Source organism: Protopterus annectens, chromosome 13.part0 (assembly GCF_019279795.1).
Source record: "Protopterus annectens isolate FY-2018-M chromosome 13.part0, PAN1.0, whole genome shotgun sequence".
Classification (NCBI taxonomy): Eukaryota; Metazoa; Chordata; order Ceratodontiformes; family Protopteridae; genus Protopterus; species Protopterus annectens.
Genome location: NC_056747.1, coordinates 241,798,519 through 242,086,876, shown reverse-complemented (window position 1 = coordinate 242,086,876; position 288,358 = coordinate 241,798,519). Strand labels below are relative to the sequence as shown.

Sequence of the window (288,358 nt, the reverse complement as noted above, 5' to 3'; positions counted from 1 at the left end):
GATAAAAAAAATCTCGACTTGTTTCTTAAGGTAACTTCTAAACTCTTTTAATTTCATCATATATACTGGGATTCTATAAATAATCAGCAATTTCCTTATATCCATTAATATATTAATACGTAGTACATTATGATCAGATAAAAGATAAGGAATAGTTTTAAAATAATTCACTTTATTAAGTAAATCTGTAGAGACATAAATCCTATTGGTACTAGTTTGCTTCCCATGTGCATAAGAATAAGAAATGAAGAACAATGACTTATTTTCTGCTTTTACAATTAAATCAACAAAATGATTATTACTAATCCATCTGTTTAGTGCTTTAGCTGATACTAGAATTTTAGCTTTCTTCTGTTCATTTTTATCTTCTATACTAGATATCCCCTGCTAGACTTAAACTATCCTCCAGTGACTTTTTGTAGTAAGTTTAAGTGATCTTTAGCCGCTCTTGCACCTATTCCAGGGATCTAGTAAACATTAGCTAATGTATAGAGATTGCCATTATATTTAATCAGTACACATTTTTTTACTTTTTGTAAATATTGTTTGCATGCTTATAGTATACTACAGCGCTACTTGACTATAGAGTAGTACACTTATTCTTGTATGTAATTCCTCTGTATTACTATATTAACCTTTTATATTTGTAACCTGTGTTATTGCTGTATATATTGTTTATATTCTGTATTTTTTTTCTGGGGCTTTTCCCTGCAGGACTCCACTGAAAACAGACACCAGCTGTCCAGTTGGATCATCCTGGTAAACAAATGTTAAATAAAAAATAAATAAAATGTATACATTCCTTTGGAGTCATTAATGGATTCCGTGACCTTAGGTGCAGCAGTGGATTTTCTCCAAAGTATAGCAGTTCCTCTACTCTGTTTGCCAAAAGAAGCAGATGATAACATTTTGTAACCTAAGTTATTTAAATATTGTATTTCTTTATCTACCAAGTGAGGCTCTTGCAAGAATATAATGTCTCCTGTATTGAATTTTAGATATCTCATTAATGATGTCATTTTGTTGCCATTATCTTATCCATTTACATTAACAGATAATAAATTAAAACTATCCATACTATGTATTTCAGATTTCTTTTATCAAGAGATAAGACACATTCATCCACCACATTAATGTAGTTGTATATATGACTCTAATGTATTACTCCAACACTATCTTAACTTTCCATATTGTTGGAATTCTTCCTTTCTACAAACTAAACTAAAAGTACTCATAAATAACAAAAAACAGAACCAAGTCTACAACTGTAATTATACATATTACTAATAAAACACAACCTACCATGTATATCAAAGTTTGTAGTTTCAAACTTCACACAACAGGGATTGGTGTACAGAAAACTAAATCCAACAAACTCAAAAATTGCACCATTGCTCAAAGAATGAATGCAGCTAACCACTGGAGCACATTGATAACGCAATCATTTATTGACTAGAAGAAAAACTTCTTATTTTTTCATGTTTAAGCCTGTATTATTCAAAGTAATGAAATATTGATCAATAAGTTGTGCAGTGAGATCAATTTTTTAAATGAACAAATCAAAAATGATCTTTTATTTGACATGTATATGGAAGAGTATGACCATATATTTGCTAGAGTTGACAACCATTGGGAAAAGGTAAAAATTAGGAAAAACAAAAAACTTTTGAGGGATAAAAAGCAGTATGAATCTTGTCAGGTATAACCCTTAGTAACTAAATACACAAAGTATGAACAGGTTGATTACTCGGACAGTAATACTTTACTCCAAGAGAGTGCCATTTTGGATGCCAATCAAAATGAACTCCCCAGATAATATAATTATAAACAGGTAGATCATTTGACTTCTGCAAGCCTTTAGAAATCCCTCCCTCCCTGATGCTTAGAAAAGATAGCCAGATGATTACACCAGCAGGAAGTATATGCTGGAGAGATGGCAAGATTGTGTTGCAGTCCAAACTGATTTATGGCCTTCAGTGTACAGGTATTAGCAAAAGGAGATGGTAAAGAGGAAGAGGAAGGGGATGCTAAGGGGCAGGAACAGGCATGTATCCCCATGAATGTACCTATTGCATTTAGTGATAATGGTATAGTAATGAAACGCAGTGGCTTAAAGATTTTCAACTACAGTGGTTTGACTATTACTGATGACCATTTCACTAAACGTTGTACACTCAAGTGTACAATTTGATCTATCATACCTCACATGGCACTTTTGTAAGGTAGAAATATTCCATCTTTACAGCAGTTACATCGAACTATTAGTTAATACATAACTAATGGTTTACATGTCAAGTGACTTCCAAAAACTTGTCCAATGCACATTTGCTTCCTTGCCCTACTCTTACTTACTCATGTATGTTAACCCTAACCCTACCCTCTGCCCTTAACCCCAACTCCACACATTACCTTACTAACCCTTTCCCTATCAGTGACACACTATGTAAACAGAATGTGTCTGCAGGTTAGTGGTAGGTTTTTGTTTACTTTTTTTTTCTGTTCTGGTTTACCAATCTCAAAAACTAGATTGTTTTTCTTTTGCGATCAGTGTAGCACGTGTAGTCCTGATGTACTGGCATTGATATAACATGTATCGATATTTCTGCATATTGATGATTAAGACCTTATTTGGTATGACAACAGCATGGTACCTCACTCTGGTATATTCACAGTATGAAGTGTTAACTACCATTTCATATTCACTACAGGTCATTCTACTTGACAGGATATACCTGAAGTCTATCTTCACTGGTTCACACTAAATGCTTACTACTTGTCTAAAATTTCCATTTTGGTGATGCAGCCTTCCTTCTACATTCAGCAGATCAGCCATTGAATGCAGATTACCAATTCAGTGTGCCAGCAAGTGGTTTTGACCCTTGTTTTATGGTTATTTTTTTTGTTCCATCACACAGCCAGCTTTCAGCTTGTCATGATGCCTCTGTCTACCTCAGGTCTGCTTACCCCTCTAAACTTCCCTGGACTTGCTCCACGAGGATTAGGGTCAATGAAGACTGATAGAACATGGGGGTTCTAATGACCTCGACTCATTCCCCCCCCATTTATTTGTAGAAAACAATATATATTAATTAATTAATTATGCATTTAATTGTATTGCTATTTTCATAAATAAAATTAATAATACATTTATTATACATTTATTAATAACATTTTTGAATATTTTGAAATTTATTAAATACTAGATTTTATGCATATAAAACCTATATATATAGATTTAGTTTATTATTTTTTATATATACATGTTTTTAACACATTTTATAGATTTTATAACTAAAAATATTGTCCCATTATTTGTGTAAAACAACATACATTAAATTATTAATCATGCATCTGTTGTTTATCTTTCCAGTAAAACCCATGTTAAAAACACTATTGTTAAAAAATTGCTTGAAAATTTTGCAACCATTTGTACATAAAACCTCATATATATTTATATAGAATTTACTTTATAGACTTTAAAGGTAATAATATTTATTTATATGCCATAATGTTATAACTTGTCCACTATGAACTGTCTACTTAATAATTTAATAATTTATTAATTTATTAATATAGGGAATATTATTCTATTTAAGCTCATAAGCTATGTACCATTTTAAATATATTTAAAATATTTAAAATATGATTAAGGAAGTAGGATGTTTTTAAAATTTAAATAATAAATGTTTTATATTTATATATTTTATATATTGTTTATTAAAATTTATTTAAACATTAATAAAATTTAGAGTTCAATATTTTTATTAGGGTAGGTTGTTGGATAACATTTAAACCCCATAATGTCGAACACTGAAATATATTTATATAAACAAGTATAGGAACATTGTAATGTTAAGTGCACCTTATTAGGTAAAATCACATGATTAAACAAATGTATTTAAATCCTAACTGACGAATTAGTCAGCGTTTTGTCTGAAGAAGTTCAGATACATATCTGAATGAAAAACGCGTGTCTGCGTTTAACATCATCGTGTTAGCTTGCTCCTGTGCCTTTTGGATTGAGAAAGCCAACTTCTTTGGGCTTCATTCTGCCTCACTTTATTGTTATTTCAGCCAGACTGGGTTCGTGGAGAATTTTGCAGCTTTTTGTGCCTAACTTTAAGCGGACTTGGTTCGTCAGTCTGCCTACAGTTAGAGCTTTGGGCGGACAGTTCGCTGGACTGCACTCAGTGACTGTTAACTGCATTCTGCCACGGGAAACTTTCCCCACCACTTGGATTATACTTTTGCACTAATTTTTCTTTCCAGCTATTGTGTGCTTACGCTAACAGGATTGGATCAGCAACCATACCGCTACCAGAGCCGGCATCCTGAATAGGAATTTATTGAAGTGCACACACGATCAAACGGACTTACTTTCACCACTTTTCTAATTGAAACCCAGGTCTGGTTTTTTACTTACACTTTTACTTGAACTTTACTTTGCCTGTGAGTAATTAATAGACAATATTTTAACACGGACAGTACGTGGACTGCATACTATTGGGGTTTCTTTATATTACTGGTTATTTTACCTACTGGAATAAATTTACTTTGTGTGTTGGCACAAAGGACTTCCACCTTTAACAGTGTTACAGTCAATTTTTGTGTTTCTTTACCAGTTTTACAAGTGTGCAATCAAAATGTATACATTCCTTTGGAGTCATTAATGGATTCCGTGACCTTAGGTACTGCAGTGGATTTTCTCCAAAGTATAGCAGTTCCTCTACTCTGTTTGCCAAAAGAAGCAGATGATAACATTTTGTAACCTAAGTTATTTAAATATTGTATTTCTTTATCTACCAAGTGAGGCTCTTGCAAGAATATAATGTCTCCTGTATTGAATTTTAGATATCTCATTAATGATGTCATTTTGTTGCCATTATCTTATCCATTTACATTAACAGATAATAAATTAAAACTATCCATACTATGTATTTCAGATTTCTTTTATCAAGAGATAAGACACATTCATCCACCACATTAATGTAGTTGTATATATGACTCTAATGTATTACTCCAACACTATCTTAACTTTCCATATTGTTTGAATTCTTCCTATCTACAAACTAAACTAAAAATACTCATAAATAAAAAACAGAACCAAGTCTACAACTGTAATTATACGTATTACTAATAAAACACAACCTACCATGTATATCAAAGTTTGTAGTTTCAAACTTCACACAACAAGGATTGGTGTACAGAAAACTAAATCCAACAAACTCAAAAATTGCACCATTGCTCAAAGAATGAATGCAGCTAACCACTGGTGCACATTGATAATGCAATCATTTATTGACTAGAAGAAAAACTTCTTATTTTTTCATGTTTAAGCCTGTATTATTCAAAGTAATGAAATATTGATCAATAAGTTGTGCAGTGAGATCAATTTTTTAAATGAACAAATCAAAAATGATCTTTTATTTGACATGTATATGGAAGAGTATGACCATATATTTGCTAGAGTTGACAACCATTGGGAAAAGGTAAAAATTAGGAAAAACAAAAAACTTTTGAGGGATAAAAAGCAGTATGAATCTTGTCAGGTATAACCCTTAGTAACTAAATACACAGAGTATGAACAGGTTGATTACTCAGACAGTAATACTTTACTCCAAGAGAGTGCCATTTTGGATGCCAATCAAAATGAACTCCCCAGATAATATAATTATAAACAGGTAGATCATTTGACTTCTGCAAGCCTTTAGAAATCCCTCCCTCCCTGATGCTTAGAAAAGATAGCCAGATGATTACACCAGCAGGAAGTATATGCTGGAAAGATGGCAAGATTGTGTTGCAGTCCAAACTGATTTATGGCCTTCAGTGTACAGGTATTAGCAAAAGGAGATGGTAAAGAGGAAGAGGAAGGGGATGCTAAGGGGCAGGAACAGGCATGTAGCCCCATGAATGTACCTATTGCATTTAGTGATAATGGTATAGTAATGAAACGCAGTGGCTTAAAGATTTTCAACTACAGTATTTTGACTATTACTGATGACCATTTCACTAAACGTTGTACACTCAAGTGTACAATTTGATCTATCATACCTCACATGGCACTTTTGTAAGGTAGAAATATTCCATCTTTACAGCAGTTACATCGAACTATTAGTTAATACATAACTAATGGTTTACATGTCAAGTGATTTCCAAAAACTTGTCCAATGCACATTTGCTTCCTTGCCCTACTCTTACTTACTCATGCATGTTAACCCTAACCCTACCCTCTGCCCTTAAACCCAACTCCACACATTACCTTACAAACCCTTTCCCTATCAGTGACACACTATGTAAACAGAATGTGTCTGCAGGTTAGTGGTAGGTTTTTGTTTACTTTTTTTTTCTGTTCTGGTTCACCAATCTCAAAAACCAGATTGTTTTTCTTTTGCGATCAGTGTAGCATGTGTGGTCCTGATGTACTGGCATTGATATACCATGTATCGATATTTCTGCATATTGATGATGAAGACCTTATTTGGTATGACAACAGCATGGTACCTCACTCTGGTATATTCACAGTATGAAGTGTTAACTACCATTTCATATTCACTACAGGTCATTCTACTTGACAGGATATACCTGAAGTCTATCTTCACTGGCTCACACTAAATGCTTACTACTTGTCTAAAATTTCCATTTTGGTGATGCAGCCTTCCTTCTACATTCAGCAGATCAGCCATTGAATGCAGATTACCAATTTAGTGTGCCAGCAAGTGGTTTTGACCCTTGTTTTATGGTTATTTTTTTTGTTCCCTCACACAGCCAGCTTTCAGCTTGTCATGATGCCCCTGTCTACCTCAGGTCTGCTTACCCCTCTAAACTTCCCTGGACTTGCTCCACGAGGATTAGGGTCAATGAAGACTGACAGAACATGGGGGTTCTAATGACCTCGACTCATTCTCCCCCCATGCTCATCTGTTACTTAGAATACTCTCCTCTATGGATGATGCCTCCCCAAAGGGAACAGCTTGATGAACACTCCCCCCACCCCAGAGATAGGTGTGCCTTCCTGCCAGCACCTGAGATGGTGGTCATTGTATAGGAGAGAGTGCCAGCAATGTATGGAAAGCAACATGACCACTCCTATGTATATGTGTAGGACACATGATACACAGTGCAATAAAGGTAGGAAAAAAAAGTGCTCTGTCCCCATATATTTCTGTATTTCACATACACAGATGGAGAAGCACAGTGAGGCCAAAACATATCTAGTGCCTAAGAGCAATGTAGTTTTGTCTGTACCGTTAATGTCAAGCATACACAGCTATTGGTGATGTAGTTCTAAGCTTGTACGACAAGGAACAGGTAATAAACCCTTATTTTTCATTCAACTATACTGGGAATTTGGGGAAGAAAGCTTGTTAGAATAAATATCAATAAACAACAGAAGAGGAGTGGAAAAAGAAAAATTCCCTCTGACTAGAAGACTGGGCTAACAGCTTTCAAGATCAGTTTGGAAAATGTAAAAGTCACTATTGAGAAGTGGAATATCTCAGGGTTCTGTGAGAAACATATTTGGGAGGACATTAAAATAAAGACTTACTATATAGCTAGTGATTATAAACAGTGTGTGTTAACCAACAAAATGACTGAAAACCTAGAAAAAGAACAACTATAGGAGATTAAAACAAATGGTACATAGTCCTACAAAGTTTAGTGACATCACAGTAAAGTACTGAGAGAGGGTTCAAACCTAAGCTGAGACATACTTATGGGCAGGGTCAGTGTAAACATGGTTGACTGGATACTCTACATCATCCAAATATTTGCACTCTAGAACTTTCTCCCAAGATGCTCATGTAAAAGGGCTTTCGGCTCAATAAGACTTACACAGTTAAAAAAAAAAAGAAAATACACAAAACAGAAAACATGTATGTATGTGTGTGTGCGTGTGTGTGTGTGTGTGTGTGTGTGTGTGTGTGTGTGTGTGTATATATATATATATATATATATATATATATATATATATATATATATATATATATATATATATAATAATATATACATACATACACACACACACACACACATGTATATATATATATATATATATATATATATATATATATATATATATATATATATATATACAGATACACACACACACACACACACACACACACACACACACACATATATATATATATATATATATATATATATATATATATATATAAAACAAAACATAAGCAAGCCAAGAAGCAAAACACTAAAAAACACAACTTCGTGGAGGCAATACTTGCGACCCAAAGAACAGCAGGGAAAACCATGACAACTGTTTTTTTAGCACTTTTATTCCACTTTAATCAACATGAACTTCATTGGAAAAACTTTACAATTAGAATCACAGTGTTTAATTACTTCAGATACTAACAAACCATCCAATAGCATTCACAGAATGAATTACTAATTAATGATTGATGCCATCAGCAGTCTGTTCACATCGAATTAGAAAAACTGTTATTACTATGTGTACAAATATTTTAATAAACACTGAAGATTTAATACTTAGTATACAAAACATTAATCAAATTATATCATCTTATAAAAATCTTATAATTTAATAAACTTTTAATATTGATGTGTTTATTTAATCCAGGTTTTATGTCAGCTCTTAACAAAATTTGCCATCTTAGCTCAGGAGTTTCTTATAACGCATTACACCCATTGGTAAACTGAAACTCATCTATCTATATGTTCCAAAACCGAAAAATGGAACGTTCTAAACCCTTCACATACCAAACGGTGTTTTCTTAAAGCATTCAACATGTTTTTATACTCAGTTGCTTTCATATGTTCCCTAATTCTAATTTTAAGGGATCTCACACTTTTATCTATATAAAAATGGTGGTAAGTACTACACACACTCACATATACAATATTTTTGTAGTGGCCTTTAATTTCAATAACCTTAGCTAAATGAGGAAATTACACTATGTTGGTGCGACTAATGAATCTGCACTATTTACATGTCCCATAGGTAAAGGTACTATCTCTTATTAAATGTAATTTAACATTGTTATTGGGATGAAAATCGAACAGTGTTTTAAGGTAGTTTGTTTTTTTGACAACAAATTGTGGTTTATTACCTAAAACACTGGTTAAATCAGGATTGCCTATAATAGTCTTTCAGTTCACTATCACTATATTTTTAATTGCTAGACTGTCATTAGAAAAAGCTATAGGTAAAGCAAAAACCATATCACCAATATTGTCAATATTTTCCTTAACTTTGTTGAATTCAATTCCATTTTTCAAAATAGGGGGAACTTATCACTTCGATATCTTTTAACTTCATCAACAATGAATTTCAGGTCTTTCAAAAGATAACCTCTGTCTACAAACAAATTAGTGATGAACTGAACTTCCTTGTCAAAGCGGTCATCATCACTAATAATATGGCTGGATCAAATTAATTGACCTCTAAACACATTTAATTTCATATATTTAGGATAACCAATGGTGATGTCCATCAATCATTAATTAGTAATTTGTTACTTGAATGCAATTGGATGGTTTGTTAGAATCTGAAGTATTTAAACACTGTGATTCTAATTGTAAAGTTTTTCTGATAAAGTTCTTTTTGATTGAAGTGGAATGAAAGTGCTAAAAAGTGGTTGTCGTGGTTTTCTTGCTGTTCTTTGGGTCCCGAGCGCTGCCTACAAGAAGTTGTGTTTTTATATATGTATATTACAATATATATATATATACATATATATATATATATATATATATATATATATATGTATATTACAAACTGCACCTATACCTTTAGTAACATGATACCAAAATCTTTGAAGGTGTTTGTGTAATTTGGGTTCAGAAATTTTTGCTCAATTCTAAACCTTTGCTGTGACTTCTCATGTTTATGTATGTTGTGATTTCCCAAAAGAACTTTAATATCAGTTCTGTAGCAGAAAAAAAAAATTACAATATGTTAATACTGTATAATCTTTATTGTTCCTATATCGCCATTTACAAACAGCTGAAGTAAAAGTATGCCGCAGTATAATATGTTGCCATGATGTACTGAATGTTTTGCCAAGTTCACGCCAAGGTTTTCTAATTATATCATGTATTAGTACAAAATCAGTTTAATCATTTATTTATTTATTATTTATATTTTATTTTATTTCACAGTGTATGTGCATGGGACTTTCAGGTTCCCATTTTATCCCTATAAAATAATTATGGGATGAAAATGGAAAATACAAAAGAGAGCACATTGCAGCAGACTATACAACCAATAAACACACACTTCAAACTTAAAAACAAAAAATGAACAGTACCCAGTCCCTTAACCGCTTTTATTAAAAGTTGAGCACTTTTGTCAGTGAAGTGTCTGACTTCTTCAGAACAAATACAATTCTCACAACCTTGCCTTAAATACATTAAAAAGCATCACATGGTTCTGTTAATTATCTCCTTGGTAACCCTTAAAATACTTTACTAGCCACTACAAATAAAAACATAAAAGAATAAAACACATGACTATCTATAGACGCAAATAAACACTACCACTTTGTGCTCACCTACGTAAAATATCACTTTTTTAATTTTTATAATTTTTAACCTATAGCCAAAAAATAAATGAAATAATAATAAATTACATCTCACTTGACTGTGTTTACTCTATACTGCACCGACAGACTAAATCTAAATGCTTCACCATACTATCATAAAACTATTTCAGCTTTTAGTTTTAATATACAACTAATAGAAATAGTGTCATTAAGCCCCAGGGGTACACACACACACACACACACACACACACACACACACACACACACATATGTATATATATATATATATATATATATATATATATATATTGTATATGTCTTGCTAAGGCATTCTTATCATCTCCTTTCACAATATCATACTGATGTTGGTAAACTCTTTTCCATAGGTTCATAGGTTGGTACTAGGCTATCATACCTAGGGCTTATACAAGCCTAGCCATAACAATTCCCTGGATATTTCTTCCCACAATATTTACTTCCCTGGACCCCTGTCTAGCAGGGCGACTGACATGATACCTGGGGTGAATTTCCTATCTCCCATCCAATCATCAAGGTTCCTTTTGAAGAGGGCCAAGGAGGTGCTCTGCTTGACATGTATGGGCAGTCTTCCAGAGTATGGGGAGCCTCTAGGTCAGGAACCTATCCCTCCAGCATCTTGTGTTTATTGTGATGACAAGGTTTAGATCCCTGGAGCGTGTGTCTCTGAGGGATTGGGATTTCTTTAAGTGGAGCATGTCCAACAGCTCAGGGGTTGACATGGCCTTGTATGTTAAGCAGAGATCGCCTCTGAGTAGACGATATGCCACAGAGAATAGTTGAAGTATTTTTAGATGGTCAGCATATGGCATCTGCTTTAGGCCTGTGATTCTTTTAGTGAGGTATTTCTGCGACCTTTCCAGCTGTTGCAGATGTCTTGTGAGGTACATACCAAATGGGGCATTATACTCTATAATGGGTCTAATGAGGGATGAGTACATTGAGACAATGACTTCCTTTTTTCTGGATGAAAAGCCCTTAGTGATGAGGTGTGCCACATAGAAGGATTTCCTGACTGTTGTGGCGATGTGGTTATCGAACGTGAGACCACTGTCCACCTGTGTCCCTAAGTCTCTCATCACACTTTCAGTATTTAGTGTACTGCCACCTATGTGGTAATTCATGGGTGCATGTTTTTTCCCAAAGGAGATAACTATACATTTCTTGGCATTAAGCTTGAGCCCATGGCTTTGGCACCAAGCATCTGTTTCTGTAAGGCCCTTTTGTAGAATATCCACATCATTTGGGGATTCAATAATGGCTCCCAGTTTGCAGTCATCTTTGAACTTTGTTAGCCAGAGTCCCTTAGTGTTGGCCTGTACTTCAGAGAAGTAGATGCCAAACAAGAGCGGTCCCAGGACTGAACCCTGAGGTACTCCACTTGTCACTTGTCTGGAGCTAGATTTGGAGTCGGCTACTTTTACAGTCTTGGTTCTGTCAGTAAGCCAGTTGGCAACCCATCGAGTGACATAGGGATTTATGCCCAGCTTAGTAAGTTTATCTATGATTTCAGAGTGGGGGTTGGTGTCGAAGGCCTTGCCGAGGTCCAGATAGGCTGTGTGGACTGCCTTACACTTGTCCACAGCTCTGGAGACTGATTCAAAGAAGTCAGTCAGGTTCAGGAGACAAGATCGGCCCTTCACGGACCCAAACTGGGTGGGGTCCGGTGTTTGAAGGTTGCCAATGTCTTTGTTTATAAGTTCCATGATAATGCGTTCCATGCCCTTGCAGATCAGGCTCGTCAGACTGATGGGAATCTAGTTCCCGGGATCCAAGAAACTTTGTGAAGTGGGATAACTGTAGCTGTGCACCTGATGTAAGACTATGATTAAACATGACACTTAGGTAACATTAGGTACTTCCTAAAGGTACTAAGTTGCTAAAGGTTCCTACTTAGGTAGTTCCTAAACTTATTTCTCGTTTTGCCAATATAAAAACACTCACATACTTGACATTTCGCAAGATATACTAATCCCATACTCTGACAATTAAATTTAAACCCTAATTTTATGATACCTCAACTTTGTATAATCACTTCTGTTCCCTCTAAAATAAACCTGCACTGGCTGCATTGGCCACACTTGCTCATACGACCAGTTAGATGTCCCTCAAGCAGGCTCTCAATAATAGATTTAAAGCACAAGTCCTTGTAAATAATGACAAGATTTTGTCCAGCTTAGCTTAAATAATCAGAATCTACCCTAAAAATATTCCAATTATGATCCGCAATATTTATGATACCTTGAAAATGCACATTGTATGGTAGAACAAGAGCTCTTTGATATTTGTTCTTATCATTACTGTCAAGTAAATATTGATCACTCGCACGTCCATACCATGACCTAATGAAGGGTAAAAATGCCCCTCCTGTCTCTTCCCTTATGACTTCATCAAAGACTTTGTCCAAAAAAAGGGGGGGATATCCCCTATTTTGTAGTATTGCTTTCAGTATTAGGCTTTTATCGTGGAACGTGTCATGGCTACTCACCATACGATCTAATCTCACAAGTTACCCTTTAAAGATTTCTTCTGATAAATAGGGTGGCAGCTATCTAAACAGAGCAGGGAATTAAAGTAAGTGGGCTTCCTGTATACGTTCGAGCCAAATCTTCTTTCAGTCCTATTCTTACTGATAGTTACATCTAAATAATCGACTCCTTCTTCCCCACCTTCCATCGTAAATTTCAAAAACCTAGTACTGGTATTCAAAAAATGGAAGAACCGGTCGAGTTTCTCTTTGTTGTCAGTCCAAAATATTATTATGTCATCCAATAAATGACCATATAATGACCACCAACTAGCAAATTCAGAGTTGAAGACCACTTGATACTCCCACTGAGCCAGAACCATATTGGCAAAGGCTGGGGCACACACAGCCCCCATTGTCACACCTTCCCTCTGCCTAAACAATCGGTTCTCAAACACTATGAAGTTGTTTTGTAAAACAACTGCCCTCAAACTTGTAATAGTGACATACACACATAAAAGGAATACTAACTGGACATAAACATATATACAATGACTCCTGGGAGTTTTTAATGGGAGTGTTCAACCAAATGTATTCAGACAATCTACTTTTTGTCACGATAGACGTGTGTGACCTATTTTCAGTTATTCCACGTTCAGAGGGACTGGAAATGTTCTATGATTTTTATGCAATAACTTGGGGTTCGACCACAACATGATTCTCATTATTACAGTTTTCACTGAGGTTGTTTTAGAAAACATTTAATGATATGGGAATCTTTACTTTGACAAACCTCGCACATACTGTATTCCGAGCCACGTCCAGAAGGGTAACTGTAAGTAACGATATAGGGACACTAATTGTAGGGAAGCTACTGCAGACCTACCGTCTCTCACTAGAAACCACTACAGGTAATGAGGAAAGGATATTACCTGTTGGGAGCTCATGTCAACTCCCATCCCATCATATTCCAGTAGGAGTCTCTGTAGAAACATAAAAGGAAGCCAAGTCTGTGAGAAACTCACAACCATTCCAATACCAAATTCTGAGTACAAGAGTCATTAGAAGTGATGATAGAGACATATGGCCAGTGGAGAAATGCACAGCTGCTGCACTCCCAATTTATTCCAGCAGGGGGTACTGTAGGTGCACTGAGTGTAGGTGATCTCATAGGTATTGCATTCACAGCCTCTACCAGCAAAGGTCAATCTAGTTAACAGTACAGCAACACAGTTACTACATTCCCATTATTTGAGTAGTGACATTGTAAGATCACACTGTCAAACTGAATCTTGCACAGAGCAGTTACATCTCTTCAGGGACCATAGTTAGCTATTTTTGGGCCTAGTGCTGTCTCCCAAATAGTACCTTTCAACAAAGAAAAGCAAAAGCTCTTTTCTTGTTTAAAACTGCAACAATCTGCTTCAGTTTTCACAGCAAGTGCAATACTGGCATTTATTTATAAATTTTGATATGAACTGAAGAGCAATCAAGATTGGCTAATTGCATCCCCTAACACTTTGCACAGGGTGGTTATCCCCTTTGTCCCACCCTAGCTGTGCTACTGGTTCCAACATCTGTCATAGTTCTTACCGTAACATATCGAGAAGATCCCTAAATCTTTTTTCATTCTGCGGGGCCAATGAACAGACCTTCCCAACAAAATGGTGAAGTCTTGTGTCAACATGCAGATGTTTGTTCTAGAAAAGTCCATCTTTGTAGCTGCATTTACTTTTCTGCAAAATTATGTATATTGGTGTCAACATGCTATCCTTTTCTTCTGTATTGTGTACGCGGCTGACGTGTGAAGGCTTTTTATGTAGAATATTGTAGCATGATACTAATGTGTAACCCTTTTTTGTAGAATGCTACAGCCTTGCACCTGTGTGCTAGCATTCTCAAAATTATGCAGCCTGGGACCAGCATGCAGGCCTTTTCTTACAGAGCCATAAGCAATGCAGGAAAGAGAAGAAAAGGAGAGCAGTAGTATAGAGATGGCAGGGAGCAAAGTCACATGATCTGTAGTCATTGCTCTTTATCAGAACTTAGACAGTGATGTCATCATTAGAAGCTAAGCTCAGAGTAAGAGGAGGAAGGGACAGCCTATGTGGTACAACAGGTGAGTAAGCCAGATTGACAGCTCTAGCTGTGAGGAGGTCTATCTCATCTTGTCTAGAGGTACAAGGGGGCAGGAGTGCCAAAGGTGAGCAGGGAGTGGATATACAGGGGTTTGGAATTCAGTCAGATGAGGTCACAGGTCAGAGAGGAAAAGCCTTCTGGTCATAAAGGTGCCTTCTGTTCACATTACAGACCATGCAGAGATACAGAAAACAAAGAGTCACATGGGAGCAAATAGCATGGCATGAGGGATTGTTGATGAAGAAAAAAGGAGACCTAAGGAGGTATAAAGAAATGGAGACGATGGTGACATTTTCAAATCTTCTTCCTGTGTCAATACCTGCACAGAGAGGAAGGAAAAGATGAAAAAGTTCATCTGCTTGCTTAAGAGTAGACGGAGGAGCACAGGTATGGGTGAAGACAAGAGGAGTAATGGTGTAAATGTCAACTCTGTGCTGAGGAGAGATTCCACCTTGGCCCACTGAACTCCAGATTAGAAGGATATATCTACCAAAACTGGCCCTTTAAACTGAGATGGAATGGGGAGAGTGGAACATTGAGCTATTAACTGGGAGCTGCAGATACCTATAGGAGTAGGGGAGGTAGACATAATAGAAATGACATAGACCTGTGCTGCCAAAAATGGAGGCTGTAACATAGCTATTCCATGATGCATAGTGCACGAGATGGACAGACCACAGAGAATTTGGGAGTAACAGTATTGTGCATTCAGTAAGTGCTCTACAGTGAACTCACACACGACAGCAAAGTAGAAATCACAAGGATTGAAACTAAGGAGGGGTAACCATCACAGGTAATGTAGCAGTCCTTGAGGTAGATGAAAACAGAGGAAAAAGTTGGTGGATAGGTAATATTTACTGGAGACCAGATGCCTCATGATGACATAAAAGCAAAAGGAAAGACAGAGGGAGGGCAAGGAAGAAAAAGGAAAGTGCCAGAAACAGACTGGGCTATCCCAGCTAATAGGTGGAAATGGAAAACAAAATGATATGCATTCTTGATCATTGAGGAGAAAACAGGATCCGAGGTGCTCTACTGGGGAAGTATTAGATGGTGAGAAAAGGGGAAGTAAAAACACAAATAACAAACAAGCTACTGTGTGGGGAAACATGGCATGCAGGATAAATAAGCTGCATGCAAAAAAACAGTTATGAGCAGGGTGTCAGAGAACAAACTAAAAAGAAATTAAAGAAAATGGTGACAAGAAATTATGATGGTGAAGGAATTGTAATGATCAAATACCACAAAAACAGTAATGGGAAAAAGGGTTAAAGAAGAGGAGAAAAAGAACCAGTGTGACTTAGGAGAACAGTTAAGAAGATTATAAGGTAAAAAAGAAAGAGCATGCATAGAAGCCAGGGGGATGAATCTAAAAAAAGCAGTACAGTAAAGGTTTGAAAAGTTTATCATGGGAGATAAGGATGATTAAAGCACTATTAGAAAAGGACGTGGCTGCAGAGGCAAATAACAGGGGCTGAATATTTTGAGGTACACAGCAGATAGACAATGTACATGATGACCTAGTCAAACTGACTAAAGGATGGGTTGACATGACAGAAAACATGCAGCTAGCTCAAGTCTTGAATAGAGATGTCTGCACATGGAGAGATACAAAGAGTGGATGAAGAGGAGAAATAAACAGATTAAATCATTGAAGTCTGGAGGGTAGAACATGAGATACTTATGTTACAGGATAAGAAGACGCAGTGATTGAAATGGTTGCCTGCAAAGTCACCTGGAATATGGTCACAATTGTGAAAATGCATGGCATAGGACAGTTAGAACAGGAACGACTGTTACTTTGATGACACTAAAACCAGGATACTTGTGGCTGATGAAAGCATGTATCTTGAGGGGGGGTCTATGCACAATAGCCGTAATGGCGGATGGATGATAGCTAAGATTCATTGCATATAAATAAAAAGTTCTCAACATGGTATGTAACAAGGCAGAGGCAAAGCATTGGTTTAGGAGATGATGTTATAACAGACAGCCAAGGAAAAAGTCATGGTATCTAAATTTGTCATTAACCCTATGTATTTAATTTTTTAACAATGCATAGATTCCTTTCTTATGAGTTGTGAATATTTTATATATTTTTTCACAATGATTAAGTCATAAATACAGTAGGTAAACACTAAATATTAAAATCAGAAATGTGGTGATAACAATATAACTGAAACACCAAGGACAGAGCAAAAATGTAGCATCCAAGAGTAACAGGATGCTTATACAGTCTCGGGGAAAGTGACACTACAAAGTTAGAAAAAGTACAAAGCACAGTACTTTCTACAAAATATGTAAGATGATACCAAAATACAGGCACCTCTTCTGATGCTCTTTCCTACAGAACTGTATAGCACAGTAACTACTCAGGTTCAGTGTACATACTGAAGCAGCATACCAATTGATCAGTCATATGCCTTTCAAGTAAAGTGATGCAACCAGGTATAATTGTCCAGAACCATCTTACAGCAAAGGAAAATCTGAAACCTTTGTGCTGAACTTGAGTCTAGAATTTTGTAGCCCAGTGCCTGGATGCAGGTGTTTTTTGTTAGTACACCCTGGTACAAATCAGTATCCCTTTCTTGTAGAAGGGTACAGCCTGAGACTGGCCCATAAGTTTGTCCTATTATATGATGCAGGCCATTAGGTTTCTATAAGAGAATGGTAGGCCTTGTTGACCCATACAAAGGGTGGAGCAGAGTGGGCCTATTATAGGATGGTATTGCCTGCTAAACACCTTCATAATGTTAGAATTATGTATCTTTGTAGCAGTGCAGAGACCTTCCTTTAGTATGGTGAAGTGTCTTTCAAGTATACAGACCTTTTCTGCAGAAATGTGCAGCCTGTTACCAAAATAAATATGGGCATTTCTACAGAATGGTAACATTTGTTACAAGCATGTAGGCCTTTCCAATGACATAAAACAGCACAATATGAATATTTGGGCTTTCTCCCACTGTTAGTTCTTTTCTAAACATTATAGCCTTTTACCAAACTAAAGTACAGGCATTCACAATTGAATGATGCAGTCTGATACAAATATACATATCTTTTCTGCAGAACAGCACAACCTGATATTAATATGCAGGTCCTTTCTTGCATTACACATACCTGTTACTGACATGTAGTAATTGTTGTCAGAATTATGCAACTTGTTACCAAGGTAAGGCTACAGATTTCCAACAGAATGGCATACCCTGTACCAGTACACAAGCCTTCCTTAGTGAATGATATGGACTATTACCTATCTGCATGCCTTGTCTTCAGAAGTGAATTTTTGGTATAGTTCTTGTCTTGAATTGTAATATAATTAGTCATTATTCCCACCAAGGATTCTATTTCTTCCCTGCACTCTTGTACCCCATATAACCCCAAAAGAGGATCCTTACTTACCAGACAGGATTTGCCACTCAACAGCAAAACAAATCAAAGGCTACAAGGGCAAGGAGTAAGTAAGTGAGACGCTTGCCTTATGGCATTATTCAACAAGATGCCAGCTTTATTTGACACAGGTCTCGGCCTTCACCAGGAGCATACAGACAATGTTTATAAGTGGACATGTTTACTCATACCAAAGAGGCATGCCCTTAAATAGGCTGTCCCTTCTACAAGACAGTAAATATGTGTCAGACTTTTCCCACACTGCCATTGGATGAAACAATGTGGGCATCAGACACTAAGTGTATCTTCTTCCAGCTGGTCTTCCAGTATATAAGAACATAGGAGCATAGGATCAATATTGGGCAGGTGATCAGGAGGACCATAAGATGCTTAGACATACATTAATGCATTAATACATTAATTAGCCACATAAAAAAGTCTGTAGCTCCTTTTCAAGCAGTTAAAATGCTTACCTAAAAAAAAACTGTGCAGGGCTGTACATGACAATATTGGTATAAAGGTGTGTCTCTACTCTTTTTAAACCCAGATCATGGAAAATGTGGGCAAACACCCAGTCCCACTGCCCACCTGTCGTCTCTTCAGCATGATGTAGTTTGGTAACAATGTGAAGGGGCAGGATTCACGAAGGCTTGCACGGAGTGTAAGAGACGTGCAACACTCCATGCAAGCCTCGCGATCCAGGAACAGCCCTAAACTCCGTGTAGAGACCAGCTAAGCGTCTTACACGGACTGGGCGTGGACAAGCTAAATAACTCACTTGCATCAGAAAGGTATGCAAATGAGGTATATTAGCGATCCACGAAGCAGAAGCCAGTCCGTGTAGGAGACGTTTTAGCTGCAGAAATGTACTCAGTTGACAACTGAGTACAGTTCTGCAAAATCCACAACGGAGCGATGTCAGCTCCCAAAAAAGGTTGCATATGAATCAGGTAGCATGCCAATGGCCAAATATGTGGCCATTGGCATGATAACCCGATGCAAAAATATTAAAAATATAATTTTTTTTTTTCGGCAATCGCCGATGTTTAAACCCAGTGCAGCCCCGCAAACGGGCTGCGCTGTATAAAAGCATAAAAAAGAAGGGTATAAACCCACAAATGTGGGATTCATGTAATACATGGAATGACAATGCAGGGACCAGCAGACCAAAACCAACATGGCTACCGTGTAGTGGTTGCTAAGGGGGGAAGCTGAGTCTAAGACATGTAACTAAGCATTAGTAGGCAATCTTATGTAAATGAGGGTTAGGATACTGAATACCACAGTCACATAACAAATGAGCACGGCCTGAGTAGTGTAAGAGATACAAAAGGGGGAGGAATAGAGTAGGAGATAGGTGACATCGCTGGGGGGAATGGTAGAAAGATGACAGATGACATGACAGATGACAGGCACAGATCATGGAAAGAGGTGTGCCACTAGATAAGTCAAGGAAAGCCAAGAAATGGAAGGTGTACACTGTTACCTACACTAAAGTTTCTTGCTGGCCGTGCATGCGCACGTGTGCGCGCAATGAAGCGCGAGTAAGGCAGTGTGCGCGCGTGTAAGGCTGTGTGAGCATGTGGGAGCGTGTTGGGAGATGTTTAACACTGTTTGCGCGGGTGTGCATGCATGTAAGGCAGTCTGAGTATGTTGGAGGCTGTTGGCAGATGTGTAACGGTGTTTGCGCGGGTGTACGCGCGTTTAAACCTGAATAAGTAGATTCTTAACCGTGGAAGCACGTGTGCGCGCGTTTAAGCCACTGTGAGCGTGTTTCAGGTAGTATGCAAGTTGCTCCCCCCTGAGGAAACAGAAAGGAAAAAGGAAGCAACAGAATTAATAGGAAGCTAGCAGGGATAACTGCTGAAGCTAGCAGGTGAAAATAATTAGAAGCAGGCAATTACACAGGCAAATCAGTAGGCCAGCCCAGCACTTAAAACACTGCAAACAGTACTGCAGGATGTTGTCATTAAGAGACACTGCAAAACAGGAGTAAGCTAATAGAAGTGAAAACTGAAAAAGCTGAACTCAGAGCAGAAATGCTAGGGGCTGCCATAGCTGTCTTAATGAGACATAGGCGACTTGCTGAGGGTGGTGACAATGCAGATGGTGCCAGACAACCCACAGTGAGGAGACGGAGAAGAGTGTACAGGCCCAGGGTCACCTACCACGGGTTACATGAGCTGGAGATAGTAGAGCGCTATAGAGTGGACAGAGAGCTCCTGCAGCAGATTGTTGAGCTGTGCAGGCCACGCCTCACACACAGAACCAACAGAGGGGAACCCATCCCAGTGGAAACCAAGGTATGTGTTGGCCTAAGAATACTAGCAACAGGTACCTTCCAGAGACCAACTGGCGATATGATGGGGATATCACAGGCATCAGCCTCCAGGGTACTACACCAGTTCCTGGATGCCATGTCAGCACATGTCGGTGATCATGTATATTTCCCCAATGCCCGTGAGGTATTGGCCAGCAATATGCGTCTCTTCCAGCAAATAGCGGAATACCCTGAGGTACTGGGTGCTATAGGCTGCACTTTTACGCATCAAAGCACCAGCAGGAGAGCGGGGTAGGGCCTACATAAACCGCAAGGGCTTCCCCTCCATCAACTGCCAGGTCGTGTGTGACGCCCAGGGCATAATAATGAATGTGTGTGCTGGCTGTCCTGGGAGCTACCACGATTCCCACATCAGCTGTACCAGACATTTGCCAATGGGGACATCCCGCACGGACACCTAGTGGGGGATGCAGGATATGCACTGGAGCCGTGGCTGATGACACCCATCAGAAACGCACACACACCTGAACAGGAACGCCATAATGAGGCACACGCACAAACACGTAATGTAATAGAGCGTGTGTTTGGGCTGCTCAAGTCACGGTTCCGGTGTCTGGACACATCTGGTGGAGCCTTGCAGTACACACCAACTACATGTACCCAAATTGTCATGGTATGTGCTATGCTACATAATATGATCTTGCGAAAACAGCTGCAGTAGGACCAGCATAGGGCTGGGCCAAACAGCCCCCCACCATCGCCAAGGCCACCACAGGCACAGCGTGACTCGGAGGAGGAACAACCTGAGCCTGCCCCAGTAGGCAGAAGGAGGCGTGCCCAGTATGCCCTGGCCTTGGCAAAGAGGCAACGCATAGCACATACAGTGGGTGAGTAGGAACCTTGGGGATGGGACGCCTCTCTGACTCACTCATATAGTAACAGGGATGCCTAACGTGACACAACCTGCTCACAAACATGTACAGGGAAGTGTAATATGTGCATCCGACAGAGGCAGCCCTGCAGCACCACCTGAGGCATGAATGCTATGTGTTAAGTAATGTAACACCAAGTACCATATGCACACCTGAGGACCCCGACTAACATCCTACCCTCAACAAGCAGCATGCCACAACATGATAACGAGATGATGAAGTGCAACAATTGCTGAAGTAATGCAGTTAGGCAAAGGGGACCCAATGTGTGCCAGTCTGGGATGACATGCTGAGCATGACATGATGCACCACTTGCTAGGACTGGCGTGCACCTATCAGTGCAGGCCATATGGATACTGGCAAAGGCTGTTGTCACGCACAGTGTGCCCTGAATAGGTAAGGCTCAAAACACAAACCTATCGCCATAGGTACCAGAAGGGATAAGAATAAGATAAGGGATAAGTTCAAACAGCAAGATGCATGCAGTCTAAGCCCACCCAGTATGGAGAATGTTGATAACTGTGCTGTAACATAAATCTGAGGCAAGGCTCACAACAGCACCCTAACACTACCAGGTTACACCTCATACTGTGCTGTACATCCTCAAAACTTGGAACAAGCCACAAAAGGAGGGTGACTAGCAAGAATTGTCAAGGATAACCACACCCCATGTTGGTACCACCACAAAAGCAGCATGGACTAGCCATGCTCAAGTAACAGTGGCTAAAACTGCCCCCCAGTGTATAGCCTGCTACAGACTACTGGCCCAACACCAGGAACTGCATCCCGGCCATGCTGGAATACATGAATATATCAAGTCCTCCAAACCACATTATATTGGGCGACTGCAAATACCCAGACACATAGACTGGGAGCATTATACCAGCTGCAACAGTGTAGGACAAAAGTTCATTGAATCCACAAACCAAAAGGCCCAGGAACAACGTACCATCCCCACAAGAGGGGCAAGCATACTGGATGTGATAATCAGCAACATGGGTACGGGATGTCAAGATGAGAAGTGTATTGCTCACTTGTAAAACCAGACCATATAGTAATCACACTGGATATACAAATCCTGACCACAGTCCCTGGCCGGAAAACCACAGTGGAAAACATGTGCTAAGCAATATATGCACACCTCCAAACTGATGTGGAATCCATTAAAGGTCCCGTGCAGGTGCAAAATATGGGCCACACCTCAGAACCTGTAAGACAGCCATTCCATGAACACTGCCAGGAATGCTTGGATTATGCAGTCCCAAATTAAAACAAGACACAGTGCCTAAATCTGGCATGGTGGACACCAGCCATAACCAAAACATGCAAGAGAATGAGGAAGCTACTACATGATAGAGCAAACATGAACAATGAAGTAATTACTGATCAGTAGTATGGCAAAATAATCTGTCCACACATGCAATCCACTAAGGCCAGCCACAACAAGTGGAATCTGTGAATCCTGAGGCAATGTTACACCTGCCCCAAGTACACAGACAACCCCAACTCCACCCAAGAAATACAAATATATGTGAGAGATGCAACCATCCATCCAAACCGGAGGCAGAGCTCCCCAACTCAGTACACCCAAAACAAGTCAGTAGGAGAAGGTAACCACACACACCACAAACACATACCCACATAGACCTATCACAACTGCAAACCAAACACATAAACACAGAAATACATTCCCGGAGGCAGAAATCACAAACACAGCACACCAACAGAGGCCACTAAAGCAGACACCCAATGAAACAGCCTCCAAACATAGCACATGCAACACAAAGCACACAAAGCTGGTGTGCCAAACAGTCACAGGCCAGAAGGAGAAACAACATGCCCGATACAGTTGTAATAGGTGACTCCATAGTCAGACATACTGCTGTCCCGCACACCAGACTGAACAAGGGAAAGGGTACAGTAAGCTGCCTGTAGGCTGCCACAATATGCCACATAACAGAAATATGTAGGTCACTCCAAAGCAAATAGAAATACGATGCAGTCATAGTCCATGCTGGTGTGAATGACCTGAGATGTACTGCCCTAGACTACATGTAAAAAGACACAGATGAGCTATCTGATTATGTAGTCCAGGCCGGTATGACACTCACCATTCGCAGCAACCTACCCTTACCAAGAATAATGCCACAGTACAAACACGGAATGATCAGTCATAGCAAGTAGCACACTTACTGGTGTCATTCCAAGGGGATCCAATGTCTGTCTGCTTGGGATGTCATGCTTGACAAGCCATGCAGTTGCCCTTGGGATGGCCTGCACCTGTTACCCCTGGGCATCTGAATATTGGATAAGGCCTTTGCCACCTCCATACAGCCTTCTGTAGGCAAGGCTGAAAAGACTGACCCACCACCCGAGAAAACATAAGTGGGAAGAAACATAAGGGAAATGCTGACCAATTCCAGATGTGTACACCCCAATATGCATGCTCCCGAGGCCATCCCCAGAATAGAGAACATCGATGTCTGTGCAGTGACAGAAACCTGCTGCAAGGCTCCTGACAGCACACCAGCACTACCAGGTTATACCACACCATGTGTCATGGCCCCAAAACCTGGAACACTACATAAAAGGAGGTGAGTATCCATAGGCAGCACAGACACCCATACGTCCAGGTAACTGACAATGCACAAGGCAGTGGAGTACACCCATGTGCAACTAACTGTAGGCAAGACTGCTGTGCAGTCTGTAGCATGCTACAGACCGCACTCTCACACACAATAACCCCCCCCCCAACCGTCCTGAAGACACTGGACAGTATGAATGTCCCACCAAATACCAAACAAGGTACCACGGAATACCACATAGGTGGTAAACCATTATATATGGAAGGAGTAACCAGGGACCTAGGGACACAAGTGAACAGTAACCTGTTGGGTGACATCCACATTGCCAATGTGGCTAGGAAGACTGTCTACATGTGACACCGTATCAGGAAAGGAGTCACATCTACGGCAACAGAGGTCACTGTGCCCCTATACTTTACCCCAATCACACCCATAATCCAGTACAATGCCTCATATGGGATCTACCTTACCTGACACCTGCAGCAGTTAGAAAGACCTCAAAGGTACCTCACCAAGAGGATAAAGTGTCACACATATATGTCATATGCTGCCTGGCTGTAGACACCCCAGCTGACTCCAGTCACAGACTGCCCACACAGAGGCATTGCATGCCTGTTGTAAGAGGCCATGCCCAACACAGGAGTAATGGACATGCTCCACCCCAGACAACACATATCCATTGGAGCTGCGAGAGTGAGAGATGTCAACCTCAACAAATAATGAAATAGGATGTGCCGGTGGGACAGATACATAATCCAGAGGCTCCCCACACCCTGGACCAGAATCCCACTCCATGTTAGGCAGAGCCCCTCACTGACACTGTTCAACAGGAATCTTGCCAAGTGGATGGATGATTGTAGAGTTACAGTGGGGGTCTTCACTGTGACATGTCCAGACAGAGGCACAGCAAAGCAAATCATAAATGGCCATAATATCCACATAGCAAGGGGTCTCAAAAGCCACACACACTCTGGCTAGGCTAACAAATGCCCAGGGTGGATAGCCTAGTATGAACCTATGAACCTATGTAGATACAAATTGTACAGGACACTAAGGATAATCCCAAGGCTTACATAACTGATGGTAGGAGCCATGTTGGGAATTCACAGATATGCCCTGAATCACACAAATACCACAAACACACACACATATTGCCAACATACATCCTGACAGGTGCAGTGCAAACCCCCCCACCCCCACGAATGCAGAATATCTATCCCAGCAGACTGCTGGCCCCCTGACATTGCAGATGCTGAGGTAACAGACAACATCTCCAAAGCAAAACACACAGCAGCAATGGTATGAGATGGTGTCCTGGGCTTAGTGCAACATGGAGTCTAAGATGAATGGAATGCCAAACCACACTACTGCTCAATGTCAGCCGTACAACAGAATATGTACCCAAAGAGCAGTGTACAACAACAGTGGTCCTTCTCAACAAAGGTGTTGCCTGAATGGATACTGAACAGTACTACCCTAGAATCCTGAGAAGCCCTGATTGCACAGCTATGGAAAGGAGCAGCATGTACCACAGACATAAGGATGTTGGGGACCCACTGACACCGGACCCACCCAGTGTGGCCTTCTCAAGTGCAGATCCTGCCCCTAACCATGTTTGACTCAATTGAAACAGTCATTAAGGTCATTGATGAGGGCAATGTGCTCCACACAGTGTATCTGGACCTTGCAAAGGCTTCTATACAATACCCTACATGTTCAGTATAGATAGGCTCACCAGCGTAAATATAAACCCACATGTCAGTAGAGGGGTTGCAAACCAGACCAAGGACAGAACAGACATGGTCAGACATGCTTCAGCCATGTCAGACTACAAACCAGATATAACTGGCATCCCACAAGGCTTTGTCCTGGTATCTCCCTCGTCTGGTATATATGTCCCATAGGTACAGGCAAACATGGAAGGACTGTGTCCTAACATGTTTGCAGAGGACTACAAACTGCTCACCACATATGATCCACCAGCTGACACATGCATCCCACAAAAGGGCCACATAGAAACAGACAACTGGTGCCATAGCTATGTCAGCAAGCTAAGTGCAGAAACGTGTATAGTCAACCCCCGTGGATATACAGTAAGTGCCCACCAATCACCACATAGGTGTTAACCCATTATGTAGTTAACATGTAATGAGAGACCTGGGGACACAGGGTGATAGATATCCTGCATTGGACAAACATGTGCTGTAGTGTTTACAGAAACATACCATATACCCACCTAATCATGAAGGCTGTCAGATCTACATAAGGGGAGGTCATTGTGGCTCTGCAGTCATCCTGCATCAGTGGTACAATCGACTACAATAGCCCCTGTGGGATGTACCTCAGCAGACACCTCCATCAACTGTAAAGTCCCCAACAGTACCTCATCAGGAGTATCAAACAGCCTACACAGATGCCATGTGTTGCCTGTGTTGCTGGCATCAATAAACATGCTGCACATAGTACAATCTGAATGGCAGTGAGCTATGCACATGACAGACCTGAACCCCAGCACTGACTTACATAGGACAAGCTGTACTGTGTGATCCATAACACAGAAGCCACTCCCACCCATGAGTGAACCCTCAGCACAGGCTACCCATAGAGTCACTTATCAATCTTCCTCAATAGGAATCCTGATGGGTGGACGGGAGATGGTAGGTTTACCCTGGGTATCACTGTCATGTCACAGGTAGACAGAGGCACAGTATACTAACCATGACATATGTCATGGCAAACCCCTCTTACAATGTGTGTTGAAGGACAAACACACTCTCCAACTTGCATTAGACATGGACTAGGGCACATCGCTAGTGTTTGCAATTGTACACCTATGTTGTGGAATACACTAACAACGTTGGACAAGCCTGGTGTAAGTAGTTCATATCTGAACAGAATGCAACATGGTCAGATGTACACAACTGGCCCCAACCAGGCTGTTGTGCCCACTATGGAAATGTAAAGCAGTGATAGCAGTAAAGCCCAGGTTACTGTCCACCACAGTCAAAGTACTACCAGTACACTATACAGTACCACAGTGTAGGTCAGTGTGAAAGGATGTTGACAACTGTATGCAAAGTATCCCATGCAAACACTGCAGGCACAGTATAATCCTGTTGTGTTCACACACAAAGCAGTTGTACAGTAACTACACAACATGACACACAACACACAACCATAAACGGGTGATAGTTGTTGAAGTTCACACACATCCACAAATGTGGTGGGCTGCAGAGTCCAACATATGTAATGCTCACACTGGGCATGCTCACACACTTTGACAACATGCCATGGGAAGGCTGAACTGGGCATGCTCACACACTTAGTCCAAATCTTGGTTTAGCAGTTGGACACACATATCTGGTATTGTTATGTGTTATGCCAGGAACCAACCACATTACAGCAGTCTGCCCACTGCACACAGTTAAATGACTACAGAGACATACGTGATATAGTGGCTCCCTCCCATATGCAAACATTTTCCACATATGCATAAGTTGTTCATACCAACAGGGAATGCTATGGCAATAAAGATATGCAAACAGTCTATCGGCAACAAATAATGTGCATTTGACAATTAAACATAATGGTGTAGAGGTCAACACTAGGCTGTTTGCCCTAGGGAATGACAGCTTAGCCATAGTGTGCTTGGTGTCTGCCTCCCCACAGGATGCACATTCCCCTTTCCAAACACAGATGATGTCAGCACCCTATAAGTACAGCAGGAGAAATGAAACTTCCCAGTAATCCGAATAACGCACTCTGCTAATGCGTCCATCTCAAGTGTCATTACATAGTTAGGTAGGGGTTTCAAATCCTGCAAGTGCTCAGTGTGTGTGTGAGTGGGGTTGGTGTGTGTGTAAGTCTGTGTGAGGGAAATGTCCCTTTTGGCAAATAGAAAAAGACACTACAGGATGCACATTCCCTTTCTAAACACCGATGCTGTCAGCACCCTATAAGTACAGCAGGAGAAAAGAAACCACCCAGTAATGCGAATAGCGCTCTCTGCTAATGCGTCTGTCTCAAGTGTCATAACATAGTTAGGTAGGGGTTTGAATCCTGTGAATGGCAAGTGTGTGTGTTTGTCTGAGGGGGCTTAGTGTGTGAGGGAAATGCCCTTTTTGGCAACTAGGTGAACAGACTACAGGATGCCCATCCCCTTTTCTAAACACCGATGATGTCAGCACCCTATAAGTACAGCAGGAGAAAGAAAACCTCCCAGTAATGCGAATAGCGCGCTCTGCTAATGCATCTGTTTCAAGTGTTATAACATAGTTAGGTAGGGGTTTGAATCCTGTAAATGGCAAGTGTGTGTGTTTGTCTGAGGGGGCTTAGTGTGTGAGGGAAATGCCCCTTTTGGCAACTAGGTGAACAGACTACAGGATGCCCATCCCCTTTTCTAAACACCGATGATGTCAGCACCCTATAAGTACAGCAGGAGAAAAGAAACCTCCCAGTAATGCGAATAGCGCGCTCTGCTAATGCGTGTGTCATAACATAATTAGGTAGGGGTTCGAATCCTGTGAATGACAAGTGTGTGTGTTTGTCTGAGGGGGCTTAGTGTGTGAGGGAAATGCCCCTTTTGGCAACTAGGTGAACAGACTACAGGATGCCCATCCCCTTTTCTAAACACCGATGATGTCAGCACCCTATAAGTACAGCAGGAGAAAGGAAACCTCCCAGTAATGCGAATAGCACGCTCTGCTAATGCGTCTGTCTCAAGTGTCATAACATAGTTAGGTAGGGGTTTGAATCCTGTGAATGGCAAGTGTGTGTGTTTGTCTGAGGGGGGTTAGTGTGTGAGGGAAATGCCCCTTTTGGCAACTAGGTGAACAAACTACAGGATGCCCATCCCCTTTTCTAAACACCGATGATGTCAGCACCCTATAAGTACAGCAGGAGAAAGGAAACCTCCCAGTAATGCGAATAGCACGCTCTGCTAATGCGTTTGTCTCAAGTGTCATAACATAGTTAGGTAGGGGTTTGAATCCTGTGAATGGCAAGTGTGTGTGTTTGTCTGAGGGGGCTTAGTGTGTGAGGGAAATGCCCCTTTTGGCAACTAGGTGAACAGACTAGAGGATGCCCATCCCCTTTTCTAAACACCGATGATGTCAGCACCCTATAAGTACAGCAGGAGAAAGGAAACCTCCCAGTAATGCGAATAGCGCGCTCTGCTAATGCGTCTGTCTCAAGTATCATAACATAGTTAGGTAGGGGTTTGAATCCTGTGAATGGCAAGTGTGTGCCCCTGTCTGAGGGGGGTAGTGTGTGTGAGGGAAATGTCCCTTTTGGCAAATAGGACAACACACTACAGGATGCACATTCCCTTTCCAAACACCGATGACATCAGCACCCAATAAGTACAGCAGGAGGAAAGAAACCTCCCAGTAATGCGTATAGCGCGCTCTGCTAATGCGTCCATCTCAAGTGTCATAACATAGTTAGGTAGGGGTTTGAATCCTGCAGATACCACGTGTGTGTGTTTGGAGGTGGGGGGGTGATTGTGTGTGTGCAGGTATGTATGCGGGAAATGTTCCTTTTGCCAGATGGGAGAACACACTACAGGATGCACATACCCCTTTCTTGACACAGATGATGTCAGCACCGTATAGGTACAGCAGGAGAAGGGAAGGCTCCCAGTAATGCGAATAGCGCGCTCTGCTAATGTGTTTCCCCTGTGTATCGTAATGTCATTACGTAGGGATTTGACACCTGTACATACATGTGTGTGTGTGCATGTCCGTATGAAAGACATGTTAGTTTTGGCAATCAGGTGATCACACCACCTGATGCACATTACCCTTTCAAAGTACTGATGTTGTCAGCACCCTCTAAGTATATCCGGGGACGAGGAACTATGTAGTGAACCGAACAGTGCGCTTTGCTAATGCGTCCCTCCCATGTGTCATGACATAGGTAGGTAGGGGAATGAATCCTGCATATGGCACGTTTGCATGTGGGGGTAGTAGGGTGTGTGTAAATGCAAGTGTGAGGGTACAGATACTTTTGACAAATAATACTGTACACCAGATGCTGCATACCCACCAGTAAACACAGGAGATGTCACCACACTATCAGCACAGCCAGACAGGGCTAGTTGGCTAGTAATGCCAATAGTGTGCTCTGCTACTGTGTCTATTACCATCGTCAGAGTACAGATAGGTATGTTTGGGTAACCCACAACTATCGTGTGTGGTTGTGTCACACAGTATGACCTTGTGCGGGTGTGTATACATTCCAATGCATGCCATTGCCTAACCCAGCAATGGCATTGCACACATGATGTATGTGTGTGACACATACACAGAAATACCTGTGAGCCGCAGTAGTTACCATGTCTGACACATGCTTTGTGTGGATAAATGGTATTAGCAATGTATACCATTATGACAGTGTGTCCTGCTGTGCAGGGTCCGCACGTGGTATGTCCCTAAACAGTGTGGGTGTCCATGGTGAAAGACCTACAGCAGGGGATACACATCTGGTCTGGCCCATATAGTGTACATGTAGTCAATGTACAAGTGCTGTATGTTCCCACCTGTTGTGGTAGTGGTAACATGTCATTCCACTGCATTTCGGTGACCACATGCTGTGAACCCGTCAACTAGAGTGTTGTAGCTACAGCAATGCTCACACACAATGCTCGGCTGGATGCAGTATGGCCTTATAAACACAGTTCATGGGACTGTCATATTGCCGCTGTTGTTATGGAGGATAGGTGGTCGTCCTGTGTATGTGAGGGTTGTGTGTGCCATGCTATGGACCAGATGGCATTCCGACACACTGTTAGCTGCACCTGAGTAGGCCCTGATGGTTTGTGCTGTGCCAACAACCTGGAGGTGTGTGTATCTGTGTTGACCCGGGATACCACCCCTATCCATGTGTGGTACATGTGTAGGGATGACAGGAATGGTAAGGGCATAGCCTGTCAGTGATGGGTAACACCTGTGATCCATGACTCATGCATCTGGTACTGCACAGACACTGCGGTTCACCGTGCTGAGGGCAGTGTCCAGTGCATGCATCCTCCGGTGTACACTGCTGTAGTTGTGTAGCAGCACTGTCAGTGTCCTAACCTGTGTGATACCCATGGAGGTCGCTATGTAAACCATGTCCTGCAGCATAAGGCAGTATGTGTGTACCAAGGAGCCTTGCCAGTATACATCGGGCCATGTGTGTCACGTGCACGATGACCCGTGAACAGCAATGTGGCTTCCCTAGCATGTAAGCACACGTTGACAGCCAGTGGATACCCTATGAATGACAGTGGAGACTGAGTATAATGTAGACATACAACAGCCTTCCCACATATAGTGGTAGAATACCTGGGGAGAGTATGTTGGCAACTAATATCAGGCTCATACTGGCCTGTGCCACATGCTGCGAGATCCATTCTATGTTCCCTATCACGTAGTCCAGGGAGGTATGTCCCAGGCAGCCGCACTGGCATGGTCAATGAGTGAGTCATATCTGTCCATGCCTCTGTCTGACCTGTATGCATGTATGCTGTGGTGGACCATAGTGCCTCTGAGTCATATCACTGTGCCCTTCACCAGATACAGCCTGTTGAGCGGGACCCCAGTGCAGCACACATGACAGGTACCTGACACGTCTGTAGCAGGTGTGTTGTGTAGCCCTACAGGCTGTGGGTGTGCGGTACAGGGGATGTGCGTTTCATGTGTGGCATGTGCTGTGTTCCGATGGAACATATGCCTGTGTGCCAGCTGCGGAGGTGTGTGATGCACAGGCAGGCTGCTAGTCTGAGTCCCTACGTATGCCCCAGTGTGTTCAGCATGCTGTCAGTGTGTGGCAATGTCTGCCTGGTATTGTTGTCACTGTAATATCATGTATTGATATATTTATTGGTCCTACATATGTTGACTGGGATAGCCCAACTGGATGCATGTCCATTCCCAGGGTAGGCCCGTGGAGACAAGCTACGAGGGTAGCAGATACAGCATTAGAAAATACTAGCATGACATAGTACAAACAGATTATGAACGGAGATTACATAAGTAAGCAGGTCCAACATGTTCCACAGGTTAATGTCAGACCTGAGCACAAGCCAGGTTTACATTGTATTTACACAGTACAGTGGTTCACACAGGTTACACATCCGAGTTAGCCAGGCCTGATACACTGACATAGCCAGTCACATGACAAATGTTGTTTGGGTCTACTGTTAAATGAACTAAGGTGGACATTAGAGTAATATCAGCTGGAAGTGGGTTCCAGGATCTATGTACAGGATTTGCAAAGACCACCAGCTGTGTTAATAGACTCGCTAGTCCGAAGCAGTACAATGTTAGAGGCTCGAAGCGATCTAGGATTGTCATAGGGGGTGAGTGTAATTTACGTGCAGGAGTATTGTCCGGATTATACAGGATGTTATAGGGCATAATCATTTGGTTATACTGTATTAGGCTGGGTATTGCAAGCCAAACAAGCTGATTTAGATTGATGCAATGATGTGTCCTACCAGGCGGGCCAGTGGCAAGCCTGGCAATGTGGTTGTAGCAAATCCAGTGCTTGTTAAGGACAGTCTTGTTCATATGTGAGAGTAGAGGGGATGCATACAGAAGGGCTGCAACACGGTGTGAGCGAGCTATGGCACCTCTAGCTGGAGGGGCTAGGAAGGCTTTAATTCTGTAAAGTGACCCTAGCTTTCTATTGATGGCTTGGCTAATCTGGCTAACATGTATGTCACATGTGAGGTTATTGTCTATGATGACACCTAATAGTTGTTGAGATGGGTCAGGGTAGAGTATTGTGCCATCGGTTGTTGTTATGGTAACGGTGAACGTGGTAGACATACGTGTTTGTGGAATAACAGCAGTCCAGTGTGACTGGGATGTAGGATCAGACGACGTTCAGAAAGCCAGTTTGCTATTGTATTACAGGTGGTCTGGGTAGCTGAACATAACTGTACTGGTGATGTGGCTGAGCAGATCAGAGTAGGGTATACAGCGTATTGGATACAGCTGGCGTTTGGGATGACAGTATAACGGTCGTTAATGACGATGGAGGACAGCAAGGGCCTTAGGATAGAGCCTTGTGGTACTCTGAGGGTGTCTGGTAGACGGTTAGAGGGTTTGGTCTGCCAGAGGCCGGCCTGCTGTTGACCATGCAGGTAGGATATGCTCTGTGTTAGTCCACACCTACTTAACATTCACCAGACACACGCATATTGGCAACATTCCTGCAGACATGTTCGGTGCACATATCCCCCCTCCCTCACCTTTCGGATATTTATCACAGCTGGGTGTAACCTCCCTATCATCGCACATGTCCAGGTGAGGGCCGCCCTCAGCGGAGGAGAACACACAGCATCACTGTGACCTCGTGGTCCCCCTGGATGTGTGCTACCAGCACTCTGGGAGACATACCACCACATGTAACAGTGATAGTTTATCTTGGCCATGCTACAGGATATGTACCTGGACAGTGGCATACAGCAGCAGTGGTCCCACAACACTAAGGGGACACCTCGACTGACCCTGGGAATTACCACATCATATGCATAATGGGCCTGGTCTGCTACGCTATGGGGTACTGCAGTATGGGATACATGTGCAGTGACATCAGGTACCTGCAGACACTTGTTCCCAGCCAGTGTGCCTTTGGGATGGGCTGGTCCTGGCTTGGGGCCTGGCTGACATTTCACAGCAGTCACTACAGCCATTGCTAGGCCAACACACAGACACATGCTACCAGGGTCCTGGCCTATGCCTGCTTGACATGTGATGTGTGGTCATCCCATTTCGTTGGAACTACGTACACACAACATATCACATGGACATACCTATGGATACAGACGTATGACACATTTGGAGGGTTCACAGTATGCACACTGTTAACCTGCTTCTTTGCATTACCTCTGTATGTCGCAGCTGGTTGTGTTCCACAGCTTCTGCTTGCCGCTGATATCCCTGTCAGTGCTGACAGCTTCAGGGTAGGGAGAGTCACAGTGTTTTTTTTTTTATTATTGTGCTCTCTCTCTCTCTCTCTCTCTCTTCCACTTCTCGGCCTCTCTCTGTCTGCTTACAGACACTGCAATTAATTTATTGCATGTGGGGAGTGTTAGCACTGGATGCTTTTGTAGGTATTTGCATAGGTCCATGTGATGGCCTCTGCACCAATTGAGGGCCAGCATTTGCTAATTGCATACAGCTGGTTGTGTGCTGATTGCAGTTCTCACTGTGATTTCAGGTCAGTGCTATAAAAGGGTATGTGTGATAGGCGTTGCCCTTTCAGATTGTGTGGGCGGGGACCATGCTGGTATGCTGTGGACAGTGTTCTGTGATTGTACAGGTTAGTATCTCTCTCATGCTGCAGGCTGTGTTGTATATTAACAGTTCTCCATTCCTCTTTCATGTTCCCTGTAGCAAGTGTGTATGCACTTTGACTCCTGCAAGTATATATATATATATATATATATATATATATATATATATATATATGTATATATATATATATATATATATATATATATATATATATGTACATATGCATACATATACCTATGTACTTTAACTGACCTTATCATCTACAGGCTGCCAACTAGCATGGCTGTTTATTTTCACACACTGCTATTATGGATATCCATTGTTTGTGACATTTAGTTTAAATGGCATGCTTTGTGTACTACACATCCTATATTCCCTTTACATTCATCCCTACTTTTACATGTTATATTTATTTTAGCACAATGTGTTTGTGTAAGAGTCATGGCTTAGTGGCAGGGTGTGCAGACTAGTATTTCCAAGGTCCTGGGTTCGGGACTGACAGTGGGAGTTTATTTTTCTTTTGAACTGAGTACAGGACCTGTCAATCACAGTGACTAAGGCACATTTAAGCAGTTGTAACCGGCTAGCTGGTTTTTGGAGCTCACGATGCGCCTGGCGGTTAGCTCAGCACACCGGTTACAACCGCTTAACAGTGCTTACTCTGGCGCACACCCGCGCTATTTTCTTTGAAAGAAAAGAAAATGGGGAGACAGGAAAGTGGTGAAAAAGGGGTCACAAAGAGGGTAAGACAGTAGGGAATCAAGCTTGGGATGTGCAGGAGGAATGTAGGTAAGGCCCATAGCTGCCCATTTCTTCATCAGCAACAGCTGTGCATATGTATGTAATTTGGTGTGACATTTGAAACCTTCCACCCCTGGGAGAGGTGTCAGGACAACAATAATACTTGTTGTACAGCCAATTGTAATTGATAGGGTCCATGTCCAGTGGACATGTGTGCGGAATGGGCAGCTATGTATGGGCGAATTTTTTGTGGGTACAGAGTGCCCTTTTTTTTTTTTTTTTCAGGTAAGAGTGGTATGTTAGGTGAAGGAAGTTGGTTCAGATGGGGAGGTAGGCTGGGTAGGTAAACAGACAAGACAAACAAGACGCATACAGGGACGGTGTATGACACGTGTGGGGGGGTTACACAAATGACGGGGACGAAGGTTTGGATATCCAGAGCCCATGAGCACACAGATGGCAACAGTGGAACTGATATCCCCACCCATAGGCAGTTGCCACTGTCCCTTCACTGCCCAGGACGGGGCTGTGCTGGGGGCTGTGTAGGCGGGGCAACGGGCAAGCCCGTTAGTTGCACCACCCGTGCCTCGAGCTGGCGTAGGGGCTCAAGGACAGAGTCCCGAATCTCCCTACGCACCACAGTCCGGACACTACGGAGGGTGAGTGGTGGATCTCCTCCGCCACACTTGCAGAGGGAGCCCCATCCTGCAGCGCTTCCACCCGCAGGTGGCACAGGGCCACCGGAGGAGGGTCCGGACTCGGCACTAGTGCCAGGTGCACTCGCCAGCTGAGGTGGGAGAGGTGGGTCCGCCGAACCCGCCTTCCTGTCGTTCTATGTTTTGCATTATGTCATGACAGTTTGGATTAGTGACATATAATACCATTCACAGTTAGTTGTAACAGCATGCATTAGTATTCCCATTAACCAAACACCCAGATATTCACACCATTGAACAGCGTGCAAAACACATGCATAATTTGAACAGTAATACACAGTCCAACAACATGCAGGGTTGATTGATGGCAACAGGCCATCAGGTGTGGATGTATGAACAGGGCAGATGCATCAACAGACATGCAAATATATATGACCCACCAGGACAGACGTCCAGGGGTGGTAATTGTGATTGCACATACCATTTTCACGTGGAATGGGTTGTAGGTGGTTGGAGGGTGGGGTAAATAAAGTAATATTAACACCTTCGAATACAAATACATATGCTGTACATTTCTAATAGCTACAGTTATATACACACTACTGTTCTAACTACAGTGTCCTATATGTTAACTACTTCATCTTGCAGATGGGACTGTTACTGCAACATCAATCTACATTTTATTGCTGTTCATACACATTCATATCAAGCTTGGTTCAGATACATCGTCCTGTTACGTTTGCTTTATCTACTTGTAGACAAGTGTGGATGTTTGGTATATCAGACAATCATCCTATCTGCGTATTTCAGACTGGGAGCAACATATCCAGATTTTGGGTACACATTCCACATGCAGCAACACTTTGAACAGATTTTGCTGTTTGGTTCTGAGTCTCACATGCATTTAATTCTGTCCTGACTGCAGTATGGTTTTTTCAGGGGTTATTACTACTGTATTGCTGTATTCCTGACACTTTCTCACACTCTCTCACTTGCTTTCATGTTACTATTCAGACTGGTACTTCTAGGCTTTATTGACATGTTTTAACAGTGGTTATTACAGTTCTTTCCAGCAGTCTCACTTCTGTCATGTTTCAGTATTTCCACAGGGATATATTTCCCACATGTGATTTCATCCTCTTCTGCAGCTATACTTTACATGCTGCTGCAGGTTGTGTACTATTTTCTTACAGGCAGGGCATTTTTATTTCAAAATATATGTTGGACAGTTTCATGTTTACTTTACACTTTCAGGCTGGGAACTGTTGTAATCAAGCAATACTTGCATACACTTTCACACTGTTACTTGCAGATTTTATTCCTTCCTGGCTACACTGCACTCTTTTGCTGACTGTCATACATTTATAAATCTTTACAGTTACTGGTAGTGGATTACTGACCTGCCTGGTGGCGCAACCACACCAGCCTATCGGCATAGGCTCTGCGGTTCGCAGAACGGACGCCTGCAGCTGTAATATAAATGAAGTAATATTGGAATACACATCTCCATAATTTCAGGTAGTTTAACTTTCTACATTCATAATTAATTGTTACTTACTCAGTGGTGGGGCGTTGGGTGATTGCCGGGCCTCCTGGATCCAAAGGTTCAGTTGGTCCTGCTTGCGTCTCTTCAGGTCCGCATGGTGGTGACGGACCTGCTCACCTGTCCTTGGAATTCCTGTGGCACTGGTGAGTTCATGAGCCAACTGGTCCCACGCCTCAGCCCTGTACGCTCCCCAGAGGACCTGGCCCTGCATGAGTTGGGCCTCATGGTTGTGGACTAGGAGCCAGGCCATGTACCTGGACTCCTGAACACCCCACCTCTGCGCTCAGCGACTACCCTCTCCTACACCTGACATTCTGCCTGCAGGTCTGTTCTACAATCGTTTATGCTGTGTATTCCGCCTATGGGGCTTATATAGTCCGTTTTCCGCACATATCTGTCATTGGCCATTTTGGAATTGTATCAACTTCACTAAACCTGCATTGTCATGCTGTAGTTTGTATTCATTCCTATATATGAGCTATTATTGCATTTCTAGGTACTGCTGTCATGGCTTAGTGGTTCTGTACCTTGACTATGGTGTATAGTATCCTGGGTTCGAACCTGGCCACTGCTTTTATTTTTCATGACTGTCTAGACATGTTGAGGGGTGTGTCTGTGTAAAGGCATTTTGGATACGGCTTGCTCACCGTTGCCCGTCGGTTAGCTTGTTTGCACGGTGCGCAGCTCCGCAAATGGGCACGCTGTTTAAGCCTCATTTGGCTATCGGCACGCATATTCCGCTCAGCTCAGTTAGGGGCACATATATTTAGCATGGTAAACCACTGCTCAGCTACGGGCACTCAGTTTGCACCAGTTGGACCAATGCTTATCTACGGGCACATACACTCACTCTGTTGAATTGTAGCTCAGCTATAGGCACATCTGGCAGTTTCTATTCATTTCTTAGCTCACATTTATTTAATATAAATGGGCTATTTCATTGCATTTTACATATATTCTGGTTTTATGTGTACATATGTGTCAGGGACTTTTTTCCTGCTTATTTTGCCAAAAAAAAAAAATTGGTGTTGTGGGGGCTCGAACCATGAATGCCTGCTCTGTAGCCGGTCTCTACCGCTACGCTATTGCTTCCTGGCTTAGTTTGCATATTTAGTTCTTATATGCTTTCCCATTGACTGCTAACTGTAGCTGCGCTACGGCACGCCTGCCAAACGAGAGCATTCACGGTTAAACATTGTTACAGTTTAAAAAAAATATGACATGTTCATTTATATTTCTTTTATGTTTAATAGTCTGTAGGGGCATGTGTTGTGTTGTGTTTATTCACATTTCCGTGGACTCTGTTGTGGGTGTCTACTTTGGACACCTTTACACTTATGGGGCGTGTCCGCTTGCAGGGCTCAGCCTACGGACACGCCCCCAAATGTCTTACATGGACCGTGTTAGACTTAGGTGTGAGTCAGCATGCTCTCATGAATATGCAGAGCATGCTGACATCACTCCGTTTAACTGCAGCCTCCGTGTATGAGTTATAACTCTTACACGGAGGCTTCGTGAATCCTGCCCAAGGTCTTTTCTACAGAAATAAATATTTAAATGGCAATCATTTGAGAAAAATAGTCTAATGTTCCTGTTTGTATAAATACCTCCTCAAGTCACTGGGAAGACAGATAATTGGCTTAGTGACAGCAACCCATTCAAGTAAGCAAATGTGCAACTAATTATTAAAAAAAAAAGAAATGGCCCAGCCTATAATCAATGTGCTTCTCTTGTCCTTGTCATACAGAATGATACAACCCTGTACCAAAAGCATACAAATCTGTCTTGCCAACAGCATATGTACCTGTCTGATACAGTGGCACAGTTTGGTTGTAAAATGCAGGCCTTTGCTGTAGTAGTGCCTGCTACTAACATACAGTTGTTTCCTACAGAATGATACTCTGCTTTCATGGTATAAACATTTTAAATAGAACACTGCAGCTAGTACTTATGTGTAGGCCTTTCTTATAGAGCAATGCAAGCTTACAGCCAATTGGCAGGTCTTTTCCGCAGAATGATTGGCCTTTTTACCAGTGTACAGATCTTTCCTACAGAATAGCACATATTTTCATAAAGATGATAATGTTTTAGAATGGTACTGTCTGGTGTAAGTATTCAAGCATGAAGTCTCATGTCAATGTGCAGCCATTTTCTATGGAATATTTCCTGCTTTACACTGGCAGCAAGGTAGAGGGGAGATATAAGCTATGCTTATAGTACTGAAAGACTATGTTGGCATCTTTTAGACTGAAAGTATGCAGGAGCAGGACAAAAGTGATAATGAAAACACTGAATATCATATTTTCGTAACATCTTCCATTCTTCAAAGCCACCCAGCTCAATGGATCCTCAGGTCGTGGACCTCCTGTCTCACAACTGTTCATGGAGACACCTTAACTAGGACAGAGAGAAGGCTGCCCCGGGTGTAAGCTGTTAGGGCTTATGGTCAGAGGGTAACAACAGGGCATGAATGCAGTGCTGGCTTTTATTTATGAAGTTAGGAGAGAATACTGTGGCTTTATAATACATTCATAAGTTCATACGTTGTTGCTAGGCAAATGACCATTAGGGCCCTTACAAGCCTAGCCGCACACCCCAATGCCATTTGGATCCCCAAGTATCCTGGTCATCTATACAGAGGGGGGCATGTTGGTCGGGAGGTAATAAAGGGATTTGTAGGGGGGTGTAAATTAGGATAATATTTTCTTACTGACAGTCTCTGTCAATATGGGACATGGGAACCAGGTTGGGAGTAAATTTAACATTTCCCATCCCATTGTCAAGGTTTTTTTTTTTTGAGTAATGTCAGGGATAAACTCTATTTTACATAGATCGGGAGCCTATTCTATAACACTGTGATCCTTTGAGACACATATCTATGTCTCCCATGTGCTCTGCTTATGACAAAGGTGAAGTTCAGAATCCTAGAGCTAGTGTTTCTGGTGCTGTTTTTATACGCATGTGCAACAGATCCACCAGAAATGAGTCTGAGGAAGCCCTGTAAGCAAGGAAAAGATCCCTCTCAGTAGCCTGTAAGAGACTGAATACAGGGGCAGAGGCTTTAGGCAATTAGGGTAGGGCAGGGTATTCATGTCCGAAATTCTCCTGGTGAGAAACTTTTATGGGTGGTCCAACCACAGCAAGTGTCGGGTTAGGTACATGCCAAAGGGGGCATTGTACTCAATGACAGGTCTGATAAGGGAAGAGTAGAGTGGTACTATAACTTCCTTTGACATGGATGCCATACCTTTAACTTTAAAGTGGACAACATAGAATGCTTTTCTTACTATCTTAGTTATATGTTGGCCAAAGGCCAGATTGCTGTCTACATATGTTCCCAGATCCCTAACCACTGGGTCAACTTTTAGACTTGTTTCATCAATAGAGTAACTAACTTGAGCTGACAGTTTCCTAAAGGCATTATAATGCATATAGTCCATGGCAATGAGTTTTAGGCTATGGATTTGACACCAGTCATTTGAATAATGGCATTGTATAATGCCTCTTTGCTGCCCTTCCGCAGCCTGTCTGGCATCACGGCAGTTCTGATGTACTACGATGCCTACGCAGCACATCAGAGTTGTGGCCAAAAGCAACGGAGAAAGCAAGATCTCTGTTGCTTTTTACACACACTGTGTAAGCTATGTTAAAGGAGCTTAATAGAGAGTTCGCTTAATTAAAAAAGCGACCGCTGCTTTTTTTTTTTTTGTGTCGCGGCGTTTTACTTTAACTTAACATAACAGCAGACATTTTAAAATGGAAAAGTCGAGCGGCGACGGACCTTTTCCATTAGTATAAGTCGATGACAACAACGCGCTGCCAATCAGCCGCACGCGTGGTGAATATTAATGGGGGGTCATGGTATAATCTGTGTTAAACCCCCTTGCAAGATGTTGGTGTCTTGGGGGGAATCTATGATAGCTCCCAATTTTCAGTCATCTGTGAAATTAGTGAGCCAGAGGCCTTGAACTTTAGCCTTGACTTCCAAGAAGTAGACGTTAAACAGGAGCAGGCCCAGCACAGAGCTTGTTGTACTGAGCTGGTGACCAGTCTCTTTGTGGAGGTGGTTTCACTGATCCTGACTTCTTGGGTTCTGTCTCTGAGCCAGGTTACAATCCAGTGAGTTATGTAAGGATTAATGCTTAGGTCTGACAGCTTGTCAACAATGCCTGAGTGGAGTATTGTATCAAATGCCTTAGCCAGGTCAAGATATACAGTATGCACTGTTTTAATCTCATCCATTGCCTTGGTGACCCTCTCAAAGAAGTCCACCAGGCTAAGTAAGCACAACCTTCCCTTAACAAAGTCAAATTGGAATGTGTCCAGTGTCTCTAGGTTGCCATTGCCTTGTTTGTCATTTCCTTGATAATTCTTTCCATGGCTTTCCTTATATGGCATGTTAGATCAGCAGGTATGTAGTTCCCTGGGACAGTTGATGGTCCACCTTTGGGAAGGGGAATGACTGTTGCAGTCCTCCATTCACTTGAATGTATCTGTTTCAAGGCTGTAGTTGAATAGTGCCTCAAGTGGTTCTGGTAGGTCATGTTTTAAATTGTTCAGGATACAATTTGTGATGTTGTCGGGACCCATAAAGGCAGTATTCTTTCCTTAATGAGTGCTACCAGTACCTGCTCCCTGCTAATAGTTGGGAAAGTATGTTAGAGAGGATTTCACCCAGAGGTGTTGGGGGGGATGGGGTGAAGTGTGAGCTTAATTTATCAGCTAGTATATTTGCTATGTCACCCTAATTGGTAAAGGCAGTACCATTCACCACCATTTCAGCATATTGCTATATGCTACCTTTAAGGCACTGGACACATCTGAGAAAGGCCTTGTGATTGTCCTTAGCCTATGAGGCTATCCTGACATTGTAGTTGGCCTTGTTGGACTTAATTAGATGTCTTAGCTTGTTGTTTTGTTGTATAAGAAACACTTATTTTTAAGGAAGTTGGTCTTCTTGATTTTGGCCATGAGTTGTTTTTCTTTTATTATATACCCTGTTTAGGTGAGGATTCCATGAGTGGGATTTGTGTTTAGTGTTTGTTTATGGTTTACGTCTGTTAGGTAGCCTCTATGCAGCCATTCACATATTTGTATAGGGACTTTGTGAATAACTCTGTGTAAGTAGCTGTGGTCTCGGGGTTAGGGGGAGCCTTGAATTTTGACACACTGTCACTTAGTAAGACTGATTAACTGGTTTATCAAATTTTATTTTATTTTTACTTCAAAAGAGGTAGCTTTGTGATCTGACCTCACTAGTGAGGACATGACATGGGTGGGGTGCAATGATCCCCCATGTTGACAAATACCAGCTCCAGTAGGTTTGCTTCTCTAGTTGGGGCAAGCACTATTGGTTCTAGAGCGTTTCTCTTAATAAAGTCCAGGAAGCATTGTGCCTGTGAGTTTGAGGCAGGTAAGTTTCCCAGCCTATAGTGGGGCAGTTAAAGTCATGAATAGGGTGTTTATTTGGATGGTGAGTGCCTCTAGTAGGTTTAGGTAAGAGTAGTGAGACTCTAGTGACATAGATGGTGACCTGTACCTATCTATAGTATGGTGAGGATCTATGGTATGGTGAGGGACTTTATCTATGGTGACTTGCACGTGGATAAGCTCCATGGTATCTTCCTATTTAACCAACCTGGAGGTATGTTAGTTGCTAAGATAGATTACAAAAAAACAAGTAATCTCCGTGGTATCCCTGAAGTCTCAAAACAACCCACTAAAGTGTAGTGGGTCCAAAAACAAAACAGTGTAAGAAACTTCTCTGTGTGGAAGATTTTCAGTCCATATATTTCTAGTTAATTACTGTATATTAATCAGATCAGACAATAGTAGTAGAAGTAGCGAATGTGAACTCATCTTAAGTCAAAACAAAACAAAACAAAAAGTAATAATAGAAAATATATAATTGTACAGCATTACTAAGTATTCAAAAGTAATCCAAGCAAGGCAGGCAGTCTGTTTCCAGTCGAAAATCCTTTATTAAGTATGCAGACAAGTGATCCAAGTAAAACAAAAATAGAGTAATAATTTCCTCACAAGCTTTCTAAATCTATATATACTTTTTATCAGGCATGGGAGTGGTTTATTGTGCTGTAAAACAAAGTGTTATTGGTTCACATGTTAAATTCACATCCCTTCCCCCATCAGTATGACATTCGAGCTGGTCCTGCCCTACTTAGTAGCTGTCATAATAATATATAACCCTTATGTACTTTAAATAGAATTCTATAATGCTGTAGTACCTCTTATTTAACCAAATTATTAAGTAGATTATTAAGTCTGTGATTTATCCAAGACAATATACTACATGGCTGGAAACATATCAACCTTAGTTCATTTGGCAATCAAAAAATCTATATAAATATATACATTTTGCATGTAAAAATCTATTTCTATTTTCATAACCTGTTGTTAACAAAGATCGCTTTTGTCCTTCTAGACTTCTTCAGATCTGTGTAGAAAAACCCTAAAAACCTATATAATTGTATAACTAGTTAGTATTGTTATTACACATCATTTTGAATAAAGTGGAAAAAAGAACCAGAAAAAATAAAACTAAGAAAAAATGTATGTATGATGATGGAAACAAAATATACACTTAAATTTCAACTGATTTAAAATGGTATTTAAAACCCATTTGTAGAATAAAATAAAATAAAATACAATTAGTCATGTAAACAATGTGGCAATTTTCTAAGTTCTAGTGCACTTTTAATTGAACAGTAGTAGTTTAGTCCAGGCTTCCTAAAAGAGTTCAGCTTTAATTGCCACATGAGTTCATGTTTCTCCAGAATATTCGGGATGTCTCCTTCAAGATCACCCATGTCTATGTGATCCAGGATCTGGAACTTAAAACCTGTGTGTCTTTTATGAAGAGAAAGGTGTTTGGCTAGTGCATTATTTTTACATCCTGAGCGGATTTCTGACAGATGACATGAAATCATACGCTTGAGTTTATTTACAGTCTTGCCCACATAGAATGCATCACATTCATTGCACTGTGCCCTGTAAATTACTTGTTTAGTGTTACAGTCACCCCCTGCACTGGTTTTAATGATCTTTTTTGAATAAGGGCAATAAAAACTATCACCTTGCTGTATAAATATACAAAATGTACAATTAGTTTCACATCTTTTAGTGTTTTTCTCACATGGTCTAGGTTTAAATTCAAGAAAACTTCTAATGTTCCTGGCTTTCCTATAAACAAATGATGGGGCTTCACCTAAGATGTTAATCAGAAAAGGGTTTCCTGTGACACTGCCCCAGTTTTCTTCAATAATATTTTTGATACTGTGATAATCCAAAGTGTATGTCAGGATGCAGCTATTTTTGCATTTGTTATTCTCTGTGATATTACTTAACATTTTTCTACTGAGGAGGTTGAGTGAAGGTGCTTCAGTCCTTTTCAGTTCTATAATGGGTTCCAGGATGTTTTTTAACATCTGACTTTCATAGCCTCTCACTAGAAAATAAATCTCTAAGTTGTTCATGTTTCTCAAAAATGGTTCCATCTCTGTGGTAATTCGAGCTAATCTATAGCCTTGGGACTTCACTACATTATACTTGTTTTTTGTAGGATGTAGACTTTTACTGTGGAGTAATAAGTTAACACTCGTTGGTTTTCTGAATAGATCAGTGGTGATTCTGTTATTGTTGCTGTCCTTGGAAATCTGCATATCTATGAAAGTGGTTGAAGTATAGCTATGGGAAGAGGTAAACTTCAGGAAGGGGGTTGTTTGATTGAGGTAAGTGATAAAATCTCCAAGCTGCAAGGTGCCACCTTCCCACACAATAAAGACATCATCAATAAAATGTAAATAGCATGTGATATGCTGCATGTAATCTGTGTTGTTTAACACAAAGTCCTCTTCCCATTTGCCCAGGGCTATGCTAGCTATGCTGGGAGCCATGGTAGCCCCCATTGCTATACTAGTTTTTTGTTTGTAGTGTTTGCCATTGAAAGTAAAGAAACTGAAGTCCAGTACAAGATTAATGAGCTTGCTTAACTTTTGCAGTTGTGCATGTGTACCCTGATTATGTTTCTTAAAAGACTCCATAGCTGCTGTTATACAGTAATTGTGAGGGAGCACTGTATACAAGGATTCCATATCAATAGTTACCAAAATACTGTCAGCTTCCATTGTAATGTTTTTTATTTTCTTCAAAAAATCCATTGAATCTCTTATGTATGACTTGTTCTTTTCTGCTAGAGGTTTCAGCAAGTAATCAAGGTAAATGGCTGTGGCTTCAGTAAGGGAACCTCCACTTGCTACCACCGGTCTATAAGGTGGGTCTTCTCTGTTCTTGTGTGGCTTTGGTATTCCAAAAATGTAAGGTAAACGTGGGCATGGGCTCCATAAATAATTATAAAGATTTTCAGTGATACGTTTTTCTTCCCATAATGTGGTGAGATTAGTGTTCCATAAATCATATGCTCTTTTTATGTCATCCATGGTAAATAACTCATAAAATCTGTTATCCTCCAGCATGTTCCCTGTCTTTTGGTTGTAGCATGCTTTCCATTTTATGGTTATAGATCATATAATTCCCCTAATGAGAGAGGGTAATATACAAAATAATACAGAAAAGAAAGAAATTAACTGGATTATGAGAATGAGGGCAGACAAAGGCAAAGGTCTTAATGAGAGAGCCTCAATCAAACCCGTATTAAGAGCTAGACGCTTAATCGTAAAGTAGCCATACTATATATGAAGGTCATCTCATGAGGATTATTCACATACTAATTGGTGCACATTGATGTCGAAATAACTAGAAACGTGGCTATTTAGAAATAGCGTTAGATAGGAAAATGCACATACATATATTTTTAGGTTCCTAATATGAATATTTTTCTAGTACACAGTAATGGATCAGCCATATACCACTGTATACTTACATGTTTTTACATTACATAAAGTTTCCAACACTTAATATGGAAGCTTAGTAAATATAATTTATAAATTATGGGCATTAATTTTGATATGAATGTTATATTAACATATAGTAATGTACCAACCATGCATTGTTGCCCTGTCGTATGATTTTATGGTATAGGGCTTTATAAATAACTCTGGCATGTATGTATAACTATTCGCCCTTACATTGTATCTATTTTAAGGCAGCACCACAAATTAGATAGGAATATATACATGTTCCGTTTTTATGAATCCTAACTTGAAGGTGTATACTATTGTAAAGTTGTACAATGTTATATATATTTTTCATATATCACATTCTCTGCTTAGATGTTGTATTAAATAGAGTATTATAATTGAAATGTCTTTATATAAAATATAAAAGTTTTTAATGAATAGGATGCTGCACAAGGAAGCAGATTGTAGGTCACATGTATATTATATGTAGATATGTATTTCTCATATAAAAAACAATTTATTGACACTGTGCACATATATAATAGTCAGTATAATATATAGACATCAATGAACTGATCATTTCAAGCTTCATTTATAACCCGACTATGTATACATCCAAGTCGTAGGGCAGTCAGTTTGTATTTCAGAAGTAAGGGTATCTGTAGGAGCAATTCCTACAGTTTTTAAGTGTTTTATGCCATATTGTGTGAAAGAAAGGAAGTTCTAGCACTGTTTTTAACTTGAGAGCGTACCTTTAAAATGTTTAATTGACTAATAGGTTTCAACACGTGATGATTATATAAAGGGATGACTTCCAAAAAATTTTTTGAATACTAACGGTCTGATGAAGTTTTATGTGAAAGCGCTTACCTGATGCATGCGAATTAAAATCAGAACTTGTTTTATACAGAGTATTTCCTACTTTGTATATCTTTTATACTGGATTTGTTATCGAGCTGTGGTTGCCTCTTAGCTGTTTTATTTGGACTTTCTTGCATTATAGTACTCGTGAGCCAAGAGGTATCTACTCTGCTGGGAGCGTTTATATATTTCGACACCTAACAAACTAATTTTATCCCATTCATATTGAGTGTACTTCTGGATACTATTACCAAACTTTTCCATACCATCCCCTTTGAAAATACAGGAGAAAAGGTCCGCAATGTATATAGTTAGAAATATAAGTCCCTTCTTTTATACTTCAGGTTTCAAATGACTTAAAAAGTCCCAAGAGTCTTTAATTATGTGTGGGACCTTATCGTATAATTATCGTATACTGGTTTAAGCCACCTGTCTATAACTGTACCATAAGGAAAGGTCTTGGACTTACTGCCAGAAATGATTGGTCGAATGGGAGGTTCAAATACATTTTTGTGAATTTTAGGAATGCTCACTATGGTAGCCAAAACTGGATATTCTACATGTAAAAATGTATAAAGATCATGATCTATTCTACTGTCCAACAAAAATACTTCCAAAAATAAGTCTATATGTCGGTAGACAATATTAACTTCATTAATGGATCATACTTCATACTTGACAGTAGTTGAGCAAAATGTCATATATTTTATTAATATAATCAATAGTATCATACAAAACCTCACCTCCACCTTTATCGGGTTTCATTATGTGTATATTACTATCATTGCATAATTCCCTTAATATTTTGTTTTCCCCCTGCCTAAGTTGTTCTTCACCCATGATTTCTTACAAACCTCCTGAAATTTGTATAACTCATTAGTAACTACCTTCTCATAAGCTAATAAAGTGGGGTGCAACAGGGGTGTGTATTTATTTTTTTTCTTAAATTCACTACTCTGTGAAATTTCCTTGCCATCCTGAAAATGAAGTGTCAAATTTAATTTCCTTAAGTATAACTTAAATTCAATCAAATTGTTAACAATATTAAATTTCGCATGTGAGACATATTTCATTCTCTTAGAAAACTTGAGCTGTGTGTAATTAAAAATATATTAAAATCTCCTAAACTGGGTTTAACTTCATTATGTTGGACTATCTCCTGTTCCAAGACCGAGTCTTTTTTTTCCAGTTATTCCTTCCCCTGTTTGGGGATTGACAGCCCCAGTCACTGTTCACCTGATCTGTGTGCCATTCCTTGTGTTCTCCCGTCCATCTCTGATTCCTCCCTCCTAAAAAAAAATCTATTATTCTAATTTTGCCTATTGTCGTTGATAACATTGTCGTTGTGTCCACCTGATACATGACCTTCCCCATTTCTCCTATTGTAACTCAAATTCTTCACGTTCCCCTTCTTCCATATGTACACCAAATGTTTTTCATATTGTTCCAAGTCACACTTTAGTTTGTGACATTTCCTATCAATTTTTTTTACTTTTAGTTTCTACAATGTCAAACTGCTTGTTGTATAGTTTCTCCCACTGATTAAACAGTAAATCATTCATAATAAATTCATTCAACTTTTTTAAATCTTTTAACAAGTACATAATTTGTTATCATTACACATAATTATAAATTCCATAAAATGAATACCAAAACTATCAAATAACAGATTACATTCTTTAGTGTTCTCTTCATTCACACCAATTCCCATTGTTTTTTTTTTAAAAATCAAAGGCCCATAGGCACTATTTTTACTCAATACATCTACTAAGGTACAAATTATCTAAGTTTTGTTGGCTGGTTGGGATTTCCTGCTGGTATCTAAGTCTGTTTGCAATGTACCATTAGATTTAAAAGTAAAATTCATATTAATGAATGAATCTAGCCCTCTACACCCTTTGCCATTATTTTTCGCAATATGATGGCCTATAACAGTTGTGTTTTCAAAAATAGGCTGGTTAATAACAGTACCTTTAGTGTGCTGGCTCGCAGCAACAGAATAAGTCTTTTTGGGGACTGTGCACTTTGGTTTAGCCCCAAGATGTGTGTACTCATTCTCAGAATTGTTGCCCTTCAGTGACAGAACTTCCTCCACGCTGTTGTTAATACATTCATGCACAGCAGCAATCCCATAAGAGGGTCCGGTACAATTATCTGCTAGCATTCCACCGTTCACTTGGCCATTTGGTATAGAAGCTGAGGCCTTGCTCTCCACAGTGAGCCGTGATGACATCATCTGACTCTGTGTTACATCCAACTGCCACCCTGGCTGGCTAAGCAGGTCAATGAGCCTCGTAAGCTCCCCTTTCAAAATTTCAACTTCAGGCTGAAGTTTATGTATTTTGTCGCATCTCACAGGTGAAAATATTAATGGCAACTCATCAAGAGAATCCATGTACAAACAACAACTGAAATAACTAAAAAACAGCAAAAACCAACTCAGAAAACAACAATAAAGCATAACGCTGTAAAATGTACCACTTCTCAAGTCCTCATTAAGAGTCACGGGCTAGTTATAATGCTCTTTTATTACAAAAAATAAAATCTGGTTTAGTGCTTTCATCTACTCAATGTAGACTTCATCAGACCACCATTATTTATTTATTTATTTATTTATTTCCAGTTCGATTACCGGGGAAGTCCACTAGGCTCAGAAAGCCCATTTTCAGTGGAGGCCTGGGGAGAAAAGCTCCATGACAAAGTATTCACATTAAGATTGAAAAACAGTAACAATTAAGAACAAGTTACAAATAAATGAATTCAAAGCAAAGCATAAACAATTTAGAACATTTTGGAAAATCTTTCCTTGTACAGAGTCATTTAACATACAGACATGCATATAGAGTAAGAAGCTATTTACAATATTTACATAGTTAATATCTTTGGGAAATAGCTTTGAAAGAATATAGTACTGTGTTAGAATCATACTGGTACCTGGGGGTCAGCGGCATGAATATGTGCGTGATATTGTGGATCCTGGTTCCAAACAGGCAACTAACCATTATGTTCTCTTTAAGTACAAAACAGTTCCAACAGCTACCAGGTACTTCAGTAAAGAATATATGCTGAATCCAATTGTAAAAACAGACTAAGGTCTAGGTTCCAGGCTTTTTTATTGTCCTTTTATTGTTGCAGCTTTGCTTCTTCTTTCACCATTTGTGTATTTGTATTAATAAACACATTAACATATACTTGCTGAGTCATTATTAAACACTTAATCACATATAAACAAATAATATTATATATACTTATATATAATATATGTATATATATAATATGTATATATATAAAATAAAGATTACAAACACATTAAAACACATTATTCAAACTTAAAACCTATTATAAAACTACATGGATTATATTAATTAAAATCTACATAGTAGTGGTTTTACTTTAGTAAATCGGTGGTCTCATTTTGGTCATTTTCTTAATGTATATCATTCAACTCCCACTGTCACTATCCACTCAGTTTTAAGTTTCTAATGAGTCAGTTTCGGTTCACTGAATTTCTACCCTCAAAAACATCTACCTTTATTCTCAAAGTATCTGTATGCCGTCTCTTTTAGTTTTTTTTTCTTATGTTTAGTGGCAAGAAATGAATAGGCTTTCCTTTGAACATGGCATATGCGTTCTTCAATTATCTCTAAGAAGTATTCTATCTGTGTTTTCACAAATCGACAGGTAGTACAATAAAATTCACAGCCACCTGACAGGTACATAGAGAGTTACATTTATCATTAGTTCTAAACGAGATGCTGTACTAGTATCTACAAACCATTACCTGTATTTAGCACAGGAAATGTTGCCATTGTCCAGGGTTTCGCCTGTCTTGGGCAGTTAAAGTTGTCATTTATTTCTTATGTTCTGCATAATTTGTATTTTAATTACTAGCTTTTGTTAAAATAGCCGTTAAGATTGTCTTAATGTTTATTGATAATATTTGTTTAGTATAAACCAGTTCCAATTCATCATTGTTTAATAAAGATTGCGATGTTTTTTACTTCCTTGATCTGTTTCACCTATTATCTGCTCGATTTGTATGGTCTAGCTCTTTGTTTTGTCTCATATTTCTTCTTGTTTGCAAACTTTCCTAACTAGCTCTGTTTATATACCCTCTTCATATTAAACTACTTGCAAATTTTATCTGGCTGTTTGCCTCTTCCGTCCAATTTAGCATTTGTTTCCCTTTCTTTTATTTGCTTTATTCAATATTCATTTCTAAAAATAAATCAGTGCTCTTATGCATGATTTCTTATTAACATATATGAAAATAAACTGGGGTGCAGTCAGGGCCCTTACCAGTTCTTTGTTATATCAATACATCTAAGAAACCACTTTGCTATGAAGGATTCAAGTTAAAGTGTTACAAGTACAAGTAAGAAACTTAATATAATTCACACATCTTATGCTAATTTCTTTAGAAAACCATAACATAGTATTATCATCCACAAACTTTGATTCTCCACAAGAATTTGTTCTCCATATGAGATCCTCCAGACAACTTCCAAAGAACATTTTCTGCTAAAACATCTACCTATTATAAAGAACAATTTTGTATCTGTTATTTTCAAACATTATAGAGATGACTTAAGGCATTGACATTTTACCTTGTATATGCTATGTGTAAATGTATTATCTCTCTGCTATGTATATACATACTGAATTTATTCTTTCATTGATATGTGATTTCTATGTAATTATATATGTCTAATTTAATTCTATATTGAAAGATACATAGCATTTTGTTTGGATCAAATCTTCAAAGATACTGAGAATTTTTAAAGGAATATTATGTCATATAGAGCAATTGATAAAGCTTCACTTAAGCTGCCATGTCAAAATGAAACATATATTACAGTGTTGTCAGGTTAATGGCTGAAAATGGGAAATATGACAGTTGATATGGTTCACTACCATTCTCTTCAAATGAGAGAATATAAGAACAAAATCTTGTTATTTCGTAAATTTGTGGATGATCTCTTTATGTTATGGGGAGGTTCTATGGAGGAACTCATAATTTTTGTGAATTATATTAATAGGTCAACAGACTTTCTTAAGTTTACTATGAATCATTCTGTAAAAGAAATTAGTTTCTTAGATGTATTGATATCACAAGAACTGGATGGGAGCCTAAACACTAAAATGTTTAGGAAGGAATGTCATGTTAATAATCTTCTTAGAAGAGACAGTATGCACCCCCAGTTTATTTTCAGAAATGTAGTACTGAATCAAGCATATAGAGCCTCCAGATTAAATGCTAAAGAGGATGACTTTATGGTACAACTTAATAAAACGCAAAGTGAATTAATAGAAAGAGGGTATGACCAGAAGCAGGTTGATTTAAGTTTGCAAACAGTAAGAAATATGAGACAAAGTAGAGCTAGACCATACTTCTCCAAACAGATAGAAGGTGAAATGATGAAAACAAAGTCAAAGACATCACAATCTTTAAATATATGTTTCAGTTATTCAAGGAACATAAAAAAATACACAGATGTTATCAATAAACATTGGAACATCTTAACTTCTGATAAACAAATAGGTAAGCTGATAGGTATGCATCCACAATTTACTTTTAAGAACAAGAAGTCATTAAAAAGACAACTTTGTACCCCTAGAGACCAAATTATGTTAAGAGATCATATAGGGACTAAACCCTGTACTAAATGCCAATTTTGTAGGTTTATAGATACAAGTACAACATTTCAACATCCAGATACAGGTATGGTATATACATTTAGAACCAATGGTAAATGTGACTCTACTCATGTGGTCTATCTAGCTACCTGTCAGGTTTGTAGAAAATTTTATGTAGGGAAAACGGATAGACTACTTAGAGATAGAATTAGAGAACACATATACCATATAAAGAAAGGAAGCATGTTCAATGCCTTAGCTAAACATATAAAAGAAACTAGTATACAGCATACATTTACCTTTAGGATAATAGGTAGATGTTTTGAAAATTCAAGGGGTGATGATATTAAGGTACAAACTGAGAATCTAGAAACTAAGTGGATAGTGAGACTGAGAGCGAATGATGGACATGGTTTAAATGACCATATACCATTAAGACCTGTTTTAAAAAACAGACCACTACGTAGATAGTGTATTTTAATTAATACTATCCATGTAGTTTTATAGAGTGTTTTTAAGTTTGAATAATGTGTTTTGTAATCTTATTGCATACATATTTACATAAATATATATATATATATATATATATATATATATATATATATATATATATATAATTATTTATATGTCTTTAAGAATTTAATGTGATCATGTGATTCCCTGTATATAAGCAGGTGTAAGTATGTTATTTGATACACCTGAAGAAGCCAAATGGTGAAAGCGCTTGTGTACTGCAACAATAAAAAGATTCTGAGAACACTGGAGCCTTACCTCTGTTCTGTTTTTACAATTATGTTCTCTTTGTCTAACCTGGTGAGTGGGGCATCTGTGTGTCACTGTCACATAATGGAGTCTGATGACAGCAGTATTAGGTAAAAGGTTCTATGTCAGAAGATCAAATGATCAGATTATCAAAGCCAAGAAGATCAAATGACAAAATGTCAAACCAGCTTCTCTTCTGGAAGTTGGTATTTTTTGGGGTCAGGTGTTTGCCCTTTCCCCAATATGAAGTGATCCTACAGTTGGTATAAATAATAGGCAGGGGATGTTGGCATGCAGGGTGGCTTGCAGCCCTGCAAAAACACAGTTTTCTGTGATACCAACTTCTAGAGGAGAAGCCAATCTGATATTCTAAGATTCAGTCTTCTTGGTTTCAATAATCTGTTTGTTTTGATCTTGTGACACAGATCCAGGTAAAGTATATGTTTCCTTATGGGCTCTGTTTTTTGGGGGGACCATTGGGTGTAGGTTTATGTGAGATGTTTGGTGCTGGGTGTTTCTTTTGGTGTGTTTTTTAGTGAGTATTGAAGAGCAGAATAGTCATTAGGAGGCTTTGAAGGTCTTTGAGATTTGAGAAGGTTTCTTTAAAGTGCCTCAGAATAAGACAATCTGTATGTGTGGTGAACTGTATGTGTGAGGGATGTAGTCTGAATATTCTTGACAACCTAATTTGTATGCGAGATGTTTGCCTCCAAGGAAGTTGTGCATTTACATTTCTCGCATATTGTGTTATTTTCTTTAATGATTAACTGGTTGACTGAGAACGAAACAATTGCTACATTGCCTTTGGTGCCTAAATCTACCAAGGTGGACACTGAGACATTAGGAAATTGCATATCCATGTTGTCCACTCCTGTAATATGGTGGGTGGTTTAGGATTAAATCTTGGGTTTTAACAGGGGTCTCATAGTGTAGTTTCTAGGGATTAAGGGCAAGATGTTATATAATGCCAGATTGTGGTAGTGCTATTTTATATGCAAACTAATTTCTGGGGTTCATGGCAAGATGCTGTACAGTGCTAGCATATGGTAGTGCTGTCTGATGAACAAGTTAGTTACTCTAAGGTTAATTACATACAATGCCATTTTATTTAACAGGTTTCAGACCTATTCCTAATTTTTCAGAGACATTTTACTGTCTATGCATTTGCTTATTGTACAGAGCACTGCTAACTGCCATTGTGTGGTGGGCAGTTCTGTGCAAACTCTCCTTTTTTATAGTAGAGAAAAAAACTTGAAAACTGACTCCTAGTTCTTCTAGCTAATAAACAACCACACTCAGCTCCCTGGATTGCTTCCAAACTCAGAGAGACCAGGTAAAGACCTTCTGCCATAAGATGAATGATCTTGGAGTTTCTTGAGCAAAAGTAGCTCTCACGTACCGATTAAGCGACAAACAACTACAAAACCACTAAGACTCTGGCTAACTCGCCCTACTGCAAGGTGATCTGGGGACAAATAGAACAAGAAAAATCCAACAAACAGAGAAATGATGATTTTTGACTCAAAATAAAATAAATGCTTTAAAATGTTCAAAAACAGTGGATCTCATTGTATAAAGCAAGTAGAAGTGCAGAAAATGTAGAAAACATTTTTATCTTAGCCTGGACAGCTCTGGATGCAGTCGAAACACTTGAAAAGTGTTGCAGTGGTATTTACTGTTTTTGACTTTGTAGCAAGGTACAAGTTCCATTTCTAACAAGTAACTTACATTTACAGCATGGGAGAGCTTTTTTTGCTCCTCAACTTAGAGTTGAGGAGGGTGCCCCAAATGAGTTACTAAAACTCTGATCAATAGGGACTGCCACTGGTTCTTACCAACCAATCTCCAAAAACCTTTCTCTAAATTGTCCACCCCCAGTCCTTGCTAAGCAAGGCCTGTAGGCCAGCTATTTATATGGCCAAGTAAAATGTCAGATCTGGTTCTTCCCTACAACCCCCTTGTCTCAGTCTGCATTCTACTAGATATTGCTTCTATGCACTGGCCCCCAAACTATGCCAGTCTCTTCATCCTGATTTAACTCATCACACAAAGTACTTCTTGTTCAGGTCACAGTTCAAATAATGCTTAATGAAACAGTTTGAATGCAACATGTCACCAGCTGTAAAGTACCTTTCCCTCCCACATTCCTGATCCATCTGCTGAACTCACTCGTCCTAAACAGTTTTTCAGCTTACCACAACTTACTGCTGTAAACCTACTGTACATAATATAGTCCTCTCTTTCATCTTACTGGTCCCGATTAGATTTCCTAAACTAGACACTACTGCCCGTATCTCCACCACTTCTACCTGTACTCTTTCCTCCCTTTTCTATTCCACTTATTTAACTCTATATATTTGTTTTGTTAGATCTTCTCTGTATATATTGTTTAGCAGATTTTCTGTGCTGACTCATAAATGTAAACTATTGTCATTCAGCTACTGTACACTGTTTTGTTAGATTATGATTAAACCTGGGTAAACTCACAATTGTTCTTTGTTTAATAAATGTTCTAGCCCAATAAGCAAATTTAAATAAATAAATAAATAAATAAACAAGGTTATGGCTGACAGTAATGGGGAGCTACAGGATGCCATGTTTGTCATCCTTATAAGTGCTTACTTAGACTTCTTAACATGTAGCATTTTATTATACTGACACTTCAGAAATCTTGGCACATCTCTAGTCCCTATGGCCACATGTCTAGCACATCAATTTGTGAGGCATTGCAGCAACGCTTATGGCCTCCATAAAATACATAATGAGCTGCACTACTTCTCAGACCTACACCCAGGATGGGACAGTAGGCCTTGACCGTTTCATTTTATCTCTGTCATCTGATAACTCTGGTGACTCAGACTCTTTTCTTAACCAGATCTCCAGTGGTAAAGACAAGCACTTGCCTTTGTGCCAGCAAGATAGCTATAAAATGTCCTAATATAGTTACTACATAGTTTACCTCTTTCAACAGATTGTTTACCCATCACAATGTGATGCAGTCATCACAAATTGAGCACTCATTAGGAATTCACTGCATATATAAGACTACTCGTTATGATTCACAGTCAGGTGGGCCATATATAGCTTGGAATGAGGTTTGGCTTCATAACCTCGTATGATTACATCATACAGGATGTCTAAAAAATAATAGCACAAAGTTATCAACTCTACATTAAAGAGACCTTTTTAAAGCCTAGCAGGTATTAATAAGCAAAACTCTCCCTCAGTTGCAGTGGAGGTAATATCTACCTTACATTTCCCCAATGAATATCTTTTCACAAATGCATCATACTGGCAGTCCATGGACAAACCACATGGACAAACCACATGAAGGTGTTTAGTAGCTCATGCATACATGATGCAGAGAGTAGAAATGTTTTATATATATATATATATATATATATATATATATATATATATTTATAGACGATCTCCCATGGTAGAGCTTCAAATTCTGCTTTTACCCTGCTTTTGGTAACACAAATACTTAATGTGAAGCCAAACATAATTTAGCTGCAGTTCTTTGGCAAAATAGTAAGCAGGGTCCATATGCAGCACTTACTTAATCAGTCAGGAAGCCATGTGACAGCTCAGACTAGCATACGCTTAAGAAGGAGGACTGCAGCCTCAAATGTAGATAAGGATTCCTCTGAAATCTGAGACAGATTGCCAGTAGTAGTGTTTCTTCTTACTCAAACAGAACACTTGCTGAAATATCAAAGCATTACTCAGCTTCTCAAAAAAACAAACAAAAAAAATTTTGTCCAGAGACATTCATTCAAAATGTGCCCCTCTTTCCTCTCCTCAAATCCGTGGTCACCCTTCAGGACAATTACAAATACTTAAGGGCAAGCCTACTCAATATGAATAGACTCAGTAATAAATGGATGATACCAGGCATCTGTTTAAGAGTAGGATAGGTACATATCGTAGCAATCACAGTATCATGGCTTGAGCATGTCTACTGTCCACCCAATGTGCCTTTATTATAACTCTCACCTTCACTTGAACAGCAGAATGGATGGAGTAGTGCACCTTCTGATTGTAAGTTGCCTTAACATTCATATCCTATAAATTACACAGGACAATACTTCTGTGTATGGCTGAAAAGCCCATCTGTTATTAGAAAAGCATACAAACCTGTACCTAACTGTACGCTACATTTCCCCTTCTTCCTCTGTACCTTTGCATTCCCTCAAAGCACTGTAGCTGGTGGTATTCCCGAAAGCACAATTGTTTTAAGTGACTTTAATAAAAATGTTTCTGGTCCAGAGTCCACACAGCCCTCAAATACATCAGTTTCAAAACCATTGTTAACATACCTAGTGACAGCTAAGATCTCACATCGATGCCAACAAATTTTCGTTTTACCCAACTACATGAGTGGTCACAATCCAGTCACCTCAGTGTGATATTGCAAGATCATCAAAGCCCCTCTGAAACTCATAAATGAGTAGACTGATCCCAGGAAATAACAATTAGGCTACAGGAAGCTGTAAGCAATATTAACTTCCTGTTCTGTTCTCAGTCACTCATCCAGAGAAGGCGTTGCATTTTATTGTTGACCAATTTGTCTCAAAAGAGGATGTACCATTCCTTCAAACTCAAAGGCAGTTAATAAGCCAAATCTGTCCTTGGCTCTCTACTCAAATTAAGGCTTTAATGAGACAACACGGCCTAGTCTGTAAGAACTGGACAAAGTGTCTAAACACACCTGCTTACATCAGACCTATTAGGAACTCAAGAAAACCTGCAGATTAGCTGCAAACTCAGTAATAGCCACTTAACTAAGAAATATCCAGATTGATGTAGTATCTTCTCCCAAGTAAAACTGAACCACTGACCAGTCTCATCACTGATAAAAATAGTATTCCCACCATAGTTTTGCAACTACTTCTCCGCAATGATTATAAAAACGACCTCGGTACAAGTGTTATCTCAATTTCTGAATCAAATTTGAACCCATTTGCAAATACCCATTACTTACATGAAATGTTTATTGAAAACATAATACACAGCTCTATGTTATTAATAGGTCATAAAAAGATAGAACCCCGCATCCTAATATATTTTAATAGTCCAAACTGAGATAAAGTGTTTAGAACTAAATCCCATGGTCCACATCTGCCTAACTTTCTACTTCCAGCATGTTTGTACTGGTAGTATTCCCCATGCTACACAGCAAAGACAACTGGGTTTTATACTGGATCCTACCTTTTCATTCAAAGCTCACTGTAAAATAACTGTACAAAGAATTATAAACCAGTTATATCAATGTTACTAGTTGACTTGCCTATGTTACTTAGTGCTCTAGGAAAAAACATCCTTCTACGTAAATTAAAATGTGGTATCTCAGTTATCACTTTACATTTACTCAGAGTACATACATCCTGCAAGCCACAGTTAATAAAATTGGCCACTTTGTTCTCCTTTCATGTGGGTTCTTCCTCCCACCACTGCAAATTGATAAAAAAAGACTAACTGGTTGCCAGAAACCAGCAGGGTGACGCTTATCTTAAGTACCTTTTCTTCAAAATTCTCAGACTGCAATACTGTTGTCTTTTGTGCTCAACATTATTAATTAATCCACTAAACTATTCTTTAGAAATTATGACAGGGACTTTGTATCAGTTTACAGGTCCATTCACAACAGTAACAGTGGCAAAAACATCTTCTGAGACAGGCCCTGCTACCTGAAATCACTTACCAAGAGACTTACACAACCTGGAGATATTATATTAATTCAAAACCAAATTAAAAGAAGATTTTTCAAGAGAATAATAGCAAGAGTTTTAGAAACAATGGTTAGTGGAATAACTATGCAATGCATGCCATCAGCTTACTATAAAAGTCAGCTCTCTGCAGAATCACCTAATATAGGCTCTCTACCTAAATTCACATTTTTGAAAAATGATCATTTTTTTGCAGGACTTCCATAACTTGTTCAAAACAAAATGACAGATTTTTCTCATTTGCATAGTCTACATATAGTGCTAAAAATTGACTCATTTTTATTGTGGTATATTCTGTCTTTTCGACTTGACAGCATTAGATGTACTCTATATTGATTTCTGCAACAGACACTGCATTATTACTTTCTGCAAAATTTTTATTCAAGTGCATTCTCATATCACATTTTATATTCTTTATTGTGCTTTATGCAATTGTCTTTCTGCTGAGGTCTGCTTGGGATGTGGTCAACTTGATCAGTACACTTACACAGTTAACTAGTAAATACATAAATAAATGTTGTCTCTGACTGTCTAACATGTAGGCACTGTATAAAGCTAGGTAATGCCCTATTCCAGTGGTATCATAAAGAGGCTGGGCTGAGACAAATTACAAAACATTGATTGCCAAAAAAGGCAACCTGCATTTTTTCTGTGAAGTGTGATCCATCTTTTATTTTGATTGAAAAGTGGTCTAACACTCATATGCGCACACACACACACACACACACACACACGCACTTATCTCTCGTCCGTTATTGTTCTGTGACATTTGGAGCGTCTAAAGCAAAATAGGAATGTATGCTTTGTGTATTCATGTATTAATACTATTTACTTCTCCATTTACTAATGTACGGCTGTTACATCCTTAATTAGGAATTCCTTACACCTCCTCAAACTGTTATTCACCATTAAACAGGAAATGTTTTTCAATATGTAAAACACAGCTGTACATTACTGATAGGCCATACACAGATAGGAACCCCGTATCCTTCTTCTTCTTTCGGCTTTTCCTGGTTAGGGATCGCCATAGTGGATAACTTGTCCACTCATGATTGGCAGTGGAGTTTTACGGTGTCGAGTTGCCAGCCCAGCGCCCAACCTTCCACAGAAGGTACACACACACACACACACACACACACACACACACACACACACACACCTAGGGCCAGTTTAGAGTGTCCAATCCACCTACAGCATGCCTAATGTATTATAATATTCCAAACTGAGATAAAGTGTTTAGAAATCTATGCAGTATCAAAAAAGTAAAAAAAAAATGAAACAAAAATTCTAAGACTGCGGTGGTGGTGCTGCGGTAGCGTTGTCGCCTCACAGCAAGACGTTTTCCTGTTCTATTCTCAGCTAGAGCGTCTTTTGTGTGGAGAGATGCATGAATGGACGTACCTTCATTGAAGGTTGTGCACCAGGGCCGGTAACTCGGCACGTAAAAATCGACTGCCAATCATTAACGGACCGGAATTCCGCTGTGGCGACCCCTAACCGGGAAAAGCCGAAAGATGCAACAACAACCGTGAGTATGCTTGGCTTTATCCGTATGTGAAATTTCCCTTTAGTATTCCATTATTGTTAATCTGCAGCTGTATTTTTACATGGAATTTACAGAACATGGGAGATAGTGTGGCATCTCACAGAAATTCATTTAATTAGATGAGAATATCTGGATCACTAGTAAGAAAATTAATTTGTATCTTATTGGCCTTAGGCTCTACCCTGTCAAAAAAAAAAAAACACCACATGGATCTGCATCGGGATTATAAAAACTGTTCTTCTAGGTGGCAGTGGTTCATAGTAAGCAGTGTCTTAGCCTGTGCCAGCTGCATGTACTATGCTTATTTGAGAAACGTGGTACTGTTAATCCTCAATACCCTACGCTCATCACTACCAAAAACGATTAGAATATGTACAGGCAGAATGTTCAGCCAATGGCTGTGGCTGCTGCCATATAGCACTAGGTCAGCATTTCACTCCACATTTTCTTTTATTGGTTGGCTGGAGTTTGCATGCTGTCTATTTGCGAATACTCTCGATTTTGTTTTGTTTCCCTATACCTCCCAAAAATGTGCAGATTGATTGGTTACTTCAAAGTGCCCATTTATATTGCAAGGTCATGGTTGAATAGGGTCAGCAAAGGATCTGCTTACTTAACCATTAAACATAAAATAAATTAATATATATAGACTTATACTAGCTATTAAGAATAATATTTTCTTCATAGCCCATAAAGCCTTTACATAAAGATCCTCTTCTTAAGTCCCCTTGACTAGATATATAAATGAGACCATACAGTGTATTCACTTTCTAAGTTCAAGTCCATCTACAGTCAGTTGCTTTACCATTATCTACAAATCTGAATTATCTGTAAAAGGTAGCATGGAAACAGACTCTCAGCATAGCAGGAATTTTAGGCACACTCTGGTTATTTGTCTGCTTGTTAAGTAAGTTGTTTTTAGTTAATCAGCAGCCAATGACAAGAAACAAGGTCTCTTATCAGAAGTCTTCCGTCTGTCTGTTAGTTCCTTCAGTAATTTACAAGACACTCATGCTGAATCTGTACCTGTTGTTTCATCAAAAAGACCATTCTGTGTTCTTATTTCTCTCTCAAATAACACACTATATTGTCTTAATGCTTTAATATTTCTTTCACATTGCTATGCATATTTGTAAATGCACTGTGTGCAGATTGGCAATGGTATAAATAATCCGATTCCCCCTTTGATTTATTGTAAAGTTGTCAAAGATACTGCTGTTCAGTGTATCAGTAATATTTTTAAAGTTCACTACAACCTCTTTTTTTTAAATGTTTCAAAATATTTTTTCTTCAAGAATGTGACACACCCCATGGTTTAAATATAACATTTCTTGATCACTTTCTAACAGATAAAACATGCTTGTGGGTAGTAAATGCAGCAGGCCTGTTGTTACTTGAAATAGTTTTGAACTACATACAATGATAGCTTTAAGCAGTCTAATATGCATAAACATTCATATCACCTTTCATATGCTGTTATATTTAGTAGTCATACGCATATTATTATCCATCGCAAGCATTGTTATATTTCATTATATTAAATTTGTCCTTCATTTAAGAGTCCTGTGGTATTTTAAAATGATTTTTACATTTACTATATTTACTTTATTTTTTTATTAAAGTTTATTTATGAATTTTATCACTGTTATATTTAGGGATCTGTCTGTTCATATTATCCATCACAAACACTGCCATATTTCATACAATTCTTTTCTCCTTTATAAATAAATCCTGTGGTATTTTGTAGTGATTTTGTATTTACTGCATTTACTTTATTTTCTACTAAAGTTTAAGTTTATCACTCTCCCTTTCTGCCATTTTAAGTAGTCTTACAAATGGATTCTTATAGCCTGTGTTCTGAGAGCATTACATTTGTAAGTTTCTCTCTGAAAATTGATTTGGTACAATAATTTTTTTTTTATTTTTGTCTCTTTTACTGTATTATTTCAAGTTTTAGAACTACTTCTAATACGACATTCGCACATTTTTAGCTGAAAGGATTTACTTACTCAGTAGCTATATGTGTGTGTGTGTGTGTCTGTGTGTGTGTGCATGTTTTAACTTCAGTGTAGGTCTTGAAAGGCATATCACCGCACCTCTTTTTCTTGATTAATTCATACAATGGAAAAGTGTTACAAACAAGAGTGTAGTCCTATTGTTTTTAGCATTATGGCATCACTGTGGAATACTAAAGTACAACATTTCCATTTAATAACTTTCAGCCAATAATTTGCAGGCAAAAATCATTTAATTAAAATCCTAAGTAATATATTTAGTCCTGGGCCAATCAAATATTGGATGCGGGTACATTGGAACTGGGTGTAGGGGACTGAGCCCTACACATGGTAGATGGTATGAGGTAAAGTTCTGCACAACGATTTGTTTATTTATTAGTGGAATGGCTTTAGAATGATAAGATTCAGATGTTGCTTCATGCACAGAATAATCAGTATGTTCATATTATTTTTTGATTTTTCACATAAGTAACCAGGAGACTTGCAGTAAATTTATTGAAATAGATTTCTAGTCATTGAAGTTGCCATCACTCTTGGCAGTATTACAGTTGGTTAGTGGACGGCATATTTATTCTTTGATAACTTAAGCCTGTAGGTCAGAGTTTTGTGATATTTAAATATACACACACACACACACATATATATATATATATATATATATATATATATATATATACATATATATATATATATATACATAGACATACACATATACACACACACAAAACCACACACACACACACACACACACACACACACACACACACACACACACACACACACACACACACACACACATACTCACACACACACACACATACACACACACACACACATATATAGGTTCAAAGGTTCATAGGCTGGTGCTAGGCTATCGGCCCTAGGGGCTATACAGCCTAGCCATAACAATTCCCTGGCTATTTCTTCCCAGAATATTTACTTCCCTGGTCCCCCTGTCTAGCAGGGTGACTGACCTGATCCCCAGGGTGAATTTCCTATCTCCCTTCCAGTCGTCAAGGTTCCTTTTGAAGAGGGCCAAAGAGGCGCTCAGCTTGACATGTATGGGCAGTCTTTTCCAGAGTATGGGGAGTCTATGGGTCAGGAACCTATCCCTCCAGCATGTTTTGTTCATTGTGATGACCAAGTTTAGATCCCTGGAGCATGTGGCACTGTGGGATTTGGATTTCATTAAGTGTAGCATGTCCAACAACACTGGGTTTGACATGGCCTTGTATGTTAATCAGGGACCGCCTCTGAGTAGGCGATATGCGACAGAGTATAGCTGGAGTTTTTTTAGATGGTCAGCATAGGGCATCTGGTTTAGGCTGTGATTCTTTTAGTGAGGTATTTCTGTGGCCTTTCCAGTTGTTGCAGATGTCTTGTGAGGTACATACCAAATGGGGCATTGTACTCTATAATGGGTCTAGTGAGGGATGAGTACAGTGGGACAATGACCTACTTTTTCTGGATGAAAAGCCCTTAGTGATGAGGTGTGCCACATAGAAGGATTTCTTGACTGTTGTGGCTATGTGGTTATCGAAGTTGAGACCACTGTCCACTTGTGTCCCTAAGTCCCTTATCACACTTTTGGTGTTTAGTGTACTGCCACTTATGTGGTAATTCATGGGTACATGTTTTTTTCCCAAAGGGGATAACTATACATTTCTTGGCATTGAGCTTGAGCCCATGGTTCTGGCACCAAGCATCTGTATCTGTAAGGCTGTTTTGGAGAATAGCCACATCATTTGGGGATTCAATAATGGCTCCCAGTTTGCAGTCATCTGTGAATTTTGTTAGCCAGAGTCCCTTAGTGCTAGCCTGTACTTCAGAGAAGTAGATGCCAGACAAGAGCGGCCCCAAGACTGAACCCTGAGGTAGTCCACTTGTCACTTGTCTGGAGCTGGATTTTGAGTTGGCTACTTTTACATTGGGGGTTCTGTCAGTAAGCCAGTTGGCAACCCATCGAGTGACGTAGGGATTAATGGCCAGCTTAGTAAGTTTATCTATGATTTCAGAGTGGGGGATGGTGTTGAAGGCCTTGGTGAGGTTCAAATAGGCTGTGTGGACTGCCTTACCCTCATCCACGGCTCTGGAGACTGATTCAAAGACGTCAATCAGGTTGAGAAGACAAGATCGACCCTTTACGAAACCAAACTGGTTGGGGTCCTGTGTCAGAAGGTTGCCAATGTCTTTGTTTATAAAGTCCATGATAGTGCATTCAATGGCTTTGCAGATCAAGCTTGTCAGACTGATGGGATGATAGTTCCCGGGATCTAAGGTGGATCCCCCCTTGTGGAGTGGGATAACTGTAGCTGTGCGCCACTCATTGGGCACAAAGCCTGAGGTGAGGCTATGATTAAACATGACACTTAGGTGAGGTGCCAGTTCATTCATGTAGTACACAGGCTAGGATGTCGTCTGGTCTCATGGATGCTGTATTCTTATATATATATATATATATATATATATATATATATATATATATATATATATATATATGTGTGTGTGTGTGTGTGTGTGTATATATATATATATATATATATATATATATATATATATGTGTGTGTGTGTATATATATATATATATATATATATATATATATATATATGTATATATAAATAACATTATAATTGTAGTTATTTATATATTACGAAGGAAAACAAATAAAGCTAATTAAGTAAAAGCAATAAATACAGGAGCCAATGAAGGCAAGGTAGCCGCAGGTGTGCAAGACAAATAGGTTATTAAACCTATTTTTTCTGCACACCTGCGGCTACCTTGCCTTCATTGGACTTGGTATTTATTGCTTTTGAACTTGTGCCTTAGTTCTTAGTTTTTGTGAAACCTAATTAAGTGTTGTTATTCCACATTATGTTTATGCTACAGATAATTTTTGAAGTTACTCACATCCATTTGAAACTGAAGTTTGACCTTCAACCATTAGCTGAGATGTACATTTAAAATCATAATTAAGTTCCAAATTTATAACAAGCCATTGTCTTAAAATGGTCTTCAGGTGGGTTGTCATCCCCCAGACCATGCGGACCTTACTGCAGTGGTAGTATTGCACAAGCCCTTCTCCTTGGCCAGTGGCCAGCATCACATTCTGTTAGTTTGTCTCCCTGCATGCAGACTACACACAGAAGACACCCCAGCCAAGAATTGAACAGGAAAACCTCTTGCTGTGAGGTGACAATGCTACCGCTGCACCACTGCACCATCCACAGCATGCATTTTTTTCTTCCCTGTCTGTGGAATACTGTCTTTTGAAAGGTTTATATTTCATGTTTCTATAAACATGAAAGAGGAAGTACTGGCTATAAATATTAATCAGGAAGTACTGTTTATCAAATGTATAATCACATCATACCACTGACATTGTAAAATTCATATATGAAAAGATTTTAAGAGACTAGATGGGAATCATAAAAAATCCAGCTTACCACAATAACCACTGCCACCATTTTGTATCTTTACTTCCACTTCAACACACCATCATGACTGCTAAATCTCTTGTTTGAAATTTCGGTGATGTGGAACAGCAGTGGCCTTTAGCATGACCCTTTATCAAGTGTTGGTCAGTTAAACCTCAGGTCAGTTATTGAAGTACCTGCTACTTCTTTAGCTGTATAGACCCACTGATGATCCATGTACATATGATTTTTTAAACTGTGCCATTTTGATGTTCTGTATGCTCTGCCAAATTTGTGGGACTATCCAAGGCAGTCTTCTGGACATCAGAAAGGAATTTTTTCCACTAGACTTATTAGCAATTTTCAGTTTTATCATGATGGAGGAACATCTAATGTGAGAGTAATATGTGGATTCTGATCTACAGAATCCCTGTCTGTCTCATCTATTATAATCCAGATTTATACCACTTCTGCTATCTGGCAATTTAATGTCGATACCTGTAATCACTTTGTTTTGCTGTTAACTGCTGCTCTGGCATTTTCAAAGTGTTCAGGAATTACACCGGGTGGAACCAGCCCTCAGTACCCAGATTGGCCGTGACTTAATTCATGTTTTCAAAATTCCTAGCCCATAAGAGGGACAATCAGAGGGAATCGCTATGAGATTCTAGCAGTGTTGAAATGAATAAATATTTATTAAGTGCCCTGTGAACTCAGTGTGCTGTGTGTTAAGGAATGCAGTGTGTATAACACACAGCAGACAGATGCACACTGTGAAGTCTGTGTTACTGCATGTGCGTGTCATACTAGAACAAGGAGCCTTCCCTAATTTTAAGAGGATGGGTGGAAATACCAGATGACCAAGCAGGAGAACCAAAGACTGTTGGAAGGGGGACATATTTAATTATTTCTGGGAAGCCATGAGTCCAGTTTCTCATATTTAAGATTTCCCACTGCAGTTTTGTTTATGGAAATGTTCTAATCTCATGCAGATTATACTATTTGTTTTAAAAGATTTCCTACTTATCCTTAGGCTGGTGCCCAACCCAGAATGAGTATAACCTATCTCTTCAACCTCAAAAACAAATACCATGTGATTATCTATTTCCTCCCCACTGTGAAGGGGTCACTTGAGCTGTCCGAATCCCTAAGGGTGCTTTTAGTATATGGTTGCCTTATCATGTGCTGCCTAAACATTAAAACAGACCATGATTTTAGAACCTTCACATAATTAAACATTACAACTGTATTTGAAACTCTAATGCATTTACATGAGGAAGCTTGTAAATTCTCGAAAAATGACCTCACTCATAACTTGAGAGTAATACACTAAGTTAAATTACTAAACAAGCAATATGCAAGCATGAAGCTAAGTACCTCATATCATAACAAATCACCCTCCTGCATTCCCCCCAAACAGAGCTGGTGTGAGGTAAATACCACCTCTGGTAGAAATCCACTTAAAGGGCTTTCTTCTGTTGGCCACATTCCTTGCTCTTCTGGAATCCTATCACCTGATGATTCCTCAGAAAATTCCCCAATCCACCATTGCAGCAAAACTTTGCATCCTCTTCCACACAAATTCATCCAAATCCCCCAGAATGCTTCCCACCCTTCTACATCTTCAAAATCACAAGCAAACAAATTACACCTCCTCTAAAAGAGATTCCTGTAGACACTTCTTCTGGCCATGAATACGTCTGCCCTCGGATTTTCTCCCACTGTAGAGATTTCATAGTCACCCAACTAAAACACATCTATGTCCTTTGCCTCACAACCAACAGAATGCCCTCTATCTGGAAATCCACCTCTGTCAGACATGTTCCAAAAGATCACAAACCTTCCTCAGTCTCCCAATTCCATCCTATCTGAATAATTCCAACCCTTGGAAAATCCTTGAAAAAATAATTTACAACCAACCCACCACTTAGCTTTACAAATGTCACTTACTTTGTTGGAAGAAGTACGGCTTTTGGGTAGGTAGAGGTACCATGACTGCTCTCTGGGCACTCACTGATGGCATCCTCTTTAACATGGATAAAGACAACATTACTGGACCAGTATTCATTGACCTTACCCAGAAATTTGACTTGGTTGACACTCTCCCCTATTATCCCACTTACAACATATCAGTGTGTCCTCTGAATCTGCCCAATCATTCATCAATGATTATTATCTGACCGACTGTACTTTCACAGTAAAAAGTGAGCTTCCTTTTCAGATACAGTCTTTGCTGTTTTGGTCTTTCCTTAGGGGATCAATTCTTACAGCAATACTATTCTCCATGTTTATAAATAAACTACCCCATGACCTACCTCATCTACAACTCTTCCTTAACAGTGATGACATAGATATTTATAAATCCAACCATTCTCATGACATTATCCAGAATCAAATTCAAGCTGATATTCTGCAACTAAATAATTGGCTTTGTTCTAACAAATTGCTCCTCAACCCCCCCAAAAAAATCAAGTCTATGCTGTTTGGTATAAAGAAAAGACAGACTAAATCTAACAAATAATTTAGATACCTTGGCATTTGGCTTGACCAATTCACAAGAACACATTCAGGAAGTTAGATCCAAAGTCAACTACCTCCTATTCTGGGTCAAAAAGATATCTCATTTTTCTCTCACAACCTACTAGAGTACCCTTAGGCAAAGGTGCCCTGCTTGCAAAACTAGAATATGGCCGACCACTGTTTGCCACTGCCTTACAAAAAAAAAAAAAAAGAACACTACCAGGTTACAATCGCTTTTGAATAAAATCTGCCATTTTATCAACAGCTCCCCTCAGTATGAACATCACTACAATACCTTGGAAAGTGCAGATTGGCTACCCATTCAAGGCATAGTCAACATCCTTCTTGGCTTCCATCTCTTCACATTCCTACACCAATACACACACCCCCAGCTATATCCAACTTACACTACAACCTAAGAATCTAATCAACTAATAGCCCTAGTCACATAAGTTCATCTTCTAAACTTTATTCCACAGACCACACCATCTCTGTTCTTGCCCCTAAACTGTGGCAGTCTTTGCCAATTGATCTTAGTTAAATCAATGACTACAAACAGTTCAAACCTCATTTTAGACAATACCTATCTGAACAATATAAGTGCACTTGTCAGAACGCAGGCCATGTCACCTAACTCCCGTGGTTGTACTATTACATTTATCACAGAAAACCTTGGCTGTTTAATCTACTAACTTTTCCAACATATAAATTCTTACCCACTGATTCATTGTCACCCTATACATTCCCTTCTTATACATCTAATATCTACTTCCCCAATTATTAGCTTTAATATTATAACTCTTAATATTCTGTAATTTCTACTGTCTTCACTGATAAAATTCCCTCCACATATGTATTTACTTTGTCCATTTGTTTGGCTGGACCACATTCACTTCACCTATAACACCTAAATTATGCATTGTATAACATCTGATCCTACTTACTTTTAAACTTTCTTTTAAACGTGTGTATAGGTTCATATGTTCATAGGTAGGTACTAGGCTATTGGCTCTAGGGCCTATATAAGCCTAGCCAAAAAGGTACCCTGGCTTTCACCACCCAAGACAATTATTTTCCTGTGCCCCTGTCAAGCAGAGCCATGGAGGTGATTCCCGTGGTGAATTTTCTATTTCCCATCCAATCATCAAGATTCTTCTTGAAGAGTGCTAATGAGGAGCTTTGTTTGATACAGATAGGTAGTTTGTTCCAGAGTATGGGAAGTCTCTGGGACAGGAATCTAGCCCTCCAGCATGTTCTGTTTATTGTGGTGACAAGGTTTAGGTCCCTAGAGTGTGTAGCTCAGAGGGATTGGGATTTCTTTAAGTGGAGCATGTCCAACAATTCTGGGCTTCACATAGCTTTGTATGTTAGGCATTGATTGCCTCTGAGTAGGCGATATGTGATGGAGTAAAGCTGCAGTTTTTTGAGATGGTCTGCGTAGGGCATCTGTTTGAGGCTGGTAATCCTCTTTGTGCGATATTTCTGCGGCCTTTCCAGTTGTTGTCGATGTCTTGTGAGGTACATACCAAAAGGAGTGTTGTACTTTATAATGGGTCTAATAAGTGACGAGTAGAGGGGAACAATGACCTCTTTTTTCCTGGATGAGAAACCTTTTTTGATGAGGTGTGCCACGTAGAAGGATTTCCTGACTGCTGTGGCAGTGTGATTATCAAGGGAGAGACTACTGTCCACCTGTGTCCCAAGGTCTCTTATCACACTTTTGGTGTTAAGTAGACTACCACCTATGTGGTAGCTCATGGGTACAGAGTTTTTACCAAAGGGATGACAATGCACTTTTTAGCATTGAGCTTGAGGCCATGGCTTTGACACCAGGCATCTGTCTCAGTGAGGCCCTTTTGTAGGATGTCCACATCATTAGGAGTTTCTGTTATGGCTCCTAGTTTTCAGTCATATGCGAACTTCATTAGCCAAAGACCTTCTGTGTTACCCTGTACTTCAGAAAAGTAGATACCAAACAGGAGAGGACCCAAGACTGAACCCTGTAGTACTCCACTTGTCACTGGTCTGAAGTTGGATTTGGAGTCTGCTACTTTCACAGTGTGGGTTCTGTCAGTGAGCCAGCTGGCAACCCATATTGTGACATAGGGATTTATACCTAGTTTAGTGAGTTTATCTATAATCCCAGAGTGGTGGATGGTGTCAAAAGCCTTGGCAAGATCTAGATAGGCTGTGTGAACCACCTTACCCTCATCTATGGCTTTGGTGAATGTTTCAAAGAAGTCTATCAGGTTTAGGAAACACGATCTGCCTTTTGCAAACCCAAATTGGGTGGGGTCCAGAGTTTGGAGATTACCAATGTCTTTGTTTATAGGTTCCATGATGATACGTTCCATGGCCTTGCAGACCAGGCTCATTAGGCTAATGGGGCGGTAGTTCCCAGGGTCTGTGGTGGCTCCCACTTTGTGGAGTGGGATAACCATCGCTATGTGCCATTCAGTGGGCACAAAGCCTGAGGTGAGGCTATAATTGAACATGGTGCTTAGGTGGGGTGCCAGTTCATTCTGTGGTTTGTGTAGAATGCAGCCTGGGATGTCAGGTCCCATGGATGCTGTGTTCTTGTTTTTGGAGAGTGTGGTTTTTACCTGTGCAGTCATGATTGCAGGAACTTTGCCTTCTTCCGGTATAGAGATGGTCCCTTTAAGGGATGAGAGGGGGGTAAAGTTAGCACTGAACCTATCTGCCAGGATGTTGGCAATATCAGTTGGTTCTGTATATTTAGTGCCATTGTGCTGTAAATCAGAGCAGATTTGAGTGTTGCCATTGAGATTCTTGACATAGCTATAGAATGCTTTGGTTGTCTTTAGAATCAGTGACAATTTTGTTTTCGTAACTAGCTTTGGAGGATTTTATGAGGATCTCATCTTCTTACTGAGGCTGACCAGGGAGTTCCTCCAATCATGGGATTTTGCTCTTTTTTGCAACAGTTTCTTTCTTCTGTTGTAGAGTTTGTTTATGGCAGGGGACCACCAGACTGGCTTCCTTTTTTTGGAGGATAGCATCTTGGTTCTGTTAGGGATAGCAAGATCCATGCACTTGTGTAAGTGCTTATAAAGTGCATTTGTGTAGGATTCAGCAGTTGTACCTCTATTGTCCGTCTGCATGGGTGTTGTGAAGTTTGCCACTTCTGTCTTAGGAAGTGTGAAGCTGGCTTTAGAGAAATTTGTAACAGTGATTTCCCTAATGGAGGTGGGGGGGGGGGCGGGATGTGGATGTCTAGAGTGATTGGCTTGTGGTCGGATATGACCAACGAGGAATTGACCTCTGGTGTGGAACACTGGTTGCTCATGCTGGTAATGACCAGGTCTAGGATATTGCCGCCCCTGATGGGGGTGTGGATAATTTGATCCAAGGTGTTGGAATTTATGAATTCCCGAAAATTTTGAGCAAAAGAGTTGGTACATGAGTAGTTTTCCCAGTTAATGGTGGGGTAGTTGAAATCGCCCATTATTGGGGTGTTGGGTTGTACCCTAATATTTTTCAGTGTAGCAAGAAATGAGGAGTGGGAATCCTGGGGCATGGTGGGGGATCTGTAGCAAGTTACAATTTGGATTGCGGTCTTGCCCAGAGCTAGTTGCACTTGGATAATCTCAGATGCATTATGCTGAGCACCTAGCCTGGAGGTGTGAATATCCTTAATGAATATGGACACACCTCCGCCTTTAGTGTTTCAGTCCAGGTTAGGTGGCCGAAAGGTGTGGTATGAATTATAGTCTGGTAATGCAAGGATGCTGTCTGGAGCCTTGAACCAGGTATATTTTTTACTTTTACATTATGTTATGTCACTATATTGTATAATTTAATTAAACCTTTAATCTCAATTTCCTGTAGTTACTATGTACAAAACTCATGTTGAACCTGCAAAATGTCAAATTTGATCAGTGTTCTAGCCCAGTAACCAAAACTAACTAACCAACTAACTAAATAAATGAACCGTCAGTATTACACATAGCAGTGATGTTGTCTTTCCATTAGGGCTTGAAGACTGGAACAGTCTTTCATTCAAGAACACTCACTCACAGGTCTATAAGAACCTATGCAAGAAATGCAGATTTTCAATATAAGTAAGCACTTTACTGAAGTAATTTCACCCAGAGACAGCTTTGTTTTAAAGGGTTTTGACTCTCACTGGTAAACTTCTACTGAGTCAGTCACAGCTATCCTAGATGCACGACAGTCCTTACCTCCTGGTTCCCCACATATTTATATAGTCACTGCAGATAACATCACCCACAGCAACTCTGGTCAAGTCAAAACAGACTAGTCTTTGCATCTAAAATGGGAGACTTTCCTATAAAGAGATAGTTTAGCTGAGTGTTCCAACCAGTCCTGTCTGATAATGTACTTGGAACTTTGCATCATCCTGCTTTCTTACTGTGATAGATTACCTCTTCTCCAAGGAAAAGTATCAGTCATGTAATAATACTACCAGAGTCTGTCAATTTAATGCATTATGCAGATGTGGTTAATCTCGTCTAAGGAAGGAAATGGCTCTATTGTAGGACAGAGGGTATAGGCCTGATTGGCATTCCCACTTAATGTTGTCTCAGTTTCATACAGTGGTAACCACTCTCCCTGTCCTGTTATGACATATGCAGTTACAGTCTTCCTGTCTCTCCCTAGTATTTATGCTGTGAACAGGTTGCCTGAGACAGCTAACTGCAGAAATTGCTGGTACATTGCTTGCTCTGAAATACAATATCACATTTCCAGCTTCCACATAAATGTTTAGCTTCAAGTCTAATAACTACAGTGTCTGGTCTTATTTTCAGAGGTAGTCTATAACCTTTTTCTTTCACCTTTATTCAAAGTGGACAGATGAATTGCAAGCATTGTATGTCCCAGCAACTGAAGTGTAAACTTTTGTACTCTCATTAAATATAAATTTGTAATTTATTTTCATGTGTTACACTACTATGTGCAACAGTTTTGGGATCAGCAACTACTGATGCTGATAAGGCCCATTGATATGTGAGTGCGATGAACTACTAAATGCTATCTCATCTCTATATACAATAGGTGGTAAAATTTGTACCAAATACCTATTTAATTAATTTCAGAATATTTATTTTTATTAAAAGACCTGAGAAAAGTCATACTGATCATCATCTCTCCACTAGCGTAGTACTTCTGCCTCCTAGCCTGCTACTGTAACATGGAAAAGAAGTAAGTTGCCTACCTGTCAAACATTATTATTTGGCCAGAATGCAAGAAAATATATAATTTATATATATAAAATATTTTTTCTGTATGTAGTGGCTGTCCATGTCATAATCGCTCGAGGGACAGAAACCTTTAAAAAAAGTAATTTTGTGACACTATATTAAAAAGGGTTAAATTTGGTAACTATCTGTTATAAATGTAGTTGCCTATCTCTCTCTTTCTCTCTCTCTCCCTGTCTCTACCTACATGGTGATCAGTATCTATATAAATATTATTTGTGTGATAAGTAAAAGAAAAAAAAACTCTGCTCTTCACTGTTTGAGGTTTTCTAGTTACATTTACATTGCAGAAATAAAAAAAAACAGGATTGTGCTTCATTTTCAGTCATGGAACTCACAAACACTTTTTTCATCTTATCATGCTGCACATCATAGGTGCCAGAACCATAGGGTGAGGGGGGAGGGAGCACACCCCCCCCCCACTTTTACAGCTGCAAGACCTGTAAGTACATGGAGGACGTATGCATGCATTGAATTTAAGCACAAAAGTGCACAGTTCCTGCCTGATCACATCATTGCTGCCATACTCAACAACCACGGTAAGGATGTTTTTTCTAGTTATCCAAAGGGAAACGTGGTAAACCTCAAGGGACTAATGTGCCTAATGTATATATGAAACATGTTTTCTGTTTTAGCTGAATAGCAGCATATGGGCATCTTTCCTTGCCTGTTAACTGCTTTTGGCAAGTTTTCTTGCTTTAAGAGGTTTGCGGTATGCTCCTGCTTTTAGGGACTTAGTGCAGGTTTGTTTTTTCTATGTTATGCTGCCAAGCTATAGCCAATGTTAAATTTTATTCCTGTTGTCGTTCTCACACCATGTGCTCCAGTCAGCCTCTAGTAATCACTTCTCTTTATCTTTTCTCCAACTGGAAACATGGAGCAGCACATGCTGCGAGACGTAGTGTTGGAAGCCTGATTTTTGTCACGGCAAATCAAATATATAACAGCTTCCATTACTGCTGAGAGGTGTGCGGCCAAGATTTATTGCAATACTCATACTACTGGCCTTTGAAAATGGGGAGAAACTTGCTAGCTATTGATTGTTGAATATTTAGTACTTATTCTGTAAGACTGCATTCGCAACTGGAAGCATATCTCGCAACTGTACAGTTTTTCGCAGAATGCCCAGGTTTTTGTCTTATAATATTGGTCCATTTTTCATAAGACTGTGGTTTTCTGGGAAATTAGTGTAAAATCATTGAAGACTGAAGTTAGAAAATGAGACACTGGAGTTTCACTCTTCATACCCTGTTAACTTTCTAAGTTTGTAAGACTATTACTGAAAAAGTGTCCCTATTTTTGGGCCTTTGTCTGAAGCTGAAGCAAGAGATCTATGGGACTCTGTGCCATTTCATTGCTCCCGAATCCCCCTTCCCTTAGACAGACAAAGACTTCTCTTCAGGCTGTTTGGTAGTAGGGCCGGGCTGATGTGTTAAGTGCCTCCAGTAGTCTCTGGGTCTTGAATGGTTCTGTGGGAGTAACTATCATCCTGTGGTAGGGACTTGTATGGAAGCATGACCAATTTTGGTGTGGTAATTACTGTGAAACACTATTTCATAGCACATCAGTATATAAGACTGTACTATTAGTTTGAGCTGTTGTGATGCATCGTGTCCCTGGTATTGCACTGTGGAGGTTTTAGTTTTTGGTATTCTCAGTGAATGGGGGGGTGATGGAGTTTTTTTTTTTTTAGACTTAGCTTCTTATTATTCTTGCCTAAAGGAAGTATTATGTGAAAGCATAGTAAGGAGCAAGACAAGCAGTCACATGAAGATAATTCAGAAATCAAGATGATCCTAGTTTAAAAAAATAAATACAACTTATTAAAACCATACACACTGCATATCTGTTATAGTGAGTATGAGTTTAGTCTTTTAGGTGAATAAATGTGTGTGTGTGTGTGTGTGTGTGTGTGTGTGTGTGTGTGTGTGTGTGTGTGTGTTTTTGTAAAGAAACTGTGTGTGTGTGTGTGTGTGTGTGTGTGTGTGTGTGTGTGTGTGTGTGTGTGTGTGTGTGTGTGTGTGTGTGTGTGTAGTTTATATAATCAAACTGTGTTACTTATACCTGGTTGTTAGGATTACCTAGGCTCAAATCCTGTACCTTAGGTACAACAGCCTGCATTCTCTACCCACACCACAACTTGTGATTCAGCGAGTTGAATCCATAGTTCTCAACTGTCTAGATTTTCACAGAATGTTTGGCACATACTTTGGTCTGTTCCTCTTAAGATTTGTGGTTTGGGGCAAATCAGTGAGAACGGAATTCACTAAATAATGATAGCCCTTTAAGTTTCAGTCTTCTTATCTTTTTTGGAAACACTTGGTAACACAAAACACTATTTCAGCAACTTTCTAAGATTATACAAGCAATATTTAAAATGTGTCCCTGGTTTTGGGCCTTTACCTCCCCCCAAATAAATTTTGACTTTTTACAGATTTCTTCTGCTGTAAAATTGAGATATTTAGTTGTGTCAAGTGGACGGTGCAGTAGTAGTGTTGTTGCATCACAGCAAGAGGTTCTTCAGTTTGATTCTTGGGTGGGGTGCCTTCTGTGTGGAGTCTCTATGTCCTCCCTGTGTTTGTGTGGGTTTCTTCCCATGTTACAAAGACATGCATCTGGAGCATTTCTCTCTGGGCCTCTGCTGAAAATTAGCTTTGTTCCAACTCAGACTTTCCTGGTAAACAAATGTTAAAACAGTTTACAAGGAGCTGAGAGCTTCAGGGGAAGAGAAGTTTAGTGCTGCTTATTCCAAGTCTGTTTGCATTGTTAGTAGCACAACAGGTAGTAGCCTTACTTTTGATGCAGAAGGCTATGGGTTCTACTCCCAGAGAATGTAGATGGATTGGTGATACTGTAACTGTGTTGTACTTTAAAGGGAGTGGATGCTGCAGTCCTGTGAATGCCCTCCTTTGGAGGAGTTACCTATTAACTATGAACCTGTCATCAATTTGCAGTTTGCCATCCATTCCCTATTGCAATATTACTAGCTTATAATTTTTTAATGTAACATAGATAATTTATTCTTCAAGGGCAACAGCCACTTTATTTGTAGATGAAACAATTAAATATAAAGTTGTTTCCTAGCAGCAACCTATTCATTAGTTAAAAATCCCTTTAATGCGGAATTATTTAGATAACTTACTTCTGCAGAGATTTTGTATATTTACTGATATTGGTGGATTGTAATAACAGAAGTTTGAGTTGGCTTCTATGGTTGAAATTTTCTGAAATGGGTAGTTTTGCCATTATCGGCTCATACATTTTGTTTCATTGCTTACTAGAAGACTGTTCAAAACTACAAATTTAAAACACATTCTAACAACTGGTGCTGTATTATAAAAGAACTATAATTTAATACAATCAGGAAGGTGAATCAAAGAATGCATACATGTATGCATGGCCCTAAAATGTGTTTGAAAACAGCCCAGAGGAAAGTATGAAAGGCTCTAAATTATGGGCAAATTTTAAGCTTTACTGTTGTTACCAAAGCAATGGATGAAGGCAAAACAGTTCACACCATATTACCTTGACCTGGCCAAGTCTTTTGACACAATCCCCTACTCAGATGGAGTACAAAAGATGAATAATGTAGGAGCAAACACTTACATCACCAGCTGGATTTCCAACTTGCTCACACAATGCAGGAGATCAAAATAGGGGAAGAGACCAGTCACCAATGGAGTCCCCCGGGGGTTCAGTGTTGAGACTTTTTCTGTTTGCCATATACATCTCAGAAGTAAAAGGAAATACTAAAGGGCTTTGGCCGGCTAAGTTTGAGATGACCGCAAGCTAGAAGCAGTTATTGAAACCCCAAATGACTTAACCATCATGCAGGAAGGTTTGTCCCTAATAATAACTGGTGTCAAAATCATGACAATGCCCTCTGAGAACTGACCCAGTTGTTTGTCATTTGGGAACTTGTGTGTACAGTCACTTAACATTTGACCAACATGTGTCCAGAGTTATAAGAAAGCCTTTCTATATTGCACAGCTTATAAGCAAATTGATTGTGACTAGATCTAGAGATGTTGTTGGCCCCCTTTGCAAAGCTCTCATTAGGTCAATCATTTTGTATAATGCCCACTTTGGCATGTGTCTGTCCAGCCCCATGCAACAATTGGTATACCTTCAGAGATACCTTACTAAACGGATACAAGTCCTAAACAGTAGGTCTTGCATGGACCACCTCAAAGATGTATTACTATACTCTATCCTACAGAGTACTTAGAGGTGACATGTCTGGTATACAAGGCATCCTCTGACCTAATACAAATGGACCTTAGAAATTAGAAATACTCAGTCCAGTTATCTAAACTGAATGTTGTGGAGAGATGGATATATATCACAGAGGCTACCACTGTTCCAGAACAGACTATCCATAAAAAATAAAACAAAGCTCATCCGTCCATATTCAAATGCAACTTGGATCTAATGATGGGTAATAGAAAATATACTCCAGGATTGCCACTCATGCCAGTAATGGATAGAAGCAGTTCCTAAATGCTGCATCTCTTACATGGGTCCCCTCAAATTATTTATGGTATGATCACAGTTATTCTCACTAGGGCTAATATACAATTATCAGCCATGAGATAGGTACGACCAATCAGAAAATGTTAATTTAGGCACCAAAAGGAAATTTGCTAAGCTTAAAATGTCCTCCAAATGAACCTATGTTGTGGTAGTAAATAGTTATAAAAAAATTGCCCTTTTTAGATCACTAAGTGCCCCTCTCACCCTCTGTCCCCCCAGTCTTCAACAGCTTCTGGCACCTATGTTGCACATTTCAAAAAAAACATTTATCTGGAGTTCAATAACGCCTACACTATGAGTCAGATTCAATAAAGCCTACACTAAGTGTTTATTTATTCAAGAACATTATTATCACACTTTTTGTGCTTTCTAGTCACTTAGAAAGATTACACTAAGTGTACATGTAGTCTGCACTTTGTGGTAACCTTTCTGAATCCCTGTCAATATTTAAAGCTGCAAGAATATCAGTAGGAAAACTAAAATTAGGAGGAAGAAGGTGTGTGCTATATCTGTGTTGCCTGTTCACTCAGAACGGTGTACACATACGTCGGTATTCTATGTCCCTTTGGTTCCAGGAAATGTAGGGTTTTTGCATGTGTTTGGTAGGAAAACATCCATCAATGCTTCAGTGATGAGTTGCAGTAGCCAAATGCGTATGGATTCCTTTTGATTTTAAGGAATACCTTCCTGACTGTACACATGGGAAATGTGAAGTTTAACAATGGATTGCTCCCCAGAACTAAAGGAACAGCTTGGCAATTTTAGAAGTACTTTATTGCTCAATAGTTGATTGAAGGTACCCTTCTGCATGCAGAACATCACTGGAGAGTGCAGGTTGTGTTTGTACAGATAGCCACGCCAGAGTAATTTTGACACTGAAACTTTATAAGGAGGAGCATTTAGTAACAGAGCACAAATGTTATTAGACATTGGATCCTCCTAAAATATAAAGAAAACAAAGAGTTTATTGTTTGATTTCTTCTCCTCCTGCTTCACTTTAAGGCATGCATATTAGACATGATTAACACGTAGAATGTGCTCATAGGTGTGGGTATATTTTATGTTATACAAGCATTAAGTATTATAAGAGAAGATAAGATTTTTATTTATTTTATTTATTTTACATTTGTTGACTGTGCTAGTCCAACTGGATACATGTCCATTTTCAGTGGAGGCCCGGGGAGAAAAGCTCCAGTTATACAGCATAATAAAAACATGCAAAAACATAAAATAACATTTTGATTTAACATTTATAGATTAAACATTTTAAAACAACATTTTGAAACATCTAAAGAAAAAGTTAGGCAATGACATTAATATGGAATGATACCTCTTCAGTTAACAAAAATTGGAATAAGACAGAGGAAAAATGGGTAGAAGAGTTAAAGGTAAGAAGTAGTACTCAGGAGAGAGAGTGCTATGAATAAGGAGGAGGGTTAGTTTAAGGAATGGTTAGACATAGAGATTATGGTTGAGAATGATATTTTGTGGTTGACAGATAGTTAGAGAAAAAATGGTTAGTCAGGGTTGGTACAGGAGCATAACCAGTGATTGGAGAAGAAAAGTTTTAGGTTAGTTTTAAATAGTGAGAGAGAGGTGAGGGTAGTGAGGTCATTTGGTAATTGATTCCATATTTTATCAAATGAGTTTGAGAATAAAGAATCACCTGCTAGGTTATTAGAGAAGGAAGTGTGTATCAACATTTTGTTGGCAGAGCGAAGATTCTTTAAGTTATTATATAGTCTTATAAGGGTAGAGAGAATTGGGGTGTTATCAGGTTGGTGTAGGACTTTGTGGGCAATTATAAGTTGGTTAAATTGTAGTAGGTGCGGTAATTCAAGCCACCTTAGCTGTTTTAGATTTGGACAGTGATGGGTTTTGTAAGGAGAGTTGGTAGCAAATCTAGCAATATTATTGTATGATCTAGTAAGTTTGTTAAGATTGTTTTTAGAAAGATTGGTATATATGGGGGAAGCATATAACAGGGTAGAGATTAAGTGGGTTCTAGCTATTGTGGCTCTGGCTACTGGTGTCAGAAAAGGTTTGATATGATAAAGGGATCCAAGTTTTTTGTTAGTAGATTTAATTGTGGAATTTATGTGAGTGTCAAACTTTAGTTGATTGTCAATAGTAATTCCAAGGAGTTTGGTGGTGGGGTCAGGAGAGATAACGGTACCATTGCTAGATGTAAGTGTGAAATGAAGAGGGGGCGATAGATGAGAGGGAGTAAAGAGCAGTAATTTGGTTTTTTTGGGGTTAAGGAGAAGACAGTGGTTGGAGAACCATTGTTCAATAGCTGAGAAGGCTTTTTTGTGCGAGAGAATAAAGTTCAGTTTGGGATGAGGCAGAACAAATGATAGTAGAGTCATCAGCATATTGAATACAGGTAGACAGTGGGATAGAGAGATGAAGGTCATTTATGAAAATGGAAAACAGTAGTGGGCCTAAAATAGAGCCTTGTGGGACACCTAGAGAAGTAGGAAAAAGGTCGGAAAGATGGTTTTGCCAGAGAACTGCTTGTTTTCGGTTTTCAAGATAGGCTGTGAACCAATTCATGGCAGGATAGTCAAAGGAGAGGGACTTCAGTAGGTGGAGGAGAAGTTGATGATTAACCATGTCGAATAATAATGTTTATGTAATAAGTCTAGTCAGGATGCAGCACATGTGACTTTACGTGATGATGGCATTTGTTATCTTTGAATAATATGGGTCATGTGAAGGGTACAAAACAGTGTTAAATGATAAGTATTCCCTGGAGATGAAAGAATGAAATGTCAATTGTACAATGACCCTCCATTAATATTCCAAATCCCACAAATTACCAACGGAAAAAGGTCTGGTCGCCCGGACTTTTTTCCATTGGTATAAAGTGCTTAAAACATTTTTTTTAATAAATAAAAAAAAGAAAAAAATGGAGCAACAAAGACTTTCTTTTCTCTGTTGGTTCCATTACAAAGCATTAATGTACTGGGTATGTGTGGGACGCAAGTCCCATATGCATGCTCAGTACATCAAAACAAGGAAGCAGTGTACCACAACCAGTGGAAGAACAGTAATGCGCCATTATACAAAGATATTATTTAAGAAAAGTAAGTATTTTTTTTCTTAAATAATGTCATTGTATAATAGCAATAATCGACTCCGTTGTTGTGGTATATTGAAGATTTACCCACGGTTGGCTTTATTTAATCACTCGGGCTTCACCCTCGTGATTAAACCACATCAACCATGGGTATATCTTCAATATACCACACCACGTCATTGGTTATTGCTTAAATATACTATGATGTATGTTTAAGATCTAATTAAAGTATTATGCCGGTTGAGTGACAAATATTATAAAATTGTTGAGTCCAGATTATGGATGTTTATTAAGGGTCATAGTAAGTTTTTTTTCTACACTGTGGAGACAACTCTTAGACTTTAAGGAATACAATTTTAATATTTTTACTGATTGGACTATGAATATGAAAATGGGACTGCCCAGCAAGAGATTCTGCATAACTTTATTAAAAGAAAGCTGTTGAAGATTACTGTGAATTTATGGTTTCTGTTGTATTATGTATTTTGAAAGTCAATAACCAGATGATACAGGAAAATGTTTGGAGTAGATGATGAGATCTGGAGCAGATGATGGGATGTGGAGGCTAGCTAATATGGGATTGATCACTTATTAACTTATCAGACAAAAATGCTGCATGTGAGCTAGTTATTGGGCTAAATACGGTGAAGCTAATGTTTTGTGGCAGAGACAAATGTCTTTATACATTAATCAAAAACAAAACTAGTTAATTAAGTCTGGTTTGTTGTCAGTCATATCTTATTTTAATTATCTTATGGTTGTAAAATGCTAATTCCATTTGTCTTATACAGGGTGCTGAAAAAAATAAAAATTCTAATGAAAATGGATATAATAAATAGGAAATGGGAAGATTTTTTAATTCAAAACTTCTGAGTGTTTGCTTGCTTATAAAACACTGGTGAGCAACATTCTTGTCTTTAATCACCAGTGAGTGACAGATGAATGGGTTCATTGAAGATCAGTTTTGTAATTAAGCTTGATTTCTGCTTTCCTAAAATTGGAGTAATCTCAGAGGTGGTATATATACGTAGTGTAGTATGGGACTGCACAGGAACTTGATCTACAAAAATTGCTTTATGTTACTTTTTATGCAAATATTATTTGCATTGTTGTGGAGTCACTCTTATGATAATGCTATATGATTATAACAACATAATCAACAACATGTTATAGAGACATATTCGTAAGGTGTTTACATGAAGAAGATTTATGCATCATAGGAATGAAACCAATTATGCGAGTAATTTAGGAAGATTAAATTCATATTTAGAAGAAAAAAATGAAATTAGATGAGATTATCCATAGAATTTCACCAAGAATCCTAATTCAGAAATGTAATTAGAAAAGTAGTGAAGCAATGTACCTCTAAATAAGATAATTTCATTTTTATAAAGGTAAATGTTCAAGACAATTGTTTGTGGTGCAAGATGATGGTACAGTCTCAAGTGAATATTTATATGCATGTAGAATGTGCAATCTCTTTAGCTGGATTGCTTATGTATGTAATTGTCATTTGTTTTAGGGAAACTATGGTGAAAATAAAGATGGTGCTTAAAAAGGGAAATGATTTAGTCTATCCTGGTATAATATTTGTAAAGTTTTTAAAAATATTACCATAATTTATTTTCTTAAAGAAATCCAGTCTCGTTTACTTTAAATTGCTTTAACACTAATTTAACTATTTGCATAACTGAGATATCAATTTACTTTCAATCTCTTGGCCAGTTATGAATTGATTGGTAAAGAATGAATTTTACTGTCTTTAAAATACAAATTATATATTTTACCAACATTTAATATATTGCCAAAATGTAATATTGAAAGTGTTATGTTTGTTAAGGTTAATAATATATAATTTGCGAACAGATAGATTTTAAATTTTCTTCCAGTATCCATTTGCCAACCCATTAAATGAATATTTGCATTAGAAACTTAACCAAGTGTTCCACTGCTTATACAAACAATAAAGGGGATGTAAGATATTTCTGATTAGTTCCTTTATTGGTTTTTATACACTAATAAAGGCAAGAGCCTATATTAACATCCCTTATGGAATTAATAACATAAAGATTTAATTATATCTACAAAGGTTGCTAAAAAACAAAACTCTCTAGTGTTCTAAATAAATTTATCAAATTCAAATAATCAGAAGCATTTTCACAAACCAATATTAATCACTTATTTTCAAAATCTGTGAGATCTGTTAAAGTTATTACATTTTATGTTTTCTTGTGTCAGATTATTTAAGATGAATCCAAATTACATATTAGTGATGGAGCAAAACATTAATTCAGTTGGTTATAATTGGCACAAACATCTTGTTATTGATGTCTAGTAAAGAAAATGGTTTGTAGTAAGAAACGGTCTGTGTGAGTTACAGTTTACTGGGTTCATGTTTAAAAAATCAGAACTGTAATAGAGTGTTTCTATAAAGTTTTGATAATATTGTTCCCACTAATATTGATCTAAACACTATGTCAAATGGTTCTGAGGGAACAATTTATACATTACTGGACAAATACTTTCAGAATTTCCTTAGTATGAATGTCAGACTTACTCTTATCAGTGCTGAGAATTCCATGTGTATTTCCAAGTATACGTCCAAACTTAGAATTAATATTTGATATTCTAGTTAATTTGAGAGGACCATGTAGCATAATAGTAAATATTAACCTATATTTTCCCAATGCCAAAGTGGTATTGTGGTTTAATATATGCTAATATTCCTTATTTAATGACTGATACATATTCATAAGTATGGATTCAGCTTTTTTTTTCCTTTTTCCTAAATTCAGAATTTATTTTATTTTTGTTAATTATCCCCTTGATTTTTTTGTTGTACTCCAAAAGCACATTTCCCCATATAAATAACTTTTCATCGATTTCAAAAGATTCCTTTATCTACTTCTCTATTATCACTTTCCATAAAAGTATGTACATCATTATTAAAGCATTCTTTAAACTCTTTTAATTTGACTTATATGATAGACTATACCAAGTATTTGTGAATGTCAAATTATTTATTGTTAAATTAAAAATAAGAGCATTGTCGTCTGATACAGAACAAGACATTACCCTAAAATAATCACATTTTACAAAATAACTCAGAAGAAATATAAATTCTATCAAATCCAATGTGAGTCCTAAATACATATCAGGAATGCAAATAATGTAAACAAGCTATGTCTTTTAAGTCACTAATATTCTTTAAGCTTAATGTAGAAGTCCAATTTTTAAGGATTTGTCAGTTGCTGGGATTTTAGGATGTTCATCATACTTATCACCGCTGCAGTAACCTTAACAAAATGGGTTATATCCTGCCAAGGGTATAACAGCCAGCCAGCTTAAAAAGCTTTAGAGAAACTTCCACACACCCAAAAATGTGAGGCAGCTCAAGCTGAGCTGTGCTGACTAAAAGAAACATTTTGGTGCCAAGCCCTTCAGAGCTTTACTACTGCAAAAGAATATGCTCCTCTAAGGCTTTTTATGATTGACAGTTGGCTTGGTCTGTTCCTTTGCTTGCAGATTAGTTCCCTTTGTGGAACAGACTTCTATTTTCTAAATATTTCTGTGTTTTATCACTTTCCTCTTAAGGAAAGTTATTTTAAAGATAGGCATTTTGTATTTTAATGGACTGTCATGAAACTCTATTGTACTTTTAAACAGGAGCTCCCTTTCTTTCCTGTTAGTTTAAAAGTTGTGTAAAGTAACTGAAAACATTTTTTTCTGTAGAGATATTGTGTTTATTTTACTTTTTTTTGGGGCTGGCAAAGTATTTTAAAATGTTTTTTACTGGGTTTCTCTGTGAAGAAAAGTGACTTTTAAATAATTTACTGCTTGTCTCCGCCGGGAAATAGGCACCATTTCTGGCTTGAGCTTGGAACAAACTACTGCTCCCACAGTCAGTCCTTCTTCCAGCCACAAAAAGAAAAAGTTAATCAAGCAGCCTTTGCCACCACAGCAGACTAGCAATTTGCCTCATCTGTAGGTGGGTGACTCTGCTGTGGCCATTTGTTGTTCCCCAGACCACTCATCTTTTACCCCTGATCCCTCTGGTATAGTACCTACAGCCACTATGGACCAGAGATCTGCCAATTTCTCTATGGCTGTTAAGGGCCCTCAGTGGGCAAGAGAGTGCTACTCTTGGTCCTAGAAGAAGTAACAGGGAAGGCTTCCCTGTTGTGTCAGGATACTGTGCCCATCCCTGATGAAACTGTGGATGCCGTCAGTAACATGGTTGGTCCAATTTTTTCTATCAAAAAGAAACAAAAAGCTAAGCTAAGCATGTGACTACTCATCTTCAAATTTCCTTAGACAGGAGTAGTTTACTGGACCTGGATCAGGGTTTAATTCAGGCTATTGATCCTTCTTGTAAAGTAGTTTCTGGTAAAGGAAAGAGTGATACCACTTTTCCTAAAGAGGATCAATATTCTGAATCTGAACAGGAATATGAAGAGACAGATACAGGGTTTTCTCCTGAGATTTATGACTTAGACTCAGAGCAGATCTCCATTTCTGATTCTTCTTATGGAGGTTTCTCTTTCTCTGAGACTATTGCTAGAATGTGCCAGCATTTTCAATCGGAGAACATTGAGGTTTCTCAGTCCCACAGAAAATACAAGGTGTTAAAGAAGAAATTTCCAGAACTTTCACCCATTCCTCATGTTCTCTCTGCTTCAGAGGATGTGTGTTTTTCTGCCTGCAATTTTCCTGATAGGCAGCCAGCTGCCACCAAAAAGGTAGATAGGGTGTATAAAGTTCCTTAGTCTTCTAAATTTGTATTCACTGTTCCCAAACCTGACCTACCAACTATATTTTTAGTTGATCTCTCTGCTGCTAAATACCTAGTTAATTCCAGTCCTACTCTTTCTGATAAGGATGGAAAAATTATTAATAAATATGGGGACAAGTGTATACTTCTGCAACTCTGATTTTCAGACTTGCCAGGCTCATATGTTAAAGTTTCTTCTGACTAATTGTGAAAGTATGAGAAACTTTTTATCTGCAGATTCTTGTAAGGAAAAATCTGCTTTAAATTATTTATTTCCTTCTATTGTACAGATCAGTACTCATTATTTATAGCGTGTGTGTGGTTCTGTTGATAGTTCTTATAGAGTTAGGGCAACTGATACTCTTTTTGAGGAGGTTTGCATGGCTGCATCTTGGGTGAGAGATCTCTTGCACAAGCTGAGATTCTAAGAGAATATCCAAAAGTCGTTCTTGATTCTTTCCCATAGGACTGTGTTACTGGAATGTCAACTGGACCCCACAGTTCAAAGAGATTTTCTTCCACAGGAAAAAATAATCTATATCTAGATCTGTTTCTAAGGTTTACCTCTCAAACTTCAGTCACTGCGAGAGAATACCTCAGGATTTTGGGTCGCATGGCTTCCAAGATTCTCTTGATACCTCTGACAAGACTTCACATGAGAAAGGTGGAGTGATATCTGAAGTCTTTTTAGTCCCATCACCAACCCCCTTTGTTGTTTCAAAATCCCAGTGCTGGGGTTTTCCAGAAGAGAAATCTTTGGAGTGGACAACAAATATCCTTAAATCTATGTATCCCCTTCTCCCTCCCTCTTCCAAAGTCTGTCACTACAGACACTTTGGACTTTGCTAAGGGAGCAGTTTCAGGAGGGATAAAAGTGCAGGGGGTGTGGGACACCAAAGGCAGATGCAAGCACATGAATAACAAAGAGATCCTTGTCCTGATCAAGGCACTCAACTCTCTGAATTATCTTTGACACCTGGTACTTCTTCAAGTTGTTACAGACAATACCACAGCCATAGTGTACATCAACACGTAGGGGAAAACAGGTAATACCCCCTTTACAAACTAACCATATAAGCTTGATATTGCTTCACAGCACAGTCTCACTCTACAGGCATCCTATATTCTGTCAGAGCAAAACTATATGCCAGACAAGCTGAGGAGGACCAGGGCACACCCTTATGAATGGAAACTAGATTGGGGTTTTCCAAGATTTGATCCATCAGTCAGGAATTCTTCAGATATACATGTCTGCCTTCTCTCTGAACAATCAACTGGCAAGATTCTTTTCTAGGACACCATGCAAGAAGGCCTGGAAGGCAGATGCATTTTCTTTTCCTTGGACAGGAATGTTCCTGTATGTTTTGCCATCCTTTCCACTAATATCCAGGTAGTATCCAAGATCATTGTGGTGACTCCTTTCTGGCCTAGGCAACTATGGCTTTTCCTTCTTTTGGAAATGGCCAGGGGCAATTTACCACAATGTTCCTCACAGACTGTTATGTACTCACACAAGAACAGAATTATTTGATTCATCCCAACATCAGTCAACTTTAGTTGACTGCATAGATGATAGGGTCTTAATTCCTTTTAGGCAGCTATTTGCTGAGGATGTGCAGCAGGTAGTAATGGGGACAAGAAAGTCTACTACTAGATAATCATATTTTAGCAAAGGAAAAAACAAGTTTTCTAGTTAGTGCCAACAACATAATCAGAACCCATTCAGGGTGTGTTCTCTGGTTTTGCAATGTTTGTGTGAGTTACTATCCTTTGATCTGTCTTATTCTTTTATCAAGGTTCATTTATTGGCCATTTCAGCAAGTCTGTCCATGGATCCTCCTCTTACAGTGTGGTCTCATGTCAAAATGTTTGTGAAAGAGGTTTTGCACAAGAGACCTCCATATAAACCAGTGACCCCTCGTTGGGATCTTAATTTGGTGTTAGAGCAGCTAATGCTTGCTCCATTTAAATCAGCTAACCTGGTTAACTTGAGGTTCTTAAGATGGAAAACAGTTGAACTGATTGCTCTGACCTCTGCAAGAAAAGTGTCTGAGTTGCAAGCACTTATGGTGAGTCAACCCTGTTTCATTTTCCGTAGAGACAGAGCTTCCTTGAGAACTAATCCTTCTTTTATACCTAAAATGTCCATCTCCCCATTTTCTTTCCTGAGTCTAAAAACGAGGGAATAAGGAAACTCCATACTTTTGATGTCCACAGACAACACAGGTACTGTCTTGACAAAACTAAATCTTTCAGATCTTCATATCAACTGCTAATTTCTTGTGAAGATAAGAAGGGACAACCTGTATCAAAACAGCCTGTTTCCAAATGGTTGTCTAAGGCTATTACCTTTTGTTATACTCACCATAAGAAAACTATTCCAGGCAGGTTAAGGACCTTCTCTATCAGGGCCTTGGCTTCATCTATGGCATTTTGGAAAGGAATGGATTCTAGAAGTATTCCACCTGAGAATGGATTTATTTTTAGAGGAATATTTCTTTGATAATAGAATAACAAATGAAGTTTACAATTTTTTAAAAGTGGAGAATCCTGTCATAGCCACCATAGTTGGAATCCCCAAAATTCATAAAAACATTTATAACCCCTCCATTTCATCCTATTATTTCTGGAAGCAAATCAAAGACTTTTCCACCTCAGAAACTGGCTTAAGCCCCACATAAAAGATTCTGAAAAAACTCCTCCCAACTACCGCATGTTAAGGAATGACAGAACACAAAAAGGGGGGGGTGTAGCACTCCTTTACTCAGCATCCCTCTTAGTCACCCCCTATACCAAATCCTTTCCCAAATTTGGCAATGCAGAAATCATACCAGCCCTATTCCACCTAAACAAACATAAACTCATATTTGTTTTCTCCCTCTATATTCCCCCTGGAGACAATATCTCATCATTTGAAGATATTCTGTCCTGGGTCTCCAGCATTACTCATGCAAACATAATCCTGGGAGACGTGAATATAAACTGGGCCACAATCCAATTTCCCATTAACTCACTCAATATTAACTTATATAACTTTACACAACTAATCAATTTCACTACCAGGCCTTCCAAGAACTCCATTACTGGAAATACAATAGACTGGATTCTAGTATCCCATCCTCACTATATCTCTGATAGTGGTATTCTCCCAGACCCACTAGCTGACCACTTCCCCACTTTTGCCCGCCATCTCCCCTCTTCCATACAACTAACTCACACCTATATTTCCACACTCTGCCTAAAGAACTTCAATGCTGAAACCTTCTCAAATGCACTAAAAAGCACAAACTGGAACCCATTAAAAACTCTTTCCCTAGATAATGCTCTCTCCTACTTTAACTCTACTTTCACAAACCTCCTCAACTTCTTTGCCCCTCTAAAAACAAAATGTACAAAAAGTAACCCTGCACCCTGGTTAACCAAAAACACTTAGCTACTATAATACTCCATGACAAAGCCTGGACACGTTACCATAAAAATAAAACCATTATCACCCTTAACGAATATAAAACACTATGAAATAAAGTCAAAGAACGTATTACCTCAGATTGCAAAGCCTATTTCTCCACTCTCCAAACCAACCACAACACCATTCCCAAACTATTTTGGAAAGAAATATCATCTCTCCTCAACCCAGGAAAAAAGAAAACCCTTGCCCCAACCCAGATGCCTCTGACATGGCCTTAGCCACCCAATTTAACTCTTTCTTCATGGAGTCCATAAGCAAGCTAACATCATCCTTCATCAGTACCTCCATGATGCCTCTTCGGGCTGCACCCATCCCTTTTCCCCCCTAGCATTCCTTCCCCCCAACCTCCACCCTTCTCTATCAATCCCATCTCTATATCCACCATAAAAAAACTCCTAAAAATAAAACCTGGTTCCATTGCCCTTGATGAAATTTCCTCCTACTTCCTAAAAGTAGCCACAGAAGCCATTGCTCTCCCTATCAACATACTAATTAATCAGTCTGTCTTAGAAAGCCAGGTCCCCAGCTCTGGAAGAAAGCCTTTATTATTCCTCTACATAACGGAGGCAGTAATAATGACATTCCAAACTACCCCCCATATTGCTATCTTATCCCCTATTTCTAAGCTTCTTGAAAAATGTATCCACCAACAACTCTTACCCTATCTCATCAACAACCAGCATCTTACCCCCACACAGTATGGATTCAGACCCAGTCATACCACCTCCACTGCCCTCCTCTCCTTCCTTGAAACAATTAACAAAGTCCGCAATTCCGGCCATTTCATGTTCACCCTTTTCCTCAACCTCTCTAAGACGTTTGACACTATTTCCCACAACCTGCTTCTTAATAAACTCTCAAAACTAAACCTATCCCCTTCCTGTACCAAATGGTTCTCCAGCTACCTTACAACCAGACAACAAGCAGTCAAATGGAATAAAGCCACTACACCCTTCCTTAATACTCCCACAGGTGTCCCCCAAGGTTCCATTTTAGGCCCCCCCTACTATTCAATATATTCATTAACGACTTCTACCAAGTCATTCCAAACTCCAGCCTCATCCAATATGCAGATGAATCGACCATTATCTGCTCCTCCCCTTCTATCCCCACTCTAAATAAGATTACCCAAAGTGCCTTCTCCTCTACTGAGCAGTGGATGCTAGACAACCATGTGGCTCTTAATGCAACCAAAACTAAACTTATGTTATTCACTGCCTCCAAAACCTCCTCCCTAGATAAACACTCATTCATAGTCACCAGCGAAAACAATCTTCCCGTAGAAATAGTCTCTGACACTAAACTACTAGGAGTACTCATAGATGATCAACTAAAATTCGACAAACATTTACAAGTAAATATAAAAAAAAAAAAAAAACAAGAAACTTGATATGCTATACCGCCCTAATCCGTTATATCTCTCCCGCCACCAGGCTCATACTAGTCAATACTTATCTCATCCCATCCCTCCTATATGGTGCATCTAACCTCACCAACCTGTAATCCTCCCTCAAAACAAAGCTCTCCTCTTGCTATAACAAGATATCAAAATTTTCTGCAGGTCACAGAACCATTTCTCACCATTGTAATTCTCTTCACCAACTAAACTGGCTTGAGCTACCTAACCTCCTCACTTATATCCAACTCATCCAAACACACAAATTCATTTACAACCCTTCTCTTTGTCCCTCCCTAGCCACTACTTTTGAAATGCATGAACCAGAACAACTTCTAAGATCTAATTCCCAAAAGCTAATTAAATTGCACAAACCCACACGTCCAGTGGGAGTCACCTAATGTCCTTCTCTCTTGCACACCTCTGGAATTCTCTACCATCTCCTATCGGCATCACCAGCCGTCTCTCCTCATTTAAAACCTTGCTGCACTCACACCTAGCTTCACAAAGGAAGTGCTCCTGTTCCCATCCTACCTAATCCTTCTAATACCACTTCCTACTCTCCTAGAACTAAATATGCCATCACTGCCTCTTATAGTTCCACAGCTCTATTGAACTATTTGACCGACTACTTAACAGTTAACCTATGGTGCTACTTTTGAAAAAAAAAAAGTTTTTTTATTGCTGTTTAATGAACTATACTAATGTATTCTATCATTGTTAACCTTTTCTTATCATATTTACTTTGTATTCCTATGAGATAATCTGCAATGTATATGTGCAATGTGTACTATGTATTTATATTTTTCTGGAGCTTTTCTCCCCAGGACTCCATTGAAAATGGGCTCCTTGTGGTCCAATGGACTATCCTGGCAAACAAACTGAAAATAAATAAATAAATAACTAAATAAATAAATAAGTAATTGGAGAGGTGAAATTCTAAGTTACGGCCAGGGTGGTCCACAGGGCCTGTCCTAGGCCCACACTTGTTTAGGTTGTATATTTCAGATCTATTTTTTTTTCACCTGAGGTGTTCTATCATCTGTATGCAGATGACTTGAAAATGAGTAAACTGATTATGTGTGTTACAGACAGGGCATGTCTGCAAAACAACTTGACTAAATTGACCATTTTGGCACCGTAGAATAACACGCTGATAAATACATCAAAAATTAAGCATATGAAATATGGGAGACATAGCCTGAAGGGTGGATATTTAATACAGCACACATTAATTGAAACTATAGATTCATTTAAGAATATGGATATATGGATAGATTCAGCTCTGAGTTTTTCTAATCATATCAGTCAATTGGTTCAATAGTTATAGAACTATAGGTTGTATAAAAAGATTTATAAAGAATAGGAAATAAGAAATAATAAAATTTTTGTTCATAAGTTACATCAGACCTAAACTAGACAATGGAATAACAATACAGAAACCTTATAAGAAATCAAGCATGAGTAAAATGGAAAGAGTACAGCAGAAGTATGCCAGTGGCATCAATGCTTGAGAAAATGTAAGTTATTGTGGAAGACTGAAATATCTGATATTGTGTATATCATATAGATATTTAAGAGGAGACCTTATTTAGGTATATATGGCAGTTAAAGACAACTAACTCTGGGAATGTTTGGGGTCATCAAAAAGTAGTGGAGAATCATCAAACAACCTATCTAGAAGATTCTATAGGAATGAGAAGTATATTAATTGGTTCTCTGAGAGGGTAGTAGATGCATTGAATATGCTATCAAATTATATTAAACCAAGCACTGATTTAGATGTTTTTAAGAACAGCATGTACACTTATTATGTGAATAACTGTTTTGGTATGTTGCCAGGCTGGAAGGACATTACTGACCATGCCTGAAATGTTCATATCTATATCTATATATATCTATCTATAGATAGCTGGATCAAGCTATCTGTCTATTTTTTAATCCATGTATCTATAAATAAGTATATACAGATATATACACATATATATTTATGTGTTGACTTGTTAAATAAAATGTTTTTCTTAATCAGCAGACAAGGAAGAAAGCTATAGCCTATATTGGTTTGCTGCTTAGCAGAACTCTTAACATCTAAATAGCGCTTTACAAGATTCTACCACTGTTTGTTTACCCCAGTCATTGTATTTATTTCCTCTCAAAAGATTACTGTAGATTTCCTTACATCCCAGTTTAGTATTAGTCAATGTAACCAAATTTTCATTCAACAAAACCTGTTTCATGTACATTAGCAATACAGTAAATAATTTAATCCTATCTTGGTTTCATGGTAAACATCTTAAAGATACTTAGGTTCTGTATGTTTTTAATATTTTAAGGCTCACAATAAACTGTTTTGTAAAATGTTTTGATGTTTCTTTTCCTTAAAGATCTGACACACCTCCTTGACATGACTACAAAATTCAATAATAGATAGATATAGGATCATAGGCTACCGACCCAGAGGTCATTTCAAGTCTAGCCGTTTCATCCTAATGTAATACCGCAGATACTCTTGTCAATACCCAGGACTGTATTTAGTAATGACTGCCCATGTCTAGGAGGGTTGTGGGCACTATCCCTGGTAAGAATTCATGGTGCTCCATCCACTTGCCTGGGTTCCTTTTGAACAGTGCCATAGAGGTGCTCTGCTTCCCATGAATTGGCAGCCTATTCCAAAGATGTGGCAGTCACTGGGACACAAAGCGGTCCCACCAGCATGTCCTATTCAATTCACAGGCCATATTTAGGTCCCTGGAATGGGTAGCTCTACTACCATTTGATTTATGGATATGCAGCAATTCATTAGGTTTGGGATAGAGATTGCTCTATAAACCAGGCATAAGTCTCCCCTAAGAAGTCTATACGATACTGAGTATAGTGATGGGGACTTTAGTCAATCTGTGTAAGGCACATGCTGGAGTTGTTTGATCTTCTTAGAAACTTCTGCGGTCTCTCCAATTGCTGCAGGTGCTTTGTATGGTACATGCTGAAAGAGGCATTATACTCAATTATGGGCCTAATTAATGATGAGTATGGAGGGAGTTATAACCTCCTTTGCTCTAGAGGTGATGCCTTTGCTAATCAATTGCGCCACCTAGAAAGCCTTCCTTACTACAGTAGACACATGCTGGTCAAAGTTAAGATTGCAGTCTACTTGTGATCCCAGATCTTTTACCACTTTGTAGGTACATAGGATAATGTTGTTAATTTAACAGTGTGAAGGGACAGTGTTTTTACCAAAGGGAATGATGATGAATTTCTTTGCATTCAGTTTGAGACCATGACTAAGACTTCAGTTGTTGGTCTGCATAAGACCCTCCTGAAGTATACTAACATAATTTGGGGATTCAGTAAATGCACCCAGTTTGCAGTCATCTGCAAACTTTATCAGCCACAGCCCCTTAGTTTTGGCCTGAACTTCTGAGAAGTATATACCAAACAGTAGGGGGTGCAGCACTTTCCCTTGTGGCACCCTGCTGGTGACAGGTCTGCTGGGTGATGTGGAGTCACCCACTTTGACTGTGTGACCAATTTGTGAGCCAGTTGGCAACCCATCTTACAAGAAAGGGGTTTACATTCAGTTTGCTAAGTTTATGCCAGAGTGTGGGTTTGTCAAAGGCCTTTGCCAAGTTGAGGTATGCTGTGTGCACAGATTTGCCCTCATCAATGACCCTGGTCACATTTTAAAAGAAATCCACCAGGTTTAACAGTCAGGATCTGCCCTTAATGAAGTCAAATTGGTTGCATTTAGGGTTTGGAGGTTGCCCATATCTTTATTTATGAAGTCCATGATGATATGGTACATGGCTTTACAGATGAGGCTGGTCAGACATATGGGTATATAATTCCTTGGGTCTGTTGCTAAGCCACATTTGTGGAGGGGAATAATGTCCTCCATTCAGCAGGAGCAAAGCATGTGGTTAGGCTGTGACTGAATACTGTACTTAATGTTGATGCTATTTCATGTTTTAATTTTTTTTAAGACAGCTTGGGATGCTGTCTGGTCTCATAGAGGCTGTGTTTCTTTTACCTTAGACAAGGCTTTAATGACCTGCTCTTTGGATATATAGGGTGGGGTGGATAAGAACTTGGGAGGCAACTTGGGGGCATGGTTTGTGATAAGTTTGGAGGGGATAAGGTAGTGATAGTTTTGCCAAATCTGTCCACTACCAGGTTTGCTATCTCTGTGGGATCATTGTGTGTGATACAATTAGTCACTAGTTCGGCACATGCTTGGGTCCTATATTTCAGACTGTGTATGTAGCTATAAAAGGCCTTAAGGTTATCCTTGCCTGTGACTGCTATATTTTTCTCAAAGTTACCCTTAGAGGATTTGACATGTTGTCTTATTTATCTATTGAGGCTGAGAAGGGTGCTTTCTCATTATTCGGGTCTCTCCTTAGTTTTCTTATTCAGCAAATTTTTGTGTTTATTGTTAAGTTTGTTGATGCTGGATGTCCACCAGGGCAGCTTTTTTTAAACTTGGCACTCTGGCTTTGATTCTGTCTGGAACAACTAAGTCTATGCAGTTATACAAGTGATCGTACATGGCTTTAGTCTAAGCTTTGGTGTAGTTAACACTTCCAGCTGGGGAGGCTTACAATGCATTTATACCTTCCTCTAGGAGGGTACAGTTTGCTTTGGTGCAGTTTTTTAGTCTGACTTTGCCCTTTGTGAGTTCTACTGTTAGTGCCAGGTTGAAGAAACTGATTTGTGGACAGATTTAACTAATGAGGGTCCGACAGTTATGGTGGTGCATCTGTTTGTCATGATAGTGAGGACCAGGTCTAGTATGTTTGTTCTTCTTGCTGGGGTTTAAACAATTTGTTCCAGGGCATTAGAGTTAACAAAGTCAAGGATCTTTTGAGCTAGTGAGTTAGGGCTAGAGTAGTTTTCCCAGTTGATGGTGGGATAATTGAAATCCCCCACAACCAGAGTGTTTGGCAATATTTGGATTTACTCCAGTCTGGTCACATAGGCCTCATACACATCATGATCCATGGAGGGGATCTATAACTATCTATGACTTGAATGGGGGACAGTAATGTGAACTTGGAGTAACTCCATGGAGTTGGCCAGTCTACCTAGTCAGGGAGGTGAATTTATCTCTAATATAGATAGAAACACCACCTCCTTTGGTTCTCACACGTCCGTTTTGCAGTTTGAAGGTATGGAAGCCATTGTAGCCTTGCAAGGCCAGGGTACTCTCTGAGGCCTTGAACCAGGTTTCTGTGACTGCACAAACATCTATATCCTCCAGTGATAGAAGTGCTTCCAGGGTGTGCAGTTTTTGGTTTAAGCTCCTAGTGTTTAGCAGCATAACCCTTATTTTGCTATGGTAGGCAGTTTTCACATCGGCAATTTTGTTTTTGAGACCTTGCCTAAGAAGACATTATGGGGGAGGCAAGAGCCTTTGCCAGCAACTGAAAGCCTAGTGGTGCAAGGTGCAAACTGTTTGTGGCAAAGCAACAATGTTTGTCAACCACATCATCCCAGGCTGATAGAAAGTGGATCCCCTTTGAATGACACCAAAAACTAAGCCAATTATTGAAATTGATCATTTTTGTTTATAATGTGGTATCATTCTAGGTGAAGGTAATATGCTGGTCAAGGCTAGAGACATACCTGCCTGGGACGCATACTTGCAGAGCTCAAGCATATGTCTCTTCATATAGTCCAGTGAGGTATGTCTCAGGTTGTTCACTCCAACATGAGCTATGACAGAGTCATAATGGCACTTGTTGCTGAGAGACCTGAGTGCATGTGTGATCTGATGAATCCTGGTACTGGACAGGCAGCTGACCATGACTTTTTCCTTTTCTAACCTGGTATGTGGGACATCTATGTGTCTCACTATGGAGTCTCCAATGACAAGAAAATTTGTTTTTTGAGTGTTACTCCTTAAGGACTAAGTAGGAGACACACTAGTGTTGCTATGTGTCTTGGGTGCTGTGGGAACTGTGTTAGTTGTAGCAGTCTTTTGTTTTGGAGGTCTCTGGTGTTTCTGTAAGTTTTTTGAGAGAACCTTTGAGTATGCTGATTTATCCTGTAACAGTCCTTATAACATCATATTGCAGATACTGAAAGGGTACTATGGCAATAATTTTAGCTTGATAACGCAATTATATAATGAAACATAAAGTTAATCTCCTGCACTGGTTACTGTATCTAACTGCACTTTAAAAAGTTCTTTTGAAATATATTTTTCAAATTTAGCAATGAAACTTTTAACACCTTAGTTCCTAGTTCCTCTGTTGAGTAGAGCCACTGGAGTGATCTCCGGGGTGAATTTTCTATTTCCCATCCACTCATCAAGATTTCTTTTGAAGAGGGCCAGTGAGGTGCTCTGCTTGACATGTATGGAAAGTCTATTCCATAGCATGGGCAGTCTCTAGGTTATGAACCTGTTCTTCCAGCATGTTCTGTTGATTGTGGTAATGAGGTTGAAGTCTCTGGACCGTGTGGTGCAGAGGGATTGGGATTTCTTTAGATGTAGCATTTCTAACAGAGCTGGGTCGGACATGGCTTTGTAAGTCAAGCAGAAATCGCCTCTAAGTAGGCGATATCAGACAGAGAACAGTTGGAGTTTTTTGAGTCTGTCCATATAGGACAAGTGTTTAAGGCCTATGATCCTCTTTGTGAGGTACTTTTGCGGCCTTTCTATTTGTTGCAGGTGTCTAGTGAGGTACATGCCAAATGGGGTATTGTACTCAATTTTTAGCCTAATGAGGGAGGAGTAGAGGGAGACAATGACCTTTTTCTTCCTGGATGCAAAACCCTTAGTAATGAGATGTGCCACATAGAAGGACTGTCTGACCACAGTGGCAACGTGGTGGTCAAAAGAGAGGTTGCTGTCAACCTGTGTTCCCAGATCTCTTATAATGCCTTCTGTGTTCAGTGGACTATCATCAATGTGGTAATTCAAGGGAAATGGATTTTTCTCAAAGGGGATGAAGACACATTTTTTGACATTGAGCTTAAGGCCATGGTTCTGACACCAGTCATTGGTTTCATTGAGACCTTTCTGTAAGATGTCAACATCACCTGGGGAGTTAATAATAGCTCCCAACTTGCAATCATCTGCAAACTTTGCCAGTCAGAGTCCCTTCATGTTGGCCTGGACTTCAGAGAAGTAGATATCAAACAGGAGAGGACCCAGGACCAAACCCTGTGGGACTCCACTTGTGACTGATCATCAGTCTGACTTGGAGTGAACTACTTTCACACTGTGGGTTCTATCTGTGAGCCAGTTTGCAACCCACCTAGTGATATAGGGGTTGATACCTAGCTTAGTAAGTTTTTCTATGATTCCTGAGTGGGGGATGGTATCAAAGGCCTTGGCCAGATCAAGGTAGGCTGTATGAACCACCTAACCTTCATCCACATCTCTGGTGACTGACTCAAAGAAGTCAACCAAGTTGAGCAGGCATGATCTACCCTTCACAAAATGTGTAGGATCCAGAGTTTGGAGATTCCCTATATCCTTGTTTATTAGGTCCATGATGGTGTGTTCCATAGCTTTGCATATCAGACTCATCAGGCTAATGGGGCGATAGTTCCCGGGGTCTGTAGTCGCTGCTCCTTTGTGGAGAGGGATGACTGTAGCAATGCGCCATTCGATAAGGTCAAAGCCCGAGATGAGGCTGTGATTGAACAGGGCACACAGGCGAGGTGCCAGTTCACTCTGTAGTTCATGTAGAACATAGCCAGGGATACTGTCAGGTCCCATAGAAGCTGTATTCTTGGCCTTGGACAGTGCTGTTTTAACCTGTGCAGCAGTAATACTGGGTGCCTGGCATTCTACAGGTATTGTGATTGGTCCTTTGGGGGGGGGGTAAAGTTAGCTCTGAATCTGTCTGCCAGTATATTTGCAATATCTGTTGGCTTGGTATAGGAGGTACCATTGTGCAGTAGGGCAGAGCAAATCTGGGTATTGCCATGGAGATACTTTACATAACTATAGAAGGCCTTGTGGTTGTCTTTACTATCTGCTTCAATTCTGTTTTCATAGCTAGCTTTAGAGGATTTGATGAGGGATCTCAACCTTTTGTTGAGGCTGATAAGGGAGTTTTTCCAGTCTTGGGACTTCACCTTATTCCGCATCAGTTTCCACCTACTGTTGTAGAGTTTGTTTATGGTAGGGGACCACCAGATTGGCTTCCTTTTCTTTGAGGAGAGCATCTTAGTTCTATTGGGTATGGCGAAATCCATGCATTTGTGTACTTGTTCGTACATTGCACTGGTGTATGATTTGGCAGCCATGCAACTATTCTCCATTTGCATGGGTGCTGTGAAGTTGGCCAATTCTGTTTTTAGGAGCCCAAAGTTAGCTTTGGAGAAGTTTTTCATGGTGGTTACCTTTGTTGAGGGGGTGGGAGGGATGTGGATTTCCAAGGTGACTAGCTTGTGATTGGATCCAACCAGGGAGGAGTTGACTATTGGTGTAGAGCAACGGTCACTTATGTTAGTAGTGACCAGGTCAAGGATGTTGCTACCTCAAGTGGGGGTAAGAACGAGCTGGTCTAGGGCATTGGAATTAATGAATTGCAGAAAGCATTGGGCAAGTGTATTGGTACATGAGTAGGCTACAACCTGAATCGCTGTCTTACCCAATGTTAGCTGCACCTGAAGTATCTCAGATGTGTTATGTTGGGCTACCAGTCTGGAGGTGTGTGCATCCTTTATGAATATGGAAACACCACTGCCTTTGTGGCATTGTTTTTGGTTCCATCTGGGGCAGTGGTTCTTCAACCCACTAAAGAGATGCCTCAATTGGCTGAAGGCATCTGTCCAAGACCTACTACAGTATGTCCAGAACCTAGTCCTGAAGTCCCCATTCAGTGAGGCCTGCAAGGGTGCCTACAGGAGTGATGCCACTACCCAAACCATGTGAGGACATCCCTGGATGGGCAGAGGTTGAACACTCCCTAACCCAGGAGGTAACCGGCTGTGCTGCTCCTGAGGAATTTGGATCTGGAAAACAATGAACATAAATGGGAGAGAAATAAAATGAAAAAGCAAAGGAATGCATAATTAAAAATAAGAAAAAGAGAGAAGATGGAAAGAGGCAAAAGAGAGACACACAATAAATTCACACATAATATTGCAGTCAGTTTCTTACTTTAAAACAATTTTATTTTTATAAATCTTTAGTAAAAGTGCAACATAATGTATGGGAAGTGGTTATGCATAAATGGGAGCACTGATATGGAATGTGCTTATTCTTACTTGGGAAGAATGATATGAGAAGTGCTTATGCAAAGTGTTTATGCATACTTGAGAAGTAAGAGTGCACTGTTATCAAGTTTTGGTGTGGTTTATATTTTGGCATCTACTCTACTAGCATAAATGATAATTATATGTCATATTTGTGCCTGATATAATTTTTGCAATACTGTAATGAAACTACCCTTTATAAATACTTAACATATGTTAAAGACAACATCCTGCATTTAGACATTGACATACCTTTTTATACACATACCTTTTTAGATTTGGGTGTAGTAATATACTCAAAGCACTTTTGACCTTCAGTTGCCATCCTTTATAAACACTTACTTCTATGCATTAATGAAATCAGTGAAAGACAGAGTATTGAATTTATATGTTGACATATTTAAATTTAGTTACCGTAATGTTCTGAAAGCATTGTAGGCTTTCAAGTACCATCGTTTATAAATGCTTGCTTATATACATTAATGAAATCAATTAAAGACAGAATAATAAATTTATAGTTTATTCATACTTACCAGTGGTTTCATCCTGACTCTAAGTTCTCCTACTTTGCTGGTTCCTGTTATATTGTATCTTGTCATTGGCTAGATACAGAAGACATAAGACAATTGTTTAATTGTATTTCACCTTTCTTTCCCTTAACATTACTAATCTAACTACTACTGCTATGCAAGGAATTTCATTCACTGTTGTACTGTTGTACTTGCTTAGTATGCATTGGTTTAAATATTTATTAATACCTGAATTCTCATACTCTTTCAATATTTCCTTTAATGCAAATTATAAATAACTTGTTGCACTTATATGTGTGCATCTCTTTTCTTTTTATGGGAAATGGTGTTGTCTGGAATTTTTCCATACCCTTTTAGTCTAGGTTTTACTTTAAAATGTATGGTTTGCATGTAACAGTCTGTGAATTGTGTTCAGGCAGAAGCTGTGCACACAGAAAAATGTAGCAATTCAAGGAAGTTTTCTGGTCCATTTCAACCTTGAATAAAAAAACTGTGTTACAGATGGATGCTGTGCATATACTTCAGTATAATAATGTGTGCTTTGATAGTTTTCTGCCTAATAACTGAAAGCATACAAGAGGATGATGTAAAAATGTATAGAGATGTAGTACAACTAGTCTTTTCTCAGTATTTGCTGACAGTCACCTGATACGGCAACCTCCAGCACCCTCCCCCAGTCTCTACTCTACTAGGGTGTTGTGCCTGAGACTTCAGCCATCTTGTACCTGCATTTAATATTGTGGAAGGCATGACTGTCTTACACAATTATTTGACTAATAAATATTCCTGGCTACACAATATCTTTTCTTTACAAAAATGGGATATATGTGTTTTATCTACTAACTAAGGTAATGTGATACTGTAAATGAAATTATGTGACACAGCATTTTTTGTTTGTGTATAAATATGTTTACATACATGAAACAATAATTTAGTGTTCCCATGCAGATGTATATCTGCAATTTACAGACATATATATATATATATATATATATATGCAAACTTACATATATTTCTTTACCCATACATATTTTGCATTTATTTATACAGACAATTATGTTATCACATAAACATTGAATATAATTATATACAGATGAAGTTATGTGTACAGATATATTTATGCTTTCTTTTGCATTATTATAACTTATAGATACAGATTTATAATAACACATATTTCTTCTAGTAAATACCTTTGATTATGTAATATTCTTACAGTTCATTTGTATCTTTAATATGACCAAAACATTAACAAATATACTTACCATAGAACTCTGGCCTTCTTGACATTACTACCTGGTCAAGCCACTTAGCCAGCTGGTTAGGCCTACACTTCAGTAGGTCATTGTACTTGTGATGGCATTGATGTCAGAGTGGGTGATCACTGTCAGGGAAGACAGATGCTCATCCATCTCCTGCCAGATGCCTGTTTTCTTCCACTCACTCCCCTTATGCATGCCCAGATCTTATTCCAGTGTGACTCACTAAGAAGGTAGACCATAATTTTGGTTTCCTTATCTGACAGGCTCAGAGCATGATCTCTTGCCTTTACATGTGCTGACATCACTTAAAGTGCCAGGACCAGAATGAAGGAAGTATGAGAACGGCTGTTGTTCAGGGGTTTAGACCCACTCCTTCTCATGTGTGTCATTACTATTACCAAACCTAGTTAACCAGCAGGGGCATTAGACCAGATATTGTTATTATTGGCAAATTTGGTTTAACCAAAAGTGCTAGTTTCCAACACTTTTTCTCTTTTATGGAATGCATTCACATTTCATGTATATGGTGGATAACAGTCAGTATGCAATCCCCGTGTTTATTATACTACTTACAATTGCTACTGCTGCTGTACATTGCCTTAGAGTATCACACCTGAATGTTATTTATAAATTAATCATGCTGCATAACAGCAATATTATTTTTTTTGGTGGGGGATTGCTTTTTGCAGAAACAAATATTTCTGTGTGTGTGACTACCAATTCTTGTAAATGTTGAGTACTTTAAGGTAATAAGTTGTGCCAGATGATGTAAGATGGGCTGAGATTATACTTCATGGTTGTGCAAACTCAGATGCATATGACTCCATTTTGCCTTTCCTAAACATAGTCAGCTGTCAGCATAACTGAGGCTATCTGCATGTTATTGCAGCATGCTGGGTACTTCTGAGGATTGCTGCAGACTCCACCATAGGCCACAATGTATTCATGTGAACTCAAGGCCATATTCATGAGCTGAGACTGAATTAAGTGCATAAATGTCCATATATATTCAGATATTATTACAGTTCATACAGATAAAAGTAAATGAGCCTAACTTGCATGCAAAACTTGTAAACAAACCTAAATTTACATGAAAAAGTTTTAACATCAACATGTAAATATGTGACTGCTTGAGTTACATGGCAAATGACTTAAGAAACTGGACTTATTAAAGTTAGAAAAAATAATAGAAGTGCTGTAAATTATAATGAAACTTCAAAATTATGTAAAATTGGTGAATTCACTTCAAGAATATTTTGTTTTAATCATATGATGGGATACTATAGTGGCTTTAGTGAATACTGAAAAACTGATATTTGTAAATGGAAAATCATTGCAGAAGCAGTGGAAGTGATTAGTGATCACTGAGAAAAATCATTTACTTTGGTGATGTTTAGAGATTTTTTTTACACAGTAGAAATGCAGTGATTTAATTAGGAAGTGCTGAAGTGTCATACGTTTGTCTTTACTTAGAGATTTCTGGGTATCACCAATGAATAAAAAATGACAGTATAATGAATACAAGAGAGTGGCAGGGTCTAGGTGAAGGATGAATATGTTAACAAACTAATTGCTTTACTCTTTTTTTAATTTCTCCAAGTCTTTTGGGTTTCTAATACCATGACAGGAATGGACCCGATTTCTAAGTCAAAGTACGATTAAAGTTCATGAAATTAGTATTGTTTTACTCTTTGATGTTACCCAAAAGTGCTCTTTGCAGCACCCGCAATGTGCCCAATAATGACTCCTTCTGCAATTCGTATGGTGTTACATGAATTGGTAACATATCTAAATACGATTGTAAATTCTTTTTTTATAAGACCAGTTGCTCCTACTACTATTGGAACTGTCTGGGTATCTTTCTTCCACATGGCTCTTGTTTTTGCCTGCAGATCAAGGTATTTTATGACTTTGCGTCTCTCTGTACGCAAGACACTGTAGTCACTGGGTGTGGTGATTTCAATGATCAATGCTACTTTTGTCTTCTTTTCTAGGACCACTATATCAGGTTTTCTAGCATCTATCTTTTGGACTGTTGATATTGGGTGATCCCATGTGATGTAAACTTCATCATTTTCTATGATTCTCTGTGGCTCATGTTTCCAGTGTTTTTCAGCCACTTCGATACAATAATGTTTGCACAATCTCCAGTTTAACAATCTCGCCACATTATTATGCCTTTCAGTATACAGTCCCTCTGCCATTAGAGAGCCACAACCAGCAATAAGGTGTGTGACTGTTTCCAATTCGGTTCCACAAAACCTACATATGTCTGTTTCTCCCACATGTTCAATGGACTTAGTAAACCAGCATGTACATAGCCCACTATCTTGGACTGCCAATGTTAACCTTTCATTTCTTGATGTAAATTCACCTCTCCTTAACCATACCTGCTTTCATTCTTGATCAACATGAGGCTCTTCCAGAAGTTTTCTATACTTGCAACTATATTTATGTTTTTTCCACATTTCTTGTCTTATCATCTGGTCCTTCACCTTATATTCTTTCTTTTTTTTTTTTTAGCACATTCAGTTGCTGCCTGGTTTTTATCCACGTCTGGTTTGATTTCCATTCCTGCTTGACGTCAATATGCTTCTGCTAAATTAAGCAGAGATGTCATCTTAGATTTATTCTCCTCATGTTTCAAAACTTTCACCACATTTGGATCTTGTGAGGTCAGTAGATAAGTGTGGAGTCCACCGATTACAGATCTATACATGTAATCAATTTCAAGGAGGTCCATCCCTCCTTTTGAACGGGGAATATATAATCTTGGTATACTCTTTTGTTGTTGTTGTGTCTTTCGGCTTTTCCCGGTTAGGGGTCGCCACAGCGGAACTCCGGTCTGCTAATAATTGGCAGTTGATTTTTACTTGCCGAGTTGCCAGCACTGACGCACAGCCTTCAGCAAAGGTATGCCCATTCACGCATGTCTCCACGCAGAAGATGCTCTAGCTGAGAGTTGAACCAGTCAGCGTCTTACTGTGAGGTGACAACGCTACCACAGCACCACCACCGCGGATCATAATCTTGGTATACACTGATTTCTATAAATCATTTGGTGAGCATGAAGCATCCTTCTTGTTTTAATATCCAATCTATCCAACACTTTTTGGGGCCAGTCAACCACTCCAAAACTATAAGTTAGGACAGGAAGAGCAAATTGATTTATAGCTTGGATCTTATTCCTAGGTGTCAATGCTGTTTTCAGAATTAATTTAAGTCTTCTAAAGTACTCCTTACTAACCTTTATTCGCATTTGTTCATGTTTTATTGCTGATCATTCATCAGTTCCCAAGTATTTATACACCCCCTCTTGCTCAGGTTCTTTTATATCACATTCTTGCCCTAAACTGATGTTTTCCTGGTGCTGAATTTTTCCTTTTTTAAAGGTTGCTCTTGCACATTTATCAAGACCAAATGACATTCCAGTATCATCTGAAAAAGTTTTGATAACCTGCAGCTGTGCTTTCAGTTCCTCATCTGATGAGCTAACAATTTTAAATCATCAACAAAGAGAAGATGAGAAGTCATTAGACTTTGTTGTTTTCTAGAAGTCAAATTATAGCCATGACCTAAGCTGTTAAGTAAACAGCATAATGGATTAATGGCAAGGGCAAAATAGCAACAGTAACAAGGAGTCACACTGGAATATCCCCCTTTGGATTTTTATCCCTGGGATAATAATCTGTCATTTACTGTTGTGAGTGTCTTTATGATAGTGCAGACATCACCACAGGACAACTTTAGTTGGCTAAACTGAGATTTTTCTTGTGTATATAATTATGGGATTTGAGTCACCTAACTTTGTATATAACTCTAGCATACTTTTATGACCAGTAATGGTGAAAAACAAGGGATTAAGACAAAGAAAAGAAAACTTCAGTCACGAGGGAAACAGCATCCTCATGGCAGCCTTAAGGACATATGGTAAAAGTCTGTTTGGCAAATGGTGGCCCAAACAAGCTGAGAGGTCAAAAGCCTGGAATCAAGTTGTAATGGGCATTAATGCAGTTGGTGGATGAAACTGCACATTAGCACAGTGCAAGGAGAGGGCAAATGATATAGTAGGATGTGCAAGAAGCAAGGCCTGGCGGAATGCAATTTCCTGTGCCAGTACAAGAGAGCCTCCAAAAATTCTCCTTTTAAACCAGATGAGGAATTCCTCTTCTCTATCCATGGGGAAGACAATGACAAGGAAGATGATGAAACTTGAAGAATCAGAGGTATAGCTATTACCACCATCTGCAGCAGCAACACTTGTCTGCTCAGAAAAGCTGGTTTACAAGCAGTAGCATATATTTATATAGATAATTGAATGCTTTTTTCAGAGTTGGCAGCAGAAACAAACAGCTCCACTATATCAATAAATTGGGAGGCTATCAGCAGCAGAATGGCTGTGGAAGATGATGATGCCGATGATAACATAGTTATATGTATGGTACAGCCTGAAAAAAGTGGCATGCAGTTCCCAAGTTTAATGGCAGGATCTCTCACCCACGACATGTTAGCAACTCAGCAGGAAGTGACAGTGAATCACAACGTCAAGCACATGCTGACATTACACTCATGCTTGTACAGGAAGAAAACCCATTTACTTCTACACCAGTATCTCTAAGCACAGAAAAACACTTTCAGAATGATGGCAGTAATTCAGAGGTAACAGTGTCCACAGTGACATCTTTATAAAGGGAAGCTAGGTGCAGGAGTTTGTCACAGTTACCATTGGCTGCCCAGAAGCAAATGTGCCATGACACTGCTAGGGCACACAGAATCAGCTGGAAATTGCCAGAGTACTCCAGGGCATATGTGACGATTTCCAATACTACATTGAAATGGAGGAGATTAGGGATAATGCCATGATCACACTGATGCATAGTATGGTGGCACAGAAACCATCCATGGCTACCTCCATTTGTACACTAGTTAGGACTTACCAGACTCAAGTAGGAGTCACTCATAGAAAGGGAAAATGATGGGGTACTGTCCAGACACATGGGGGCAAATCACATCAGACCATACCACTCAACCTGGAAACATCAAAAATCTGGACAAGGCCCATGAAAAATAGGTACAAATCTGTACGCTGATTAACATCTAATTTGCATACATAATTATGAAACCCAACCCACTCCAATGGAATTGTGGGATACCAACTTTCAAATGCAAAATGAACAACAGACAACCAAAATATGGCACCCCCTGCAGCCATTCCAATGTCCCATTACTTGGCTATTTCGCCCCATTTACCAAAAACACTAATGTATGCATACTGCTTTACTTCTGCAATGATTATTTGGATTTTATTTTTACATTTTACAGCACAACAATGCAGAAACACTAACAGACATCATGATCTGGTAAAAGCAATACTGTCTCACAATGAAAATAGGCTTGACATTAAAACTTCTCTGCCCCTGAAACTCACATTCATTGAAACAGCATTGAAACCCACACCACATCCAAAGAAAATGCATCTGGCCAGTGGTGGATAAAGATTACCTTTGGGCTGTTTTCAAATCATTGGCCTCTTGCACACAAAATAAGAAACATACATGTGTTCTTTTCTTTATACACCTTCCTGACTTTATTAAATTATATTCCTTGTATAATACAACACACATGTTAAAGCGCATTTTAAATTTATTGTTTGAACATTTTACCAGTAGACTGCACTGTAGGCAATGAAACAAAACACATGAACCAATAATGACAAAACTGCCCAATTCAGAACATTTCCATCATAAAAGTCTACTTCCACACCCACACTATAAATAGAATGACAGTAGTGTAAGCCATAGGCATCTTGCACAGTGTCTCACACTTATTTTCAATTTCATTTTTTTGGGGGGAAGAGGGCAAAAGGTCAAAAACCAGGGGCACATTTTTATAATTTTGTAAAGTTGCTAGAGTAAAATGGGTTATCAACCACCATGCATTTCACTGGCACGTTTTGAACTCAGGACCCTATACACTACAGTCAGAACAGCATACCACTATGCCAAATCAGCAGCTTTTGAAAAATAGGAAGACTGAAACTTAATGGTTATCATTTAGTGAATTCATTTCTCACTTCTCAACATAACCCTTAACCTCTTAGCACAAAAAAACATGGACAAACAAAGCCAGTAATGGGGGAAATACAAATTCAGTTCTCACTTCTCACTCACCATAGCTCTAAACTGTTAGCACAAAAACAATAATGGGGGAATACATATTGTGTTCTCACTTCTCATCATAGCTCTCAACTCTTAGCAAAAAACAAATGTTCTCACTTCTCATCATAGCTCTCAACTCTTAGTACAAGACAAAAATCTGGACAAAGCTCAGAACATAACTCTCAATGGAAAAAAACAAATGTTCTCACTTCTCAACATAGCTCTCAACTCTTAGCACAAAATACATCAAGACAAAGCTAAGAAATGGTGATGGCTAGGGGTGTTAGACTCTTTCTACCCTGCACCAAAGGTACAGGGTTTGAGCCTGAATACCGCTAGCCACCAGGTGTGTTACATGGGGGCACACACACACCACAAAACTTGTTGCCATCTTTTAACAGACAGAATCACTTGAATATGCCTCTATGATTTGTATTACAATTACTATTCATTTCCAGCTGACACCACCACTTCTTTACAGTTACAAGTAATTTATTTCACTCATACCTCATCATCACCAGTTTTTGCCTCATATTTTAGTCTGTGCCTCATAAAATTTGCAAATCATTAAAAATAGCACTCAAATAGTAATGACAGACATCTGAGCCTTGGACTTCATACCTGACAGAAAACATGTTAAAATATGTTGCAATAAGCAATGTTCAGAAAAAAAATGCAGAAAAAAATAAATAAAAATTAATCAAGCAATTAATTAATTGAAGAAACTGGGCAAGGACCTGGCCAATAATTTATTTCCTCTTAAGGAAAAAATAGTCTTAAGATCATATGTAAATTAAATTATCACAGATATTAAACCTGCTTAACTTGCTTGAATAATCCATTCCAGCAATAAATAGTATAACTGGATAATACTGTATTCTACTAGTCAGTCTGCTACCTTTCTAATTTGGTTGCTTTTTTTTTTGTTTACTCTCTACTCAAACCAAGTTACCTTTGTCTCTAATGAGTAAACATAACTTTCTACATGTAACAGAAGACAGCACAATTCTTGCAATATTTAGAGGTTGATTTAGCCTTCCTGGTAAAAGCAATGCACTGTGGGTACTGTGGTTTAGTCTGACCCCCCCCCAATCTTCCAATTGCTAAGCCTTCAAGGATTGGTGGTAGCAGGACAGCAATTTCCACAGTACATTGCCATATTGCTAGTAGTAGTAATAATAGTAATAATAGTAATAATAGTAGTACTTCTCAACTGACCCTGTGTGTTCTGGATTGTAGGAGCTAAATAATGGTTGACCAGACCATTTTGAGAGTTTCAGTTAATACCACTCTTCCTACCTCATCCCCATTCAAAAACCACTAAGGTACAAAGCTTTTTCTAGGACGGATACCCCAGAATTATTATTAAATATTTTTGCAACTCAGTCAGTGATTTTGCATGATGAGCAGTCATGCACAGAGTTGTAATCACACACACACACACACACACACACACACACACACACACACACACACACACACACACACACACACACCTTGCTTACCCTGATTCCTCTGCCGTTCAGCTTATACACACTAGTTCAGCTTCAAAGCTTACCCTGATTCCTCTGCCATTATCCCTGCTCACAAACTCTGCCATTCAGCTTAAGTAGTTCCAGTTCAGTTCCATTCAGCTTCATAGCTCTGCCATTCCTACTTGCAAACAAGTTCCTCTGCCGTTATCCAAGTTTCTCTGCTATTCCCACTCACAATTCAATTTTGGCTAGCCGGAAATGATAATGTGAGCTCCTTGAGCTCAATTCCGACTGGCTGGTAGCCTGACGGAGCTGATGTCATCGCGCACATGATGATGTCAGCTTCGACAGTGTGAAAATTAAAAAAACAAAGCAAAAAAAATCAGAAATAAAGGGGTGCCAGTCGAGAATCATGGCACCCCTTCATTTGGACCCCAAAACTCTGTAAAAACCGAGTAATTTGGAATGGTTGGGAGGTCTGCATCAGACTACATGTGCTTCTCAGGAAAGTACTGTAATTAGTAGGGGAGAACAAGCACAACAGAGTGTATGCAAGCCACATCAGAGTTCATCTACACCTAACAGAACCTCTCAGTCAAGGCCCCAGTCATGTCCTTCAGCACTGCCAGATCATTATCTACAGGCTCACCTCCATCAAGTAAATCATGCCATTAAATAAACTCACCATCCAGCTCTCATGACAACCCCTCTTCCAAATTGCTTGCAACATCACCTAGCCTGTCTTTAGGAGATGGATATGATATAGTCAGCTATGGACTACTGTGATTCAAGTTTGGCATTTCTGTTACTTGCAATCTGACCTTCAGAAACACAGGTCAATGTTTAACCCAAAGGGGAATATGTTATTGAAAAAAGGGTGGATTTAGAAGTCTTTGTAACTGTATGCATTTCATTCTTGTAATTGTACTGCTTAAAATCTCATGGAGCTGTGGAAAGAAAGGTGTATGTCATAAAACAAGATTGCACTTACTAACATCATTAATACTGTATGCATTGATATTATTACAGCTGGCTATGACTTAAAATAAGTAATATCCATGTTTTCGGGGAAATGGTAATAAGAAAATAACAGATTAAAATGAGTATTCTGCCATGTAAACAAACACTGCTGCCACTTCACCCTCACCACTGTACAAATTATGATATTTTTTGTCACTGAGGATACAGATTATTGCGTTTGACAAAATAAAATAATTTGATATGCAGTACCTCAACAGACAACATAGGTGAAACTTAGAAAGCATTGCATAATATACAATAAAAAGATGCGTTGCCATTCAAATGCAAGGTTGTTGTGTCTTTCGGCTTTTCCCGGTTAGGGGTCGCCACAGCAGAACTCCGGTCTGCTAATGATTGGCAGTAGATTTTTACATGCCGAGTTGCCGGCCCTGATGCACAACCTTCGACGAAGGTACGCACATTCACACATGTCTCCACACAGAAGCCGCTCTAGCTGAGAATCAAACAGGACAACATCTTACTGTGAGGCAACAACGCTACCACAGCACCACCACTGCAGTATTCAGATGCAAGCTATGAACTTAATATATTAAGTCCTGAAATAATACCTTTTACTAATTGTACCACTTCAGCACATTTAGTATGTTCATAGTTAGGTACACCACCTAACTAGAATTTATTGTTGGAAACAGTCAAAAATGTGATTAGTAGTTATATGAAGCCTTACAAAATCACTGAACAGAAGCCAATGAGTACTCTAGCATGAATTTTATGGTTAACTATATAATTACTTACTCTAAAATAAAAAAAAATAATAATTATATCAAGATGCAAAGGCATGTCAGGTAAACATTGATGGTAGACCTTGCACCATATTGCATAGCCCACAGATAACACTGCATACATCTATTATACTTTATCCCTGTGATACATTAATGCATACACTAAGTGTATACCATTCTGAGTGAACAGACAACACAAATATAACTTGCACCCTCTTCCTCCTAATTTCAGTTTTCCTACTGATTTTCTTGCAGCCTTAAATATTGAGGGTAATTCCTAAAGGTTATTACAAAGTGTAGTCTTTCTGAGTGACTAGAAAGCACAAAAAATGTGGTAGGGATGCTCTTGAATACAGAAAGGAAACACTAGCCTGAATGTCTTGGACTTTAGTTCTTGACTAGATACCACCTGCTTACCTGTGCAGCCATATGCTGTGCATGTACGTGCTGCATGGGGTCCCTTAGTACTGTTGCCAGCTGGTCACCATTAGTCATAGTATGATTGAAACTGGAAGCTGCAGTGACTGCATGGGTCACTTCACCACCAGAATGGTGCATAATCATGCTGTGCAGAGTGCAACATGCAGTAAATATCCTGCATGCAGTAGCAGTGCATACTGAAGGGCAACCCCAAGAATCTAAAATAACTCTTCAGGGGGCAAAACACTCAGTGAAAATATGGTTCTAGCACAGAGCTATATTAAAGTTGTTTTCTACAGCTTCACTTGGATATCTCACTGGTGTCATGAGCATTAGTATAACTGGCCTCTGAGTCATGGCTTAGCTGTACTTATCCATGAACAGTGCAGACAACCTTAAGGTATTTGCATTATGACTATGAATGCCACCCTTGCTCTTATACCTAGGAAGCATCTAGATATATTATTATCATACTATCTTACGTTTGCAGCTGTACCTTAGCAGACAAATATGTCTTACACAATCATAAATACATGAAGTTTTCCATTCGGTGTACAATTATATTCAAGCACTTCAGTTAAAATATATCTTTATTTATCAGACCTCTGTCATGTTTTGACAAAATAAGTATCTATACTATGCATCTATCATTAACATATTAATGTAGCTAATTATGGCTCTTTTCTTGTTTGACCTTATTATCCAAATGCTAATACATACAGCTCACTTTAGTATAAAATATATTTTAAAACTGAGGATTATTTTAAGAGCTGAGATTAATTTTATCTTTCATTAAGTTTCATTTATAACTAGTTAGTGTTATTGTTTTTTTAATGTTTTTATGGATCATAGGATCATAGATTACTAGACTAATGGCTCTGGTGCCCTTACAAGCCTAGCTAAGAGTTTATCCCCCAAAAAGAAACCCCAATCAGCACCTGTTGCCCCTGTCAGTGAGGGACACATGGAACCCCTGAGACAAATTTGTGGTTACCCATCCACTCATCAAGCTTGTGCTTGAAGAAGGTCAGCGACGTACTTTGTTTGATGTGTATGGGGAGTCTGTTCCAGAGATGGGGCAACCTCTGGGAGACAAACCTGTCTGTCCAGCAGGTTTTGTTAATGTCACATATTAGAGTTAAGCCTTTTGATTGTGTACTACAGGAGGAGTTAGACTTATGGATATGGAGCATCTCTAGTAGAGCAGGGTCTGAGATTACTTAGTAGGTGAGACACAGATTACCTCTGAGCAATCTGTCTGATACAGAGTAGAGTGATAGTGATTTGAGTCTGTCCATATAGGACAGGTGTCGGAGGCCATGGATTCATTTTGTGAGGTATTTCTGTGGCCTTTCCAGTTGGTGCAGGTGTTTGGAGATACATACCAAACAAGGCATTGTACTCAATTCTTGGCCTAATGAAGGAGAAGTACAGAAAAAAGGTAATAACCTCCTTTTTTCTGGATGCAATCCCTTTTCTTATGAGATGAACCAAGTAAAAGGCTTTTATGACCACTGCAGCTACATGATGGTCAAATGTGAGATTGTTGTCAACTTGTATACCCAGGTCTCTCACCACAGGTTATGTGCTTAGGGGGTTGCAGTTGATGTGGTAATCAGTAGGGGCTGTGTTTTTGCTGAATGGTATGATAATACATTTTTTTGCAATTAACTTAAGGCCATGACTTTGGCACCAGTCATTTGTTGCTGTGAGACCCTCTTGAAGTATGTTAACATCATTTGGGGAGTCAATGACAGCACCAAACTTACAGTCATCCACAAACTTGGTCAGTCACAGGCCTATTGTCTTTGCCTGGACCTCTGAGAAGTAGATGCCAAACAATAGGGGTCCCAGGACAGATCCCTGGGGGACACTAGTGACAGGTCTGCTGCTGGAGGTGGTGGCACCTATTCTGACCTTGTGGGTCCTATCAGTGAGCCAATTGGCCACCCACCTGATGAGATAGGGATTTACACCAATCTGTGTTAGCTTTTTGATGATCCCTAAATGGGGGATTGTGTCAAAGGCTTTGGCCAAGTCAAGGTAAGCTGTATGTACTGACTTTCCCTTACCCAATGCCTTGGTGACAGTCTCAAAAAAGTCAGCTAGGTTCAACAGACAAGATCTGCCCTTGACGAATCTGAACTGGATAGGGTCAAGTGCTTGGATATTGCCTATGTCCTTGTTTATGAGGTCTATAATAATGCGCTCCATGGCTTTACAGATCAGACTTGTCAAGCTAATGGGATGATAGTTTCCAGGGTCAGTAGTGGCACCACCTTTGTGCAAAGGGATGACAATGGCAGTTCTCCATTCTGCTGGAATGAAGCCTGTACTTAGGCTAAGGTTGAATAGGATGTTCAATGGTGATGCTAGTTCTTACTGGAAATGTTTCAGAATACAGGCTGGGATACTAACAGGTCCCATGGAAGCTGTGTTTTTTGCCTTGGATAGGGCCTTTAACACTTGATCTATGGAGATGTGAGGTGCAGGGCAAGTATCGAGGATGTCAAAGTTTGCACTGAACCTATCTGCTAGCAGGTTGGTGAAGTCAACAGGATCAGTATAAGTGGTACCATTAAGAACTAATTCAGAACAAACCTGGGTTTTACCATGGAGGTTTCTGATGTAACTGAAAAAAGGCTTTGTGGTTAGCCTTTGTTTTGGAGGCAAGTTTCAATTCATAATTGGCTTTGGAGGTTTTAATTTGCTTGTTGAGGCTCAGTAGGGATTTTTCCAATTGTGAATTTGTGCCTTTTTACCCTTAGACAACAGGTTCTTCCTTTTGATGTAAAGTCTGTTGATAGAGGATGTCCAACACATAGGTTTGTGTTTCCTTTAGGAGCAGGTTTTAGTTCTGTTGGGTATGGCTGAGTCCATGCAGTTGTACAGGTGCTTGTATACTGCACTGGCATACTGTTCAGCATATTTGCCTGCATCTTCTGAGGGAGGCGGTGGTGTGAAGCTACTGATACCTTCCCTTAGAAGGTTGTAGTCAGTTTTTTAGAAAGTTTTTAGCCTGGTTATGGTGTGTGTGTGTGTGTGGGGGGGGGGGGGTTGGATGGGATAGATACTTCGAATGAGACAGACTGATGGTCTAATCTCACCAGGGAAGAACTTACTATGAGGGTGGTGCAGCGGTCACCAATGTTGGTGAGAACCAAGTCTAGAATGCTATCTCCCCTTGTGGGGGATAAAACAAGCTGGTCTAGTGCATTAGAAGTGATGAAGTCAAAGTATTGTTGGGTGACTGCATTAGAGCAGGAATAGTTCAACCAGTTTATGTTGGGGTAGTTGAAGTCACCAAGGATCAGGGTGTTAGGGTGTACCTTGATGCACCCCAGTAGGACCAGGTAGGAGGAGTCGGTGTCCTGAGTCATGAAGGGGGGTCTATAACTGGCTATAACTTGGATGAGTGTCTTGCCAATTGTCAGTTGCACCTGGAGAAGTTCTTGTGCATCATGCTGGCAAACTAGTCTGGGGGTGTGCTTGTCTTTAATGAAAATAGAAACTCCAACATCCTTAGTCTTCCCAACCTCCTTTTGTGACAGAATGTGTAAAATGAAGTATAGCCTGTTAAGGCAGGGGTGCTCTCTGCAGCCTTGAACAAAGTTTCTGTCACTACACAAATGTCAGCATCTTCCAGTGCTAGGAGAGCCTCCAGTGAGTGCATTTTCAGGCTAAGGCTCCTAGCATTAAGCAGCATGACCTTCAATTTGCTTTTTGACAGATCTTTTATGTTGGAAGTTTTGTCTGTGGGACATTGCCTAAAAAAGGCACAGTGGGGGAGGCAAGAGCCTTGGCCAGAATCTTGAATCCCAGGGGTGACAAGTGGAGATGATGTCTGGTAAAGCATCGAGGCCTGACCACCATGTCATCCCAGTCAGACAGATACTCCTTGGAATGACAGCAGAAACTAAGTCAATTGTTGAAGTCAATTATTTTTTGTTGGTATTGTGGTATCATTCTTGGTGAAGATAGGATGCTGCTTATGGCTAGGGTCATACCCACCTGGGACACATACTCTGACAGCTCAATCATGTCTGTCTTCATGTAGTACAGGAAGATATGTTTCAAGTCTTTCACATCAACATGAACAATGACAGAGTCATACTTGTACCTGTTGTAGAGAGACTTAAGTGCATGCATGATAAGATGGATTCTGGCACCTGACAGACAACTGACCGTGATCTTCTTCTTGTTTTGCCTGGTGAGATGGATATCCGTGTGTCTCACAATTGAGTTGCCAATGACTAGTATGTTTGTTTTAATGTTGTGCTTTATGGACTGTATGAGTTTATTGTTATGCCTTATGGGCTGTATTTGTGAGACACTGGTGTGTTGTCTGCTGTCTGTAATGTGTTTGGTGTTGTCTGTGGAATGTTTGTGAGTGTGTTTTGGAGGTCTCTACTCTTTAGGTAAGTTTTTATTGAGGACCTCTGTATAGGTGGGTGTATGCAGTGCTTGGCTATGTGATGTGGGTGGTGTGGTGTTTGTGCTGGCAATCTCATCTTTGTCAGGGGTACTGACTGAGGCATGAGAGAGCATGGATTCCAGGTTACTGATATAAATGCATTTCTCATAAGTAGAAGAATTATGTGCTAAGAGAAGAAGGTTGCCAGTGAGCATGAGGCAGTTGCTACACTGTCTCAGTATGCCCATGTTGACCAGGCTGGCAGAAGAAACTGATGGGAATTGTCCAGACACAGTGTTCTGAAACTTGGATGGACTTGGGAAGAGAGGGTTTTGATAAGGGTTTGTCCACAAGAGTGTAGACCACAAAAACATTCTTAAATGTAAAATAACTGGCCTGAAGCTCAAGTGCTAAAACCAAAACTAAGAGGGTTATAATAATAGACAAATTTAGTCAGGCTACTAACAGGCAGTAATAAATACAGCAGAATAAAACCATTTCAACACTTAAGAGCAAGCAGGAAGAACACAATTACAGTAAAAGCAGCTGAATAAAGTGTAACTTTTTTTGTGGAGAGGGAAGGAAGGGAAGATAATTCAAGATTAAGAAACTAAGGGGTTGGCCTTCTCAAATGCTCTCTCTGTACACAGTAGAATGAGGTGATGAGATGGGACTGGGAGGAGTGTCCAAAATCAAAGAAGCAAGGGGGTGGTCCTACCCAAATGATCACCCTCTACTCAGTACAGTAAGCATATGAGATGGACTGCAAGGAGTGTACAAAATCAATGGTGTAGAATTTACAATAGCATAATTTTTAAAAAACTTTTTATTAATTTTGTGACAAAATTTATACAAAATTATTTAAAGGTAAATAGAATAAAAACATAACTATATATAGATGCCCACAACAAAATCAAATATAGAAATTTAAATTAAATTTATCAAGTAAATTATTTAATTTTGATGAAAATCTAAACTCGTGGGTAATATTAAAAGTTCTCATTTTGGCAGTCTACAATTCATTTTTGGAAACATTTGTTTTTGCTAAATTAATGAATTCAGTGAAAGAAAAAGTACTTTTACATTTCCAATTCTTTGCGACTATTTTTCTTGCTATAGCTAAAATGGACCAAAGGAGAGGCACCTGCACCTTAGGAATGGAATCTGGAACTGGAGCATTAAATAAGATCAAGGAGTTAGAAATGAAACAATTATCTGTCCACAAAGCTTGAGCAAAATTTCTAAATTCAACCCCAGAAAAGTTACTATTTCATAATCCAATATCACAGGTTCATAGGTTCATAGGTTCATAGGTTTATACTAGGCTATCTGCCCTAAGGCATTTATAAGCCTAGCCCAAAGTTTTGTGGCTTACGCCACCCCTTATATGAAAAAATACTGTGCCCATTAGTTTGTTGTGCCTCTGTCCAGCAGTGACACAGAGATGATTCCCGGGGTAAACCTACGATCTCCCATCCACAGGTCAAGATTTCTCTTGAACAGAGCCAGTGAGGTGCTCTGCCTCACATGGACCGGGATTTTATTCCACAGCATAGGGAGTCTCTGAGTGATAAATCTATCCCTCCAACACGTCCTATTTATATCCGTGCTAAGGTTTAAGTCGCTTGCTCTAGTGGTTTTGGTGGATTTGGATTTTTTGAGGTGGAGCATGTCCATTAATTCCGGGTTAGACATGGCCTTGTATGTCAGGCACATGTCACCTCTGAGCAGACAGTATGTGACTGAATAGAGCTGGAGTTTCTTCAATCTGGCAGCATATGACAGATTTTGGAGTCCCTTTATCCTTTTGGTGAGGAACTTTTGGGGTCTCTCCAATTGCTGCAGATGTCGGGTGAGATACATCCCGAATGGGGCATTGTACTCTATCATTGGTCTGATAAGTGAAGAGTATAGGGGAACAATGACCTCACTAGATCTGGATGTGAATCCCTACATGATCAGGTGGGCAATGTAGAAGGTCTTTCTAACCACTTTAGCAACGTGAGTGTCAAAAGAAAGGCCACTGTCAACCTGGGTCCCCAGGTCCCTGATAACCTCTTCTGTGCTTAGGGGATTGCAGCCTATATGGTAGCTTGGGGTTACCTTGTTTTTCCCGAAGGGTATGACTATACATTTTTTGGCATTTAACTTCAGGCCATGGCTCTGGCACCAGCTATCTGTTTCCGTGAGTCCCTTCTGAAGGATATCCGTGTCCGATGCACTTTCCACTATGGCGCCCAGTTTGCAGTCATCTGCAAACTTTGTCAGCCAAAGTCCTCTCATGTTGGCCTGTACTTCTGAGAAGTAGATGCTGAACAATAGGGGCCAAGGACCGAGCCCTGTGGGACACCACTTGTGACCAGCTTGGAGTCTGACATAGCGCCAGCAACTCTAACCCTGTGGGTTCTGTCCTTAAGCCAGTTTGCAACCCATCTTGTGACATATGGGTTTACATTTAAGCTGGTAAGTTTTTCTACAATATCCGAGTGGGGTATTGTGTCGAAAGCCTTTGCAAGGTCAAGGTAGGCTGTATGGACTGCCTTTCCCTCATCAATGGCCTTGGTGACATGAAACCAATCTATATTAGAGACTTCATTGCACTTCCAGCAATTCATTTTCCATAGATATATTGAAGCTGCTTTATGTGGAGTTAAAAAAAGCTCTGCTAAGAAATGTATGGATATATTTTCCAATAAAGAGAAGAAGTAGATGTTCCTGCAAATTTTTGAGAATTAAGCATTTATCTTCATCAGGAAATGCCTTCTCATTAGTCTTAGTTGATTAGATCAATTCCAAAATAATGTATACGTAGAATCAAACTTTTCTCTTATTATTTTATAAATTATATCTATATATATATATATATATATATATATATATATATATATATATATATATACACATATATATACATATATATATATATATATATATATCTATATATATATATATATATATATATATATATATATATATATATATAGATATATATACATATATATATATATATATATATATATATATATAGATGATTTATTCTTACTTGAGTTACTATTGATTCTGAAAAAAACGCTCAAGTATCTTTAGAATATGTTTTGTTTGAAAATCAATGGAGTTTTTGATTTTATAACTAACATATTTTTTACAAGATTGTATAGTCAACCAATTATTATTTTCTAACCAATTTCTTAGAAGAAGATAATATGTATTGTATGATTTATTTTTTGCTTAATAATTATCATAATATAAAATTTATAGGTTCATAGGTTCTTAGGTAGATACTAGGCTATCTGCCCTAGGGCATTTATAAGCCTAGCCAGAGTGTATTTGGCTTCCGCCTCCTTATTAGATTAACCTACTGTGCCTCTGTAAAGTAGGTCACAGAAGGTGCCCTTTTAAGATTAGTTTACTGTGCCTCTGTTTAGCAGGGACACAGAAGAGATCCCAGGGATGAATTTGCGATTTCCCATCCACGAGTCCAAATTTCACTTGAAGAGGGTCAACGAGGGGCTATGTCTAACATGAATTGGGATTCTATTCCAGAGTGAAGGGAGCCTCTGGGAAATGAATCTGTCCCTCCAGCATGTCCTATTTATTTTTGTGCTGAGGTTTAGGTCCCTGGAGCGTGTAGCTCTAAGGGACTTGGATTTTTTGAGGTGGAGCATGTCCATTAATTCTGGCTTTGACATGGCTTTGTACATCAGGCATAGATCGCCTCTGAGTAGGTGGTAAGCAACTGAGTAGTGCTGGAGTTTCTTTAGTCAAGCTGCATAGGACATCTGTTTGTAGCCCATGATCCTCTTGGTGAGGTACTTTTGGCGTCTGTCCAGTTGCTGCAGGTGTCGGGTAAGGTACATCCCAAAAGGGGCATTGTATTCAATTATGGGCCTGATGAGTGATGAGTAGAGGAGCACAATGACCTCTCTTGATTTAGATGTGAACCCTTTCGTGATAAGGTGGGCTATATAGAAGGTCTTTCTAACCACTTTGGCAATGTGATTATCAAAGGAGAGATTACTATCTACGTTGGTCCCCAAATCTCTAATTACTTCTTCCAGCTTAATGGATTACCACCTATGTGGTAATTTGTGGGCACCTTGTTTTTCCCAAAGGGGATGACTATGCACTTTTTAGCATTTAGCTTGAGGCCGTGGTTCTGGCACCAAGCATCCATCTCTGTGAGACCCTTTTGGAGGATGTTTGTGTCAGCTGAAGATTCGATTATGGCCCCCAGTTTGTAGTCATCTGTGAACTTTGTCAGCCATAATCCCCCCGTGTTAGCCTGAACCTCAGAGGAGTACATACCGAACAAGAGATGTCCCAGAACTGAGCCCTGTGGGATGCCACTTGTAACTGGTTTGGATTCGGACATGACATCTGTGATTCTGACCATGTGGGTTCTATCTCTGAGCCAGTTTGCAACCCATCTTGTGATATAGGGGTTGATATTTAAGCTGGTAAGCTTATTTATGATGCCTGAGTGGGGTATTGTGTTGAAGGCTTTTGTGAGGTCCAGGTAGGCTGTGTGGACTACCTTGCCCTCATCTATGACTTTGGTAACTGTTTCAAAGAAATCAATTAGGTTTAAGAGGCAAGATCTGCCCTTAACAAAGCCGAATTGGGTAGGGTCCAATGTCTGGAGGCTCCCAATGTCTTTGTTTATGAGTTCCATGATAATACGCTCCATAGCTTTACAGACCAGACTAGTCAGGCTTATGGGGCGATAGTTTCCGGGGTCTGTTGTGGCACCACCTTTGTGGAGTGGGACCACTGTAGCTGAACACCATTCTTTGGGTACATATCCTGTAGTAAGGCTAAGTTTGAACAGTGATTTAATGTGAGGGTTCAGTTCTTCTTCGAGCTCGTGTAAGACACAGCCTGGGACACCGTCCGGTCCCATAGATGCTGTGTTTTTTGCTTTGGAGAGGGCAGCTTTCACCTGTGCATCTGTGATGTCAGGGAGGTCACATTCAGTTGGGATAGGTATTTGCTCCTTTGGGGGGGAAGGGGGGAGAAGTTTGCGCTGAATCTGTCTGCCAGGATGTTGGCTATGTCTGTAGGTTTGGTATATTTTGTACCGTTATGCAACAATTCAGAGCATATCTGGGAGTTTCCGCCTATGTTTCTGACATAACTAAAGAAGGTCTTGTGATTATCTTTAGTGTCTAGGGCAATTTTTCTTTCGAAACTGGCCTTTGATGATTTTATGAGGGATCGAAGTTTCTTGCTAATACTGATCAGAGATGCCTTCCCTTTTTGGGATTTTGCTCTGTCATGTAGTAGCTTCCTCCTTCTGTTGTATAGCTTATTTATGGCCGGGGTCCACCAGACTGGTCTCCTGTTTTTGGAGGAGTGAGTCTTGGTTTTATTTGGGATAGCACGGTCCATGCATTCCTGCAGGTGCTCATAGAATGCATTTGTAAAGGATTCTGTGGATTGGGCTGTATTATCCTCTGGCCCAGGGGCTTTGAAGGATTCCACCTCAGTCTTGAGAAGTGCAAAGTTGGCTTTGGAGAAATTCTTTACAGTGATTTCCTTGGCTGGGGGTGGGGATGGGATATGGATGTCTAGGGAAATTTGTTTATGGTCTGATCTTACCAATGAGGGGTTTACCTCTCATGTGGAACATAGAGTCCCCATGTTGGTGATGACCAGGTCCAGTATGTTGTTCCCTCTTGTGTGAGTGGTGACCAGTTGTTCCATTGCGTTAGAGTTTATAAATTCAAGGAACCATTGGGCGAGGGTGTTTGGGCTTGAGTAGTTTTCCCAGTCAATGTTTGGGTAGTTGAAGTCACCCAATAACATAGTGTTTGGAGAGACCTTCATATTCTCCAGTGTTCTCAGGAATGCCAAGTGGGGTCCCTGTAATAGGGAGGGTGTTCTGTAGCAGGCTACAAACTGAAAGGCAGTTTTGCCCACTGTTAGTTGCACATGGATGGTTTCCGATGCTTCGTGCAGTGCCACTAACCTGGAGGTGTAGGTATCTTTGATGAATATAGATACTCCCCTTCCTTTTGTGCTTCGGTCCGAGTTTTGGGGCTGAAATGCATGGTATGAGTTATAACCTGGTAGTGCTGGGGTGCTCTCAGGAGCCTTGAACCAGGTTTCTGTTACTGCACAGGCATCAATTTGCATCTCTAAAGTCTAGCATTATGTTTATATTAAACATTCCCAAACAACCCGCAGTACTTGATATACGTAACAATAAAAACAATAAATCTTTAGCTTTATAATTAGAATTCATGAATCTTTTAAAATTTATAAGGATGTAATCAGTGAAAGGAAAGGAGTAGTATTTTTTCTTTTCATTCAAACATAAGTCTTTCAAGATCCAGTAAAATGTATTAATTCCAAATTTAGAGAAAGATTCTACAACATAGCTGTTGTTACAGTTAAATGTTATACATTTGGAAAACTTAATCCACCTTCTTGCCAGCTTTTAACATTTTAACATGCCAATCAAATGATATTATTGGTTTATTGTGGAATCAGAGAACAGTAGAATTTAATTTAATTTTTAAGATTTTTTAGGAGGGAGAATAATTTGTGATTGTAGATAAAAAATTATTTTATGGTAGGTTTATAATTTTTATTAAAGTCTATCTTCCATTGTAAAAAAAATGTTCCAATTAATAAATTTTATTTTAGTAACAGTGTCAATTTAATTACTATAATTTACTGCTATTGAGTCTTTTACAGTATATTTAATTATAATTCCAAGATAATTAATTAATTTGTGAATTGTCCCAAATAAAATTCTTATAGTTTTATTAACAAGTAAAGTTTCTGTTTTATCATGGTTAAACATTAAATCCAATTTCAAAGCAATTAATCGACTTAGTTAATTTTTTTATTGAAGCTTCAACATCACCACTTGTTATTAAAATGGCATCTGCAAATAATTGAAATTTACAGGAATAACTTTCATCTGTAGAGAATCCCTAAATTCTGCTATTAGATCTAATAAAAGTTTGTGAAAGGTTCAATTGTTAGAACAAATAATAGAAGTGACAGGGACAACCCTGTTTTGTACCTTTTTAATATTTTGAAAGATTTAGAAAGAAAAGAGCCATTTTAATAAAAGAGAATGAGTTACTATGTAGATTAGTTATTAGATTTATAAAATCTAGGGAAAAGTTGTATTGTTTAAGTGCTTGGAACAAATAATTTCATCTAATACAATCAAAAGCCTTATTTACTGTATATCTAGGCTTATTATAGTTAGTTTTTTTTGTTTTTATTAGCCAGATCTCGTAAAGTATTAAGCCTAATGTTGTTATCCTGAACCTTTCTATGTAGTATAAAACCAGTCTGATCATCATGTTTTAAATCTGGTATAATAAGGTTCAATCTTTTTGCAAGAATAAACATAAATATTTTATAATCAACATTTAATAATGAAATAGTATTGTAAGAAGAACATAAGTTATAATCTTTATTTGGTTTCAAAATAGGCAATATCAGGGAATATTTCCAGGAGGGGGGATGGTTGACATATATTTAACTTGTTTAAAAACTTTTAATAGTATATTTAAAATATTCTCCTGGAATAATTTGTATAATTCTTGGATTATACCATCAGGACCAGTGACTTTATTTGGTTTAAGATTGTTAATTTGATCTTTTAATTCCTTAAAAGAAAAAGACTTATCAATGTTGGGTCTTTGTTCTTTGGTTAATTTTAAACCTTAATTTGTCTTTCAAAAAGTCATTTGTTATGTTGCTGATTTCTGAGTCTGTCTCTGTTATTAATTTCTTCATATTTCCTAATGCATTCTAGTATGCCTTTTAAATCAGTCATTTTTTTTTCTTTTTATCACATTGTTTGGAAATTATTTCTTTAATATGATTAGTATTTATTTTTTTCTTAGATCTAACAGCCAACCTGTGTAAGATTTTTGGGTTTATTGAGTAAGTCTGTATTTTTAATTTTTCCAGATGTATTGATATTATATGGTGAAGTACATTAAGATATTTCACATTTAATATTTTCAACTCAGCTTTTGCCAATTTGCCATCTTCTTCTTCTCCTCTCTTTCAGCTGTTCCCATTAAGGATTGCTACAGTAGATCATCTGTTTCCATTTCTTCCTGTCCTCTGCATCTTGCTTTGTCACACCATCCACCTGTATGTCCTTTCTCACCACATCCATAAACCTTATCTTAGGCCTTTCTCTTTTCCTCTTGCCTGACAGCGCCATCCTTAGCATCTTTTCCCAATATACCCAGCATCCCTCCTCAGCACATGTCCAAACCAATGCAATCTTGCCTCTCTGGCTTTGTCTCCAAACCGTCCAACCTGAGTTGACCCTCTAATATACTGATTACTAATCCTGTCCATCCTCATCACACCCAGTGCAAATCTTAACATCTTTAATTTGCATAATGTTTTAAATTAAATTTCAACTTATCTATCAGACTGCAAAGACATCAACTCCTTATCGCACTCTTTTTTTACATATGTACCAATTTTTAATTCTTCCATATAGATGATCTTTTAAAGAAATCCAGAGAATTACTTCTGAAATGTCTCCATTATTCTTAATTTCAATGTATTGCTCTATTTCTTTTAGACACCATCACTTAAAGTCTTTAAATTTTACCCTATAAGCAGGAATTCTCTGATAATAAATCAAATTACTTGACGTTAATGTTAACATAAATATAATAGCATTGTGGTCAGATAAAGGACATGAAGTTATCAATACATCTTCAGTTTTAGTAAATAAACTAAAGAAAGAAAAAGCAGTGGGAGAAAAATGATGCACCAAGTCCACTTAAAAGTTCCAAAACAATAAACACTTTATTCAATGCTGCGTTTTCGTCCAAAAGACTTCATCCAATAGTGTTTATATTAATGGAAGTGTCATATATAGCAATGTTTATTATGAGACGTATTGCATTTTATTATGCTGCATGAGATATGAAGATTTCTCAGGTCCCATCTAATGTGGTTCGTTTTGCTTTTATTTTTGCATCAATTAACCAATTACTGTGATGATTGATCAACTATATAATGCAGATGCATTTATCCTTAGCACTTTCGATCTGAAGAAGCTACAAGCTAGTGAAAGCGCTTATCGTTCTATACTTTTAATACTTTTAATTCAATAAAGTGGTTTATGCAATATAATTGTTTAGCTACTGAGGATATCTTAGGAACCTTATGTGTAGTTGCATCTTTACTAGAAAGAATACAGTTAAACTCTCCTGCAATAATCAATTCACCTTTTGTATATAAGGTTATAATATCCAAAGATTTCTTAGCAACTTTGGCTCCAGTTCTAGGTATCTAGTAAGAATTCGCAAAAGTATATGTGTTTTTGTCAATTTCTACTACTGCTAAACCCAACAAGCCATTTTTATCCAAATAGGTATTTAATATGTTAGGCATAGGTAATGAATTTCTCCAAAGAATAAGAACACCTCTCCTTTTTGATTTAAAATGAGAGCTCACAAGAGTTGAATAATCTTTTAACATCAATCTATCTACATATTCAGATAAATTTGTTTATTTTAAGAACATTATGAAAGCTTTATGCAGTTTTAAACATGTGTTTAAGCTACTCCTCTTCACTGGATTATTAAGTCCATCTATGTTTAGTGAGAGACAATTATATGTTGGCATTCATATGAACATGTAAATGCACTGATTTAAGATGATTTAGCTTATAATATAATAACCAAGTACTAATAATTGTTGTTATGGACAGATAAAAAAAAAAAGCAAACTCTCAAACTTATATACATTCATGGAACGAAAATTCTGATTTGATGATATAATCATTCTAATCACACACAAATCAACCCATCCCAATGTCACCAAGCTAAACAATTGCTACTGCTTCTTAATTTAAAACAATATTATTAATTGTAACTATTTAGAGCACACTTAAGTTATGTTAAAAAAGCAATACTAATATTCATATTTAAGATCATATAAATATAAAGTTGGAATGTTAATAATAAAGAATGATATCTGTATTTCCGAATGCATCAAAAATATCCCAGAAATAATGCATTTCAAATTTTTCTGTTTGATCAAGACATTGTATATAGTCATGTCTTCTAATTAATCATAGTATAGAAAATACTATAAATAGTCTAGTATTTAAGTGTTTATATGGAGAAAATAAATAACACTGACAACATCTATAACACATTAACATATAGATATCAAAACCCAAATACATATCAAGATCACATATCCTAAAACTTTTAAAACTTATTTAATAACATGGGTACAAAGGTGAAAGTAATAGAATACGGAAGTATAATTAGAAAGCGCTACAATTTAGAATTACATATTTGTGCAAATTATGAGTAGACATATATTAACAGTTAAGAGAATTAATATGTTCTGTGTATCTATACATTAGTGAAATGAGTGAGTGTTTGTAAGTGAATGTTTGTATTATGAATGTATGCATGTTACTATCAATACTTCTAATACTTGGAGTAATGCATTTCCTGCAGCTCACACAGCTTGAACATGGAATCTAGTCTATTATAAATTGAAAAACAGCTTGAGGTATGTGAAAAAAAACATTATAAAGCAGTTTAACTAATACTAGGTGGGGAAATGGACTGAAAAAAAGCAGTTACTGTAATAACAAAACAGCCAGTAGCATCTCTAACTCTTTGAATAAGAGCCCAAGTAATGAATATATATATATATATATATATATATATATATATATATATATATATATATATATATATATGACTTTCATGCAGCCAAAACCACTCAGCACAACACCTACTGTACATAGATAAGGCTTATTACATACAACCACATTCACCAGATAGAATAACCAAAAATAAAAATAAAAAGATTGCTTAAAATTATGTATAGAAAATATATATACATTAAGTGGATTAGTTAAATGTGTCAATATCCACCCCCCACATACACACTACTATGTTAGAAAATAATGTTTGAGAAGATTTAAATAAAATAATTGAGACTATCTATCTATCTATCTATCTATATATATATATATATATATATATATATATATATATAGATTCACTTCATAACACTGAAAGCTCAAAACACTGAAATCAAAACACTGAAACTTCAAAATCTTGAAAACTCAAAACACTGAAACTCAAAGCACTGAAAACACATATCATACCTATACTGAGTTTAAACAACATAAATCATAGCACTTTCCACTAAAGTGTAAGCAGGGGGCAAGCCCCCGTGCACCCCACACCACCTGCTACATATATACATGAACTCCAAGATTGTACTTCACTACACAAAGTGCAATCTTGGAGTTGATATATTTAAGTAGTAGGGGGTGTGGGTGGTGCAGGAGGTCTTGCCCCCCTGCTTACACTTGGTGGAAAGTGCTATGATTTATGTTGTTTAAACCCAGTATATGTATGATATGTGTTTTCAGTGTTTTGAGTTTCAGTGTTTTGGTCTTCTATATTATGAAGTTTTCTCATTTTCAGTGTTTTGAGTTTTCAGTGTAATGAAGTGAATATATATATATATATATATATATATATATATATATATATATATATATATATATATATACACACACACACACACACACACACACACACACACACACACACACACACACACACACACACACATTCTATCTCAGATGCTGTCAATATACACACCCACCACACAACACTACTCTCTATGTTTGAAAATAATGTTAGAGAGAATTAAAGTAAAATAATAAAGGGTCTTATAAGTAATAGTAATAATAATACATATACATTATTTCAGATACTATAGAAAGGGATTTTGATAAAGTATAACATTTTTGTTTCTTTGTTTTACCTTGTATTGGATGAGGAATTGTAATAGATAGGAAAATTGAATACCTGTGCAAATGCTTTTTAGGCAAAATAAAAAATGAGAACATTACTTTCCTTTATTTTTTTTTTACTATTTTATCCTTTGAAGGCTAGCCATTTCTTGTTGCTTATCTTTTTAAGATGACAAGAGTCCAATCCATATTTTCTGATTGATGAAAAATTGTTCTTTTTTTCTGAGAAAAGTCCACTGCACCTTCTAGAGAATTAAAAGTTTTCTGACCTTCTGGTAAAAAGATTCTAATTCTGGCTGGAAAAATTAGTTGAGCTTTAATGTTTAGCTTCTTTAAGTCTTTTATGAATGGAATACATGCTTTCCTTTTGGTCATAGCAGATGCAGTATAGTCATTGTCAGACATGATAGTATTGTTATTTATTTTTAGCAGAAAATTAACCCAAGCAGTCTTCAGTACCGGGTCCTTGTCTTGGCTGGAGAGAAATTTTACAATAGATCTGTGGACCAGAGGATTTGTCTTCAAAGAAGAATTTGAACGAGCTCTATGAACTCTCTCAATACCAAAAGAGACAGCTTCTGGGAGATTTAGAATTTTAGGCATCCAGTTAGTTAAAACATGCAACATATTGTCTCCTTCCTTCTCTGGTATTCCATATATATCATAATATTATTTCTTCTAGATCTACTTTATAGGTCTCTAGTTTTCCATAAGCAAAGTATTTTGTTTTAACAGGAATTCTGTGTGATTCTCCCTCTCTGCCCTTCAGCTATACAGGTGATTTAATGTGTTTTCTATTGCTGAGATCTGAACAGATCATTGTTTTATTATCTCCTTTAACATTTCTGTTTGTTTCTTGGAATTTTCTTTTATATTGTCTATTTTGATATCAAGTTTATCAAATTTCACAAAAAGCTCCTGGATACTACCTATTACAGATTGTAGTTCCTTTTTCACCAGGTTGCCTTGGGAGTTCCCTTTTGAGTGGCTCATTCTGTCATAACAGTCAATAAAACTTCTGACAGGAAAAAAATCAAAGAAAAAACATAAAATCGTGATTTTTATTTCAAATAAAAGTGTACATAAACTTAAAGAAAGCTTACAAGGCAGGACAACTTCCACAAATGGGAAACTCTGACCATTATACCATCATGCTATCACCAGCTTACAAACCTGCACTGGTTAGAGAGAAACCCACAAAGAAACATTTTAGTGTATGGCCTGAGGGGGCTATGGAGGCCTTCCAAGACTGCTTTGAAAGAACCAACTGGGATATGTTCAAGGAGGTAACCACAATGAATCAGCATATGAACATTGATGAACACACTGAGATAGTGATGGTATACATTTCAAACTGCATTGATGGGGTAACAAATGCCAATAGTATCACTATTAGAGCTAACCAGAAGCCATGGCTCACCCCTAAAGTATATGAGTTTCTGAAAGAGAGAAATACAGCTTACAGGGCTAAGGACAAAGCAGCCCTAAGTGTAGCAAGAGGTAATCTGTGGAGGGATATAAAGGAGGCTAAGAGAGTGTATGGCAGAAAGGTGCAGAGCCACTTTGAAGACATGAAAGATGCAAGGAGACTATGTCAAGGCATAGAGGAGATCATTGACTACAAAATCAGGTCAGTACAGTGGGAGGACAGCATCGATTTCGTGGACAGTTTGAACATTTTCTTTGGTAGAGGTGAGGAAAGAAACAACAGGTTGGCACTAAAGCTACCCAGTGATGCAAAGGATGCAGTATTTATCCTCAGTACAGAGGAGGTAAGAAGAAAGCTAAGGTGAGTGAACCCCAGTAATGCTGCTGGCCCAGACCCAGACAACATACTGGATAAGGTATTAAAAGGCTGTGCTGATCATTTATGGACAGTACTCAAGGAAATATTTAACACTTCTCTGGCCATGGCAAAAGTGCCCTCATGCTACAAGGAAACTAACATCATCCCACTACCTAAGAAGACCACTTCCTCCAGCCCTAACAACTACAGACCAGTCGCTCTGACATCCCCTGTTATGAAATGTTTTGAGCGACTGATGAAAACGCATCTATCATCATGCCTACCTCCTGATTTTGACTCTCTGCAGTTTGCATACAGAGCTAACTGATCCACAGATGATGCCATATCAGTAGCCCTACACATTGAGCATTTAGAGGGCAAAGACAACTATGTCAAGATGCTGTTCATAGACTTCAGCTCTGCATTTAATATGGAAGTACCAATGCAGCTGATAGGAAAACTGGCATTTAGGAATCAGCAAACATCTCTGTAACTGGATCCTGGACTGCCTGATTGAGATACCACAGAGGGTGTGTTCAGGTAAGAAGACATCAAAGTGCATCATTATTAACACCGGGGTTCCACAGGGATGTGTTCTCAGTCCACTGTTATTCACCATCCTGACCCACGATTGATATGCTAAGCACAAGCCTAACCATATAATCAAGTTTGCTGATGACACCACAGTCATGGGGCTCATCACATAGGAGGATGAAAGGGCATACAGAGAGGAGTGGCATCTCTGATCAGTTGGGGACAGGGGAACAACCTTGGCCTGAATGTAATCAAGACCAAAGAGATTGTCATCGACTTCAGGAAAAGGAGAACCAACAACCCAGTGCTCAGGATCAATAGCGAAACTGTGGAGAAGGTTAAGAGTATGAAATTCCTGGGTGTACACATATTAGACAATCTCTCGTGGTCAGGAAACACCAACCAACTGGTCAAGAAAGCACACCAATGCCTCCACTTTTTAAGAAGGCTGAAAAAAACTAAGCTCCCTCCTCATATTTTCTCCATCTTCTATAGGGGTGCAATAGAGAGCATCCTCACCTGCAACTTCAAGTGTGGTTTTGAAGCTGCACAGCTACAGAAAGGAAGGTGCTACAAAGAGTGGTGAGGGTTGCAGAGAAGATAACAGGTTCCAGTCTTCCATTGGTACAACATTTGTATTCTGCAAGAAGCATCCGAAAGGCCACCAAAATAATACAGGACAACAAGGGCGGTGCAGTGGTGCAGTGGTTAACGCTGTCACCTCACAGCAAGAGGTTCTCCGGTTCGATTCTTGGCTGGGGTGCCTTCTGTGTGGAGTTTGCATTTTCTCCCTGCGTTCGCATGGGTTTCCTCTGGGCACTCTGGTTTCCTCCCACTTTCTAAAGACATGCTTCTGGAGCATTTCTCCCAGGCCTCCGCTGAAAACAGGATCTGTGGAACCTAGTCGGACTTTCCCGGTCAACAAATGTAAAATAAAAATAAATAAATAAAATAAATAAACATGCATCCTGTATATGGACTGTTTAAGCATCTGGCATCAGGCAGGAGATATTGTAGCATCCACTGCAGGACTACAAGATTCAATAACAGTTTCTACCCTACAGCGATTAGACTTCTGAACTCGGGCACTAGTCCCAGGGGTCTGGACACATAATACGTCAGTTTTTATTTATTTGTGTAATATATACTTACATATATTCCATGTAAGTGCAATATCTATTTATTATATCCATAGTCCATATTATTTAACCCACTCAAGTGCAATATTAGACAAATAACTTGGGTATTTCAATCTGTAATGTGTTTTGTATTACTTTAAATAGAGTAGTTAATTTAACTCAGGGGAGAGTTCTTTTCATATATGAGTGTTGGTAAATGTCTGCTCTTTCTTGCATGTATTGGGAGTAGTATTGTATTTGTTAGTTATGTTTATTCCTCTACTTGTATGTGTTGTTTCACTTTCCTTTGTAATCTCAAGAATTGAGCTGATGCACAAAATTTCGTTTAGGCTACACATTCATAGGTTCATAGATTCATACTAGGCTATCTGCCCCAGGGCATTTATAAGCCTAGCCAGAGTGTGTTTGGCTTTCGCCACCCATTTTAAATTAATTTTGCTATGCCCTTTTTCGAGGTTAGTATACTGTGTCTCTGTCTAACAGTGACACAGAAGTGATACCCAGGGTAAACCTATGATCTCCCATCCACTCATCAAGATTCCTCTTGAAGAGAGTCAATGAGGGACTCTGCCTAACCTGGACTGGGATTTTATTCCAGAGTGAAGGGAGCCTCTGGGTTATGAATCTGTCCCTCCAGCATTTCCTATTTCTTTCAGTGCTGAGGTTCAAGTCTCTCGAGCGCATAGCTCGATGGGATTTGGATTTTCTGAGGTGCAGCATGTCCATTAATTCGGGTTGGACATGACTTTATACATCAGGCACAGATTGCTTCTGAACAGGTGGTATGCCACTGAGAAGAGCTGGAGTTTCTTTAACCGGACAGCATATGGCATCTGTTTGAGCCCTTTGATCCTCTTGGTGAGGTACTTTTGGGGTCTTTCCAGTTGCTGCAGGTGTCTGGTAAGGTACATCCCAAAAGGGGCATTGTACTCAATTATGGGCCTGATGAGGGATGAGTAAAGAGGCAGGATGACCTCCCCTGATCTAGATGTGAATCCCTTCATGATTAGGTGGGCTATATAAAATGTTTTTCTAACCACTTTGGCCACGTGGTTGTCAAATGAGAGATTGCTATCAACTTGGGTCCCCAGGTCCCTAATTACTTCTTCTGTACTTAATGGATTACCACCTATGTGGTAATTTGTGGGCACTTTGTTTTTGCCAAAGGGGATGACTATACACTTTTTCACATTTAGCTTGAGGCCATGGCTCTGGCACTAGTTGTCTGTTTCTATGAGGCCCTTTTGGAGGATGCTTGTGTCAGCTGGAGAGTCGATTATGGCACCCAGTTTGCAGTCATCTGCGAACTTGGTCAGCCACAGTCCTTCCGTGTTGGCCTGTACCTCCGAGAAATATATACCGAACAAGAGAGGTCCCAGGACTGAGCCTTGTGGGATGCCACTTGTAACTGGTTTGGAGTCTGACATGGCTCCAGCAATTCTAACCATGTGGGTTCTGTCCTTGAGCCAGTTTGCAACCCATCTAGTGACATAGGAGTTTATATTTAACCTGGTGAGCTTATCTATAATGCCCGAGTGGGGTATTGTATCAAAGGCTTTTGCGAGGTCCAGGTAGGCTGTGTGGACCACCTTCCCATTGTCAATGGCCTTGGTGACTGTTTCAAAGAAATTGACCAGGTTTAAGAGGCAGGATCTGCCCTTAACAAAGCCGAACTGGGTAGGATCCAGTGTCTGTTGGTCCCCAATATCTTTATTTTGAGGTCCATGATGATCCTTTCCATAGCTTTGCAGACCAAGCTGGTCAGGCTTATGGGGCGATAGTTTCCAGGATCTGTTGAGGCACCACCTTTGTGGAGAGGGACCACTGTTGCTGTACGCCACTCTTTGGGTACATATCCTGTAGTAAGACTGAGATTGAACAGTAGTTTTATGTTTGGGTTTAGCTCTTCTTGGAGTTCATGCAGGACGCAGCCCGGAACACCGTCTGGTCCCATTGATGCTGTGTTTTTTGCTTTGGGGAATGCGGCTCTTACCTGAGCATCTGAGATGTCAGGGGGGCAGCACTCTGCTGGGATAGATATCTGCCCTTTTGGTGGGGGAGGGGGGGGAGTTTGCGCTGAACCTGTCAGCTAGGATGTTGGCAATGTCTGTGGGTTCGATGTATTTTTTGTCATTTTGGACTAATTCTGAGCATATCTGGGAATTCCCACCCAGGTTCCTAACATAGCTAAAGAAAGCCTTGTGATTATCCTTAGTGTCCTGTGCAATTTTTCTCTCAAAGCTGGCCTTAGACGATTTTATGAGTGCCCGTAGTTTTTTGCTAATACTGATCAGAGATGCCTTCCCTTTTTGGGATTTTGCTCTGTCATGTAGCAGCTTCCTCCTTCTATTGTATAGTTTGTTTATGGCTGGGGTCCACCAGACAGGATGTCTGCCTTTGGAGGATTGGGTCTTGGTTTTATTTGGGATTGCATGATCCATGCATTCTTCTCTATGCAACAGATGTAAGAGGAAACGCAGTGCAGTACGCTGATCAAAAGTTTAAAACTTTAATTACTAATACAACTACACACATATAATGACAATAAAAAATGAGAACTTTTCGTCTGATTACGATGAGTTAAGCGCTTTCACCTATCTAACGTAGGTTTCTTCAGAACTAACTGCCATAGTGTCTCAGCATTTAAATAACTTTTATGGTGCCAAAATCCTTGCAGGACATGCAAACGTTAATGTACAACCCAATACATCGGAATGTTCGGAAGTTAACAGAGGTACCAGTGAGTAGAGCAACATGGAGATTGGTGAATTTGCAAGGACATTTCATACCAAGGAGTTACCGAAGGGTAACAAGGCAACAGTTGAAACTCCGGATAGGAAGGACAGTCTGTGTGAGCACTCTGCAGAACCGGGACATTCGGTTATTAAAATACCATTCAAAAAAATACCAATGAGACAGACTGTGACATCAGGAGATGTGAATGAATGAGGGTTGGAATTGTTTCATAAGTCACAAAAGAAGGATTGTACTGAAATTGATCTACCAGTTACACAGTTTCCTAACTTATTAAGAGAGAGTTACAATTTGAATTCTATGGGTTTTACTTTTGATTTTTCCATGTATGACTATGAAGATGAGGAAGAAATACGTCGTACTGGTACGAGACCTAAATGTAGCAAACCTATTAAAACATATGCACACACTGTTGGGACATCAGTTATGGAAAAAGGTACTGTGGACAAACCAACTACTAATAAAGTAGAAGTAGTGGATAATAACAATAAGAAAGTACATTTAAATAGATTTTTTTCTAATGACTGTACTTTGATAATTTTGAAAAAGGGAAGCAGAGGTTAATGAACAAAAGAAACAGTGAATGATACACTTAGAGATAAAATTCACAAATTAGGAAATGTTTTGAACACGATAAATAATATCAAAATTGAAAATGCTTATTTGCACAAATGTTTAGCTTTGAAAATTGTACCAGTTGGATTGCGTTTTTTAAACTTCCATGAGGTATTGATTTTACTAATGAATGTAAGAATGAATTTAATGATTTTTTTAATGAATGTGGTTTTAAATATATGGATTTATTAATTAAATACAAAGATTAAAAATTATCAAAATATATTATTGATGCAGAGGAATTAAATGTAGAAATAGAAAATTATTTATTATTTGATGAGTGGAGTAATTTATACAATAAGCAGTTTTTGATAGCAGAAAAGAAATCTCAGACTATTTATGATAGGAAATGTAAAAAACTGAACAGAGATATTTTACAATATAGAGAAAATAAAGCATATATATGGAAAGTAGAATTGAGGGATAAAACGTATGGACAAAATAATGGTTATCACAGTAAATATGAAGGACAGAATACATATAGAGGGGAAGATAAATGTTATGAGGATAATCAAGTAGGGTATTCAAATAACAGGAGAAATTAACAACATTTTCAGAGAAATTGGAATCCCCAATATTGGAAAAAGAAGACAGGAAACTGGGCGAAGAAGTTTTACAGGGAATACAATTAACCAAGAGACTATCAGGACACACAGTGGATAATATAGATAGTAACGATAAGATAAAAGATGTTAGTGAAATAGGGAATAAAACTATTCATATTGAAGGAGTAGTTAATAGTTATGACAATTTTCACATTTATAATTATTCTAACTTTAAAGTGGAGAGTATTCACTTTGAATTATTATCTAAGGGAATGAAATTTATTCCTACTCCGAGATTTGATTTGGTTGATCATTTAAGGGAAGTGAAACTATTCACACGCAAGTTAAATTTAGCTATCATGTTTCAGGATAAAGAAGGTGATAGTTCTAAGGATAAGGATATAGAAGACAAAAAAATTAAAGAAAAAAAGTACTTTTGTACCATATATGAACCCAGTAGTAGATATATATGAAAAACAGGTAAACAGGGAAATTTATCAGTACAAAAATACAATTCAAAAGAGAACATTTAAGGATAATTTGACTAAGGATGAAAGGAATGAACTTTACAATTTAAGAAGAGATTATAATATATGTATTATGAAACCAGACAAGGGGGGTATAGTGATTTATGACAAAATGGAATATAATCACAAATTATTTACACTTCTTATGGAGACTGGTAATTATCAATCAGTTTCCTTGAATGAAATAAATATTGCTTATCAAAGGATAGATTCCTACCTAGAAGAATTTTGGATAGATAATCGTATCAACAATGAGATATATAATTTTTTGAAGGTACAACATCCAACGTTAGCTATATTGGTTGGAATCCCTAAGATACGTAAAAATATAGACGCCCCCCTGTTTCGACCTATTGTTTCTGGAAGTAAAGCAAAAACATTTCCTCTAGGAGTAGCCATTGACACCTGGCAAAAGGAAACATACAATTACATCCCCCATCTTTTAAAAGATTCTTGGGATTTCCTTGCGAATTTCCCCATACAAATAGATACTAGCAACATATTATATGTTACTATAGATGTCATTGATTTGTTTTCACGTATCCCTAAAAATCAGGGATTAGATATGTTTTGTAATAGTATAAGGAGATACACAAATGGGACAAAATATGTCTTATTATGGAATGTATGACACTAATTTTAGAAAATAATTATGTTTTATTTGAAGGGGAATATTTTAGGCAAAGCAAAAGAGTGGCAATGGGCTCTGCTAGTGCACCAATATTTGCTAACTTAGTTATGTTGAATTGGGAGGATGAAGTGTTATTCAAAAATAATCTTTTTCAAAAAGTCATACACTATACAAGATGTTTGGATGACATTTACATCTTATGGAAAGGAAATATAGAAGAGTTTAACGAATTTCTAACCTTCATTAATAATAGTACTGACTTTTTGAAATTCACTTATACAACAAGTATGAATGGTATTGCATATCTAGATACCTTAGTATCCCATGATGAAAAAGGATTCAAATCTAAAATATATAGAAAGAATACTTCCTCTAATGATTATTTGCAATACACTAGTAATCATCCGAAGAAATTATTATACAACATATATAAGGGTCAATGTATTAGAGTAGCAAGGATGACGTCAAGATATGAGGAGATGTTAGCAGAGTTGGAATTTGTTACAGAATTATTTAAGGAAAGAAAATATGATGTTAGAATGATGCGGGATGTAAAATAATATGTTATCACACAATGGGGTGCAAAATGTATTCTGTTACTGGGTAGCTTAAATTTAAAGAAAGGTAGAAGTAATTTAGGTGGAGATAAGAATAAAAATATAGATAAATATCAAAGGGCTTGTATACTTCCATATACACCTCATGTAAACAGTATAAGGACAATAATTGAGAATTATTGGCAGCTATTTAAAACAGATAATAACTTGGTAGGAGTATTGGGAGAGAGACCAATAGTAGTATACAAAATGGCATATAATTTGAAAAAAATATTAGAAACAGGGAACAAGACAAATCAAGGAACAATAGGTAAAGATAGCCTAAGGGCCACTACAAGATGTGGAAATTGTAACCAGTGTAGATCAATTATAGAGGAAACTGAGTTCATTTTAGATAATATAAATAGGACTTTTATTAAGTTTGTTAAAGGTAATTGTAATACTCCTTATGTGATTTACTTGGCGAAGTGCTTAAAATGCACAGCATATTATATTGGAAAAACGGAGAGAGCATTTAAAAAGAGAATTTATGATCATACATATAGTATAAGGAGAAAGGACGCCAATAACGTCTTATATAGGCATGTGGAGAAACATGGTGATGAACATAGTTTCAGATTTGGGATATTGGAACATGTAAAAATTAATATAAGAGGAGGTAACAGAAAAGATAATTTAAGTTACAAAGAAATATGGTGGCAATTATATACAGATGCGGCCACAGACCCAGGTCTGAATGATAGTATTGCACTAAAACCATTGTTATTTTAATGAACATTTTTAACATGTTTTTAACATGTTTTAGTATAGTATTTATATTTCGTTAAATTTATTACATTTACTATATGTCATTATATAGTATACAATATATATATTAAGTTATATTTATTATTAACAATTATATTTATTTTTATAGGTATATTATAATAACTATAATAGGTATTTTTGTCCATTAATTATTTAAACCACTCATCAAATATAAGACAGATGGAAGCAAGTAATATAATTTAGTTTGTGAGTTTGATAATATATTTATATTAAGTGTATTGTTAGTATAATGTTACATTTTATGAACATTATTAGTTTAATAATGGTTTTTATTAGGTTTAGTCCCAACACAATAACTTTATTATTAAATAGTTGTTATTATCATTAATTGTTATAATACATTTGAATTGTATATATTTATATAACAATATGTTTATATATTTATTATTTATAGTTAGGCAAAGTGTGGATACAGCTTTAAATGCACCAAAGGATTTTGGCGCCATAAAAGTTATTTAAATGCTGAGACACTATGGCAGTTAGTTCTGAAGAAGCCTACGTTAGATAGGTGAAAGCGCTTAACTCATTGTAATCAGACAAAAAGTTCTCATTTTTTATTGTCATTATATGTGTCTAGTTGTATTAGTAATTAAAGTTTTAAACTTTTGATCAGCGTACTGCACTGCGTTTCCTCTTACATCTGTTGCATAGAGAAGATAGCGCAGTAGCAGTAGTACGTTATTTGGCAATGATCCATGCATTCCTGAAGGTGTTCATAGAATGCGTTTATAAAGGATTCTGTGGTCTGGGCCGTATTTTCCACAGGCTCGGGGGCTTTGAAGGATTCCACCTTGGTTTTGAGGAGTGTGAAATTTGCTTTAGAGAAGTTTTTCACTGTGGTTTTCTGGGCAGAGGGTGGGGTCGGGATGTGAATATCCAGTGAGATTAGTTTATGGTCTGATCTTACCAGTGAGGGATACACTTCTGGTCTGGAGCATAGAGTCCCCATGTTGGTGATGATCAGGTCCAGTATGTTTTCCCCTCTTGTGGGAGTGGTAACAAGTTGTTCCATAGCATTTGAGTTTATAAATTCTAGGAACCTTTGGGCTAGGGTGTTGGAGCTAGAGTAATGCTCCCAGTCTATGTTTGGGTAGTTGAAGTCGCCCAATATAATGGTGTTTGGAGAGACCTTCATATTTTCCAGTGTTCTCAGGAAGGCCGAGTGGGGTTCCTGGGTTTGGGAGGGTGGTCTGTAGCAGGCTATAAACTGGAAGGCAGTTTTACCCACTGTTAGTTGCACATGGATAGTCTCTGATGCCTCGTGCTGTGCCACCAACCTGGAGGTGTGGGTATCTTTGAGGAATATTGATACTCCCCCTCCTTTTGAGGTTCGGTCCAAGTTTTGGGGCCGAAAAGCATGGTATGAGGTATAACCTGGTAGTGCTGGGGTGCTCTCAGGAACCTTGAACCAGGTTTCTCTTACTGAACAGATATTGATGTTCTCCATGCTAAGGAGAGCTTTGAGTGTGTGCATCTTGAGGTTTAGACTTCTGGCGTTGAGTAGCATTACTCTTAGTTTCTTATCCCTTGTGATACCTATGGAGGTGGGTTTGTCTTTTGAGCCTTGCCTAAAAAAGGCACTATGGGGGAAGCAAGAGCCTTTGCCAATATCCGAAAGCCCAGGGGTGACAGGTGCAAGCCATCCCTAGCGAAGCATCGTGGCTTGTCGAGCATGTCATCCCAGGCTGACAGGCATTGGATCCCCTTTGAATGACACCAATACTTAAGCCAATTGTTGAAATTGATCATCTTGTCTTCATATTGTGGCATCATCCTTGGTGAGGGTAAGATGCTACTCAAGGTCAGGGTCATACCGGCCTAGGCTACATGCTCAGAGAGCTCCTCTATGTCTCTTTTCATTTAGTCCAGGGAGGTACATCTCAGGTCATTCACACCAGCATGGACAATGACCGAGTCCTATTTGTACTTGCCTTGGAGTGACCTGAGTGCTTGTGTTATGTGGCGGATCCCAGCGCCCGACAGGCAGCTCACCGTGACCTTCTCCTTGCTCAGCCTGGTGAGCGGGACATCAGTGTGCCTGACAATAGAGTCACCTATTACAAGTGTATCAGGTGTGTTGTTTAGCCTTAAGGGCTGTGACTGTTCAGCACACTGGCTTTGTGAGCTATGTGTTGCACGTGTTTTGTTTTGGGGTAGCGGTTGCTTGGGTGTCTGCTTTGGAGGTCTCTGCTGCTTAGGCAGATTTTTATTTAGAGCCTCCGAGTATGTTTTTGTGTGTTTATGTGTTTGGTTTGCTGTCGTGGTAGGTCTATGTGAGACTGGAATCGTAGTGAGTGTGGTTTCCTTCTCCTCCTGATTGGTTACGCCAGTACTGAGTTGAGAGAGCTTAGCCTCCAGTTTGGCTATATGGTTGCATCTCTCACATGTGTTGGAATTTGTTGGGAGGAGGAGAGGGTTGTCTGTGTACATGAGGCAGTTGTAACATTGCCTCAAGATTCCCAGATTCACCAGCTGGACCGGAGAGGAGATTGACAACTGACCTTTGGACATGCTAGAATAGTATTGGGAATTCCTTTATAATTGAAAAAAAGAGCCAGTGGGGAACAAGGTACTCAAGAGGAGTTTGTGAGGGTGTAGTGCTTTTAATTTTTTAGTGCTGACTTATATAATTGCTTTAGTGAGCAAGTGCCAGGTAACTTAAATGCAATGTGTTATAGGTAACTTAAATGCAAAAACGACAAACAGTAACTTTCTTTCAAGTGAAACAAAGAAATAAGTACAGTAAGCAATGCAGATATCACTAGGGATCCACAGAAGCGCTGAAAAGCTGCATTTTAGGTGGAATTAACGTTTCAGGGAAATAACAAGCAAACAAACAACAAGCATACAAACAAAGCTAGATTCAGCAGGCCTGGATCTAGTCTATGCTACAGCAAACAAACGTGTGTAGTTCTAAATGACAATAAAGTTTACTTTGACTTTAACTTTGAAATAGTTGTCCAAGTTTGTTTAAAAGACTCAAAATGTGTAAGAAAATAAGTTTTTGTTAAGTATGTATAATAAAATCATGTCAGAAAAAAAGAAAATAACTCTTTGCTGAGTTTGTTCTGTTAGCCTTGCAGTGGTATCATTTTGAAGAAGTATGTTGATAGCTTATAATAAATCTTTAAATAAATCCAGCTTTGCTGTTTTTTGTGTTTTTTATCACCTGAACAAACCAGCTTATTGGTTTTATATTATTTTCATAATATCATACATTTAACAGCAGGTTATATGACAAGACACAGACCCTGAGAATTTCTTCCACGCCTGGACTTTAGCTCATAGTTTTGAACTTTGATACTATTTAAAAACAACACAAAAACAAAGGTAGTACACAAAATGCCTAAAGAAAAATAATTATTCTGAAACATATGGCAGGTAAGTTAGGGCTAGGCAAAATGGATTGAAGGCATAAAACACACATACTCTTCATAACAACACACAGAAAAAACAAATGCTGACAGTTTATAGAATTTTTTCTTTAAACTCTACTCCAGGTTTCTAACACATAGCAACAAGTTCTGTTTGAATGATCAAAGGCTCTGTAAATGGATTCATTAATTATTTGCTGCATTTGTTCCACTGCTGTCATAGCATACTTCTTTGTTACTTATTTGTAATTGGTTGACTGGCTCAGACTATCAGTTTCCACCAGTTTAAACTCACCAATGTTATTCAAAGGAACAAAAGTGACTTGTATCGAAATAGCATGCCTTTCTGTTTGAAGCATTTGCTCAATGTACCTTGCAGTCAGATTCAGGACCAATTCAGCTCTGGTCACATGCTAATACTTCTGAACAAATAGCTTATGTCAAAACCATGAACTAAAACAAAATGCCAAAAAGCATATGATCATATCCTTTGGCAAGTATGACTCCCCTTGTAACGTTTAAATTAATAGCAGACCCTTGAAAGTAAATCCCGTAGTTTGGAATCTGCGAACCTATGTCACTAATGAACTGTTTTGACCACCATGAATTCACTGATGTAAGGAAGTCATTTTTCATTGCACAGCATATATTTAAATGTATGATATCCAGATCCAGGGATGTAATAATGTCATTGGTCATGGCAGTCATTAGACTGATCATTGAGTATAGTGCCCCTTTCAGTATGTACCTGTCTAAACAATTGTCACAACTGGAATGACCACAACTCTTTTTCACTAGAAAGGAATTAATGGCGTAAAATATGCAGACCATCTCAAAGTCTTGTTCTTCTTCTCAATATCATATAGTATACTGAGAGACAACGTCTGCCTCATGTATTAGAACTTCAACAGCGTGTATTCTGCAGACTTATTACACAATCACAAGTCCTATGGCATCATAAACATCTTGTCAAGGGCTCTCAATCTCTTTTGCAAAAAATAAATAGAATATGTTGGAGGGGAAAGGTTTGTATAACAAAGAATACCACGTCTATGGAACCATCTTTCACACCACATAAAGCAAAGTACTTTTCTTACACTCTAACATAATTTGGATGAATGGATGGGTAACCTCCATTTCATAGTAGTTTAGCACACCTGTCACTCATTGATAGGGGAAACAAGTACATGCCCCATCATATCTTTGTTTCACTCATGGGTTATTCATATGCAAAATATAAGGGCTAAAAACTCCTATAAGAATGTCATGCTAAGCTTCTTAAGATTGCCACTGCTCAGTAGCCTACAAAGTACCTATTAATCTCTTAACCTGTAAAATTTTCTTCTAAGAGTGAATTAGGTATGTACTAACAGTGTGCAAAAAACTAAATGTAGACTTTAGGTATTACACACACTAACTAGACATTTCAGAGAATTGCAGCTTAGTAAATGAATGCTTCTTTCTTTAAAAATGTAATCATTTTTCACAACCCATTACCTTTAGAATGCAAAGGCATCATGAGCAGGGTGTATTATTTTAGTTTAAGAATAATAGCTTGCATACTTCAAGTAATAAAAATATAAGTAAAAAACATAAATGTGTGGATTGTCTCTTAAATGGGGGCAACTATGGTTATAATGGACTCTTGTTATCTTTAATGAAAGCCATGTTTGAAACTGATGTCAATTAATGTCAGTGGTTTTAGTAAAGATATTAAGTGGAGCAATTTTCCTACTGTACTAGGAAGTGAAAAAACAGATATTATTTGTTTGCAATAAATTTATACAACAATACATGAAACAAAATGACCTAGTGAAGCTGGTGGTAATGTTCATTCATCTATACTTTTAGATGCTGTGATTTTTAATTGGTTCTCCAAAGGTTTAGTTTCAAAGCATTTTAATATACTGCAAGCTCAACATAAGGCATGATCAATCCATTGGCCACAGTGCTCTCCATTTTCTTATTATATTTCTTTTTTACTAATGTCAAACAAATAATTGATGGGGTTATATTCACAGAATAATATCCTCCCACTGGATTGGAACACTCTTTGGCACGTTGTACTAGGTATGAGCCTATTGTTTTTGGCTAGATACTATATATCTCCAATCAAAATGTTTTGAATAATTCCATGTAAGCAAAAAATGTAATAGATATTTGCAGATATGCCAGAGGGATCAGAAAGAACCCCCACCACAGGCAGTGATAGCTGCAACCAAAAGGGACTGTGTCGGTGATTTTAGAAAAATGCAATTTAGAGACATATTAGCCGCAATAAGGAAAAATCTCATTGCCGGCTACATTGCAGGTCTCTGAATTGCTCATAATTACTGAAAGAGCAAATTAGCATCTTTCTGTATTATACATCTTGAGTGACCTATGCATCATGTTGACATGGGCACCCATCATCCACTCTCCTGCACACACACACACACACACACACACACACACACACACACACACACACACACACACACACACACACACACAAATGCACACACCGATAGCCATCCCCCAAACACAGCAAGTTATTTTATTTTGATATTTTGTTACATGCTTGTCAACTCAGTAAAAGCTAGTAGGCAATCTTATATACTTAATAAACAGGTGGCTAATAATAATTTTTATTTATATCTCTTTTAAAATTCAAAGATATCTCTGTTTAAAGTAACAGTGTTTTGTCAAGTAACAGGCTCCACAATTTCATTAAATGCTTTACCACTGACCCAGTGCCCTTCTTTTAATTAAATCCTGGTGGCGGACATTCTATCCACTTAAACTAATTTCATAGCCAGCTGTAGGTACCTGTAATACCCATGGCTGTGTTGAGCTGGGGACTTAATCATCTATGACTGTGTGGAGGCCACACAAAAGCTGCTGCTGATGGCTGGGGAAAAATTCTCTTTATGTGAAACAACATTGTGATATAACCCTGTTAGATTAAAGCTGATAATCAGTGAATGAACATGATAAAAGTAAGCGCTAGAGATTAGCAGCCCAGAGTAACCGATCTCAGTGATTACCATGGATTTACGAAGAGCTGATGTTTACAATCTTTGGGGATAGTTTTCTTTTTCCAGAGAGTTTTATAAATAACTGGCAGAACCCCAGACAATATAACTCTCGACTTCTTTGCTCAAGAATTCTGGGTAAAGCCAAAAATAATACCAGAATAAAGGCTTAAAACCGGGAATACTTTTTAAATATTATTCTAATTCACTTAAAAAGTGAATACAATAACACATCTTGCATTAACTTATTTTTGGACAAAAGAAATGTGAAACTCTGATGTCTGGATTTATTGGCTGTCTGTAATCTTGAAAGATTTACTAGCAAATCAAACTTTTTTATGAGTGACAGAGCAAAATTATGAGGCAAGATCAGGGATAGTCTGTGAAATCAGAGACAGTGAGGGGTATACATTACTCATTACTGACTTACCCTTGCTGCTGTTTGACAACTGCTAAACAATGTTTACTGATCTGGTGTGGCTGTACCTATGTTGCACAATGTACTGCTATTTGCTGAAATAAGTACAAAACTAGGATTGCTATGGCTTATGCTTGTGTGTGTGTGTGTGTGTGTGTGTGTGTGTGTGTGTGTGTGTGTGTGTGTGTGTGTGTGTGTGTGTGTGTGTGTGTGTGTGTGTGTAAGATATCATTGCTTTTTATCTATGTACACACACAATAGCTCTTCTGAGTAGCAGTAAAAAAAATGCAGTTAACAAGTATTTACATTTCAAAAGTGAGGCATAGAGTACATCACAGAACATCCACATAATTAGAGCGTCGACAAGTCTGGTGGCCCCCATATCCCAGATGGTATAAATGGATTTTAACATAAACTTAGTGGTGACCTTGTCCTCAGACACACCCATTCAAAACCAGCCCTGCTCAGATGTGTGTACAGAAGTTTACCGTAGACTGTATGGGATTCAGTGGCCTGTTTGGTCATCATGTCTTTAATTTTCATAAAAAGCAAACCTCAGGGGTGTGCACAGCAGGTCATTATAGCTTGTGTTTGTGCTGGGGACAGTGTGAATATTGTTTGTTTTTTGTTTGATTTTTTTTTACTTTTCTCACAGACCTCAGAGGTGTAGGAAGAAGGCTAATATAACTAGTGTAGTGGCAGTGTACTGTCCAGGAGCAATGAAGTAGAATACATTACTGTAATCATTATTGTTTTCACTGTCCTCACAATTACACACCAGGCACATATACAGGTAGCTACCTATGGAGGGCAGGGCCAGGGGGTGAGAAGTAAGGAGAAATGCTATGTATACGTGTGATGACAGTCACTTGAAATCTATGATTGCAGCCATTTAAACCTCTGCTTTCATCAAATTTCTAACATCAGAGGGATGCACACTCAGTGACTGTCTTTTTTTTGGGAGGGAGGGATGGACAGGCAGTTTTCCCAGATAGCATTAGTGTATCCTCCCAACAACGGTCTTGTTCGTTTATTGTGAGATACTATTTTGTAGCTTTAAACCTTAAGCCTTGGGTGCAACTTTTGTCTTTCCTGAAAGAATAAAAATAAGATTGAAATTTATTACTTTTCTCAGGAGTTTTGTTCAGGCTAACAATAGACTAACAGGTTGTGAAAATGCTCCAAAATGCATCCCAGGGCATCTATAACGCTATGGTGTCTGGGGATTCTAGTTTAATTGAGTCATTTTCTAAACAGTTATCACTGTCCTGGTCAGAAAAGGTGTGTTGAAAGGATGCAAGGAAAAATAAAGTTGAATAACAACACCACATTTTTTTCCTTAATCCTATTTTTTTTTGCTCCAGCCATTACTAGATGTACAGATTGTGCAAAAAATAAATAAATAAAAACAACAACATGGAAATGCACTTCAGAACATGTAGAAATTCATAGCCTCTTGAAAAAGTTGAAGATTGATGCAAAATGCAAGAAAAGGAAATAATTTTGCACATGGTACAGGGAGCCTGAAACGGGAAACTGAGGTGACTACTGTAGAAAGTGTGTATGTATGTTGAGGGAGGGGTGAAACAAAACAGTAAGCAGTGCCTAGGGCACTGCTTCACTTAAGTCCAGCCCTATACCTAGAGTTGTTGCAATGTATCCCTGTGAGATGGGGCAACATAGTGTGCTACATAGAGCTGTCGTATTGTAAGAGCATCGTAGCAACAATTCAGTCTGTGTGTACTATTCCTAAAACTCTGCAGCATGACTTAAAAGATTACTTGGAGAGGTGGCAGTCATAAGGCAATACTTAGAGTGAAGTGTCCAGGGGGCCACCAACTTGACATTTGCTGCGGGCTCCAAGAAAATGAACATCATCCCGGCACTTTCTATTAATATTTTAGGTGAGTCTCAGTAACACTTTAAAAACATGTCTTTGGTGTAATCTAATGTTCCTCCCAGTTTTGTCCCAATGTTTTAGAATGGTCATTTAGAGGTAGGTCAGCCCCCACATGGACACACCACATCTCCCACATTTGTCTGCTACACCTGCTCTGTCCCTTGTAAGTCACTGACTTTTGTAGTCATTTAGTAATACCAGACATTACAGTTTCATAATTCTTATAGTGTAAAAACTATAGTGTAACATGAACCTTCCTTAGTTAGCATAAAGGGTAAGGATCTGGCCTGACAAATTGCTTTCTGTGCCAGGGGTATGGGATTTGAAACTTCCTCCACTTTTACCTTCATTTTTTAAAGACTTAAGATAATATGTAAGGGACTCCCTGCTGGCTAGTTGTCATCCAGGGAACTAAAGTGCTGTTGGTGAACGCAAAGGTACAGGGCTGGCATATTTTTAAGTGCCTGTAGGACACATTATAAAGAGTAAACCTGGTGTCTAGTGTTCCTCCCACCTTGTGTCTTTCATACTAGAAAACCTTTTTTGTTCGAAAATGCCTTTAGACCACCATGCAAAGAATATCCCTGATGTCTGGTGTTCTCCCCACCCCATGCGTTTTATTTTGCAAAACTTATTCTATGAAATGTTTAAGTGCTTTTAAGACACCACATAAAAGAGTACCATTGGTGTTTAGTGCCCCCCGCCTGATATTGCAGGATTTGCTCATTAGTCTAGGGGAATGAGGAGATATGATAGCCCCCCACACATACACATAAACACACACATACACCCCCATTTGATTACCCTAACAGACACACTCACCTATTCGCCCCTACACACACACACACACACACACACACACACACACACACACACACACACACACACACACACACACACACACACACTTAACCCACCTATCTCCTGAATACCCTCCCCACTATGACCACTTAGGCAGTCACATAGTCATACACACATGAACTTGTGGCCACTAATCTCCCTGCACACACTCATGCATGAAGCCATGCACACACACACACACACACACACACACACACACACACACACACACACACACACACACACACCTCACCCCCACCTTACCACTAAACTCCCCAGAGGTTACCTTTCATTGTAAACATTCTAATTCTGCTCATAATGTTAAAATACCCTAATTTTGAAGGAAAATAGAAAAATATTTTTTTTTCTGTTTGTATTTTGATCAGTGCTACTAAGCATGGAAGTTAATGATGTTGCTATACCTCCTTAAATTTTATTTTCCATGCACTTTTTAACACCATATCACATAAATATCAAAATTAATTTAAAATTAATATAGTAAATTTCCAATATGTTCTGCTTGCTTTCATTATTTTGAATTTAATGTAATTATTTTGGTGGAAGTTCAAGAATACTGTGCCAAACAGCCAAATATACTAAATATCCAGGCCCTTTGGGTATAAAATGGGAGGCACTTACATGTAATAAGAAAAGTGAAATGATACAGCAGGATAGAATTAAAAATGTACATTTAATGCCTAATTAAGGATTAAGATTTGCCAGTTATTTTAGACCACATTTCCTGAAAAAAAATATTCTCCCAAGAAAATTTGTGCAATGAAAGTGCATACATCATGAAAGAGTGTTAGCTGTTGAATGATGCATTAAACTCCAATTCAGCAGAAAAAAAAACATTCATTCAATGCTGCTAAAGTGAATGGGCAACTCATTAAAGGTTTTAGACCTTGCTCTGAGGTTTGATGATCTTGGAACTTGTTATATTACTTATCAGGCGAGTTCCTCCATGGGAGCTACGCAGATAAAGTCTTCATCAAATTGTCCATTTGGTCAGCCAGTCTCAATGGAACAGGTTTCAGAGCATCAGTATCTGGCAGGATAGACTGTATCTAATAGAATATTTAGATCCAAAATAGAAAAAAAAATCACATTTATAAAATTAAATGTAGGCCTATAAAACTGGCAATCATTAAAAGGTCTGGAAATTTTGTGGTTACTCGTCTTAGGAACTCACCTCATGATTTATGGCAGTATTATTGTGAAATTTTAACCCAAAGGGTGAGTTTATATCTATATGTAAAATCATCTTTTGGGTTACAAATTTTCAGTGGTAATGCTGCAATTTATGAAGTAGCTCTCAAGGAAGCCATCTTGAAAATTAGATCTCCTAATATTAAGAAGTGAAGAAGCTATGACCTTTTCTTGTAAATACCGTCAGGAACCCCCAGAAGTACCCAGTTCATTATGCCATTGACTCTGAAGCATTGAAGATGTTGTTTGAAAATGGTTTATTGTGTTACTCCAGGCAAACAGTATGGGGATTGATGTGTATGGATTTCCTGCAATAGGAAGGTTGAAAAGGAAATTGCCAACAAAGATATACAAATTTATTTCCAAGAGAAGAAATACAGGAAGTACACGTCTCAATGTCATTAATATATAGTTCTGGGTTTAAACAGGGTAAAAAAGAAGACTTTCCTTATCTTGTAGATTGGTTAATGACTAGAGAGCCTAAGTTTGCCGAGGTGGTAAGCAGAGCAGAAGGTTAGCTGGAAAGTTTGTGTTGTTAGGTACTTAAGTAATAACATGTCAGATTTGACCAGTGTGACCATTACTTAGATATCTATGATCCACACACTCAAATGACCAGGAATATAACCAAAATCGTAATTCCTAATAACATCCTTTTCATCACTTTATATCAACAGCTGCTCCAGACACTAAAAAACAGTTCACTGAGAGAGACAGCATGCAGTGTTAAGGAAATGAACTGCTACTACACATGAATATTCTCATGAGCATCTTTTCTTTTTATTTTATGAGCTTTACGTAGTTAACAGTCTAATTAAAGCAAGCAACAGAGACAGTTAAGAAATTCAACTCATCACTGCAAACTGTGTTACAGTCTCTATCCATTAATAATGAAACCATTTGACACTGACTTATGGTAACCATGGGCATACGTTAATGCAGACTATAAGCTTGTCTTGGTCTAAATCTGAACAAAATATGGGTGAAAAATATATTCAAATAAAAGCATGTGTAGTACTACAGAATATGTTAAAGGTTGCATGTAGTGATATTGTAAAGTCTTAAGCAAGATATATGATTGCATATGAACCACATACAGATTCGATCTAACAGCTTTGTATTACTTATATCGGTGTGCATTAGCTTTGTATTAATTATATTGACTCAATTAACTACATAGAATATCACATTGCAAAGAAAGGATGATTTAAATGAAAATGCTCAGCAGTACAATTACTCAAAGCTTTGTAAGGTTTTCTTGATCCAAGGTATGAATTTTGAGATACGAGTGTACACTCCAGGTGGTTTTTCTTCTCCAAAGGAAACAATGCCCTGTGCCTCACCATTACAGACTAATGGACCACCAGAATCTCCCTGAAGAAAAAAAAGAAAGAAAGACAAATCAGGATAATAAATACTTAATAAAGCAAACTCCATTTTATGCAAATAAAGAGTAGAGGTAATAAAATTTTCCACTTTCAGAAAATGAAAACACTAACCCAGCCACTGGGGATGCACAAGCCAGTGCATTTCTTTGTGCCGGTCCCAAGCCCGGATAAATGGGGAGGGTTGTGTCAGGAAGGGCATCCGGAGTAAAATTTTGGCAAATCATACATGCGGACAACAGTACAGATATACATACTGGATCGGTCAAGGCTCGGGTTAACAACAACCGCCACCAGTACTGTTGGCCAACAGGGTGCTGGCAGAAATCGGGCTACTGTTGGCCGAAGGAGGAGAAGAGGGAGAAAGCATACCCGAAGGCAGGTAAAGGCTAGGACTGTGATAGTGAGGGTCAAAACTTTGAATGCTGGCAGTATGACTGGTATAGGGAGAGAGCTAGCTGATATGATGGACCGAAGGAAGGTTGGTATATTGTGTGTGCAAGAGACCAGATGAAAGGGGAGCAAGGCTAGGTGTATCGGAGGTGGGTTCAAATTGTTTTATCATGGTGTGAATGGGAGGAGAAATGGCATAGGGGTTATCCTGAAGGAACAGTATGCTAAGAGTGTTTTGGAGGTGAAGAGAGTGTCAGATAGAGTGATGTTTACGAAGCTGGAAATTGATGGTGTAATGATGAATGTTGTTAGTGCATATGCTCCACATGTTGGGTGTGTGATGGATGAGAAAGAAAAATTGGAGTGAGTTGGATGAAGTGGTGATGACTGTACCCAAGGGTGAGAGACTGGTGATTGGAGCAGATTTCAATGGGCATGTTGGTGAAGGGAACAGAGGGGATGAGGAAGTGATGGGTAGTATGGTGTTAAGCAAAGGAATGCAGAAGGTCAGATGGTAGTGGATTTTATGAAAAGGATGGACATGGCTGTGGTGAATATGTATTTTAACAAGAGAGAGGAGCACAGGGTGACATACAAGAGTGGAGGCAGATGCACACAGGTGGATTATATCTTATGTAGAAGGGCCAGTCTGAGGGAGCTTGGAGACTGTAAAGTGGTGGCAGGGGAAAGTGTAGTTAAGCAGCATAGGATGGTGGTTTGTAGGATGACATTGGTGATCAAGAAGAGGAGGAGGATGAGTGTGAGGGCAGCACCAAGGATCAAATGGTGGAAATTGAAAAAGGGTAATTGTGAGGTGGAGTTCAGGGAAGAGTTAAAACAGGCACTGGGTGGCAGTGAAGAGTTACTGAATAGCTGGGTAACTACAACAGAGCTAGTAAGGGAGATGGCTAGAAAGGTGCTTGGTATGACATCTGGAAAGAGGAAGGAGGACAAGGAGACCTGGTGATGGAATGAGGAAGTACAGGAGAGTATACAGAGAAAGATGTTGGCAAAGAAGTGGGATTGTCAGAGAGATGAAGAAAGTAGACAGGAGTATAAGGAGATGAGGTCCATGGCAAAGAGAAAGGTGACGAAGGCTAAGGATAAGGCATATGACGAGTTGTATAAAAGGCTGGACACTAAGGAGGGAGAAAAGGACCTGTACCGATTATCTAGACAGAGGGACCGAGCTAGTAAAGATGTGCAGCTGGTAAGGGTGATAAAGGATAATGAGGGAAATGCACTCACAAGTGAGGAGAGTGTATTGAGGAGATGGAAAGAGTATTTTGAGGGGCTGATGAATGAAGAGAATGAGAGGGAGAGAAGGTTGGATGATGTGCTGATAGTGAATCATGAAGTGCAGTGGATTAGCAAGGAGGAAGTAAGGATAGCTATGAAGAGGATGAAGAATGGAAAGGCTGTTGGTCCAGATGACATACCTGTGGAAACATGGAGGTGTTTAGGTGAAATGGCAGTGGAGTTTTTAACTAGATTGTTTAATGAAATCTTGGAAAGTGAGAAGATGCCTGAGGAATGGAGAAAAAGTGTTTTGGTACCGATTTGTAAGAATAAGGGTGATGTGCAGAGCTGTAGTAACTACAGAGGGATTAAACTGATCAGTCACAGCATGAAGTTATGGGAAAGAGTAGTGGAAGCTAGGTTAAGAAGGGAGGTAATGATTAGTGATCAGCAGTATGGTTTCATGCCAGGAAAGAGCACTACAGATGCGATGTTTGCTCTGAGAGTGTTGATGGAGAAGTACAGAGGTCAGAAGGAGTTGCATTGTGTCTTTGTGGACTTAGAAAAAGCATATGACAGGGTGCCTAGAGAGGAGTTGTGGCATTGTATGAGGAAGTCGGAATTGTCAGAGAAGTATGTAAGAGTGGTACAAGATATGTACGAGGGTAGTGTGACAGCGGTGAGGTCTGTGGTGGGAGTGATGGATGCGTTTGAGGTGGGATTACATCAAGGATCAGCTCTGAGCCTTTTTTTATTTGCAATGGTGATGGACAGGTTGACAGATGAGATCAGACAGGAGTCCCTGTGGACTATGATGTTTGCAGATGACATTGTGATCTGTAGCGAGAGTAGGGAACAGGTGGAGGAGACCCTGGAGAGGTGGAGATATGCTCTAGAGAGAAGAGGAATGAAGGTCAGTAGGACTAAGACAGAATATATGTGTGTAAATGTGAGGCAGGGTAGAGGAATGGTGAGGGTGCAGGGAGTAGAGGTGGTGAAGGTGGATGAGTTTAAATACTTGGGATCAACAGTTCAGAGTAATGGTGAGTGTGGAAGAGAGGTGAAGAAAAGAGTACAGGCAGGATGGAGTGGGTGGAGAAGAGTGTCAGGAGTGATTTGTGACAGACGTGTACCAGTAAGAGTGAAAGGGAAGGTCTACAAGAGGGTAGTGAGACCAGCTATGTTATATAGGTTGGAGACAGTGGCATTGACAAAAAGGCAGGAGTCAGAGCTGGACGTGGCAGAGTTAAAGATGTTAAGATTTGCACTGGGTGTGACAAGGATGGACAGGATTAGGAATAAGTATATTAGAGGGTCAGCCCAGGTTGGAAGGTTTGGAGACAAAGCCAGAGAGGCAAGATTACGTTGGTTTGAACATGCTGAGGAGGGCTGCAGAGTATATTGGGAAAAAGATGCTAAGGATGAAGCTGCCAGGTAACAGGAAAAGAGGAAGGTGAGAGAGGACATGCAGGTGGTTGGTGTGACAGGGCACGATGCAGAGGACAGGAAGAAATATTTACATATCTCTATCTATCTATATCTACATATATTTATCCACACATATATATATATATATATATATATATATATATATATATATATATACACAGACACACATTTTTATATCTATCTATATATATATATATATATATATATTTTTTTTTTTAAATATATATATATATATATATATATATATATATATCTATATATATATATATATATATATATATATATATATAGAGAGAGAGAGAGAGAGAAAGAGAGAGATACGTAGATATAGATACATAGCCGACCAGGAAAAGAAGATGCAAAAACACCTCCCAGATAAAAGTATATAAAATAAATAAAATATAAGTATAGTCATGGGTAAATAAGAAATAGCAATATTTTTCAAGGAAATGGAAGAAAATAAGGATTCAGGCAAGTAATGCTGCAAGTCAAATCTTGATTTGTGAAATGATTTGTTACATTCTCTTTTGACTTCAAATTTTAAGTGGTATATAACATCAGCAGGTATTTAGTGCATTTTCATTAACTAAAACATTTAGTATTTCAAATACAAAATCACAATCATATCCTGTCTACAACTGTATCACGCGAACTGTTTGCTTTCAGAATGAGAAATACAAATGGTGGAAGTTAATATTGCTAGTCTCATTAACTGAATCTTAATAACATTTTTCTTCATGTATAATGGGTGAAAATTGTCCCTTTGTACATAAGTGTTCACAAAGGTGACCTTCCAAAGGTCTTAGCATAGAAGTATTCTTATCTGTGTCAAAACTAACCTGTACATCAAAGTTATTCACAGTAACTGCTATTTTGGTCAGAGTAAACCATTAGAAATATTTGCCATCCCTCAAAACTTACAAAAAAGTAGAAAAAAATTGATCTGTAAAACACAATCAGTTGGAAATTAGGTAATTTATAACTCAATAAAACAACAACTTTGACCTATCACACTGGTATTAGATGTCTTTTTCCCATAAGAAACCAAACTGTTGTGCAACAGATGCAATAAAATGTCATGTATTTTCATGTATAAATCAAAAATTAATCTAATGGCAACTCCCTCACCAACATTGGCAAATAGGCTAAAGCATCATTTATTATATACAGAAACAAATTCACTGGATAACTAAGAACACGTAAAAGACCAGTTTTGGAGATGTATAAGTGAAATGTTACCTGTGCGGAATCCTTGTTTGTTCCAGGTTCACCAGCACACATCATGTTGTCTGTCAGCACATGTATTTCCTTTCTGCACTCATCATTACTGATGACAGGTACATTCACTTCCATAAGAACATTAGAAACGCTTGAAGAGTTTACTAACCCCCACCCAGCAACATTACACACTGTGCCTACAGGGACATCACTATTTTCCTTTGGAAGTAGAATAATGTGCACACGTGAATTCAGATTTACAATACGATTCAACTGCAAAACAAAGAGGAAAATTAGAAATAATGAAAGTGATTTAGAAACTCTAAGACCATTTAATGATTCTTTCCATTTGAATTTTGCAACTATAATTAGTTATTTAATAACATTTTCCAAGAGTATATTCTTGGATTTAACATAAACACGCAAACACAGTACCTTTGACAAAGTCAGACTTGAATTGTTTTGCTGAAAGTTGATGAGCTATAAATAAATGATTGCTCAAACCATTGACAACTTATACAAATGAAAAACACAAAGTCAAAGCTTTCAAATTCAAATACAAAGAAAGTTTTTTTTGGGGGGTTGCACCCTCTGCATGCCTCATGCGGGACCTTTAATCAAGGTATACAGATCACGTAGTGCTGAATGGGTGAAAATTCAACTATTCAAGAGCTCGTTCAGCAGTAGTAAGAAGCAATGCCAAGAAAAGGAAAAATAATCTTTTAATAAAAAAATAGAATAACAAACACAGTACAAATAGTTAAGTGCTTTAGACTGCCCCACCTTTTCAAAATTTCATTTTGGCATTTTGGAATTAGTTCCTAATAACAACCAAGGTAGTTTCTAGGAAACCAAACTAGAACATAAGGAACTTATATGGCAGTTCAAATTTAATGCCTCAGTGTACCCAGGATTGAATGACCGTATTTCTAGTGTTATTTAGTAATGTTATTACATTTATTGGTATGGTAGTGTCTTATTTCACACACCTGATAAGCTATTACTGGATTTTATTTTATGATCCTTATGATTTCTGTGGACGTGTTTTTTTTTAAACTTAATTGATAACTGATTATAATTTGTTCACAGGTTCATAGGTTCATACTAGGCTAACTGCCATTGTGGGCCATTTTAAGCCTAGCCAACTACCCCATGTGAGAATCAAACCCTGCACCTTGTGTTTGTAAGGTAAACACCCTTAACCATTATGCCAACCTCCTTTAACTTAACTTCCTTTAATTGGTTTTAGTATTTACGGAGTTGGAGTGCACTTCATGAGTGGTTCTGAAGAAGTCCCTATGTATTTGGGATGAAAGTGCTTAACTGTTTGTACTGTTTCAGTTATTCCATTATTTTATTAATAAAAAAGAAAAAAAACATTTTTTTTTTTGCTTTTCTTGCCATTGCTTCTTACTACTTCTGGGTTGGTTCCGGAATAGTGGGATTTTTATGGGTTTGATACTACGTGAGCCTTATACCTTGGTTACTGGTTTTTATTTGGCTGCACATTCACATGCTTTGGTTGGTTTGGTTCATGTGGGACCTCTACCCATTGTGCTTGATTTCTAAATATATCAACTGTGAGATTAACAAAAATAGCTCACATAGCAACTGGAGCCAAAGAGATGATGATGCACATTTTAAACTCTCATTTTTGGGTTCTGCCTCTGAGGTATTGCAACCTCAGAGTTATGAAAAAAGTTTTCTAAATAACAGCTTACCTCTTCTCTTTACTCTGAGCTGCCTGACCTCACAGTTAGTATAACTAACACACATGCACAGTACCCTCAACCATTAGACATACTGAAAAATGGTTAAACCCGTTCTTCAATGTCTAAGATAGACCCCTTACATAGAAAGAGCTAATAATTATATTAGAAGGAGAACAATGATCCATTGCCACATGGTTATATTCATGCGACATTGTGGCACCATTGTATTCTCAGCCTGAATATGTTAAGTACTAAGAAGCCTTATAGTTATTAAGCGATGGGTAGCCTACCTTCTTAGTTATCATTGCCATGTGGTGACTCAGACCCAGAAGTCATATGGCGCAGTCTCTGGAAAAAAAAGAGAGACAGGGTGACCACACCTAGTGAAGGGATGTGGCATGGTAGGGGCACACCATGGCATCACTGTCACAAGTGAGAAATGAACAAGTCCACAGGGGTGTAGGAAGATGCTGGGTGTCAAAGGTAGGATAACACAGACAAGATGCAAAGGTGAATGCCTAACCACTGCATTAGTGGTTTGACCATGTGGCATCATGCTGTTATTCAGCATAACACAGAAGTAACAAATAATATTACTGGTGCACAATCCTATACATTTAGTGTCAGTTAACCTTTTCAGCAATGGACTCAGTTACCACCAGGGGAATTTAAGCTTTGATAGTAGGACTTTAAATGCACAACTAAAAAGTATTAGTTGCCTCAAAAAATTTCTTACTCAGCTTTCCCAACATGTACTTCTTTGTTAGGTTGTTTTCATTTTACCATCATTTTAAAGTATGCCCAGTATATTTAACAAGATGGATTATATTCTGTAACATGTTCTGACATCTGAATTAAGATAAGGTAAAATTCCTACTTTTACACAATGTGTATATAATACGTTTTTCAAATTTTATTGCTTGCTTGTTGCGTGCGATAGTTCATGCTTCAGTAAAAATTGTTTAAAAAAGAATTATAAACAGTTATACAATCATTACAGAAACAATGTTTTCAGCTGTACCTGCCAGCTTCCAAGTTTAAAACTCAGAGACGTACTTGTAAGGAATTCATAAAGTCTTTTATTAACATGAGCTGAATATCTCAGCTGATGGACTTTCTTGACTAGTTACCTTATTTGGGTGTTGACTTGTTTATCTTTGTTCACTTGTACCCTGAAATAGGTGAGGTTGCTTCATTGAAGCTGTAAAGAAGGCTATTAATTGTGAGATCAAATTTTGAGATACAGTTCTAAAGTTTCAACATTCCATTTATAATGCATAGTGATGCAGCTGTAGATGTGAGGGGAAGTTCAAATCCTAGACTATAATCCAGTAAAGAACTTTAACACATACGAGCACTTAATAATTAGTTGCTCTCCCATGAGACATAGGTTAATAGCTCACAGAATCCACTATTACCTACAAGTTCATTAACAACCATAAATTAATAATATGTAGAAATTAATAATTGAAAGGCAGCAAGAATGTTCTAAGGATTCATATTGTCTGCTAGAAATATCTATGATCTATGAAAATCCATTTTTGTAGGATGAAATCTGATAATTTTACCACCCTTGATTTTTAAAAGTGCTTTCCAGTCCTTAACATGGTTTCATTTTAATTGTCTACTGCATACAGATTGATAGATAGATAGATAGATAGATAGATAGATAGATAGATAGATAGATAGATAGATAGATAGATAGATAGATATAGATAGATAGACAGACAGACAGACAGACAGATAGATAGATAGATAGATAGATAGATAGATAGATAGATAGATAGATATAGATAGATAGATAGATAGATAGATAGATAGATAGATAGATACATAGATAGATAGATAGATAGATAGATAGATAAACATATAAATATGCAAAATTAGAACAGTCCCTATTTATGAACAGTCAATAAAGCAATCTAACAATATTATAAGTAATAAATATGAGAAGAAATACAGGTTGTATTTAATAAATGCATTGACCTGTTTTTTCCCCAGTACTTTAGACACTACAAGTTGATGATTTACTAGTGTTTTTCTGGAAATTGAAAATCAGTGTCTCTGGCCATATGGCTGGAGTGTGGGGAGTGCCTTCTGTGTGGAGTCTGCATGTCCTCCCTGCGGTTGGGTGAGCATTCGAAAGACATGCGTAAATGGGCATGCCTTAGTTGAAGGTTGAACGTCGCGCTGGCACCTCGGAATTCGTCAAAATCTACTGCCAATCATTAGTGGACTGAAGTTCCACTGTGGCGACCCCTAACTGGGAAAAGCCGAAAGACAACAACAGTGTCTCTGGCCATATGAAGTGGCATGGGTTTTAAATCTACATTGTTGGCAACAAATATGTGAATGTAAGATGATAAATTCTTATGATCTGTCCCAAAGTCAGTCAAGAAATATTAAACAAGTGATTGATTAAAGCTTCACAGTGAATGTGCCCTGCTATGTTGGAAAATAGCCAACATCTGCTGCATCCAAATAAGTTTGTACAGCTGTAAATCAGAATTATAATCACAAACGTTCCTAGCTTTTGCCCACAATAAGCTGAGCTCATCTTATTAATAATGACTAAACATGATCAGGATTATTTTGTGCACAAACACATACAACGTTTTTTCAGGAGGAAATGCACAAGCAGCTAAACCCTCACAAAGAAAATGCAAGTATGTTTGTTTAAGCAGAAAAATGACATAAAGAAAAAATTCAGTTCATCTGAATCTATCACTACCAGTGGCTACAAAAAGAGAGGAACATTCAGACTCAATGGTCTTTTGAAAATGTTAATACCTCTTCTCAGGAAGGATGTATAAAACTGTAGTCATGGAAGCATGCCTCTCAACCTGCAGACAGTAAACATGGGAATAAAGGACCTTCAAAAGTATGTACATCCAGCCCAAAAAAGTCAGAACATCTAATTAGCATAAAAATTTAATACAAAATGGCACATAACATTTCCTGCTTTCTGTAGGAATGTGGGATAGTACTCAGAAACACGTTTTTTTTAAAAAAGAAAGTGCCAAAAATTATAGAAAAATATAAGCTTATTATCATACACATTATAAAATATGTAGACTTTAATGAACCATATTTCAAAATTCTACCACACAAGGTCATTTATTTTTGTTTTTATGAAAAAGATAAATGTAAGATGTGTGTATTTTCTTTAAATTATTGGTGGAACTAGTATATTGAACATTTAGTGTGCTTTCTGTGTACTAGACAGCTTCAAAAATCACTTGTGAGGAAGGAAATTCAGTAATTCAAGTGACAGCACACTTGTCTTTGGTGCAGAAGGCTGTGCGTTCTATTCCCAAACAAGGTAGATGGATTGCTGACATTGCAGTGCAGCATAAGAGGTCCCATCTTTTTGAATAGTGGTAGCTTAAGTGGATGTAAAAGATCCCACAGCATCTATCTAAAAGAGTAGGGGTTACATTATTTATATACAAAAAGAACTATTATTTACAACATATTTACAAATATTTACAAATGTACAAATATATAGATATATACACCTGTTTACATATATTCATAACTTCCTTTACAATCGTACTAAATTTTCATCCCTATTAGACCCCACTCCTTTTCCCATAACCACCATCTGATTTTACTTAATAATGTTGCTAAAATCCATTTACCATTAGACATATTTTCATTTTTTTCATTTCATATAACCTATATAACATAAAATTACTTTTTATCTATTCTTTTAACATTGTCTTTTCTGCTGTTCCTATAATGTCCATATTTAATCATACCCATGTTTATTTTATCCACTTCTTTTATATTTTTTAAAAAAATCTTCTTTATATAGTTTTTCTAGTAACTTTTTAAATCTTTTATATTTCAAAATTGCATGTTCTGTAGTTTCTTCTTCTTGACAATAAAAACATATTCTATTATTTTTTTCTTTTTATATGGCATATTTCCATTTACTGGCAATTTATCTATTACCTGTCGCCACAAAAAACAAAACAAAAAAAATCTTGACATTCTACTTTCTGATTGCACCGTTTTTTTTTTTTTTTATAGCTTTATTTTTTTTTCATCTGTTAAATTGTCCCATGGTTTTACATAGTTTTATCATTACATTTTTATACCATACTTTTCTATCTTTTTCTATAGCATCGGTTTTTATTTCCCACATTTTTTTCTTGGTAACATTTTATCTTTTCATTTATACACTCTTTTTCTCTTTTTTTTACCATACCCCAAATTTTATTATATTTATACAATTTTACGAGTAATCTTTCATCTATTTCATTTATCAGCAGCATATACTACTGTGTTAATTAACCTTAAACCTCCTTCTTCTTTGTTTACATACAATACTCCTCTTTTTACTTGATTTAATCTAGAACCCCATATAAATGAAAAAAAAATCTGCAATAATTCCTTTTTAAATATTAACAGCATAAATACACTTGCTAAGTATGATATTTTTCCCATCAGTACTGATTTTATCAAATAATCATTTGATAATTTATATGTTCTCCAGAAAAGACAGGTTTATTTTATTTTATTTCCTCTGTTGTTTTTTTTTTTCCATTGAATTCTACTCACATCTTTATTTCCAAATTTTATGCATAACAGAGAAATTTTATTCATTATAAAATGTATACCCCCTATCTTTTCTACATCACCTAGCCCTTTACATTTCTCTCTTTATTTAAAGCCATCCCTATCATCTCTAGACACCCAGTTGTACAAATTATTACTTCTTTTATCCAAATTTTGTTTTTGCAATTATTATAATGTCATCCGCATATGTTAACAGAACTGGAATTTTTAACCCTTCAGGTGTTATATATGCTGCCTCCTTCATTTTGTAATTTATTTCACATACTATCACATTCATAACTAATGCAAAGAGTATACAACTCATGGTGCTTACCTGTCTTATACTACTCTTCATATGTACCTCCTGGCTTAACCAACCATTTACAAATATCTTTACATTATATTACTACATGCTGACATATAATTTCCTAGCTTTTTCACTTATATTATATTCATTCATTATTACCAAAACAATTTCATGTCCAATTATGTCAAATGCCTTATTAAGTTCTTCTAGCATGGTTTTCCCTTCTCCTTTTCTATTCATAATATCCTCCACAATTTTTCTATCATTAATAATTCTTCACAATCCTTCCCCTTTATACTATATATACAAAATTCCATAATATTTTCCATTTTAGTTTCAAATCTCTTTTGTTGCATTTTCATAAAGATCTTATGAGTATTATTTAATACTATCAGTCCCCAGTTTTTAATTGTCTTCTATCTTCCTTCTTCCATATGAATTTAAGTATTGTTCTACACAATTCTTTATATATAAAACCTTTATTTAACCATTCATTCAAAATCTTTAAAAATATTTTTTGCCAGTCGCTTTAATTTTTATATATTTCATACCCTTTTCCATCTGCTCATGCAGCCAAATCTATATTTACTTGTCCTAATACTTTATGCAGCTCATTTAAAGAAATTTCCTTTTCCAAATCTTTATTCTCTTTTTCTGTTAACTTTTTTACTTTCCATGTTTTTTCACTACTTTCTTTTTTCTTTAAACATTTTTATGCATATTATACTACACTATTTATAATCCTTTCCCGAGTTCTTTTTATTTCTCCCTTTACGCAATATTTTTATTTCTCTTATTATACTACCATCTTCCTTTATTAAGCTGCTTAAGTAACTTGATACTTCTTTTCCTTTTCCTTGTAAAGATATCTTTGCTTATGTAATAATTCTTGCATTTTTCCTTGATTTCTTCCACATAATTATTTTTCTTTGTCAAAGTACTTTCTGTCATTACATCCTAAATCTTCCAATGCATCACTATATATGCTTTTATATTTTTCTTTCTCTACTTTTATCATATCATATTGCCACTGTAAAATAATTTTTTTATATTGTTTCCTTAAGTATCATCCACCCCTTGGACCAATTTTTATTATATGTTCTCATAATAGTAGAATTTTTCTATAACTGTTTTACTACTCTCTTGACTTCTTTGTTCCATGCTTTTTCAGTTATCCTTTTTATTCTTTTGTCTATTTTTATATATTCATTGTTTTCCTTTATCTCTAGCCTTATTGGAAGATGATCAGAATATTCTGTTTCAACTACCAGCCCTTCTCCTCTAACTAAACCTTCTGATAATATAAATTATAAAATGATAGCTCATTAGTATTCAGAAATGTGCATGCTGATTGGTCAGCCCAGCCAGCATGCCTGTTATAAATCAAACATACGCCAATAGAAAAAAAAGTCCAGTCACTGAAGTGCGACTGGTCTTTCTTCTATTAGTATGTGCTCTGGAAGTCTACATTTCAAACATTTTGCTTCATATTTAACATCTGCCCTTATAAAATATGTGGCTTTCCAGCAAAACCCTGAGTAGTGAAGTTACTAAATAATGACAATGTAATGCAAGATCATATAAATCCTGTTATTCTAGCAGCTTTCTACATTTATAAGACAAACATTTACAATAGGGATCTTTAGCCCCCCCCCCCTTATTTAAGACCCTGTGACATTTCTTTAGCTAAAAGATCAAGAGTTATATACTGAGGGCAGGGGAACTAGAAGGAAAATCAGGTATGTTCTGCAAAACTAAAGAAACGCACCTGATTTTCATTGTATTTTTGCCCTGTCTCTCTCATACCTCCAAACTGCCTGGATTTTATGGGGGGGGGGGGGAGTTTCAAGGGAAAAAAAAGCAATGACGATCTTCATCTTCCTTTCTCCATTGTTTGCTTTCCAAAGCACTGATACAGTTTAGGAACGTAAGTCCCATAAGTATGCACAGTACATCAACAAAGTGGGAGAATGCAGAAACAACGTGGAGGAACACCATGGCTCCATTGTACAAAGACATTATTTAAGAAAAGTAATTTCTTTCTTAAGTAATGTCATTGTATAGTAGCAATAACTGACTCATAAGTGTGGGTATATTGAAGATTTACCCATGGTTGGCTTTGTTTAATCAATAGGACTTTGCCTTCATGTTCAAACTATGCCAGCAGTGGGGAACTCTTCAGTATTCCACACCCATTTATCAGTTATTTTTTAAATAATCTATTTCAGTTCCATACATACCCATTTTGGAAGTCCATGAATTTTTGTCCCAAAGTTGTAACCAAAAACAAATTAACCACAACTTGAAAAACAAAACAATGGGACAAACCAATGTACTGCACCACTTGCTTTATTGGAAAACAATTACATTTAAAAACCAACTGAGTACTTCTGTCTTGTCATCATATAAGACTTCATCAGAGAGAGGAAGTGCCATGTTACATTAATTTTAAATACAAGTATATCAATCAGTCAAAAGGCATACATTTGCATACCCTGAATGATGTAAACAAAGTAGTTAAATAAAGTGCCAATGTGCAATATGTTACAAATATTTGAACTATAAAAACAGTGTTAAAATGTCAATACATAAATGCAAAGTTATACATATATATATATATATATATATATATATATATATATATATATATATAAAAAATCAACACATAAATAATCACATAGAATTCAAACAGTAATAGCCTTCTTTTTTAAACACTAATTAAAGATAGAGAATCATTAATACCAGGGGCAACTGAGGCATTAAGACTAAATTGCCAAGTTAATTCTTTAAATTCAAGATCCGTGTCAAGATCACTGCTAAAGTTAGATACAAAAACTCTTTACGTATTGTTTATAGCTAATTACTAGACTAGCTTTCTTAACAGGCCATTCTAAGCCTAGCTAATTTCCCTCTGAAAGGTGAGAATTAAACACTGCACTTTAACCATTATATGCACCTGCAATCATTAGCTGTGTACAGTCTTTTTTTACATGTTTGAAGCTTTTAATGGTTTCTAGATTTTTCTCTCAACAACATTTTAATTTTTTTCATTATAAACATACATAAATGTACATATAACAAGTACAATAAAACAATAACAAAACTATTTACAATAGTTACATTCATCTATGATAAACAATCGTTTTATCCATGAGAAGTTATCAGTATTTGTTCAAAAGGTTTTCCAATTTTGAAAATGCTATTTTTATGATTAATGTTATGAGTTCATTATGTGCTACTTTATTTTGTTTTGCATCCATTTTTATCTTGTCTATGTTTTTTGTAAGTCTAAAAGTTCTTTGTTCCACTCTCTCCTTTTTTTAAGGTAGCATGATTTTATTCTACCATATATATATAAACATTAAAGGTGTCCCACAGTATAGTATCAGCGAGTTCACCATTATCATTTGTTTCCATAAACATGTCTATTCCTTTCATTATCCATTCTCTAAAGTCTTTTAACTTAGTTATGTAAGCAGGAATTCTCTGTAGAAATCTTAAATCATCTAAATGCATAGTTAATGTAAAGTTTATAGCATTATGGTCCGAAAGTGGACAAGTCATTATAGATATGTCACTTATTTTAGAGTATATATTATTTGATACAAAGACATTATCAATGTTTGTTTGTGTACCAAACTGATACGAATATTGAGTATAAAATAAGGAATAATGTTCTCTTACTCCATACATATCTTTAAGGTTCATCTGGTTTGTAAAGTCATTTAACTTCTTGGCTTGAGATGTTTGTTTTATTTGACCATTTTTAGAAGTATTATTGCCTGATAATAGGCAGTTAAAATCACCTGTTGCTATAATTTCCCTTTTTGTATTTAAAGTAATCAGGTCCAGATATTTGTCAACATATTTAGTACTCAGTCCTGGTATCCAGTATGTATTAATCAAAGTATAATACTTCCTATTGATTTCCAAAATAACCATGTTTAGCATCCCATCTTTATCTGAAATTGTATCTATAATTCTTGGCATAGTATAAGTATTTTTTCCATAGAATAAGAGTGCCCCTTTTCTTAGTCTTAAAACATGAATCAGATAGCCATTGAATGAGTATTTTTGTAGATTTTTTTAATAGATGGGTTTCCTTTAAAATGATGATCTGGGCTTTATGCGTTCTGATATATTTAAGCAAACCAGCTCTTTTGACATTATTGTTCAAACCATTAATAATTAAAGATAAACATTTATAATTCATTGACAATAATGTGTATGTTATTAATAACTGAAAGATTTTTCTTCCGTGTTGACTTGAAATTTGCTGAAAACTTACTTATCATGGATGCATAATGTGTGTTAAGCACTACTTTCAAAAACCCAAAACTATTTACAAACACATACACGAAACATAAAATTTCTGGTTTAGTTAAAAACTTTAAACCATCCATCCACCACCTCTCCAATACCAAAAGACACAAATTATCCATCTCTGCTTGGAATATAGTATAAAAACAAAAAAGAAAAACATTATGAAAGCAACTAAAGAAATCTGAATACATGAAATATACATTAGAATGAGAGTGTCCAATATATCTGAAGCTATATGAATATGTCACATATGATAATAGCACCTCTAATAAGTAGATATTCCAGAAATACACATCAGATCAAAGTATATATAAACATTAAAAGCTGAAGGTTAAGAAGATTGTCAATATTTCCAAGACTTTTCAAGAAACATCAGATGATTTTACCATTTTGTCAGTCATCTATCTAACATTTTTCATGTAAGGATCTATTAAATATATATATATATATATATATATATATATATATATATATATATATATAAAACACTCTTTACATCATAACTATTATATTTTGCAATTATACACATATTGCTCATAAGTATTAACAATATATATGTTGACGTTTTTCATCAGGAAGGGGAGAGAGAGAGAGAGAGAGAGATAGAGAGAAATAAATAAATAAATAAAAAAGGGGGCCTCACAACCCTCTGTTTAGTTACTAAAGGTTTAGTTATGTAACATAAGTCTGATGTTAATATACATAATGAGTTTTCTAATGCAGCTCCTAGTTCGCTTGACGTCATTTAGTTACTAATAGTGTCACTGAATCTGCAAAATGTATGCATTTATAAGAAAACATAGGCATTTTTAAAGGATTTAAACACTTTTATCAGAACTAATTATTCACCATTTAAAGTATCTAAATGAAGGATAACAGAATTTCGAGAGAAAAGAATTCTAAGTACAAACATTTAGCAAGTTCAAAAGGTCAAATGATGTCTTACTGTTGTTTCCTCAAGCTGCAGCTTCATAAACTTGTTAAAAAGTATCTAAGTAGGCTCATGCACAACAGAGGTTGGCTCTAGTGAATAAAAAAGCATTTTCTGTGGGCAATTCAGATCTTGAAGCTTTTAGAGTTTAGAGAAAGCAAAAAAAAAAAAAAAACACTCAAGCTGCCTTGTCAGTGCATATCATGAATCTCCACAATGAGAACAGTTACACAGACCACCAGTTTCCTCAAAAACATCAACATCATGAAAAAAATAACCCTTTCATATAAAAACAGCTATTTAGAAGTAACAACAGCTGCCTCAAATCAGAAACCATATTACAACATTTCAGTAATTTACCCACCAGTTAGCCAAACCAGACAGAGAAGGAAAAAAAAAGTAACTTAGTGTAGATATATATATATATATATGTGTGTGTGTGTGTGTGTGTGTGTGTGTGTGTGTGCATGTGTGTATAAAAAACTTATATTTAGCTATCTATAAAACACCATTAATGTACTGTATTAATGTGTATATGTATCTACACAAAGAGTCTAAAACATCTAGTTAGAAACACTAATCAGAAACACCCACTAGAAAAAAATGCACGTTGGTATTAAGTCAAATTATCTTGATCTACTTTCAAGGTCTTACATTTTCTAAATCAGCCTGGTGTTTTGTTTCAGAAGAAATTCATTGTGATGTTCATTTTCTGTCACTCTAGTATCTAGGTCGGTTACTGTTTATTCTAAGGCAAGTATCTGTTCAGATTATTTTTTTACTATTCCATTTAGAAGTTCTAGTTGTTTACTGCATTCTTGTTTGATAATATCCATTTTGTTTTTGAATTTGTCCATTTTTAGTGACAGTTCTTGAATGTTTGTTATTATAAGATGTAGTTCTTTCTTCACTGCTTTTAGTGACAGTTCTTGGATGTTTGTTATTTTAAGATGTAGTTCTTTCTTCACTGCACTCTCCTGCTGTGGGTTCTTCACGTTGCTCATGTTTTTAGTGACAGTTCTTGGATGTTTGTTATTATAAGATGTAGCACTGCACTCTCCCGTTGCTCATGTTTTTAGTGACAGTTCTTGGATGTTTGTTATTATAAGATGTCTTTCTTCCTCTCCTTCTTCTCATGTTTTTAGTGACAGTTCTTGGATGTTTGTTATTATAAGATGTTTCTTCACTGCACTCTGTGGGTTCTTCACGTTGCTCAGTGACAGTTCTTGGATGTTTGTTATTATAAGATGTAGTTCTTCCTGGTGTGGGTTCTTCTTTTAGTGACAGTTCTTGGATGTTTGTTATTATAAGATGTAGTTCTTGCACTCTCCTGGTGTTAGTGACAGTTCTTGGATGTTTGTTATTATTTTTTAGTGACAGTTCTTGGATGTTTGTTGTTATAAGATGTAGTTCTTTCTTCACTGCACTCTCCTGGTGGATGTTTGTTATTATAAGATGTAGTTCTTTCTTCACTGCACTCTCCTGGTGTGGGTTCTTCCGCTCATGTCATGTTTTAGTGACAGTTTCTTGGATGTTTGTTATTATAAGATGTAGTTCTTTCTTCACTGCACTCTCCTGGTGTGGGTTCTTCCACGCTTCATGTTTTTAGTGACAGTTCAGTTCTTGGATGTTTGTTATTATAAGATGTAGTTTTCTTCACTGCACTCTCTTGGTGTGGGTTCTTCAATCTGCTATGCACTCTCTTTTAGTGACAGTTCTTGGATGTTTGTTATTGTAAGATGTAGTTCTTTCTTCACTGCACTCTCCTGCTGTGGGTTCTTTGAGTTGCTCATGTTAAGATCTCCAGTAGAAAATGTCTTGATAGGAATAATTAAAAAAATCTCTTGACTATGTATTAATTGTTAGAAAATAATAAAGAGTCTATGTTAATCTAACTTTTAGTATATTTTAATTAGATTTTTCTAAAAAATAAAGTATATTTCCTGTCAGGATATTAAAATCTAAGCTGAGCTATGGATTTCTGATGCTATCAGACTGGCATATATATAGTCTTTTTCATCCATTTCCTTTTCTTTTTTCTATTCTACTTATCCCTTTCGATTTTCTTTTTCTGTCTTTTACACTTTTGCCAACAGAATTCTATTTTTCTTTTACTACTTCTCAATTTATGTCTTCTGCATCACTTTTTTCAGAATGTTGATTTATGCAATCTTTATTATTTTTTCTTATTTATTTTTTCTTCTATTTTTACTACTTCTAAAGTTACTTCTGTTTGTTCATTTTCTTCGCTTTCTTTTTTTCTTACTCTTATTTTAATTTTTACATTTCATCTATAAATGTCCAATTTTGTTACATTTATAACTTTTCAATTCATATTTTTTGCAATATGTCCCATTTCCCCACAAATATACCATTTTCTTTTGTTTCAGTTACTTATCAAATGTCTTTTTTTTCACAAAAAATACAAGTGGTGGGCTGTCCCCAGTATTTTAGACACCCCTTTTCCCCTACAAATTTATAATGCTTAGTATATGTATAATTTTGTCTCTTTCTATTTTTAACACAATATTACAATCCAGTCACCAGTCCATAAACCCCTTTGTCATAAAGTATTCCAATGTCTAGTACTTCTTTACGTAAAGTTTTCAAATGTCCTTTCAGGGTTTCTCTTTCTACCTCTTTTTGAAATTGTGCATTATTTTTTTTTCTCTATTAAATTCTTTAATCACATAAAGATTCAATGGATTACATTCTTTCTTTTTTTTCCTATTCTCCAAGAAAATCTTCCTTTGAAAAAAACAGTCTAATGTCACAAAATGTCTCTTTGTTAATAAGAATAAATGTTCTTACCTTATGTGCTTTTACATCCAAAAGAGCTATTAAATTGTCTCACACTTCATACCTGTCCATCTCTTTGCTGTCTTTGAATCCTTAACAAGTACTTATGTTTTTCATTTTCTTCTGCCTTCTTTTCTGCTACTCCCTTTCTGTTTTCTTTTACTTTGTCTGTATATGTTTTATTTGTCCCGACCCCCCTTTAAATAATCCACACCAAACACATAAAGCCATTTGATGAAATTTATTAAACACTATTGTGCAATGAACTTATACACACAAAAACAACATTAATTATCTTCCTCAGCAATGATCTCAGGGCAGCGTCACTACTCACCCTGAACGAATTTACCTCAGGGCAGCGTACCTACTCACCCTGATACCTCCTCCACTGGGGCAGTGTACCTACTCACCCAGCACTTAAAGAGAATTTACCTCAGGGCAGCGTACCTACTCACCCTGATACCTCCTCCATTGGGGCAGTGTACCTACTCACCCAGCACTTAAAGAGTCAGCGTACTTGCTCACCTCACCTTCAGACCAAACAATTAACCAATAACCACCTTCTTTAGAGGGGAAACAGAAGAGGACAATCCTGTCCCTGTTCTCCACCTTAAACTGCCCACATCTTCCATTCATATCCAAAAAAGGGAGGGTGGGAGGGCCACCAACTAGCACCAAATGTGCCTACTTCCCTTAATCCCTATCACTTAATCCTGTCACAAGTCCCTCTTTCCCCTACATCACTTCCTTTAACCCTTCCCTTTCTCTTTATCCCTTTCACCACCACAATCCCACTATCCTACATATCTACAAATACTCACATTAATTCCTAACCTCTATACCCTCCCCCACCCCTTTACCCTTGTTCGTGGGACCGGGACAACTTATTTTGTCCCAAAGTACATTTGTCCCGACCCCCCTTTAAATAAACCACACCAAACACATAAAGCCATTTGACAACCTTTCTTAAACACTATTGCACAATGAACTTATACACACAAAAACAACATTAATTATCTTCCTCAGCAATGATCTCAGGGCAGCATCACTACTCACCCTGGACGAATTTACCTCAGGGCAGTGTACCTACTCACCCTGATACCTCCTCCACTGGGGCAGCGTACCTACTCACCCAGCACTTAAAGAGGCAGCATACCTGCTCACGTCACCTCCAGCCCAAACCATTAACCAATAACCACCTTCTTTAGAGGGGGAACAGAAGAGGACAATCCTGTTCCTCTTCTCTGCCACCAGCCTGGTCCCCAGGCTCTTTCCCCCTCCTAAACCATAGCTGCAACCATACCCTCTAAAAAGAGCTTCAAATGCAATTTAAACAGATTCAATCCTACCTCCATTAAGATGCACCCCATCCGTTTGCTACCAAGACTCCTCTCTATCCCCAAAATCTCTTTTATGAATGGTATGCATCCCCAAAATTCTTAACTGGCTAGCCAGTCTTTGATTGACGAACCTTCTGACCCTTTCAATCACCCTATGACTATAAGCACTCCTCCGAGAAACCAACTGTGACCACACAATTTCCATACCTGGGTACAACGCCTGTAATCTCAGCAAGTCCTGAAGAATAATATCCACTAATTGCTTTTTAGAAAGAATGCCCAAGTCATTGCCCCCCAAATGAATGACTAATATACAAGGACACCCCACCTTCAATTTAGTCCTCTCAAATTAACAACCTATCCCACCTAACACCACTAACCCCATGCCAAGTTACTGACCACCCTAAAAGTGATAAACCCAAATTTTTCCCATCATCCCTAACTAAAGCACGCTTCTCTGACCAGTGGATATAAGAATGCCCCAAGATGATAATATGCTTCCCTAAAAGAAAAGAAAAGAAAATTAATAATCAGGTCACAACTTTATCTAATGTATGATAAAAATGCATTTGAAGACCACCTCCCCAATCTCTTAATCACTTTAATGGAACTTCCCTCTCTAGCTAAATCTGAAGCCCTACCTACCCTAAACGAGTGAGCTGCAAATCACTCTGCCGGAAATCCCAGGCAACGTAAAACCCTCCTTACCAAACCTATGAATCTGCTACTCGACACGACCTTCCTATCCATTGAACAAAAAATGAACTGATCCATACTCCCCTTCTGCCTCCTCATGAATTCTTTAGCCCACATTACTGGACAAAGGTTAGGATTCCTGTGAGGTTTAATCGCCACCAAACATCCCCTACCCAATTGATCTGTCTTACTCTTCCTTATTGCAATAGTAACCTCTCCCTCTCCTATGATAACATCCTTCCAACATAACGAGCCTAACAACTCTGAAATAGGGAAAGCTCCAAAATATAACCATGTACATAATGTGCCCCACATGAAGTAATCCGAAGACCCCACCTTGTAACAAACCTAACCCTCTCAACAAAACTTTCAATATAACCCTCGCAAGTGGCCATTGAATGTCCCTATGTTCCACCAACACTCTCCCCCAACCCCTCAACAGTCACCCTAATGTCCAAGACTTAGTGAAATCTTGCAACCCTGCTGCCTTAGCGAAAATGCTAATTGCAGCCAAATCAATTTTGACTGTCTGCAAAGCCTTGCATATCCCCCAAGCATGAGCTACATATCACAATAGTAATTCCTCCGACCATACCCCCTCCTCTTCTGGCAGCTGCAAAAATAAACTGATTAAAATCAAAAAGAGCCCTACCATAAGCCTTCCTCATAGAAGGGGCCCAGGAATGCCATACCAACCACCTGGCTACATCGACCCAAGATTCCACACCTCCTCTGGCAGGGTTTCTGGCTCTTCCTCCACCCATGGAGCCAACCCTCAAAACCTGCAAAACTGAAATCTGGAAAAGCTATCAGCAATCTCATTTCTTATGCCAGGCACATGCACTCCTGTAAAGGAAAAATGTATTAAGAGGCTCTGCAAAACCAATTTATGTAATACCAACAATAACAAACCTGACTTAGCCGTCTTCTTTTGTAATACCCTCACTATAGCCATATTGTCAGAGTGAAAAACTACACGTTTGTCCCTCAAATGCTCCTTCCACACAACAGAAGCTGCCCATATAGGCATCAACTCTAGAAAGGCCATGTCATGCCTCCATACCTCCTTCCAATCCCATAGCCATACAGCCACAAACTAGCAACCCCCCAAAATAGGCCCCCATACCAGCACCCCCAGCTGCATCCATAAACAACTGAAGTTCTTCCTGCCCCACCCATTCTGACTGCCAAAAAGATACCCCATTAAATTGTTGCAAAAAACTATCCCACAACATCAAGTTCTCCCACACCAGTTGGGTCACCCTAACCCAATGGTGTTTACTCTGACCCCCTTTCAACATATAAGCCACTAACATACAAAAGGCTCACCCTGGGTGCACAGCTTGACAGGCAAAATTCAAAAGCCCCAACAACTCCATGACTGAATGAATCTGAATCTTATCCTTGCCCAACACCAAATGTATAGCCGACCTAAGCCTCTCTGTTTTATCTTTGGGTAGGCAAAACAGTCCCCGCTCCACATCAACTGTTAGTCCCAGAAATTCTAAGGCTCTTGCTGGACTCTCCATCTTATGCTGAGCCAATGGTACCCCTAACTCTTCACACATACTTGTAAACTCCCGCAACCCCTCCGGTGCTCCTACCCTTCCTTCACCCACCAACAGAAAATCATCTAAATAATGCACCGTCTTTTGAGTTCCCACTCTCTGCTGCCAAATCCAATGCAATACCATACTGAACGCCTCAAAAGTCGCACATGCCACTGAACAACCCATAGGCATAGCTTTATCGAAGTAGTACTATTCACCTACCTGCATCCCTAGTAGTGGCCAATCCTCACTCTTAATAGGCAACAAGAGAAAAGCCGACTCAATGTCAACCTTAACCAGCCATGGCTCCCAAAATTCCCTAATTACTTTTACCGCATCATCTAAGGAAGCATAATTCACCCTAACCTCCTCATCTGCATTAAAATCATTTACTGAATTCCCTTCCGGATACAACAAGTGATGTATCAATCTAAATTCCCTGGCCCATTTCTTCGGCACTAATCCCAAAGGTGACACCTTGTAAGTACTGAAAGGCGGAATGTCAAAAGGACCCAATAAACACCCCACCCGACACTCCTCCACTAAAACCTTCAGGATGTCCTCTTTACCTTGAACAGATCACAGATTCTTGCAGCCCCCCACTCCCTTCCACAGTGGACATTATAGGAAACCCTCCCTGAAATCCTTGTATTATCTCATTTTTGATGCCAAGACCTGGAAACTGGTGAAGCAAACCCTGGAGGACCTCCACCTTAATGGGGAATGGTGCCCCTTCCTCTATTGCCTCAAAAGTACCTAAGTCCCTGGGACCCTTGAAAATTATCCCTACTCTGGACTGGTTGAAAGCCCTGTGAGAAGCTTTGCCCACCGTATCCACCCTCATGACCCATAACATTGGAGTTCCAGGTGGACAAGTCTTGCCGACCACAGCCAAAGGCCGAATAACTCCCTCTACATCTTGAGCAAACGTGTGCACATTTGCACCCCACCCATGAGCAGGAGCCTCTATTAAAAGACCAACACACACCCACTGCTTCTGCCCCACTCACTCTTCTGTTAAAGCCACCGTAACTATCCATCATCGTAGCTAACCATATATCTAGATGATGCATCTCACAATGTAGTGACTGGTCCACAGCCTTCCGTTTGTGGAAACACTGATCGTACCAAAGCCACACATTACCCAGCCTTAACTGTTGTGCCTCACAAATGGTAAGGAAATATCCTACAAGTGACAAGGCCCAAGACCCATCCTTCTCCAGTTGCACTGCCATAAAGTAAATAAAGCCAACCACCCAATTATCCCATGTGCTAGGGAGAAGTTTACCTACCCTCTTTCTTCCCAATCCGCTAAAGCCACCAAGTACTTGCTATTAGATGACTCCATTTCCACTAGCCATTGGACCCCTACCACATTGATCAGTTCAAACAAATCCACATACTCTCCTTTCCAAATTTTTTCTTTGACCAACTCCAAAATGTGCGGAGTCAGGAAAACCGCTCCTGTCCCCTGTCCCAAACATTTGGTAGCTAGCCAGTCCCCCGGCTGCATCCCAAAGTCAGAGTCTACCTCCGAGTTCAAAACCAAACTGTTCCCGGAACCAACAGCCTCCCCCATCGCATCTCCGACAGGGTACCTGGCACCCTGTGCCAGCTGCCACTGAGCATCCTCTATCACTTGCAAACCTCCCCCAAGGTCCCCAACTAACAAGTCTTCTTCATCCCTCCCCCACCACAATCCTCAACCCCTAGCTCCACAGACAATACTGCCATAGTAAAACCATTACCTGCACCTTCATCTGGGATTGGGAACTGGTGTGTCCACTGCAACTGCCTGCTTTGATGCCTGTTGTCTTTTTCCTCGAGCTGGGGTTCTCACTGCGGTGCGCCACCTCTTCCGACCTGGAGTCTTTTCTGGTTCCTGTATCACCTCGGACATTGCCACCTCCTGGAACAACTCTTCCGCTTGGGCCATGATAGCTTGCCATTGCTGACATAGTTCTGGTAAATTAGCCATCTGTAAGAAAGAAACACAATGTTAACACTGTTCCATAAACCCGACTGCCCTACTCCCCCCAACCCCTATAATGCTACCTTGTCCTATGCCCCACCTCTCTCTACCAACTCCCCTACTTATGTATACTCTGCAGCTGAGAACCACATTTCGCATAGCTTACCTGCTAAGCATACACTCTGACCACTAACTAATGCACTTATACTTAGCCATAAAATAAAATATGCTCCTGCCTGGCACACACTTCACCCTTCAGCTGCACATACCTTCAGCCACATACTTCCCTACAGCTACCAACCCCTTTCATATCACTACTATATCAGCATCACCAACCCCATTCATATCACTATATCACCACCTGTAAAAAAAAAAAATTACATCTATCTTCTACCTACCTTCATTAAAGCAACACAGTTACTAACACCATTCATCCAACAATGAGCCTGTAACCCTTACCTCTTTCCTCTGGACTGCAAATCCTTATTCTCAGTAAGAGGTAATGACTGATACCACCAGTGCGCATGCACAAACCAGCACCCGGACCGAACGTCCGCAAAAGCGGCAGCGGCTACCCACGAAACCACCAGGGAGAATGAAAGGATTCTCAACTACTACCACCAATGAGGAAAGCCAGTGGGGCCAATAACCCTTCACCTAATGGCCATGACCATCTGTGTGAATGTGCGGAAACTGACAAAATGACACTGGAAACTGGAGAAAGGCCACAGAAGCCCACAAACCCACCAGGGAGCATGAGAGGATCCTCTGCCCACTACCCCCACTGCTACTGAGACTGGATTATGACAATGGACCCCCACAGCCTACCACAACCACCAAGATGAACACATTTTTTTTATTGGAGTACCAGGCCACCCTATATGGCTGCTACCCGACCACATGGCCCAACCAGGAATGAGACAACGACGGGCCTGATGAATCCCCTGGAGATACCAGGATGACATGAAGCAACCTCAATGACACAGGATGACCACAAACACCTCAACCACCTGCGACCAGCCCTACCACTCAACTGGAGCCATCACCAGACCACCAGCAAGCACCTCAACAACTGTGAAACAACTGGAGACACCACAGGACACCAGGAAACAGCCACTGCAAAACAATGCCTACCAGACCCAGGGAGAATCACACCAATACCCAGGTAAGCTGAGCACCACACTCATACAGACACTACCCACCAACCATTCATCCACACACACTCTTCTCTCAGTAACCCTTTCACACTTCCATGCCAGCAAGTCCTGTCACCAACCTATATACCCCAACTCCATCCCCCACATTAAATTAATTACCAACAGAGAAAACACCAAAAGGGAGAGGAGGGAACTAACTCAGTTAACCTAAACCTTTCCCTCCCCACCATCCAAGGCCTACCTGCATCCACAATACCTACAGATCGTCTGGGCATAAGCTAGCTGTTACTGCACCACCAACTCACACCAAATGTGCCTACTTCCCTTAATCCCTATCACTTAATCCTGTCACAAGTCCCTCCTTCCCCCACATCACTTTCTTTAACCTCTCCCTTTCTCTTTAACCCTTTCACCACCACAATCCCACTATCCTACCTATCTACAAATATTCAGATTAATTCCTAACCACTATACCCTCTCCTCACCCCTTTACCTTTGTTCGTGGGAGCGGGACAACTTAGTTTGTCTCAAACTACATTTCCAATCCTACCACTATTCTTCAGGATTGTCTCTGCATCATCCTTTTGTATTTTCTCCATAATGTGCCCTGAGGAAACATCTCCTTAATTTTCTGTCTCACTCTGTATCACCATTACTTTAAATAAATCATCCTGCAAACCTCCTGACTATTGGGTTATAATTATATATCTATCATTTGCTGACTCATCTCCATCAAATAGATTTCTTTGAAAGATCCACACAAAATCCTGCTCACATTCTGTGGTCTTGATAGTTACTTTTTCCTCCATTTTTCTCACTTCTCCATCGTCTCCTCTCTTTTCATCTGCCTCCCTGTTTCTCTGGACTGCATCTGTGCCTTGAATGAAAACAGGAAGTGACCCTGCAAAATGTGTCCCACTTGCAACAATGATGAGTAAGGGAAGTTCCCTGATGCCCTAGCTAAATTTTTCCTAGCAGTATAAATATCACCTCAGGTCTCTTAGGAAAAGAGGCCACTAGCCTAGTGGGACTAACTCAGTCAACAAAGAATAAATAAATGAAAATAAATAAAAAATAAAAGTGTGTGAAAGGATAAATCAAGCCTGAAAATAGGTACATGCCTTTAAAAATAGATGCTTTATGTACTGGGGTATATCAGGCTTGAAAACAGGAATATTCCCCTAAAATAAGCACAGTTGAGAGGCCCAGGTAAAAGATGAGAAGAGGAAAAATGTGATGTAAACACTGAAATTATTAATATTTTAAGAAACTCTATTAGTTTCAGTATATTATAATATATTAGCAATCAAATAAAAATGATTATTTTAAATAGCCTATTCAAATATTTGATAAACTATTAAAGATCAGAACCTGACAGAAAATAAATATTTAATGAACAAAAAGCTTGAAAACAGTTAATACATGTATTTTTTTTATTTAAAATAACCAAATGGATGGTAATTTGAGATATAATGTATTTAGGAATGGAGTGGCAAATTTCACTTAATGTCATTGTGCCATTTTTATACCACCTAGTTAATGGTATTCCCAAACAAAGATAGTGAAGTTGGTTTAACAAATTATAGTATTTGTATCAGCTTGAAAATTGGATGTGGTAACATACAGTCAACAAATGATATTGCAAAGCAAATAATTCAGGACTGTATAAGATATTACTTGTATATGAGTGAATATGGGTTTGCAGTACTGGAAGAAACAGCTAGAAATGAATGGGAATGCACCATGCTGCCTATGTCAACTTTTTTCCAACAGGGTTCTCTGAAGACTGTATATTATATTATGGATATGAAAATGCAAAGCTTCTCTAAACTATCTAACCTCACAAGAGATAATACAGCTACAACTAAACACTTTTTGTTTCTTTAACTGCTAAAGAAAATAAAATAATAGGTGCTATAGAAGGTGTGGGTTTGAGAACATGATCTTTACTTTTCACTTATGTCTTCAGGGATTTCAGAGCCTATTTAGTTTCCAGATCTGAGCTAGTGTCAGTCATGTAAAAGGTAGCATGTTTACATTTAAGGCTGGGAAGATCAGAAGTCTATGAGTTCTATTCACTTTCAAGGTCATTAGACAAATGTTACAGTACTGACAATGCAGTGTAACACTGTGTGTGTGTTTGGGTAGGGTTACTGTCATTTCCATTAGACATTAAATTGTGATCCAATCTCCCTGAGATTGTTGTAGTAGTTCTGCTGCATGTTAAAGATCCAAAGCACTTGTCAAAAGATTACTGATCTTCGATTTATCAAAACTCAGACACATATTATTTTCATCCACTACTGCTGGTATAAATACCCCCACTATTTTCTGAGATTATAAACTAATATGAATTGTAATATTAAATAAACATATATTTTTCAGCATATCTTGAACTTTTTTGCAATACTAATGTCTCTGTAACAAGAATAAATGGTTATTATTATCTAATTTGTTATACCCCACAATACCATGAAAGGGGGCTGTCGTTAGCATGATTTTGTTTTACAGACAATGCCTTCACCTTCCTGGTGTCATTTTAGAGGGACAGAGAGAAATCCCTGTGGTGAGAGGATCATCGTAGCTTTAATGATGTAACAGAAGATGAGACAAATGCAGGGAAGAAAGGCAAACAGAAATAAGTTCAGACACAAAACAAATTATTAAATTATGCTTTTTTTGTGGCTGGATTACAGGGAAGGAAAACCACTTTTTTAAAAGAAAAAATGGCATTTGGGTGGAGCTCTCCTTTAATAAATAAAGCATTAGTCATTAACTTATTTTTATATGATTTTTAACATCTGGAAATACAAAAAGTCAAGTGTAAAGCAGCATAAATCAACTTAAGTTATACCATGTTAATCTGACATTCACTTGGGAATACATTTCTATTCTATCTCTGTACAGCTGGTAAAATCCAAGCATTGCCTTCTGTGAGTTTCAGTTCTGCATACTTTCCTGATCACAGAGATGATCTAAGTTATTCAAGCCTCAGCATGTCTGCTTTCTGTTTTCTCATAACTCATTTCTTTAGTCAACTTTTTCCTAGGCCTACTGTTTAACATGTCCTACTTTTATCTGCCTATAGATAACTTTACATCCTCTTCCATTTTTTATCCTCCTTCAACTTATAAATCCCCTTACCTTCTGCATTGTTCTGTTTAGCTAGCTATTCTTTCTGAATATTTTTCTTTTTTTCTGACAGACGGCTTTATTCCCCTGTTTTTTCCTAGCTGTATCCCCCATTTCTGTCAGTCTCAATGGTTGCTGCACCAATCTCTGCTGCTACTCACTGTGTTTTGTAATGAACTGAATGCCACCTCATGTAGTCCTAACCATCCAGCCATATCAATATCTGTCCTAACACAGAGATCATTACCCACACTGTGCCATGGTCGCCATATAAGAATATGGTTGATCTACTCAATGTATTTTCCACTGAATCCCAAATAGCCCTTAATGAACTGAGATACAAGGACACCATACCCTTGAAGCAAGTGACTTCAAATCCTACAGCCATGACTAATATATCTTACTTCACAGTTCCACACCCTTGGAATAAGTTAAACATTTTTTTATTATAAATCTATTTTATGAGGTAGGTTTGGCTGATCAATACCCAATGAAAATCATTTGGGATACAAATAGAAACATTTTAAGAAAATGTGCTGATGTATGCCACTTATGAAGAAGTCCTATTCTATGGGTTAATCAAAAAGAAGAAAGTAAAATAATGAAAAAAAAGTATAAAAATGATAGAAATGGGCAATCATTCGATGAGCTTTCCAAAGACTGCATTTTTGTTAGAGTTGTTGATTTTCACATCTAACATATTTGCATTTACTGGATATTATTATGCCTACAGCAGTGGGGCAACTGTTGGTGCCAGTGAGCACTGTTCCAACATTGGCCAGTTTATTTATGGGTAACTGAACTACAATAATATAGAGTTTTTTTTTTATTTCATGCAATTTATGTTATTTTCGTTACATAATTGCATATTTTCTGGGTGAACAACAGAAGAAGCTTTATATCCAGTAAAGTACAAATACTGATGAGAAATAATTGAATGGAATCAGTAAAATTAAAATGCCTTTTCAGATGGGGATCATAAAACAGATTGTAGAAATAATTTATTCAAACAACAAATAAACCTAAATGCAACTGTTATATTGCCACATATACCTTTATTTATTTTTGTAGGGTGCATCTGCTTTTCCTCCATCTACTAAAAACTTTACTATATAGTTATGCAGTGAGAATACAGATAGATTGTTGTTTGACTGAATTAAATAAGTAACATATTTGTACAAACAGAGCCTATAATTTACAAACATAGCCCATAATAGTCAGAAAAGCCTTTCAAAAATGTAACACATCTTGTCAGGAAAGAACTATTAAGCTGCTCTAGAAGAAGCAGAGAAGATAAGAATAGAACATGATTTAAACAGTGAAATTAACAATATTTTAAGGAACTATCATATTTACACGACAATATAGTGTGATAGCAGCAGCACAAAAATATTTTGAACAGATAGCTTACAGAATTGGCAAAAATTAATGACTGTTGAAATGAAGTAAATCTGAATGTAGTTTGCTACACAGATTTGATATTCCAATTACAAAAAATGGCAGACAATTTGTAATACTTTTAGGCATGGAACAGTATATTTTACTGGAGAATATGGTCCTTGTAACAGTATGTGGATAGTGATATTCCACAACAACCATAGGGTAATTGACTTAACATATAAGATAGTATTTGCATCAACTTGTGAATGTGATAATGTAACACATGGTAAACAAATGGTGTAAAGCAGATAATTTGGCAGTACACTATATACATTTTATGGAAATATATGCTATTTTTTTTCTGTACATTTTTCAAAGTTAAAATGAATATTTATTTACTATAAGTAAAATATTTCTTTATTTACCTGTTCTTTGACATGTAAATTTTATAGCCTAAAAACCCTGTGAAGTCTCAGATAGAATTGGTTTCTTCTAATAGTTTTCCTCCCTGGCTTAATAGTTTCAGTTCAGGTTCTAATAACCATATCCTGGCTCATAAGAAAACTGTCTCACAATAGTCATATCATAGTTTTATTTTTATTAAGAGTATATTGTAATCAAACTTGCACTTTTTCATTTTCCTAAAAACACTAGCCACATTTTCCTAAAGCCTTATATAACTGGAATGTTTTTGTTTCTCGTGTTTCACATTGCGTAAATTATTTGCAGAAAAAACTATAATAATTCAATAATTCTGTTTCTTTTTCCTCATGTTAGGCTATAACCATGAAAATATAAAGCATGAGGTTGTCTAAACCATCTGGCATCAACTTCATAACTGTGACGATTGGGGAGAGATGGGCGAAGGCTGCCAGCCTAGTCAAATAGAATTTGATACATAATTCTATCAACTGTATAAATAAATGTAAAATACAGGCTTGTGTTTTTAAATGTAAGAAAACACTGTAAAATGTGAACTTCACATGTAAGAAAACACTGTAAAATGTGAACTTCAAGATTGTTGCAACATTGCCATCTGCTGTAAGGAAAACCAAGCCAAGTATTTCAAATGTGTCTTTTTAATTTGAAAATATCTTATGAACCTCTTTAATGTTTTACAATTTGGCTCCAGTGCAGCTGGATGAACGTTTAATGCCCATTGTTTTAAGGCTAAAGTTTATGACCAGAATTTAGATATGGAAGGTGCTTTATTGCTCTAGTTTCTGTTAGAATATACACGTGAAATGCCTTGTATTGTTGTAAGTTCTGAGCAGGTGTTAGATTGCTAAATAATGCAGTTTGTGGCCTGAGAACTCAGACCAGGTGTTAAGATGATGCAATATGAATACTGGGAAAACCTAAGTGTCAAAAACAATATAATTTAGGAGGGCCTTAGAGGCATGTTTGTAGTAATGTTTTAAATACTATTTTCTCACAAGAGACTGGGAGCATTTTGATCTTGGATATCCACTTATCAGCACTCTGCCTTGTACTCACATGTAAGTTTTAGCACTGTGATTTATTGTAGGAATAGTTAAAACTAATAAAGATGAATTAGGTATTTTTCTTTGAAATCAGACCTGTCCTACTGTATTATTTTAAGTTTCTGTGTGATCTCTGAACTCTTAGATATCTCTGTGGTGTAGTAGTTTTGTCTTGTGTTTTATTTATTTATTATTAAATATTTTTAGAACCTTCTACCTGTGTCTGATTTGTGTAGAGATAAGCTCTAGAGTACATTGCATATTTATAGAGTTTATTGTAATAGGCCACTCTAAAGTAAGCCTTGACTGTTAGTCATACTACCATTGGATATTAATATTGCACAGTAATACTTGGACACCCTTTTAAGGGCCTTTTAGTAGCTGATATTATTAACTGTGTGGTGGTAGTAATTACTACCGTGTAGTCCAGGTAAAGGGACACAGTTGGAGAATTTGTGTCAGCCTTTCCCAGGAGTGTCTGTGAAGTTGTATAAATACTTATCTCAAAGTGTATGTGTGTTGTGTCAGCTACTTGGCAGGGACACAAAGCACTGGTTGACCAGGGTACTGGGGGTTTTAGCTTGCCCAGTTAGGCTGAGACCTGGACCCTATAGCTGTGCCAGTGGGGAGTTTTATTGGGGACCTGGTGAGCAAGGGAGCAACCAGCTCCAGACTGACTGTGATCTCTGTGTGTACTTAAGGGAAATTGTACTTTACTGTGTGTATTAGTTATCCTTTCCTCTTCTATGAGACAACCTCCCTGGTGTTAGTGGTGAGGATTGAGGCTGCTTGATTGCTGGGACAGGGCACGGTCATCACAATAACAAAAAAGATAAGACAGTTGTATATTAGCCATTTCTTCTTTCTTTCTTTAAGCTCTACATAAGGGAAGCTATAATTAATTTGGGCATGTGAAAATAATGTGTATTTTTTCATTTCCTCTTTCAGGGCTTTCAAACTGATTCTATGGTTAGTTTTATTAAGTGTCCCTATGTCAGAAAAGAGGACCATTACCTTTAATTTCAGCAGCATCAACACCCTCTAAATGTATTCTTTCTTGAAGATTTCAGACTCATTTTTGAGTACTGGCACTACAGTGTAGCAATAAGAGGGGCTTGCTGTCCTTTGGATGAGGCATTACATTGAGGTTTCTGGCTACATTTGGGACAAGAAGGTTAAAGAATAAGGAGTTATCAACAAGGGTGTCAAGATCTTTACTGACAGGAGGTGTGGCCAAGATGGTGAACTGGTAGCCGCAAAATCTCTCAGCTCTCTTACCTCAATACTATTTCTGACACGAATGTTAAGAATTAAGAAGCAAACTGAGGATTATTTTATTATCAATCAACTTCTAATACCTTGGAGCATATATTGAATTACTTTTTATTAGTTGACTTCAAAAAATTCCTGTCAAATTAAGTAGCAGAAAACAAACACCATCAGCACTTCAGAATGAGCCACCTAAAGAACTCATTGCAAGAATCTTCCCTCAAGAAGGAATTGCATTCAGAGTTATCCAACATCCAGGATTTGTCACTAAAAATTGACAAGATTGATAATAAACTTGATACTTTCAAAGATAAATGTTCCCGACAACTGGAACAACTTCAAGAAATTGTAATGCAACAAAAAGGACGGATATCGATTATTGAACAATCACTAAATGATATGGACTCTAGACTTACAGAAGAAGAACACCAAACAGAGTAATTAACTTTTTTACATCCTGGATTCCTGACATATTAAAATTACCTGAAGCACTTTCCTATGGTATTCAATGTGTTCATAGATAATTAACAGCATTGGAAAGTACATTTACACCCAAACACAAGCCAAGGTCTATAATTGTAAGACTCTTTTCTACACAGGATAAAGAACTAATATTAAGAAATGGCTGGGCTAATTCACCCATTAAATACCAATGTGTTTTAATCAGATGTGACAATGGTTATTCTACATCTGTAGTTTCTAAGAATATAGAATTACTTCCTTTAATAAAAGTCTTAAAGAAAAAGCATCTGAAAACACATCTATTATTTCCAGCAAGACTGAAGGTTTTTCTTCCAGAGGGTATAAAAATATTTGAAACTGTAGAACTAGCAACAAAATACTTAACTAACAATAATGTTTTAACACAAGTAGAAGCAATAGATTGGACAAATAATACATCAAAAAGAAATGCTGGAAGAAAACAGGTGGAAAACTATAGAACAAAAGACAAAAACTGAAGCATAAGTAAACATTTAAGGTATATATATTTTAAAAAATGTTTAGGCAAGACAAAGTATTACCACTAAACTTTCAACAATGAAAGTCATCTATTAAAACAGGTACCTTTTTCAGTTATTAGCATATTACTTTAAAATTAACATGAAAGCTAATTATAAAGCGTAACCTTAACATACAATTCAAATGAAACAAGTTATTCTAACTTTAAATACTCTTACTCTAAATATTAGAAGTATTATAAATTTGTTTAGAGTTATATGCAATATTTAAAAAATGAGCTTCTGTTTTATGATTGGCATGCAGGCTGTGTTTCCTGAATTCAACACCTTTCTTTTTTATGTGCTTATAATTGACTAAATGTGGAAGCAGTGTATCTGAGTAATACAAATTAATTATTTTTCTTGCTTTCACTGGGTTAACTGTGATAAATTGATTTGTTTCATAAGTATTTTGGTTTGTTTTGCCCCTTGTATGACTGGAACAAGAAATCTGTTGTTGTTTTGCTTCTGAGCTGATTTTGGTCCATGAACATAAATAAAATGGTAGATAGCTTTATTTTTAAAAGATATGAATAGTATGCTTTAAAATAAAGTGTCAGCATAAGGCATACCTTTACTTTTGACAATTCTGAGCACAACTTGCTTCCAGCCATGCTCACGAGTCATTTTTGTCTTTCACTGTGAAACAATGCTGCTATTTACTTACTAAAAGCCATCATGAACCTGTTTTAAGGTTTCCAGCACTTTTTGACTGCTCACAAGATTGAGGTCAAACAGCGCATACAGAAAAAGGTAAAATAATGTGGCTTGATGCTTTTAAATAAGAAATAAAGTCGCAAACAGCTTTTTAAACATAAATAAAACTCCCCAGGGAAACAATGCTTTTATTTATAAAAGCTATAATGAACCAGTTTAGACACTTCCGGAGCTCTGTGACTGCTCATAGGGTCGAGGTCAAGGACTACCTATAGAAAATAACAAAATAAAATGGTTCAAAGTATTAAAAAACTGCAAAAAACATTTAAATTATAATAAAGCACTTTTAGTGAAGTTAAGCTGTTGTTTTGTCACCAGACGCCATTGCAAGCTTCTTTAGATGCTTCTGGTGCCTTTGACAGCTTGCACAGTTATGGTTAAGAAGTATTTAAAGAAACAAATATAATAGAATGGCTTGAAACTTTAAAATGAAAAAATAAGGCAGTAAATCCACTAATAAATAAATAAAAAGAAAAGAGAACATTAATACAAAATCTACATTTAAAAATTGCTGAAGTAAAACAGGCTTTAGTTCTAAGATATAGTAAACAGGGATACCTGATTTAAAATAAATGAGAGCAGAGTCCTTGTTCCAAATATAAACAGACAGCTTTATGGGAAACTATACTTTCTGCTTGCACTCAGAATCTTTTGAAGTACATTCATTGTAATATTTTATGACAAAGTCCTATTCTAAATAATATTTTATGATTCTCTTTCTGTTCTTGCAATAAAATAACTCAATCATTATGATGTCATTACAGCACTGAATGAATAAGAAGCTATTAAATATGTGCATTTATTTAAATACAGATAGAAGAAATGAGTAAATGAAGACACATAGATAAGACTAGTGAAATTTTAATGCACATATTGTCAGGCTGTTATTACTGTTGTCCACAAATACAAAACTTTCGCTGTAATTTGTATCACGATCCCAATTCAAGTTATAACATGAACTGGAAACTGTCTAAAACCAAGACTCTTTATTATTTTAAAAATATACGAGTTTAATATACGAGTTAAGCGCTTTCGTCTACAGTGTGTAGACTTCATCAGAACAACATATAACATTGTCAGTTGGGTTTTATACTGAAATTACCATCAATCCAAATAGAAGCAACTAATCCAAATGTGAAAACAAATTTAAAAACCTTATTTAAAATGCACTTGTATGTTGAAAGCTTGTGTATTTTGTAAAATGCTTCAATATGTTATATAATTATAACAGTCATTACAAACCTAATATTTTTTTAAATAAACCAGTGTATAAATAATTGTATAATAAAAAAGGTGTCCCCGGCTGTGTGCTTCATGAACTCAACGAGGAATTAAACCCACAGTTAGGACAGCTGTTTAATCTTAGCCTCACCTCAGGATACGTACCCAAGGAGTGGCGCACGGCGACTGTGGTCCCACTTCATAAGGGCGGTGCCTCCACAGACCCTGGAAATTACCGCCCCATTAGCTTGACAAGCCTTATCTGCAAAGCCATGGAGAGGATCATAATGGAACTCATAAATAAAGACATAGGGAACTTGCAGACTTTGGATCCAACCCAGTTTGGCTTTGTCAAAGGCAGATCCTGCCTCTTAAACTTGGTTGACTTTTTCGAGACAGTCACCAAGGCCATTGATGAGGGAAAGGCAGTCCATACAGCCTACCTCGACCTGGCAAAGGCCTTCGACACAATACCCCACTCAGGTATCATCGAAAAACTCATCAGCTTGAATGTAAACCCATACATCACAAGATGGGTTGCAAACTGGCTAGCGACAGAACCCACAGGGTCAGAGTTGCTGGAGCCATGTCAGACTCAAAGCCTGTCACAAGTGGTGTCCCACAGGGCTCAGTCCTGGGTCCACTCTTGTTCGGCATCTACTTTTCTGAAGTACAAGCAAACACAGGAGGGTTATGGCTGACAAAGTTTGCAGATGACTGCAAACTGGGCCATAGTCGAAAACACATCTGACACAGATATCCTCCAGGAGGGCCTCACAGAAATGGATAACTGGTGCCAGAGCCATGGCCTGAAGTTAAACGCCAAAAATGCATAGTCATACCCTTCGGGAAAAACAAGGTTACCCCTAGCTACCATATAGGTGACAATCCACTGAGCACAGAAAAAGTCATCAGGGATCTGGGGACCCAAGTTGACAGTAGTCTTTCGTTTGACACTCATGTTGCTAAAGTAGTTAGGAAAACCTTCTATATCGCCCACCTGATCATGAAGGGATTCACATCTAGATCAAGGGAGGTCATCGTCCCCTGTACTCATCACTCATTAGACCTATGATTGAGTACAATGCCCCGTTCGGAATGTATCTGACCAGACACCTGATGCAGCTTGAAAGGCCCCAAAAGTTCCTCACCAAAAGGATAAAGGGTCTCAAAATATGTCTTATGCTGCCCGACTGAAAGAACTCCAGCTTTATTCAGTCTCATACCGCTTGCTCAGAGGTGACCTGTGCCTGACATATAAGGCCATGTCAAACCCAGATTTGATGAATATGCTTCACCTCAAAAATCTAGATCCCTCAGAACCACAAGGGCGGAGACTTAAACCTTGACACGGTTATAAATAGAACGTGCTGGAGGGACAGATTCATCACCCAGAGACTCCCTATGCTGTGGAACAAAATCCCGGTACATGTGAGGCAGAGCACCTCGCTGGCCTTGTTCAAGAGGAATCTTGACCAATGGATGGGAGATCGCAGATATACCCCAGGGATTACTTCAGTGTCACTGCTTGACAGAGGCACAGAAAAATGATAGGCATAGTTTTTATTCAAACTAAAGGGGTGGCGAAAGCCACATAACTATGGGCTAGGCTTATAAATGCCCTTGGGCAGATAGCCTAGTATGAACCTATGAACCTATGAACCTATAACACATCACATAATAAAATTGAATATATAAAACTAACTACTTTCCATATCATTTATGTTTTAGCTTCAAGTATTGGCTTAATGGAAATGCTGTCATTAATACCAGGGTATGCAGTTGCATTTAAAAGAATCTGCCATTTAATCTCTCTTTCCCCTAGTTTAATCCTAATATTCCCACCCCTGGGGTTAGCCTTAACTTGTTCTAAAATGGCAAATTTAAACCCATCACAACTCGGGCTTCCTTCAAGGTGTCTATATAATGCATTATTAGTATCTTTCTTCTTAATGCTATAATAGTGGTCATATATGCGATTCCTAAGACACCTGTCCATTTTCCCCACGTAATAACAGGGGTATTTTGTACATTTAGCCAGGTATATCACATGTTGTGACCTACAATTTCTCTTTTTAAACCTGACTAGTGTGCAGTTGGCATCTCCCAAAGTAATTGTACTTTCCTCCATTATAGCAAAGCATTGGTTACATACTCTACACTTTCTGGTTCCCCCTTGTTTGTCTAAAATTTTATTAGCCAACCCTCTGGATTCAAACATACCTTTTAAGTTGTAACTGGTTTTAAAAACAAAACTGGGTCAATCCCCAAGTGTAACTTGTATAGTCCCATCACAACTCAAAATATTCCAATTACTCCCTATAATTTTCTGTACATTATTTACATGAGGACCGTACTTTAAAATACATGCTTGTCTGTAATTATTTCTACTAGTGTTGCATGTGGCTCCCTCTGTTGAACTCATAGGGGCTTCACTCTCCTGTCCTATTCCAATTCCTAGAAGGGGTTTGTATTTTTCCCCATTCATGCTGAACATAGTTACTAATATCAGCTATTAACTTTTTGGGGTACCCACGCTTCTCAAACATGTCTCCTAGCATTTTCAATTCTTTAACCATCTCATAGTAGTTGGAGGTCATACGGGCTGGCCATATACATTGTCCCTTAAATATACTCCGCTTTTGAATCATTGGGTGACAACTTGAAAATTCTAAGTAGGAATTGCTAAAAGTTTCTTTCCTAAAAATCCTTGAGTTAAAACCATCTTTAGTAGTATATATATATATATATATATATATATATATATATATATATATATATATATATATATATCCAAATAGGATATACCTGTTTTACAGGTGCTGTGTGTGAATTTAAAACACTCACTCACTGTGTTTAAATCATGCATAAAAAGATCAATGTCTTCCATAGTACCATTCCATAATATAAAAATATCGTCCAAAAATCAGACGTAGCAACTGACATTTCTGAATAGTGCATTTATAAAAATGTGCTCCTCTTCCCAATCTAATAATACCAGATTTGCATAAATGGGGGCACAAGCGGCCCCCATGGCTACACCTCCAGTTTGCCTATGATATTCACCTTCAAAATAAATATAATTATAATTTAAGATGATATCCATAAATTCAAGTATAAGGGCCACTCTATCCCATGAAAACTGTGCGTACTTCTGTATACTATTACCGAATCTGGTCATACCCTCCTCTTTGGGTATGCTTGAAAAAAGGTCAATCACATCTATAGTTAAAAATAACATTCTCATTCCATAATTCAGGTTTAAGTCTACTTAAAAAAATCCCACGAGTTAATAACTAAAATGGGAACTTTTCCGTATTTAGGTTTTAGCCACCTATTAATAACAGTACTATAAGGGAAGGCTTTTGATTTACTCCCTGAAATTAATGGTCGAAATGGGGGATCGTTAAGGTTTTTATGCACCTTTGGAATACCCACTATGGTTGCCATTACAGGAAATACTACTCGTATAAAATTGTACATGTTGACATCTATTCTGTTGTTTATTAGAAATTCCTCCAAAAATAAATCAATATGATGGTATCCTATATTCACTTCATTAAGTGATAGTGGTTCATAGATTCCAGAGTTGTGAAGAATATCATGAATTTTATTGATATAGTCGTGATGTTCATATAACACGACATCAGGTTTCATAATCCATAGATTATTATCTCCACAAACCTCCTTAAGGGAAAGGTGTTCCCCCTTACTTAAATTAAAATTAATTTTGGATTTTTTATGTCTATCATGATATTTATATAACTCATCAATGACACATTTTTCATATGCTGCTAATGTGCTGTTCATAGGGGGCGTATACGTGCTTTTCTTCTTAAATGTATTTAGGGCTGTACCCTTGTCATCCTTAAAGTGTAACCCCAAGTTCAGTTTCCATAAATATAACTTAAATTCAATTATACTATCAACAATGTCAAATTTAGTATTAGGAACATATTCATCCCTCGTGAAAATGATAAAAAGTGTTCCTTTTCCAACTTAACATCAGTGTAATTAAAAATATTAAAATCACCATAACTAAATTTTACTTCATTGTGTTGAACAATCTCCTGTCTCAAGTCACTTTTTTTGTTATCTTGTGTTGAACTTTCTCCTGTTTGGTGATGAGTACCCTCTGTTTTTATGTGACCAATTCAAGTTGTTGTCCCTGCTTTCATTCTGCCATCTCTGATTCATCCCTTCTAAAAAATAATTATTTCTTGGATTCCTCCAACTCTTATTACTGTTGTCTGTATTATTTTCCCTTGAGTAGTTTGATGCTAATTGATTAATCAAATATCTTCCCCCTATTCTGCTTTGCTTATCCCACTTGTATGCCTGATTTTTTCATATTATTCCATGTCCCTTTTTAATTTATGGCATTTCCTGTCAAACTGCTTTATACTATTTTTGTCAGCCCAGTCATATTGTTTATTGTAATAACTTTCCCATTCACTAAATAGTAAATCTTGCAAAATAGATTCATTCAATTTTTCAACTTCTACTAAAGCTTTACTAAGCTTTTCATCATTGCACTTTATAATAAACTCCATAAAAATAAAACCACAATTATCAAACATATGGTTGCATTCCAGCAGCTTAGCATCTTCCAAGTCTATACCCATAGGCCTTTTAAAAAAACCAAGCCCATGGCAGCCACTTTTAACTCCAAACATCTTTTTAAATACATATTATCAAGTTGAACACCTTTAATTACACCCAGCTTTTTCCCAAAGTCTATAATAAGCTCCTTTAAAGTCTTGTCACTTGCACAAGGTTCACCCGTATTAACTGTATTCCTCGTGCCCAATGCATACAAATTAAAATAAAATTTAATATTGAAAAATGTTTCCAGTTCGTGTTGTTTGTTGTTTAATACATTATGACCATTCGTACAATTTTCATTGTGTACAGTACCTTTAAAATGTGTGTTATTGTTGACAACATAAGTTTTCTTGGGTACAGTCCATTTTGGTTTAGCCCCAGATAAGACGTAGTCGTCCTCCGAAATGTTGCCGACTCCTAAGGTGGTTTCCACAGGTGATCCCTTATGCCTAAGGGTCTCAGCAGCATTCCTATAAGAGGGTCCAGACTCTCATACAACACCATTCCCTTGACCGTTAGGAATTGAAACCGATACTGAGGCTGAGCAGTTGCTCTGCATACAACTTGACGTCACCCCATCCTGTTGCTCTCCAATACATCATTCAGGCTGGCTCATCAAATCTATGAGCCACGAATTTCTCCTTTTATTATGGCCATCTTAGACTGTAGTTTTTGGATTTCATCTTTTCTCATAGGTGAAAAAATAGAAGGTAATTCATCTAGGGAATCCATGATACACGCTTTGACAACTAACTAAACAAAAAACTAATACAGCAAACCAACCAAGAATAATCCACAAATGCAAAACTTTCACTGTAATTTGTATCACAATCCCAAGTCAAGTTATAACACAAACTGGAAACTGTCTAAAACCAAGATTCTTTATTATTTTAAACATATACGAGTTTAATATACGAGTTAAGTGCTTTCATCTACAGTGTGTAGACCTCATTAGAACAACATTGTCATCTGGGTTTTATTCTGAAATTACAATCAATCCAAATAGAAGCAACCAATTTGAATGTGAAAACAATTAAATTTAAAAACCTTATTTAAAGTGCACTTGCATATTGAAAGCTTGTGTATTATGTAAAATGCTTCAATATGTTATATAATTATAACAGTCATATATACAAAAACCATTATGATTTTTTGTTCGTGATTACAGTATTTACTTTTGGATTAAAGCATTTTACCTGACTACTTTCTGTCACTTTATTGTTTCTCCGGACTTGGGTACCTTTTGTGTTAACTATGAGAATCATATATAGTCAATATAAAGTATCACAAAGGAAGATGTCTTGGTAGAAAATGAATTCCTGTACCAAGAGTATAGTTAGCTAACCTTCCGGTAGTAATTAATTTAAAAAATAGTGAACATTACTAAGTAATATAACAACAAGAAAATATCTATACCAAGTACCAAGACGTAGCTACATTTTGAATATCTGAAGCAAACTTACATATTACAGAATTCAAAATGTGGAAATTGGGAAAGTATCACAGTTGAATAGATTATGACAGATCACAATTGAATATGAAAGAATATACTAGAATAAAAGTTGTAACAAGAACTGACCTCAAGTCTTTGATATGAACTTGACAATGACTGAACTATCAGTTTATGTTTGTTTATTTTGAAACATATACTCTTTATGTATATTATTTTTATGAATGTTGTATTTGTAGAGAGATAGGATTCTTACTATATGTATATTGCTTTATGTAAATTAACCTAAGCTTTAAAACATGTGGAATTAAAGTCTATTACAAAGGTCTTTATAACTTTATAACTTGACACATGATGAATATTAAAATATGTATAGTAACTAGAATATATTTACAGAAGTAAATAGGTAGGGAGCTAATGGAAGTATGTAATAGTGATAGTTAAGAGAGACTACCTATGTAGTTGAACTATTCAGGCAAGAGGTATTATACCTCATGCTGTTGATTGTTGGATGTATAATTAAAGTAGTTAAACTTGAAAGTTTTATGTTAGTTGAAATATTGGTGCCTTTTGCAAAAATGCATAATCTATTAATATATTATGAAGTCAAAAAGAAAAAAAAAAGGAAAAAAAGCACTGGAACACTTAAAATCTTTTATTTAAAACTCGCAAGTTAAAACTTCATATGAAAGTCAGAACTTTCACCATAAAGGCTTCTTCAGGCGAATACATCTCAACAGTTGCAGTCATTACTTAAATAGTTAATAAAATCACATGACACAATTTCAAACTTTTTGATGTAATTCTTTTAAGTAAGGTCTTAAAGTGAAACTGTCATTTAATCCTGGTGGTATATAGAACTTTATTTGCAAAATCCACTTAATTTCTTCACTTCATATCACCTCCTCTCAAAGGTTTATAAACCATTTTTAAAATCATAAATATAAATGTATGTTGGTCACCTCTGCCTAAAATGTGCTTACTTAATGCAGTTGTTATTAACTTACATTTAATGTCACTAATATGGCCTGCTATGTGTTCTTTGAACTTCCTGTTAGTCATGCCTATGTAATAACCATCACACTGTTCACACTTAGCCATATAGACTAAGTTACTCATATTACAATTTCCATAGGCTTGAAGTGTAAATTCACTTTTAGTAACAGAATGTCTTATTGATTTACCAGTATATAGATGTTTACAATAAACACAGTTATTACACTTATATGTACCATGCTTATGTCCAAAACCGGTAAAAAAAAAAAAAAAAACTCTTAGCTTGCTCCTTATAACATAATGTCTGTTTCAGTGTACTATTTCATTTATAACCAAATGCAGGTCCGTCAGTGACTATTTCTTGTAAACCTTGAACATCCCTTAACATTTCCCAATGTTTCGTAATTATGCCCTTAATTGCTGAAGTATTCCTATTACACATCTAGTCTTATTCATTTTAAACTGTGTCCTTTCATTTCCTTGATGTCTATTACTAAAATAAGGAGTTATTTTGTCCTTTAAATACTGTTGTTTAACCTCATCATGTGCATTGTATACTGCTCTCCTTGAATATCTCCTTTCAATAAAATCCAAACCCATATTTTCTAACTGATCATTCAACCTATCCCCCTGTGTGTTTAGCCTCACCACTCTCTCTGCATCTGATTCGAGACAATGTTTTCAAACATAAAGGGGGTTGCATACTATTATGATGTAAATATTTATTCCGTTTCACTTCCTTTTTATACATTTCAGTGTATACATCACCATTTCCATTCTTTATTAACAGAACATCTAAAAATGCAATGTGTTCCAATGAATATTCATGTTTAAATCTCAAGAAGGAAGTACTTTCATTTGCATATACTAAAAACTGTTGAAAAAGTTCCTCATTTCCCACCCATATTAAAAAAGGTCATCCACAAAACACTTATAAAATACGATGTGCTCCCTACACATATTAGATGTAGATAGTATATACCTCTCCTCCCATACATACATAACTATGTTTGCATAGGTGTTAGCAGCACTTGTACCCATTGCCTCACCCTTTTGTTGATTATAGATCTTAGTGTCAAACAAAAACAAATTATTAATTAATACTAGTCTCAACATCTCACATAGCATATTTATTTTCTGTGCATTGTAGCCAGAAAAAAATCTCTAAAAATATCTTAACACTACCTATGCCATGCTCATGAGGCATGGAAGTAAAGAGTGAGTCAACATCCATTGTTACAAAATATGATTGTTTTTTTAAATGACCAGCTGACCAATTATAAAACTGTTTCAAAAAACTAGCTGTATCTTTCAATATGCTGGGCATTTTCTCTAAGACTATCCTTAGTTGCTGTTCCAAGTATTTAGATATTGGTTCAGTGACCCACCTGCTTGATGATACGATGGGCCTCATTGGTGGGTCATTAACACTTTTATGCAGCTTCGGTATGCCGTAAATTATTGGCAATTTGGGATTTTCAACAAACAAATAGTTAAACAGATCATCTGTAACTAGCCCAGTATCATGCATTTCACATAAAATCTTGTTTAACTTCAAAGACTATTTACTTCACTTCTTGAGATAGACTGATACTGTTCTTCTTGTAGCATCATTTGCATTTTGTGAAAAAAAAACTGCTTCCCCATTACTGCGATCCCCCCACCTTTATCTACACCTTTAATACACAAGTGCATAAAAATAAAAAATATACCAAAAGGACTGTGTTTATGGTGCTATTCTACTGGCCTAATAGAGAAATTAGCATTATACTTGGATTTGGTCAAATTATTTGACACGTGGCATTGAACTTTTAGAGATACTTGTAAAGCACAATTTTATAATGATTGAGACTCTTAGTAAAGAGTTGGAAATATTGAACAATGAAATTTGGAAAGACAGTACGTATGAGCAAGCAAAATATGAGTTTTTACACATTTACAATAGTGTTGAACATCATGCTAGTAAGTTGAAGACAGGGAAGTTAGAGAAACTTGACAGAGGCATATGTGAATATGCCAATGGTACAGCCTATCCTCGCGCCCCAGCTTCGTAACAATGGGTTAGAGGACAGCATGGGAATATGGGAGACAATAATTACAGCCATCCCAATTTCCAAAATTATCCATGAGAAAAGCACAATACTGGGAATGGGTCAGGTTTGAGTGACAACAATAATTTTCCTGAATTATGAAAGTCTGAAAGAATAAAGAATAAAACAAATGGTGACAGTAATAATTTTCTTCATATGGCAGGGTTTTGATCAATGAGATCAAAGAACAATCATTGGAGATCTTAACCAGTAACATGACCTTTTGTAATCACCTACTCCCCTGACGGATGTAGTTGACTTTGCAAGCATTGACCCTCAGGAAGAAGAATTTAATGAACAACAAAGGATTTTACCTAAGAACAGTTGTGTCATTATTCAGAATAACAAAAACAACTTTAATATTTATAATTTTTCATATATATATTGTGATTCTAACATGGCTGATTTATTGGCTAATGGTATGACTTTTATACCTAGCAGCCATTTGTTGTTGTTGTTTGTCTTTCGGCTTTTCCCGGTTAGGGGTCGCCACAGCAGAACTCCAGTCCACTAATGATTGGCAGTAGATTTTTCACGAACGCCGAGGTGCCAGCTCGACGTCCAGCATTCAACAAAGGCACGCCCATTTGCGCATGTCTTTCGAATGCCCACCCAACCACAGGGTGAACATGCAGACTCCACACAGAAGGCACTCCCCACACTCCAGCCGAGAATCGAACGGGAGAACCTCTTGCTGTGAGGCAACAATGCTACCGCTGCACCACTGCGGATGTTACTAATACCATAACTGATTTAAAAATCTATTTAAGGAAAAATATTTTTTTCTTTATTTTTTGAGGAGGGGACAAACAAATAACCTATTAATATATACTTTATCAGTAGCACTTTCAATCCACCACTACACCCCCTCTTTGTATAAGAAAACATGTCAATTGGATTTCAGGAAACTGACTTCAAACAAAACCACAAACAGAATAAAATGTAATTTTAAGTGAAGAAAAAAATCATTATTAGACTTTTTAAAAGAACAGCAAGTCAGGATAATGAAGCCAGATAAGGGAGGTATGATGGTGATTATGGACCTTTATGATTATAATGAGATAATGGAAAAGATACTTCATACCCCCACATATGAAAAAGTGTCACTTAATGAATTGAATGGAGCTTTCAATTAAATGACATATTTTTGGAAAGATGGATAGATTTATTTTATTTATTTATTATTTATTTATTTCAGTTTGATGACCGGGGAGGTCCACTGGGCTCAGGAGCCCATTTTCAGTGGAGGCCTGGGGAGAAAAGCTCCACATTACAAAATACAAAGATAAAAAGATAAAAACAAAATACAAAAGATAAAAATTAACATAAGATTCAAGGTACAGATACATAAGGATGCAACCGTCAGTCTACATGGTATGAATGCTGGTAATGTGTGATACAGAGGCAATAAAAGGAATGGTGTTTACATAACATATTATTCATATATTGAAATGGATGATTAAAAGATTACAAAGAGTCTGAGTCTAGTAATGGCAGAGTGGTAGAACAAGCATAAATGTTAGGGAGGGGAATAAAGGGAGAGCAAACTATTTACAGTATTTACATATATACACAGGACAACAGTAACAATAAGTAGATATGAACAAGGTTGATAGTAGTAAGAAATTGAATAGCATTACTGTTAATATGTACAGTGAGGAGGCTAGGTGGGGAAAGTGCAGTTGCACTTCCACTTAGAAAACAGGTAGGAATGGAGTAGTGTTTTGAAATTATTAGGATTTTCTATCAGTCTTAAAGAAGGAGAGAGAGAGTTCCACTTTTTGGCTAAGGAAAAAGAAAGGAGGTGCTGCCCGGCAGGTCGTTTTGGTTTGTGGACATTGAGTAGGTTTAGGTGGGCCGAACGAAGTGGCCTATTAGGGTATATGGTTGAAGGATGTTGGATAGTGCAGGACATTTAGAGGGGTTAAATAATAGCCTGTGGGCAGTGGTAAGTTGGAGGTAGTCTAGAAGGTTGGGGAGTTCTAGCCAGTTTAGTGACTGGAGGCAGAGCAATGATGGGAGGAGTGTTTGGCTTTGGTGGTGAATTTAGAAATTTTGTTATAACAAATTTCCATTTTTGAGGAGGTGGAGGCGGATAAGTTAGTTAATAGAGGGGCACCATACATTAGTGAGGGAAGAAGATAGGTAGTGGCAAGCGTTTGTCTAGAAGAAGGAGAGAGATAGTGGAAGTTTCTGTATAACAGGCCAAGTTTTTGATGTGTTTTCATAATGTTGAGTTGAACATGGATGTCAAATTTTAGGTTTTCATCGATAGTGACCCCAAGAAGTTTGGCATGGGGGACAATTTCTATGGTAGAATTTTTAAGGCTTCTAATTTTGAAGGTCTTTTTGTCAAGAGGGAAGGATTTTGTAGAGGGGAAGAGTAGTATTTTAGATTTGTTAGCATTTAGAGATAAGTGATTATGGAGCATCCAGTTCTCAGTGGCAGAGAAGGCATTTTGTGTGTGTGCTAGAAGTTCAGGGAGATTGGTGGCACAGCAGATTAAGGTGGAGTCATCGGTTGTATGCGATTTTAGTATTTGGGATAGCAGAGTGGAAGTCATTGATGAAGATATTGAAAAGCATGGGGCCAAGAATGGAACCTTGGGGGACTCCAGTGGGGGTAGGAAGGAAGTTAGAGGTGCCTTTTCTCCATTTTACAGCTTGGGATCTGTTGGAAAGGTAACTTGAGAACCAGGATAGTGTATTGTCAGAGAGGTTAAGGTTAGAGAGGTGACTAAGGAGATGAGTATGGGAGACAGTGTCAAAAGCCTTAGAGAGATCAAGTAGGACTGTTTAAACTATTTTGCCAGAGTCACGAGCATGATTGACTATATCAAGGAATGAAAGTAGAGCAGTTATAGTGCTATGGCCAGGACGGAAACCATGTTGGGTGTGAGAGAGGAGGTGGCTTTTAGTAAGGAAAAGCATTAGCTGAACATGAATGCATTTTTCCAGTATTTTTGATACTGGGGAGAGGATGGCTATGGGACGAAAGTTTGAGGTATTATTGTTTATACCACCTTTATGAAGGGGGTGTATAAAGGCAGTATGCCACAGCTTAGGGACATATGATTCCTGTATGGATTGATTGATTAGGATGCTAATGGGGACAGCGATTCCATCTGCAGCAATTTGTAAGAATTTAGATGGAATATTATCTGGGGCATTTGAGCAAGGTTTCAGTTTGCTGAGAAGTTGTTTTATATATGAGGTAGAGACTGGTTTGAGTTGAAAAGTGGTGGGAGGATTGGGTTTAGAGGCTGGGGTAGAGTGACTGAACTGTGAGGATGGGTTAATAGGGAAGGACTTATTTAATTCAGCTATAGAATTAATAAAGAAGGAGTTGAAAAGAGTAGCAATTTCTGTGTCGGATTTGGTAGTATCAGAGCAAGGATTATTTTTGGTGCCTGGGTTGAGAAGAGAATTAATGGACTTCCAAAATTGTTTGGGGTTATTAGAATGGTTGGCTTGGAGAGTCATGTAGTAGGATTGTTTGTCTTTGTATTTAAGTCTATGTAATTATTTGAACATCACTACAGCAAAAATTCCTACATTTTTTGTAGTCCCTAAAATCCATAAAAGCACGAATAATCCACCTATGCATCCAATAGTGGATGGTAGGGACTCCATTACATCAGCTTGTGCCATATATTTGGACTATGAATTTAAGAATATATTAAAAAATGAAATAAAAATCTGTAAGGATTCTTGGAGTTTCCTTGAATACATTAATGGTATTCAATATAGTACAGATGATATATTTTTAACTATAGATGTACGTGACTTGTTTAACGTTAATCCCTCAAGATGTAAATCTGGAATGGGTTAATGAATTGCTTTATAAATACAATATTCCAGAAGAAAAAGTAAATTTATTAATGGAACCTTTGGAATTGGTACTCAATAACAACTATATACAGTTTAATGTACAATATTATTTACAAAAGGAAGGAATTGCGATGGGCTCACCATGTGGAGGAGCCTACGCAAATATGGTCATGGCATTCTGGGAAAATAAGTATGTCTTTAGTTTTGAACATCAGCATAATATTAGATCATAGTTTTGTTTCCATGACATCAGTATAATTTGGAAAGGGACCCAGAAATCTTTAGAAACATTTATTAATGACATAAATGGAACTACAGAGTTCCTTTTGTTCACAACTAATTACAATACTGAATTTATGACATATTTGGATGTCTACTTGGTCAAAGATAGATTTATTGAGCAATACATTTCACATATACATAGAAAGAAAACACATTGTAATAATTTCCTTTATTATACAAGTTCACATCCACATTACCAAAAAGGTCAGTGTCGAGCTGCCCTTATGATCACATGAAACAAGACTTTTTGGAAGAATGTGAGAATTTAAGAGCAATGTTCCTACAAAGAGCATACCCTGATAAATTGATTAAGGAATTGATGGAAGAAGTTATAATAAAAAGAGAAACTGGATATTTCCAGCCCATTTGTCAAGTAAGATCAATTATGAAAATAATTTAAATCAGGGAGATGTATATGAAAGCATAGGTCAAGTAAACAATATTAGACACTGCAATGAATGTACATGAGAACATTGATACTCCAAATAGAGGACTAGGGTCTTTGTTACAACATATACTGAGGACAGCAGGATGGTGGGGTAGGTTTTAAATAAGAACTGGCCAATGTTAGCAGATGATGCATGTATTAGAGCAAAGGTTGGATTAGAACCACATATAGTGTACCAGAAAGCAAAACATTTTAAAAATGTATTAGTCATCAATACAAGTTAGCATACACATAGTAGCAGGAAGATGACTCAGTGTGGAGCATGTAAGTGGTGTTCAAGAATGGCAGATAAGGTTACAGCCCGACAGTTGGCCAGGATTAAATGAGCGTACTTTCATATCACCTTTATTAAAATTAAGGGCATTAGAAAGAAAGAAACTACAATATTAAATTATGCAAGTAGGATATTTGTATTACATTTTTCATTTTAGTTGCTCATTTTCTAAGTATTGAGAAAATGAAAGTCTTTTGAAGTAATATGTATCAGTGCCTTTAAATGGATGTCATTAAGTTAGAAGGAAGAGTTTGACCAATTAGGAGTAAGCTGCTAATATTTAAATGTGTAATTAAAGTTTTTTAATCTCTGATGAAGTTTGGAAACATTGTTAAATGAAATTGCTAACATCATTGTGTATTTTAATTCTTTTATTAAAAGTGTACGCATTTTCAGCTGGATCCTTCATTTTTCTGCAGGCCATACAGTTATTATACTATCATGGTATATCAATAAAAGGAAAACATGGAGTAAAGATATGATGGAATTATAAAATAAAGTGGATAAAATCAAACTGAAAATACAAAAATGGAATTCTGATTTAGTATCAGAATTGATTCAACTTAATAAGTATACTGAGATATTTCACCATAAAACTATGATTAATGTAGAAAAAATTCAAAACTAAACTCATATTCTATGAATCCTGATAATCAAAGACAACTAGCAAACAAAAATAAAAAAAAAAAATCATTATATCTGACCAAATAAAAGAAATCTATAATCCCCATACTAAGAAGAAAGCTACTGATTTGAATAACATTCTAGAAGCTTTTAGACTCCATTATAACACACTTAATTCTACAAATCCTTTGATTTCTTCAGCTGATAAGATTAAAAGATTTCTTAATAAAAATATTCATACTAGATTAACACAAGAACAAATAGAAAACATTACTAAACCAATCACAATGACAGAATTGAAATCACAAATTAGTAAGCTTAAAACAAATAAAGCTCCTAGACCAGATAATATATTACCAGAAATGTATAAATTAATGTCAAGACAATCTTTATCTTTGCTTTTAAAAGTATATACCACAGTCAGGGAAGACATAATTATTCCCCCATCATGGAAATACTCATTAATATCTCTGATAATAAAACCAGACAATGATGAAACATTTTATTAATCATATAGACTTATAACATTACTAAACATAAACTATAAAATGTTTACGGCAATCTTTGCAAACAGAATTAAACACTTTCTCTCCATATTAATACGCGAAGATCAAGCGGGATTTATAAAAGAAGAAATACCTATGACATTATTAAAAGGATAATAACACTAATTGACCACAATAAACTCAGAGATACAAATATGACTATAATCTCCCTAGATATAGACAGTGCCTTTGACTCTGTTAATTGGAATTACTTATTTTTTAGTTCTGGAGGAGTATAAATTCCCAATTGGCTTTTCAACTCTCATAAAATCTCTCTATGAAAATACTTGAGCTTATGTCAAGTTAGGGCCTCATAGATCAGGACCTGTTAATATCATGAAAGGAACCACACAAGGATGTCCCTTACCACCTATGTTATTTGCACATTTGATAGAACCTTTTGCAAACAAGACCAGATTAAACTCTAAAATTAAAGGTATATAAATAACTAAAACATTAAATATAAAACTACAGATGTTTGCAGATGACATACCCTTGATATTGGCTGACTCTAATAATTCACTGCAAGCCTTATTTAATTCAATATCTAACTTCCTAAACATCAGTGGACTACTGTTTAATGAAAATAAAACAACAATTTTACTTACAAATAGCAAAAAAAAAAAAAAAAGAACCATACCAAATTCTCTAACTATGTGTCGTAACAGATGGTAGACTTCAGTATTTGGGTTTTCACTTATCAGACGACCTACAGGATATAGTTTCATTTAATTACAATTCAATATTAGATAAAATACAATTAATGATGGACAATTGGAATAAGTACATATTTACAATGGAAGACAGGTTATACCCAATCAAATCAATAATTTTTCCCAAGATATTATACCTAATAGAAGTTATTTCTCCCCTCCCAACAGTTTATACAGAAATATAATAAAATTATTTTATATTTCCTGTATTTCCTATGGTTTCCAAACAAACCCAGAATAGCATTAAATAACAATTTAATGAACTGGGAAGACAGGGGAATACATTTACCTGATATAGAGGCTTACATACTTTCCTACATAGTTATAAACATAACACTATGGTTAAATTATTTTTACACATCTATATGGAAACAATTACAAGAACAAATTTGGTTAGAAACTACACAAAACCAAATACAGGAACATTTATCTATACTACACAATCCATTATATTGGATGCTTAAGGATAATATATTAGAAAACAAAGCCATTACAATTCCATCTAACTATATACATCTAACAATATTGAAATTAACAAAAAAATGTCAGTAAAGAACCTAACATCAATTCTTGGCTATTTTCTCTTTTTCCTATAGCATTCACATCCAATAATCTAGAGACATTGCAAGTTCATAGGATGAACATGTTAAACAAGGGGAGTTTTTATTCTGGGATCAATGGTTGGCTCAGGATAAGATTCTTTCTGTCAATCTTATGATAAATACATTTAATATAGATAAAAATATGTGGTTATCCCTGTAGACTTTGAGACAATATATTGTAAATAAAATAGAAGTAATGCAATTATCCATTAGACAGAATACAGTTAAATTATTAGAATACATACTAATTATTATTATTATTAATCAACCTTTCCAAGGCAGTAGTTATCTGTCAAATATTTATAATGTTAAGAAAACAAAAATCTATCATAAAAAGACATATTGGAATTATTTTGCATCAATAAATGGACATCAACCAACACAAGAAGATAGAAGATAAAACAATACTTAAATCTTCAAAATATAATACATTGTCACTTAAATGGCATTTATTCACTTGGAGATTTTTACATAGGAGTTTTTTTAACTCCACACAAACTAGCTTTAATGTTTACAAATGAAGAGAAATGTTGGAGATGTAGAATAGAATTAAAGGCAGACTGGCAAAATGTTTTTTATAATTGCATAAGTCTTAGAGAGTACTGGAATAACACTGATTATTTTTTCAGATTGTATTTAATGATAGTTTTCATTTAACCAAATCTCTAGTTTTGTTTAACTTCCCTATACCCAAATGGGTTCCTAAAAAATCTTCAATTCATTGGACTTTACTTGCTGTAGCACATAAGATCATCACAACTAATTGGAAATCTGTTATACCTCCATCATTCAAGGAATTTAAAAAACTTGCTTTGACAGTTGGAAGAATGGAAATTTCAACTTTAAAGAACAGAACTAACAGAATTACTTCATGCTACAGCAACTGGCAGACTATAACGGAGATACTAGAGAAGAATGACATGAATATACACTAAGATAAAACATTTTTACAACAATATAAAATGCATCACTTGTTTTGTATAGGCGCCACTGTAAATAGTTTCTTTTTTCTTCTTTAGGTTTTGAAATTATAATGTTATTTGTTGTGTTATCATTTTGTTGACACATATGATGAGTAAACATTTTTATTGTAAATAATTTCATAGATTTTACTTCACAGATGTAATAAAATATATTTCTTTCTATTGTTTTTCATGTATGACTAAATGATTTACAAAATAAATAAACAAAACTTTAAAGTAAAAAGATCTTTAATGACACTGTCAGTTCTTAAGGGTGATATGTCACCAGTGTGGTAGGAGATGAAACAGTTTTGCAATTCCTATTTCCCATGTTAAGGGATGACTGAATAACAACCACCAGTTTAAAGTCATCTATAAACATAATTAACCAGGGCTCAGATTTACTGGCAAATTGGATAAATAATTTATGACTAGGAATGGAAACAACAATGTTGAAAAAACAGCTGAAAAAACAGCATCATATACAGGAGATAAAATCAGATGTTAGTACTAAACATTTTTTTTTCAAGCATTAGACCCACAAATTTATGAACATTTATATGAAATCAGGAAGAATAATAGCACCAATGCACTTTCTAAGCATATTGCAGAGCACCCAGAACGCAATTCTAAATTTGCAAATTTAGAACATTTACCACATAATTCTAGAGGAGGACCATGAGGTCTAATGCTTGAAAAAAAAAGAACTTTGTCAGCAAATATGGATTAATACAGGCACCCTGTGGTTTGAAAGATGTTTTATCCATTACCTGTTTACTCAAACTTAAAGCCCAACGGTGCTCATTATTTCAAGCTGCATTCCACATATTTTATTGATATTTTATTGTTTTTCTATGTATTTTGTACTGATTTTAAGAATATGTATTACAATATTCTTAGCTTGCATTGTTTTAACTGTTTTATAAAAAAAATGGTTTATGTTACCTTTTGCATTCATTAGAATTGTAATATGTAGATGTTGGTTCTTTAAAATTTTTGGAGGGAAAATTATGTGACCTTTTGGAATTTTTCAAACCCTTGGTGAACATTGTTGAGTATCTGAAGAAATTCTGTTAACTTTAACTAGACAAAAGCACTTATGTTCTACGTCTTAATAAACAGTGTTTTTTATTGAATTATTCAAACCTTGGTACTGTGTTTGCTAGAAGCTATCTTGCATCCATGCAACAGCTTATGTTAATTATTGAAACCAATTATCATTTTGTTAAATTTCAGCATCATTCTGAGTGATGGAATGTGGATGGAAGTGATAAAATGTGACCCAAGACCTGACATTTCCTGCCTCAAACTCACACATAGCAAGATCCATCATATTCTTCTGCATAGTCCTCTGGAAAGAGAACCTAAGGTCATTCACCCCCATGTGGACCACTACCAGGGTGAAATCAGGATGGAAGGATCTAAAAGTCTTTGTTATATTCCAGATCCTGACTCTGAAAAAGGTGTGAACCATCACCGTATTCCTATCCAGCCTGGTGTGAGAGGTCTCAGTGTGCCTGACAAATGGAGTCACTAATTTCCCAAGCATTAGCATGGATGGAAGGGGACCTAAAGGGTTCATAGTCAATATCCAGGTGACTCTTGGAAGTATGAGTGCTAGCTTCAGAGGTGCATGGTAAAAAATTGGGTTCAGTGATGTTTTGTAATACCTGAAGTTTCTTAATCCTATGTCTTGGAAGCTTAATAAGAATTTCTTTCCAACTTCAGTATATGTAGGTATAACAAAGGTGCTCTATATGCTGTGAGTGTGTGGGAATATGTTTTTTCTTTGTATGTGTGTGTGGGTATGTACATGTATCAGGCTGTAATATACTCTTCTGATTCATGTTTTGTCAACAGAGCTTATAACATTATGCTAGCTAATATGCTAGTCTCTTGCTGATGATTGCAGGAGATTTTGAATGTCAGATCATTGACTGTTTCTTTGGTTTGTGTGCTGTATTTGTAGAAGGTAATTGGGATTTTGTTGGAGTGGGAGTGTGTGCATGTGTTTATGGGTTATAGTTAGAACCGAGGCTAGGGATGATTTAATATTTTGTGTGTGTGTGTGTGTGTGTGTGTGTGTGTGTGTGTGTGTGTGTGTGTGTGTGTGTGTGTGTGTGTGTGTGTGTGTGTGTGCATGCGAGTGTTTCCAGGTTAAGGTTAGAGTGATGCCTACACGATGGTGGTGCATGTACAGTGTGTGTGTGTGTGTGTGTGTGTGTGTGTGTGTGTGTGTGTGTGTGTGAGCATATTGCATAATGGTACTGCTATGATATAGTGGTAAACTACTCTATAGGACTGGGTTAAGGGTCAGAGGCAGGGTTACGCTTAGCACATAGGATTAACATGGTCAGTCACATTTTCCCAAACCTTATATAAATGGAATAATTTTGCTTCTGACATGTTTTTCATCACCTGATGTAGTTAACAAATAATAGTTGAGTTAATAAATTATTTTTGTGTTTTTTTCCATCTGGCAACACACAGCACAAATCTGATGAAGATTAAAGTAACTCAGATTATACTATATTGACCCTCCTAATCACTGCATAGGAAACTTTTTTGTTGGGTTTGCATCCCCGGAAGCTGAAAAAAAATCCAAGCAATTCTTTCTTTGTTTCTTTAACACAACAAGGAAGATGTTGGTTCATGTCAAATAATTTATGAGAAAAGGAAAACTTGCTTTTGAACAATAAAAGTGGTTATTTTGTAACAGACCTATTTCATTATATTATTTTTTATTTCTCCCAGCTTTAGAGGACAATATATTCATTCTCAAAAGTGGCAAAGAATTCCTTAACATCTTGTTGAGCAAAAAAAGAAAGAAAAAAAAGTCTATCTAAAATTTTTGTTTTTAACCTACTCCTACAGTTCATCTACTTAATGAATAATCAGTATTTCAGAATCTTATTTAGCATATCTTTGGCTAACAAAACTTGATATTTTTACTGTAGTCACAAAATAATGACAATGGCATATGAAGCATTCACAGGTAGCTGCTCCCCTCCCATCCTTCTGTCTGAACCACTTCCTCTAGCTCTTACTACAATTACAAATAAGACAGATAACAAATGTCTCAATGAGCATCCTGGTTTCATGCCTTTTTTCTTCTCAGTATTTCCACCCAGATGACCTCTAACCATTAATGTCATCTCTGATCTACTTTGCAGTAAATATCTTTAATGCACAGTATCACCTTTCCCAATCCTTACTGATCAAAATAGTAAGGAAACCCTTAATAGTTAAGATTATCATAACATTTTGCACCATTACAATTTGCTTTCCATACATTCTTTTGTTAGAGCTGATAACTGCATTCTGTCTTTTCCTTTCTCTTTACCATATGGTTCTTTTCTATGTATTTATCCACCATAAGATCCATTCTTAGTTGAACTGTCTTGGCCAGTCTCTTATAATCAGTACAGAACAAACATGTGAGTCTCCAGATTTCCATTTCTCCTGTATCTCTTCTTTCCAATAAAATCTTTAAATCACTATTAAATATGCTTCCTGAAATTCTGCTTCTTCAAACCATGCATTCAGATTCTCAAAGTTTAATGCTGATATTGCCCATTGTCGATAAAATATAAATGTTAAATTATCCCACACCACCACAGGTGTACTATCATCCTTAACTTTGAATAGTACCTTATTTAGTTTTTCCAGACTTATTGTCCTTTCTTTTTTTCTTATTATCTCCACAACTACTACTTTTAATCTCCTATATTGTCAGTTTTTCTGCCATTGAAATATAAAGTTATACAGTGTACTCTCTAGTCTGCCATTAAACCTTCTACAAATAGCACCCTCTTTTTAAAATGACCTACTAAGAAAGGATAATTCATTGATTGTTTCCTTTGGCTAAGTATTTAGGTTCATAGGTTCAAAGGTGTGTACTAGGCTAATGGCCCTGGAGCCTTTGCAAGCCTAGCCCCTAGAAGTGCCCTGGCATTGTGCCACCCAACGTTAGTTCCCAGTGCCTCTATCAAGTAGAACCACTGGAGTGATCCCCGGAGTGAACTTTCTATTACCCATCCACTCATCAAGATTTCTTTTGAAGAGGGACAGCGAGGCGCTCTACTTGACATGTATGGGAAGTCTATTCCAGCACATAGGCAGTCTCTGGGTGAGGAACCTGTCCCTCCAGCATGTTCTGCTGATTGTGGTAATGAGGTTGAGGTCTCTGGACTGTGTGGTGAGAAAGGATTGGGATTTCTTTAGATGTAGCATTTCTAACAGAGCTGGGTCAGACATGGCTTTGTAAGTCAAGCAGAGATCACCTCTAAGTAGGCGATATGAGACAGAGAATAGCTGGAGTCTTTTGAGCCTGTCCATGCTGTTGCAGGTGTCTAGTGAGGTACATGCCAAATGGGGCATTATACTCGATGATTGGTCTAATGAGGGAAGAGTAGAGAGAGAGACGATGACCTCTTTCTTCCTGTATTTAAAACCCTTGGTAATGAGATGTGCCACATAGAAGGACTTTCTGACCACAGTGGCAATGTGGTGGTCGAAGGAGAGGTTGCTGTCAACCTGCATCCCCAGATCTCTTATAACGCCTTTGGTGTTCAGTGGGCTCCCATTGATGTGGTAATTAGTGGGAACTGAGTTTTTACCAAAGGGGATGATGATGCATTTTTTGGCATTAAGCTTAAGGCCATAGTTTCTACACCAGTCATTGGTCTCAGTGAGGCCTTTCTGTAGGATGTTTGCATCACTTGGGGAGTTAATAATGGCTGAAATACCAACTATACACCAACTGCAGAAAAGTTTCACTGTTAATATATCACACTATCAGTTCAAATGAAGCAAAAACAGTAAAGCAGCACTGTTTATTCATAAGTCACAAAATAAAGCTTTCTGGTAACACCCTTTATCAGTATGTTAGTACCATATTAATCACAGTTTAATCATTTTACTAAAACACATGACACAACCAACCAATAAAACGTTAGTCTCAGTCAATTAACTAACCTCCTAGAACTTAAAAACATATTATTATATAAAGTTGTTGCTGTTGTTGTTTTTCATAAAACATTTCACCAACATTTTTTGCTAACATTTTTCACGTTCGTGTGAGACTATCACTTATACTGCTTTTGTTTAGCTACTAAGATGGACTTTAAACTAACCAGATTATTTAAACCCGGATATCTATTTGCTTCTAGCATAGTTAATTTATTATTTATTTATTTATTCCAGTTTGATGGTTTAATAATGGCCCCCAGCTTGCAGTCGTCTGTGAACTTGGTCAGCCAGAGTCCCTTTGTATTGGCCTGGACTTCTGAGAAGTAGATGCTGAATAGGAGAGGACCCAGGACTGATCCCTGTCGGACTCCAGTCCTGACTGGTCAGCAGTCTGACTTGGAGTTCACAACTTTCACACTGTGTGTTCTATCGGTGAGCCAATTTGCAACCCACCTAGTGATATAGGGGTTGATGCCTAGTTTGGTGAGTTTATCAATAATTCCAAGTGAGGAATGATATCAAAGGCCTTGGCCAGATTGAGGTAGGCTGTATGCACTGCCTTACCTTAATCCACAGCCCTGGTAACTGACTCAGAGAAGTCAACCAGGTTGAGCAGGCATGATCTCCCTTTCACAAAGCCAAACTGTGTGGGGTCCAGAATTTGGAGATTTCCTATATCTTTGTTAATCAGGTCCATGATGATGCGCACCATAGCTTTACATATCAGACTCATCAGGCTAATAGGGTGATAATTCCCAGGGTCTGTAGTCACTCCCCCTTTAAGGAGAGGGATGACTGTGGCAGTGTACCATTCCTAAGGGACAAAGCCTGAGGTGAGGCTGTGACTGAACAGGTCACACAGATGTGGTTCCAATTTGCTTTGTAGTTCATGTAGAACACAGCCAGGGATATTATCCCATGGAAGCTGTATTCTTGGCCTTGGACAACGCAGCTTTAACCTGTGTTGCAGTATTGCTGGGTGCCAACAAAAATGATTTATAAAATGTGCAAGTCCTATGCTCTTACATTCCATCAGAATTGAAGGCCTATCTAAAGCAAAGCACTTATCAAAGTAATAAACTTTATCAGACTGATAGGCACCATCTTAAATCCTGAGTTAAGATTAGATCACAGCATCAGTAGTATTTTTTCACCATCTAGAAACTAGGCCTTGGTTTTTGGTCAAGGCAGCTTATTGTCCCATATGCATATCTTGCCATAGGTCAAGCAATCTTACTTTCTAACTTTCTATATGTCTCTTGACATTTTCACTAACATCCTCTCTGTGTGCAAAATTAGACTAAAACAAGCTTAGTACAGAACAGCAATTTTAACATCAGACCACAGTGCTAGATTTCACATTATATCATGTGTGATTTTTAAAATTGACTAGAACTCAAACATCAACAGCTTTTAATCTGTACTTATGAATAAATAGTAAATGGATGCTGACATCTCAAATGGCTGCACTGATCAGGCCAGTGTTCAGTATTATAAGGCCTCCTATCTTCCAGCACCTTCTTTATATTAAAAAGGTTTGACTTCTTATTTAGAGTATCACTGAACAGCCAGTTTCAATATCCTAGGTATGAAGCCAGACATGGGTGCTATTGACAGTTATTGTACACTCTGTTGAATGCACAGGTTGTTGACATAAACTTGTGGTGTCTGACATTGTGCAGAGCATTCATTCTTACGAAGTGAAAGTAGCAATATCGAATATTGCTTTTACTGAGGAGATGTGTGAGGTTATGGTAAGTGGAAGTGTATGTTAATGGAAACATTTTGGCTGCACCAAATGTTTTGGTACTGGGGTGAGAGTATGTATGTGAGTGTTAGAGATACAGTAAGGATTAGGGAAGGAGACAGATCATGTGTAGTAACATATATACTTGCCCACTCTTACTCAGATGTGCTAACCCTAACCCTAACTCTGACGCCCCAACTCCGACCCTGAAAATTACCTTATTGAAAACCCTTTCTCTAACAGTACCACTATGAAGACAAAGTGAGTCTGCAAGTTAGGGGTAGGTTTTCGTTTTCTTCTGCTTTATCTTTTGTTCACCAGTTTCAAAATGAGTCTGTTTCCTTTTGTGATTTGTGTAGATTTAGCAAGTTTTTCTTTCACAGAAGTGCTTTAGTATTCCTGTCTGGTATCCTCAAAATATGAGGCATTACCTATCATTTCATATTCACTCAAGGTCTGTTCTAACAGACATACTCTGCCTATGATCTCTCCTCTCTGGTTCACATTAAATGTATAAAAGTTTGTCTAAAAGACTTTCATTTTGGAGATGTGGCCTTCTGTCTGCATCTACTAGAACAGCTGTTGAGTAAAGATCATAGATTCAGTGTGCCATTGTTTAGGTTTCTGACTCTTGTTGTACAACTATCCTGTTTTGTCTTAAATGGAAGCAACTATCTGCAGTGCTAATGCTGGTCATTTTGCAGGATGGAACACTAGAAAGATAGGGAAAGTAGCTCTACTGTCCCAGGGTATATCTATCTGTCACATACACTGAGGGAGATCAATGTGATGACAAAACAAAATTAAGGGCCTAGACTTAGTGAAACTCTGTCTATACCTTTAACATCTATCATACCAATCTGGTTAAAGTGTAGTGTTAGGTTTGTATACTGATGAACACATAATGAGCCCTTATTTTTTACTCTACCAGACAAAGGAAGGACATGCAACATCTGCATGGAAGGCATTCCCACTGGGAACCAAACTAGTGAATCAAGCGCTGTGACAGCAATGCAGAAGATGAGTGAAAAAGAAAAAGTTGCCTCTGACTAGCACACTGGGCCATACCTCTCAACATCTTACAGGAAGAAATCTGTACAAAGTCATAAATAAAAGTGGTATAAATGCCCAAAAATAGGGACAATTTTTAAATATTGTTCTTACAAATTTAGAAAGTTGATAGAATAACAGGTTTTGCATTAGCATGAATTTTCTGAAGGGTATGAAGTCTGAAGCTCAAATGTCTGTCATTATTTTCTGACTTCAGTCTTTAAGGCTTTGTCACTAATTTGCCAGAAAACCACAATTTTATGAAAAACAGACCAAAAATATGAGGCAAAAATCTGGACATTCTGTAAAAATTTGCACAGTTGAGAGGTATTTTTTTGGGCTAACAGTTTTGAAATTCACTTATAAAAATTTGAGCTTGCTAATTAGAAAGCAATGGCTCTGAGTTCTCTAAAATGTGTGTTAGGAAGTCATTACAAATCAAGACAAGTATTATGACGTGATCACAAGCAAGGTTAGGTAACCAAGAACATAGCTGGGAGCCTGGAAAAAGAAAAACTGCAGGAAGTTAAAACAAATAGTACATATTCCTACAAGCCCTGCAAACTGTAATGTTTTCACACTGAGGTACTGACAGAGGAGGAGTCAAACCTATGCAGAAACTTGAATCAGGTCAGTGTTAACATGCCTGACTGAATTCTCTGCATTATCCTCCTCACATTTGTATTGTATAACCTTCTCCCCAAGTTGTTCATGCTTTAAGCTCAAGATTTATCCAGTTAAAAAATTGAAAGAAATAAAAAAATGCATATATTAGAAAATTCACATGTACCTTTAATAACATGATATCAAAACCTTTTAAAGCTTCTGTGTAATTTGGGTGGAGGAACTTTTGTTTTACTTCAAACTTCTGTTGAGATTTCTCATGCGTATGTACGTTATGACTTCCCAAAAGAACATTAATATCAGTTCTGCAATAGAAAAGAAGAACAAATGTTTACATGTGTTAACATTGTATAATATTGATTGTCTCTGTATTGCTGTCTGCAAAGAACTGCGTAAAAGCATGCAGTGGTATAGCATACTGTCATGGGGAGTGAACGTCATGTTAAGTATTCTTCTAGGCTTTCCAGTTCTGCTATAGAAATGTTTAAGACCAGAGTTTTATTTTTATTTCTTATTTGTTTTATTTCAGTAGGTAGGTAAAGGGAACTTATATGCTCCCATTTTCAGCTCTAATATAGTTATGGAATCAAAATATAAGATTCAAAATATAATGCATTGCAATACTGTATATATTAAACGTATGTGAAATTTCAACACTGGTATATGAAAGCAATACATATCAAAACAGTATGTAACATAAAGCAATCAGCAAATGCAGCAACCAGAGGACAATACATATAGTACATAACTTGAAGTATGTTGCTAACTATTTATTATGTTAAATACAGGACCATTGAGGTGACAACACTATACCACTTGTACTATGTTATATCTTTAACATATATTTATCTATACAGTAGAGAGTCGATTATCTGAATGTTGATTATCTGAAACGTCAATAATCTGAACGTAGCCTTCCAAAGTTTTTGGGTAGGAAAAATCATAAAGTCGGAATATGTAAACATTATACATATTCGCTTGTGCGTGTTTTTTGAGCATTTAGTCCACTTGTGTGTGAAAAATAGTCTTTATTGTCCACTGGAATCACTGAATAGTTGAAAAGTGTATTCCCTGTTTGCTGAAGAAAACAAGATTTTAGAAGTTTTTTACCTGGTTCAATGTATGTTTGATTATCCAGTTTGATTATCTGAACTACCTTAGATCCCAGTTAGTTCAGATAATCGACTCTCTACTGTATCTTTAACAAAGGCCTAACAGAAATCCAGAAATTCAGCAATGGTGGAAGATGATCTAATTCTGGCAGAAATAACATTCCATATTCTTGGCCATGAACTGTCATTTCTACCATAGGTGTGTGTAGGCATAGTCCAGCTGTTGGGTATCTTGTTAAAAACTAAAAACAAAAATACCAAAAGATAAATGCTAGTAAATAGTTCCCTCATGGGAAAAGTGGATATGCATCAAGGTAAGTTGTTGTTGTTGTAAACTGCTGACCTGGTTGGATGCAATCAGTACAGGAGAATGGTATAGCTACACAAGATATGGACTATGATGAACCTCAATGGCAGTCCATTTCCAGCCACTCATAGTAAAAACACTGTAGAATGTAATGGAAGGATGCAACCCATGTGGAGTTCATATCAGCTCCCATCCCGCCATCTCTCAGCAGAAGTAACTTTAGTTACACAAAAAAGGCCAAGTCTAAGGGGAAACATACAGCCATTCCAGATACTGCCTGTTATTATAGGGGTTATTATACAAAATCATGCAGCTACACTAGGTAAGTGCACTCCCAGTCCTTCTCAAGAGGGGTCATAGTATTTAATGGCATGTAAACCCTTTTTGACAAAGCTCTCATGTACTGAATTCCTAGCCAGTCACTGCAGGGTTTAGTGTAGGTAATGGTACAGGGGAACTGATTGTAGTGGAGCTCACAATTGCTGTATTCCCAGAAACTCCCAGCAGGGGCTACTGTGGATGATTATACGTGGAGACAGACACTAGGGAAGTTTACAGCTACTACACCTCTACTCTCGCTCTTCTCATTAGAAACCACTATAGATAATGGGGAAGGAATATTGCCTGTTGGGAACTCACTTCAACTCCCATCCCATCCTATCCTAACAATAATCACTGTAGATAGGCATGCAGAAGCCAGACCCATTTCAGTTCCAACTTTACAGGTAATAATACACAAATACTGCCAGAAGGGAAATGTACAGATGCTACAGTCCCAATGTTTTCCAGCAGGAGGCGCTGTAGGTACACTCATTGTTGGTGAGCTCACAGCTATTGCATTCCCAGAAAAGATCTATCTATCTAAGGGTACAGGGATAATGAGGAAGAAACTCACATATTTTAAAGACTTATTACTTGAGCAGCAACATTGTAAGATGACAAGATGAATGAGAGTCTTACACACATAGCCGGCCTTAGGCATAGGCCACCTAGGCAGGTCCCTAGGGCACCACTGTAGCAGGGGAGCTTTTTCAGTATTTATTTGGTGTAGGTAGACCAGGATGGGGCATCAGGTGGTGTGGTGAGGGGTGCCATGGAGCCCTTTTGCCTAAAGCACCAGTTGACCTAAGGCCACTCCTGCAGCAGTTACATATCTTCCGGGTAGTTCCAGCATCTGCTATAGTTCTTAGCATTAGCATGGGAAGGATGACTCTAGATCTCTTCTCATTCTGTGGTGCCAGTAAGCAGCTCTTACCTACAGAATGATGATGTCTGGTATCAACATGCAGACATTTGCTTTAGAACAGTCAAGCTTTGTAGCAACAATTAATTTTTCTACAAAATGGGGCATATTGGTATCACTACACTGTTGCTTTCCTTCTGTACAGTGTAAGCTGCTGCCACAGGAAGTTTTGATTTTTATAATTTGATACTAATGTACACCTCTTTCATGAAGAATGGTGCATCCTTGCTCCAGTGTATCAGCATTTTCATAAGAATATGCAGCTTAGAAGAAGGATGTAGGCCTTTTCTTATACATTCACAAGCAGTGCAGGAAATAAAAGAAATAAGACCAGTATTGTAGAGATGCTATGGACCAAAGCAACATCATCTATAGACATCGCTGCTTATCAGAGCATAGACAGTGAGGCCTTTATTAGGAGCCAAGCATAGCTAGTTGGAGGAGGAACAAACCTCTTCAGAATGGGTGGAAGAAACAATATAGGGTGAGGGAAGACAGGAATAAAATGAGAGCAACAGACATACAAGAAATTGTTAAATCAAGAGAAGTACAAGCTAGCCTATGTGGGTAGACTACAGTGTGTGGTGTAGCTGTAAGGAGGTCTAGCCCATCTAGCCTAGAGGCATGAGGGGGATGGGAGGGTCAAAGTTGATAGGGGTGTGGGTGCTGAGAAGTTTGACAATTCAATCAGATGAGGTCGCAAGGCAGACAGGAAAAGCTTTCTAGCCATAAAAATGTCTCCTGAGGTAGCTGTTGACATAACCACACAGGGATTAAAAAAAGTCTAGAGTAACAAGAGTAAATGGCAAAGTAGGAGAGATTCTTGATAAAGTTAATTTCACTGAGGGTACTGCTGATCTGGAAAAGACTCCCTCCACTTAAAATAAAGTTTATCCCTTCACATATTCAAGCCCAACTTGGATCTCTGGATGGGAAACAAAGTTTATCCCAGGACTGCCCCTATACTACTAATGGACAGAAACAGATCCTAAATGCGTTAGCCCGTGCATGTGTCCACTCAAATTATCTCTGGTACGATCCCAGTTATTTTCATTAGGGGTAATATATAATTATTGACCATGGGATGATTAAGGCCAGTCTCTTACCAAATGGGATAGGCTAATTTGAGCTCAAAAAGGAGAACTGGCTATGCTTAAAATGGTCCACAAGGACAGCTAGCCTAGTACTTATCTGTAAACCTATGAACCTATAAAGAGAACACCTGTAGTGTATGCTAGTAGGTATAAAGAAATAGGCTCCATGACAGCATTTCCAAAAGTTCTTCCTGTGTGAGCAACCTGTACAGTTAAGAAAGAAAAGATCAAAGACTTCAACTGTTTACTTAGGGAGTGGACAGAGAAGCTCAGTTATGGCTAAAAACAGGGGGAGTCATGGTATAAGTGGAAACTCTATTCTGAGGAGAGATCCCACCTTAACCTTTGGAGACAGTCTTGTTGAAGTCCAGATAACAAAGGTACATCCATGAATTGTATTTTAAACTGAGGTGGACTGGGGAAGAGAGGAACAGTGAGCCATTAAATGGGAGCTGTAGACACATATAGTTCAACATAGTTGGAATAACAGAGATCTGTGCTACTAAAAATAGAGAATAGGGCATATTAGTTCCTGAATGCATGACACATAAGCTGGGTAGACTACTGAGAATTTGTGGATAGCACAGATAGTGGTTTGTATGTCAGAGAAGGGCTCAAAGGTGAACACAGATATGATAGCAAAGAAGGAATAACAAAAGCGGTAGACTTAAGAGGAGGAACCAATAAAGATAAGTGCACCAGCTCTTAGAGTAGATAAGAACGGAGGAGAAAACTGGTGGTTAGATACTACCTACTGGCTATTAAATGCTTCATAAGAACATAATGGCAAAATGAAAGACTGCGTAAGGGCAAGGAACAGAAAAATAGTGCCATAAATAGACTGGGCTATCCAGGTAAATAAGATGAAAAGGGAAAATAAAAGGATAGACATTATGAATCAGGATGAATTATTCTAATTAATGGAAGGTTTCACAAAAGTTAGAACATGTAGATGTACTACTCTGGATGTTTTAGAGGGGTGAGGTTGCAAGGGGAAGTTAAAGCACACATTGCAAATAACATTACTGTGCGGATTGATATGAGATACAGGTTGAAGGAACTGCATACTAAAATGCAAGTATGAGGAAGTAAGAGAACAAACTATAAGTAAATGAGGAAACCAGTGAAGAAGAACTGGGGACTGATGAAATTATGAGGATAAATGAATTGTTAGGGTCAGACATACTATATAAACAGTAATGGGAAGAAAGTGTTAAGGAAAAGAAACAAAGGGAAAAAAAATGAAAGGAATCAGTGTGGCATACCAGAACAGTTAAGAGGATTTAAGTTAAAAAGAGACAGCATACATAGAACCAAATGGATGAGATTTAAATAAAAACAGCCCTTGAAGCTTTAAAGGGAGATCAGGATGGTGAAAAACATCACAAATGGAAATGGCTGCAGGGGTAAAACAAGAGGAAGAGGGTATCTTAACCATACCTCTCAACTGTCCAGATTTTCACAGAATATCCAGAATTTTGCTTCATATTTTTAGTCTGTTCCATACAACATTTATGGTTTTCTGGATATTTGTGGCAAATCACTGAGTACTGAATTCACAAATAATGGCAAGCATTTAAGTTTCAGACTTCATATCCTTCAAGAAATACATGGTAAGTAAACTTTCATACATACATAAAATTATCAGACAAGAAACTTTTTACAGTGTAGATTCATACTGGAATTATTTCACTTCTATTAATGGGGACCCACCAAATCAACAAGATAAACAATATATATTGGAATCTGCTTATAGAACTACGTCTTCCATTGTCTGGAGACTTTATACATGGAAATTTTTACATAGATCTTTTTATACACCTTTGATGATGAATAAAATAAATAATAAAGATAATTTATGTAAGAGATGTAATGTAGAAATTAATGCTGACTGGGCTCATATGTTTTATGACTGTATAAAATTGAATGAATACTGGAAGTCAATTAATGAATTTTTGCAGGCTCTTTTTACAGATAATTTCATTATTTCTAAATCTCTTATATTATTCAACACACCTGTACCTCAAAGTGTTAAAAAGGTTAAGCTTCCCTTGTTATGGTCTATTCTAGCAGTGGCTAGGAAAATAATAACTAGAAATTGCATTTCAGATACACCTCCTTCGTTCAATGAATTTAAAAATGTTATGAATATAGTGTGCCATATGGAAATAAACACAATTAGGACAAGAACAAATAGAAAAACATCTTATTATATTGTATGGGATAATTTACAAAATGTGTTAAAAAAATTTTAATTTCAATAGCATGGTATTTTAGTTTAATTAATTGATCTGATTGTAGTGGATGTCTTTGTAAATACTTTAGTTGTTTTGTTGAATATTATAATAATACCTATTTTTAATTACTTGTATAAAATTGTTATGATATTTCTCTTATATGTTAAAACAATAAACCTGTTTTGAAAAAAAAAAGAAATACATGGTAAGGCAATGGATTTTATTCTAGTAACTTTCAAAGTTTACAAGAGCAGTACTTAACATTTATCCCTGTTTTGGGGGTGTTGTCCCTTTTTATCTTTGCTCAAATTTGTTGTGGTAAGCTGTTGAGAGCTATGATCTTAAGGTACACAGGAGTCAGAAAACATAAAGTAATGACCTAATCAAACTGATTAAAGGAGGGGCGGGTGTAACAGAAAACACGGAGCAAGCTAAAGTGTTGAATGCGATCTTTGCACAAAGAGCAGATGAACAAGAAAATAAACAGATGAAATTATAGAAGCCTGCAGGGTAGAGCATGAACTAGTCAGGTTACAAGATAAAAAGAATTAGGGATTGAACTGTTTGCCCTGCAAAGTCACATGGAATATGGCTATGATCCAAGAAATGCCAGTGATTGTGGAATTCAACAGATTGATGGCTTGGCAGAGAGAATCCAGAGTACTAAAAAAGGACTACAACAGTAGTAATCCATAAGAGATCTCAGAACTAGTCCCAGAAAGGACAAGCTCGTAAGTCTGATGATAGTTGTTGGGAAAAGTGATGGAGAAGATTCTGAGACTGAGGCTGATGACATCTGGAAAGAATGAGTTTTAGGTTGTAAATCAGATTGGGGTCATGACCAAAACATCATACTGATGAAATATAATTCAGTTTTGTAAACAGATTACAATGGAAGTGAAGTAAGACAGCCCAAATCAATGCAATTTTTCTTTGAATTCATCAATGCATTTCACATGGTACCACCCAAAATGCTGCTGAGTGAACTTGAATGGGCTGAGAATAGAGCATAATGATACATTAGCTAAGGAGACGATTGAATGAGAGGATGCAGGGAGTGAAGATAAAGGGGATTGACAGGAGACAAGATAATGACTGGTGGTGTTACTTTATTTGTATTCTTAGGTCACGTGTTCTTCCATATTTATTTCTCACATGGCAGAAGACTAGAAGAACATGAACAAATGTTTCTTGAATGAGACTAAAGCTGGGATACTTGTGATTGATGACGGTGTGCACCTGGACAGAGATATGAGGAGAATGGTTATAATGGTAGATGGATGGATGGTAAGACAATGCATATTAATGCAAACTTCAAGGCATGGCATGTAAGAAACAAAGTATTTCTTAAGGAGCAAATATTCAGACAGAAAAATTCATAGGTGCTTAAATTTGTCATTAACTGTGTGTATTTAAATTTTAACATTGCATATATTTTCTTGTTTAAGACACCTTTGCTGATGTCCTTCCTCATAAGTTTTTATACCTGTATTTACTGCTCTTCAAAGTTTGCTATGATTTTTTATATTTTAATTTTTATGTACAATGACTAATTTTTAGACACTATAAGTAAACGTTAAATATTAAAATGTTAAATGTGGCAATAATGATAGTATCACTGAACCACCAAGGACACAGTAAAAAGGCAGCATCCAAGGGTAACAGAATGCTTGGATGGATTTTCAGAGGGCCAGAGTGCTTGGCCAAGAAGGAAATTTTGCCAGGACTGTTCGGATACAGCTAGCATTCTGCATTCAGTTCTAGTGACCTTTTTAGGAAAAGGACACTGAAAAGTTAAAAAAAGTGCAAAGCACAACACTTTATCACCATTCTTTGCCTTCATGCAAAATATGCGGACTGATAAAAAGCACAGACCATACTTCTTAACTGCTTGAAATTTCTCAGAATGTCCAGATTTTGGCTTTATATTTTTGGTTTGTTCCTCATAAAATCTGTGCTTTTCTAGCAATTCACTGAGAACCGATGTCACTTAATAATGACAAACATTTTCATTTCAGACTTTGCATCCTTCGGAAAATGCATGCTTATGTAAAACCTGGTATTCTAACAAATATCTTTTAATATAACAGTCTTCCAGCGCAATGCCCCCTTTAGTATGAACAAATCCAAGCATATTACTCATCTGGAAAGGCCCCATTGATTTTTAACCAAACAAAATAATTCTTATATCCTTCAACTATCCCGATAGATTACTACAACTCATTTTATATTCAGTAGCCTAATGGTTGCTCTGAGGTGACCTGTGTCTCCTTTTCTGAGACAAGAAAGACCCTGTCTTATTTGACCTTGTATTTCTTTACAAAAGCAGTGGCTCTACAAACAGTTGTACTAGGAACCTAAATTTATATTAATAACATACCTCTCAACTGTCCAGATTTTTGAGGAATGTCTAGATTTTTGCCCTGTATTTTTGGTCTATTCGTCATAAAATGTGTGGTTTTCTGACAAATCACTGTGATGATCTGAGGACTGAAGTCACTAATTAATGACATAAGTTTGAGTTTCAGACTTCAACTCCTTCAGAATATGTGTGTCAACACAAACCAAGACTCACTGGAGAGAACACTGGAAAGATGAGCCACAAAGCATCATAGAAAATGATGACGTTTATATGACATGGGCTCACCCATTATCAATAGTTCTAAAGATAGATGCCAGAAAACCAGATACAGTGGTCCAAGAAAAGAAGACAAAAGTAGCATTGATCATTGAAATCACCACACCCAGTGACTATAGTGTCTTGTGTACAGAGAGACACAAAGTCATAAAATATCAGGATCTGCAGGCAGAAACGAGAACGATGTGGAAGAAAGATACCCAGACAATTCCAATAGTAAGGAGCAATGGGTCTTATAAAAAGAATCTACAATTGTACTTAGATATGTTACCAATCCATGTAACTCCGTACGAACTGCAGAAGGAGTCAGTACTGGGCACATTGCAGGTGCTGCGAAGAGCACTTTTGGCTGACATCAAAGATTGAAACAAAACTAATTTCATGAAGTTTAATCGTACTTTGACTTAGGAATGGGGTCCATTCCCATCATGGTATTAGAAACCCAGAAGATTTGAAGAAATTAAAAAAAGAGAGATAGGTTCCTAACTCAACACATTCCTGGCCTCTGATATAAGTTACCACTACAGGTCAAACAAAGCACTACTTTTTACTTACCTTTAAGGCTAGTATTCATGCTTGGAAGGGTAGACAGACATTTACACCAGGGGTATCATGTATGTCCCTGCTTGATTTGGAAGGTGAGTACTATTAAGTAGTCATAAACAGTGGCAAGAAATGTTATGTGTGTCTGCATAAAGGTGTATATGTCAACATACCAATCTATTTTACCAGCAACATACATATCTGTCTGACAGTTGGCACAGTCTGGTTGTAAAATGCAGGTCCTTGCTGCAGTATAGCCTGCTGCTAAGAAACAGCTGTTTTCTATAGAATGATAATCTGCTAACAAGATATACACATTTCCACCACAATGATGCAACTAATACTTATATGTCAGCCTTTTCTATAGAACTGTGTAGCCTTACCACTGATCAGCAGGACAATTTATACTGAATGAAGCATTCAGCTGCCAGTGTGCCATCCTTTCTTACAAATGGCACATATTTTCACTGAGATAACTGGGCTTATTATGAAATGCTACTGTCTGGTGCAAGTATGCAGGCATGTGTCTGGTATCAATATGTAGCTATTTTATATGGAATATTGTTGTTTTATGCTGACAGGAAAGTTGAAGGAAGATGCAAGTTGCAGTTACAGCACTGAAAGACTATGATAGCAGTATTCAGATTAAAAGTACAGATGCCAGGGACAAAAGAACAACCCCACCCAAAGATCCACAGGTCCTGGAACCCTCTCCTTCACCACTATCCATGTAGTACCATAGCAAGGGTGGTGTGAAAGGGGCAACTTTCCCAGATGCAAAGCTGTTAGTGGTCCTAACTGACAGGTGCTGATGGACTGTGAATGTAGAATTGGCATTTATTAATAAACCCAGGAGAATATCCCAGCTTTATAAATTAATGCTGATATTGCTTTCCCATTTGTGTCTGTGTGTGATAACAACTGTAGCAAGGTACTAGTTACATTTGTAGTTAGCAGCTTACCACAGTTAGGGCATGGAAGAACTTTTTTTTTTTTTGCTCATCAGCTTAGGTTTGAGGAACAACACCAGTCAGAGGCGCCCAAGCCACTAAATGAGCAAGCTAAAGCTCTGATCAATGGAAACTGCCACTGCTTCTTAAAAGATGGTCTCCAATGACCTTTCACCTTATAGTCCACTCCATGTCCCCCACCAATTCCTTGATATGCAATGCTTATAGGACAACTGTTCGTAAGACCAGGGAACAAAGTTTCTGTGTGACAGAAAGGGTAAGTTACAAGATACTGTGATTGTTATCCTTGTGCATTCTTAGTCAGACTACTTATAATGTAGTACTTTATGCTCTGATGTTTTGGTCATCATGATAATTTCCGCATCTAGTAGCCACATGTCTGGTACAGCAAGGCTTGTGCTCTCCAAAAAGGACACAATGAGCTGCACTAATTCTTGAATCCTGCAGCCAGTTTAGGAAAGAAGGCCATTGGCTACATCATCTTATCCCTTCCATCTCATACAGTGGCCCAGACTCTTCTCTGAACCCAGAGCTCAAATGGTGAAGATTAGCAGTAAATTCTGTGAGATTAAGATGGCTATTGTATGCTCTATTATTTTTACTTTGTGGTTTACACCTTTCCACAGAGATCTTACCCATCACAATGTGCTGCAGTCATCACAAACTGAGCACTCACTAAGAATCCACTGCATATATAAGTTTTTCCATTATGTTTCATAGTCAGATACGCCATGTAAGGCTTCGAATGAGGTTTGGCTTCATGACCTCCTATGATTCCATCATTCAGGATATCTGGAAGATAATATCACAAAGTCATCAATACCACATTAAGGATACTTTCTTAAAGCCTAGCAGGTACTATTAAACAAAAAATATGTCCCCCATCTTTAATGAATTTGATATTTACCTTTCCTCATACACATCCTGCAAGCATCTTTGAACGTTCCACTAAGACAGCACTGGATGATGTTTGGTAGTTCATGCTTACATCACACACAGACTTGGAGTGTCATATATGCACTATAGAAGGGTGCCCTGCTACTGGTAATACAGATACATAATGGAAAAGCTTTGATTGATGTTCTTTTGGCAAAACACTAGGCAGGGGTCCATATGCAGCATTTACTTATTCAGTCAGGAAGATATGTGGCAACTGAGGGTAATATGTGCTGTAAGATGGGAGACTGTAGCCCAGATGTAGACAAATGCTCCCCTCCTACTAGAGAAAGATTACTTGCATTTAAATGTTTCTTTTTACTTTGAACAGTAAATCTCCAAAAATTACTCATCTGGTCAAAAAATGTGACTAGTGTGCATCTCTCCAGTGTTAGTCTTGCTTTGTCCATAGACATTCATTCAACCCTTTTTCTTCTCTACAAATCCTGGTTATCAGCACTGAGAGTAAATAAAAATTCTTAAAGACAGGCCTACTCAGTATTAGCAGTCTCGACAATAAATGGAAAATGCTGGAAACCTAGCTGCTAGTAGAATGCCACACATTATAGCCATTGTGGAATCATGGCTTAAGGATAAGTATTGCCCATCCACATGCATTCATAGTAATTGTCATCTTCACCTGAACAATGGTCCAGGACTTACAGTCAGTGCAAGAGTGGGTTTTCTCATTAAAAGCAAACTTGACCAAGATATTCCACACCTTACACAGGACAGCACTTCTGTAGATGATACCCCTAACTGGCTGAAGACCCACATGCTGTTAGAAAAGCATATAAACTTGCACCTAACTGTGGGTTACATCCCCCCTCCATTCTTTATACCCTTGCTTGAGAAACCCTCAAAGCATTGTAGCTGTTGGTATTCCCAAAACCATAATTTTCCCAGGTGACTTCAAAATAAATGCTTTTCTCAAGAGTCCACAGCATTCCACAAACAAATTAATTTCAATAACCTTGCCCAAATTTTTAGGGGCCCACTGGATCAAATACAAGGAGTAACTCTATCATCAACCTAATGATAACCAATATCCCATACTAGTGCCAAAAATGTCCAGTGCACCTATATACATGAAAAGCCACAACCCAGTCATCTCAATATGGAAGTTCAAGCCCATCAAAGCCCTTTTGAAATTTATAATAGTTAGACTGATCCTGGGATCTAAGGATTCTAGGCCATTAGGTACTGTGAGCAATATCAACAGGACTCTTCTATTTTCAGGAACTTATCCAGATCAGGCCTTGTCTTATGTTACAGCCTAACTTGCCTTAGTACAAAATCTACTATTCTGTCATACTCAAGGACAGCTTAGAAGTCAAATCTGTCCTTGACTCACTATTCAAATTAAAGCACTAATGAGACAACGCACCCTAATAGAGAAAGAATTGCAAAAAGTGCTCAAGTAAATATACTTGAATCAAACCTGTCATAAACTCAAGAAAACTTGCAGATAAGTTTTAAACTCAACAAAAAGCACCTGTCTCAGAAACAGGCAGAAGCAGATTGATGTAATATCATCTCCCAAGCAATTTTGGATTGAAATCAAATTATTAATTATTCTCATTTCTTGTAAAAAAAAAGTCTTTCAACCACAATTTCAAAAGTACTTCTCCACAATCATTAAAAATAGTACCTTGACACAAGTATTACTGAATTCTTAATCAAACACAAGCCAGTACATACATCTGCAAATGCCCACCACTTCAGGCCATCCAACTGAATTAATCCAATGGTCCAGATCAGCCTAGCCTTCAACTTCAAACATATTTCTTTCCATGCTACACAGAAAAGGTACCTGGGATTAATACTGGAGCCTACCTTATCCTTAAAATCTCACATTGAAATTCATGTACAAAGAACCATATACCAGTTATGTCAATGCTACTAGTTAACTGTCAGGTTATTCAATGCATACCCAAAAACGGGTCTATATCATAACATCAAAGTTCTCTAACATCGAATGTTATTATATCGAACCCTAAACACCGAAGTCTGCAAACATTGAACAGTCAGAATAGCGAATTTTTTCCCAGGGAATAAATTTACTATTCCGAGAAACATACACACAGCACAAACACACACAAAAAACAGCCATCCACACACATACACTTAATATCCTACACCTAAACCTAAACTAAACTTTACATACACTACTAGCTATCCACTTACCTTAACCCGACCCTAACCCTAAGCTCCATCACTATCGCACACTCACCTCACCTGCGCCCTAACCCTAACTCACCTAACCTGCCCCCTAACCCTAAACTACACACAACCGCACACTTACCTGACTTGCGCCCTAACCCTAACTCACCTAACCCACCCCCTAACCCTAACTTACACACACTCACACACTTACCTGAACCCATGCCCTAACACTAATGTCCACACAACCGCACACGTACCTGACCCGCTCCCTAACCCTAACTCACCTAACCCGTCCCCTAACCCTAACCGACACACAATCGCACACTTACCTGAACCCGACCCGTAATGCTCCAACATATCGAACGGTGAAAACAGCAAAGCCACAGCAACAGCCCACCGAATTCTTTCCCTTGGAAAGAATTCAATGTCCTGCACCTTCGATGTTTTCAGCATTCAACATTACAGGTTCGATATTATAACATTCGATCTTTGTAAGATTTGATGTTATAATATAGACCCCAAAAAACATCCTACTTATAACATGGCCTTCCCACAGTACACATACCTTGCAAGCTACAATTAATAAAATATCTCTCTTTGTTCTCCTTCCATGTCAGTTCTCTGTCACACCGCTGTGAATTGCTGAAAACGACTAACTGGTCGCCAGTAACTAGCCGAGTGACTCTTATCTTAAGTACCCTTCTCTTCTCATCCTGCACTATTGATTTCCTTTATGCTTGACTGTCTATTAAGCCCCAAAACTATTCTTGAGAAATTCAAATTGGGGCTTTCTATTAAATAAAGAGCCATTTGCAAAATTAGCAGGGGCAATAGCATCTTCTGAGATGGGCCTTGCTACATGGAGTCACATACAAAAATAACTAAATTCATTTAAAACCAAATAAAAAGAGCATTTTTTTAAGGAAACAATGGTTTGTGGAATAACTACGCAACACATGCCATCAGCTTTACCCTAAAGGTAAATTCTCTGAGGATGCAGTAAATGTAAACTTTCCATCTAAAGTCAAATTATTTGATAATGATCCATATTTTCTTGCAGCTCTTCCACAACCTTCTTAGATGAAAGTGCAAAGTTTTCCCATTTGTACATTTTGCATATAGTGCTAATAGTTAACGCAGTCTGTATTGTAATAGATTACATCTTTTTGGCTGAGATGAATTACAGTTTCATCACCCAGCCACTTGGGGATGCACAAGCCAGTGTATTTCTTTGCGCCGGTCCCAAGCCAGGATAAATGCTGAGGGTTACATCAGGAAGGGCACCCGGTATAAAATTTTTGCCAGAGCAAATAAGCAGACAACAATACAGAGTTCCATACTGGATCGGTCAAGGCCTGGGTTAACAATGATTGCCTCCCATACTGTTAGCCAACGGAGTGCTGGTGGAAATTGGGCTACTGGTGGCTGAAGGAGAAGAAGAGGGGTAAGGCATGTTTGGAGGAAGGAGGAGAGGAGGAAAGTTAAGAGGGTGGAGGGTAGGAACTTTGAATGTTGGCTGTATGACTGGTAAAGGGAGAGAGCTAGCTGATATGATGGAGACAAGGAAGGTTGACATAACATGTGTACAAGAGAATAGATGGAAGGGGAATAAGGCCAGGTGTATCAGAGGTAGGTTCAAATTGTTCTACCATGGTGTGGATGAGAGGAGAAATGGGGTAGAGTTTACCCTGAAGGAACAGTATGTCAAGGGTGTTTCGGAGGTGAAAAGAGTGTCGGATAGAGTGATGTTTATGAAGCTGGAAACTGATGGTTTGATAATGAATGTTGTTAGTGCATATGCTCTGCAAGATGGGTGTATGATGGATGAGACAGAAAAAGTTTGGAGTGAGTTAGATGAAATGGTGACGAGTGTACCTAAGGGTGAGAGAGTGGTGACTGGAGTGGATTTCAATGGGCATGTTGGTGAAGGGAATAGAGGGAATGAGGAGGTGATGGGTAGGTATGGTGTTAAGGAGAGGAATGCACAAGGGCAGATGGTAGTGGATTTTGTGAAAAGGAACAAAATGGCTGTGGTGAATACGTACTTTAACAAGAGGGAGGAGTATAGGGTGACATACAAGACTGCAGGAAGATGCACACAGGTGAATTATATCCTATGCAGGAAGGCCAGTCTGAAGGAGATTGGAGACTGCAAAGTGGTGATAGGGGAAAGTGTAGTAAGGCAGCATAGGATGGTGGTGTGTAGGATGATGGTGGGGACAAGAACAAGAGGAGGAGAGTGAGGGCAGTGTCAAGGATCAAATGGTATACGTTAAAAAAGGATAACTGTAAGGAAGAGTTCAGGGAAGAACTAAGACTGGCACTGGGTGGCAGTGAAGAGCTACCAGATAGCTGGGCAACCACAGTAGAGGTGGTAAGGGAGACAGCAAGAAAGGTGCGTGGTGTGACATTTGGACAGAGGAAGGAGGTCAAGGAGACCTGGTGGTGGAATAAGGAAGTACAGGAGAGTATACAGAGGAAGTGGTTGGTGAAAAAGAAGTCTGATCGTCAGAGAGATGAAGAAAGTAGACAGGAGTACAAGGAGATGAGGCGTATGTTGAAGGAAGAGGTGGGGAAGGCTAAGGCTAAGGCATATGTGAGTTGTATGAAAAGTTGGACACTAAGGAGGGAGAAAAGGAGATATACCGATTGGCTAGATAGGGGGACTGAGCTGGGAAAGGTGTGCAGCAGGTTAGTGTGATAAAGGATAATGAGGGAAATATACTTACAAGTGAGGAGAGTGTGTTGAGCAGATGGAAAGAGTACTTTGAGGGGCTGATGAATGTAGAGAACGAGAGGGAGAGAAGGTTGGATGATGTGGGGATAGTGAATCAGGAAGTGCAGTGGATCAACAAGGAGGACGTAAGGACAGCTATGAATAGGATGAAGAATGGAAAGGCTGTTGGTTCAGGTAACATACCTGTGGAAGCATGGAGGCCTTTAGGAGAGATGGCAGTGGGGCTTTTAAACAGATTGTTTATTTAATGAAATCTTGGAAAGTGAGAGGGTGCCTGAGGAGTGGAAAAGAAGTGTACTGGTACTGATTTTTAAGAATAAGGGTGATGTGTAGAGCTGTAGTAACTACAGAGGGATAAAACTGATCAGCCACAGCATTAAGTTATGAGAAAGAGTAGTGGAAGCTAGGTTAAGAAGGGAGGTGGTGATTAGTGAGTGAGCAGAAGTACGGTTTAATGCCAGGAAAGAGCACTACAGATGTGATGTTTGCTGTGAGGGTGTTGATGGAAAAGTATAGAGAAGGTCAGAAGGAGTTGCATTGTGTCTTTTCAGACTTAGAGAAAGCATATGACAAGGTGCCTAGAGAGGAGTTGTGGTATTCTATGAGGAAGTCGGGAGTGGCAGAGAAGTATGTAAGAGTGGTACAAGATATGTACAAGGGCAGTGTGACAGTGGTGAGGTGTGTGGTAGAATTGATGGATATGTTCAAGGAGGAGGTGGCATTACATCAAGGATCAGCTCTGAGCCCTTTCTTATTTGCAATGGTGATGGACAGGTTGAGAGACAAGATCAGACAGAAGTTCATGTGGACTATGTTTGCGGATGACATTGTGATTTGTTGTGAGAGTACGGAACAGGTAGAGGAGACCATGGAGAGGTGGAGATGTGCTCTAGAGAGGAGAGGAATGAAGGTCAGTAGGACTAAGACAGAATATATGTGTGTAAATGAGAGGGAGGATAGAAGAATGGTGAGGATGCAGGAAGTAGAGGTGGGGAAGGTGGATGAGTTTAAATACTTGGGATCAACAGTTCAGAGTAATGGTGAGTGTGGAAGAGAGGCGAAGAAGAGAGTGCATGCAGGATAGATTAGGTAGAGAAGAGTGTCAGGAGTGATTTGTGACAGACGGGTACCAGTACGAGTGAAAGGGAAGGTCTACAAGATGGTAGTGAGACCAGCTATGTTATATAAGTGAAGATGGTGGGACTGACAAAAAGACAGGCGTCAGAGCTGAAGTTGACAGAGTTAAAGATGTTAAGATTTGCATTGGTTGTGACGAGGATGGACAGGCTTAGAAATCAGTACAGTAGAGGGTCAGCTCAGGTTGAATGGTTTGGAGACAAAGTCAGAGAGGCGAGATTGCGTTGGTTTGGACATGTGCTGAGGAGGGATGCTGGGTATACTGGGAAAAAGATGCTAAGGATGGACGTGCCAGGTAAGAGGAAAAGAGGAAGGCCAAAGTTAAGGTTTATGGATGTGGTGAGAGAGGACATGCAGGTGGTTGGTGTGACAGAGCAAGATGCAGAGGACAGGAAGAAATGGAAACAGATGATCTGCTGTGGCAACTCCTAACTGGAGCAGCCAAAAAAAAAAGAAGATGCATTTCAGTTTCATCGTTTCATAGTTTGGTATAACTGTGCAATGGCCAGAAGTCTTTAAAAAAATATAGACTCCTCATTTAACGAATATACCTTATTAGCAAGAGGGTCGCTGTTTCAATTCTTAACTAGAGCACCTTCTGTTTGGAGTCTGCATGTCCACCCTGCAATCGACTGAACTTTAAAAAGACATGCAGGTAAGTGCGTGTGTGTGTGTGTGTGTGTGTGTGTGTGTGTGTGTGTGTGTGTGTGTGTGTGTGTGTGTGTGTGTGTTTGTGTGCCTTCTCTGAAGGTTGAGTGAAAGGCTGCCAACTCTACACCATAAATATCCACCGTTAATCATAAGCAGACCAGTGATCCACTGTGGCAACCCCTAACCAGGAAAAGCTGAAAGACCTTATTACCAAACCCCTTATCTAAATTTGCTTTGAATATTTGCAATGATGAATTCTGCCTAACACAAAATGGATGTTTATTCCAATATCTAAGAATTGTGTAAAAAATTAGCTTTTTTATAGTTTTATTAAGTTGTACTTTAAAACTAATTTCATTATTCCTCAATTTTGTGTCAATAATAGATGCTTCTATATTTACATATATCTGTAATTTATGATCATGCAATGCTTTATAAGCTAAACTTAACCTGCTCCCCAAACCATCTATAATATAAAGAATATAACTGTAACTTTTCTAACCAGGTCTTAATTCTTTATCATAAGTGTATTCTCACTTTTTTTAAGACTGTTAAATATACAAATAAATATAATTTGTATGAGAGATACCAGTTATCTTCGCCAGAAATATAGTTAGGTTATCTGTCACTCTCTGCAGTTCCTCAGTCAGATGCCCCTCCTGAACTGTAAGTAAAAATAAAGCTCTTCTTCCCTGAGTCTGAAACTGTAACAAACTACAAATGTTTACAGTTAAAACACCACCCATGAATCACTTCAGTGTTTCAGATGTGACCACAAATAAAAGTATCGCATTCATCTCTGAATGCCAGTAAAGCACTGCTGCTAAGGCATCAGCTAACACCCAGAAAATAAAACAAACAGGCTCATGGGTCACATTCAGTCATGAAATTCAGAAACACTTTGCTCAACTTACTCATTTTCAGATTTCAGAAAAAAAAAAAAACACTTGATATGGAATCATGCTACATGCCGGGAAAAGCCAACAACTGTAAAATTTTACTGCCTTTTTATAATGAAGTCGTAACAATCAGTTATACATTTCCACTAGCAGCATTCATAGTTTATCTGTCGATTAGTAAATTACTGGTTATGACTACTAAACAAATTGTATTGCTCGCACATCAGCTGATTCTCACAGTCTATGTAGACATCTGTACTTGTGACTGGTCTGAACTGGATTAATTATGTACTAAATTTGCTGGTTTTGGAGTATGATCATGAAATTTCTCACAACAATACTTATAACATCATTATTTTCAGGTGCCGAAAAATAAATAGGCCTGCACTGTCATTTCTGCTTAGCTTTACATTTTTAGAATGGAACATGAAATTAATTTTTATACTGGTAAATGTGTCTTAATTATACATATTTAGTACATAATATAGCTAACCAGACATTTTAAGCTACATTTCTTTCATTTAACAAACAGATAAATGTTTACATCTAGGAATATAACTTATTCTTCTAGTTGTATCTTAGCAGACCCAGGGGTCTTATACGATCATAAATCTATTAAATTGTCTCTTTTTTGTACTGTTACCTTCAGGTATGACACATCAGCTGTAATATTTGTTTCATTTAACTAACATTACCTACAATTTCTAGCTCTCATCAACACATCTATATATTTAGATAAAATTCTTTGTTTTAGTCCTTTTTATCAGAATACACATACATCCCAATTTATTTTAGTATTCATTTCATAATGTCATACATCTATGAGTAGGTTATATCACAAAGTAGGGTCTCTTGAGATTTTTTCCACAGCTGGACATGAAATCATAATGTTGAAATTAACCTTGACTCCAAATAAAACAGAAAGTAAGAACCACTTACAGATGAGTTCTTTTAACAAATGAAGAACTCTAAAATATATGACTGGTTCAGAAGGACTAGAATACATTATTTATTCATGGACCACAGCCATCGTGTTAATTAACTATCATTTATTTACTTTTGTACTTACTTACTTATTTCCTTTGTCAACCAGGATAGGCTAACTTAAGCAAATTTAGGCCCGTTCTCAGTGGTGTCCTTCAGGGGTCTATATCAGATCATCGAAACGGCTCATTATCGAATGCCGTAACGTTGAACTGCAAAACCCGAACCCTAACAATACTGAAACCTCAAAACAGTGATTTTTTTTTCCCAGGGAAAAAAATTGCTGTTCTAAGAAACACACACACACCACAAGCACACTAAAATTCAGCAATCCACACACATACATTTAAAAGTTACATCTAACCCCACATTACACTGCACACACTACTATCTATCCACTTACCTTAACCCAGACCCTAACCCTAAGGTCTGTCACTACTGCACACTCACCTCACCTGCGCCCTAACCCTAACTCACTTAACCCACCCCTAACCCCAAATTCTCACTATTGCACACTCACCTCACCCACTCCCTAACCATAACTCACTTAACCCCCCCAACCTCAAATTCTGTCACAATCGCACACTTACCTGACCCACGCCTTAACCCGAACGTCCGCACAATCACACACTTACCTTAACCCAACCTGTAACTTTCCACTGCATCGCTGAAAACAGCGAAGCCACAACAACGGCCAACCGAATTCTTTCCCTAGAAAAGAATTTGGTTTTGTGCAGCTTCGCTGTTTTCAGCATTCGCGATATTGGGTTCGATATTAGATCATTCAAAATTCTGCCATTTCAATGATCTAATATAGACCCAGAGAGAAGCACCAACAATCAAAAAGTTAAATACACCAAGTAAAATACAGAAATGCAGAGGCAATATACAGAACTGATAAAAGTACATTTCCATAAAATATTCTACAAATAGAGTAAACAAAGTTCTTATTTAAATATTTTCAAAGTATTTTCTGTAGGTAAGATTACAGTGAGTGATGTATACAAGGACAAGAAATTGTAGTCACTGTAGTTGGAGAAAAGCATAACTGTAGCAGGTATTAGCTGTATTTAAACAATACAAAATATTGTTTTAAAGAATGATCTCAAAATCATTGAACAAAGACAGTATAAATGGATTCATGATCTGTTCAATTCATTCATTGTACTATTACCATGGCTTACTTTCTTGCTATGTTTTTACAACCATTAAATGCCTCACAACAGTGTTTACCACCAGTCAAAACTCATTAATGTGATTCAGAGAAAGAAAAAGTAATTTTCACAGAAAACAAAGTCTTGCTGCCGAAGTATTCATTCAAGGTACCTTGTTATCAGATTCAGATCAGATTTAGCCATGATCACATGGAATGCTGTTGGATTGCAACATTTGCCTCTGAGATTTAACGCAACTTATTTTCTCTCTAAACCATTTACAAGATATAAATGCAGATTCTGTACTATTGGTAATCCTCTTCTACCTGTCCCCTATTGAAAATGTCCTCTAGCAGTATATGATTCAAGAGCTTCTCTGGTTTGTTTTATCATGCAGTTTTCCTGAAATGTCCTTAGAGACTATCTTAACTATATCATTGCTGTTCTGAGCTTAGAGTGTCTGAATATATATCCCATCACAGTTAACCACATAGTAGATAGGGATTCTATAGCTTTGTTTTCGAAGATGTTGTGACTGGAGTCACACAGATGTGTCAGTCACAGGTGTTCTGAAGGGTATTATAGCAGCTGAAGAGTTGTGTTGTTGACCCGTTTAGTTCCCCATTGAAATACTGGGATTTAAAGAGCTAAGTGTTGACAGACTGAAAAAGAAAGGATAGAATATCCAGAAGAGTGAATCATGAGCAACTTTCTTGTTCTTCAAACAAATTTTAAACTAGTTAAAAATATTCACACGTCAAAATGTAGACGCTCACAATATTGACACCAAAATACCAACAATTCATAATGTAGACACATCAAAACACAGGCATTCAAAACGCAAACAAAAAAACAACTAGACCCACATTAAATTAATAGCAAAAACAGGCAAGACAGTAACTCTGTCACCAATTTACACTAAAATTACACAAAAAAACAATTCTTAAACCATGTCAATACCATTGGACATGTTTTTTGTTTCTGAATATTGGCAGCATTATAGAAAGTGTTTTTCTAAGGTAAGGTATAGGATTAGGGTTAGGGGAAGGGTTAGGGTAAACATGCATTAGTAATGTGGTGTAGGGGGCATCTTAATAATGAATGCTAACTGTATGCCTGCACTTTACCTTAGAAAAACCCTTTCCTTAACATTACCATTACACAAAGAGAGGCTTAGACACAGAAACATGCACCAACAAACATGCACAATGTTAATCCTATACTCTTACCTAATCCTTACTCTGTTCCAACCCACCAACACTCTTACAGACACATTACAAGCCTTAATGACAACCCACTTACCTCTGTCTACCACCTGAAATGTTCATGTTTTGACTTGTCACCATTTTGATAGTGCCCTTCTGCGTGTCTAAATTTTGAGCTTTTGATATTCTGAATGGCAACTGATAATACAGTTAATGAAAAGATCATTTTAAATAATCCCAATCATACTGCTCTAAATGCTTCATTTGTTTAATGTGCCATTTTTATATCTTTTCAACCAAAATACTTACCTTTGAAGAACTACAATAAGGCTACTCCCTCCACGTGGTAGCTAGCTCCAAGATGATCCGTTTTAGCGGGTATTATATGTCCCCTTTCTTGTAGTTACTGGTATGCAAGCACTACATATGTATCCCAGGTCCTTCATTAAATAAAAACAATTTTTTATTTCTGTTTAGTTAAAAACGACAAACACTTTCCTCGGAGCAAATTTCTTGTTATGGCAACTTGGCTCAATATAATTAGACAGGAAATTACTCATTCATTGTGGGATATCATTCAGCTGTATGCTGTTGCTGGTTACAAGTTGGCTTCCAAGTAAGGAACTTTTTGTAACTTGTTCTAGTTCTTTTGCACACAGGCAATTTATTGACTTGGAACTTTGGAAGTACCTACTGAAGAAGTGGAGCATATAGCTGTCAGTGAATGGAGGTTTTGTACTCAAGGAAGAAAGGTAGCTGGAAGTGACTTCCAATGAATGAGTAATCTCCTGTCTAATTATATTGTGCCATAACAAGAAATCTGCTTCGAGGGAAAGTGTTTGTCGTTTTTAACTAAACAGAAATAAAAAATTGTTTTTATTTAATGAAGGACCTGGGATACATATGTAGTGCTTGCATACCAGCAACTACAAGAAAGGGGACATATAAGACCCACTAAAACGGATCATCTTGGAGCTAACAACCACATGGAGGGAGTAGCCTTATTGTAGTTCTTCATTTTCATATGATGAAGGCGTACTCCCCAGGCTTGTTTACTTTATCGTTTCATATAAAATACTTACCTTTGGGAAAATAGTCATGGTGTTTACTACCAACTTAAGATCATAATTTTGCTGTCCTCATTTTTGTCCAAGCTGGAATCTATTCTGGGCCAAAAGAAGCAGTGTTCTTGACCTTGGAAAGTTCTTTGAAGGCTTGTTCTTGAGAGATATGGGGGTTGTATATGTGGGTATGTGATCTGGAGATGTAGGGAGAGAGGGGGTGAAGTTAGAGCTAAATATATCTGATATTAGATTGGCTACAGCTTCAGGATCTGAGGATGTGATATCACTATTAGCTCTGCGCAGTGCTGGGCATTTTTTCTGAGGTTTGTAAAACAGATAAAGAAGGTTTTATGGTTGTCTTTTGCCTGGGTATCTATTTTTACTTCATATCTAGCTTGGGTTGATTTGATTAGGAACTGTAGTTCACTGTCAAGTTTAGAAGAGCGTTTTTGATATTTTGAGAGCTACATTTATTACTGGCTGCAATGTTTTTGTCTTTTATTGTATAGCCTGGTTATATTTGGGTTCCACCTTAGGGGTTTGTTTTAAAATTTGATATTGTATTTACTTCAAAGGGGGCAGATCCATCTATACAGCTATTCACTTGTGGATAGAATTTGGCGTTGAAGGATTCTGCATATGCAGTGGGGTCACTGGGTTTGGGGGGGTACAGAATTTAACCAGGTCATCCCTCAGTTTTACTATACTAGCCTTTGCATAGTTTCTAAATACAGATGTATTTGAAGATGCTTCTGGTTTCAATCTTATGGAGAATGTGACTGGTTTATGTTCCAGTTACAACTGGTGGGAACAGACCTGTCCCATACTGATGAGATCAAAGGCAAGGATTTTGTCTCTCCTACATGGAAGGCAGACTAACTGGTCCAGAGAGTTTGTATTTATGAAGTCCAGAAATCTCTGGACATACTGTTAGGAGATGGATAAGTCTGCCAGTTGAGGGAGGGGCAGTTAATATCCCCTAGGAGAATGGTGTCTGGCCTAATGCATAATGACTCCATATTAGTTGGATAGGAGGTATGGCTGAAGGGGGGGCATAGAGGGAGGTCTTATAGTTAGCTATGATGTGATAAAGGCTTTTGTTAATGGTAAGTTGAACATGGAAGAGTTCTAGGTCATTTTCCTGTCTAACAAGACTGGAGATGAAATTTTGTTTTACAAACACAGTGTCATCACCACTTTAGTGCTTTTGTTTAGTGTGGTGGGCCTGAATTTGTGGTAAGTGTTGAAACCCTGTACTAAAGGCTTGCTCTCAATAGTCTTTAACCATGTCTCCATCACAGTACATGTATCAATGTTGTGAGCATTCCCATATTTGATATTGCTAGTACAGATGTCCACAGTCCAAACAGTAAGATATCAAGAAGAACTTTACTCCATAAAATGTCAATGCCTTCTTGCTAGGATGGAGAATAAACTCATAGGTGAAAGTGGTCTACCATAACAGATTTTTTCATAGTCCAGAAAGTGAAGCTGTAGTCACCATGTAGAAACTGGTATAAGATGAAGAAAAGTAGATGGGTTTTACTCTGCCTTGTTAGCTAAGGAAACTTACTCCTTTGCTATTTTTTTTAATTAGAAAACAATGCATTCTTTCTGAATAAGCAAGATGTTTAGAGAAATACAGTGCAGCTTTTTTCTGATTGGCCTGATCAGTGAAGAATAGAGGGGGTTATGACATAGTTTGCATGTAGAGAATATAAATTTGGTAATTTAATGGAAATAATAAAAGGTTTTCCTAATTATAACTAACATGTGATGGTCAAAAGATAGTTCTTCGTAATGGTACCTTGATCTCTAATGACTGTTTCTGACTTAAAAGTGTCCCAATTTAGGATTTGTTTAACAAAGACAATTGAACCACATATGTTTTGTTTTTTTCTTAATCTTTTAAGAATTATATTTCAAAGGGAAATGCATCTAAGGTCATTCACCATGACATGACTAACTATGAGGTTGCACTCATATTTCAGGTGTAGTGATCTAAGGGTTCTGAAGAGTCTTGATGCCAGAGAGACAGAGAGACAGCTGACATAACCCTGCCTTTGTTCTGTCTAAAGAGTGGAACCTCAGTGCATCTGACTATGGAGTATCCTATTATTATTACCCATTCATGTGTGAGTACAGCCTCTGGTTATCTTATGGGTGTGGGATTGGAGCCAGATTAACTCCTTTTAGGAGCTAAAGGTGCAGGTGAGGGTGCATTTGTCATTGTAGTGCTAAGTAGCTGAGGATTGCTTAAGGAGTGCCTAATGACCATCTGTACTGACTTCTTTTCGACCTCAGTATAAGTCAGTGTAGTGTTAGAGAACTATGATGTGGTGATAAGCTACTTACTATGAAAATATTTGGTCTTTGAGATCTTAGACCCAAAACCGTGTAAATGTTCACACCTCTCACTAAACCTCAAAACAGTGTAAATATTCATACCTCCCACAAATCGTATTAGCACAGAATAAGAGTGAAGGATTGTTACTAAACATGAAGCAGCTGCTGCACTGTCTCAGAGTTCCTAGAATAAGCAGAGCTACAACAGAACAGGACAAAGAAGACTTTGAACTCATGTCTACAGGGAGCAGTGGGTGACCAGATAAGTTGCTATATACTTAACTTAGTGACCTCATGTTAAAAGGAGCAGTGAACGAGCAGGTAAGTTGTTAACTACTTAACTTAGTGGACTCATGTCTACAGGGGGTAGTGAGAGATCAGCTATGTTGCTGACTACTTAAGTTAGTGACCTCATGTTAAAAGGAGCAGTGAACAAGCAGGTAAGTTGTTAACTACTTAACTTAGTGGACTCATGTCTACAGGGAGTAGTGAGCGATCAGCTACGTTGCTGACTACTTAAGTTAGTGACCTCATGTTAAAAGGAGCAGTGAACGAGCAGGTAAGTTGTTAACTACTTAACTTAGTGGACTCATGTCTACAGGGGGTAGTGAGCGATTGGCTGCGTTGCTGACTACTTAAGTTAGTGACCTCATGTTAAAAGGAGCAGTGAACGAACAGGTACGTTGTTAACTACTTAACTTAGTGGACTCATGTCTACAGGGGGTAGTGAGCGATCAGCTACATTGCTGACTACTTAAGTTAGTGACCTCATGTTAAAAGGAGCAGTGAACGAGCAGGTAAGTTGTTAACTACTTAACTTAGTGGACTCATGTCTACAGGGGGTAGTGAGCGATCAGCTACATTGCTGACTACTTAACTTAGTGACCTCATGTTAAAAGGAGCAGTGAATGAGCAGGTAAGTTGTTAACTACTTAACTTAGTGGACTCATGTCTACAGGGGGTAGTGAGCGATCAGCTACGTTGCTGACTACTTAAGTTAGTTACCTCATGTTAAAAGGAGCAGTGAACGAGCAGGTAAGTTGTTAACTACTTAACTTAGTGGACTCATGTCTACAGGGGGTAGTGAGCGATCAGCTACATTGCTGACTACTTAACTTAGTGACCTCATGTTAAAAGGAGCAGTGAATGAGCAGGTATGTTGTTAACTACTTAACTTAGTGGACTCATGTCTACAGGGGGTAGTGAGCGATCAGCTACGTTGCTGACTACTTAAGTTAGTTACCTCACGTTAAAAGGAGCAGTGAACGAGCAGGTAAGTTGTTAACTACTTAACTTAGTGGACTCATGTCTACAGGGGGTAGTGAGCAATCGGCTGCATTGCTGACTACTTAAGTTAGTGAACTCATGACTACAGGGAGCAATGAGTTGACAGACAAGTTGCTAACTACCTAACTCCGTGAATCAAATAGAAAGAGACATGAATTCAACAGTATACTTCTCAGCTGCTCCACATTTGGTGGAATACTCCAATTTTAGCTTTTGAAAGTGTGCCCACTCCACGTCTCCAATTTCCTTTTTTATTGGCTCAGTTGTAGAGCCAATGAGCGAGAGAGAGAGACAGAGAGACATCCTTGAAAACATGATAGTCAAAATGGACCAATAGGAGATGTGTCTCTGTGGCTTGTGGTAAAAGCTTACATATCTTATGCTTTTATTTGTATCTTTTACTTTTACCTTGTCTATGATAGTAGGGAAGTTGTACAGCAATATGGTGAGCACCATGTGAAAACAGTTGCTGGAGCAAGTGTTGTTCTTACACAGGTGTGATTTAATTTACCTTTCCCCTTTTCCTTATACAGCACGACAGAACAAGAACACTTAAAGGCCCACTGTTTGCCATTTCTTTGAATGATATCCCACAGAAGCAATATTCCTAGGTTTCAATCTATTATTAATGCAGGCAATAATAAAACCAATGCATCTGTTTGGGTTATAGCTTATACAAGAACTAATTATCATAGCTTATGAAAGGGCTTTGCTGAAGACTTTTTTTTTCCTGACTGGATTTTGGATTTTAAGTGTTTCTCTCTCTTAAATTCTGATATATGTAATATGTAATATTTATGAAAATTTACAAAAAACATAATTTTGGCTTTTTTACATTTTAATATGTTACAGTATTAATGTAAAATGGTGAGTACACTAACTAGTATCATTGCAAATACATTGTTTTACTGAATACATTGCTGTTTGCATCTTGTTCATAGAGGTTACTGTTCACAAAATATTTACATTTATTTGGCTTATGTTTTTACCTTCATTTTCTACTAAATAGGCTCCATAATTTATAGATGCATTTAGAGTGCTGGAGATTCCACATGTGCTATGTACAAATGGATTAATAATGTATATAAAAGCTAAGTTGTATAGCAAAGGTGAATTTTTTCATCAGAATTTTGTAAGTTAATAAATCTATATGTATATTCCTTTTATCAGCAATATCTGTAATGATTTCACTGGCTGCCTGTTGTAATTGTGAGACTCATGGCTGAATGTCCCATAACTATAAGAAATAAACAGTGAACCAAAGTCAGTACAGAGATCATTAAAGCACACTGTACTCCTTTTATAATGTGGTCACTTGGTTTAGCCGCACTGTATTGTATGGAGCATGTTGGTGTGTAAGTATAACTTGCGACAGTGTCACGCAGATACGTTCCTGGTGTAGCTTTGCATCATTTTGGTCAAGAACTAGGTTCTAATTTCTAAGATTGTGCCCTTGAAGGGAGAAATGTTATGTGTAACACCACCACCCCCAGGACATTAATTTAGTCATATGGAAATTTGTAGTGCTATGATTTTGGACCCTCTGCAATGATTTTTGATGGTTCCCTGCTATAATTTTGAAAGCATAGAGGTTGAGAGGTATGTTCAACAGGGATGCACTTACTGACTGCTACCTGTCTACAACTAATACTAGACTCACTGCTGCTTCTGCATGCCTTTAACCTTTGACCTGGCACATCACACCATGTCATTGGCTCATTTCCTACTTCAGCCATTACTTAATTCCACATCTTAGCTTTCTCTGCCTGTTTTGGTTCCACCCTTTTCCATGAAGATGTTTAGGTACACTCTCAGTACATTATGAAGATATGATTATTCTCAGGACTGAAGTTGCCTCTCCTGCATCTTGCTCCTTGCTGCTGCAACATTTTTTATTCTAAAAATATATTTGCAAATTATTACATTTTCATAATCTATGTAACTGTAATTGATTCTGGGTCATGCATTTCATTCAGTAATTAAAAAGTAAGAAAACAAAACAAGCTAGGCTGGCCAATGCAGTATAAAATATGTGAAATTAAGGATGAAAGAGGATTGGATGTTTTTAACATGTGATCTTTTAGGCACCATTTTTAAACTAGATTCATATTACATTATTGAAAGATAATGTAATCGAACATTCAGAACTTTGAAATGGCTGCTTTTCAACACTTTTATTGTGGGGGGCTGCACCCCCCCCCACACCCCTGGCTAAATATATATTCCAAATCCGAGATCGTACTACAGTGAGGAAAGGGCAAATATCCCAATCTTCACTGTACTGTGATCCACAATGCAATCTTCGAAATGCGGCCGCTTCAAAGTTCTGAGAATTCGATTACGTTATCTTTCAATAACATAATAGGAACCCTTTTAAACCTGATATACGTTGTATTACATTTATCTGATGATGTTCTTGGTGTAGGAATAAAGAATGAAAGCTCTCATTTTAAGAACAGGTCGTAGTGACTGTCTAAGTTTGCTGAGCAGAACATGTTTATAGTTTTAAAGATGAAAGTACTTATTTTGAACACATAGAAAGTTGTGTTTTTTCAATTCTATATGTCTATATTTCCTTACACATGTGACATTTGTTTTTGCTATTAGTAATTAAAAGGAAGCAGAAGGACAGTGAAGCATTAAATAGGATTTCTGGGTTTGCATTTTCTTTGCAGTACTGTCTGTGTATGTACTCATCCCTATAGCATATGTGAGACTGCGCATAGTGACATGGAGGTGTGTCAGACTTTGCTGGAAGATAGTGGTGCAGTGATTATTAATTAATTTATCAAGCATTTCATTCCTTGGTTACTAGAGCATTACCTTTAGTGTGATCCTGAGCATTTCCATTGCCAAAGACCAGTGTCTGTACACATTCAATGGTAATAAATGCAATATTGAATACGGCACCTTATATATTCCAAATATTTGCAGGTAGAAGTACAGAACCACTGCAATATTTCCAGCCTTACTAGTAAAAGGCTATTCCTGAAGACTCAAACTCAAATCCCTTTTTTCATTTATTTTATGTTGTCCCTGCCTTTTATAAATCTTTTCAGATGATTCATAATTTACCTCAACCTTTGCACAAACAAACAGCCCATCAGCTTTAAAATGATGGAGCATAAAAGACTGGTAAATATTTGGTCAGATTTATGAAGGTCTTATGCAAAGGAAGTATAGCTGTGCTTAGCTCTCTGGATCACATTGCAGAGTTTTGACAACGGTGCAGCTGCTTTTGTACTGAGTGGTTGCGATGAGCTGTGGTCTTTCATGCGCATAAATGTCCAGTGAACTTCAACTTAAATGCATCATGCTGGTGCATGTGCATTTAGTCTGTGTATTCGTTCTGTACCTAGCCTATGCTTGGACAGGGTGAGAGGGGCTAGGCAGAGTGATGTCACACTCTAGTGGTTGTGGTTCACCCCCTAACAGTCTCAGTTTCATAACTGCATTTATCTTTCTGAACCTGGGCATGGGAAAATTTACCCTATCAAAGCACAGGGTCATGCTACAAGCAGGTCTTTGAAAGAGACCAAGGTTCTCCTCTAACTGCTGCAGGAGTTGTACCTGCAGAAATTATATAATGCTGTCTCAGGGAGCAAATGGAAGAAAATTAATATTTGGCAGAAATTGGGGGGATCACCTCACCTCAGTGATGGGATCTTCCACTCAGGAGAACAGTGTCATCATAGGTATAATGTCCTACAGATGCTGGACGGACAAGCTGGCCCAGAAGTCAGAAGTACAGGAGAGAAAGCCAGACTGCTACAGTTAGTAATAAATTTCTATATTACAGTAATATATAATGATATATATATGTACATATGGGTCTACTTCAAAACATCAATTTACCACATCACTGAATCCCACTTCATTGAGATGACATTGCAGAATCTTCACAACATTGAATTCATGGAACAGCAAAAACTAACCCCAGGAAAACAACCACTTGGTCACCATGGTAAACATTGCCCTTTCCCCACTGTAGTGCAATCTTGTTGTTGTATATTTAGTTGGGGGGGCAGAATCTCCCATATTGGGGGATGTTGGAGGCAAAGACCCCCACTTTGGAGGGTTTTCTTGCTTCATTGTTTATTGTTTTGTCCTGATGGCCAAGTGGTTCTTTTCCTGGGATTAGTTTTGGCTGTTTTGGGAGTTTGATGTTGTAAAGATTCGGTAATGTAGTCTTGATGATTTCGTCTTCAGTGATGTGGTAAGTCGATGTTTTGAAGTAGACCTGTACATATATATTCTAACATATTTATATGTTTGTGTATATATATATATATATGTATATATATATATATATATATATATATATATATATATATATATATATATATATATATACATATACTAAATAGCTGTCAGTATTTACTCATTTTATTGCAAGTGTATATACATATATGTATATATATATATATATATATATATATATATATATATATATATATATATATATATATATATACATATACTAAATAGCTGTCAGTATTTACTCATTTTATTGCAAGTGAAATTATAAAACTGTTTCACTTAGACGGATTGAGGATCATGGGTATTCTAAAAGTTTGGAAGTGTTGGCATATCAATACATTTGAATTACTTGCTGAGTAACTTTTCATTTGCTGTAGTTAGTTATACATTGCAATTCATTAAGTGATGCATGTTGCTGCTATTACTTGTTCAGGGTTAGCATAATGACAAATCAGTTTGTCGGGTGAAATGTTTACTTAGACTTGTGTTTTAAAACATATTAGTTTTATGTTGCACTTACAAGGAGAATTGCATCACCTTCCTTTGATACATGTGAAATGCTATTAATAACGTATTGGAGATTTCTAGAACTTTCCTCAATTCTGAAATGCGACGTGCAGAGGCACCACGCCCCTTTGTGGAGGGAGGGTAGAGTACTCATTGGCTTTCCATTTATGCAAACTGTAATGCTTATGGCCCTGATTAATGACAGGGACATAATAATGAAGACATCATTGCAGTATCATATAGTGGTAGTGTTATATACAGAAATTGGAAAGAGAATGTTAAGGGCAGTAATTTCTAATAGCTTAGACTAGACATTTTAAAGTTGTTTACAGACAAGGCAGCACATGCAAGAATCTGCACTTTCTGAAATTGACAATTTGCTGAGGTTGCCATAGTAGCAGACGTTTCACCAACAAAGAGACCAATAGATGGTCAGTAATGATTCCCCAACAAAAGTATTTAATACCACTGCCCACTGAATGGCACACAGCAACAGTTATCCCACTCCACAAAGGGGGAGCCACCACTGATCCTAGGAACTATTGTCCTATTAGCCTGATGAGCCTGGTCTGCAAAGCAATGGAACGTATAATCATGGAACCCATAAACAAAGACATTGGTACCCTCCAAACTCTGGACCCCACCCAGTTTAGGTTTGTGAAAGTCAGATCATGCCTTCTGAACCTGACTGACTTCTTTGAGGCAGTCACCAAAGCAGCAGACGAGGGTAATGTGGTTCACACAGCTTATCTTGACCTCACCAAGGCTTTTGACACCATCCCCCATTCTGGAATTATAGCTAAACTCACTAAGCTAGGTATAAATCCCTACCTCACAAGATGGATTGCCTACTGGCTTACTGACAGAACCCACATTGTAAAGGTTGCAGACTCCAAATCTGACTTCGAACCAGTGACAAGTGGAGTACCACAGGGTTCAGTTCTAGGACCTCTCCTATTTGGTATCTACTTCTCTGAAGTACAGGCTAACACAGAAGGCCTCTGGCTAATGAAGTTCGCAGATGATTACTAACTAGGAGCCATAATCGAGTCCCCAAATGATGTGGACATCCTACAGAAGGGCCTCAATCAGACAGATGCCTGGTGTCAGAGACATGGCCTCAAGCTCAATGCCAAAAAGTACATTGTCATCCCCTTTGGTAAAAACTCTGTACCCATGAACTACCACATAAATGGCAGTCTACTTAACATCGCATGTGTGATAAGAGACCTTGGGATCCAGGTGGACAGTAGTCTCTCCTTTGATAATCACATTGCCACAGTAGTCAGGAAATCCTTCTATATGACACACCTCATCACAAAAGGGTTCTCATCCAGGAATAAAGATTTCATGCCCCTCTACACGGCACTCATTAGACCCATTATAGAGTACAACGTCCCTTTTGGAATGTACCTTAGAAGACATCTGCAGCAGCTGGAAAGGCCAGAGAAGTACCTCACAAAGAGGATTACTGGCCTCAAACAGATGCCCTACACTGACCATCTCAAAAAACTCCAGCTTTACTCTGTAGCATATCGCTTGCTCTGAGGAGATCTCTGCCTAACATATAAAGCTATGTTAAACCCAGAGCAATTGGACATGCTACACCTAAAGAAATCCCAATCCCTTCGAGCTACATGCTCTAGGGACCTAAACCTTGTCACCACAATAAACAGGACATGCTGGAGGGATAGATTCCTGTCCCAGAGACTTCCTATACTCTGGAACAAGCTACCCATCTATGTCAAGCAAAATTCCTCATTAGTACTCTTCAAGAAAAATCTCGATGAGTTGATGGGAAATAGGAAATACACCCCAGGGACCACTTCTGTGGCCGTGCTTGACAGGGGCACAGGAAATTAACTTTCTTGGGTGGTGTAAGCCAGGGAATCTTGTTGGTTAGGCTTACTTAGGCCCTTGGGCCCATAGCCTAGTACCTACCTATGAACCTATGAACCTATAAATGTTTCACCTGCAGAATTTCAATACTGCCTCTAACAATGTATTTTCAGTTATGCAACATTCCCCCCTTTTACCAAGTGTACATTTAACATTTATTTTGTTGGATGGATAGCTTTTTAACTTTATAGCCAGAACTTTAACATAACTATTTCTTTATGGCCCACTGTGCTTATACTTACAGAATAACATGCTGCATTTTCTAACATCAACATAATGGAGTACAAGATAAAATGCAAGGGGGTGAAGGTGTTTGCATACTATATGCTGTGTTAGGAAACATATTAGAAATATGATCATGTCTAAATAATTAAATGTGTCTGTAATTTTTCTTTGTGGAGCTTTTCTCCCCAGGCCTCTGCTGAAAAAGGGCTTTTCGGCTCAGTCAGACACCCCCGGTTAACAAATGTAAAATAAAATTAAATAAATAAATAAATAAAATTAAATATTGCAGTCCTTATTCTACTCTTTTTTTTCTCTGTTTTTCTCATATCTCCCCAGCAGTCGAGGAAGTCTAGTATAACAGAGCCCAGTATCAGAGGAGGGTTGCCCATGTGGTATCAGAACTCCCGATCTATGGCTTTACTGAAAAAAGGAAATAATAGATAAGTATAAAAATAAAAATAAAATTACATTGATTAATCATCTAGTCGTGTATTCATTGCAATTTCTGAATAATCATCTAGTCATGTATTCATTGCAATTTCTATGATTTTATTACACTAAATCAGTCAAGTGAAAGAAAATGAAGTATGCCACTAATTGTTGTTTTTGAACTGACAACAGACTGGACCCTGACATAGTATATTACAGATGGCTTTTCTCATTTCTTTGCAGAAATTAATACAGTTATTCAGTCACATTAAAGTAACTGCAGTAATACAAATGAGAACAGAGATGAATCACAACCAGTAATTGATAGCATTTACTCTCTACAATATTAACTGAAAGAAATATAATTGGCTACTGACAGTTTCTCATTCTAGAATAATCATTTGAGAGGCATTAAAATAAATGTGTTTGCTATTTAACACTTATGACTCATTTTTCTCTCTCCAATGGCTCCTTTCTGTCTCTCTCTCTCTCTCTCCAGTTCTCTTTTTTTCTTTGTTGATTTTTTCTTTTATTTTCTTTTATGTTTCTGTTTTCTGCAGGTCCAGAAATGTCCAAGGCAGTTCACCTGCAAGCGTCTCAGGTATGGGAACATTCTCCACCTGCCCCTGCCCACCTGGGGACTGCTTCAGAGGGTGGGGACAGTTGTTCTACCCCTGTGGACACCGCGGCACATGACATTCTGTGGGCTACAGGACTTGGTTGCAGCAGAGAGGAGTTTGGCCCATAAGAATCCCTCTTCAACTGAGTACGAGACTCACTGCCCTTGTTGGCTCTGAACATCAAGACAGCCAAGGCCTCGATCCCAGCAGCATCAGGGTCACTTCACCCACGTCTATCAGGATAAAGGACATTTGAGGTCAGCTGTACTGAGATGGTATGAACCCATTTCTCTCAGCTATCCCATTTCTGGAGGAAAATACTGAACTCTGACTTAAAATAATGAGGTATCACGAAATTCCACATGGTCAGTTTAAATCAGTTTCTTGTTTTCTCTTGACAGCTAGAGCATAAAGTTACTATATGCAATACTCAGATCCTCATTACAGAAAGTAATTATGCAGCTAAATTCAAGCTCTGAATCAGTGCATATGGCTAAAACAGTCATCTGTTCAGCACTCAGTAAGTATACAGCACGTCACTGGGCATTTTGGATTCTTACAGCTCACTGAAGATTATACCAACATGTGGGTTTAAGGAGCTTTTCCACAGCTTCAAGAATTACACCTCTAGTTATTAAAAAACACTAAGATATTGCAAAGTATGTGATTTTATAAGTGTCCCAATCAAAAGAGAGTTGCTGGTTTTCATGATCACAAGGCTCCACAAAAAGCAAATTTATGTGAGTGTTATGAGCCTTTATCTCTCGTTTAACCATCTTAAAATGTGTCTCGAAGATCACTTTAGCACAGTGTTGTATATTCTACAGGGCTAAGTGGAGAAAAGTTTCATTATGTGAGATACGTGGAGTTTTTTCTTTTAATAGTTTGATGTTTTCCTAATTAGTTTATGTTACCATCAGTCAAAAGCTCTGATACAAAACAAGTGTTTGCATTTTTATTTTTTGTTAAGCAGCTAGGCAAAATAAACACTATTGCTTAAGTAGTGCTGCCACCTGCTGGTGCAGTAAGTTAACACAATAAATGTGTTGTTAAGTTTATTTTATTTATTTATTTTTGTTTATTTTACATTTGTTGATCGGGAAAGCCAGACAGGACATGTCCATTTTCAGTGGGGGCCCGGAGAGAAAAGCTCCATTTCAATACATGAACAAGCTCTTAAGAACAGTGGCATTTACATACATATCAGGCAGACTGACACTAGTAAATGTAAGACAGTATATAGTACAGGCTCATAGTAAGATATCCAATTCAGAGGCAGCACATTTCTTAATACATGCAGAATATTGCAGACTTATTCATAGAATACATGCAGTTTTTTGAGGACTTATAGATACAATATGTTGCAGTGCGTGCTTTCTTAGCAGACGTATACATTCCATACCAGAAACAGGGTGAGAAACTAGACTTGACATATGGCAGTGTTAAGAGATATTGCTTGTATGCCTGTCTTTACCCTGGGGTGAGACAGGAGCAAAGCTGGTTGTTCATGAGGTGGGCTTTTAGGAGTTTTTAAATTTTGTAGTGGAATTATTGGATGTTAGGTGGGCAGGTAGGGAGTTCCAGAGTTCAGAAATGAAGTAGCTAAAGAGAGATTTTCCTGCTTCAATGTTATATTTGGTGACTTCTAGGAGGTTTAGGGTGCTAGATCTCAATGTTCTTGTTGTGGTGTGAGGCTATATAAGATGTTGGAAGGCTGGGATTTGTTTGAGTGGTAGAATACCTTGTGTGCTAGTGACAATTGATTGAGTTGAAGTAATGGAGGCAGCTCCAACCAGTTTAGTTGTTTGAGAGAGTCACAGTGATGTGTTCTATATGAAGATTCTGTAGCAAATCTGTCTTACTGTAGCAGGATTCTAGTTTGTGTAGATCGGTTTACAAAGGTTAGTTAGTACTGGGGATGCGTAGAGAAAGGTGGATAGCAGCTGTGTCCTGGCTACTGTAGTTTTGGATTATTTTGACAGAAATTGCTTGTTACACTAGAGCAGTCCTAGTTTTTGTGAACTTTCTTGATAGTTTGGGCAATGTGCAAGTCAAATCTTAGGTATTTGTCTATATCAATGCCTAAAAGTTTGGTGTGGTTGGTTGGGGTAATTTAAGTTTTTTTTTTATTAGAGGTGATAGTAAAGTTATCTGTTTGGGGGAAGGATCTACATGGGCTGAAAAGGAGTAATGTTGCTTTTGTTGGGTTAAGAATAAGCTAATGATTGGTGAACCAGTTGTCAGCTAGTGAGAAACATTCTTGTGTTTGGGAGTGGAGGAGCTCAAGGGTGGGGGCGGCACATATGATAGTAGTGTCATCTGCGTATTGAATTGTTGAGGCCTTAGGTGTGGAGGATGAGAGTTGAAAGAGTGAAGACTAATGGGCCTAGGATGGAGCCTTGAGGGACTCCTAATGATACAGGCAGTAGAGAGGATATTTGGTTCTGCCATTGTACTGCCTGCTGCCGACCTGATAGATAGCTCTTAAACCATGTGATAGTGGAGATACTGAATTTACAGTAGCGAGTGAATGGAGACGTTTATTGTGGTTTACCATACTGAAAGCTATAGATAAATCTAAGAATATAGCAGAGACTATATGGTGATTAACGGTATTAGTGAATGATATAAGTGAGATGGTGGTACTATGGAAGGGTCTAAAGCCATGCTGGTTTTTAGCTAGCAAATTGTTTTCTTGAAGGTAATCCATGAGTTGCATGTGTATGACCCTTTCTAGAATTTTTGATAAGGGTGATAGAATAGCAATAGGATGATAGTTATTAAGTTCAAAGGAGTTACCCCCCTTTGTATAGTAGTATGATATGGGAGGTTTTCAATATATGGGGTACTTTATACTCTGAGATAAATCTGTTAATGAGGATAGCAACAGGATATGCTATAGCTACTGCAGCTATTTGGAGGTATTATGTGGGTAGGTTATCAGTGGCCAGGGTGGTGGGTTTGAGTTTTTGGAGGAGTTTTAGAATGGTTTTCATTGACACTGGCTGAAAGTTGGGAGCTGTTATCTTGTGTTTCATTTGAAGTTGGTATATTTGTTGGGGTAGGGCGATTGATATTAATTAGGTTATTAGTTAGGGCCTGGATTGTCTCAGTAAAGTATTTATTGAACTGAGTGGGGATGTTATCTTGGTTGTTCCCTGTTGTAGGAATGGGGTGGAAGTTTTCCCAGGTTACAATACAGAGTTGATTGCTGCCCAGAATTTGTGGGGTTTTTTTGCATGTCTTTCTTGTAGATATTGGTAATAGGTGATTTTGTCAGTTTTGATGATTTTTTTGGCTTTGTTATGTAGTTCCAAGTAGTTTTGTTTGTCTATTTGGGTTTTGTTCTTGTGAAATTGTATCCATGATTTATCTCTTTCTTTGAGAATTGATCTGGTAGGTTTAGTTAGCCAGGGAGCATATATAGCTTTTATTCTAGTGGTTCAGGAGGGAGCATGATGGTTTATAGGAAGGTTGCATTAAAGTATAGTACTGCATCTTCAATAGTTAACTGTTTTAGAGGGGTCCAGTTGCAACATTTTAGGTTACTGATAAAGTCATTAGGGTTAAAGTTCTTTTTGTTTCAGACTTCTCTTTGCATTACCTGGCTCATTTGGGGAGTTTTGATTCTCAGTAGGTATGTTGGTCGGTGGTCGCTGAGAATGTCTGGCAGACATCCAGCTAGGAATGTCAGGGATGGGTGGGATACATGTATCCAGTCCAGTATGGACTGGCATTTGGATCTTTTGTAGTTTCTGGTGGGGGATGTGATAATTTCGGTAAATACATGGAGGTTAATATGGGTGAGTGGATTTTGGCGAGAACGGTTGAGCCAATCTATATTAATGTCATCTAGTGGGATATTTTCTTGGGATAGGGAATCTGAGATCCATTCTAGTAAGTTTTCCATGATTGTGATAATGTTTCCTGGGGGAATGAGCAGCCAACGATATCAATATATTTTTTGGGGTTCAGTTTAAACTCGGTAAGGATGAGTTCTATATTTTTGTTTCTCAATTTTTTTTTTTATTTTTCAAACACATTTGAATGAATTCCATAGTATTTATACATAACATCTTAAATAGCTATGTACACTATTTACATTAGCCTAACACTATAACAGATCTTAATAAATACTGTTACTTTATAAGTATGTCCAATCCATTATCAGCATGTCTGATCAATTATTGTATAGTGTCAATTAATGATAAGACTTTTCCCCAAGGGTTGTTGATAAATGGCTTGGACAAATTCTTAGTTCTTTAATTTTAATTTCCAATAATGCTATGGTCTTCAGTAGGCTGTAGAAGTCTTCCAAAATTGGTATTGTGTTTGTATTCCATCTTCTTGTTATACACTTCCTTGAAATTGCAAGTATAGTCCATACTAGACATATGTTTGACCTATTCAAATGAGGACATTTGTTCACAATTAATAATACAAGAGCTTTAGTTAAATAAAATGATTCATTAAATACAGCTGATAGAAAGTTATTAATCCCATTCCAAAATGGCTTAATTTTAACACAATCAAAGAAAATGTGGTTCCAATCTACATTGTGTACTTGCTCACATCTCCAACATATTCCTTTTATGAAAGAACTAATTTTACTGATTCTATCTGGGTTAAAAATGCTATTGTGTAAAGGATGTATATTTTATCGATAATAAGATATTTGTTTTAATATCTTCAGTTAACTGTATTGAGTGCCCTTTTGTTATAAATTTCCAATATGAGGTTTTGGGTGTTGTTTTATAGTTTAGCAATATTTTGTAAAATTTTGAAATACTGTTTCTCATGTCAGAGTCATTATATATGATTGCATATATGTAGTTCATAAATTTACGTATTTCTTTAAATGAAGAATTGTTAATTATTCTACTTAAATCTTGCGAATATGACAGAATACTCTGTAAAGTTATCCAGTCCTATTGTGGAATTTTTGTATGTTGTTTTTATTACTTGCACATCTAAAACTTTTAATTCTTTGATACATTGGAGCCAACAAACAAATCCTTTCTATTCCCAGGAATTAATAATTCCTGTATATATTTTATGTGGAAAGTTCTTTGTGACTATAAATGGTGTTAAAAGATTAAACCAGATTTTTAAATCTATATTTGCATTAATAATTTTCCTAAATGAGTCAATGTAATAATTAATCATATGAGTGTTGGTGGGTTTAGTTATGTTATAATGCATACTAATACATAACATGTGCCATGGCAAATTGTTTTTATCGGTTATTTGAATTTTTTTTTTGTAAATCAAATTCATTTATTGATATTGCAGTTAGTAATTCTTTCTGATTTGCAGAGTAATTTGGACTTATCCAATCTGAGATTGTTTTAGATATTGATGCCATTATATATGTTTCTATATCAGGAAAGTTTAATCCTCCTTGTTACCATGGTCTAATATGCTATATTAAAGCTATTCTGTTTCTTTTGGGAAACCATAAAAATTTTATTAGGCATGAATTTATTTCTTTATATATATATATATATATATATATATATATATATATATATATATATATATATATTCCTTTCTGGTAACAGTTGTATTGCCAGGGCTATATATAGGATCTTGGGTAGTAAAAACATTTTTATTAACTGTAGTCTATCTTCAAATGTTAGTATTATTTTGTTCAATTTTTCCACAGAGATTTTAATTACAAAGACATGCATGTGGAGTGTCTCTCCCCGGGCCTCCGCTGAAAACTGGCTTCATTCCAAGTCAGACATGCCCAGTTAACAAATGTTAAATAAAATAAAAATAAAATACATTGTATTGGTGATATTATTGTAGTTTTTTGAGACTAATTCATTATTATCCTGGAATAACTCAATTCCTAGATATTTTAATGTAGATTCTTGCTTCCCTATGATGTGATCTCCATTAGTCTGCAGTTCTTTTTTTTATTTAAAAATAAAGATTTTGATTTATTGAAATGGAGTCCTGAAGTCATGTGAAATTTGTCAATTAATATATCTAATTCTTCTAATGTCTCTTTTGTATTAGATAATGTTAGCAATATGTCAACAAATAGCATTACTTTAGAATTGTATTGTTCATAAACATATATTCCTTTGATTTTTATATTATTACATATTGAATCTGCCAATATTTCAATAGCCACAGCAAATAGAATCGGTGTCATGGGACATCCTTGTTTAGTGCCTTTTGTTATATGTATAGATTCAGAGTTAAAAGGACCTAACTTGACATATGCTAAATTATTTGTGTGTGAGTGTGTGTGTGTGTGTGTGTGTGTGTGTGTGTATATATATATATATATATATATATATATATATATATATATATATATATATACTTTAGGAGATGAACAAAAGATGCAGGAAATTCAAATATCATTAGGATTTTGAATAAATAGTCCCAATTTAGGGAATCAAAGGCTTTCTCTATATCTAAGCCAATTATGAGTGTTTATTTTCTTTATTAACATAATCTATAAGAGAAATTATCTTTTTAATATCGTCATGTGTGTGCCTATGATATATAAATCCATTTTGATCATTATTTATTCTTTTGGATAGTGGTAATTTCACTCTGTTAGTTAATATAGTCATAAATATCTTATAGTTATTATTTAATAATGATATAGGTCTATATGAGGTACAGAGGTTTGGGGATTTATTTTCCTTTAGGATTGGTGTGATTAAGGAATATCTCCAAGAGGGTGGTATTAAAGCTTGTGACTGAATTTCTAATAGAGTTTTATTGAAGAGGGATAGCATCTTTGAAGGAAAAAGTTTATATATTTCCATAATTATGCCATCTATACCTGGAGCTTTATTATTTCTACCCTCTTTTATTGTACCTGCAATTTCTTTGTGTTTGATTCTCAGTTAGAGCATCTTCTGTGTGGCAACATGTGTGAATGGGTGTTCCTTCATTGAAGGTTGTGCATTAGGCCTGGCAAGCCAGCACATACAAATCTACTGCTAATCATTAGCGGACCGGAGTTCCGCTGTGGTGACCCCTAACCGGGAAAAGCTGAAAGACACAAACAAACATGCCATCTATACCTGGAGCTTTATTATTTCTACCCTCTTTTATTGTATCTGCAATTTCTTTGTAGGATATGGGTGCTTGCATATCTAGTTTTCATTTATCTGGGTTGTTTTATATTAGAACATTTTTCATCTAGATTTAATTGATCAATATGTATATTTTCTTTTTGGAAATGTTCCATATAGTGATTCCTCTAGGCATCAAGACTGTGACCTATTTTTCCCTTTCTTTTCATGGAAGATATTTTTAATGTTATTAGCTTTTGATTGTATTTTGATTCTTGTGGATAAATTATGTAGATATTTGGGAGAAGTGGCCAAGGTATTAATTTTTAGTTTTTCTAAAGCTAAACTACTTTTATGTGTTAGAATTTCATTGTATTTATTGTTTGATACTTCTACTTTCTTTTTTATCTCCAAATGATTATGATTTTTTTCAGCTTTTACTGACAAAACTTTGGATTGTAGATCTAATAAGTCAGACTCCCATTCTCTGATTTTTTTATACCAAGTTAGGGTTTTACCATATATGTAAGCTTTTAATGAGCCCCATATCATTATTTTATTTATCTCTGTGGTGTAATTAATATCTAAGAAGGACTGCAATTCAGATAATAACCATGGTTTGAACTTTTTAATTTTAGTTATATATGCTGGAATTCTGGAGTTAAAGATTAATGGTTTGTACCCATTTTGTATCAATGAATTGTGGTCTGAAAAGGGCAGGGAGTGATTGAGAAATTAATGATTTTAGAGTGTAAGTCATGGACAGCAAATATTTTATCTATTCTAGTTTCTGTACCAAATCTGTGATCTTGATGGGAAAACAACAAAGATGTATCTTCTTTAAATTTGAAAGTATCTACAAGATGAAATGATTCTACCCACTTGTTTAAAGCTTTTGATACAGCAGATGTATGCAGAGGTCTTTTATTTGTAGTTTCAGAAATATCAAATATACACTTAAAATCTCCTCATAATATTAAGTTGCCTTTATAATTATTGGAAATGAAATCCAAGTAGTTCCTGTTCCAGTGCCTGGGAACCAGTATAGATTGGCTAGAGTCCATATTCTGTTATTAAATTTAAATATTACTAATGCCATAAGGCCTTCTTTATCTTCATACTTATACATGATTTCTGGGTTAATCACATTTGTTTTCCATAAAATTGTTACCCCTTTTGTCTTTGTCTTATAAGTGGATTGCGCCAATATCATATATTCCTTTGGATTCCATTTATAATTGTCATTTGTTTTGAAATGAGTTTCTTGAAGGAAAACAATTTATGCTTTGTTCAGTTTTAATATTTCAGTCGATTTGTTCTCTTGTGAGGATTGTTTAAGCCATTGGTATTTAAAGATAATAAAGTTAAATCCATCTTAAGTTATTTAGACTATGTATTTTTTGTTTTATTGTGAATAGTAAACATTTTCGTCTGATAACTATAAAGTATATGTTTGATCTTTTAAAGGAAATTATCAGTTTTATACTTTGAGTGTTTACCAATAAAGTAATGTTTTGGTCAGGCATACTAAAAATGTTTTTGTGAAATAACTAGTTTAAATTAATAAATGTTAACAAAACTAAGATCTGTACTAGCAATGAAATTAAACTCATTCCTAATCTGATGGATAAACCTAAGTCCATCAAATTATCACTCATACCATAACAATCCAGAACATCTGAGCTCCATAAATTGAATTTTCATATGGAGAATATTTGTAATAGGCATAAGCAATATTTATATTATTTTAAACAGATATAGTACTGTTGTAGATTAGACAGAATTCTAATACAATATAAATGTCTACTTGTATAAGCAATTAATATTTACATGAAAGATAGATGACAAGCAATTCAATCATAGCAAAGTAGGATGTATCATATATAAAACCTCAGTAAAAGATTATAGCACACAGTTATTTAACATATTCACCCTTATCAATGAAGTCTTTCAAAACGTATTACTTAATATAAATAGATGGTAATAATATTTATACCTAATGTTTATAATACAATGTATTTTACTGGATATATCAGAAGTTATATTTCATTGTTTGCCAGCATTTAAGCAATCGCTTTGTTTGTTGCTAACTTACTTAAAGCATTGTTTGTTTTATGTGAACATTGATGAAAGTTAGTGCATTTTAATTATCACTGCATCCCTCTTCCCCCATTTCCTACACATAAGGATTTTCATATCTGTCATTTCTTATTATAAAATGAGTGAAATTATAGGTTAAAAATAACAAATTCACTTATTGTGATTAATGATTACAAGTTCATTTTCCATATTCATAAATTGCCATTTTATGGCATATACTGAAAGTTTTTAGATTTAAATGGCAACATTCTATTTTGTATAATCAGCAAAGGTTAAACTGAGTGATTATTGTCAATTTAATACTATTTGTTCAGAATGTGATTGCTACATTCTGTGACATTCTTAGTTCTGACTTTTATTGTTTCCCTTGAATAACTTTGTCAGTTTGATGTCGTGTATAAAACATTAGTTACCTTGGTAACAGCTTAAGTATTATGTATGGTCAAGATGGGTTACCAAACCACAATTCAAGTTAAAGCAATTATATGACTTGTTATGCACATTTACTTATATGAGAAAATCATCATGCTTCCCCTTGATGTTCAATATAGTGTATGTCATTTATGACAAGTTAAAACAATAGTGCTATTATACACAAGCCCATGTTTTTAAACTGAGTGTCAATTGTCAATTTAATACTATTTGTTCAGAATGTGATTGTTACATTCTGTAACATTTCAAGTTCAGGCTTCTATTGTTTCTCTTGAACAACTTTCTCAGTTTAATGTCATGTATAAACATTAGTTACCTTGCTAACTGCTTAAATATTATACATGGTCAAGATGGGTTACAAAAACTACAATTCAAGTTAAAGGAATTACATGACTTGTTATACATATTTACTTATATAAGAAAGTCATCATGCTTCCTCTTGAAGTTCAATGCAGTGTATGTCATTTATGACAAGTTGATACAGTAGTGTTATTATACACAAGCCCATGTTATGAGTTCTACATTTTTGAAGTCTGGGATGGTAATATCAAGTTGTTGAAGGATGAGGTGTTTTTTATACAGTATGGCTACCCACCACCCGCCACCGCTTTTGCCTGCTCTGTTTCTGTGAATGATATTGTACCCTGGAGATGTAATTTCATTATTGTGGATTTCAGGTTTTAACAAGTCTCAGTAAGACAATTTCTGGTTTGTATAGGGCTAGTAGGGCATGGAGGTCATGGACCTTATTAAGGATATTTCTCACATTTAGATTAAGAAAGAGGAGAGAAGTTGTTTGTCTATGGAGTAGGGGATTGATTTGATTGGGGTTATTTTAGTTTTTCTGCAAAACAAGTTTTGAAAAAGCTTTATCCCGCATTTGTCATTTTTAAATTTATTAAGTGTAAATGCTGCATCAGCTACAATCCAGTACATACAATTTATGTTGAAGTGAAACACAATGCATCTCATTTGTTTCATGTACTTTTTTTCTTTTATAGTTTTATTAATTTAACCTTAGGTAAGAATATTAGCCACAAAATTGAAAGAAAGGGTCATGGCTATTCCACATCTTTGCCGTGACTCTTGGCACTTTTTGGAGAAGTGTAATGTCTTAGACATGGCTAACGAGGATATTATTTTCTTAACTATTGATGTTAAGGAACTTTACAGTTGCATCCCACAGGATGTTGGTTTAAACTGTTTTTCTGATTTTTTTGTATGAGGAATTTGGGTTACCTCAAGATAATTACAACACTTATACACAATTGATGGATTTGGTGCTCAGAAATAATTACATCTATTTCGAGGGACACTATTTTAAACAGTTGTTAGGGGTGGACATGGGTTCTGCCTGTGGCCCACTTTTTGCAAACATAGTTATGGCTTGGTGGGAAAAACACCATCTTTTTCCCTCTCCATTTTATGGTAATATTACATTATATTTAAGATACTTGGATGATTTATTTATTGCCTGGAAGGGAACTGAGGAAGGCATATCGGAATTTATGTGTTTTATCAATGGGACTACTACTTTTTTGAAATTTACATACACTTTTGATTTAACCAAGGTATCTTATTTGGGTGTGTTATTGGCTAAAACTGGGGATGGTTCTTTAAAATCGACAATATATAGGAAACCAACATATTCCAACAGCATATTGCATTTTTGCAGTAACCACCCTATGCATGTTAAACATGCTATTATGAAGGGACAGTTGGTGAGAGCAGCCTGGATGGTGTCCAGTTATTCTGACTTCTTAGAGGAATGTGACTTTGTGTCAAATGTTTATGGATAGGGCTTCTCCGAAGTATTTAATTGATAATATCAGGAAGGAAGTGGTTGACAAACGCACCAAGGGGTTTTATAAACCCATTTTGAATATTCCTGGGGAAAGCTCTTTGAAGTCCATTGGAATAATACCTGTAAATGGCACAGAAGGGAACCCAGATGACCATGGGGAGACCCCTATGTGAAGGGTGAGTGTTATATGTAGGGGAGCTTGGGTGGGTGATGAGCCCTCCTGCCTCTTTGTGTCTACTTTCTCTGGTGACAGTTATGTTATGCAGGACATAGTTAACAAAAATTGGGGTATTTTTAGAAGTGAACCAGTTATTGGGGATTTGCTTGGTGAATATCCCGAATCTGTGTTCAGGAGGGGTAGAAATATTAAAAATATTTTGGAGCATGCTAAGGATACCAATATGCAAGGAAAAATGGCTGCTTGTGGAATGGCAGTCAGTGTAAACATATTTTGATTACATCTAAGGTTAGGATATGTAATAGGGAAATTAATATTAAGGGTAAATTTAGTTGTCACACACAGGGTGTTGTATATGCTGCTTTATGTTCCCAATGTCCCAGTTTTTATGTTGGGAAGACTCAACTTAAGTTGGCCCAGCGGATATATGAGCACCTGTATGATGTCCATCGGTGTGACAATAATAATGCATAATATAGGCATATTAATCAATGTCCTGACAATGTTTTTAGGTTTGTTGTGTTACAACAGGTCAAACAAGTGGACAGAGGTGGCCCTTGGAGATTGGTATTAGAAGACAAGGAAGTTTGGTGGCAGGTCTTCCTTAATGCCCATGTACCCCCAGGTTTGAATGATGCAATTTCCATTAGTAGTAAATTGAAGCTCAGGGTTTTAGATAGGTAATGTTTATGTGTGTGTATATATATATATATATATATATATATATATATATATATATATATATATGTGTGTGTGTGTGTGTGTGTGTGTGTGTGTGTGTGCACATATGCATTGTTTTTATGTATTTTGTATAAATGGTGCAGTATGTATTTGGCAGTAGTACCTATATTTCTATATTTTTGTATTTATTAAGATGTATATTCATGCTTTTTTGAAGGATGATTTAATGTTCATTTGTAAAATGATTTAATTGGTGAATAGGGGATAATCCAATTATTAAGGGTGTGGGCTGTAATATAAATGATGAGTTATTGTAGGGTAGTTTTGTCTGATGAAGTTTGGTCATTGTACCTTACGAAAGCGCTAACTTCAATTCATTTTTATGTGTTGTTGCAGTAACATTTTTGTGTTTGTACTTTACAGCTCTGTGGCTCATTTTTTGTTCTTACTAGTTGGTGTGTTCTTTTTTGGTTAACGAAATAGACGCCGAAAACACAAATCCAAAAGAACTAGGCAGGACACTGGATAAACACTTTATACAACGAGCAAAGCTTTCGGATACAATCCTTTGTACAAAGCCTGGTTTTGAATCACTTATAAGCCTCAAGATCCATTCATACTCTTTAATTTCTAAGTGATTATTTAGGTCTCCTCCCCTAGGTGTAGATGTAACTAGATCAATAATCCTAAACTTGAAGGAATGCTGCTGACCAAATTCATCTATATGTTTATACAATGCATTCCTTTCATAGCATCTCCTAATTTTTGATTTATGTTCCGTAATCCTATCCCTAAACCTGCGGGTGGTTTTACCCACGTAAAATGCATTACAGGCCACACACGTGGCCAAATAGACCATGTGAGTTGTAGTACATGTACCTGCCACTCTAAATCTTAAATAATCACTTAGAAATTAAAGAGTATGAATGGATCTTGAGGCTTATAAGTGATTCAAAACCAGGCTTAAATAGTCAGGTTAGTCTCAAACCAATTTTAGTTAAATTAAGTAGATCTAAACTATTTTAGTTGTTTTAATTTATTTTATTAAATTTATATGTTTTTATGTTAAGTGTCTTTCATGCTAAGTGGATTTTATGTCATGTGATTTTTTGGCTGCAGGTCATGTGATGTATTTGGACCTATATATAAGGAACTGGTTTTATGTAATGTTTAGTATTGACAAAGGATTGTATCCGAAAGCTTTGCTCATTGTATAAAGTGTTTATCCAGTGGTTTCCTGCCTAGTTCTTTTGGTGTTCTTTATTGGTACAAGATCTTGTGGTATACAGGTGAAGAAGTTAATGATGCATAAGGAGGAAGGTTGGCACTGCATAAGGAGGAAGGTTGGCATAATGGTTAAGGTGTTTACCTTACATACACAAGTTGCAGGGTTTGATTCTCACATGGGGTAATTGACTAGGCTTAAAATGGCCCACATGGGCACAGCCTAGTACTAATTTATGTGGGAGGGTGGCCTAATGGTTAAGGTGTTTGCCTTACAAACACAAGGTGCAGGGTTTGAGTCTCACAAGGGATAATTGGCTAAGCTTAAAATGGCTCGCAAGGGCAGTTAGCTTAGTACTAATCTATGAACCTAATCTATGAACCTATGTCAATAGTGAGAAAACCCATATGTTCACTACCATGTAAACCATTGAATCTACAAAGTAAATACCATTAGTCTCTTAGTAAGTGTGGGGTGTTAGAAAAATGGCTTTTAACATACAATCAACATATACAGCAAGTGGATAGGTTTTTGATTGCTGTGACACAGCAATACGCCTCAGCAGAAGGTCTATGATACTTTTATGCACTTTTGGTATCCTGAAGATGGTTGGAATCGAGGGGTTGGGATTATAAAAAAAGTTGTAGAGATCCTCCAAAATCAGCCCTTGTAAAAGCATACCTTGTAAGTGTAAGTCCATTCTCTGTTATGAAATATTGACTTCATTATTGGGCGCTTGCAAATAAGTGCAAATAAGTGTTTGGGTCCTGGAGTAACGAAAACATTTTGCCAACTTACCAAAAAATCAGAGGCCTCTCAAACAGAAACCACTTACTCATATAACAATGCAAAAAACAACCACAACATATAATAATACACACACACACACACACACACACACACACACACACACACACACACACACACACACACACACCAGTGTCTTGACAAATAAGCACATAAGACGTAATACCACAAAACCTAATGTATTGGTCATAGGTGACAGCATTGTGAGACACAAAAATGTTCCCCTTATCAAGCTGGATCAGGAGTGGTTAATGGTTAGCTGCCTGTCAGGTGCTAGGATCTGTCAAGTCACTCAAGCACTCGAGTCACTCAACCACAAGTACTGGTATGACTCCATTATAGTCCATGTGGGTGAGGATGAATGACTTGAGACATACCTGACTGGAATATATGAAGAGAGACATGACTGAGATCTCAGATTATGTCACAGGCAGGTATAAGCCTAGCCTTAAACAGCATTCTACCTTATCAAAGAATGATGCCACAATACAAGGAAAAAATGATTGACTTTAATAATTGGCTTAGCTCCTGGTGTCAGTCCAAGGGGATCTAATATCTGTCAGCCTAGGAAGACATGGTTGACAGGCCACACAGCTTTGTCAGAGATTATCTGCACCTGTTTCCTGTAGGCTTTCAGATACTGGCAAAGGCATTAGTCACCTCTATTGTGCCTTTTTAGACTGTGTCAAAATAACCAACCTCTAAACATAACAAAATCCTGTCTAGATAAACTCAAGGTATTGCTGCTTAATTCTAGGAGTCTAAAAAAGAAACTGCACTTCCTGGAAGCACTCCTCACTTGGGAAGATGCTGACATCTGTGCAGTCGCCGAGACATGGTTCAAAGGTGCAGAAAGGAGCCCAGTTGTGCATGGCTGCAATGCCTTCCATATGTTCAAATCACAAACTGAGCATGAAAGTGCCAAAGGAGGAGGTGTATCCATCTTCATTAAGGATAAGTACACCTTGAACCTGTCAAACAGTATGACTCTCTTGAGCTACTCCATGTCCAATTAACTACAAACAAAGCCCCCTACCACATCATAGTTAGCTATAGGTCCCCCACCATGAAACAGGAACAGCATACCACATACCTGGACTTACTGGAGTCACTTGCCATATAGCCCAACACCTTACTCAAGGGTGATTTTAATACAGATTGTATACACTTTGTGTACACTTAGTGTAGGTATTATTGAATCTGGCCCTTAGCATAGGCATTCTTGAATATGGCCCATGATCTTAATTCTAAATATGCCAGAAAACATCTGGACATTTTACTGACTCGTATGAAATTAAATGTAATTTGGGGAGGAGATTTAATTGTATAGATTACACAAACGCAATTATATCCCTTAGAATTTCTACAGCTAAAGTTAAAAAAATGGATAGACTCTGTTAACTAATAAATTTTAAAAGAAGAAAACAAGACAATTCTTTCAAATGCATCCATTATTCATGCAGTTTGGTATAGAACAAAATAAATGGAATATTTATATCTGTGGACCTAAATAAGAAAGTTAATAACTTTGCCTACTGACATGCTCCATATCAGATCATAATTATTTATTATATATACTAACAGTAAATAACTATTCATTACCACTATGACACAGAACACCAGCATGCTGCTGTGTCTTTCGGCTTTTCCCGGTTTGGGGTCGCCACAGCGGAACTCTGGTCTGCTAATGATTGGTAGTTGATTTTTATGTACCGAGTTACCAGCTCTGATGCACAACCTTCAATGAAGGTATGCCCATTCATGCATGTCTCCACACAGAAGACGCTTTAGCTGAGAATCGAACTGGACAGCGTCTTACTGTGAGGCGACAGCGCTACCGCAGCACCACCACCAGACCTACACCAGCATATGTTACTTAAATGGAAGAATTTAAACAATAGCTTCAAGAAGAAATAAATACTTTATTATCATTTAATGACATGGACAAATATATACAAATACTTAATCATAAAAAGGAAATAATGGAGAATTGAAAACTTCCATCATATAATATTAACCCAGGCAGTTTACATAAATTAAGGAATATAAAAAATATATTTTTAAATCTAACCAAATTACTACTTTTATATGTTTAGAGAGTAAGAGAAATAAAAAAAACAGATATAGAAAGTATACTTAAGGGGTTTAGAGAATATTATGAAAAAATCAATAAACAAAATGAAATCCACTCATAAAATAAATGATAAAAATATGAGGTTATCTGAGGATGTTAAAGACCTATTAAAAAAGAGGTTAGTGGAGAAGTTATGCTATAAATAAGAAATGTAAAGAGAACAAATCTCCAGGGATAGCTTGGTGATTCAGAAAGTTTATAAGTTATGTCCAACTAAAGTTGGACAGGTCATAAATGTATATATTAATATTCAAGATAAAAATGATATTCCAAGATCATGGAGATATTCCATAATAACCTTAATATTAAAAGCAGATAAAGATCCCAGTGACTGTACATCCTATCATCCCATCACACCATTAAATGTGGGTTATAAAATGCTTATTTCTATTTATGCTGATAGAATAAGAAAATCATTTTCACACTTGATACACAAAGATCTAATAGGATTCATTGTCAATAGACAATCCTATGACAATATAAATAGACTTTTAGAAACACGAATGAAGAGATGTCAGTTTTAGTTTAGACACAGAAAAGCTTTTAATTCCATAAAATGGGATTATTGGTTTATTTATTTATTTATTTATGTTAAGCAAGTAGCTTATCTGAAACATTTATAAAATTATTTAATATTCTTTATAATGATATTAAAGGCTGTGTTAAATTAGAGCCTTATCACTCAGAAGTAGTAAACATTAAATTGAGCATTGGACAAAGATGTCCATTGCCACATATACTTTTTGCTGTGGCTATGGAACCATTGCTAATATTATAATAAGAAATATGGATATAATGGGTTCTAAAATAAACAATCAATACACATCAACGATACAACTCTTTGCAGATATTGTATTATAATGTCTGATATATACAATCTTCTTTTAAAGAAACATATAATAAAATTAAAAACTTTAGTGATATTTCTAGACTGCAATTTAATACTAATAAAACAAAATGTTTAGTTATGAACCTGAAAGTAAACAATATAAAACCTTTCAAAGAAAAATACAATATACATATTGATATAAAATTAAATTATGTAGGAATAACCCTAATATCAGCTATGGAAAAATAATAGAAATAAACATGGATTAAATAACAGACAGATGGAACAAAAAGTTTTTTTTTTATTTGAAGACACATTATTACTGATTAAAATTGTATTATTACCAAAAAGCTTATATTTTATTCAAATAATAGATGTAACTCCCCTTAAAGCTCAGATTAATAAAATACAAAGAATAATGTTAAACTTCTTATCCAATCTTAATAATTCCAGAATAGCTTACAAAAACATATCAAAACATGGAATAATGAAGGTCTATTATTTCTAGATATCGAAAGATACGGCATAGCTTCTAGTCTTAAAACTATTGCATATTGGTTGGACAGTAAAAATGAGGTTAATTGGAAAGCATTAACTTAGAAAGTTGGTTATTCACTATATTTCCACTGTGAGTGAATATATGTTTATTAAAGACAGCAAATAAAAACATAATGCTGTAGTTGAGAGAAAATAATTTCTGAGCTTGGTAAAAATGTATGGAAGGAGTATGTTATAACACAATTGAGGTATTTGGCAAAATGTACAAGCCATAACAGTCTAAGACCCTAATTCATTACAGTACCATGAAATGTACAAAGAGGTGCACATGTAATGGCACCTTTCCTCAACTCAGCAGCAATACTTAAATAGTACTGCATGGTCCTCAAAATAAAAAGATGTGTAGTGCTATGAAGGGATGGTCATGCAGCCATGCAGAATGCTAATGAGGCATTTCTGGAGAGGGGCATATGCTGATTAGTCATGCACACCCTCCCTGGACCTGCCTCCTGGAAGGCATCTACACAGCCGAGCAATTCAAGAAATCTGCATATTGAGATAGAAACTGATATTCAAGAAACATGCAGATTAGTTAGTAATGAAGTCTTATCTCAGTGCAGCTAACATGTTTGTGAAACACAAACGGGCACGTTGTAGTAGAAGAGCCTTTCTGGCAATAGCCTTACTTTTCATGTTAGACACTTTAATAAAGTGCAGCTCTTGTTGGCCGCTTTATTAAATTCCCAGGTACATATTTAAGGGCACTCAAAGTTTTTTAGAATCTACCTTAAAATAATACCCAAAATTATTAGAGTACACAAATGAGATAACTTATACAGGCAATAATAATAAATCTATATTATTTAACTTAAAATGATAAGACAATAATATTCATAGTCAGTGGGTAATTATTGGACTCAAATACTTACAAATGGAAACATGGAATTTACCTTTAAAGAAAAAAAACATTAAGACTGATTAAGCATACTACAACCATATTATTTTTGAGAATATAAATATGGAAATTCTTATATAGAACATTTTATATGCCACATAAAATATCTAAAACCATAAAAACATAAAAGCAGTTGCATATGTTGGAGATGTAAATAACATGTAGATACAGATTGGGAACACCTTTTCGTTGAACATAACAAAACTTGGAAATTATTGAAAGCAAGTACAAGCATTTGGCCAAGACAATTTTATGATTACAAATATATGATTCTATATAATATTCTAACACAGGTAGGTCTAAATACTATTAATGACTCCCTTTTTGGACAAGATTTGCTATAGCAAGAACAATAATAACAAGAAATTAATTTTAAAATAAGCAGAACCCAAATTTACAGAATTGATATTGCTCTTTCAGGACGTCCATGATAAAGAAATTGGAATAATAAACTGAAAAAAATAAATCAAAAGAAAAAAAATTCAAACTCTCACCAAAAACAACAATAATTCTGGAAATATAAAACAATGATGCCACATCAGATAAATAAAGTATTTTATGTTTTATAGAGACTAAATATTATATTTATGGAGAACAGTAGCTCAATAATTAGTAAAATAATTTTGTGTAAAAGAGTTGTATTATATCCTTATACAAGAAGTGAAAATACTACCATGAATTGTAGAAAATAATTACTTCAAAATATGTATAATTTTTGTTTTTCTTTCTTTTTTTAATGTAAATTTTGATGTTGCAACCAATAAAATCATTTGAAAAAAGTGATTATGTATCGTTGAATGTCACAATTTTGGAAGTACCTTCCAAGTGTGTTTGGGGTGGGTCTTGAAACTGATTGTGGTCTGCAGGGTGCTGGTTTAAATAATTACTCTTTGAGAATGTCCATAGTAGGCCATTCAAGGAATATGAGTTGTTATAGTTTAGTTGTAGGATAATTTATAAGATTAAGTTGTCTAAAAGGCAACAGGCTGGGCATTAGATTGCATGAAATATGTTAGAGGATTGATTGATTTCTTATTTGAATTTGAGCTACGGCTGAACACTGACCACAACTGATTATTTCAGTCTCAGTCTATACATGCCAAAAGAAGAAGGAAATAAATGTAATAAGAGAATTTTATGCTGTACAAAATGTTACAAAATAACAATAAAGATACTGCAGTACACGAGTTTTAGAAAGGGTCATTAGAAGGTACTGATTTTATTATAGAATACTCAAATCTAGTGTACAAAATGTTACAAAATAACAATAAAGATACTGCAGTACACGAGTTTTAGAAAGGGTCATTAGAAGGTACTGATTTTATTATAGAATACTCGAATCTAGTGTACAAAATGTTACAAAATAACAATAAAGATACTGCAGTACATGAGTTTTAGAAAGGGTCATTAGAAGGTACTGATTTTATTATAGAATACTTGAATCTAGTGTACAAAATGTTACAAAATAACAATAAAGATACTGCAGTACATGAGTTTTAGAAAGGGTCATTAGAAGGTACTGATTTTATTATAGAATACTTGAATCTAGTGTACAAAATGTTACAAAATAACAATAAAGATACTGCAGTACATGAGTTTTAGAAAGGGTCATTAGAAGGTACTGATTTTATTAAAGAATACTTGAATCTAGTGTACAAAATGTTACAAAATAACAATAAAGATACTGCAGTACACGAGTTTTAGAAAGGGTCATTAGAAGGTACTGATTTTATTATAGAATACTCGAATCTAGTGTACAAAATGTTACAAAATAACAATAAAGATACTGCAGTACATGAGTTTTAGAAAGGGTCATTAGAAGGTACTGATTTTATTATAGAATACTTGAATCTAGTGTACAAAATGTTACAAAATAACAATAAAGATACTGCAGTACATGAGTTTTAGAAAGGGTCATTAGAAGGTACTGATTTTATTATAGAATACTTGAATCTAGTGTACAAAATGTTACAAAATAACAATAAAGATACTGCAGTACATGAGTTTTAGAAAGGGTCATTAGAAGGTACTGATTTTATTAAAGAATACTTGAATCTAGTGTACAAAATGTTACAAAATAACAATAAAGATACTGCAGTACACGAGTTTTAGAAAGGGTCATTAGAAGGTACTGATTTTATTATAGAATACACGAATCTAGTGTACAAAATGTTACAAAATAACAATAAAGATACTGCAGTACATGAGTTTTAGAAAGGGTCATTAGAAGGTACTGATTTTATTATAGAATACTTGAATCTAGTGATATTAAAAAATTGTGTTTTTGCTTATAATCCTGTATTCCTTCTTCCTAGGGGAAGTGGATTTGATTGGATTCTGACAGATGTTCTTTATGATATAAGATTATAGTAAGAGGGTATCAAGGGGAAATGGGATTGTATCATAGTTATTATGACCTTAAAGCTATAAGGTATGTAAAATTACAGAAAGCAGTATAAGAAGACATAATTACTGGGATCGACTAAGGTGAAAATTGGGGTATCTATGAAATTTCAGATAGATGAAGGATATATTAACCATTTCATAGGATAAATCTTACTTGATCATAGAAAGGAATGCATCCAGCTCCCAGAGGTATTTATGTATAGGTCTGAACTGAAAATGAGAGTATTATAGAATAGGTTTATAATAATCAGCTCCAAAAATTATGACATCAGACATATTTGCTGTGCAAGAGAAAATTCTTGATATATGGAATAAAAAGATAGTCGGCTGAATTTATAAAGGTTGCCAAAGGTGTACTTTTTCAAATTCAGAGTCAGCCGTACTACAGTACTTTTGCACAAAGACATGCAGCACCATGGTTGACTGTCTCAGTGACTGTACTACATGCCAATGAGGCAGCCCAGGGGAGAGGCATATGCTTAGTCATGTGGTCTTCCTTTGGAACTGCCAGCAATAAGGCATTTATGCAGCTCAGCGATTCAGAGAATTGTTCAGTTGCATAAATTAGCATGACCACTCCTGGCCACTCACATTAATGAACCAGCCAAAAGTCTGTGTTCATCCATCAAAGTAGAGGTAAGTGCTGAAGAGTTTAGTGGTCAGATAAAAATAATGTGTTTAAGACTGCACATGAGGGGGTGTATGTGTGAGTGTATGTGTTAATGTGTGCTGCCTGGGAGACAGCAGTGGGGGTTAGTGTGGAGAGTAAGCTGTGTGTGTGTGTGTGTGTGTGTGTGTGTGTGTGTGTGTGTGTGTGTGTGTGTGCGTGTACGTATGTATGTGTATGTGTGTGAGGGAGGGTTGAGGTGGCTGTCATACTTCCACAAATTCTTAGACTAATAACCTAAGCCTGCAGCAATAGGTCAGGGGGGACAACTAGCTACCAGGTATAATGTAAATATATGCACTGGGAAGAACACTAGCCACCACAGAGAACTATTAATTTCATGAGTTAACAGCATTCACATGTGACATGAGTTGGGGGGGAGACTGCATATAGCATGCCTTAAAGGCACTTAATTAAAAATAAATAAATTAATAAAATGTGTTGTGGGGAACCACCTCACACCAGGGATGCTATTATACAGTGTGCAATAAATGTACTAATTATGCAGTTGGACCCTTCATACTTGCCATAGGAAACCTCAGCACTAAACCACTAAAACACTGTGTGATGTAATGGGATATGGACAGGGAACAGTAGGCATGCTTTTCAAGTTTCTAGTGCAGGACAGGACAAAGTTAGGGTCAAAGTTTAAATATGCCTCCTTATCACTTAGAAACTGACTAGTCTAACAGCTTTTACACGACCAGAAGGATAAGAAGTATGAAATGTCTGGCATTAATGATTACCTGAATTCATGCATGATTTACAAGGTCAGGAAAAAGGAGATATTGGGGTACTCTGACAACAATGGGACAGGTGTGTGTGTGTGTGTGTGTGTGTGTGTGTGTGTGTGTGTGTGTGTGTGTGCACGTGTGCACATGTGTGCGTGTGTGCATGTGTGTGCTTATAATGAATGCATGAATGCGTGTGTGTGTGTGTGTGTGTGTGTGTGTGTGTGTGTGTGTGTGTGTGTGCGCGTATGTGTGTGTGTTCATAATGAATGCATGAATGCGTGTGTGTGTGTGTGTGTGTGTGTGTGTGTGTGTGTGTGTGTGTGTATGTGTGCATGTGTGCGTGTGTGTGCGTGTGTGCGTGTGCACGTGTGTGTGTGTTTATAATGAATGCATGAATGTGTGTGTGTGTTTATAACGAATGCATGAATGTGTGTGTGTGTGTGTGTGTGTGTGTGTGTGTGTGTGTGTGTGTGTGTGTACACGTGTGCACATGTGTGCGTGTGTGTATGTGTGTGTTTATAATGAATGCATGAATGCGTGTGTGTGTGTGTGTGTGTGTGTGTGTGTGTGTGTGTGTGTGTGTGTGTGTGTGTGTTTATAATGAATGCATGAATGTGTGTGTGTGTGTGTGTGTGTGTGTGTGTGTGTGTGTGTGTGTGTGCGTGTGTGTGTTTATAATGAATGTGTGTGTGTGTTTATAATGAATGCATGAATGTGTGTGTGTGTCTGTGTGCGTGTGTGTTCATGTGTGTGCGTGTGCGTGTGTGTGTTTATAATGAATGCATGAATGTGTGTGTGTGTGTGTGTGTGTGTGTGTGTGTGTGCATGTGGGTATGTGTGTGTGTGTGTGTGTGTGTGTGTGTGTGTGTGTGGTTTTGTGCATTTGATTGTGTGCATTATGTGTGAGAGAGTGATTTGGCGGGTGCCTACTGCAACATGATGCAGTCACCAACATTGATAACTATCACAGGAAGTGATCATCCGCACTTGCAATAGTTAATAGTGATTCAGAGGCATACAAACAATAATGACGTCTTTCCTCATCACAGATTATGTATCTCTAAATGCATTAGTACTATGGTCCTTAACACAAGTGCTGGGTTTTTTATTAACCCTCTGGATTAAGTGTAGTACCACTATATATGATTATTTTTGACAATATTCAGGTTTAATGATTAAGGTTATAACAACTGCATCAAATTCGTTCTCATAGGTTCATAGATAAGTATTAGGCTATCTGCCCGAAGGCATTTATAAGCCTAGCCAGAATGTGTTGGCTTTTGCCACCCTCTTAGATTAGTTCCATGTGCCTCTGTCCAGCAGAGCCACTGAAGTGATCCCCAGGGTAAACTTTCTATTTCCCATCCACTCGTCAAGGTTTCTCTTGAAGAGTGCTAGCGAGGAGCTCTGCCTAATGTAGATTGGAATCTTTTTCCAAAGCATGGGAAGTCTCTGGGACAGGAATCTATCCCTCCAGCATGTCCTATTTATTGTTGTGGTGAGGTTTAGATCCCTAGAGCGTGTGGCTCGAGGGGATATGTTTTTTTTTTTAGGTGGAGCATGTCCATCAATTCTGGGGTGGACATGGCCTTGTATGTCAGGCAGAGATCACCTCTGAGTAGGCGGTATGCAACCGAGCACAGCTGGAGTTTCTTCAGTCGAGCTGCATAGGGCATCTATTTGAGGCCAGTGATCCTCTTGGTGAGGTACTTCTGTGGTCTTTCCAGTTGTTGCAGGTGTCTTGTAAGGTACATCCCAAATGAGGCATTGTACTCTATGATGGGTCTGATGAGTGATGAGTAGAGGGACACAATGACCTCTTTTGATCTGGATGCGAACCCTTTTGTGATTAGGTGGGCCACATAAAAGGATTTTCTTACCACTTTGGCAATGTGATTATCAAAGGAGGGATTACTATCTACTTGAGTCCCCGGATCCCTTATTACGTCTTCTGTATTTAGGGGACTACCACCAATGGGGTAGTTTGTGGGTACTTTGTTTTTTCCAAAGGGGATGACTATGCACTTTTTGGCCTTTAGCTTGAGGCCATGATTTTAACACCTGGTATCCTCAGTAAGACCCTTTTGGAGGATGTCTGTGTCAGCCAGAGAGTCAATTATAGCCCCTAGTTTGCAGTCGTCTGTGAACTTGGTCAGCCATAGTCCTCCTGTGCTTCCTTGTACCTCTGAGAAGTATATGCCAAACAGGAGGGATCCTAGGACTGAGCCCTGGGGAACGCCACTTGTAACCAGTTTAGAGTTGGACCTAGCTTCCACAACTCTCACCATGTGGGTTCTGTCTGTAAGCCAGTTGTCAACCCATCTTGTAACATAGGGGTTTATGTTCAGGCTGGTGAGCTTGTCTATAATACCAGAATGGGGAATGGTGTTGAAGGCTTTTGTGAGGTCTAGGTAGGCTGTGTGCACCACCTTTCCCTCATCTATAGCCTTGGTAACTATCTCAAAGAAGTCCACCAGGCTAAGCAAGCATGATCTGCCCTTAACAAAGCCGAACTGGGTAGAGTCCAGTGTTTGGAAGTTCCCAATGTCTCTGTTAATGAGTTCCATGATGATGTGCTCCATAGCCTTGCAGACCAAGCTAGTCAGGCTTATAGGGCGATAGTTCCCAGGGTCTGTTGTGGCTCCATCTTTGTGGAGTGGAATAACCATTGCTGTGCACCACTCTGTGGGTACGTAGCCTGTGGAAAGGCTGAGTTTGAACAGTGTGTTTAGGTGAGGGGTTAGTTCGTGTTTGAGATCGTGTAGGATGCAGCCTGGGACACCATCCACTCCCATTGATGCTGTGTTTTTGGCTTTGGAGAGAGTTGTTTTAACCTAAGTTTCTGTGATTTCAGGGGCTCTACATTCTTCTGGTATGGTTATGGGCCCTTTTGGGGGTGAGAGGGGGGTGACATTTGTACTGAACCTGTCTGCCAAGTTGTTGGTGATATTGGTCGGTTCAGTGAATTTTGTGCCAGTCTGCACTACCTACGAGCAGATCTGAGCATTGCCACTTAGATTCTTGACATAGCTAAACAATGCCAATAAAGTCACTAACGGCAATCTTCTCCCAACAGACCAAATCCAACAAATGAAAAGCCGAAAAGGAAGGATGGTGCTGACTGCTCAAAGTTTAATCAATTCTCCACACAAACAAATGAACGCTTTTATAAAATCTGCGTTTTCGTCCTACAATGGACATCATCAGATATAACAACCATGTTGCTAACATCCTTTTTATACATAATTAATTGTACCCTAACCAATCATTTCATACTTATGATTTTAAATGTGCAAATGAGCTTCTACATTTCATCAGTATTAAAATTATATCATTAGTTAATAATCTTTATTCATAAATATTTAAAAATAATAATAAAAATCATGAATGTGTTAAGAAATCTTATTAAAACCTTTTAAAAAACATTTAAAATATATTTGAGTGGTTTGTGTTAGTTTAAAATTCTATCACATTACATTTCTATATGTTCCTTAAAAAATGTATGTAATATATTACATCTTAGTATTTTCCCTTCCTTACTATTTACTAAGGGATAGTGCCATCTGCTGGTCTTCTTTATTATGACCTCTGTAATTATATTTTAGTTGCTTTTAATCTTAATAATGGTAGAATGGAAATGTATTCATTTAAGCCAGGGGTTTTGTTGGCTTCTAAGACTAATCGCCACCATAATTCCTTGTAACCAATATTTTCCTCCCATGGACCACCCCTGATATCCATTTTGACCTGGTCCAACACAAAGAATCTAAATTCATATTCTTTACATACCAATGTATGTCTATAAAGTGCGTTGGTTTCTTTACACTTTTTGATTTCATACATATGTTCATATATCCTCTTTTTTAAGGATCTTTCAGTTTTGCCAACATAGTAAGATAAACACTTTTTGCATATAGCAAAGTATACCAACCCTCTAGACTCACAATTGAAATAGCCTTTACTATTTAGCCATGATTTCTTAGATTCTTATATTCTTAAATTCCATAGATTTCTTAACACATTCACGATTTTTATTATTATTTTTAAATATTTATGAATAAAGATAAATATTTATTTATTTATGAATAAAGATTATTAACTAATGATATAATTTTAATACTGATGAAATGTAGAAGCTCATTTGCACATTTAAAATCATAAGTATGAAATGATTGGTTAGGGTACAATTAATTATGTATAAAAAGGATGTTAGCAACATGGTTGTTATATCTGATGAAGTCCATTGTAGGACGAAAATGCAGATTTTATAAAAGCGTTCATTTGTTTGTGTGGAGAATCAATTAAACTTTGAGCACTCAGCACCATCCTTCCTTTTCGGCTTTTCATTTGTTGGATATAGCTAAACAATGCCTTGTGGTTATCTTTGGCGTCCTTGGCAATTTTTCTTTCGAAGCTCGTCGGATGATTTTATGAGGGATCTTAGTTTCTTGCTGATACTGATCAGCGATGTCTTCCCTTCTTGGGATTTTACTCTTTTCTGTATTAGTTTCCTCCTTCTATTGTATAGTTTGTTTATGGCAGGGGTCCATCAGACTGGTTTCCTTTTCTTGGAGGAGTGAGTCTTGATTTTGCTTAGGATAGCACAATCCATGCATTCTTGTAGGTGCCTGTAGAATGCATTAGTAAAGGATTTTGCAGCTTGGACAGTGTTATCCTTTAGCATGGGGGCTTTGAAACTTTCCGCCTCGGTCTTAAGTAATGTGAAGTTTGCTTTTGAAAAGTTTTTCACAGTGGTTTCCTTGTCCGGGTGTGGGGGCGGAATGTGGATATCCAAAGTGATTTGTCTATGGTCAGATCTAACCAGCGAGGGATTGACCTCCAGTGTGGAACAACAGTCGCCCATGTTGGTGATGACCAGGTCCAATATGTTGTCACCTCTAATGGGAGTGTTGACCAGTTGATCCAGGGTATTTGAGTTTATAAATTCTAGGAAATGTTGGGCAAGGCAGCTAGTACTTGAATAGTTCTCCCAGTTAATATTTGGGTAATTGAATAAACCCAATATTAGGGTGTTTGGTAGGACCTTTATGTTTCCTAGTGTTTCCAGAAATGCAGAATGGGGGCCCTGGAACATAGTGGGTGATCTGTAGCAAGCTACAATTTCAATTGCAGTTTTGCCCTTTATTAGTTGCATGTGGATGATCTCAAGCATTGTGCTGTGCCACTAACCTGGAGGTATGGGTATCCTTGATGAATATGGATACGCCCCCGCCTTTTGTATTTCCATCCGGGTTCTGTGGCCGAAATGTATAGTATGAGTTGTAGCCTGGTAGTGCTGCGGTGCACTCTGGAGCCTTAAACCAGGTTTTATATTGATTTTCTCCATACTGAGGAGTGCCTCGAGTGCATGCATTTTGAGGTTTAGACTTCTGGCATTGAGTAGCATTACCCTCAGTGTTTTGTTACTTGTGCTATTTATGGCGGTGGGTTTGTCTTTTGAGCCTTGCCTAAAAAAGTCACTATGGGGGTGAGAGCCTTGGCCAGTATTTGAAAGCCTAAGGGTGACAGGTGCAAGCCATCTCTAGTGAAGCAGCGTGGCTTGTCGAGCATGTCATCCCAAGCAGACAGACACTGGATCCCCTTTGAATGACATCAGAAACTTAACCAATTGTTGAAACTGATAATTTTTTTCATTATACTGTGGTATCATTCTTGGTGACGGCAGGATGCTACTCAGGGTCAGGGTCATACCAGCCTGGGCTACGTGATCAGAGAGCTCTTTCATGTCTCTTTTCATGTAGTCCAGGGAGGTACAGCTCAGGTCATTCACACCAACATGGACAATGACAGAGTTGTATTTGTACTTGTTCTGGAGTGACTTGTGTTATGTGGCAGATCCTGGCACCCGACAGGCAGCTAACAGTAACTTTCTCCTTATTCAGCTTAGTGAGTGGGACGTCAGTGTGCCTGACTATAGAGTCACCTATTACTAGTATGTTGGGTATGTTATTTTGCCTTAAGGGCTGTGATTGCATAGCACACTGGTTTTATGAAGTATGTGTTTCATGGTTTGTATTTGGGGGTAGAGGTTGCTTGGATGTCTGCTTTGGAGGTCTCTTTTGCTTTTGCAGATTTTTATTTAGAGCCTCTGAGTATGTCTTTGTGTATTTATGTGTGTTTGTTGCCGGTGCTGGTTTAATGGGTCTATGTGAGACTGGTGGTGTGATACAAGTATTTCCCTTCTCCTCTTGACTGTCTGATCCAGTCTTGGGTTGAGAGAGCTTTGTTTATAAGTGGTATGTAGATGGTCGACTCAGGATTTATTTAAGGTGACATTTCTTTCTTCAATATTTGACTTAAAATTAGTTGAGCAACATTGTGTCAATTAGTGTAATTACAGCACAGCTACATGGTTGTAAATGAGGATTATAATTTAATGCTTGCATGCTAGTAATAAAACAAGCAAATGCCCATGAGCAAGAGTTAGAAAAGTTGAGGTGTGTAATTAAGGAGGTTGAGGATCAGTGTTGGATGGAAATGGAGATGTGGAGTATGGAGATGTTGAGACTGAGGGTAGGACAACATACAGAATACTATGGATGGAGATAGTCAGATTTAGAGAACTGCAAGATATGATATAGGATGACAGAGTTTGTTAACTGCAGGGAAAAGAAGCAGCAATAATTGGATCTTTCTACTAGGGGATATGAGCATTGAGAGTAAAAGTCCCTGAAAATTGTTAGGCTTCTGTTGGAGACTGGGAGGGTCTACCACAACTTGGATCCCAGGATTGTGAGAGTGGTCTCATACGTGTAATTTATTTTCTGTTTGCTGCATATTAATGTTACTATTTGACTGAGATATATAACTATATTGGGAAGTAGGAAAGCTTGTCTACCGGCAAAGAATGGATATGATTCAAACTTAATCACTTTGAAGAGAAAGGATCCCAAAAGAAGATCTACTCTTTGGTTGATGGAGCACCAGTTCATTTTTTGGAACTATGTATGTATGTATTTATTTATTTATTATTGACATTGGATTACCAGGAAAGTCCAAATGGATAGGAGCCCATTTTCAGTGGAGACCTGAGAGAAAAGCTCCAAAGTATTACAAAACATTTTAATAAAAATAATTTTACAATCTTCAGAAGTAATGCAAAAACATATATAGTTTAAATAATTATACCAATACCAAATTAAACTTCATATGAAAACATTGGTTAAGAATAGATACAAGTCATTTGACAATGATTTAATATTTTAGAGAACTTTTAGCTAGTTTATAGAGAAAGTAAAGGTACGTTACTATAATACAAATAGGAATTACAGTATGAAGTGAGAGAAAAGGCTTAAGGTATATTTAGAGTGAAAGTCAGGGGAGAGGAATTGATTGTTCAGTTGTGTTGCAAAGTGCCTGCTTTGTATTGCATTACCACAAATTACACAGATGTTATACCAGCTGGTTAAACTCCAGTTCATTTATATCACCATGTGACCCTGTAGCTCAGTGGTTAATATTTCTGCCTCATGCTTCCAGTGTCTGGGGTTATAATCCTGACCTCTCTTCATAGTTTATGTAGAGTCCATGTGTTCCTACCAAATCTCTGTGTTTTTTTTTTGTCTGTGTACCCCAATTTTCTCCCACTATCCCAAAATATACTGCTACATTGTCTACCTTAATTCATCATTATAAGATGTATGGTTATTGTGGCCTAGACTGATCAGATAAGATATTGGTTCACTTATCTGGTTATGAAATAAATAAATTAAATGAAAAGTAATCTGTATATATTAATAGTGAAATAAATTACCAAATCCCATTTTTGTTTCAGAATAAAGTTTCATGCGTATTCACATTACATTTGTTGATAATGTTGTTTTAGATATAACATTCCTTACCGGATAAGGGCAAATAATATTTTTGCCATAGTCAGTAGGATAAAATGAACATATAGAAGTAGCTTAGATATGTTGACTCTTAGATGAATTAATTAAAACAGAAGTTAGTTTGGGAAACTTGTTTCACTGTTATTTTAGTCTAATTCTATGTGGAATATTGAAAAAGGGACAACATAAGAGTGATGAAACCGGATAAAGGTGGAGGTATCGTACTCATGTACGATAGTAACTATGATGAACACCTCCACCAAATGCTCCAAGATGATGAGCAATACACAACTGTTTCTAGAAATGAAGTCAATATATCTTGGTCTAAGATTAAATATTCTTTGAATGATTACCTACGTCAAGGTGTCATTAATGAGAAATCTTACAACTTCCTTCATCTCCCTAAACCAAAGCTACCCCTAATATTTGGAATTCCAAAAACACACAAAGGGGTTGACCCACTGGCATTCAGACCAATAGTAGCAGGCAGTGGCAGTATTACTGAACCATTAGCAAAGTTCGTTGATCATGTAGCTAAAAAATACACTTACCTGTTAAAATATGTGTGCAAGGATTCATGGGAGTTTTTGAAAAGTGTTCCCTACAACAGTTTTGGTCCAGATCTCCTAATGGTAACAATTGATATCAAGGATTTGTTTCCTAGTATACCACATGAAACGGGGTTACAATGGTTTGGTGATTTTTTCATACAAGAAACGTGTCTGAGTGGAAATTTAATCAATTTGATTGTGGAATTTATGAGCATTATACTAGAGAACAACTTTGTTTTCTTTAATGGAGAACTGTTTAAGCAACTCAAAGGGGTGGCGATGGGGGCACCATGTGCCACTATTTATGCCAACGTGGTACTCCACAGATGGGAACTGAAGTATGTGTTCACACCCCCTTGGGAACATCATTTGCTCTTTTACAGGAGATTTCTGGACGACATATGTATTTTGTGGAAAGGAACACATGAATCATTGTTAGAATTTTTGGCACATATTAACAGTACTACAACCTTTTTGAAGTTCACACATACAATAGGAGCACATGAACTTCACTATTTGGACGTCAATCTCTATAAGGATTATGAGAGCAAAACTTTTTAATCAAAAATTCATAGAAAAGCCTCATTTTCAAATTCACTTTTGCATTTTCAGAGTGCCCATCCTTTTTCACAGAAAAAGGGCATTCTTAAAGGACAACTAATTAGAGCATCCAGAATGTGTAGCACAGATGCTGACTTTTTTAAGGAAGTTCAAACATTGCAACACATGTTTTTAGAAAGAGCTTATCCTCTAGACCTGTTCCAGGTTTTACTTAGAGAGGTAATGGACAACAGAAGTTCAACGTACTGCCCTTTGTTGGGAAAGGGGCACACGGAAAACAATGCATTCATCACTAAAGGAAATGATTTTACTGGACCCAAGTTCATTTACACATACTGTGACCAAGCACATGAGATAGAAAGGATTATTAGTAAATTCTGGCCAGTACTCACGTCACATGAAGATTTAAAGAACACTTTACCCTCCAAACCAAAATTTATTAGAAAAAAAGGGACAAACCTTAAGGAAATGTTTGAGAAGAAAAGAAGAAACAAAGATTGGGTAAAGAAAGTTGGTACCTACAAATGTGGGGCTTGTCATCAATGCCACACAATTTTAGATGATGTAGGGGTATACCTCCCTTCAAGAAAAATGAAGATAAAATCCCCCACATATTTTACATGTAATTCTAAAGGGGTGATTTACTTGGTGGTATGCATGTTCTGCAAAAGTTTTTATATAGGGAAGACAGAAAGGGAAATTAGAAAAAGAATGTATGAACATTTTTATGAAATAGCCAAAAATAAGGAAACTAATGCACTATACAAACATTCCCTTTAATGTCCAAACCACAATTTTAAATTTATGATTCTAGAACAAGTAAACCGTGAGTTGTGAGGGGGGGATTGGGAATCCACCCTCGAGTATAGGGAGTTGGTGTGGCAACTAAGGTTAGATTCTGGCAACTGGCCTGGTCTAAATGACACAATCAGTATCAAGCCAGTTTTAAAACTTAGAAGAGCCAGATTGTGAAAGAAATTAGAGTACACTGGTTAGTAACAACATTTTCGGTCACACAGAAGTTCCACTTGGTTTTGCTTGTACTTATGTTATATGAACAATCATTATTTCATGCTTTTATTGTTCTTCATAGACTTGAAGTTTTATGAGTTCTATGGTCACGGAAAGTTTTTTACTTAATTACATTCTAAGAACATAAAATTGTATATTCACACAATGAAATAGAGTAGAAACGACATTGAAGTTTTTTAAATATCAACATTGTTGGAGTTTTATAATATATTTTAAATACTACTTGAATGTTTGTGTCAAAAAACATTCGGTAAATGTAAACATTTGATGTATGTGTTTAAAAAGAACAACAGTTTAGCCAACTCACATTTTAACAGAGATTTGTAAGAATTCAATTAAGAACTTACTTAATTGTATAATGTTTTAATTAATCACTATTTTAGAAGTGTAATTGGTGTAAGCAACTATTTAAGCATTTGCTACACAGTAAAGCGTTAACTTGAGAAAGCTCAGAACATCCGAGCGAAAGCACTTGTGATATCAGTTTTTGTCTTCATGTGCAATAAAAGTTTTTACTTTTTGGAATAATTATCGCTTGTTACCTCAGTTCCGTGGTTGAAACTTTTTTCTTGGTTCCGTTCTTCAACTGTTGTTGGATTGGTTCTATGTGGAATATTGCTAAAATACCACTTCCTATATATCTACTAAAAATTTTCAACATTTTGTCAAAGAAACCTTCACTGCATTTTTTTTCTGATGACAAAAAATAATATTTGGGCTATTAATATTTAACTCCCGAAGGTTCCTTCATATATGTGAAAGTTTGGTTATAAAAGCTTTTGAATAAAGTTTTGGAGCTGCATTTTGTCTATTATTTTAAAACAGCATTGAGAGTTCTGAAGTACTGTGTTATAGCAGAACATATTCTTAGACTGAGACAAAGTGTTATAGAACCCAAATCCCTGTGTCTGTCTTTTCATAACACCTATTTGCTTATATCAGATGGTATTAACTAGGAAGTGTAACTGTCAGTTTATCATTATAGTATTGTGGAATAATAAAGCATATTATGCCACTAAATGACACCGAGCTAATCATTTCAGGTCATAAAATATCACAAATAAAAAAGAACTGCCCCACTTAATGTATTTATTTCAATGTGTAGTAAAATTATGTAGTAGTTTGTATTGGTAACAATAAGAGTTTTACACGTCAGAATGTATGCAATCAGAATGTCTTAAATTTTGTTGGTTTGTTTGTTTGCTTTCCAGTGGAATGGCTTTGGCTGAAAGAAATTAAATTTGATGTCTTTTTCATATTCCACAGTAAAATTAGTATCACTACATTAGATTTTATCCATAAGTTGCCAAAAAGTCCATTACTAATTTACTGAAAGAACTTTTAAAAAGGGATCATGACTCATTCTGTTATGTCTCTGTCTGACCTTTCCTTTTTAATAGTGTGTGTGTGTGTGTGTGTGTGTGTGTGTGTGTGTGTGTGTGTGTGTGTGTGTGTGTGTTTGTGTATGTATGAGTATATTCTTTTTGATCTTTAGATTGAATCTCACATGACTGAATTTTTTTTGCTAAAGACACATAACATAGAGATCTCATTTTGTATAACCATATTTGACTTAGAAACCATATTATATCAAACATACATTAAAAACATGTTTTTGGAGGAATAATCTCCCTCATACCCCATTTGAGTGGCTTTGACCCACATTCCCCTTACTTAAAGGGACAATCCCAGAATCTAAAATTTTGACCAAAAGAATCTTGTCCTGATAACCTCAAGTTGTCACCACCCACTTACCACATCATCAACAACTCTACTCCTGGCTTCAATTTACTTTATGCAGCCCTGTTTTTATTCCCTCTGGTCAACGCAATTAACAATATTCAGTTTCTGGCAAATGTTTCAGTCCCTGATCACTGGGAAAGTATAAGGTTATTACATTTTTGTGTGTGTTTGTGGTGGGGGTGGTTAAGCAAGACTCTCAGTGTTTACTTTCTATAAACTTGTCAAAAAGCTTATGTTAATTGTGCAGCTCTTTATTCCCTTTATTTGTTCTACATAGTGTAACTGCAAGCAGTACAGTCTAAAGAGTACAATTTAGTGAATTCATACCAAATCTTAGCAATCTCTTGACATATTCCCCTTACTCCATAGTAATGCAATCTTGGAATTAGTATGTATAAATATCACAGGGTTACCATACTGTACAGCCCTTATTGTGACAATAAGTATTGGACTTCATTGTTTAAAATGAAGCTACTGCTTGTGTCACACATATTTTTTTTTCAGTAGGTCAGAAAACCATTATATTTAGTTAGTATTCATGGATCAAACAAAAAAACAAGAAAAGAATTAAGAAGACTGCTTCTACTACTATTTGAAACTTGTATCATTTTGCAGAGCAAGTGGCAGTCATGTATAACATCACAGCACTTAGCTAGCATTCAGAAATCCACACAAAATGAAACATAAAATAAAATGAAGAAAAAACTCTATTTATTAATATTTTAGCTTTGCACTGCTCATATGCTTTCCTACAAGGTAGTAGCAAATGAGGTCATAAAATTCCTGAAAGGCAACTTTTCTCTGAGAATAAAAAGCACAGGTGAAACTAATGACTGACAAGTGAGAGCTGAGTACAACTGTAATTTGAGATGGAATTTGACTATGACCACTGAAACTTCCAGTAAGCACTCCTCTCCCAACCCCCACAGCCAAAGCCGGGACATGCTGAGAAAGCCAGACTGAAAATGTAAACAAAGACCAGAATCAAAACAAAATTCTCTGGGACTGCCCCTTTAAATATACTATTTTCACAGTCACACAACAGTGGAGAAAAGAGAAATTAACATGCTGTGAGTCGATGCTAATGCACAAACACATTTCATAGACAACTTCATTGAACGAAACATTCCTTAATATCTGATTTTCTGCACAGAGGCAAACCCCTATGCATCATCCTATGTGGGGGGGGGCATACCCCCTTACTTAAACATATCAACTTCACAGTTGTACAGCAGGGGAGAAGAAAGAAAAAAATAACATAAACAGGGAATCCCTGTTTCCACACAAACACAAAACACACCAACAGTGATTCAATACATACTTCTGCGATTTTCATTCAGTCGTGACTCATTCTAATATTAGTTCATAAAATGAGCTCTCAATAAATTTTTATTCAGTCAGTTGTGATTCAGTAAAATGACATTAGTTCAAATATATATATATATATATATATATATATATATATATATATATATATATATAAAACAAATGGAAATTACATTTATTTTTTTCTAACTGTATAAATCTTTAAGTCAAAGTTTTATAATGCTTTAGTATTTGCCATTAAGGATGAGTACTATAATAAAACATACTGTATTACTAATCCATTCATTCTATAATATGTTTAGGCTATTTGAAAATTAACTAAAGAGTCGAATACTTCCAGTAGGCTGACCTTTAACACAGTAGCAGAGAGACTTTACTAAAAAGAAAAGAAAAAAATGCATGCTCCAGTTTTGTTTTTTGCATTAAGACTGACCTTTAAAGGTAGTGCCCCCATCATCAGTGTGGATGTTACCGGAGCACCAGTTCAACAAGTGTTGCACAAAGCTCTATCACTTTCTTCAATGCCCTGCATCAGATTTTGACAGTTTGCCTTCCTTAAAATCCCCAGTAACATGAGCTGAATTAAATATAAACTATTATCTTATGGATCAAAAGTGTTACTTTCTCTTTTCTTATCTGACTTTACTTGAGTCTATGTAATTGTGGTACTAACATGCGCATATTGCTTTGCAAATGCAAGTTCTAAAAGAGACATTCAAAATAAAGTTTTTTTTTTATTATTGTTGTTTTAGTCTCTGCAATATAGTTTGCTATAATATACCAGTAAGTCTGTTTCATTTGTGGAATGCTTTAAATGGGAAGCTGCTACATATTAAAAGCAAATGGGAAATGCAAAGCATTTTCTCAAAGCTATCCATTCACATCTTTTTTCCTGCAATAGTGATTGCTGAAACCATGACAGAAAACTTGACTTACCAGCATGTCCTAGGGAAAAGAGAGACATGAGGAGAAGGAAATGTTGGTGGAGTTGAAAGTGAATCATGTTGTCCTTCCTATCTATAAAGTGTGCTCATTGAGCTTTGCTTACTCTCACTTATTTATATGAACGTTAGGAGGAAGTAGTGGTTATGAAATGTGGTGGCACACTCTGTCACAGATACTGGGATATCTATATATCTATCTATAACCACATCTCAGAACCATGGGGGTAGGTGATTAGAAATACACTAGTCACCACAACATCCATCACTCATCTTATAACTTTAGTTTCTCCACAGTACTCCTGAGTGACTTCTAAGTTGTCTACATGCAGAAGTAGTGTTTTGCAAGCAGTTTTAGTGGTCTGCAAGAGCAGTGGTCATTCCTCAGACTAGCCTTCGACACGCATATACCTAAGCCTGAAGCTATAGCAAGTGATGGTCATTTAACTGTGAGGACAGTTTAATGAAGCACAGAAGATTTTATTAGCTGTAGACATCCAGAACAGAAATATGTAAGCATTTATTTAATTCCATTAACTATGCATAATGATCTGCTATATTTTGGGAATAAGGAAGCCAGTGACTTAGACTAATAGGGTGTGTTTCCACCAGAATTATTTCCACAGAAGTATAGCCACAGGGATTTTGTGACACTACAGTATTGCATGGATACAGATCTCAGAGGTTCTGATTATCTTTTGTGACTTAGGTGTCATACATCTGCAGCTACCTAGTGCTACATCCAGGTACAGAAAGCTGCTTATCTACCTTCTGCTAATGATGCTATGGCTTGTGTGCTTGGGACCACTGATAGTATAACTATAGTAGAACTAAAAGTCAGACCCATCCCCCGGGTGCCCAGGCTGGTCACATCATAACTCTTAAACAAGAACAAGGTGAAAAAGTCATCTGAACATTCTCATTATGATGAAGTTGTGAGATAATGGTAAATTGTAATGCAGTTCTAAATCAAGCACCGCAAATGCACAACACACACAACATGTTTTGTAAGTTGTTCTCTTAACTTAGTTCCATTAAACCTTACATTTTGATGTACAGTGGAGGATTTTGGATTGTAAAGCCCATACTGATACTGTCAAAAACTAGATTAACATTTCTCAAGGGCATCTCATGAGACAGGCGGCCACACCTGAGGAGCTAGTAAAAGGTATGAGGGAGAAGGAGTGGTTAATTGTTTCCATTCTTCCTGAGTATGCACACACACACACAGACACACACACACACACACACACACACACACACACACACACACACACACACACACACACATATATATATATATATATATACACACACACACACACACACACACACACACACACACACACACACACACACACACACACACACACACACATATATATATATATATACACACACACACACACACACACACACACACACACACACACACACACACACACACACACACACACACAGCGCCAGTCTTGCGCCATATTCACAATATACTGCTGCAACGATTTAGACAGCTTTCCTTAAAGACAATCATTCAGTTTGAATTGGGTGCCCCAATTACTTTGTGAAAGCTTCTAACTAGTACACAAACACAGCATATACTTTAAAGTTAAAGCCCATGTCATAAATAAGACAGGACAAAGAATGATGCCACACAGAATCTCGGGGGGGGGGGTATTTTTTCATGACCTAAACTTCAGCCATGAGGGAGCCACAGTATTTATGCAAAGATATCAGGCACATATTGTAACAATTTAATATCCAATCTGTCATTAAACCTTTAAACACAATGGTTGTTGCTTTGTCATCTGAATAAAAATGTTCTTGTCAGTTGCTGATTTGCTAACTCTCTACCTGCAAGTAATTCTAACTCAAATTTTAGTAAGCCATGGCATCCTCACAACAAACTGTAGGTTTTCCAAACCACGTATATCACTTGTGGCTAAATTGTGAAAATTCTAAGGCTAACAACATGAATTCTGTGGGCCCATACCATGTCCCGGTCTCCTTGCTTGTAGATAGTAAATCAAACTTATAGATCCACTGCATATCATACTGAATAAAAGTATGATCACAGACTTTGTCCCTAAATCATAGCAGCAGACAACTGTAGTCCATATTGTTAAGGGATGGATCCAGGACTCCTTTTGGAAGTGTGAATAAAGCAAATGCAGTCCTAAAACTGAGATGCAAAGTGCTGCTGTGTGTGAATACGTAAGTCTGTGGATGCCAATACCTCAAGGTATTCTCCTTGTTTTGTGGTACAGCAGTCTTTGAGTTAGTATATATAATTAGATGGAGGGTGGGGATCGGATCATCCCACAGCAGCTGCACAGGAGGTATAAGGCAAACCTGCAAAAAAAGTGTTGATAAGGTACAGTGAGTTTTGAGGTCCCTTGCTTTTACTTTGCAATTGCATTTTATTATTTATTTAATTTTTACATTTTTGAGACTTGTACTTATATATCTTACACTTCTGAAAAGAAACTATGGATTGAGAGCTGATTCATGAAACTGCAGACCCATCATAGTTACCTACTGATCTACCTGCAGGGTTATGTAGACGATACTCATATGATTCATTCAGATGGGTATTGATAATGATCATGCCTACCAATTCTGGTCTCCATCTTGATGAAGTTCAAAGCTGTCCTGGATAAGAGATTGTTACTTAATGCAGCCTGCCTAGCTCTTTCCAAAGTATTCAACATCACCCCATTAACAGGGAACACAATAAACTTAAAGGCCTCAAAGTTAAACTTTAATAACAGACTTTGTGGTATCTATATCTAGAACATAAATAGCCGCCAGTTAGGTTTACCACTGTGAGGACAGTGTTACCCACACAGACACAGAGAAAGTGAGTGTGGCTTTCTGGTCAGGCTTTTTTTAACTGAGAAGATATAATTGAATAAGTATTGTGCAGCAGAACAGTACACAGTAGAGATGAGCAATCTTAAGATGTTACAAAGCAGTAATGCAATGAAAGAGCAGTTGTCATCTGAATACTTCTAAGTTTTAAGAGGAGGATAGCTACTACTGCCCTGCTAACTTTTACTGACTGTATAAACAGGAATCAAAACAATAACTCTCTCTCATCTGCTCTATTTATTGACCTATCAAAAGCCTTTGATATGGTCAATCATAACTTACTTATCAATATGCTAAAAGCCCAATCTCTTGACCCACAAGCAATTCTTTGGTTTAAATCCTATCTAGAAAATAGACAGCAAGCAGTACTCTGGGACAATAATCTGTCCACACACCTCCCTGTGAACACTGGTGTCCCTCAAGGCTCTATCCTAGGCCCTCTTCTTTTTTCCATTTTTATTAATGATCTCCATACTGCTTTTCCACAAACCACCTGTATACAATACGCTGATGACTCTACTCTAATCTGTACTGCTAAGTCTTCTTCCTCTCTCCAGACCCTTACTCAAACTGTATTTAACTCCGTTGAAAAGTGGTTCACCCATCGTTGCCTCCTCCTTAACCCCAAAAAAAACTAAACTATTACTCTTTGCTCCCACCCAAAAATCTCCACAGATCAACTTCCCTATTACCTCTGATAATAGAACTTGTATTTTCCCTGATTCTACTGCTCATCTCCTTGGCATAACCATTGATCATAACCTCAGCTTTGATGACCATATCAACAATACTATAAAAACTGTCAATAAAAAACTAGGCTCCCTGTATAGAATCAAACCCTTCCTTACACCACTAGCAAGAAACTTCATTGCCCAGACTCATCTTACTTCTACCCTATTCTATGCATCTGCCATATATACCAATCTATCAAAGCATAACCTTACCAAACTTGAAACTAGCTATAATAATATAGCCAGATTTGCCACTGGCTCCCCTTATAGAACCCACCACTGTCTCAACCTTCAACAACTCAGATGGTTAGAACTACAAAACCAACTTCAATACAATCAACTTGTGATTACACAAAAAATCCTGCACCACCCTACTAATACTCCTATCCTCTCTAATCTGATCTCCCCATATAAAAATCTTACTACATTATGCTCAGCTAATAAGCTTCTAATTTCCAATAATAAATCTAATAACAAAGCTGGAGACTCACTCTTTTCCAATGTTGTGAGTAGATCCTGGAACAAGCTTCCTAGAACTCTCACTTCTCTCTCATCTTCATCACTCTTTAAGAAATGGCTCAAAGATCACCTAAAAATACATTGCCTTTGTCCCTGCTCGAAGCCTGACTGAATCATACTTATCGTCTTATTTCTCCTCCCCCTTTTCCCCACCTCCTGGGCTAGTGCCTGCATACATTTCTTGAATAATTATTAGCTAACCCTTTCTACTACTTGTATTTTCCTGCCTTTTCTCTTGCTCCTGCTTTGACTTAGTGATTGCTAATTTTCAAATGAATGTTAATGTTTAAATTACAATATAAACTGTTGCTTGATTGTACCTGAAATCTACTAAAGAGTTTGGACTTGATTGTTTCTCAAACCTATGCTAAGTCTCTGTACATTGTTCACAAAAATATCTTTTATTTTTTTCTAATCATATCTTGCTATGTAATTGAAGCTAGTCATTTTTTTAAGTATTGTATGTTGTAATTTACTCATGCTTGGAGCTTTTCTCCCTGGGCCTCTACTGAAAATGGATATGTATCCAGCTAGACTAGCTCAGTCAACAAATATAAAATAAAATAAATAAAATAAAATAAATAAATTGAGTTAGGACTCTGAAGGGCCCAATGCATATACAAGATAGATGGAGAAAATCTATCTGTGCTTATACAATTTGTCTTGAGTTTCAGTGACTTGTTTTCACTGTAGTTTATACAATTCTAGAAATAATTCTATAGAAAAAAAGTATGGGATTCTAGAAAGTGTGTAGAGGGCTTTAAATTAGAAATGGAGAATTACTCTTAAAAGTGAGCTTCTCTGTGGTATGTAACAGTGCCCCACATCATGGCAACTTTACACAATAATCTGACTGGCAGAGTTATAAATACTGTTTCAAGTCTGTAACAAGCTGAGTTCCCTTTTT

The 288,358-nt window shown here is 37.4% G+C and overlaps 1 protein-coding gene across 1 annotated transcript; it reads right to left on the bottom strand.

Annotated features, from left to right (window-relative positions):
* Positions 1 to 149,894: 149,894 nt before the first annotated feature.
* LOC122787205 (mast cell protease 1A-like) lies at positions 149,895 to 283,411 on the bottom strand. The gene is made up of 5 exons (XM_044053796.1): positions 283,329 to 283,411; positions 222,966 to 223,122; positions 212,352 to 212,490; positions 154,842 to 155,093; positions 149,895 to 150,510 (listed from the first exon to the last, which is right to left on the bottom strand). The coding sequence occupies exons 1-5, from the start codon at positions 283,393 to 283,395 to the stop codon at positions 150,370 to 150,372; spliced, it is 756 nt and encodes a 251-aa protein (XP_043909731.1). The 5' UTR covers positions 283,396 to 283,411; the 3' UTR covers positions 149,895 to 150,369.
* Positions 283,412 to 288,358: the final 4,947 nt, after the last annotated feature.

Excerpts from the sequence above, each read along its gene's own strand:
- LOC122787205 (XM_044053796.1), bottom strand. The coding sequence starts at position 283,395 with ATGATTCACTTTCAACTCCACCAACATTTCCTTCTCCTCATGTCTCTC. Across the intron at positions 223,123-283,328 it reads CTTTTCCCTAGGACATGCTG|ATATCCTGAATGATGGAATC; the intron begins GTAAGTCAAGTT and ends ATTATCTTCCAG. Across the intron at positions 150,511-154,841 it reads CAAACAAGGATTCCGCACAG|GGAGATTCTGGTGGTCCATT; the intron begins GTAACATTTCAC and ends TTTTTTCTTCAG.